At 35.7% G+C, this 241,084-nt stretch overlaps 7 protein-coding genes and 2 long non-coding RNA genes across 38 annotated transcripts; 3 read left to right on the top strand and 6 right to left on the bottom strand.

Annotated features, from left to right (window-relative positions):
* Positions 1 to 357: 357 nt before the first annotated feature.
* LOC128681563 (uncharacterized) lies at positions 358 to 5,900 on the bottom strand. The gene is made up of 3 exons (XR_008406026.1): positions 4,507 to 5,900; positions 2,513 to 3,879; positions 358 to 2,275 (listed from the first exon to the last, which is right to left on the bottom strand). It is a non-coding gene; the product is annotated as an uncharacterized LOC128681563 (long non-coding RNA).
* A 927-nt stretch (positions 5,901 to 6,827) lies between these two features.
* tou (toutatis) lies at positions 6,828 to 83,339 on the bottom strand. 15 transcript variants are annotated; one of them, XM_053765169.2, is made up of 55 exons: positions 83,094 to 83,338; positions 82,840 to 82,963; positions 64,673 to 64,811; positions 51,846 to 51,937; positions 48,754 to 48,921; positions 47,546 to 47,723; positions 47,091 to 47,179; positions 46,556 to 46,693; positions 46,067 to 46,212; positions 45,672 to 45,769; positions 45,343 to 45,360; positions 44,594 to 44,678; positions 44,151 to 44,261; positions 43,147 to 43,246; positions 42,821 to 42,916; positions 42,452 to 42,574; positions 41,650 to 41,730; positions 41,149 to 41,253; positions 40,306 to 40,463; positions 39,831 to 39,966; positions 39,170 to 39,291; positions 38,395 to 38,540; positions 37,760 to 37,901; positions 37,131 to 37,217; positions 35,411 to 36,070; positions 34,454 to 34,519; positions 33,382 to 33,425; positions 32,754 to 32,793; positions 31,499 to 31,668; positions 30,838 to 30,986; positions 29,666 to 29,782; positions 28,712 to 28,858; positions 28,095 to 28,235; positions 27,772 to 27,949; positions 27,496 to 27,629; positions 26,437 to 26,717; positions 25,394 to 25,527; positions 24,808 to 24,953; positions 23,853 to 24,026; positions 22,703 to 23,433; positions 21,876 to 22,034; positions 21,287 to 21,378; positions 20,612 to 20,741; positions 19,850 to 20,005; positions 19,270 to 19,451; positions 18,053 to 18,147; positions 17,447 to 17,580; positions 16,671 to 16,792; positions 15,664 to 15,805; positions 14,812 to 14,942; positions 14,040 to 14,167; positions 13,435 to 13,527; positions 12,812 to 12,911; positions 11,699 to 11,842; positions 6,828 to 10,938 (listed from the first exon to the last, which is right to left on the bottom strand). In XM_053765169.2, the coding sequence occupies exons 4-55, from the start codon at positions 51,928 to 51,930 to the stop codon at positions 10,797 to 10,799; spliced, it is 7,674 nt and encodes a 2,557-aa protein (XP_053621144.1). In that variant the 5' UTR covers positions 51,931 to 51,937; positions 64,673 to 64,811; positions 82,840 to 82,963; positions 83,094 to 83,338; the 3' UTR covers positions 6,828 to 10,796. The 15 variants fall into 15 exon arrangements, with proteins under 15 accessions (XP_053621144.1, XP_053621148.1, XP_053621143.1 ...); XM_053765173.2 differs by lacking the exon at positions 82,840 to 82,963 and having other exon boundaries at positions 19,279 to 19,451; positions 83,094 to 83,339; XM_053765168.2 differs by lacking the exon at positions 82,840 to 82,963.
* Positions 56,205 to 59,459, bottom strand: LOC128681353 (uncharacterized protein K02A2.6-like). Its single transcript, XM_053765154.1, has one exon. It carries the CDS (start codon positions 59,457 to 59,459, stop codon positions 56,205 to 56,207), a length of 3,255 nt encoding a protein of 1,084 aa, XP_053621129.1.
* Positions 79,105 to 81,409, bottom strand: LOC128681364 (uncharacterized). Its single transcript, XM_053765184.2, has 3 exons — positions 80,749 to 81,409; positions 79,845 to 80,652; positions 79,105 to 79,593 (listed from the first exon to the last, which is right to left on the bottom strand). Exons 1-3 carry the CDS (start codon positions 80,992 to 80,994, stop codon positions 79,202 to 79,204), a joined length of 1,446 nt encoding a protein of 481 aa, XP_053621159.1. The 5' UTR covers positions 80,995 to 81,409; the 3' UTR covers positions 79,105 to 79,201.
* A 9,804-nt stretch (positions 83,340 to 93,143) lies between the features above and the next one.
* On the top strand, positions 93,144 to 207,717 carry Hr3 (Hormone receptor 3). Of its 16 annotated transcripts, none has more exons than XM_053765103.1 (13): positions 116,572 to 116,755; positions 126,095 to 126,265; positions 189,683 to 189,796; positions 191,704 to 191,817; positions 196,620 to 196,788; positions 198,257 to 198,447; positions 198,764 to 199,255; positions 203,117 to 203,231; positions 203,977 to 204,131; positions 204,593 to 204,701; positions 205,053 to 205,171; positions 205,563 to 205,713; positions 206,001 to 207,717. In XM_053765103.1, the coding sequence occupies exons 2-13, from the start codon at positions 126,178 to 126,180 to the stop codon at positions 206,128 to 206,130; spliced, it is 1,947 nt and encodes a 648-aa protein (XP_053621078.1). In that variant the 5' UTR covers positions 116,572 to 116,755; positions 126,095 to 126,177; the 3' UTR covers positions 206,131 to 207,717. The 16 variants fall into 16 exon arrangements, with proteins under 16 accessions (XP_053621080.1, XP_053621070.1, XP_053621082.1 ...); XM_053765101.1 differs by having other exon boundaries at positions 126,095 to 126,280; XM_053765100.2 differs by lacking the exons at positions 116,572 to 116,755; positions 126,095 to 126,265 and adding exons at positions 153,650 to 153,825; positions 178,241 to 179,084.
* Positions 199,810 to 202,103, bottom strand: LOC128681327 (uncharacterized). Its single transcript, XR_008406005.2, has 3 exons — positions 201,855 to 202,103; positions 200,893 to 201,011; positions 199,810 to 200,028 (listed from the first exon to the last, which is right to left on the bottom strand). It is a non-coding gene; the product is annotated as an uncharacterized LOC128681327 (long non-coding RNA).
* A 3,809-nt stretch (positions 207,718 to 211,526) lies between the features above and the next one.
* LOC128681597 (androgen-dependent TFPI-regulating protein-like) lies at positions 211,527 to 217,386 on the bottom strand. The gene is made up of 5 exons (XM_053765612.2): positions 217,235 to 217,386; positions 213,819 to 213,990; positions 213,152 to 213,289; positions 212,476 to 212,696; positions 211,527 to 211,734 (listed from the first exon to the last, which is right to left on the bottom strand). Coding segments are annotated over exons 1-5 (726 nt in total). The 5' UTR covers positions 217,237 to 217,386; the 3' UTR covers positions 211,527 to 211,541.
* A 5,298-nt stretch (positions 217,387 to 222,684) lies between these two features.
* On the top strand, positions 222,685 to 230,008 carry LOC128681596 (androgen-dependent TFPI-regulating protein-like). Its single transcript, XM_053765611.2, has 5 exons — positions 222,685 to 222,776; positions 224,672 to 224,849; positions 225,508 to 225,654; positions 228,124 to 228,344; positions 229,360 to 230,008. The coding sequence occupies exons 2-5, from the start codon at positions 224,682 to 224,684 to the stop codon at positions 229,547 to 229,549; spliced, it is 726 nt and encodes a 241-aa protein (XP_053621586.1). The 5' UTR covers positions 222,685 to 222,776; positions 224,672 to 224,681; the 3' UTR covers positions 229,550 to 230,008.
* Positions 230,009 to 231,645: 1,637 nt separating this feature from the next.
* On the top strand, positions 231,646 to 236,756 carry LOC128681593 (all trans-polyprenyl-diphosphate synthase PDSS2-like). The gene is made up of 2 exons (XM_053765607.2): positions 231,646 to 231,970; positions 235,690 to 236,756. The coding sequence occupies exons 1-2, from the start codon at positions 231,719 to 231,721 to the stop codon at positions 236,653 to 236,655; spliced, it is 1,218 nt and encodes a 405-aa protein (XP_053621582.1). The 5' UTR covers positions 231,646 to 231,718; the 3' UTR covers positions 236,656 to 236,756.
* Positions 236,757 to 241,084: the final 4,328 nt, after the last annotated feature.

Raw genomic sequence — 241,084 nt, 5'->3', positions numbered from 1 at the left:
TCCTGTATAAAATATCAAAAAAATTGTTTCGGTTATGGCTTAAAGAGCAAAACTTGAAGATTATTCTGATATTGGATTCATGATTTTAAAAAAATATTTCCTGTATAAAATATCAAAAAAATTGTTTCGGTTATGGCTTAACTTAGCTTTCACTCGATATATACACTTTCGCAGTATGATTGTCACTTACTGCGTTTATCAGTAGTTTCCTGTACTTACGGCACTTATGTTAGATGATTTGTTAGAAAAACAGGTTTTGCAAACATAATATTTGCGCCATATCCTTACAATATACTGCATTTATTAGTAGGAGCATAAACGAAATAACTCACTAAAACTTTTTATGTGCTGTAACATTATAACTATACTGTGTTTATCTTATGTTAATAACACTGATATGTTGAACTTTACGAAATGAGCAATGGGTAAATGAAACATGTATTACAAATTATTGCTGACATCTCTTTATTATAAATCAAAGGCACATTTTGACTAGGTGATGTGAGATGGCACCCATTCTGAGGTAGGTAACAATCACTTCAGGAACTTACACAAGTAATAAAATAAAGACCTTTCAAGTCATTAAAACAAAAATAACTCTCCCCTTGCTTTACATTAACAATAACATAAATTTAAGTAGAATAAAATTAAAGTAAATTTGTACTCATATGCATTAGTTAGGGCGTACCCACGTTACATAGAAAAATAACAATTATTAAACAATAATATTTAAATATAACATGAAATCAATAAGTCGAGATTTTGTATTTTGAGCATCTTAGTTTCGGAACATAGTCTATTTTACTAATCACACAGCTTTGGTAACAATTAAAATGTTTTTTCTTTCTTAAATCTAATTAATTTCAGTCTTTTTATTTTGAACGTAATTCTTAAGTGGCATATAAAATTTTAATAGAAATAATAAAAATTAATATGATAGTCATATTTTTAAGTATCTATCTAATGTACATCAGAAAATTCTGATACCGGTAAATTATACCAGAACCGCCTTCTATTTTCAGGCATTAAAGAAACTAATTTTTGAATGATTGCGTTCTTTGTGGCTTGTGATGTTCCCTTCATTTCTGATTTTGGAGTTGGTTCTGGAATATACCTTTTAGAAACATTTTTAGCCTTCAAAAAATCTAAGTGTTGATGGTCTTCATCATCATGCATTCTCTTTATTAATAAAGTAAAATGTCCCCTTCGTACTTCAACAGACATTATATCTTTTAAATATAATCGAGGTTCTAATTTTTTAAGCTTCGCCTGCGAGGATTCGTCTGGAAAGTCGAAAAAATCTGATAGCTGCATTTCTTTTACAATATTTTTGTTAGAATTAGATGCCTTAACGGCGTCGGAAAAGTCATTAAAATCGTACACTTTCTTTTTGCGTTTCAATGACAATTCCACCTGATGGTGGAAACTGTCAGCGGACATAAATGTGTGCCCAGGCTCAAAATATTTAATTGCTATGGATTGAGTAGCTATTTCGTTGCTGTTAATTATGTAAATCAGGTACGTTAGTAAGACCCAATTTTTATTTTGCGATGCACAATTATCTGCCCACAGCACTATGTTCGGTATATCTCGATAAATTAAAAAAAGGCACGAAATGCAGAACTAATATCTTCTTGGTGTCTGCCTGAAACTGTTTCGGGCCAAATTACAGCAACCGTTAAATGTTTTGAGTTTGAGCCCAATGGTACAAAACTTTCGTTAAAAGCTATGATTCTTGGACAGAAAATAGCGGCTTTGAATTGGTCCATCCTCGGTAACATTATTACTTTTTGTAGATCCACTGAAAAGTAAACTGTATGGTCATTTGTCTGAAAAGATTTTTGCACATCGCGTTGATATTCTTGTCGTGATGTTGTGTATTTCAATTTATGTTTATTATAATCAACACAGATTTTACAGGTGTCATCTAAATTTTTAACGTGGTTGTTATCATGTTGCTGAAAACAGCTACAAGTTTCGCATTCTTCGTTCCCTAAATTTGCAAACGAGATATTTAAATCTTTGCGAACCACCTTTTTATATACTTCACTGGAAACTTTTAAATCGGGATATTGGGAACAAAAATCCTCGTACATCGATTTTATTGTAATATCACTAGGCAAATATAGGCGTTTTGGTGCATGTTCTCGTCTGTAATGAGATATAGAAGGATTGTATTTTTTTACATGTTCTTGTATGATATTCTTGTCAATGATTTTCGTTCTTGTATAAGATCCCTTCATATTTTTCTGTTCATTGACTGACTTCTTTAAAACTAAAATGAAATAAAGTTATTATTATGAATATTAAATATAACATCATAACATAAATTTTAATGAAATACCTATGTAAACATTTGATATTACACGAAATAAATAAATAATAAAATAACTGTCATGGGGTACGGAGAAGGCCATAGGCTACCTTTCAACCTAATAAAGTAGTGTTCCCGGAAGATCGACATTAACGAAAGTGAAAAAGAAAACTAGAAATTTATAAGTAAGTTTATAACCTGATAAAACCCTTCTATCATTGCTCGGTTTAAAGCCTAATGTTGTTAGGAAGAATCTTTTGCATACTGGTATTTTTGTAAATTCATCTTAAAAAAAGTGATAAGCGTATGTTGCTTTCCTTTTAGGATTTAAAATTTGTGTCTCTTTTCGTCTGAACTTGTTTTACAGTAACCAATCCTTTAATATAAATTCCTTGCGTTTCCCAATCTAAGTTATTATATTCATCGTGTAGCTGTTGTCTTCTTGCCTGACTAATGTTGCTCGCACACTTTTTTGTACACTTTTCATCGCATGGATCTTTCATTACAAATTTTTCTCATTTTAATTTCTTTATCTTTTCTTTCCTTTTTTCTAAAGTTTCTGTAAATACTTTTCTCCTGCTGATTTTACCCCTTTTAGTTATGTATACTTCTGGTCCATTTTTGTGAGACGAGTATGAGTTATGGTTATTACAGCTGCTGTTATCGTCAATATTAAATATCTGAAAGTGATCTGCACATAACAAACAAGAGCACTTTATACAAGAGGTTGTAATTTTATTGTTACACTCAACATATTCACAATGTTGAATACTGCCTTGTCGATTCAGTTCTTCAACTTGTTCATTGACGACAGTTATCTCATCATGTTTATTTTCTTTTTTCTTATTCTTTCTTATTATTTCTTTTTTCTTATTCTTTTTTACTTAAAATCTGTTCTGTATAAAATGGCATATGGTTTTGACAGTTGTTATATGAGGTTGTGTTATTAAAGTGCTCCCAACATAAAAAACAGAGGCATTTAGCACAGGTACTGAAGACACTCAAGGTACATGCTACATATTCACAATGTTGTGTATTGGTTTGCCTACCATAATTTTGATTCTGTTTATGCAAATCTGGTGTTTTATTTTCCAAGTCTCGAATTTGCGCTACATCGTTAACATCTTCTCTTGTGACACTGCACGCTGAATCAGAAGAACTACATCGTTCATCTTCAACAGGAAGGTAGTCTTTATCATTATCGTCATGATCAGAGTCTGCAAAAGGATCAATGTCTGCTAATTCTATTAAATTAGATTCTTGATTTATAGACGGTGATGGTAATGATAACGGTGGCATAATTTCGTGACATTGTAAGTCACAGTTATCAAATATGTCATTTGCTTTATCAAAACTATTGCCTTTTAAAATATCCATATCGAATGACTGAATATGTCTGAAAGAATTATTGTATTCATTCCGGTAATCAAAAACACATGGAAAATCTTTAAAATCAACGTATCTGCGCCATACATCAGACTCATTAGTCACATTTTCAGTCTTTTTTTCATTAGCTTTTAATGCAGACATAATTTTATGTCTTCTATGAGCCATCTTGCGAAAATCTACAAGAAAAAAAAAAAATAAAATATAAAATTACCTATAAAAAGAGCTGACTTCCAATCCAACTCAATCCAGGGTAACTTTTTAACCAGTGCCCAAATGTAATTATTATATTAATATATTGTTCATCAAAAATATTAAAACACTTTTTTTTTTCTTTTTGTACCTTTCAGTAAAAAAAACCAAATACAGCATGAGAAAGTTTACCTAAAATGATCGGGCGGATTCGTAGGTAAAACTCGGGGTGACCGTAATCACTATAAAAAATTATTTCCTATAAAAAAAATATTTTATTTTATAAACGGAATGAATTAAGGACACCTTATACCTGGGCAAATTTTGAATACTAGATAAAAAGTCACCTGTATAACGTGCATTTTTTCCTTAAAATATTTTGATGTATCAAATTGATGAGTACAGGAGCCATTATTTTTAAAATAAAGAACATACCGTTACTGTACTGAAACATCTATTTGCACTCGCCACTTATAAAATGATATATAATTTTGGCCTAACCAAGTTATTTTAAAGCCTTAGGTTAGCCATATAGCATTTAAATAAGTGGTTATTACAGGAAACTTAAATAATAATTTCATCTCTTGATTTAATATGATAGATTATATACATACCACTTACGTGTTTGTTTACAAAGTGCGAACTCGAGCACACCGAGTACCTACTCCCGCAACATCCACCGCGCGACGCGTATCCTTCTCGAGTGATAGGATGTTGCCTGCGCGCCGCAGTCCTGGCGGCGATAACCCTGCCCCGCGCCCTCGCCGTTTATTATGAACCCAATAAAACACGTCACTGCGGTTAAAATGTTGACGCAGATTGATTTTAATTCGTATTTACCCGTAACAAGTGTGCAGTAAAAGATCTTATGGCATTAAAATTAACGATCGTATTTGAGATAAATAAATGCCGTAGTTGTCTGTTGCTGCGTTAATAACAAGTTGCACCCGTCTAACAGTTTGACAAATCTTACGATGTATGCAGTATAATTGTAATAACTGCGTTAATATTAAGTACGAATCATCTGCTTTTACTATGGAAACATAGTATTAAGTGAAATAGTGAAGTTACTGCGCTTTTACTATGTGCAATATTTAATTAATAGTTGTATAGAACATAACAAGAATCGCTGTACTGTACTATTGTTGTGATGCAAATTAAGTTAACACAATTATTCACATAATATTAAGTTATTAAGAGCTCTTACTGCGATGACACTGTGTGAATAAACCTAAACTCTGCTCTTTACTGCATTCATGATAATACCTATTTCCTTTTCTGAGTGAGATAGAAAAAAACGGGTCTTTGATTTATATAGATCGTAATGTCAGCATCTCAAATACCAAATACAATCATAAACGCAGTAAGTAGACTTACTACGTTCTTAAATTGTGCGGCAGTTTGAGCTCTCAACATAATACCTATTTATAGTATGATAGCTTACAATATAGTACAAGCATCAATCATTATACCAGTTGAAATAAAGGTATTTGAATTTTAGATTTTAGACAACTCAATTACTATCTACACTTTTTACAAAGTAAGTTTGAGTGTGGAGATGTAACAAACATACAAACTTTCGCCTTTATAAAATTAGTGGGTTGAGATTCTCATCAACTAATATTCGTCGTGAGATCCTCTTCATTTTTGATGCTCCTTCACGCTAAAATTTGCTAAACCTATATAAACATCGAAATAAAAATTAATAGACTACGTAGGTAAAGACATACTTTATCCCTGGGTAGAAGGGAAGGACAGGATACCACGGGGCTGTGTTAAGACAGGGCAATACAATATTTAATTTACATAGGTATGCGTTGTACTACTATCCAAAAAAACCGCGACGAAGCTCCAGTGTAGTTAGCCAATATAAATTAGGGTTGATTTGATTAAATAAACTGAAATAAAACTTACGCTGTGATCACCAATTATGAAGCAAAACAAAAAGAAGTAAGATTGAAAATGCTATGTACTTTCTCTGATAAATAAAATCGTCGGTCGGGTTGTTTTGTTGCCGTATTCTGTAGGTAGTTGTTGCTACCCGCCCGTTGTTTATAAAAATATAGGTACCTACCTACTCTGTGCCCGTTGGCGTAGTTTAGTTTGAGTTTCTTCGTTCGTCTTTGAAGTTTGTTTGGCAGAAAATTTGACATTGTCACCTAATCGGCGGGCTGAGAAAGAAAAACGGACGGAAGCTTAGATGTTTATTTGTGGTGGAATAGTACACATTGTTAATGATATTCATATTTATTTCAGTCGGATTACTTTTCTTCTCAAGGGGACAATGGATTTCCATACAATATTTCCGCGCTCATTTTTCGTTCGATTTCAATCACGTTGGTACTTTCACATCTAAGTTTAAACATGGAATGATTCTGTGTTATTAGCAGGTGTTTTAAGCATCGTACCCAAATGGTCAGTACTTACGGGGTGCTACCTATCTAATTACCTATAATAGATTGATAACAATATCTTACAGTACCAGTAAGTAAGTAAAGTAAATATATGTTGACCACTTCACTGGTCCAGTGACCGGTGTTATGTATGTAGGTAGGTACAATAGTTCAGGAATCCTTGGACCGCTTCTCTTCTTTATAATAATGACAGAAATGTGTTATCACTGCGTATCCTTTTGTACTTCCTCAAGTCCCCAAATAGCTCAAAGATATTATACTAGTAATAAAAGGTAAAAGTAACACCATATTTTTGCAAGTTTGATGTTCCCGATTACTTATTATAGCAGAAAACTAAACAACGCGGCATGATAATTCACTCGCTCGGTCGACTGGTTCTAGCTAGGAATCTGAGCAGACCAAGTTTTAATATTCTTTCAGGCCTGAAGAGGCATGTATTTTGTTTTTGTTTTAGCGGAGGGTTAAGCCTAGCTATGGCCCCTCCATTCCATAGATAAACTAAAAATAAGACAAGGTGGAAGTGCTTCAAAAATTATTTATTTATTCGTATATATAATTTATATATCCATTTATAGTTAAAATCAACCGATGCACACAACACAAACTTTCAGTACATCGCTTTCGCGGACGTATCACTTTCCCGCCAAATATCTCCATACACACTGGCAGTAGGTATATGCTCAAACGACTTGGCAATGAATTAAGTAGATTTAAAAAACTAGGTACACAATAATTTAATTCAAAGAAAACTGTCTACAGTATTTAAAAAGTTGAAAGTATTGTTAATACTTAGGTGTATGTGGAATACAAATTGTCTCAACACATTGTTATTTGTTAATATTATAGCTGCCAAGAACACATAATTTGCTACAAGTGTTTGATATAACTTTTTTTTTTTTAATTAAGTAAATTAAATTAATTTAACGACAAAACCCAGAAATTGCCGCTAATGACATGACATGCTACTGTTTTGTAATAATTTAGATATAAATAAACAACAATGTGTTGAGCAGAAAAGCCCACATCGATTTTTACGAAGAAACATCACAAAGAATAAATAGCGAAATTCAATAAATAACATTTTAAAATGACATACAACCAACATTTTGTACACCCATAATGATACAATAATGTTGTTAATATTATTGCGGTAGACTAAAATTGAAAAAGGTGTAGAACTGGTTCATCTTTAGTTATTTTAATTAAACATCGAAATAAAATCTCACACATATTAAAAAACATTGTTTCAAAAAAATTATTCATAAATAATTGTTTGTTACCAATTGCAAAAGTTCGAGAAGTACATGGCGAATTTTTACGGTCTTCTAAAATATTCGCCACCTGTTAAAACTGATAACCCTTTTAGGAAATAATAACATAAGTAAATTAACAATAGTCAAAGATTCATGCAAGTGACATTAATTGACTACAATGATATTAACAACACATTTAATAGAAAATTAAAATTCACCATTCATATTTGTGCCAAACAGACCTGACTAAAGCTTTTCACATATTAAAAAAATGATCAACTTTGATTATAAATTCTCCAGTTTCGGACGAAATTATGACCAGATAAAAAAAAAACAAAATATATATTTTTAAGTTATGGGTATATAGGACATTCGCAATCATCCACAATTTACAATTTCTCCAAAACTATGTCGACTAAGTCATGACATCTCCTATACAGCTCTTGCTAACAAAAGTACACGTAAATAGATATATTGTCAAATGACAATTAATTCTAAAATCATAAGCGTACGAACTGGGGGTGCATAAATACTTTTTCGTTTTGCATACTCAGAATGTAGTGTAGTCTGATCCGAACAGAAATTAAATTAACTATAGAGCAGAAATGAACTATAACGCGAATTTAGAGTGGTGTTTTATACCTATCACCTCACGTTGGTCATCGATGTCGTTAAAAAGTTTAGTGAAATGGATGTATTATCTAAAATAATGTAACTATTGTATTTATGCTTGCTGCTACTGTGATGTTATAATAGTCTACTTAAACAACTTATACAAATTATATTGTAAATACTGATTTATACAAATAATCTGTTCTTTTACTAGCAAGAGCCTAATATTTTGTAATATATAATTAAAATACACAGACAGATGGATAGGCGTTTCCCAAAGGGGTCAAAATAAATTGGGGTATATACCAACATGGTATAAAGAAATATACAAGGAATGGTTCCTAGCTGAAGGAAGTCGGGAGAAGCCTACACAAAATACAATTATACACAGTATAGTACCGTGGTCGTAATCCTAAGGCCGATCCGGACGGCGGTCCTAAAGGCCTGCCTACTTCTCACTATAATAACTACAAAGATCTCGCGTCTAAAGATTTTTTAAATATACTATTTTTTCTTTACACACCCAATTAAATGTACAAATACCTAAGAACTGGCCACCAAATTCGAATTTCAAACAAACGCGAAGGAAAATCGACGTTACTTTTTTAAAATACTGTTTCGTTGCTACACGCAAATTATTATAAAAATAATATTCGAAAACGACATATTATATCTACTATTTCTATGCTTAGAATAGGTCCTAATACTTTTAAACTGTACTAAGAACTAAATATTTACAGCCTAACGTTAAATACATGTCCACTCGTGTGCGCTCACATTTTCATAGCGAAGTTGCCCAAAAATGAGATTCGATCTTTTTTTTTTTCATATCCGACGTGACCCATGAAGGTCGAAGTCCAAATTTGGAATGTTTTAAAATAGTATAAAAAGGAATGAACAATGCCTAGGTCGAGTATAAACTATTATAAATTATTAGAAGTTACTTGTCGAGCATACAGTTAGCAAAATGTTTGTTTTAATTTTTAACTATTAATAAAAAATGTTAGTGGGCAAAACCATAATTTAAGAAATCTGAATTTCCACTATCATTCGAAAAAGTAAAATATGCTAGTATCAAGCACTTTTTCACAACAAGTTACTTAGTATAATGTATCACAACACCAAATCAATATCTACATCTCTTTCACATACAATTAGTGAGAGTGAGACAGCTTTATTTCATTGTTCAGTCTACATGCGCCAGGCAAAGGTAGATATTTGGTCACTGATTGTCAAGATTTTTTTATAATTTCTAGTTTTTAGGGAACTAAGAACCTCCTCCTTTTGAAGAAGGTCGGAAAATACTGCTAAAACCGTCGGAAATAAACGAACTTAACGACGGTAGTAATAAAGCTTATATTCCTTTACACTGCCACAATAAATTCAAAATCCTATTTAATTATTATTTTTTAATTTCTGTCATGCCAGTTACCATTATTAACATGTTTATTGGGTCACATTATTCAACTCTAATTTAAATGCAATTTTAGTCTCTATGCATTTAAAATGAAATAGGATTGTCAACGACATCGGAACGCAGCATCTACCACGACAACTTCATCGTAAATTGTAGGATACACTTTATTTACTCATTTATAATGAAGTTGTGAATGTTGACTACTGTTATGTCAAACGCGTTGTATGTTGTTATTACAATAAATTGTCATGTCCTTTAACATCGTCCTTTCAAAGAAATCTATTTTAACCTGCTTGCTATGTATTATAACTGGCAGTTTTCAAATTTATGATAAGTTTAGCTCTTAAATCAATGACTAGTCAGGGGTCGAATCAAATTATTTTTATACATCACTTTGTGCTCAATATAATTTGCCTTCTTATATTGATTATTGCTTAGGCAGTCCGTATTTTAATTTTGCCAATTAGATCCATCTTAAAAACCGTTTAACTCTTCATCATTCCACGTCACACTCGTCTGCAGTAGTTTTGATGTCTTCACTTCTTAGCGAGACTCTGGTGTTCAAATTTGTGTGGACAAATACCTCACCACTGCCAATGTTGTCCGTAGCGTTGTACAGGTCTGAGCTTGTGTAGTTCGAGGGTCACAACAGCATATTAGATGAGACATAGGGCGAAGCGCCACATAAGCAAGCAACATCCATGCTATAATGTCATTTCTCCACGTTTTGCTCGCTTAATGTTTTCACTGCCATCATTCTATAAAATGGCAGTTACCACCATTTTATAACGAAAATGGCCATGATTCTCATTTCACACTTCAGTCTTGATGTTGTTTACTAAAGCAGTTATTCCTCAATATTAATTTTTTCGCTCAAAACATCATTCCGCAGAAATTGTGGCTTCTGCCATACAGGCATGTACACAAAAACGACCATTTCACACAAGTCTTGACATTTTCACTAAAATCTCGGTCATTATCATTAGTTCTTAATTCACATTCCGCCTCACCCCAGCGCAGCTCAAAGAACTACATGGTGTTTGTTTTTTTTGGAAAACCATCAAAAAAATCCACACATTTTCCACAAGTCTTGACGTGTCCACAAAAATTCAGAAATCCACCTTTTCTTGCGATTATTTGAATGAACGTTTTATCCATAAACACAGTCCATGAGTATACGTAAATTCACTTGACTTCACCGGCCCAGTTCACAGCTGCCCCCAGCGCTGCTCGAAGAACTGCCGCATGGTGTGGCCGGCGCGGCCGACGGGGCTGTCGTCGTCGTTGAACACCTCGCAGTTGGCGAACACCAGCCGCACGTCCGACGCGAACTCCTCCTTGCATTTGTAACTGGAAATATTTCAATCATTCATTGATGATCAAATAATAGGATAGTTGCCATCTAGTATTTGTAAATGAAAATATGTGGTCGTCCAATTCAAAAGGGACCTTACGGAGGCTAGCATTTAGGTCTTTATTGCCATTGTTTTGTATGGGAATAACGGCAATAAAGACCTAAGTGCTAGCTGCCATAAGGTCCCTTTTTATTTAGACGACCACATATATTGTTTTAATCATTATTTGCTAAAAATTATAGGGTAGTTGCCATCGAATCAAATCTGATATTTTTTTTCGATGTGTTTTTGTATGCTTGTTGTTTGCGTTGCTAGATGCCCCGATTTTTTGAGTCCGGAATTTAATGTCCCGGGGACAGCTCTGTCCCGCTTTTTTAGATTTGCAGTCAGAAGTAAAAACACGACATCGGGATACTTTTGCGCAAAGGGTGAATCTAAAAAATAGATCAATTAAATTTTCAATAAAATATTTAAAAAGGCTATATTTACGACCAGCATTTGGGCACAGTGACGTCACAAATGGAGTAAAAAAAACTAAACTCTTACTATGAATAAATTTGATACGTATGTGAACTTTAATTATAGTGTTTCATTATGATTTATACATTTTATATTATACCGAATCTTCAAAATTTTGACGTTAACGCTAACCTAACCGATAACCGAAGACAGGTCTTCGCGGCCTCACAGGAATTTAAAATTTACGGATGATAATAAAAGCGCGGGAGATGAGAGAAACAAAACAGATACATTACATGTTGTCCTGCAGCTTCCGCTTGATGGTGGAGAGGTCCATGGGACACTTGATGACCTTCTTGTACTGCGGGAACTGCTTGGTGTTGACGGGCACCAGGAACGGCCACGCGTGCTCGTGGCACTCCATCTCGCATAGGAGATTCCTGGAGATACGTCATATGTATAGATATATATATATATATATATATATATATAATAGATTTCGCCCGCGGCTTCGCCCGCGTTAATTTTCCGGGTTGAAAGGTATGTCTTTCTGCATACTTCACACTACATGTATGCAAAATATCAAGAAGATCTGTTGAGTAGATAGAGCGTGGAGAGGTAACAAATATACAAACAAACTTGCTTTTGCATTTATAATATTAGTTAGGATGGAGATAGGGCGATACTATTATTATAAAGAGGTAAGCGTTTGTGAGTTTGTAAGTTTGAAGCGGGTAATCTCCGAAACTACTGAATCGATTTCAAAAATTCTTTCACCATTAGAAAGGTACATTATCCAAGATTGCTATAAGCTATATTTTACCTCAAAATTCCCACGGAAGCGAAGCCCCGGGCAACATCTACTATTAAATAAGAATACTTGCTATTGTATTATATTGGTGTTTGTGGAAAATAAACATTTTCATTTCAATGGAAACTATAAAGCAAGGCTGTAAGGCCCGTCTGGAAGTCCTGGGTTCGATTCCCAGCACGGGTAAATATTTGTACCTGTGATCGCAAATATTTGTCTGCGGTTCGGAGTGTGTTGTGCCCGTTTACGTGTTCGTTTCCGTCGGACCCGCGATACAAGCTTAGTGCTTAGTGTTGGCCGTTGAGTGTTGTCCATTTATTTATTTGTTTTATTCTGTGTAATTAGTCAAATCAGATCAATTAAAACACCGTAGCTCATCAACGGGTGAACCGATTTGGATGCGGTCTTCTTTTATTTGATAGCAAATTTTTATGTGGTGATTCGTAGATGTGTTTGATCAAAATCGGTTCCGCCGTTCAAAAGTTGTAGCGAAATGAATATTGAATATCGTGTTTTTTTTTAATTTGTCTAACAAATAAACTTGTGTACTTGAATGTAGGTAGTGAGAAGTGGTAAAGGACAGGTGGAGAATACTCACTTGCATGTCTGCATCTCTTTCTGCAACACTTTCTTCGCAGAATTCTTCTCTTTCTTCGCACGCGACAGCAGGGGTACGTTCTCCGTGTCTTGATCATCACCTAAACAACATTTTGATGTTTAACCTTTATTCAATTTAGGATGATATACATCACTTATTGACGTCAAAAAATACTTAAACTAAGTCTACTGCCGACTTCCAAAGCGCAGGTGAAGAAGAAGCGGTATGTGAATTAAAACGTGAGGATATTTTAGAAATTGTTAGATGGTATATGTTCAATTTCGTATATGGTTCAATGTTATGGCAGTCAGTGATGGGGTCAACACCGTCAGTCTAAAAAATTAAGCTATAAATTATTCATTAAGACGTTTTTAAATGGTTCCTTGTACGTTTCCAACCCCATTACGAATCGTTTTAAAAATCAATCCTATCCTACTAATATTATAAATGGAATAGTTTGTGAGGATGTATGTATGTCTGTTACTCTTTCATGCAAAATCTACTGGACGGATTGTAATTTGGTACACGGGTAGAATATAACCTGGAATACCATATAGGGTTTATCCCGAAATTCCCACTGGAGCGAATCCCAGGGGCGCAGCTAGTAGTGTATATATTCTCACCGTCCATGTGTTCGTGTTCGTGTTGTATTGCGCCGTTGCCGTAGAGCGCTCGACGTTTTTCTGGCGGCTCGTCGCTCGTAAATTCTGGAGGCGCTGTAATTTATTTGTTTTTACAAGCTTTTATTTAACTTGTAATATAACTATGTCCACATGTCTCGGGTGGAATCTTGCAATTCAATGTCAAGTAAAGAGAAAGTCAACCTCCAAATGACTATAATTGGACGAAAGTTTGTATGAAAATTGATTTTCGCGCTATCTTTCACTTTCGCTGAGAAATCCACACACGAGCGTAGCCGCGGCAGCAAAAGCTAGTCCATACTAATATTATAAAGAGAAAATATTAATGAGTAAACTCAAAAATTACTTTTTGATGAAATTTGGCACAGAATTCAATTCAAAATTCTTTATTCAATTTAGGATGATATACATCACTTATTGACGTCAAAAAATAACTTAAACTAAGTCTACTGACGGCTTCCAAAGCGCGGGTAAAGAAGAAGGCACAGAGATAGACGAAACCTTCAGGGGTGACATCGGCTAAATTTTTTAATATGGTATTGGCCAGTGTCCAGCTAGTGTGTAAATAAGAAAACAAGTGGACTCACCAACGTGATGGTCGATGCCGTTCTCAACGTCGTCCATCTTCTCCACATCATGTTTCTCGGGCGTGTGCAGCGCGCTGGCAGCACTCTCTTCAGCCGTGGTGGAGGTCGACGCGTGCGATGGCGCTGGACTGTTCATATACATCTTTTAAAACAACAGTAACCTCCGAGTACTGACACAGATATAGAAAACGTTTATTTGTGTTGCCACAGACACTAAAAACAATAACATAATAAACACTACTATACCGGATAGCAGACGTTATATAAACAAAAGCTGGAGACGAGTTAACGAGAAAAATATTGTATTTACGAATATGAGGCGTAGAGTACATACAAGATATTAAAATACATATTCCGGAATGCAACGAACGCAATAAAGGGTGTCTTTTTAATTTAATACAGCAAACGGAATGTGCTTACCGCTTGCGTTCTATACATATAATATGTAAGTGGGCTATGTTTGTTCGCGCAAAACGTAAAAAGTACCGGTTTGAATTCGATGTGGTTTTCACAGTTGTATAGCGGATGGTCTAACTTACAATCTGGTATAGGTTTCATCGCGATACGTTGCTTAGAACCCGAGATATTACAATAATATATTATGAGCGGATGCGCGAAAAAAATGCGGGCATTATGCTAGTAAATAAACAAAACAACCGCGCGCCTATAAAACAAACTTGACAATGAGATTTGCTGAACACACGAACGGGGAAAAAAGGGAATTTTTCCTCGCGTACCAAGTCGCGAGCTACATAGTGTCAGTGTAGTTTACCTGGGCACCATGCCCTGGTCGATGTCGACGCTGTTGTCCTTATGCTTGCTGTCTCGCTTCTTCGTGTTTCGCGGCTTCTTGGGCGGCGCGCGCGCAATGCACTGCGAACAGTACCATTTGCCGCGGGGGTTCTGCAATGTGTTGTAGATAGATTAGATATAAAAAAAAGTTTATTTAAATCAACCTAGATGTATATTATATATATAAAAAACTATAAGTTTATTAAATTGTGTTTTTTTTGCGTCGCAGATATGTATTAGACTGGGTAAAAAACAAAATGTATGATTGTATATAAATAATCAAACTCGATTAAATGTCACTTTAATTTTTTTATTTTTTGTTTTTTTTTTTTTATAGTTAAATATTCATTTATTAAAAAATACAAATAATAAAACAAAATAAAACATAAACAATTACAAAGTCAAAATTGATCACTTTTATTTCTACTTATTTTCGGTCTCATTAAAATACCTATATTTTGACTTCAAAATCCATAATAACACATCACAAGCTCGATATAAAATTTTGTTTTTCACATGAGAAAAAAGTTGACTGATTGGACTAATCCGTGACAACAGAAAGTCGCTAATTTTTATTATTTACTAGCTGCGCCTCGGGGCCTCGCTCCCGTGGGAATTCTGGCATAAAAGTATCCTGTGTTATTCCAGGTTATATTCTACCCGTGTACCAAATTTCTTAACAATCCGTCCAGCAGATTTGGCGTGAAAGAGTAACAAACATACACAGACACATACATCCTCACAATCTTTCGCGTTTATAATACTAGCAGGATTTAGCAATAGTTTTATTACTTATTTACTTTCTTTTACTAGTTGGAAAGTAAGCAATTACCTTTCCCAACGGAGGATAATGACAATCCTGGTGGTATGCTCTGTGACACAACGCACACGGTATGGTGCGTCCGGACGAGGCGCCGCCGCACACGATACACACGCGCTCGCCCCTGGCTTTGTTCACGCACTCCCAGCAGTACCTGCGTTCATATTTATGACGAAATAAATACATAAATTAAAATTAATGCAAGATGTAATTTTATGTAATTTTATTTATGACAATAATGTTGACAAATAAACATTTTTTCTTTCTTTCTTTATGTACAACGACGGATCAACGGTCAACCGTTGTTTCCAAATCGTTGTTTTGTTGTTTTATTTCAGAGTTCGATTTTTAACTCGTGATCCCACCAATAATGTCCCATCAGTCTAATAGTCCCACTGGCATTGGGTTCGTGGTTCCACCTTCAATTAAAAAATAAAAATACCAAGCTAGCTTAAGCATTCAGAATTTATACCCACATATAGGCACTTTTATACATCAAATCTGTTTCCCAAAGCTACTACAAACTACAAACATTTCGGAACCACTAACTACTTTTTATACTCTGCCCCAATAATTGAAAAAACAGATCTGACATATTTTTTCGAAATCGTATTTTGGACAATCGTCTGTCTTTGATGATTCCAAACTTGATTTCGAAAAAATGTCTAAATACCTACGTCTTTACGGCGATACTAATGACACATAAATAAAAAAACCGAATAAACTTAATACCTACAATGATTTTTAAACAAAGTCAGTTAGTAGTACCTTTGTATTTAGTTTTAAATTTGTAAGTTTTGCATATACACTGTTATTTGGTGTACCTACATATAGTATATCAAGAAAATTATTTTGACAAACTCCATTGCAATACCAAATAGTATGGCCAAGATTGAGGCCAAGATATGGCCAACACCCAGAGTTGCCAGCCGACAGGAGACAGCGGCCTCATTTAATTTCTTTACTTCCTTGACAGACTGTGAATAAATAAACTATAACATTAATGAAGGTTCCCTTACCAATCGCCTTCAGGAATCTTGTCCATGCGTGGTTTGAAGCAGTACAAATGGTATCCCTTATCACAGCCGTCGCATAGTAACAGTTGCTCTTCGTCGTCTCCACGCTGACAGAATTGACAGTTCTGTTGAACATATAAATATTTATATATACATAGGAGAAAATTTAGGTTCTTTTGTATACTTTTTTTTGTCAAATTAATATAAATAAACCAATTGAGGATTTTTTGTTATTTTTTTAAATAAAAATTATATAATTTGTATACTTAAATAAATATATATACCTACATAGGAGAAAATTGAGTTAATTTTTGTTTTTTATTTATTTATTTGAATGCGTTTGATCTCAATCTAGCGTGATGGGAAGCAGATGAGGTCTAGGGTGCTACATATATGATGAAAAAATGCGTATTCACTATTTCCTTGAAGGTTTCTAGAATATAGGATACGTGAAATATACTTGATTTTGTTTTGTGGGTTGATAGCACGCTCTCCATTTAAATTTGCATAACCGTGGAGGGTGAAACATGTAGGATTAAGTTTTTCTTTGAACATCGCATTGTAAAAAAATGTAAACTTATGTTTTTGCAAATAAATAATCTTTGTCTTTGCACTGTTTCTAAAGTGAGTTCGAGACTCGCCCAGGTCAATCTCAAAAAAAAAAAAAAACCATATTGAACCCGTGACTTCTGCATAGAATGGAAAATTGTAGAATTGGAAACCGAGATTCTCCACGAAATGACACGAGCATAACTGTGAAACATAAAGTAGTGACGTACCGCCTTCATGATGCTCTTGTCCCACGCGACATGTGTCTCCAGCGCCTGCAGCAACATGGCCAGCTGCGCTGACGTGTTGCAGCGCGACAGGGCTTCCCGCCAGGTCGCCAGGCCGCGGGCTATGCCTTTCGTTTCTGGTAATAAACGATTCATTTCAATATTCTTGTCTGTTTGTAATATCTTTATTGGTGTTAAAAGTACATATATAACAACAAGTTAAATACACAATGGCGGAATTATCCCATGAAGTTATCTTTTTCAGTCAACCAGCTATTGTTTGAGAGGATATATTTAATCAATATAAAGGTAGAAGCAATGGAATAATATATACTTCTTATTCTTATAGGTTTGAAGCAGTGGTCCAGTGGTTATGACCGTCCACCTGTGATCGAAAGGTTCGAGACCAACTCATTCCACATGAGTTTGTACACCAAGCCGACTCATGTAATTTTCCCAGACAGCCACTTGCTTCCGGTGACGGAAAACATTGTGAGGAAACCAGCATTATAGTTGATAATTTATCATCTAGTGTGTAATGAAGAAGGCAATGGCAAACCACTCCTATTATTGCCAGGATGACACTCATTCACAATTTTTATTATTTACCTTTAGGTTCAGTCTGTCCGTCTGTATTCTGAGGTGACTGTGCGGAGTTCCCGTGGTCTCCTTGCTGCAGCGAGTTCAGTGTGGCCTCCGCCGTACTGTAACAGACATTTATTATTGCTAGACTTTTTCGTTAAAAATAATAGACAAAATAAAATTTGTCAAAACTGTCATTTTTAATCCGTCTTTATGACGGACTAAAATAACACCCATTCTGAAAATTGTTAATGAGCTGGAAAAATCGAAGAATAAAAACAAAAATCGAGTCCGGAATTTTTGCATCTCATTAAATATTTTCGAAGATAGTCAAAAAGCATGCGCAACATTTACCATAACAAACCATTTAAACATAAACCGGCAAAATAAAAAACACTCAAAACAGTACTATAAAGTTTACAGTACTAAACAGTACTTTTTTTACTTTCCTAATCGTACCTTTGCACTAAATAACTCCTTTCGAAGGGCCTCTAACGCGACTAATTTTAAATTTCTCTCATCAGTGTGCTAAGTGCGACTTTGCTATTTACGTCTCACCGTCGAGTCGACTCGCAGTGAGACGCAGCTAACGCAACAACAACCATACCGCAATGTGAATCTCACTTCGAATCAATTCGATAGTGAGAAGTGAAATGTAAACCCGCACTTCGTCCTCAGAGCGTATGATATGAGACTGAGATAAACAGGCATTTTAAAGCTGTACACAATGTACTGTCACTAGATGGCGATATTCGAAAAAATCATATCAGGTGCATTTAGTTAGCTTTATTATGGTTTGACATAAGAAACAATAAAGATTAACTGCTAATTTTATAGTATAGACATTAATTCAGTATAACCCGACAAAAGAAAAGATACATCCGAAATAGTAGAAATTTGTTCACTAGCGAAAGTATACCTTTGCACCACAGGCGACTTAAGATATCTCCTCTCGATGTGGGCCTCCAGCGCCAGCCTCTACTCCGCTCTCACTCTCAGTAACTAGTTCTCTCTCTCTCTCATCTGAAGATATCATATTGAGGCGTGGGGTTCCCTCCCTAACCTGATGATATAACCTGGCAAAATAAAAAACACCTACACACCGAAGGTTCTATAACCCGACAAGATTAAAAACACCAACACACCAAAAACCGTATAACTCGACAAAATTAAAAACACCAAAAACCGTATAACCCGACAAAACAAAAGAGACACCCAAAACAGTATAAATTTGTTCACTTTACCTAGCATACCTTTGCACCAAAGGCGGTTTAAGATATCTCCTCTCGATGTGGGCCTCTAAAGCAGCCAGTTTCTGCTTCGCCCTTTGCACTATGGTGCGGCCGTCGTCTGACGCGTTGCGTTGTGGTCGCCACCCCTTCACTTGCATCCATGCGTCGAATACTCGTTCTTCTAATTGTTCCACCTAATCAATTAATCAATCAATAATTTATTTGCAAGAAATCATATGATTTGAGTAAGAAATTATATGGGACATTGCATGCCTTGAATGCGTAGATTGACATACTCTATCTTCGAAAATGATTGCTATCACACATTTTAATTATTTGTATAAAATTATATATTACTAGATATTTCCCGGAGCTTCGCTCCCGTGAGTATTTTGAGATAAAAATATATTGCTATATACCTATAGCAATCTTGAATAACGTAGTATCTTTCTAATGGTGAAAGAATTTTTGAAATCGGTTCGGTAGTTTCGGATATTACCCGCCTCAAACATACAAACTCACAAACGTGTAACGTATTAAGTATATTATATGTATATGGAAAATAAATAAATAAGTACACAAAATGACTTACAGTTTTCAATAGCTGCATATCGACCCGTTGCGCCGCACTGACAGAATAAGAATTGGGCGAGTCGGGCCGCGGGAAGCCGCCATTTTGAGCGATCACGCGGTCCAAGTGAGATATCGACAGTTCCGTGCTTGCCGTGTCGCCTTTGTCGATGTATAACTGTGAAATAAATATACACAGATATGATTTAAAGCGTGATAGAAATTATATTGCCATTCAACGTGGCAATGCTGTCAGCCACGCTACCTCAAGGTAACGAATTGCAGGGACCGGCATTTTTGAAAATATATTAATAATTATTTTTTTTTAATAATTTGTTTTTATTAGTTTTAATTTATTTTAGCTGTATATAGTAGCTTAGTTTAAACTAAATAAGTGTATATTTAGTTTAGTTAGTAACAAATACGTAATCCTAAAATTTGTACTAAAATAATTTTCATATTATTTCTCTGAGCACTAGCTGAAAAACAGCTGTTACTCATGCACAAATTTTTTAAAACAGGATTATCTTTCCGGGATGACAGGTACCTTATGTCCGTATCCGTACTTCAGACTATATGTGTGCAAAATTTAAAGAATATTGGTTGAGTAGACAGAGCGTGAAGAGGTATTAACAAACAAACTTACTTTCGCATTTATAATATTAGTTACGATTACGGTTTCACCCAAACAAAACCAGGACGGGCCGCTAGTTCATTTATAAGTATGAATTAACTTTGACAATAAAGTTTAATAAACAAATAAATAAATAAAATTAACACTCACTTTGTTGTTAACAGTAGGTAGGTGGTGCGCGAACGCAGCGTGTAGCTCTCTCTCGCGGACGCCGCGACAATGAAGTGACTCCATCAGCTGTTTCAGTTGTTCTGGCTGCGTGATCCTCCACCAGCCGTGTCTGGATAAGTTTATAATTAACATGTATTTATTAAATTATTATATTGAAGCGGTGGTGGTGTAATGGTTGAGACGCCTGTGGATCGAATGGTCCCAGTTTCGAATCCTACTCGTACCACATGAGTTTGTACACCAATCTGACTCATTGTATAATTTTCATCGACCGCCACTTGCTTCCGGTGAAGGAAAACATCGTAAGCAAACCTGCACACTGGTCGATTATTAATTTATGTCGATTGTTACATTTTACGACCTCGGTGGCGCAGTGGTAAAGTTTTTGCTACTGAACCGAGAGGTCCCGTGTTCGATCCCCGGTCGGGTCATGATGGAAAATTATCTTTTTCTGATTGGCCCGGGTCTTGGATGTTTATCTATATATGTATTTGTCACAAAATATAGTATCCTTGAGTTAGTATCCTATAACACAAGTCTCGAACTTACTTTGGGGCTAGCTCAATATGTGTGATTCATCCTAATATATATTTATTTATTCGTCCCCTTGGCGTCGCAGCCGCGAATGACACCGAGAGATGAGGGAGTTCTCACCTATGTTCTCTGTCCACATGGCTCCCCTCTACTTTCCTCGGTAGGCCTTCCAATTTGCACTTCTCCAATTGTTGCAATTCTTCCGGTGACATCTGTATTTATTAAAAATATTATATATATATTTATTCAAAATATATTTTTTTTATGAAGTTTTGAAGAAGTTTTTCGCTCCCGTGGGAATTTCGGAATAAAAAGTACCCTATGTGTTATTCCAGGTTATATTTTACCCGTGTACCAAATTTCATAACAATCCGTCCAGTAGATTTCGGGTGCAAGAGTAACAAAATACTAACAAATTTGCGCATTTATAATTTTAGTAGGATATGATGTTAATAAATATTTGACTGCAGTTCTAAGTGTGTTGCTCGTCAAGAGAAGTCGTGGAATCGTTTCTAGTGGGGGGTGGAGAGTGTCCTTACTATACCTAGTACTCTTTATTACTGACAAAAGGTAGGTTAATATCTAATTCCAGCTTTCACAACTCTTTTGGAAAAGCAGACTACATTGCGCACAGACAAACTACTCGTAAATAGTTTAAGATCGTATTTAGATGTAATTGTTTCATATAATTAATAAATAAAAAAATTACCTGTATAGGCGGAGGGCTATCACACGTGACGTAAGTCGATAACGCGTTGAAATTGAGAAGTCCCAAACTGGTGAGACTGGCCGCCTTCGCTTTTTGCGCGGCCGTGTCGTGCTTCAGCGCGTCGGCTTGGAGTTCTTTCTCTAAATCGTTGTCTTGCTCCTGATGTCGTCAATCATAATGATAAAGTGAATTTGGAGTATTAATTTATTTTTTGTTTATTTTATTTTGTAACACAGTAGCAGCTAAGTAAGCTGACGCGTGTGTAGTTTTAAGAACAGATTAGATAAAAATCTTTCAGTAATCTGTTCTTATAACTGTTGAATGAAGGTGCAGTGACGACATTCTCATTGAGTGACAATAGTCCCAATAGTACAGTCTGTCAAAAAAGTGAAGAAAATACACCAGGGCGCTGTCTCCTGTCGGCTGGCAACACTGGGTGTTTATCAACCAATCTTGACCATCTTATTTGGTATTGCAATGCCAAAAAATGTAATTCGTTAAAAACCTGTTTTCTTCATTTTCTTTACAGACTAAACAACCCGAATTATTTATTAGCTAAGGACTTATAAAATACTTATATATACTTAAAAAACCAGCCATCTTTGTCGCATAGTATGTTCAGGGCCAATTTTAATGCTGTATATATATTTGTAGGTTATGACTAGATGGACGACGGATGAATGATGGACTTTGGTCCGTATATGTGTAAAGATATTGATGTTTAAAATGTATACATATTTCAATAATAAGCATATCAACATTGTATACCTTTTTTAATCCCTAGACAAATAGAGTATAGTTCTGTAATGTAGTAACTAACTACGAACCTGTTCTTTGATCTCCTCTGCAACATAATCATCCTGATTCTCATCCCTGTTCAAACTCGCGTCCATCATGTCCTGGTCCAACCCGGACATGGTCAAGCTGGAGTCGTGATACACACTATTCGCCGGCACTTGAACGCTAGTCACCATACTATTCAACGTGAACAGACTCGGGTCGTTCAACAAGTGTAGATTATTCGACACATCCCACTTATGACCTTGACATATAACAATTTCCGAACATGTGTGCTCATTATCACAATATTCGACTCTTTCGATTTTCTCGTTGATGTTACTCAAAAATGAGCTTTCGTGTCTTAGAACAGAGAACCATTTGCCTTCACTCATTTTGTTGTACAAATAATTGTGCGCTTCGTCTATCTCCATTGCTTCTTTTTTCACTTCTTTTGTTTCTTTCTCTTCTTTGATCTCCGCTTCAGCTTTTTTAGCGGCGTCCAGTTGAGAGGAGACGGCTTCGGCGAGTTTTCTCAGTTCTTCTAGATTGTTGACTAATTGGTCTTTTTCTTCGTCTTTTTCTTCAGTTTTGACTACGTTTTCTACTTTGACAATTTCTTGTGGCTTGTCGACGGGTTCTGCTTGCGTGGCGTACATTGGCTTGTGTGTGGGTTTCTGGACTAAAAATGCGGTGGGGATAGAGTCTTCTATGTCGAGCATGTCTTGCTCCTCATTGTTCTTCTGTTGGATGTACTTCTCTTCCATCTTTATTGACGACCCTGAGAGGAAGAAGATTAGATTTTTATGAGCTTATTGGTAAGGAAGTGATAACCAAAGTGCATTAATATTAGCAACAAGTAACACTCGATCAAAATATATTGATGTTAGATTTTATTATGTTAAAGATGCAGTAACAATATTTTTTTCAATATTTAAATGGGTACATTTCAATTTAGGAAATTTCTGCTGACTTGTTAACAAAATGTCTTCTATCAACCAAGCATTAATCACCCATATGCCGGGGATTAATGCTGATTAGATTGTTTTATAGAAACTCACATTTATTTTGTTAAGTAGGGATATTAGTATGTTGGTTCTATAAGTACTGGCAACTATGTGTTACTTGTTTTTGGTAATAAAAGTAAAAAATAAATGATAGTTTTGTTTCGAAATGCTAACGTGTTTTAATATCCCTTACCTTCAACCTTGCAGTTCCCGTGGTTCGGCTCATATTTGATGATCTGCGTGTGATCACTAAGATTCAGTTCAGACTTTATACTTTTTAACTCCATCTCACTCTTCAACGCTTCTTCCTTCTGCGCTTCAGAGTCCAGCTCTTTCTGTTCCGATTCGTCTTCTCTTTCTCGAGCAGCTGGGAAGAAAAGGAGATTTGCATGAGAGAACCAGCGGGTGAGAAATAAACAATTTTAATAAGCAAACCTAAACCTATGTCTGACAAAAATAAATGAATTATGAATAATCAACATAATTTGTTATTTAGGGTTCTGTACCTGAAAAAGGAAAATAAGAACCGTTTCGCTGTTAAGTTTCTTTTTATTTCTGTTATGTTGTGTGCAATCAAGTTATTTCTAACAAACAGACAGATCTCTTATAAAATCACTCGTGTGTCTGTCTGACCTTTAAATTCAAATCATATATACAGAAATTAGATCTTCACAGGCACTTTTCACAACAAATTTTATATTATATAATTCAAAAGGTTGGAAGAAATTTCTTACAGCGATAAGTCCGCCTTTTGCACAATATATCTTAATCATGTTGTCATGCTATGTGTGATAGATAATACATTTTTTACTTATGTATACTATGTAACTAATTTGTGCCATAAAGTATTAATGTATTGTATATAGAAATTTCTCAAAAAGCTACAAACTACTGGCATTTCGGAGCGACCACTGCAGAGAAGCAATGCCGAAAGAAACTTATTATAGTGTTGGTGCCTATCATGTCAGAAAGGCTTCCTATTATTATTTCTTACATATTTTTTTTATAGTAAACAATGGAATATGAGTGAATTTGAATATTTATATGAATGCTCAACAGCGGGCAGAAAAAGAAGAATGAAAATTCTATAATAATTTCCAACGTTTGTACAGCCAAAATTATAATTTGTTTTTTTTTTTCATACTAACCTTTTTTACTGCAAGCGTTGTCCAGTTTGTTCAAAGCTTGATTCTCTAGTGTCTCGTGATAGGCCATGATCTCCGGCTGCGCGGACTCCATGGCTTCCACGAAAATGCCGCCTGCCGTGCCCAGCGACCAGTAGCGGCGCCAGTATCTGTACGAGATAAATTATGTTCATATTATACTGCGCATAATCCAAAAAAATGGTTGAGTTAAGTCGAAGACTTCTTATCTATGTTAGAAGAAATCGCACTATAATTTATTATGCAAACTAAATGTTAATTATTAATATAAAATATATTTTTTAAAATACGAAATACAATAAGTTTGAGTAAAATTTTTTTACGCGTTCGTATAATTAAGAAAATAAATTAACACTATACGTATAAGTTAACCACAACGCTATACATGTAGGGTACTCATATAGCACGAATAAGATTCCAACCTGGGACCTTTCGGTTCACGGACGTCTTAACAATTAGACCACCAACACTTAGTTTAACAGTGGCTTAACAGACCTTCATCAAGATGAATGAATGAAAAAAGAAAAGAGACATTTGTAAATGTCTCTTTTCTTTTTTGATGTAAACATACCTGTCTTGTCCGTAACAAGTGGCCCTCAGAGCGTGAGATCCAGCGGTCAGTTGCTGCAACTGTTGCTCGGACTGTCGCAGCAACTTGTCCAGCTTGCGGCCCAACTCCTCGGACGATAAGTTCTTGTCTTCGTCCTGGGGAAATAAAGTTCTTTTTTTAAACTATTTACTGATACACCGCCATCTAGTGGTAGGTAGTCACATACGCACTAGTAAATTATACTTTGTAAAATATAACTTGATTGTGACGACATATGTCAAATAGAATCTCTCTCTGTCGCTCTCATTTCAAATGTATCGGTTCATCCTGCTGTCCTATGACTCATGTTATATTTTGTGCAAGTTTCCTTACAAAGTTTTCCTATACTTGAAGCAAGTGTTGGTCTAACACGTGATATATTCGCATACATACTCGACCAGATAATAGTTTTAATTACATTTTTGACGTCAATAAGTGATGTACATACACCGAAAATGGATAAAGATTTTTGAAATTTCGATAGACTCATGTGATTGTAGGATTCGAACCATTCAAACACATTAAAACGTCCTTAACTACCGGACAAACAACGCTTAAAATATCGTCTAAATGTAACTATTTCAAATTCCATCTAATACTATTATTATAAAGAGGTGTTTGTGAGTTTGTATGTTTGAGGCGGGTAATCTCCGAAACTACCGAACCGATTTCAAAAATACTTTCACCATTAGAAAGGTACATTATCCAAGATTGCTATAGGCTATATCTCAAAATTCCCGCGGAAGCGAAGCCCCGGGCAACATCTAGTATTTTATATTTCTATCGCCTAAAGACAGGAAAGACGTGAAAACGTAACACCCATTTCAACAAACGTGTAAAAATTAAATAGATTTGTTATACATGTCACACAATATGCTCTTAAAAATATTGATGAGATGAAAAAAAAATCTGGAATCCGGCGGGAAATGAACCCTCGCCCCTGTCTATCCGGTTCCCGCTCGATTTCAGATTTTTTTCTGCTCATCATTATTTTCAATCATGTAAAAACAGCAAATAAAAACTACCTCCTCCGGTTGCGTTCCTTCACTCTCCAAATCACTTAGAATAGCATCACAGTCACCCATAACACTATCCTTATCCAGCTTATTATCCGCCGGGGAACATTCGTCCTTATTGTTGTTGAGCATCTTGCTTGAACTCTTCATGTTGGACAGGTCCTTCAAGGGCGATAATTCCTTGTCGCTCCCTTCGGCTTCCTTGTATGGAGACGGTGGTTTCTCTTCGCTTTCCGTTTGCGGTGATGGGGTGCTTTTTTTGGGTGTTTCCTTGTCTTGAGTTGGCATTTCTGAAATAATAACAATTTTAGTTGCTAAGACTGTCTACCGTAGATCAATACATCGTTTAATTGCAATGAATCAGTTCTACATACAGTGTAAACAAATGAGTTATAAGTTAACGTTTTGGAACTGTATGTCGTAATAGCCAAACGGCTGAATCGATTTTGATCTAGTCTTTTTTTATATGAAAGAGAGTTTAATCGAGAGTGTTTTTAGCTATGTTTGGAAGCACTTTTCTAGCAGAGATGTTGTTCAGGTACTTCGGAGGAAGTTTCTTAAATCATTTAGCTTTATTTGTGGAATAGAATAGCAATTGAATAATCTGGTCACCTCGACCACCACCGATGGTAAGTGATCACCGCTGCTCAGGAACAACTTCATCACAAGAACATTGCCGGCCTTGCCTCTAGTTTTTAAAATACTTTTATAGTATAATGTTGGTAGTGATCTTAATTACTTTTTCATGACGGTAAGGGAGCGAAATAAGCATAGAACTGCGCCAGCTGCTTCACCCGCGCAGATGGAAAAGGCCAATCAAGGGAAAAGGCTATAAATTGGCGAATCCTTAAGGAATCAAGACGTATACATTAATTTTGTTGTTTTTTTTTTTCAATTAATTATACCTAATCTAATTTGTATAAAAATTAATAAAATACTTCGTGTAAATTTGCATGCAATTTTTATGGCTAGACAAGCTTGTTCTTAAATGCAATGTACCAGCCATGTATATCAAATTGTACCCTATATTTTTTTTATATGATTTTTGATTTTGATATGTTATCTTACCCTCATCATGCTGCGGCGACCCTCTCAGATTGGCCGCACTTTCCTCCACCAACCGCTGCATTCTTTCCAGCGCTAACGCTTGCTGCTTCTCAGTTTGTTCCGCTCGCAGTTTCCGTTGGTGCAACACACGGACTCTGTTACAAGAGTAAGACTATCTTTATTGACCATAAAATATGTGGCCTGTCCAAATCAAAAGGGCTGGGCTGGGGCATTTAGGTCTTTATTGCCGTTGTTCCAATACAAAACAAAGACAATACTGGCGTAAGTGCTACTCACTTTCTAATCTTCATGTCCATGAGGTATCGCTCCTTCTTCATCTGGTTCAGATGTTCGAGAGACCCGTCTATCTGCCTCAGAACAGATTTGTTCTGAAGCAGTTCGTCGCAGAGGAAGGCTAAGATCTTGGCTTTGGTGGTCGCGTTCAGGGCCAGGAATGGTTTGTCACGGAGAGCGTCTGAAAGTGAAAATTATTTTTATAGAAAATTAAAAGATAAAAGTAAAGACTTTTTTTTTATTTGTAATTTAAATAAAAATTATGGTAACTTTATCCGAATCTCTTTAAAGCTAAGACATATAAACTCATTCATTCATAAACTCACCGCTAAGCTTGTAGACGTGGTTATTCCGCAAATGTTCGTAGTACGCCGCATTTTTCGTGCTGGCGTACGTGGCCTGCATCTCCGCGTCAGTCTGGTGATGGTCCGCCACCCTGCGCTCGCGCTCCCGCTCCGCTGTTAGACCTGGGAATAAAGTCGAAGTATTACTATATCTCATCTCTGCATGTTCCATTATAATAAGAATATTATAAACTAGCTGCGCCCCGGGGCTTTGCTCCCGTGGAAATTTCGGGATAAATATTTCCCCATGTGTTATTCCAGGTTATATTCAACCCGTACAAATTTCATAACAATCCACCCAGTAGATTTCGCGTGAAAGAGACATATATACATATATCCCCACAAACTTTCACATTTTACTTCCAACTAATATTATAAATGCGAAAGTTTGTGAGGATGTATGTGTGTGTGTGTATGTATGATGAAATCTATTAGACGGATAGTTATGAAATTTGGTACACGAGTAGAATATAACCTGAATTAACACATGGGGTACTTTTTATCCCGAAATTCCCACGGGAGCGAAGTTCAGGAACGCAGCTAGTTATTTATGACTGCCTAAAATAAGCTTCTATACTATAAAATAGAGTCATTCTTACCAGTCAAAGCTTTCACTTGCCCCGTAGCGTTAGCATACAAGTATATACGTAACACTTCGCTCAGATTGGCCGGGGTTATGTCCCCCATGCGGATAGCGTGCCCCAATAGAGTCGTGTGGCGGCCGGGGTGGGGTATTCCTGGGTCCTCTGTGTGAATAAAGTTTGTATAGGTTTAATTATTTATTTTAAAACTTTATTGTGCTAAATTACAAAAAGAAGTAATGTACAAAAGATGGACTTAACGCCATATGGCATTATCTATCAGTCAGCCATTAGACCAGAGATAGCAAGATTTATTCCCAAAAAAAAAAAGACAAAAGATTTTACAATTCGCCTCGTTCGCAATTTTGTTTGTAACATATTTATTGTACAAAGAAGACTCGTTAAAAGTACTGACATAATAAGAAGATCGATGTACAATAGCGGACTTATCCCATGAAGGGTTCCAGTTAAGAAAAGTTATTCCGTTAGTTGAATAACAGCAAAAAAGGTTTCATTATTAAATAGTGTTTGTTTGTTCTTTTACTTCAAAATGGAGCATTGAGTTGAGGTGATTTTAGGTGCGCAGATAGTTGGAAACACAGTTGGAAAGTTGGATATTCAGAGACAGGCTAGATATACATATAATACATTTTAAAACATAATTTATTTAACAAAAACATGTGTTACAAGACTGATATGTTTGCATGTCCAACACCAATACAATCTGAACGTCTGTAATATTTGATGGTGAAATAAACGTACTGTTATATTAGTAACTGAAGTAGACTGATTGTGTCAATATTTTAAGTTTATATAAAACTATAGTAAATCGCGGGCCCAGTCAGCCGCAAACCTCCCTTAAGTTCGGTTAAAATACCGTGTGTGTAATGATTAAAGTATTTTCTTTTAAGCAGTAATTTTGTGTTCTTTTTTTTAAAAGGACCCACGCAATGCCTTCCTAACAGTACATACCGATAGCACAGACTAGTAGCTGCGTCAACACCTGGACCAGCTCCTCTTCAGCGTCGGGACAGCAGTCCGGCAACAACGCTAGCTGCAGCGTATTCAACGTGGGGATAGACTCCACATCTGAAGGAGATATATATCATACTGTATTAGACTGTGAACTTCGTATGTGAGGAAAAATCCGTTTCCCGTGGGAATTTCAGGACATCCCTTCTTAAGCACTTAGAAGGGATGTCCTGAAATTCCCACGGAAAACGGAACCCCTACACTGTCCTAGGAACCTACACACCAAATTTCAGCTTTTTACGCCCAGTAGTTTCGGCTGTGCGTTGTCTGTCAGTCAGTTTCTCAGTAACGCAAGAGTTTTATATATATAGATGTATTGGAAAGTGACAGAAACATTAATATGGCAGACCGCGAGCTTTTGAGCTGGGAGAGAAGACCATTATGGACCATAATGCGGCCCACCAGATGGGAAGTGGTTACCGCAGCCTGTGGACGCAGCAACGCCAGGGGTGTCACACGCGCGTTGCCGGCCCTGAATTAATTAGCACGTTCAAAAATATCCATGAGTCCATGGAAGTATCTTTTAAAGCACGCTGTGTGCGACACTTTAGGCATCAGTTTGTCTATTTCATTTGTTTGGAAGATTAGCGGCTAAATAGATAACGTAGCACAAAATAGAAACTAAAAGCAATTTATAAATATTCACTTGTAGAAATTATTTAAATAGTAATAGAACAGACATATTAACTAAATGTACCCATTTAAAATTCTTATTTTATTTTGATTTAAATTTAATTTGATAGATATTGTATAATTTGTGACGCTGTTGGGATGGTGGTGATTTTAACTGAATTTTCAACATAATTATTAATGTTAGACTTAATTCCTCCCATACATTAAGTAGACAATACAAATAAAGAAAAACTAAAGAGTTATAGTACCCATAAACAAGTTGATAAAAGCTGAGATAAGGATTAATGTCTTGGATTTTTTGTCTGATTAATGTCTTGAGTAAGAGATTGTTGTCTTTAAATTTGCTAATTTTAGACCAAAAATATCCACGTTTATTTCACGCGAAAGCTTATATCACATGAGGATGTGACGATACTCCGTCGGTAGCGAAAGTGCCATAATGCCATTCTTGAGGTCTGCTGAAAGAGAGAAAAACTCACCGAAGCCGAGGCTCTGGTTGAAGCTGTGTATGAACTCGAACACTTGCAGTATGTCTGCCATGGCCTGCCCCGGCAGCTTCAGTCCCGGAATCCTGTCCAGGGGCGGCAGTGGCTTTTGATCGCATAGCGAGGAGTCTTCTTGGGGCCGTCTGAAAGACAATATAATAGTTCTATTCACTTCTCACGCTCGTAAAGTCTGACATTTTTATTGGATAAACCATGAAGTAATTCTTCTTTCTTCAAGAGCCTAGTAGGATTCTTAACCTATGTCAGTGAGTGTGTATAGAGGTGGTGGTGTAATGGTTAAGATGCCCGCCTGTGGATCGAAAGGTCTCAGGTTTGTATCCTACTCATGCCAAATGAGTTTGTATACCAATTTGACTCATATATAGTAGTTTTCATAGACCTGCTTCCGGTGAAGAAAAACATCGTGAGGAAACCTGCACACTGGTGGACAGTTTAGTTCACTAGCATGTATGCGACTACCTGCCGCTAGATGGCGGTAAATAAAGCCATGTCAGATGCCTTTAGGAAATTATTTTTTGATTTTACAAAATAAATTTCCAAAAATGTAATAATCGTCGAGACACTTAAAAATAATTTCACTAATTTAAATCCGGTCGAGTAGTGAGGAGATTGACATGTAGTCAAACTGAATTACCTGAGTTCAGCCAACAGTTCCATCTCTTTCCGTCTCTGCTGCAATTTCTTCTCCTTCGCAAGCAATCTGTCTAGAAGGTTCTGATGTTTTCTTCTCTCCCTTTCTTCCCAGCGTCGGCGGGAGTCCAATTGTCTAATGAACGTTGTGTGCTGTCTTCTTCTTTCGCGTTCCTGAACCATTATTTCGTTATAAATGTTTATTACAATTACCTACATAGTACAAAACAAAGTCGCTTCCCGCTGTCTATCTGTCTATTCCTATGTATGCTTAGATTTTTAAAATTACCCAATTTTTTTTTTATATAGATAGTGTAATTACTGAGGAAGGATTAGGTGTACAATTTATTATGGTTTTACCCAAACAAAGCCGAAACGGGCCACTAGTAGTAAATAAGAACTATTTTTGTACTTGAAACTTAGGGCAATATCTGCATTAAGCCATGCAGCGGGTTCTATCTGTCTCAATCACAATTCTTATGTGTGAAAGAAATAGATGTCCCGCGCCGCGACGGATTCGTTGCATCTTTTTTACACTTAAGATTTGTGAGTGAGACGGGCACAATCTATCTCGTATTGTAAATAATTCTGTTGTTTAACCTCACAAAATGCTCATGTATTCAAAATTCAAGAAAAAGTTTTATGTTAGGTAAGTTTAATTAATTTGTTCTTTATTTATATATATTTTAACTAGTTTATTTTGATCAAACCTCAAATACTAAAACGCAAATACAAAAAAAGGCTAGTAATAACTGATTTGTTTATGGCTCTCTATTATTAAGGAAGTTTAAGATCAAAATGAGAAATAGTAAGCAAACAGTAATAACAAGAAATCGAAGAAGAATCGAGCTTAAAGAACCCACTCCAATATAATTATTTCAAAACCAAAACAAACAATCAGCGAAAATAATATATGCAGTGTTAAATATGAAAAGCATGCAAATTTGAATTATAATTCCATTAGGAGGGGCAATCTATTTTTGTCCAATTTGTAAAATTCCCTCATCCTAAGTCAAAGACAGATAAAACTATAGACACCGATATGGTGCAACAAAAAACGACAAGATAAAACCGGGCACATGATGAGAGACCAAAATATATTAGCGCTGTCCCGTTTCTTCTCGTCTATATCTTAACGCGTTTGCGTTTGTTTGCTTCTTGTATGAACGAGACGAAAGATATGACGATGTCTATAGTATTCTCTGTCTACATCCCAAGTTATTCCAAAACCGAATGGTTGTTTTAACTAAGTTACCTACCTCAGTAATATACTTTTGCTGTGGTCCCCACGCATCAATCGGTTGGAAAAAAAAAGAAAAATACATAATACAATCACACGCCATACACAAAATAAAACATACAATTTAGTTAATAACAAGTGTAAATATTCCAATCAATGAAGATTTTTTGGATACATCACCACATTTGCGCTGGAAGTACGACCGGACCGGTATATACAACTGTCAGATGGAACACGCCATTTGAATTTGAAATCTGACAAATGGTTGACCAATAGCAACATAGCGTTTGATCTGATGTCGTGGCATAGACATCTGTTGTGGCGGGTTATCAAAAAAAGCTTCATTACATTTAGGGCCTATTTGACCACTTTCTGATAAGATACCATATTGTGATCTAACAAACTAACCTGCTAGATAAATCTGCCTGATATTTTATTGCCCAGTTAGCCCTATCCAACACTTGTGAAACACAATTTTTAACGTTAAATATTCGATACATACATTCGATTACATATAGGCTCTCAGATACTTTATCAGAAAGCGGTGAAACAGACCCAAAAGATTTCATATACACACATACAAAACCCACATACAAAATGTTAGGTACAACCCACACGTATAGCTATAATATATAATGTAACATACCTGTTCTTTGAGCAGCATTGCCTGTTGCCTTTTAATTTCTCTTTCCTGTAACAATATTACTCAGTTACGAACCCGAATGTTAACTATTTCGCTCACTAGTTACGTCACTAAAGCGGATATGAAGTTAGCATGACAGTAAATGCATGAAGCCATAGGTATGAGTGGAGCAAGTATTCGCAAGAATGTTTGATCCAAACTATTGCTATCCCTTTCATCGGTAGCCCTACCACTTCCTCTTGCGTACTAAAAGATACATCTACTCATACGGTGAATATAAGTTATACCTATCTAAGTATACTATTATTACAAAGAGGAGAGCGTTTGTTAGTTTGTATATTTGAGGCGGGTAATCTCCGAAACTAACGAACCTATTTCAAAAATTATTTCACCATTAGAAAGGTGCATTATCCATGATTGCTATAGGCATATTTTATCTCAAAATTTCCACGGGAGCGAAGCCCCGGGCAAAATCTAGTATATATTATATACTTCGCAATGATGAAAACAATATGTGTACCATGCCTATATTGTCCACTAAAAGAGTCTAGCCGGTATGATAAAGGCAATAAAGAAAAGTCTAGTCGAAGATAAGTTGGGAGTAACAAATATAGACCTAGGTTTAGGCGAAATGATGAAGATTAAACCTAGATCTACCCGAGCATAAACAGGCGTAGCAAATGAGAGACCGGCTGCACCTAGGTATAACCGGCTAAACCTAGGTGAAGCCGCACTTCGGGGCTTCTCCGTAATTAAATAAATATATTAGGACAAATCACACAGATTGAGTTAGCCCCAAAGTAAATTCGAGACTTGTGTTATGGGATACTAACTCAACGATACTATATCTTATAACAAATACATACATAGATAAACATTCAAGACTCGGGCCAATTAGAAAAAGATCATTTTCCATCATGACCCGACCGGGGATCCAACTCGGGACCTCTCGGTTCAGAGGCAAGCACTTTGTCACTGCGCCACCGAGGTCGTCAGTCCGTAACATATATAAAATAATAATAACTACTTTATGTTCTGATTCGCTAATGCTGGCCATAGACAAGCGAAGCACAAACCTGCTGTCTTTTCGCCTGGTCCTCTATCTTCTGCTTCTCCACCTCCTCTTGTTTTCTCCTCTTAGCCTTCACAACAACATCGAAAGCGGTACAGCAAATTATAATTAAACAGCGACATGGAACAAAAATAATAGAGCGTAAGATTTTTATCTTTATGCTATTTTTTTTGTAACAAATTAAAAAATAACGCATAAATTAACATTTTAATTTAATAGATAACAAATTCTTAATCGAACTTCTTTGTTCATAAAATCATGTTGAAAACGATAAAAAAATGGATTTAATATTTTTGAGCCATTTAGTAGATCATTGAAGAGGAAAAAATATCAATAGAAATATACTAAAAATGAATTTCAAGATTTCAGTAAGGCACGGAAAAAATTATAAAGCAAATAAAAATAACTAAATAAAATGTTAACAATATGGCGCTTTAAGAAAGCTTCTACGACTATTATAATAATGATTTTAAAATATAAAAATACATAGAATTAGGAAATACTTATAATAAAATTATAAGCGTAAAGTGTGATGCGTGCAATATAATTAATAATAAAAAATAAACAAGTTAGTATCAACTTATGGTATAGCTATGCTATATTTATAAATTGTCTATGCAAATTTTACATTAACCCCCTCACTTAATATTAAAATATTTTTTGTTCATAAATTCAAAGCCTCAGAATATCTTAATGGCCAGTAATTTCTAGATTTAACGACTAATCTAGCGAGTGTCTTCAAAGCACAAGTGCGTAAAATGCAATTATATATTTAACTATTCCATTTTTTATTATAATTGCATAATTATAGACCGATTTCGAAACTGCGTGAAAATGAGTGAGCAGTAAGCGAATCTTGCAACCCCTAAAATCCATAGTGCACACCACAGACAATATTAGTCAGCCATAGACAAGAGTTAGTGTTACCCGAAAGTTAGTATAATCTTATAACAGTTCTCACCGAACCATCCTTCACGAAGGGATGGACCGAAATAGATAGCGCTCCGTCTTTTCCGACATTAAAAGTTCCTTTCATCTTTTTAGCTATGATATCAGTTAGTATATTATCATCGTCTTCGCTTAAGTCTATGACGTCTTTCAAAACAGATTTATTATTTTCTTTCGGCATTAAACTCAAATTTTGCGACATAAATTCGTTTTTCGCGTCCAGATATTTCTGCTCCAAAGATTTCGGGTCCTCGTGCTTTCTCTCTTTGGACCAATCACAGCCGTTTATAAACTCGCTGATCCTCGAGTAAGATTCAATCAATTTCTCGAGATTATTCTCTTTGTCGGGTTTAGTTTTCTTTTCGTTTTTCAATAGAGAGAAATCGAAATATTTGTCTTTATTTTTCGGCAAATCAAATGAGGCTTTTTCGGCGAAATCTTTCATTTTGTCTAACGCGTTATATTCGTCTTTAAACTGTTCATAATTGACAGCTTTTATGGGCGAGTTTTGCGTGTCCTTCACACTGCTAACTGGTATCAAAGACAGACTTATAGGCGGCATGATACGTTCTTTACTGGTTTTGGTCGGGCCCATCACTAGATCCGGTACTTTCCACTCATTTCCAGTTTTCACCGGTTCGATAGTCAGCTGGGATCTACTCCTGTTGATGTGCTGTTAAAAACACTTTTAATTCGGTTTTTGTTCGGGTTTTATTATCAATTGGATTTGTGACAACATTGTCAACGGTCGTGTTAGAAACGTTCCCCAAAACATAATAAATATATAGATATATAGACACACTAAACTACAAACTATAAGCTTCTACGGTGAAAAGCGAAAAGGGACCTTATTTCGCAAGCCGTACGGTTCTTTTTGCTTTTGAAGGAGTCTACATATAATTTATGTGAGCACAATGTTGCCAACCTTCAAATTGATAATAAAATAATATAAAACAAACACAAGCACATGATTTAAACACAACATAGATATAAAGGTAAAATGAGTTATAGCCCCTACACGACAAAAAATATAAAGAAACATTATTGATTTCTATGGAAAAATAAGGAAGAAAGATGAATATAATTTATTTTCTACATGAATACATACATTTATATCATAAATAGGGAAAATAGCGATTTGATACGATAAAAAATTAAGGTTATCAACAAATAATGAGATAATGAAATCATGACCCACATAGACATATTTAAGCTGAATACAGACTATTTGCAATATAATTAGAAATACAAAAACAACATTCTGAAAAACCGTTTATATTTTACCGTACTCAGAGAAAACTATAGACGGCATACCCTTTCGTTTCAATCAAGCAAGAAAAAGAAAAGCATATTGCAAATACAAGAGAAGAAACGGGACAGAGCGCTAATATATTTAATCTCTGTGTTCGGTTTTGAAATTTATTTCATGATGCTCTGTAGGGGACAGGCTGGGAAGTTCTATGAAAATGTTCTGTCACATTCGGCTACGTTAGCTTGTTGTCTTTCTCATTTTGTAGTGCAAAAGAACTGTCAAATGTCACAAATGACGTTTCTACTTGGCAAGTGACAAGTGAAAACATTGAAATAGTGCATTCGATCTGTCAACTCAGTGCTGACATCTGTTGAGAATCGACACAAATTTATTGCAAAGTTTGTGAAAAATATAGGCAAAATAAAGGGGCTACAACTACACTCCCATACATGTAATGAGGGTAGAATCAAAGTATATGTACCTCTAATAGCTGCGCGCTTCTTGCTTCCTTCTCACGCTTGACCAATTCCGCTTTTTCTGTCCTTTCGAGCTCTCTGACTAGACGGGCCTGTGATAAAAAATTGATTGATATAAAAAAATATTTCATAGCATAAAGATTTATTTATTTTCTAACATAAGGTATACTTAGTGTTTATATGTATACTAATTAACCTGTAGTTAATGTGACACATAAACACCAGTTAACAACGAGCACATTTGTCAGCAATACATTTCGCTGCCGTAGAAAATAGACGTACAGTCTGTCAATAATGAGTAGAAAACGTATTTTCAATTAACACATTCCAACACTTCATATAATACTTCTGACCAACAGGAGACATCGCCATTTCTTTACTTCGGGGCCGTTTTAATAATCACGCATAATTTTGCATAATTTTTTAACATTATTATTTTTTATCGCGTGATTTCATACTACACTCCCCTTTCCCCCTGACGTAATTTCTTGATTTTCGCTGACCCTTTCGAACCCCCCTAATGGACGACCAATTTGACGACAGACTATAACTGTCGATTCAGTAAACACAGCAGCAGCTGGGGGCCCTCAAGAGAGAGATATATAATGTGTGTGAGAGTGAGAGAGAGTATGACCTGGTCCCTGGAGCGCTGCGAGTGGTCCCTGCGCAGGTCGCGCGCGGCCTGCTGGCGGCGCGCGAGCTCGATGCGGCGGTCCACGGGCGGCGGCGTCGGCCGCGACCCGCCCAGCGCCGCCAGCGCGCGGGCCTCTTCCAGTCTGACATACATTACACATTCTGTTTAGGATTACCTCCGACATAGCCGAAACTCAATTAATCTCCCCATTAATATAAACATTTTCCCCAGAGAAACCGTGCCTGAGAAATCGGTGGTTTCCGAGATAATGAGGTTCGAAGTTGAATTGAAAAAATTATTTTTTTTTTGCAGATTTGTATAATTTATCATATGACCGTCATTTCATCCAAAGAAACCTCATTACAATTTTGAAGAATTTCCTATCAAAACTAACGCTAAAGGTTAAAACATACAATGAACAGTGCCCATCGCATCGCCCCAAAGCGCTTTCACTACAGCGATAAACGCACACAAACTCAGCCGAATCGCTCCCGAGCGGTCATTGACCGCACCCCTAGACCACATAAGGAACCTACATGCTAAATTTTAAGTTTCTAGACCCAGCGGTTGGGGCTGTGCATTGTTATGTCAGTCAATCAATTCAATGTCTTCTTTTATATATAAATATAGATTACCTCTTAGTGATCTCAGCCTCGTTGAACAAAGTAGGCTCTGTCAGCTCCGCACCGTTGGCCGGCTGTATGTACTCTCCCAGCACGGTTCGCGAGTTGAAGTTGAAATTGTCTGCCGTTAATGGAGGACACGGGTTCGCTTCCAGATACTGCGGAATTCAACAATAAGTGCTGTGAAGATTGATTCCATGTTAGGACTCTAAAGAAAAAAACTGAGTGTATACATATTGCAGCCGTATAGCATTCTAGAAGGATGTTGAATTAAAATACTACTCAACTAGCTGCGCCTCGGGGCTTCGCTCCCGTGGGAATTCTGGGATAAAAAGTACTCTGTGTGTTATTCCAGGTTATATTCAACCCGTATACCAAATTTCATAACAATCCGACCAGTAGATTTTGCGTGAACGAGTAACAAACATACATTCTCACAAAATTTCGCATTTATAATATTCATTATCATCATATCGAGTCGCCGTTCAAGTCGCCTAAAGGTATCTGACTTGACTTTTACGACTACTTACCGCCATCTAGTGGCAGGTAATCGTATACACACTAGTAACTAAACTGTCCACCAGTGTGCAGGTTTCCTCACGAAGTTTTCCTTCACCGGAAGCAGGTGGTGGTCTACGAAAACTACTATATATGATCAGATTGGTGTACAAACTCATGTGACACGAATAGGATACGAACCTGAGACCTTTCGATCCACAGGCGGGACGTCTTTACCATTACACCACCACCGCTTCTATAATATTAGTAGGACTATAATCATAATTACCGCGACAACTTCTTGCATATTCTTGAGATTGGGCGACGATTGTTCGGGAGGCGTGTACGTGACGTCACCGCGAATGCTGCAGTTCCTGGACAGACCCTTTATGACGGTCACCCGTTTCCAACCTGTAATTATAATAATATTGCAATAACAAACCTCCACTCTGGCTATTATGACAATGAATTACTTGATCAAAAATTTAATGTATTTCGCAGAGACCGCATGACTTCTTGCATATCAAGAAAGTTGATTAGGGTGGGGGGGGGGGGGTCGGGGGTGTTGTTGGCAAAACGGGATTTTGATGTGTTATAAGTTTGACCGCTAAGTGTGTCTGCCTGTCTGTCTGTCTGTATACGTTGCAACGTAGCTCATAACGGGCAAACCGATTTGGATGCAGTTTTTTTTTTTATTTGACAGCTAATTTTGCGGTGCTTCTTAGATACGTTTGATAAAAATCGGTTCAGCCGTTCAAAAGTTGTAGCGAAATGATTGTCATTTCGCTATAACTTAATAAAAACAGGTTTTTTTTAATTTGTCTAACGAATAAACTTGTATACTATATACTATATATATATATATATATATATATATATATATATATATATATATATATATATATATATATATATATCATCGTGAGTAGATTAAATGTTGAATGTATAACCTCTGGCGAGCGGCAGCCTCAGCTGAGAATCGTTGGAGCGCCGAGGCTCGCTGCCGGTGTCGGAGTCCGAGGGACTGTCAGACGGACATTCAGAGTCTGTACTCGCAGATTCACCCAGTAACGCCTTCAATTTTTCCTGTAAATAAAACATATATTTATTTTTCATGCCATGAAACCGGTGGTGGTACAGTGGTTAAGACGCCTGGCTTGCCATACCAAGTTCGAATCCTACTCGTGTATACCGATCTGTATTATTTATTATCCTTTTTCATACGACATTCGTGTGGAAACCTGCACACTGGTAAGCTTTTTAGTTTACTAGTGCATATACGAATACTAGCCACTAGGCGGGCAGCGAATAATGGTAAGTCATGTCAGATGCCTTTAGGTGACTTGAATAAAATCTGACATCAGACACGATTTACCATGCCAGCTGATCACGGAGTTTAACAAATTGTTAAATAAATATGCTCACCAGGTCGCATTCCCCCAGCAGCTGCTGCGCGAGCGCAGGGCGGAGGCCCAGGGCTCTGCTCTGGGCCAGCAGCGAGGCGACGGTGTTCTTCTTAGGCTTGCTGACCCCCCGACCCAGATTCCGTGGCCGCCCTTCACGATTCGGCCACGCTGCAACCGCTAGGGACATTACAACTTGCTTCTAGTAAAACAGATGTCCGACTGCTTATAGAACTACTTAATTGGCACTTGCATAAAGTTCAATGATAGCTTTAAAGTAAATAATATGTAATTAATCTTTTACATTTAAACAAATGAATATAAACAAATATATAAGAGTATTTAAGTTGATAAATCAATATTAACAAATAGATTAGTTATATATTTGAAACTCTTAGTTTACAGGAAGTTAAAACAAGATAGTGCATGACGTAACGTCATAGTAATAACAATAAACAAAGTTGTAAAATCCCAGCTCAGACCATGGATTTAGTAAGTACTTCGTAGCCTACTAATTCTGTGGCTCAGACATATATTTATTTTATCTATGGCTCAGACTCTCAGACCATAGATTAGAAAACATTACATTGAAAATTAAAAATCCCGAAGTACTTACTAAATCCATGCATTAAAATACTCTCTCTATGGTTTAGGTTGCTCTATTGACTATAACCTAGATGCGCGCGCAGGATATTGTATAACGACATAGTCACGTGACGTAGTATTTTTTGCGCGAAATTCGCTCGAAGTGTCCCATAGATTTTATAAGTTGTAAGATACCACCTGTTGTATAGGGTGTAACAAAATAGGTGTACAAAATACCTATTTTGTAAAACCCTATACAAAATGTTAAAACAATTCTTACATTCACTGTCCTCGCTGCCGCTAGACTTCGGTCGTGGGGAGTCGGCCACTTGAGTGTTTAATTCGGGCGCCACGCGGCGAGGCTTCGCGCCGGGCTTGCGACGAGCTGAGGAAGAAACATTGTTGATTCATACTGTACAGTTTGTGTAGTTGGGGTTAACACACAAGCATATCATTTGAATAATCTTGGCTCTTATAAGATCTGACCACATTTTAAAGTCTTCGATAGTTCGAATCCTACTCGTGCCACATGAGTTTGTATACCAATCTGACTCATGTATGTACTTGCTTTTTCTTCCCAGTGAAGGAAAAACTTCGTAAGGAACCGTGCTTGTTGTTTACTTGCCCCATTTGTTGATTACTAACTTTTGTGTGAAATGGAGAAGGCAATGGCAAACCACTCCATTAATAATGCCAAGAAAGTTGTTCCGTGTGTTTCATTCCATGTAATGACTACGACCCTCAGTCAGAGGAAAACGACTATGAAGATGAAAATACTCACATATCCTATCGTTATTGGACGCACTGAGCGAACTGCTCAATGATGAGAGGCGGGAGAGGGCATCGGAGGCTTGCGAACTCACTGCAAACATACATATGATGGGTCAATTGAAGCGGTAGATAGTCGTAAGTCATGTCAGATGGCTTTAGGCGATTTGCATAAAATCTGACACCAGCACACTCGTAAGGAAAAATGTAAGGAAGGAATCGAAGCGGTGGTGATCAAGGCTAATGTAGATTATAATATAATTGTTTTGAATCAATATTTTGAAATCTTTTAGGTCAGTTTCACCGCTTGCTGATAAAGTATCAGATAGCCTAAATATAATATATATAGCATTCAAAATTATATTTCACTAGTTCGATTGGGATATCTGGCCAATCACATCAGGCAGAATTATCTAGAAGTTAGTTTATGTGTCAGATTAGAGTATAGTATCATCACAGATAACATGTTTGCGCTTGTATCCCATGGGGAAAATATATAAATAATTAGGGACAAATCACACAGATTGAGTTAGCCCCAAAGTAAGTTCGAGACATGGGTTATGGGATATTAACTCAACGATATATATTCTGTAAAATATACATATATAGATAAAAAGCTAGGGTCTAGCCCAGGCCAATTTCAAAATGATATTCCATCTTGATCTAACCGGAGATTGAACCCGGGACCTCCATTGTAGCAGTCCGGCATGATGACCATTAGATAAATTGTGTTAATAAATTAAATAAATCATCATCAATAACAGCCATTTAAATGTCCCCACTGGTGGGGCACAGGCAATAAATTTATAAATAACCTGGCGTGGGTTTGAGTGAGAGATTGAGTGGGGCATCTTCGTCCTGACCACTTTTTGAGCCGAGGTCCAATGGGGCGTCTTCTGAACTCGAGTTCGCTTTCGTACTCAGGTTTAGGCCGCCATCTGAAAGCAACAGTAGAATGTCAATAAAACAAATATTATTAATTGTGTTGCGGCCTATTACTGGCAACACCGGTACCGGATGGAGCTATGGACGGCCTTTGTTTTGAAGGTATTTTATTTTTCAGAATCCAAAATAGTTTTATCAATGAAATCGATGCCTTGGGTTGAACTTTTTCTATTGCATCTTTTTGTGAATACATAGAATGCTTTGTTGAGCGGTACATTCGTCTGCGGGAGTATAGTTACCTGTGGCGGAGGCCGAGCCAGCCAGCTGTCGTTCCAGTGCGGCCAGACTGACTCCACTTTGACTAGCGATTGTTTGCAATAACTCGCGGGATATGCCTGGAAAATAATAACTTGTTACCAATAAATGATCACAGTATAATAATAGTACATTGTATATCGAGAAATAAAAGTGAAGATTCTAACAAGGGTTAAGGCCTGAAAGATTAGTCGAGGGCGGCGAACACACGAGTTGTAAATCGTACTTTTTTTCGAGTGATACATAATGCTTTATACACAGAAGAGAAAAAACAATGATAGGGGAATGGGATTGTTTTTTTTTTCATTACCTGCATAGTCCGTGAGGTTAGGAGAGGCAGAGTGTAGAGAGTGACCTCTGTCGCGAGAGGGCAGTCGGATCACCTCAACTGAGGAGCGCGACGGCTCCTCCTGGGGACCAAACATTTATTATCAATCATCAATAATCATAAGACAGACAGACAACGTACAGCCGAAACTACTGGGCGTAGCAAGCTGAAATTTAGTGTATAGGTGTGTAGGGGAGCACCAAGAAGGGATTTCCTGAAATTCCCACGGGAAACGGATTGTTACTCATACGAAGTTGTGGGCAAAAGCTAGTTGTATATAAAACAAGGAATTAAACACATGCAATTTTACTACGAAAAGAGTGTAAACGATGTCTAAAGCCAACTTACAAAGAAGCGAAAAGTATCTAAAAATTATCCTTTCATTTTTAGATATTTTTCGCTTTAAATAGAAGCTTTTATCTATATAAATTAATGTAGTTTTTAGAGGTGTCAATATCTTTTCATTCTACATGGATAATGTATTTAACAAGTGTTAAATATATTTGTAGTAAAATGGAGAAGTTTTAAGGAAATTAAAAATACGTTAAAGTCATAGATAAAACAATTGATTGTCTACAAATAAAAAAAATATATAAGTAACTTAATTTTTTGGATATTTTTAGTATCAAATAAACACTTTTATCTATCTAAAGTAATGACATATTTTATATAATTAGCGAGTGTTTAATCTATCGTAGTAAGACGGATATATCCTAGGAGTGATAGATATGTTAAAAACATAGGCAATATCAAAAATGAATCAGTGATTATATAAGAATGTACTTACTAATCTTAGTAAGGAGGCACTATTGTACGCCACGTGTGCGATTACTGATAGCAACAATAGCACCTCAAGGAGGGTTGACGATAATTACGCAGCAGGTTGTAAAAATCACAACCAAATCATAAAACATATGAAAATTTATTGTCAAGCTGACCACGGGATCCGCAGCGTCACAGCCACTAATAAAACATATAAGACTCACCACTTTCTGCCGTTTACTGGGGAGCGCAGCATCAGTGGGGTGGACAGACACGTGCGGTGGATCCAACGATATGGTCTTCTTGCGACCGCGGTTCGTTGTGCCCGGCGGAGCCTGAAACATAACGTCAATATAATTGTCTATTTAATTGGGTAAAAATAATACTTAAATATATATAATTATGCATCGCGAAAGTTTAAAAGTATTTAATACATAAAGGTATTTAAATAACTAAACACAGTTATTAAATGTCACTTTGATTGATCAGTTTTTTTTTAATTAAAGTATATAAAGATTTAGACTACAAAAGTCGTGACGTCACAATACATTACTGCTATACAAGCTCTATTTTTTATATTTTTTTTTCTTAACATTTAAAAAATAATCTGATATTCTACAGTATTTACTAATATAGTTTTCGTATTTTTTAAATATAAACAATTTACCTTAGGCCCCGCCAGGGACGATGTGTACTTGATGATCTCAGTGTCCGGCGGTAACCGCACACCGCCTAATACCGAAGCTGGGTCACTGGGGGCAAAATAAAACTGTTAAAGCTATTTTAACCTGCGCAGAAAAACGTAAAGTACCCTATGTTGTCTAAACGTGTAGGCTTAAGTCGACTATTTAATATAAAAATTTACGTGAAAAAGTGCAATGTGAAGGTCTAATTTCCGAATGACGTCAAAATGACTGGTGCAACTGACCCCAAAACTAGAGTATAGCAAGCCGATTGAAATAAAATAGGCGTTTAGAAAATATCGAACCGAAGTGAAATGCAGCGAAACAATCACATTGCGGTTTGATTGTCGTTGCGTCACAATGGCGCGCAGTGATTGGTTACCTGTGTCTCACTGCGAATCGACTCGATGGTGAAACGTAAATAGCAAATTAGCACACAGGAAACCCACGGAAAGATTCCGTGCCCCGTCCCGCACTGTATGTCACAACCAGTTACATATACAGATGGACGTCCCACCATGTCTCTGACTTTAATATTATTGAATCATCTATGTTCTAACTCAAAAAAGTTGATTACACCAGTCAACTTTGACGTTACTTACTATGTTGTATAGTACTTTATCCTGGGCATTTTATCTGAACGTAAAATGGCGTACTTTACTTTTCGTCTGCGCAAGTGAAAGTTAACGTCAATTTATCTGGTGCAACGCATCCTAAGTTAAATATAACTTACCCTCCTTCCAAAGCAGCACTGACAAAAGATACGAATATTAATAAGAAAAATATTTTCACGCATCTAGTTTCGTAATAAAAATTTGGATTTAGACCTATCCATATAGTGTTATAGATTGTTAGGTTCCTTCTAAAAAATATGGAGGTGGCGACCTCCCAAAAACCACCATAATAGAAAAAAGATTAGAATTTTTGTTTCTAACAAACAAACTCAAAAAGTACTGGATAAATTTTGATAAAATTTGACACAGAGAGAGATTAGACCTCCAAGAGTAACATAGTCTTTTATATAGAAAAAAGCTGCTAGTAATACATAAAAGATTGAAATACCTGAGAATAGTGTGTGGGAGCCCTGTGAGGGAGTCAATGCCAGAGTGCCGGTCCTTCTCAGAGCCTGGCATTCCGAACGGGTAGAGGGGAGACATGTTCTAAAAGAAAGAGAATGAGAAGATAATTAAAATCATAATGTAAAGAAAACATCATGAGGAAACCTGTCAGACAGATGTCTGTCTGCATATACCGCTTTCACGGCTAAACCGCTGGACCGATTTTTATGAAATATCGTATGCACGTAGTTGAAGAAGCCCGTTCAAACATAGCCTAATTTGTTTTTTAAAAATCAACCACAAATGACTAGAATGGGGGGTGAAAGTTTGTACGAAAATCGTGTCAACCTTAGCGTGAATTCACGCGGGTGAAGGTGCGGGCGAAAGTTAGTTATTTACCTTCCCCTTGGCAGCCGCCACGGCCGCGTGGTAGGCGCCGTGCGCGGCCGCCTGCGCCAGCATGAGGTCGCCGCGCAGCAGCGCCAGCTCCCGCTCTTTGCTTTTGCTGGCCCCGCCGCTGCCCGTCGACGACGACGACGACTTCCCTGCGAATGGAAACGGCAAGGTGTTTCTCAGAGCGTCATTTAGGCTATCTGATACTTTATCAGCAAGCAGTGGAACAGCTCATAAACACGTAATAACATAAACATGTATCGCGTAGTAAAATAGACAAATTGATTTGTATAACCATTATAATAACCGAATTTTCAAAAAAGGTGTAGCGTTTAAATTTAATTTGCTTAATGTAATAAAAAGATTTTAGATAATTCGTTTGCTTTTAAAATCTTGAATTGTTATTATGATACACATACATAGTTCTCATGATGTGGAGACCCAAACAATGCACATTATCTTTGAGTTGAACCCTGAAATATCCCCAATACTCACTATTTTGTGAAGGTATGGGCTGTGGTTTGTGTTTCTGGTGCGGGGCTGATACGAGGCTGTTGAGCGAGGCCAGGCTGGACAGCGACTGCGAGTGCATACTCGACGGGGATGACGTCTTCGGGAACCCGTATGACGACCCTGTGCGAAAGGATAGACAATTAGTTAAAGGGAAGAGAAGAAAAGAGTAGACGATTCACACACGGCGCTAAACCGTGTTTGAATCACCTTAGAATATACAATATAACAATAGACGAAATATAGACTTTTTAGAAGTTATGCGCTCGATTAAACCCGTATGACATAGTAAAATAGGTCTGGAAAAAAAAAGTCGGTTTTAAGTCGGTTAAAAATATGATCGTGTACTTTTGGTACATTTCACAAACATACATAGATACTAATAATAATTTCATGTAATTTTGACAGCTCGAATTTTCGTTATAGTGACACAGTGGAGGCGTGCTAGGCCCATAACCCAGAGGGCCGGGGATCAAGAATACATTTACACATACACACATAATGTCATATAGATACGTGCCCCACTCACTCATATTCTGCGCTGAACTTGTCGAAGGGCTCTTGTCCTTCGTGGAAGTACTGGAACTGGTGCTACTCCGGCCAGACGACCTGAAAACAGAGCATCACTTTAATATCAATACACATACATACACGCCTGCTTACCTAGGGGTAGGCAGAGACTAGGAATTTTCACTTGCCACAGTCCTGACAAATCGCATACATTTCATACATTATATCTTACACTATCATTACAGATACTCCCAGTGCAATAGTTAAGATCTAAAATTACACATGGTTTCTACCATAACACAATATATACAATATAGCTCTTGTGAACTCTTGTCAAAGGACAACCAAATAAATCGATTTGTATTGCAACTTCATTTAGAACCCTCAGCGCTCTAGTCAGAGGTGCATGTTTGAGCATATTCGTTCGCCATTTATTAGATAATAATGAAGCATCAAGCTAATCACCTTTCATTTCTACTAGGCTGTTTCCCAGGTTTAGGCGGCTGTTTCAGCGCCCCAGCTGATAAGGCCGACAGCGCGGAGTAGGGGTCACCCATCGGAGGGAAGTTGAGGCCGGACGCCTGCAGCCGCGCCAGGTAGTCCTGCGCGGCCAGGTGGGACGCCATGGACCACCATGCTGCACCTAGTTATTAATGGAAATTAATGAGTGTTTATCCAACTAACTTACTAACTACTTCATTGTTAACTTTAATTGTTAAGCGATTTATGTAACGGTTTTACCCAAATAAATAAAATAAAAGTAGCAAGTACATTTAGTACTTTTTATAACGTACTCTATATGTTTGTAATAACTTTATTCCACGAAAATAAGTACATTAATAAAAATTAAGTTTCTTGTGTACATGAATTGATAAATAAATAAATACTCCTAGTAAGTACTCTCCAAGAGGTTTTGGAAACTAAATTAAGTGTTGACTTTCTGCAGTAAGGATTTTGTGCTCTTAGAACTAGTACTCATTTTAAATTGAGGAAGTCTCATCCATGCTTGGTCTCGGTTTCATTCATCATTTCAGCGTCTTTATGCCCACTGGTAAGCATAGGCCTCACTTCGCTTACGCCAACGCAACGACGGTTTCATTACACAAGTTTTTATTGATCTGGCCTGAGGCATGATAAACCCCACAGTATATAAAAGGCCGATGATTATGATAACATTTTTATATATGTATTGCGCCTGTCCATTTTGGCCACCGGCTGTAGCGACTTAGAAATACTGTATGGTGGTGGCGCTGGTGACCCGAGAGCGCCCTCTTAGGCTCGTCACGTTTAGCATCAAGATCTTTTCTTCGTTTATTATCACTACTTGGATCACAATCATAACCTGTTATATGATATACTTTTTTACTATAAATGTACATTATGTACTTTGATATATTATTTAAAGAAAAAAGTAAGAAACAATAATAATAGTAAGCCCTTCTGGCATGATAGGGACCAACACTATTCAAATGAGTTTCTTTCGGAATTTCTTCTCAGCAGTGGTCTTTCCGAAATGCCAGTAGTTTGTAGCTTGTGAGAAATTACTATTTAATATAAAAAATGACGTAAGAATGTGCATGTGAAGGTCTAATTTCTGAATAAATGATTTGAATTTTGAATAACGTCTTTCAAATCTTGATAACACAACTCTAAGAGTAACCAAAAGTACTTACTGGCAGCAGGGTGAAGCCCAAGAGACGCCGCCTGGTTGGCGGCGACGCCGAGCGTGGTTGGCGGAGGGTAGCGCCCCCCGAAGCCGAACAGCGCCGCTTGAGCCTGGGCTTGGGCCTGCGCCTGCGCAGCCGCGCCACCCCCAGCCGTGCCATCCCGACCCCAATATGCTGGAAAGTGACAAAAAATATCTTTACATATTTATAATAATACTGAAAAGAATAATAATTATGGGGGGTTTTATGGGACTAGCCGAAACAATTTTTTTTTCAATTTCCATCTGTCTGTATGTTTCGTCGCGCATCACGCAAAAACTACTAGATGGAATCGAATATACTGTATGACTGGTTTCATCGTGATACATTGCTTAGAACCCGAGATATCGTCATTTTATTAGTTATGAGCGGACGCACGAAACAAACGCGGGCGAAGCCGTGGGCAAAAGCATATACAATAATTGTAATATTTTCCTCACTTAATGGAAGGAGTTAATATGTACCTATGTACTGTGGCGATGTCAAATATGTGGGAAAAAGGTCGAGACGAAGGAGAACCATGTTTTTGAACTTTTTTGGCAAGCGCTATAATCACATTTTCAGCAATTTCTTCATATTATGCTACAATAGAGAAAGTATTTTATTCGAAAGTATTATAGTTTTAAATTATACAATGTAATAGTCATCTAACTAACTACAACGATAATGGCGGCCGCTGTTTTTAACCCCCCGACGCACAAAGAGGGGTGTTATAAAGACCGCTGTGTGTCTGTCTGTGTACGTGTCACCGTAGCTCATCAATGGATGTACCGATTTGGATGCGGTTTTTTTTATTTGATAGATAATTTTAAGGCGGTGGTTCTTAGATATGTTCAAAAGTAGCGAAATGAATATTGAAAGTTGAGGGATTTTTAATTTGTCTAACAAATAAACTTGTCGGTTCTCAATAGCTATAGAGATGTTTCATAATATAACGCAACTTTTACTGTAAATTGAACGATAAAAAAAAGATTGAGCCATCCCATGGAAAACCTAGAGATTTAACTTTATATCTTCATTCTATAATATATATTTTTTAAGAATTATTTTTTTTCCAATTGTTCGATTAACCGCCGATATTAATTCCAGCCAGCTACAGAACAGTAATACAGAGAACAAAAAGGAACGTAAAATTGGAAGGAGCGCTCGTCAACATCCGTCTAATTAAATTCCAGACATGTGATGTGAATCATACTCGTAAATCTTATTTGAGCTGGACTGCTGGGTACCTTCACACACGTACATAATACTTATATAGGTACATACATCACCCCGAACTTGGCAGATTCGGTATACATTGCTGGTTTTTCATTGCGGTAATTAAAAGTTCTCATATAAACTATGGAATGTCCATGCATTCGCGTCGGCATCTGCGTTCGGCGATAATATGGAGAATAAATGACATCCACCACAACAATACCATTACAGTTTCTTTTATGCCACAAGTACATAAATATGTTCTTTATATAATGCAATTTTTTTCTTAAAATTCCTTAATGTATATTGTAGCATAATTTGTAAGATATTTTTTAGTTATCGCCAATAAATAAAAGAATCCAATGTAAATGTGATGAAGGCGCTAGTTTGCGGCTAGGTAAGTAGTACGCTGTGGTAGTACGTCTGTCTGTTAAGAAAAATAACACGGATTTTTAACGAAGTCCCTAAATTTTTTTTCCATTGCAATACCAAACAGAATGGTCAAGATTGGATGATATATACCCAGCATTCCTAGCCAAGAGCACACAGCGCCCTAATTTACTTTCTTCGCTTTCTTGACAGACTGAGAATCTTACAGATAGATGTTAGGTTGGTACACGGTATATAAAAATAGTACTTAAATTAATCAGCATTGGTTGTGCTGATTACGTATAGGTTTAACTAGGTATGAAGGTGCCTACATATTGCACCAATCGCAGGCCAGAATTTACGTGACATTTTTGTCATCCGCAACTGACTGAACATGCGACATTAAATTAGACATTGTTATGCGTCAGATTGTACAGTGAACAGCACAACAACCTATCCAAATTCATAGCAAACTCGCCCCTATTACCAAGGGATAAAGAACCGTGTAGGTTAACGCAACAGTTACCCTGTACGACGACTAAGTAAAGAATAAGTGGCGACTACGGTGGCGACATAGAACATACCAAAGCTTACAAGCCTATCAATTAGAACAGTCAATAAGCATGAACCTCGGCGGACGTTGGATGGGATAATATCACTTACATCATTTGTAATAAAGGCGAGAGAAGTATGGGCATCTCTCGGAGACGTACCGGGTGCGGGTCACTGACCCCGGTCGGAGCGAGTTTACGTATTGCTATAAAATCTCACGGTGCCCGTATCCTGTGGAACTCACGACGACACGGCACGTTCCATAGACGAATTTGAAATTATGAAAAAATAGAACAATTGCCTAATAAAAAAATGCCTTGGTAGACGCTGTTAACTTTAGATAGGTTGGTATGCTACGTACCTACCAATTTGGTAATTAAAATTTGAATTATTAGGTATGTAGAAATAGTAACAAACCGATATGCATTGCTCTGTCACAGAGGTATTTATTATTTTCGTCTTATGTGGCCTAAGTTCAACATTAATTTTCTGTCAATTGCATTTTCATTTACAAAATGACCCAGGTCGCAAAGTGACCTTTCGCAAATTGCTCCTTTCGTAAAATGTCCCTGACAGATGATACAAAAGGATAAAAAAAATTAATATAATTGAAAAAACTTAAATTTAAACATTCTGCGAAATAATGCCAATTTTTTATCATTTTGCGAAAGGAGCACTATATGACAAAGTGCTTCAGATTTTACGGATCCAGCGTACAATCAAATAACTCTCACGCAAACTGCGACATCTTCTGACATTGTGCGTAGTGCGTTTTTGCTATTTACATCTCATCATCGACACATTGCGGTGTGATTATTGTTGCGTCACAATGGCGCACTGTGATTGGTTAGCTGCGTCTCACTGAGAACCGATTTGATAGTGAGAAGTGAAATGCAAATCCGCACTTCGCCCTCTGTTTGAGTTATGCAATACTAACATACCTCCGAACAGTCCGGCGGCGTCCAGCAGGCCGTCAGGCGGCGCCTTGCCCGCAGCCTCGCCGCCATCGCCGTTCTCCTTGTCCATACCACGCCTGGAGACAAACAATAACCAGTCAGTATCCAGTATAGAGGTGTATTAGGTCTACACTATAGATGAATTTCGTTAGTTTCTCAATAAGAATTAAATATTTTTGAGAAACATAGGTACCAAGTTTTGTCAAAACCCATAATTTTAATAGGTACCTAACTACCGACACATTCGATAATAGGTATTTTTATTCTTGAAAATATTTAAGGAGATGAAAAATCAGGAGTCGAGCGGACATAAACAAACAAAAAAAGATAATTTTATAATCCTATAATATAAAAGTGTGTTACGCAGAGCAAAATAGCCAAAAAAGCAAAATGCCCTGCATTGATTTTTAGCAGTCATCTAGAATGGAATCCACAGACAAACGTTGGTCTGTGGTGGAACCTCGGAAAATACATAACACATAGGTAACAGAGACAAATGAAAACAAATTAAAATAGAATTTATGGTATAATGCCTCTACTAATAACAATGACTTCGTTGAGTCATAAATAATAACCCATTTTACTCTATAGTTAATAGTTATGGTCATTTAAGTTCGGATGTTTATATTTTGTTATACATTGACTAACTATGTACATTAATTATATAAAAAAATGATATGTTTTTCTCGACCGATTCCTGATTTTTTTTATAACATTATTTGAATTTTAGTTTAAAAATAATGATATGCTTAGTACCAATATAAAATATATGGTTTTACTCATAATAAAGCTCACGACGAAAATGCACCCTTCATTAATTCAAACCACCATTGCCGCCCACTAAGGGGGACCACGGGAGGATGGCGTTGTACTACACGTACATACTTTACATAATATATTTATAAAAGTATACTTGGAGAGTTAGGATAGGTCAGTGCAATTGGAGAACTTCGACACGGAAAGAAGTGCAGTATTTTTTGCTTTTGTTTTTTTTTTTTTGTTTTAGTGGAATAACATGATCTCCATTCAAAGTGGAATATTTTTTCAGAAATTATACCTTGACAGGCACTTTTTTTACAAATAATATATTAAATAGTAATTTCTCACAAGCTACTTTGGTCTCCTACTCGTGTATGCGAAGTAGAACGACCTACGTGTAGATCACAAAATTAGGATTATGCAACAAATTTCGATGCTTTCTGTTTTTAAACAAATAAAATTAATTTACTATTAGGTTTGTCTACAATTGTTACAACAATACATTTTATGAACCATGCAAATTATATAATCTAATTGTACAGTCAACAGCACATCAACCTACCCCGATTCATTGCAAACTCGCCGCTATTACCGCGCCATAAGGGTTCATGTAAGGTAACTTGATGTTCTGTTGACTGTATTATTACTATTAGGACTAGTAAAACTTCAATATTAATTTTGTTTTATTTTGCCGCTGAGCTCGAAATCTTGGGACCCAATTTAGCCCTAAGCCTATATTCGTGGGTCGGTAACCAGTGCCTATAAACATTGCAGCTAAGAGAGAAAACTATCTTGTATCTGAACTAATTAATTTTTAATTAATTAATGGCGCAATAAAGAGTTTATCCGTCTATTTATCTAATTAACAAGGAATACAATTATGTTTTTTTTTCTGAATTTTGATAAAGCTAATTGATTAATGTTTTGGTTAACTAATACATATTAGTTCACCGTAATTTAATACATAAATAGTAGATTAGTAGCCAAGGGCTTAAGGCATCAATTGCAGCGCGAGATATTTAGGCGCACGAGTGTATCAATTTATAGAATGAAATAACTTACTGCCCCTTCTGTGTAATAAATAAATCAACATAAGATATCTAATTGTTTTTGTGCAATAAGGGTTACAAACCCTGGAGCACAAAAACCTGGAGAAAGCAATAGAAAAAGGAGACTTTTCCCATATTCAATTATCTCATAATCTTAGCGAAAAGCCTACCAGTTTATGCGCATGTAGATTACATAAATTGACATTTAAAGAGAAAGTTTCACATATCTCCAGCAACTTAACACGATACGTACATTGACAGTTGTCACGTGAAAATAACTAATTGGATTAACAGTTCGACAGCTCGTTTTTTAATTGACATTAAGAGATGATGGAAAATGGCAGTATAGAACAGGTGCTACTACTTCAGTATCCCCAGTAGCTTGTGACAAATAACTGTTTAATATAAAAATTGACGTGAAAAAGTGCCTGTGAAGGTCTGATTTCTGAATAAATGATTTGATTTGATTCACCAATAAATACAAAAGTATACATATATACAAACTAATAAAAACAAAAGTAACTAGAATTATCAGGGTTTGTTCCTATATGTATTATATGTGCTTCTTCCTTTCTCCGTCCCTTCATGGCATAAGTCCGTAGTTGCATTCACTGTTTTATATTTTGTATACGTGTTTTTTGCAATATTATTATGTCAAACAAAACGAACAAACGAGATTTCCATGATGCCTTCGGCATACATCACTGGTTTTTCATTGCGGTAAATAAAAACTCTCACACAAACAACGCAATGGTAATTCATTCGGGTCGTGGCATCTCGGTTTGGCAATAGTGCAGCAAAATCGAGTGCGAGTAATCATGCACTGTCGAGTGCATATCACACCACAATTTCAAGTAGTATAAAAATTTCAATAAAACTATTATGTTTTTAATTACACACAAAAATAGAGATGTTATAAGTTTGACCGCTAAGTGTGTCTATCTGTCTGTGTACGTGGCACCGTAGCTCATCAACGGGTGAACTGATTTTGATGCGGTTTTTTTTATTTGATACCTAATTTTTATGCGATGGTTCTTAGTATATGTTTGATCAAAATTATTTCATTTGTCTAACAAATAAACTTGTAAATTGTCAATAAGTCACGTACATAGAACGAAAAGCATAACATCAAGCATAATTAGCTATTACAGCACTTCACTGACGCGTGGGTGCGACTGAAATAGAACTCTTATAAGGAATCGGGAAGTTATTTTTGCTTCAACAAGGCAGCATTTTAACTCTTATAGGACGTAAATAATGCCCTCAAAAACATGCTGTAAAAACACCAAGTCTCGCAGCTCAGTTTTTCTACCGGAAAAAGTTGTGAGATCCATGTAATACCAAGTCGGTTAATTTATTTAGTCCCTACTTATAGGACCTTCTGTCTTAAGTTATTATCATATCAATATTAAAAATATTTTACGTTTTAATTAAATAGATCCGTGCCGTGCCCCCAGATTTACTTTAAAATCCACTGATTCATTTAATAGGGGTGAAGGAAAGTAAACCAATATGCTAGAATTACTACATCAGTTTATATGCCGGCTCCACACTATTGTCGAACAGTTTCCTAAACTTTGAGGGATTTAGTATACATTGCTGGTTTTTCATTGCGGTAAATAAAAACACTCCAGTTAAATTATAATTATTTTTCACATTTAAATTAACATTATGAGTATTTTATTAAAATTTGTTAAAACATACTAATAAGACAACATTTGTTAATTATCATTTTTGAAGAAAAGACTGGTGAAGTTTATCGTGCCACTTCTTCATTCACCTATGCTTTGGAAGTCAGCAGTAGACTACGTTTTAAGTAATTTCCTGAAGTCAATTTATACTATTATTCTATAGAGGTAAGCGTTTGTGAGTTTGTATGTTTGAGGCGTATAATCTCCGAAACTACCAAACCGATTTCAAAAATTCTTTCACCGTTAAAAAGATACATTATCCAAGATTGCTATAAACTATTTTATCTAAAAATTCCTACGGGAGCGAACACCCGTGCAATATCTAGTAAGTGATATAATATGTTAAGTCGAATAATTAATTTTGAATTTATTAGAGAGATAAAATTTTGTTTGCAAGCAAAAAGTGCAAACTTATTCATATATTTATGAGTTATCGGAAGGGGTGTCATTGTAAACATTAGTTATTGTCGAATGTCTCGGATTTTAACATGACTGTTTTATTTCGTACCTATTATTAAGGTAAGGTAAGGTACTGCCTCACAGAGACATTAGAATACCTAATTGTTTGTACATTCTGTACTAAACACTTTGATGGTCACAAGCGCGACGGTTGGAAGGTCATTGACCCGTGGCGTCATTTGGAAACGATTAGAAACCGATGTGCTGCGTGAACAATACAATCAATCGATAGTCGTCGATCATGTTTGAGACGTCAATGAAAGATGGCGGTTACTGACTAACTGGTTTATTCAATAATGAACATACAAATATAAATATACCCTACACCTTTCCCCTCTTAAGTCTAAACTTACTTACTAATTCATAAGTACATAAGTATATTTTATTTATTGTTTAATTGCCCGTTTCATGGCACGCAGTGCGCGGGCAGACACTTTGGGTTCAGGGAGAGTGGAACATTCTGAATCGACCGGCTTTGAATTAACTTCGCTGGGTTTTATAGTTATATCGGGTACCTTATTTCCGTCCTCACTACTCCCTACGTCCGCTGCGTCTTCAAACTCTTCCGCATAGTCCTCTACTGTTTTCTCTTCCTCCCGCGAAGGGTTAATGTTAGTCTGGGTCAGTGAAAAACGAGACTTATCTTTAACAGGCAATAACTGATTGTGATGTCTACGCCATTCTAACCCTTTGTCTAAACCTACTTTATATGAAACTGGTCCTGTCTTCGCTGTAACCGTACCCTGCTCCCATTTATTTCCTTTTGCCGAATAGTTTCGGACTAGGACAGGCTCACCAACATTTATTTCTCTGGTATTACCTTTCGCATTGGTGACCTGACGCTGCTGAGCAGCTCGCACGACAGTTGCTAGGTCCGGACGGAGCGCGTCCAAGCGGTTACGTAACCGTCTCCCCAACATAAGTACCGCAGGCGAGACGCCTGTAGTTGCATGCTCGCAGTTGCGATAAGAAAACAAAAATACACTTAAGGCCTTTTCAACATTTTCTCCTGTATGTACTGCCCTTTTGATTGCTTTCTTAATCGTTTTTACCGCGTTTTCCGCGGCCCCATTACCTTGCGGTCGGTAAGGCGCCGATGTCACATGCCTTATACAATTTTGTAAACAAAAGTTTTTAAATTCCTCAGAGAAAAATGGTGGGCCGTTATCAGTCACGAGTAGTGCAGGTAGACCAAACCTGGCGAATATAGACCTAAAAGCAGAAATTGTTGACAGTGCATCCGTTCGCGTCATTGTTATTACTTCGATCCACTTCGAGTGTGCATCGACAATTATAAGGTACCGTTTATCAGCATATTCTCCAAAGTCAGCGTGTATCCGCTGCCACGGTACCAATGGATACTCCCACGGATGCATAGCCGCGTGAGGGGGTGCGTCGCGGACCGCCCGACATGCTTCACATGTACGACAAACAGTTTCTAAATCAGAATCCAACCCAGGCCAATAAACATAATTACGTGACAAATTCTTCATTTTATTGATCCCTAAATGGCCTTCATGTATTTCTTCTAATACCATTTTACGCAGTTTTGGTGGAATAATAATTCTATATTTGTAAATAAGACAGTCTAATTCAGTTACAATATCTTTTTTCCGTTCAAAATAAGATTTTTCTTCCTCACAACTCGCTTTTAACGGCCAACCGAACTTAACATACCCCAATATCTTACTTAACAATGCATCTCCTTTTGTGTGTTTACTAACATCTCTGAAATCAACCGGTACATTGTCTATAACTATATTCATATAACCTAGCGGCCGCGTAGTGCAGCGGCGCTCGCTAGACAAAGGCAAACGAGACAGCGCATCTGCCGGTCCGTTCTCACTCGATCTTACAAATTCAACTTTAAAATCATATGCAGCTAACCGAACCGCCCAGCGCTGTAAGCGACTCGCAGCTGTTTGGGGTATGCCTTGTTTGGGCCCTAATATGTGGCTTAAGGGTTGATGATCGGTGCGCAACGTAAATTTCCTACCAAATAAATAATGGTGATGTCGCGTTACCCCAAAGAATATTGCGAGCGCTTCCTTGTCTAACTGACTGTAATTCTTTTCCGCATCGTTGAGCGTGCGCGAGGCGCAGCTGACCGGCCGCTCGCCCTGCGGTGTGCTGTGCGCCAGCACGGCGCCCACCCCGTACGCGCTGCTGTCCACCGATAGCACGAGCGGCCGCCCCTCTTCATAGTGTGCTAGTACTCTGTCACTGGTTAATGCCTTTTTTGCATCCTTAAACGCGTGCTCACACTCCGGTGACCAATTCCACGTATTTCCTTTTTTTAAAAGCTTATGCAAGGGATGTATCATCAAACTCAGGTTAGGGATAAATTTACCATAATAATTTAAAATACCGAGGAAGCTTTTTAACTGCGTGACGTCCATTGGTCGCGGGGCGCGAGCGATCGCGTCCACTTTCATCGGGTCAGGATGTAAGCCTTTTTTATCAATTATAAATCCTAAATATTTTACACTCTCTTTTAAGAATGTACACTTTTCCATTTTAACTGTTAATCCCATGACCTTTAACCTTTCTAAGACTAATCTTAAATTACATAGGTGCAATGCTCTAGTCGCCCCGGTGATAGCGATGTCATCCAAAAATACAACGGTATTCGACACCCCTCTCAGGGTTTCTTCCATCAATTTTTGAAACTTTTCTGGGATACAAGATAAGCCATATGGAGTACGACGATATGCGAACGTGCCGAGGTGGGTTGTAATCGCAGTAAAAGGCTGGGAATCTTCCGTTAACATTGTCTGTGCGTAAGCATGTGTTAAATCTATTTTGCTATATTCCTCACCCCCACTGAGGGTCGCAAACAATTCTTCAATGCGAGGAAGTGGGTAAAATTCGCGTTTTAACTTCGGATTAATGGTTACTTTGTAATCCCCACAGATTCGAATATCGCCGTTCTCCTTGACCACAGGTACAATCGGAGTGCCATATTCCGAGTTTTCCACCCGATAGATGGTGCCTTCGGCCTCGAGCCGCTCGAGCTCGGCCTGGACGCGCGCGCGCAACGCCAGCGGCACCGGCCGCGCGCGCACGTACACCGGCGACTTATCACTTAATTCTAATTTAATTGTTTTTGTACAAGTTCCTAATTTACTTGTGAACACTTCTGGAAATTCTGTAGCCAATCGGTTCCCGATCGAGTCTTCTCGTATCTTATTAAAACTAATTTGTTTAATATTTAAAGCGCGAATCCATTCTCTGCCCAAAAGTGGGCGACTCCCATTCTTAATCACATAAAGTGTTAAATTATTCCCAAAATTACACGTAGTGGCTAGATGTTTAAGATTCTGCAGGTAATCCGTGAGTGTCTCGCCAACACGTTGCCGTCTCAAACGAAACACGTGGCGTTCGGCGATCTCGGAGCGTTGTGGTTCCAAATGTTGCGTTACGAGGTTGACTAATGCGTCGAATGTCTTGGTCTCAGGATGTGCGGGCGAAGATAAATCGCACATAAGCGAGTATGTAGCTTCGCCGACGACCGTTATCAATAGGGGCACATGCAACTCGGCTTTGATTTCGTTCAGCACAATATATTGTCGCACTCTGCGTATGTACGCCGGCCACTTTTGTGAGTTCAAATCGAAAGGCTCTAATTTCCCTATCGGCATTTTGCTTAATATCGCGATACACCGCACACAAATTACCTAAATGCACGCACCGAAACTCGTCGCCAGTGAGACGTCAATGAAAGATGGCGGTTACTGACTAACTGGTTTATTCAATAATGAACATACAAATATAAATATACCCTACAATGTTGAAAAAAAAAAGATAATTTTCGACAAAGTGATCGTGAGACGACATGTCAATGTTTATAAAAAAAATCAAATTCAACAATATTAATTTGGAATTGAATTAAAATTGAATTTTTGGTTGCGAAAAATAAAATGCCAAATATTTCGTAACAGAGCTAATGTGAAGCATAATATGTATAAGTCCTTACATATGAATTTGGCGTTTTGTTGTACTGGCCACTTTAATCACAAATTTCTCCTCTTTGGTTAGGAATTCCAAATTCAAATTTTTACAGCTATTTACACATGTATTTGTGTTTCGTTAACCGTCATTCGTTTTTTTTCTTCTGATTTTTCTGTTTGCGTCACTCAGTTTACAAAATGGAAAACTTGAAATATCGCGTTATTTACGAGTACGAGTTCCACCGTGGCACCAGTGCTGCGGAAACAGCTCGAAGGGTTAATGATATGTAAAAAAAAATTGATCCCCTCGATATTTTAACTTTTTACAAGTATTTTTAGGTCAGTAACCGCGAAAATTCAAAATGACACTAGCTTTATCTGAAGCCCTTTATAAAAAATCCACGGGAGCAGTGATTATTCTGGGATGATAGGTACATACCCTATGTCTTTCTTCATACTTCAAACTACAAGTATGCAAAATTTCAAGAACATGGTTGAATGCATAGAGCGTGAAGAGGTAACAAACTTACTTTCGCATTTATAATATTAGTTATGATAACGGCCCGTAAGCTCATAAAATCATAACCTAAACCTTCTTTTTTGAATATAATATCATAACCTAAACCTTCTTTTTTGAACATAAAATCATAAACTAAACCTTCTATTGGTGAAAACAGTACAAAAATCCGTCCGGTAGATTTTGAGTTTATCGCGTTGAGAAAATTGAGATTACCACCCAATACAGATTAATGATTTTAAAGTCAGATAGTAAAACTAATTATTGTCTTTGTTAAAATTTTGAAAAACTGTAATGACGCAGGCCGCAGCGGTCGAAACGCTCTGAGAACCACCTAAAGTGATAATGCGCGCTCTTGCAATGTATTGCATTGCAAGTGAACGATTTGACCCACTTCATATTATACGACTGTTGCATTCTGACTCATTCAAATGAGCATTGTGAAAAAGTTTTACATTTACATACATACATTTTATCGCACTTACATTGAAGATGTAAGTGCTATCGTGAGTCCGATTCGCACTCCGATTCTTCTTACGATACGAGTCCTTATGTAAACAATTTCACAGTACGTTTTTCAAATATTCGTTCAAAACTACACATTTAACTAAAACATTAATTAACCGCGAAAGTAATTTCCTAAAAAGATTATTTTCATTCATATTGCTGTTTTTATTAAGTAAAAATTACTAGATATTTTTACTTATATATATATATTTTTAAATTGTTTTTTCCATGACACTCAAAATCATTAAATAACAAAGTAAGGCATGTGCTAGTTAATAACTTCTTGAATTAAAGTCGAATTTTGAAGCAGACATTTTAAACGATTGAGCTGAAATTTTTTACACGTTTTGTATGGATGATGCAAGCGTGACCTATTGGTGCACCCAGGACCGGCTCCAGACGTGGGAACTCCTCAACGGTTTGCTGCACGCACATAATTTTTATGTCACACAATAATTAATGCAATAAAATCTCTCTGGCTTGTGTCAAAAATGACATTTTTATATAAAAGTTATTAAGGTATTGTTGAGAAATATCTCGAAATACTAAATCATATGATTTGCAGAAATATACAACAAACCATGCCGAACAAGCATTTGCGCCTGTCAAGATTTGCAATCCATACTCCAATGCAATCATAAAGATACCATAATCAGTCACTTACATTTCATACTAGCTTGAAATTACATTATAAATGACTTGCAATCGGCTACAATCAAAATTGAACATTATGTCCAGCCCGCAAGTCGTAATTCTCATTGAAAAGTATATTCTAAATTTTATTTTTTAAAGAGCGTTAGAGCTAAGGAATAGAATCGATTATGCGTTGGCAAAAGGAACAGATGGTTTTCTGGTTTTTTATTGAGAAATGATTGTTGAACCGACTTTATAAGCGTTGTTTTATTCATAGCATGGTAAGTTATTGATTTTTCCATATAAGAAAACGGAAAAGTGCTTTAGCCCCTAATACGGTGTTAGTCGCTGAAGCTTGTACAGTCAACACTCAACCTACCAAAACTCAGTGAAAATTAGCCCCTATTACCGCGCTATAAGGTCTATGTAGGACAGGACTCTATACAGGATCTATGTAGAAAGTAACATCTAGCTATCGCAGTATCGACGCCAAATATTGATTGTCTAAATTACCTAATTTGACCAAAAAGAGAAAATTTATCGCTGAGATCGTAGACACGGAAAAAATAGTTAATTTCTTATAACTATTTTGCAGTCAAAAGATAGTGTTTACGAGTTTTTTATATATTCTTTTACATTCATACGAGTAGTATTACGTACAGACAACAACACATTAACCCAGACAAATGCACTGAAATATCGCCATTAACACAGCTGCATAGAGGTGAAGAGTAACTAGACTTGCAGTCGAATGTACTTGCGCAGGTGCCTTCATTACCAGATGATGCGTGCGGTTTTAGAAGCTTGCCCAATGATCAATGGAGCATTGGGAAATTAGTGGACATTAAACTGAGATGGCACGATTAGGAATTTATTTTGAATTTAAAAGATAAATGTTCTAAAAAGTGCCAGTATCATTGGGCCGCCCGAAACGTAGAACCAAATTTTACGAAATTCGAAACTACAGTTCTAAATTCGAAAACACATTATTTCTTTATTTAATTTTTTTATTAAAGTACATGTGTTTTTTTTTTACTTATATATTGTTCATGAACTAAACTATATTTGGATGTTATTTATAGTTTCATTACTGTGATGTTATCACGTGAAAGTACACTATAGCATAGTGTTAATAATGACAAGCCTTCCATAGAACTTTAATTATATTGCGTTGTCTGCCTGTGTGGTTTGTATACTCTATGTACTTGTGAAATACCTGTCTTTAAATTTGTGTGTCATGCCCATGGCCAACATCGTTATCAGTGACAAGCATTATTTTTCACATAACTAACAGAATTATACATACAGTACTAGATGTTGTCCTGCGCTTCGCTCCCGTGGCAATTTTGAGGATAAAATATAGCCTATAGCAATCTTGGATAATTTACCTCTAAATGGACCTCTAATTTTCTAATGGTGAAAGAATTTTTGAAATCGGTTCCGTAGTTTCGGAGATTACCCGCCTCAAACATACAAACTCACAAAGTCACAAACTCACAAACGCTTACCTTTATAATAATAGTATAGATAGATATAGATATACATATATGTTTGTGTCCCAATTTTCGGACGATAAGCTATCCAACGCGGGAAATGCCACGAACTAATCTGCAATATTTCCGAGTACAGACAAATTTACATCAAGCCGCCAAAGTCACATAATATTACCAGAGGGCTTAGTGCGGGTTTGCGTTTCACTTTACACCATCGAATTGATTCGAAGTGAGTCACAACGAACCATTCACTTTGCGGTGTGGTTGTCGTTGCGTCACAATGGCGCACTGTGATTGGTTTGCTGCGTCTCACTTCGTATATGTTACTGTAAAAGCACGAACTACCGTAAATCCTAAGATATTCCAGTAAAACCTAAGATTTACCAACTCTTAATGGTAAAAGTCCGAAAAATTTTGCGATTTGAACTTTTACCACCATTTACTTGGTAAATCTTAAGATTTACAACATAGGCACGGTAAATGTTGAGAAAATAATTTTACTTTTGTTATTTTTTACTATTTAAGAAGTATTTTAAAGGTTATTCCTTACCTTTAAAATATATTACCTTTAAAAGTTAAAAACATTTATAAATAAAAATACTTACCAAATGAAAATAATTTAAAATAGGTAAGGATTTGACTAATTACTGAGTTAAATAATTACTCTCATAATTATGATACCTACAAAAAAAATGTAAGGTTTTGACTGAAAAATAAATGATTAATAAGATCATTGTTTTATTCCCAAAACCAACATTTACCAGCCATCAATCAGTAGCAAAACCTAGCATTTACTAAATTCCAATGGCAAAAGCCCGAAAAAATCGTCAATTATTTACAAATCCTTACATTTACCAACCCATACCGGTAAATCCTAAGATTTTCTGAAAAAACCTAAGATTTACCTGTATACGGACTTTTACAGTAACATATATATCTATATGATCTTCGACCGTGAGAAGTAAAATGCAAACCCGCACTGAGCCCTCAGCTATAAGGAAGACCGTCACAAGCCTTCATATGATCATAGAGAAAGAGAGAGAGAGATGCTTTAACACCAATAGAATTTCGTATATCTAGATAGAGAAACGTCAAAAAGAAGCAATCCCATGAAGTGCTTCATATCAAGGGTATATCAATGACAATTGGTTATTAGACTGGGTAAAAAATAAAATGTATGAAGTTACTAAATATATTTAAGCGACCTTTCTGAATAGATTATGTCAACAAGAATAAGTATTTATTTATACCGTTTTATTATCGAAGCTGATGGAAATCGTTTGATTCGCAGAAGCGACACCACATGTGGAAGGAAACTCTTGATATTTGATTTCCTTAGTTCTTTGAAGATCTAAAGATAATTACGATGTCGTTTCTAAATGCTAGTAGTATGTAGCTTTGGTAAATATAAAGCATTATTTTATTCCATGACGAGAAGAAACAGACAAAATTTCTCTGTCATTAGAATCTTTCAGGTTTATAATATCGTATTATACACGGAATATACAGTTTGCTTTTGCCCACGACTTCATCCGCTTGAGCCTTTCTTTTTACTCAAAAAACGGACAGGTGTTTCAGTTACGTTTAACGCTTTCGTCTCTTTCATCTGAGTGTTTACCAGGAGTTTCGCAAAACGTCGAAGGTCACCTTTATTAGATGGTGTAGTGTAAACAGTACTTAGTCATTAACAGTGCAATATGCACTACTATTGAAAAACCATTGAGTCACGATTTTGACTTAACGGATTTTCTTACCTTTGTCGGACGCTACCATTCAGATCTTGTCACCATCACGACGTCAAACATAGTTACACCAGTCACTCACTGTCACTGCACTATCACTTCACTTCACTCACTTATCACGCTTAGCACATTATAAATCCAACAGTGAGATCTGAAACAAAGAAAAAAATGTTAAATCGTTGTATCAAATGCTAAATGTAAGCAGTAGCACTAGACGCGATAGGTAATCTTAAAAGGCATGTCAGATGTCTTTAGGCGACTTGAATAAAATTGCCAGTGTTAGCAATTAACACACTAGAAATGAGAAAGTATTAATTAAATCTACTTAATTTTTCTATTTTCACAAGCGACCTGGTCTTAATAACAGCGAAAACTAAATCAAAATCAGTCGTGTGGTTTAAAAGAAGAAAGTTTCGAAACAGGCGAGGAGTGCTACCTTGTTTTCTATGTAGTGATGTAATTTTTATTGCCAAATAATCTAAAAACATCCCGCCCCTGTCCCTGTGAACCGAAAAATTAACCGAAATAGGCAAAATGTACCCTTAATAATATTACCGAATCACCGCTTTACGACAATGGAAACGACCCCTATTATATCGCCCCCTAACATCAACCCTCTCACTCGTGCTCCTCCAATATTTATATATTTGCATCTCTGTCTAGGAATTACCGTACAATGGCGTTTTTGTGCTCTCATTCATGTGTTAATTTCGTCATTTTTGTATGTTTTTGTGGGCGTAAGTGAGTTTTAGATTGTTACAAAACTATGTAAATATGCGTATTTCGTTTAAATTTTAATTACATAAAGACAATTACCTTGTATATATCTTAATAATCATAAAGACAATTACCACAAGGTAATTGTATATACAAATATATCTGACATCTACATGAGAAGTGTTTTTTTTTTAAAGCATAAACTAATTTTCCCTGATTATGCATCAAATTTTATGGCTAGCAACCTGTTACTATTTCAATACCACCTTTAAACCCACTATTCAGCTAAATGCAGCCTTCAAGTTTCGCAACTCTAGGCTCTGCTTTCGCCGTAAGGGATAAAGACGAAGATACTGTATTTGTATCTGATAAGTTTTTTTTTACATTATGCAGGGTTATCGAGTATTTCAAGTCGAGCCATTAAATAATAAATACATGCTACACAAACACTAGGTCTAGTCTAATATAGTCGAATACTATATTTTGCATTTTATCTGGCGCGGCGCCACCTGCATTATAAATAAGAAAAAGTTTAAATATTAGTTCGATTTTTGCCACACGCAAAATGATTAATATCAGAATACATAGTCCAACGCATGTCACAACATTGGACCTCCATACCACGATTATACTGTCGATTTTTCAATGAATTGACGTATTGATAGTAGTGTACGATATAGTTTTTAGGTAAAGGGTCTTCCCTTTGATGTAGATACAACAATACAATACCTTGGTCAAACAGTTGTCCTTTAATAATAAGCTGCTAGGGTGTCAACTTACCCCTAGCAGAGATGGCAGAATGATCGATGGACACGTGCGAATCCATGGACAAAAGTATACAACATCATTATAATAATATGTCGAAATACTAGGTGTTAGTTGTGGTTTCAGATACAGTATACATTATCACGTCTTTAATCCTTTACGGGGTAGACAGAGTCAGTTGCTAAGCTAGGTTTGAAACTTCATAGTCTTAGCAAAATTTCCTTTATTTATTTATTATTATTAATTTATTCTTTATTTATTTATTTCCTAGTTTGCAATAAAGGAAACAAACTAGCTTTTGCCCACGGTAATCCCACAGGAACTCTTTAACTACAACATGTATTCAAAATTTCAAGAACATTGGTTGAGTAGATAATACAAACTTACTTTACAATTGTAATATTAGGTAGAAGGATTGGGTTTGTTTAAATAACATAAAATTTAAATTCCCGTTACAACCCTGAATAATTCTACCTATGGTCCTTCGTCCCGGACACTACCTATTTTTGCAATGGTCCTTCGTCCCGGATACATATCAGCGAACTACGGATATACAGTCCACAACACAACCCAATATATATTTTGGTAGACTGTATAAACTTTTCTTTGCGATCGATTATACCGTGCCCATGACAATATTTACGCAGCCAACTGTACTTGAGGGTGTCACCCCTCAGGCAAATTGGCGCAAATGTGCCAATTCTTGTGATTTTACGTCTGCTATGCGGCTGATGATTCATTTCTTGATTTATGAAAGCAGAAATACAGGACATAGTGAAGAGCGCGGTTTGAGTTTTATAACTTGACGAAGTAGAATAATTTTATCACAAAAATTACGCCTAAATCATGGAATAACATTTAGCATTGATTGTGTTAAGGGTCTTTATTTTCTGAAATAATTTACTGAAAGAATTAATATAGTTTACATTTATTTACAAATTCATGCACCTATAAAATAAACAAAACAAATATATAGGTATACTAGATGTTGCCCGGGGCTTCGCTCCCCTGGCAATTTTGAGATAAAATATAGCCTATAGCAATCTTGGATAATGTACCTTTCTAATGGTGAAAGAATTTTTGAAATCGGTTCGGTAGTTTCGAAGATTACCCGCCTCTAACATACAAACTCACAAATGCTTACCTCTTTATAATAATAGTACGATAATCGGTACATAGAGCAATCATTGTAAACTCGCTTCTATAGGGAAAACTTGGCTCGCGGTCGGTGTACATTGTTACTGGGTTGTGAGCATTAAAAATGCAGATAAAATATCACGTCTTTATCCATTACGGCGTAGAGGGAGCCATGGGTTGCGAAACACGAATGCTACAATTACAATAACCGATTTAATGTCGACCGATGTTTGCTTATGGATTACGTTGGACGATATCAAACAAAATATGTAACCAAAAGTAGATAGATAGCTCATATCATACCCAGACCATTGTTAGTGGTATTAGCAACCCCCAAGCTAATAACCTCAAACCCGATACTATCATCGCAGAACAAAGACAATCCATAAGCCGATCACACAAACGTAAGATGTCTCATGAAATAAAACATGTCGTATTGATTCCGGCCCTTTAGCCGCCATCCTTGTCGCACCTTCAAGGTTAGTTAACGCCGGAGCGAGACGGCAACTGTGGCTAGAGATGTCCGTATAATGTTTGTGTGTGCAGATTAATATGGGGTAACGCCCTGGGTAGCCCGGACTAGTTTTCAGGGCCGCATCCAGTTTAGTGTACACTACAGGAGCGGAGTTAGAAATGTAGGTAAAACTCGCGTCTTTCCTTGTACAAATTCAAAACATTTATCAACCAAAATTGTGTAATATATAATCATTATTCGAAAAACCAACAAACTACTGACGTTTCGGAGCGGACCATTGCTGAAAAGAAATGCCGAAAGAAACTCATTTCAACAGTTTCTTTCGGCATGATAGGTCATGCCAGAAGGGCTTACCATTATTGTTTCACAAAGACTTCTTGTAAAGCAAAATCAAAACATATTTTTTTAATTCTGTTGTTTGTTAGTTCCCGTATATTCTAATCTGATTACCTTTTTGTTCCTTGAAATAATACTTAAAAGTTCTAAAAAGCAATTAGAAGTACGGTCAGAGCTAAATCATTTGATTGAACACACAAAATTGCAATAAAATGCAGTAAACTATTCAGAACGACATAACTGTACATTTAATCGCGAGGTTACAATAGTTAAGTAACAGTAGAAAGTGGTCACCGCCTACAGAGTTCGCTTCCCATGGCTGGGTCACGACTGTGAACGCTAACTGGCTAAAACTGACGACGTGGGTTCGATTCCCTTTTTTGTATGAACCGTAACAGATGTCGTACAGTCCACAGCATATCAAACAGTATAAAATCATCGCAAATTCGCTGTTATTACGACCACACAGACGTAGATAGATAAATTGTTTATTCGACTGTTACAAACACACAAGAGCTCACTGAGTGACTGAATTAGAGATTGCCATAGTATGCTTTACCATCATCGATGCTCAGTACTTTGTCTGCTAAAATTTTATGAACTGCTTTATTTACTCCGCTGATCAGTGACCCAGTGAAAGTGGATCTTGGCCTCCAAGACGATGTACTGTTTACAGTATGTGCAGTCAACAGCTCATCAACCTACCCGAATTCATTGCAAAGTCGCCGCTATCACTGCGCCATAGAGGTTCATGCAGGGTAATTTGATGTCCTGTTGACTGTACATATTCAAGAAAGGCCGTACATTTTTTGTCGAAACAACAATAAAAGAAGACTTTACATACTTTAGTAGTCAACGTTGGTAAAGTGGTAAAACAGCTGACTAAAAATATATGCCATGTGGTCAACCCTCCACTTTGGTGCACAGACTAGGATTCTGTAGCTGAAATTGCTAGAAATCTACATACTAAAACCGGTTATAAGCCATTATGTACATTTAATACCACAATCAATAAATTTAGTACAATCGTCAACGAAAAACAGTCGCTAACGGACGATTGTAATCATAATTTTAAAAAAATGCAAGCCACCCTTTTATAGGGCGGCATGAGAACCGGTGGGCGAAGGGAAAACGTAATCAGAGGTCTGTCAATCAATGCGGGAATAAGCTGATTCCTACTAACGTTGGAATAATAAAAATATAGCATAGACAGACGGCACTCCGTCCCCCCCACCGCACACCGCGAACTAAAGGGACCAAAACTTACGAGCTTGCGCGAAGGATAACCGATGTAGGTCTAAGAGTTCCAAGTCGCATCTGATAAGACTTTTACGACTAGTAGACTAGTAGTCGCGTACACACTACTAAACTGTCAACCAGTGTACAGGTTTCCTTACGATATTTTTCTTCACCGGTAGCAAGTGGTGGTCTATGAATACGTGAGCCAGATTGTTATACAAACTCATGTGACACCACCACTGCTGGGTGAATTTTACGAGCGTTTTGAACTCCGCCGCGGGCTCTCATTAGTGTTTATTAAATTGTACCATACACACACAGTAATCAATTTATTTATATTATTTTATAAATAGGTAAAGTACTGGTGCAATGTCAATTTTATAAATGTTTAATTAAAAAAAATCATATCATCTTTATTCAATAAAAATGGGCGACACTAATGAAACGCTACACGCCGCGTTCAAACGGTCGTGAACTTCACCCTGCTACAATGTGTATTGAAAAAATATATATAATAAGCAGCTTTATATGATAGTAATATATAAAACAATACTTCTTTATAAAATTATTCCTCATATATATTTTTTATTTTTCGCTATGAAATAAAATTGATCAAAATGGTGTGATATTAATTTATTAGTCCATTAGTTATTAAGGCCCTACCGCCTTAATAACTAATGGACATTTCTTGTCAGTTTCACCAACGTATCCTTGTGTATATCTATAAATAATGCAAAGAGGAAGTTGTAATTCTCAGTTCGTGTATAGCGCAGAAATAGTGTTTGCATGCGATGCGACCGCGAGTCTGAGAAACGTTGCAAGTAGTGAGTGAAGCTGGTGTTATTGGTTATCGGAGAGTAAAGTATATATGAAAATGTCCGTTGGGTAGTATTTATAAAATCAAGATATTAATTGTTATCTCATTGCGCTTACCAGAGATAAACACAAATTCAAAGATAAATAAATCTATTGTCGGTCGCTGTCACCGCCATACGTCCTATTTTGGAAATCGATCCCCACACCCCAGCAGTTTTGGGAGGTAACATAATAAAACATTAATTTACTTGAAATATTAGTAAAACAATCGAGTACAGTCTGTCATGAACGTGATGAAAATGAATGAGTCTCCTGTTGGCTGGCAACACTGATGTTTATCAAACTTTAATTATTGCAATGACAAAAAATTTAGTTCGTTTTTAATCCATTTTCTTCAATTTCTCATAAGACTGTAAGTTAAAAAAAAAAATGTTTAAATCTTACGTGAGATTGAATTAGGACTAGTCCAATACCAGGGCGCAGTAAAGATTGACGCGTCCAGCGGATCCTCAAAAGGACATCTTTCAATTACCCCGTAGCGAGATCGAAGTACCTTATTTTTTGTGTTCCTGCGATTCTGTTCCATTCTAACATATGATTTCTGTGCGAGACAGTGAATGACTGCATCGGAGGACATTGACTGCATCTTTTTTATCCGTTGATTTGTTAGAATTTCGTCTTTATTTCCATAGCAAGAGATGTGACTATGTTTTGAGATCTTGTTTTTTTTCTTAATAATCGCTAACACCTGGGTAGGCGTTATTTCGGTACACGCTATTTATCACGGTGAATAGGGACAATCGGGTCTAAATGACACCATCACCTGCGGTGCGCGTGCGCTTTGAACACATTCCAAATTTTTCAATATTCATTGCAAATGTATAGCATGCTTTCCTATGTATACTTGGAAAGTATGACTTTCGAAATACATAATATAAATACTACTACAATACGCGTATAAAAATACGCGTGGGACATGTAACTTGATGATATTTTGAAGATTTTCTTTCTAAGATTTTTGGTTTATAAATGCGAATTAATGCGATATAATTAACTTACGCATTATATAGATTACAATCCTTATTATATTATCATCACTTTAAATGTTTCTAAAATGTACTTTCATCTTTATCACAAAAAAATGTTAGATACTGCAGGTCTCTCTCTGGCTCTTATTAGAACGTTTTACCAATTCCTTACTAAGCCGTTGAACTTCGGAGACTTATCATCATCTCTCAACGCGATCCACCTATGAACTGCATCGCAAATTCGTAATTTTTAGTACCTATGAATGCAATTCATTTTAGGTTCCTAAATTGAACCGAGTTGGATTGGAATTGTTCTGTAAAAGTTGAGTTCAAGTTACCGTGCAACTGAGTTTGCAACAAATTTGGGTAGGTTGATGTGCTGACGTTACTCCGATTTAACTACCTACTTTTTCTCCCAGACCAAGATGGCTGCCAGCAAGGTCTATTTAAATTTATACGGGAGCTAAGTGCACAGAATGGACTAATGATGGCCGCTTCCACGTAATACATCGGAAACGCCCAGATATGAACAATGTCTCACGCTCATTAGGGTTGACACATCACTACAAAATCCTCTGCCTCTGCTTGTTTTTAAGCTTTCTTGTAAACCCCACAACCAATTTTGATGCGGTTTTCATTGTTACATAGACAATTTATTTACGAATGTTTATACAATAAATGACCCCGTGCGAAAACGTGCTGGCGCGTTTAATAGCGCTAGTTGTTTAATAAAGTAACATCTTCAACTTCTTTGTTCCTAATTCATTTACGTTATGTATTAAACTCTGTTTTTAGGGACTCATGAAATTAGGTAAAACCGACCAAAGATCTTAAAGAACAGTTATTGTGCATTAGCAGCATTGTATTAGCAGCAATGAGTGTGACTTCTTCACGAATCATTCAAACCATTCCATTTTCTTTTCTTTGACATGTACTAAATAGGATCCCTTTTTGCGCATAATATTTTTATCCTAATTTAATTTAGCTTAACGACTTAATATTAATAATATCTGTGCCAGCCCTGAATAACAACACGTTTGCACAGATTTACAAGGAAGTGTATTGCGTGATTTTTCTTTCGAAGTGACGGATTGCGACAAGAATGGCCACGTACCTGTTAATTGTTTTTTAAGCGCCATATTTGCTGTCACAAATGCAACATGCGCATTAGCGACATTCGCTTATGGATTATATAACGTTTTTTTTAAGTTATATCTTTTTAATTTCTCTTATAGCATCTTTTATTTCTCTTTTAGCCACCTATACTTTAGCCCACGTAAACTTCTCTCTGTGAAAGCGGAGCAGACATGACTTTTATACAAACTGTCAGCCCTTATTACTCATTCGGGGGTTGGCTTTTTGCAAAAAATATATAATCTATGTTTGCCCGGGGGTCTTTTGTGCATACCAAATTTCATCAAAATCCGTCCAGCAGTGAAAGTGGAAAAGACAGACATACTCTCGCATTTATAATAATTAATTAATATGGATATTGTTTTACTATATTGATGTTGTGTTGTATTTTAAATACAGTCCACCCTCATAATTCATCTTAATAATTTCGTTAAACGCGCCAGTCTCGCCAGAATGGATTGATGGATCCAATAGAATTTCTACTAAGACAAAATTATCTCTCTAATCTCTCTCTCAGCTAATCAAAAATGATTAAGCAATTTTATCATATATAAACAGTTGTTCAGCAATACTACATACAATATTTAAAAATTAATTTGTTTTTTAAGAGTACGCGCATTAATTAGAGAAGAACACTTTTTGAAAAATATATGTAACTGAAGCTATTGAAACGTAGCTGAATAATGTTTGTTATACACAGTTCATGGCAAATCGCCCCCACCCATGCCCAAACTCACTGCAAATTCACTATTATTACCGCGACATAAAACTTGAAATGCAATGTGCTCGAAGCCATCTCTACTTAGGGTTGTCAGATCCAAACTTATCGGGACATAATATTGTGCAAATGATTAAAAAAAATATATATATTTTTAAATCTTTTTATTTTTGAAAACTACATATATTTAAATAATTTGTTAATATCAACGCTAAGTATGTTTGGCTTAACACATTGGTAGCCATCGTACCATCTTAATTTACTGAAAAAGAACTGGTATTTGTGGATTCCGCGACAGCAATGTTACAAACAGCGAAATTATTAGACACGGCACAAAACGCAATACTACCGGGACAATCCCGGTTTTCCCTGCCATCTGGCAGCCCTATCTGTCACCAATCGAAATAAAGCATAACATATGTATTTGCCTGTTTCCCCAGCCGCGTCTGATGTCTTACTAAATAGTCGATCGATGTTATAAATACTGCATTGTAGTATGGGAGCTGGTACATTTGAACGTTATTCGGAAATTGCAATATTTCTAATAGAATCTGACTGTAATCCAACCTAGTTAAAGAATACTAGCTTTTACTAATTTACTTAAACTCGCTTCCTGTTTATTTACAAGTTTAATTTGCACCTGAGTGTCGCCTGATGGGGCCGTTTAGGATCCCCCTACAAATAATCTTAATGTTTCCAGTGGATAATATAAATTAACACATAATATTGCAACACACTTTACGCCGCTATTCGGTTTAGAAATCGCGCGTTTTACGAAAAAAATAATACACGTGATATCTTACAACACGCCCCCTCTCCCCCTAGTGATTCCTATTATTTTTTCTGAACTGTCCAGTTCGTCCGTCCGTCGTCCGTTCCTTCCAGTTTGACCTCCATATATATATATGGAGAATACAGACTATATAGTCTGTATTCTGTACTATAAATCTATAATAATAATATAGTCATTTTTTTTTAATTTATCTTCATCAACTGCCTTGCCTAATCCCATTTATCTAGCGTTGGCGCAAAATATCTAATCCCTCTTAAATCTCTAATCCCCTGTCATGATCGCTCTCTTAAACATCCCAATATTTTTATTTTCAAACCATCAATTTATTTTCAGTGTTTTGTCTTGCCGCGTCATTGCTAGATTATTAATTGTGTTAACCTAAAATTTGGTATTGAGGTAACTGATACCTTGGATGAGCACATAGGGTACTTGCTTTTTATCCCGAAAGTACGTGATTCCCTTAGAATTTCATCAAAAAGTCTGATAGTCCACTGATTATAAAGAGCATTCTCTTTACGGATTACTACTGCACGGATTACTTAACCGCAAGTGGCGGAGAAGAATAAACAATATTAAATTTGAATCATACAGGTTTTATTAGTTTAAGTTGCGGCGTGTGGTTCCGCCCTAGAATAGGACCACTCCATATCCGAACTGAATGCAACACGCGAAGTTGAAAGAGAGAGAGAGAGAGAGACAAAAGTGGTAAGTCTGAATACAAAAAGAAATATTATTATTACTTTCTTGGCAATGTTAATGGAATGGTTTTGGTTTTTACTTCTATTACTTATGTGCAGTTTGGCGCACCCCGCCTGGACTTCGGCCAGCCAAATTGATTTGGTCATTTTTCACTATCGGCGTTATGCGCCAGGTATTAACGATCAAACGCGTAAAATTTTAGTGTCTCCAACCGGATGCTATACATTCATATGCTATTTTTAACATAAGGACGATTTTTCTTTGAATTATTCCTAAATTTCTTCAATAAAAAATAATACTACTGGAAAAACAAAGATCAGTTTATGGTATTTAATGCTACTTAAGAGAAATTTGTTATTAGAATAGTTTTTTTTTAGATAATTTTAGCGCAGATTCAAATATAGAACAGTGAATGCAATGGCGCGGCAGCGAGGGATCTCTTCCAGTCAACAGGCAAGGAAGGAGAAACATTTTATGTTTTTTTTTCAGACGTAAATATTACAGAAACACCACATGATTGCTCTATAGAAAAAATCAATATACCTACATAAGATCAATGTCAGACGGTTGACACAGTTTGTGTTGTCCAAAGAAATTAACTTAATTATGTAACAGTCATTGTATGTACTTAAAAACAGCAAGAGTAGATACTGGCTACTAAGTTTGGAAACAACAAAAAAAAAGAAAATTTAAAACATTAAAAAATAACGTGTTATCTGCAGCCGTAAATGGGCAATATCTATGCCGGATAAAGTACAAAAATATTACTCTTGATAATGATTGCCCTTTGAGAACCTATGTCGCTGCGCCCTTTAAGGTCAGGGTGACCCGTCTCGTCTGTCTATTGAGCTAAGTACAACGATTTCTGTTCTACTTTTTTATCCAAGTTTAGCTCCAAAATCAAATGTAACGGAAAGCTAAAAGATTTTTTTCTATAAGTTCCATTAATCCATCCTTTTAGACATCATGCAACCATTGTCTGCAAACGCATATGGAATAAACGTACATCAATTAAGCTAATGATCATTTTGATTATCCTTACAACACATATGAGGTACTGCAATTAATCGTTTAAATACTTAAACCCATTAAACTAGCTTGAATAATCAAAATGGGTGTTAAAAACGCAATAGTATAAAATTTTAAAGGTACCTACTTATTTTACGTATATCCCACTTCTGAATAGCAAATTCAAAGATTGCACCCAGTCTTGCAACGTTGTAACCTGACCCAATTCCATCTTGTTTAGAAGTGCCCATGAATATTAGAATAGCTATCGTGGAGAGTGATGTTCTCAGTTTTTTTATAAATTGCCAGTTTTATCTCAGTCAATACTAGCTTCTAGTGCAATATCATCTCAATGTACTGCTGCTTCTTCATCAAAGATCCTATCCTTCGCAATAATAAACTCAAGAACAAACTTACCTGATTCATTGCAAAATCACCACTATTACCGCTAAATAGATGTCTATGCTCGACATAATATAATCGTCGTAAGTATCCCAAGAATTTTACAAACAGAACTGGATTATTCGTCACTTCTAGTTCTTTAAATGCGATCTTTGTCATAATGATTGCCTTTGCAAGTTTTTATGAATTCAGCGGCGATTCAGGCGTGACTAACTGGCAGACAGTTTTCGCATTTATTGGTATGGATTCAAGCGACATACTCAGCGAAGAAATGCGAGAAAGGGACAGACTGGTCCAAAGACGCCGCCGATTCGGTTTTTTGCATCAGATTCCTGGAGTAGCATTCTGGAAATGTTCTGGATATGGCGAAATTGTTTTTGTAAAGACGAGTTGACATGGATTAAAGGCATTGTTATGACCAGACAGTTTTTATCGGCTTGCTATAACTACAGTAAAATGTTACTGTAGAATTTTATGTGTTCTTCATAATAGACTCCATAATAATACCTCGAAAATCCAAACGATCTACTTCGTCGCAAAAGTACTGGATTAATGATAAATATCTAGTTTACAAATTAGTTTTGTCTAATCTAGTCAAATCTTATAATCCTAGCAGATATTTTTATTGGTCATTACATACTTGTCTTAAATTCTATCTTATTCTTCGTTATTCTTTTATGGCTGAGATTATAGAAATTAAAACCATCATGTTGGCAGCGAACAGGCATTAATTAAAGTATGCCCGCATGCGGTAATCGTTTCTGCTCAGAATCTAGGTCACCTCGTATTATAATATAGTTCCTATGTCTTGTGCTTGAAGCTAGGTCTATAATCCCACGACCGAACGATTCTTGATTCTTGTCGTGTGTTTATTACAGACTAGCGGCCGTCCTGGCTTCGCTCGGGTAAAACCATATTAAATTATACATCTAAACCAGGAATCACACTATCAGTTGGTAAAAACCGTACAAATATCCCTCGGGTAGGTTTTAAGTATATCGCGTTCATACAGGTAGACGTGACTGACAGGGTGATAGGGATACCATTGACGTTTTTTTTTTTTTCATAGAGACGTGAAAGTAATGAATAGAACAGGCAAACAAGATTTCCTCACAGATTCATCGGAATTGGCAGTCGTTGCAAATGACCATGCTTCAGACGTAGTAGTCTAAAATACGTTTAAATTCTAGGTTGGCAACATACTTTCATGCAAGTACATCTGTCTTATGAACAACAATATACTGTATTAACCAACGATAAACCGGCAAATGAACGTTCATATTATAACAGTACTTTGATTGTACATAGAAGACTCGCGCTATAATCGCTATTAGCACTTACTTATTGGACAGACCTTGTGCCCAATAATACTGACGAGTCGAATGGAATTATTCTTCCGAACAATAATATAATTTATAACATGGAAGACGATGGTGAAGTATAAACTATGGACTGATACAGATCAAGAAATTCTCGTTGTTCTTGGTTTTGCTTATGTTTGATAAGGAAATTTTATTTTTCTCGTTTGTTTTGTCCATGTATAGTGAAATCCGTCAGTTGTGTCTGTCAATATTAGTCAATATGATACAATATATGAAATTATTTCTGAGTGATGAAAGCAAAATCTCTGTTAGCAAACCGTTATTAAATAATAAGTGTATGATCAATCTATGATGGGCCCCTATCAAAAAAATTCTAATGTGTTTAATCAAAGAAAAATAATCGATTCATTGCAGCAATAGAAAATTAGATAATTTTCAAGTTTAGATAAACTTGCGTAACTTAATTTAGATATCATATCATAATGTCTTCATAAATAATTCAAAAGCAAATTGTAAAAAGTCACTTCTTCATATAGATGAATTCACACTCATCGAGGGTTTTTATAGACTAACACAATAAACAAATAATTAATCACGTCTAAAAAACTGGACGAAGATAACGTCGGTTAAGAATGATTCAGCACTAAGCCGTATAATTTAAAGACATCATCAATAATTGCACTGGCGAATACTGGAAACTGCCATTCTTAGTCGGCAGAGTTATAAAACAGTTTGCCTGAGCTCCAACGTAGCAAAAAAAGATGACCCGTCGTGTTGTCTGAGGAATGCAATGCGACAAATTTAAGATGACCAACTGCGTGAGGAGCAAGTTATGTGGCTCATGGTTTCACACGTTTAGGTAAGGTAATAATGATATTGGGTACCTACATAGGTAGTTCTAGCGAATATGAAGCGAGTTCAAGAAAGGCTGAGGCTTGTTCGTGAACAAATGCAATTATTTCATGCTCGATGTGCGTCCGCCATGATGGACAGACGCGTTCGAAATTTAAAATGTTTATTTTTTCCATTTCGTGCGATGAGCCGATCACTATAATTCTGATCGTTAACAACACGATAAAAATCGCCTTTTGTTTTATCGATTGTCTATTGTTAGCTTAGTGTAGTATTCTTTGTTATCGTATGTGATATAAAATCTTGATTTGCGTAAATTCTGAACTGTAATTGTTAATAAATCTAATAGAATTCGAAAATATTGCAGCGCTAATAAATCTCTGTATCTCCCACAAATTAGACGAAGTGATATTTTTAGCATCTGCCACGCCACACGCGAAATATTGTATAAGTAGATGATTTACATTAATGTGTGTTGATTCATCGGCTTTCGCCTGAAAAATGGCTTCCTGGCAGACTGTTATATTTTTTTGTCTTCCTAATTTAAATTAGTATGACTATTCCTTTCATTCTTGTGATTTACTGTCCTTTACTCACATGCTGCAGTAATAACAAGTTAAACATTGGCAAAGTACTGCTGTCCAATAGGCCAAACCAAATGAAGTTAAAATCTCTTGATTCTTTATGAATGGATTCGGAATGTAAATCGTCGTTCTCATAACAAACTTGATCGTTATACGGGATCCTCTTCATTCGCCTATTTTTTTTTAGACTATTATGGATTCGCATAATTGTTTTCGCATAATATGTTTTGGCATAGTACTTCTATCGCATAGTAATATTTTCGCCTACTAATTTTTAGGCACAATACTCTATTGGAATATTCTGTGTTGGAATAATTTGTTTTAGACTAATGCACATTATTCATATTATTCTTAGGACTATTCATTATTTGTCATAATTTAATTGTCATAATTGTCATTTGAATAAAACACAGTTTCAAAGTTATCATGATATATTATTATTTCAATCATTTAATATTTTACATATTATTAAATTTAAATATATATCATGCAATATATATTTATTAATATATCCATTCATTTGAGGTTTAGATTACTGGCTATGGCTTTTAGGAAATCAATTTTACTTGTATAATCATTTTTCTGACTAATAATTATGTCAATACGCTTCAGTTTATCGCTGTATTTCTTTTTTTTTTTAGGTGGTGCTATTCCGAGTTGCCTCTTTTCAATTTCTGTGATTTGGTGTGTTATCTCTTGGGTAATCTTTCTTGCTAAATAATAAAACTGGGGATGGTGTTTCCCCACGAAATGTGCGAATCGGTTATGCCATGCTTCGGCGTGATTTTGTGTCCTGGGTATATCTTCTTGGGTTAGTTGGTGTGTACTCCATATTGCCGGTGGAAATTGTGGCGGAGAAGTTGAAGTACCCCACACATAATATTGTTCAAACCACGTCGCTATTGGTTCTGGAAGAAAAAATACGTATCAAATTACACCATATACGTACGTCAAATACCTACCTACAGCACAACTTTTTAACGTTTAGGTTAGCGAGGAGCGAAGCGACGAGCGTGGTTAGGTGGACATGAACCCCCCGCACGAGCCGAGCGAGCGAAGCGAGCGTGCCGCGGCAGCGGCCGGCGAGTGCCAGAACCGACTTTAATAAGGCATTCCCAACTCGGACAAAACTAAACTATGTAGGCATACAATCATTTACCTGTTGGTGATGTTTTTGTTATTTTCCATTCGTCAAAGTATATTGGTATATCTGACTCTTCCAAAAATGCCAAAGCATACAAACATTTAATTTCCAATGCAAATGATTCATTGTTTCCATATAGTTTTTGAAGACCATTCTTTTGTATTTTGCGATAAATTATTTGACCAAGATGAAAGTTACATCCTTTTATCGTAGTATTTTCGAAAACTTGTCTGGCACACGTATGTGCAGTTTTTTCGAAGTCCATCATAATGTATTTTGGTGATAGCAGTAAATTGTTTTCCTCGCAGTATTCTACAAGTAATGTAAATAATATGCTATATGTATTTTTGTCCTTGTTGGTACATAATGCGAATACACAAGGAAATGTTTCTGAAAATATACACCCGTGTATGGTATATAGTTGTTGGAATATCTTCGGTACTACCTTAAATGTTCCATCCATAATTATGTACTTAGACTTGCATAACAACGTAATTAGTTTCTTTGATGTGAATATTATTATTCTTCTATCATTATCATACTTTTTATCTATTATTATTATATTGTTAGGGATATTATGATCTTCTGCGGTTTCTGGAATACAGTATTCTTTATTTAATTCAAAGTGTATATCTGTTGGTTCGGTTATCGAAACTGTTCGTTTTCTCTGTCTGTATATTGTTTGTTTTAAATTAACTTTATTTGGTAGATTAGCCAACACTAATGGAGTGGTCATAGATTCGCATTCTGATATAATATGTATTGGCTTCTTATCAGGATTTAATAATGCGTTTTCTTTAATTTTGTTACGGGCGCATTGAACCTACAACATGAACAATAACATTACTTAATTAGGTACATAGGATTAGGGTTAGTACGAGTATATACCGTAATAGATCGTAATTAATAGACCACTAACCTTTTCTCTTAGTGCATCAGGCTCGTGATTGTGGGTTTTTATCTGTTTGGATATGATTTCATGATTTTGTGCATCATTTAATTTGGTTATAAGTCGAACGTTGCACTTGTAATTATCGTTGCGGCGTAGTTCACACACCCAGTAGAATTTATTGTTTTCCTCCCGGTTTTTTTCGTATATGAAACCATTGTGGTTTAATTTGAAACCTCCTTTGTTTGTCCTCAATATACGCACTTGATTTTCCATTTTTAAACAATTTTTTTAGTCATACACAACAATTAATAACACTTGTCTATACTACAATTGACAACACTGTTTCATTCATTATTAATAAAAAATAATTGCATTTTACCCACATATAATAACGCCTAGCACCTGTTTAATAGCAACTTTTCAATGTGTCATTTTATGCATTGCTCATTATTTATAACAAGGATAATACTTTTATGGATTTTGGAATGATGCTTATTTATTATTATGCTTTTAACTATTTATGTTACTTGATATTAGAAGTTTCAATGGATATGGTTTTTGTATTTGTGCTTTTTGTATTTATGCTTTAAAAATTATGCCTAATGATTACAATGCGTATTGATGTTTCTGCGTAAAACTACGATGCGTAACTATATTAGGACAAATATTTATATGCAATCCAATAGATAACCTCGTTATACAAAACTGGAAACCAAATTATGCTGTAATACTCTTCGGTTCTTTATAGATAGGTAGATTCAGTTCTGGATTTAATTTTGTCGATTGAAGTATAAGGTCTCCAGTTAGGTAATTTATTATTTGAGCCATATTTCATAATTCGTTATCTAAGCGTGAGGAAACTCAAATTTATTTTTTTACACGTAAACAATTATTTTCTGTTCTCGATAGTTTTGTATCGCTGATTATAGCATAATAGGCTATTACAAGGCTGCGCGTTTATATTTTAGTGATAACTAGGTTACCTAGATGTGGGTTATCCATACCACTGTCATGTCACGCAATGCTTATTATTGATATGACATCACCTATTGTTAAATATTTTTTTTTACGCACACAAATCTTACGAATTCGGGTGAAAAAGGCTTTTCAGTGTTACGTTCAAATTTTGAAGATTTTGTTTTTTCACGCATTCTAAAATCCGCTTTCTAATGTTTAATTTGCATTCGACGTGAATTAATATGCTATCTCGACGACATTGTTACAGAGTTTGGATTGCGTCAGGTGCTAGTTACTGTGATCGATGACGTAATTAACATATAGTATTAGAGGACAAATATATATTTGTTAGACCAATTAGGTACCTATTTGGACGGACTTTGTCAATTTTAAAGAACAATGATTTTCACTTTAGGAAGTTATTTCGGAACCACGCGTGTGGATTCAAATTTCTTTAATCAACTTAGGATGATTAGGTACCTACATACCTAACTTATTGTCGTCAAAAAATTACTAATTCTCGATGTGTTCTGTTAGAAAGATAGGTAGGTAGGTATGATGGCTAGGTACCTAGTTGGGTCGTTATGAGGTAAGTGTTTGATGTGACCTCATTTCATCCGAACTAAAATTAGTAACAATTGAAGTTCGATGGATGACATGACTGATATTGTTATAGGTATATTTTAAAGTTTGCGTTTATTTAACGTTCTCCCTAATCAGAACATAAATAAATGCTGATGTAATGATATATTTTCGTGATAATAAGTAGTTAAATTACTATAACTATTTGTGCTAACTGGTAGTTACTGATAAACTACAATGTTTTTGTTATTGATATAAAATATTAGGATAGTGCCTATAGGTACATTATTGTTTATGAAATAACAATAAACTTTTATATAATGACGAAAATATATCTTCAATTATACCTACTGTTATTATTTCGCCAATGGACTAATAATCCATGTTTATTTACAAAATACAATTTGGATTTTAATATTAACTAAATACGATGAGACTAGCCTTATATCACACAAACTCGAGCTGGAACACGATTGTAAACTGTTAACTATTCAATGAACACAATACTTGTTAAGCGATTAGCACAAACTGAACGCATAATAATTTAGAATGTATGATTTGAAAGCGGCTTCCACTTACCGAATCATACATAGACGTACGGAAAACCACACAAAGTGACTGCACTCCAGTTTATCACTATTATTAGCTTCCATCAATAGCAGCTCCCATTGGATGCGAGGCCAAAGCCGAATAGAGCTCGCAACTAAAATTATTGATTTCGGTGTAACAAAACAACAAAAGATATAAAACCGACTGTAGCACCCCCGCGCGAATCGATCAGAATGATAATTGTCGCGCACAAAAGAGTACCTAGTAGTGACTCGGGTACTCACCTAGACAGTAGGAATGCACACACACACAACAACAACACAATTATGTCAACAATTCGCAAACAGTCAGTCACTGTACAGTACACGGCACTTGTGAGCACTGGTTTTCCGAATGTTTTTGTTATATTTATCGGTTAATTAGTAGGAATTAATCGCGATTTGTAGCGGAGACGCGGTCTTTTCGACGGCCGATGGCAAGATGGCTTCGCGTATGCCGCGCGGCGCCCGCCCCCCGCACCGCACATGCAATGAAAGATAGGTGGCCAACGCACGAGGCAGTCGCGGTACGATGATCGGTCCCGAGATATTTTTGATCTCCTGAATTATTTTCCAAGCTACTTACATTACATTACATTTTACAAGCAATCTTTGGTGAATTGAACGTCGAGTAGGATTTTTCTTAATTTTAGCTGTTAATATGTATGAATAATCAATAAATTAATTTTGATTCACTCTCTTAATAGAGGTCCATTGAGTTATACATTAACATTTGACTTGAATTCTGGACCCTCCTAGGCTGGTCCTGATAGATAGTCTGAAAATAGCAGAATCAACCGAAGCCGAATTCAACAACAGCAACGGTTTATATTATTGTATAAGTAAGTAGTTAATAAACATAATATGTATATGTACAAGAGTTTGTTTTTTTTTTTCTAAAAAAAGTTCCCAAATTTAAGCATAAAATGACTTACTTTCCCCGTGATCGTTCGCATCACAATCCGAAAAGAAAAAAGTAACAATTTCATTAAATTAAATAATGGGTTAGTTTAATTAAATGACTATCCGGCTCAGGACTTGTTTTGTAAATTTCTTATACGTTTTCTAAAAGTCTACAAACAGACAGATATTAATCTTAAGACATTGTAAGCACGTGAGATTTGTGAAATGTAGATGTATGAGGACTATTTATTTGTCTACGTCTCTTTCAAATAAAATGAACTCAAGACCAATCTCGAGACAAATCGTGAGACTGTTCGCCACACGGGAACCGACCCCAGTTCTTTCCCTTCACACCGCTGTGCCCGATCCCCTCCCCGCACCGTTGTCCTCTGCCTACCGACCTCTTGTATACGTACTGCTCTCTTTACAACAAAAAAACACCAATTTCCCAAATTCTCCGTGCGGACCGAAGCGCTCGTGGCAGACCTAAGATGGCCGCCGGCTTCCATTTTGATTTGATTGCAGATTACGACCGCGTCCCTCGCGCTCAAAGCCTGACCGAAGCCGCGTGTAGCGTCCAATGCTCGCTTTATACACGTATTGCACACGTTTTAAGGCTAATTTTTCCCGATCTATGCAACGGTGGTACTACCAGCAATCTAGATCCAAGCATTTGAGAGTTGTGGCGTAATGGCGCATTGATGTTGTGTGTCGCCTGTTTTGATCTGGTTATTGTATCGATTCGGCGGCCCGGCGGGGTCGAAAGAAAGTCCTCGGTCTAAATGTCCGTGTTAAAACGTAGCCCCAATGGTTTTGTCTCTCTCTCGGATCGTACCTGAGCGATATGCCAAGTAACTTTTGTTCAGAAACGACGCGATAGATACACATTTCTCATTGTCTATGCGTGCTTGCCGACTCACAGTTATGTTTCTGTCTTATTTGCATGTGTACGAGCCGTTTAAACACCACACAACGGTTTCTTTGTCACAGAAATGTATCAACAATTTAGTACTTACTTATTTTACGTAGGAATCTAAAATCGTGAAAAAACATTACGTATTAGGCTTTTAAGATAGTCTAAACAATATACAAAACTAGAGCCAAATATGTAAATCTATATCTCCATAACGAGAGTAGAATTTAAATGCGTTCGTACTTATACGTAGGTACCTATTTAAGTCTGACAGTTTATTATTTTCTACGAAAAATTCACCCCCTACCTAGTAAACACAGATGTCTGTCTGTTTAGATCTACATAATATCACAAATGATAGTACTTACCTATCTAATTATGTCCTTTTTTCTATTCATGAAAACCATAGTACGACCAAACCTATGGTTTTTATTAGAGATGAGCCGAATGTTCGTTTGACATTCGGTATTTTTTATCCGGGAAATCCTAAAAACCGGATTCAAATCGGTTCTACTATGGTTCAATAGAAAATACATGTAATAAGAGAAACTGTAAATAGTCCAGAATAAAAATAAAAAAACATTTATTATTTCGTTTTCACCTGTTTGTTTTTCACTTTGTTCAAATGTAAATGGCCTCGTGTTTGTATTATACTATGTACTTTAAGTAAATAAATGTGCCTATAATAATGGGAACCAGCTAAAGTAAAAAATTACAATACTTTTTCTGGTAGGCATGGTAACCTACTCAACTCATTACATATTATCTTGTACATATTTAAGACGCCCGAGAGATCGAAAGGTCCTATGTTTACTTCTTGTGCCACATGAGTTTGTACACCAATCTGACTCATGTATAGTAGTAGTCACCGACCACCACTTGCTTCCGGTGAAGGGAAACATCGTGAGGAAACATACACACTAGTTGATTATTAACTTGTGTGTGAAATGGAGAAGGCAATGGCAAACCACTTCATTTTAATAGTGCCAAGGAAGTTGTTGTGTGTATTTCATTCCACGTAATGACCACGACCCTCAGACATTAGGAAATACGACTATGAAAAAGGTATGTAGATAATTACTACGAGTACTTTTTGATTTGATTTTGATATGTCTTTACTCATGTTACTTAAATAAAAGTTATACAATAGATTTAAATTAAGATTTAAAATAAAATAAAACAAAGGGTGCCTGAGCTAGGAAGAAAAATCACCTGTGTTTCAGGCATTAAAAGGTAGTGATCAAAATAATTATAAACAATTAACAGAATTAAACTTACTTGTACAAATTATATATATAAAAAACATAATAATAAGTTATATTACAAAAGAAACAAGTAAAATTATTTTAAAGCTATAAGTAATTCTTCTGTTTCTTCATAGGTCATATTTAGGAGGGTTTCAAGGATTTTTTTTTCATTTTAGTACTACCTACAGAACCTACCTACCTACCTAAAGATGTCGAAAAGGAGATTATTCTCTCCACAAACAACCACACGGATCTAACAATGCACGACAATTGTTTATACTATTTGTTTATTATGAGTTTTCTGTCACATTTTTTTTATAAAACCATATGTTTAGGTATATGTATAACAAAAATCAGTAAACAAAAATATTTCCCATAAAAATCCATCAAATTAATCCAAATCACAATAACTTCAAAAATGACCAAATGACGCTTTGATTGGCATAAAAATGCTTTGTGCTTTTATGGAAAATGGCAACACGAGGTCGTTGCCCTGTCTTCAACCAGAAATAGCTGACCTCCCCCCCCTTTGTGGTACTCCTCTCCTGGACTATAGAGGGGCAGTCGGTGTTAAGAGACAGGTCTTCGTAAACTGGTTACGACACGGAAGTCAGGTTGACAGGTACGAAGATGTGGAAACCAATATTTTAAAGAAATGTTCATTGCTTATTCCGGTTGGAACTGGTTTTAAGACAAATTTTAGAGAATTTGATGCGCGATCGATCTTGTAGATAGGTATTTCAACACATCTGTGATTATCATATTACAAAGTATACAACAAAGTCGCTTCCCTCTGTCAGTCTGTCTCTATGTATGGATACATCTTTAAAACTATGCAACGGATTATGCAAGTGACTCAAGAGGTATATAACTTTTTCGTATATAAATGGATAAATGGATTTGGAGTGTTTGGTTGTTTATATATCACGATTTTGGTGAAATTCGGACACGAGGTCAAACGTAGGCTACAGTGGGCGGAGCTGCGTGCATTAGCTAGTGGGCACCAATAAAAATTTAATTCTATTTCTGTGCAAAAGTCTACGAAGTCTTTACCATAACGATATGGTTGAAGATGTATTTTTTTATACTTAAACTTCATGACCATGTCAGTTGTAGTTTTTTTAAATAAATTATTAGCGTAATTAATTAATTAATTTGAAAAAGTGTTACCCGCAAAATAATTTGCCAGCCACGGTATGTTGTCTCTTTCCCTCTCAGTGCATTTTGTGTGCATGCAATTTAATGTGCAGCTGCTGACTGTAAATATGGGGTGAGTGAAATTTTGCAAGATTTTGGGAAAAGAATAATAATATAAAATACTTCTGTATATTCATTCTTTGATCACACTCGATGAGTGTGATTATTACTGACACTGTTGTCAATTGTTAAAATTTTATTTAAGTCGCATAAAGGCACCTGGCATGAATGTTACTACTAACTACCACACACAAGTAGTCGTATGCACAGAGTAAACAGTAAACAGTGCAGGTTTCGTCGCGATATTTTCCTTCACAGAAAGCAAGTGGTGAAGTGGCCTATACAAATAAGAAACTGTGTTTATGACAAAGAATATAAGCTATCTATTTATAATCCCCAACGGGATCGATGCTGGTATCTGATTCATCTGTGCGTTGATGCATCTTCGCGGTTTCTTCCTCATCCATAGAGCGTCGGAGCCCAGAGTTCATTTCGATTTTCAGCTAATAATATTCGTCCGTTCCATCTACTTTTTATTGATGTAATTAGTTAACTATCATGTGCCAAATTTTGTCCGCAAAATCTTACAAGAGATGGACACCCTATCGTCACTGTCTGACACACGCCTCAAACGTGAAATATTTTTACTGTTAATGAGAGATTTTTTTTAAAATAGGTAACGTAGGTAAGGTAGGTAGGTAGTAAGGTAGGTTACGCAGGAAAAATTTTACGATAACATTTCAAAGAATACACAGAGTGCGATTCAGAAATATCTATTTTGAAATCAATAGACAAATAGTAGAGTACTTGTGTCAACGAAAGTTTGTCAGGTAGGTATTCAATCATGCAATTTCTACTAAACGAATATAACCTGGGACATACATAACATAGTTTTTGTCTTGAAATACCTATGTAGCATTTTTTAAATTGTCGAAATTTCAACTGGTTTATTTTGATGTAAATTGTAAAATATAACTGGAATCCTAACAGTTACAGGTATCTACGTTGAATCAGTATAAATACTGTTACATAATCTGTGGATTGGGCATAGACTACAGACCCGCAGCGCCGATTAAGTCTAACAAAGCAATCGATAGGAATAAGAGACAGCGTACCTAACGGACACGGAGCAGAGGTGAAATATATTGCCATAAATATTGATTTGAAGCGAGAGGGGCGGCTGAGGTAGGGTTGTCGACGACTCGTCTTGGCCGGGACTTCAACGCAACAAAGACTATATTTAAAGTACTGCAGGCCTACCATCAACTTTTACAAAACGATTCCAAAGCAACTCAGTTCAATTTAGGAACCTAAAATGAATCACATTCATACAAAAAATTAAGTCGATGGTGCGAATTTGCGGTGCAGTTTAGTTTAGGTCGTAAAGTGGATCGCGTTAAGACATGACGGTAAGCCCAGGGGGCTTACATTTTTGTGTGTTCCCCAATAAAACAATAAATTAAATATTGTAATTTAGGAGCGTGTTAAAATCGTATAACACTTATTTGTATAGCGGACTGTATTTGTGGTGGATAAATAAAATAAGGGAGGTCCAGATGACTGAGAAACATAAGACAACACAGATATAAGAGAGGTAATAATGTTGCATTGGCAAAAAAAACAACTACAACAAAAATAATATTTTAATTTGATGTTGCAATAGAGCATTATCTAAAAATTAAGTTTTGCAGTCACAATTATTTCAATTTCTGCTTTGTTCTATTCTGCGTTGATCCGTTGACGGACGTCATCGCAACAGAGGATGGCGGAGCTATGGGGCCGATCCCATAGTTCATACAGTCATCTGAGAGATTCTGCGCAAGTGGTTCGCTTTCTATATTCTGAAATTAGTATGGAATGTGCTAGTTAGAGGGCATAGTCAGCCTAGCCACTCATAATTTTAGTATTTCGAAATTTGAATATGGTCGTGGCTAAATTTAAAATTCATAGACAACCCTAGACCGCAGAGTTAGGCCCCGGGGATGTCACACGTCTGAGGGGCAGTGAGATGTGAGAACGAGACAGTAATAACGTCTCTATACAAGAGAGCAACACAGCTACAATTCTGTTATTTCGCCAAGATTAGTCTTTTCTGTTACATTCGTTTTCGCTCCCTTTTGTGATGGATCTCGCTTTTAATTACAACTTTAGATTGATTTATGTACCTGTTGGTGATCTTGGTACCTACCTATTTCGTTAATATATACACAAAGTGGGTAATATCTTCCCTACTAGCGTTTAACCCGGTCTTTGCAAGTGCTTTTTATGCTTATCTATAATGAATAGTCTGTGGTGACACAGGCTACAAGGATTTACGTAGGCCTACCTACCTAGGTATCAAGTGTGGTTCATTAACTACGTAAGTACATCCCACAGCATGGATGGAACTGCATTGCCATATGATGATGATAGCTTACTAAGTACTGAATCTACGAAATTTACGAATTTTTTTGACGTTTTGCGAATTCTAAGTAACACAAAGGAAGACACATGTTTGTTAGCTACTAACCTAAATGGTCTGTGGTGACTAGGTAACTGCCTAGGTATCTAACTACCTACGTAGTGAAGATTTCCAGAGATTAGTTAGAGATCGGCATGATTCAATGTAGGTAGAGATTCCAATAGATCAAGTACCTATTCAAGTCTGAGAAAACTGTAAGCCATGCCTAAGTGTTCTGAAGTGGATAGGCTATTGGGTTGTGTTCGACACTAGGTAGCTAACTTTCTATAACTACATCGACGTTGTCGACGACGGACGCTACGGCAAACAAATGAAATGTTTACTTTTGCAACGGCAAAGCTCGTAGCGACTTTTTGTATACGCAATCGTATTTCAAGGGGCTGAACCTTACGGCAAAGGCCTACATCATTATCATTAGAAAATCATAGTAACGGTTTATACAATCTAATCTCTAATTATCGCATCCACCATGCATCGAATTTAGAATACTACTCAACAAATTATGCAATAAATTCTTACCTTAGTTTCACTGCTTCTTCACTGATAAAAAAATAACTGTTATCGAAATATCAATTTAGAAGAAAGTAGAAAACAATAAAAATATGACAAAACCCGCGCGCGGGCTCTTTCTAAATCTATGGGTCGACCAGTGAAAAAAGTGTCTGAAAGAAAACACTAATAACAATCAAAAATACTGAACTAAAACTGAATGAATGAAACGGGCTAGCTGCGCCATCTCTTGTAGAACTTTTTAACAATCTCATACTTACTAATATTAGTGTAATAAATTAGATGGCGCTGTTTAAAAGTTCTGCTATTCAATAATAGGTGGCAGTGAAATAAATAACCAATTTGGTAAAAGTAAATTATGATTTACTTATCATTCATTTTTATTTAAATTATTGAATTAATTTATCCATGAATTTATATCTAATATTATTTTAAATAAATTTAATCCCTTGACTTCGACTTTGAGTTTGGCTATTCGGCAATAGATGGGGTTTATACTAAAAATTTTTTAGATATAGGTAAATTATGAATTAAAAAAATATAGACCTAATCATAAACAATAAGTTTACAATAAAAAAATAATTATAAAATAAATTAACTAATTTAATTTTCATATCCTCTACAATTGATACCTTTAAAAGTGTAAAGTAGCAGCTATCATATCTATAATTCCGTCATACATTGATTAATTTAAATTTAATGAACAAGCTGAGCAACAAACCATCCAGATCATTGACCTGGCACTCTTTCGATTTTAATTTTAATTGCCCTCATAAAACGCCATCTACAGCCGAGTGGAGCAACTAAAGTGACGTCATAACAACGTAGTCCAACTGGATCAGACAAGTTGCATGCATGGTACCGTTGGGTTCGATGACCCCCCAGGTGTTTTGTTTACGCGGGAATCCGGTAGGCGAACGATTCAAATTTGAATTTCGACTAATTATTTTTTTCACAATTTACTTCTATATTTAAATTGTTGCGAAAATTAACGGTTTCTTTGACATTGGTAGATGAATTTCTGATTTCGTAATTTTCATTGATTTATTCATTTATTTGCTCAAGTATATTACGCATTCAAGTGTACGGTAAAATGTTAAAATTAGCGGTAATTTCTATTGTAAAGATAAATCTTTTGTTTGAACTCCGGATAGCAGAAAACGAGGCTCGCTTGTCATAGGCGTGTATGAGTAGACGGTCGGATGAACTTAGAGATTTTGACAAGAGATGGATAAAAAAGAGCAGAGACAGGGATACATGGAAAGAGAGAGGCGAAGCTTATGCCCAGCATTGGGATATGCATGTTATAACTATTTAATAGATCAGACTTAACTTTACAATTAAGTCAATGACAAAAAATCTTAAACACTATATAATCCTCTAACTAACAAGTAAGTATACCTTTCAATTACATGTCAAAATGATTTATAAAAACAGGGAAGAATCCTACTAGTATTATAAATTTGAAAGTTCATGAGGATGTATGTGTGTGTGTTTGTTACTTTTTAATGCAAAATCTACTGGATCCATTGTTTTGAATTTTGGTACACGGGTAGAATATACATATAGGGCACTTTTTATCCCGAAGTTTCCACGGGAGCGAAGTCCCGGGGCGCGGCTAGTGCCCTATATTTTTTTACACAGAACTAGCCGCGCACCAGGGCCCCGATCCATGAATATTCCGGGATAAAAAGTACCCCAGCAATTGCAAATAGCGTATGGGCGTGGTAGCTACTACCCCACGGAGGCCGTCTCTCTGTCATTGACCAACGCAGAACAACGCAGAAATTGTATGAAGTTTTGATGTACGTCAATGCACGTCAGTGTCAAAGTCAAAGTCTATAGAAAACAACGGTGCGACGTCGCAACGGAGCGCGACTGAGCAATGAGGCATGGCTCAAAGAATTAAGCGGGCATCATACACTGGTTGGATGTATATGAATAAGCATATGGTATACTAGAGGCCCGTCCCGGGTCCGCTCGGGTAAAACCACAATAAAAAAGGTAGCATATGTTATTATTATATGTTATATGTTAGCCTGACGGTTTCGTCTGTCTCCGTGCCAAATTTCACACTGTCGGCGAACTCAGACACATTACTTAGTTAGTATGGGTGCTTTTATTTATTGCAATGAAAAACCAGCAATGTATACCGACTCCGCCAAAGTTTGGCGAACTGTTCGACGACAGTGTGGAGCCGGCATAATATTTTAAGAATCTACTATTTTGAGAATCTCATAATAATCGCTGTGAGGTCTGGTCTTTGGAAAGGATGTACTTACATGTGAATATGTATTGGTCAGTTTTTGTTGTGTAGTGTGTGGTCCCACCCTATAATAGGACCACGTTCACGTCGTATCAGGCTAGCTTTGGCAGTTGATAGGCAAAAATAACTAAGTATCACAAAGAGAGTTGACGGTCCCAAAATCACAGCTGAATCTTGAAAATTTTTAAGTTTAGTTTTATATCCCAGGATTCGCGGTTTCATTGCCTCGAATGTGAACATTCACATTCACATTACAAAAATAATTTACTTTTTCATATAAAACTAAAAACTACTTAAGAATGTTCTGGTTGACACCATATAAAATGTTTAGTTTATAATAAATAAATAAATAAATAAATAAATATTTTAGGACGAATCACACAGATTGAGCTAGCCCTAAAGTAAGTTCGAGACTTGTGTTATGGGATACTAACTCAACGATACTATATTTTATAACAAATACATATATAGATAAACATCCAAGACCCGGGCCAATCAGAAAAAGATCATTTTCCATCATGACCCGACCGGGGATCCGAGGTCGTTTTAGTAATAGTTAATAGTTTTAATAAGTTTTAATAATTTATGCTTCTATTTTAAATTTTCTTTTTTCTTTGCAACTTTCTTAGAATGGCAATTATTTAACATCAAATTCATTGAACTCCAATCAATCCAGCACCAGAGACCGGAGATCCAACCAACCGGCCTTTGCACCGTTACCACTCGAATCACGAAAAAAATTACAGTTAGTCCGGGAGACTGCGGCTGTGGCGCGCGGCGAAAAAACCAAACGCTATCACTGAGTCACGTCACTAGCACGTATCCCCGGGTACCGAAAGCGCGGGAAATCTGACATTGACAGCTGAGAGCCCGAATTCGAAATTCAAAAGTGAAGTGGTTGTGTATTGTGTGAATATGGAAAAAGGATAATTCCAGCCAGTGTTTTGTGACTGTTTTGTTCTGTTGGTGTCCGAAGGATTTTTCAAAATGCCTAGCACTATACGAGGTGAGTTTGAAATTTGTTTAATTTAAGGGGAAGTTTCTTTAATGAAACTTGAATTTTTTAATAGAATTTTACTAAAACTGAAAATGACGTTAGACTGACGTTATTTTATGAACAAATAATAATAATTACTCTTTCTCATGTGAGCGTTCTTTGGTTACTTCCTCAGCCGCATATCAGCTCAGGGTTGTCTAAATAACACTACATTCTGTACTTTGAACAAAATCAAAATAAAAGTTATGAGTGAAGAAAATACGCGTTAAAAATATGTTTTAAAGTTTTGAAACAAATCATTTTATATTGTATTTTCACAGAATTTGAACCAATTAAGGGCCGTGACAGGCGCTGCAATGAGAGAAGGGCCATTATACTAGAAAAATAATAATATACTTGCATGCTTTAATATTTTTTCTTGATAAGTTTGTTAGGATGCGCTCCAAACGAGACAACTCCCCAAATGTTGGTGTACGGACTACATACAGGCTTGGAAAATAATCTTCGTCACCATCAATCAATTTAAGAGCGAGGTTCTTGTCGATGGAATATTTTCCATTCTACTCTGTTTCCTACATTTCTCATTCGATAATATTACATAAGTCCTGATCTTCATCAGCCATTGAACAGTCCCTACAACTGCTGGGGCACAGCCTATATATACTATTATTATAAAGACGCAAGCGTTTGTGAATTTGTATATTTGAAGCGATCTCGGAAACTATCGAACCGACTTCAAAAAATATTTCACCATTAGAAAGGTACATTATCCAAGATTGCTATAGGCTATATTTGAAATCAAATTCCCACGGGAGCGAAGTCCCGGGCAATATCTAGTGAATGTATAAGGAGAATGGTACCCATGCTGGCCCAATGCGGAATAGTGGATTAAAATGCATATTATCAAACACAATAATTTAAATGTCATATATTTATTAGGTGATTTACTAATGTTAGGAATGCTTTTTGGTTCCGAAATTGTGACGACATAGGACATCGTTGTCATACAAGCTCCAAATAAACTGTTGTTTTGGACATTATAAAAAGTGTCTGGTTTGACTTGTTGTAAACTACCCATTTTAATGTACGAGATACAATAATTGTAAAGGATAATTGTATATTCAATGTTACATATATATCTCGATACTTTCTTCTATATATATCTCGATTATAAAATAACTGAGATGGTAAGGAAAATTTTGTTAATTTAAAAAAAGTTCTATTACGGTATACAACGACAGAATGAAATGCCGAGAGGCACGCCTATAAACCTCTTAGCGAAGATGAAGTGAATACGGTGACTGTTAAGTCACTTTTGCTAGTTCATTCGCCTTTTGGCACCGTTAAATTAAACTGGTAGCCGGTGGCTCTCAGTTAATATACTTGGTGGAAGCGAAGTTTATACTTATCTTGTAAAATTTTATAAATTTATTATAATATAAACTAATATTTATCAAATTAAACGGCGAGATAGAAAATAAAAACGTGCTCTGAAAAAACAAATATTTTGAAAAAAGAAATAAAGAAAAAAAAATTGACAAAAACAAAAGAAAAAAATTATGAAAATAATAAAAACTGGATGGAGAAACGAGAACATAGAGTTGCTCTGTCTGCTGCGTCTATCTGCCCGTTCGCAATAATATCCAAAACTGCTGCACGAATTTTCATGCGGTTTTCACTAATACATAGTGTGGTTCCGAAGGAAGGTTTAAGTGTGTACTTTATTGTTTTTACCTGAGCGAAGCCGGGACGAGCCGCTAGTTACAAATAAAAGAAGAGAATAGAAACACCCATACATTATTCTTGCAACCTGTTGCATAGCCCACTGTTTGTCTGGACAAATAATAAAAGGCATATGAATAAAACCAAACACTCTTAATGTCGTTTTAATTCATAACTTTTATAATTACACGATTTATTATTTTTTTGATTTGATTAAAGTTAGAATTGCTTTTCAACTCTAAAGTTGTGACGTCACAGGATGTCACTGTCATACACGCTACATATAATTTGTTGTTTTTGATATTAGAAAAAGTATCTGATTTGACTAGTCGGAAAATAGCTAACGGTCAAGTGAGAGCTGAACTTGCGCACAGAGGGTTTCATGAATTTTTTGTTGACTTTTATCTTTAATTATAATTAAATAAAAGCAATAACAGTTTTGCTGATTTTGATAATGGTTGTGTTCGTTTTATTGTTGATCCATCGTTGCCAGACATGTCTACGACCTAACCTAGCCTAGCTAGGTCGTGAATGTAGGTTTTATCAACTACGTGATTGTTTTCAAAAGCAGACATTATAGTTTACGGTACTTGAGCTTGGGTATTTGAAAGATTACAAAGTAAAAGTCCGATTATTTATTTAAATATTATTGCATAAAATACAATGCGTAGTAGATGTTTTTTCAAGAACACCATAAAGTTTTGTAAAATTACAAAAATTTAGGACGGTGGTAGACTAGGGAATAAAAAGCTTTGACTGCTTTTAGGCAATAACAGCATTCGCAAAGAGGTTTGATCCAGGCAGATATACAAAATATTTTGTTACAAAATATATTTAGGACCTTGGGCTTCCCAACCTGGATACGAGAATGAGATAGATAGAGATATATATAATAGATAGAGAGATAGAGATATAAAAATGTATTTATTATCAATGGTCCCGACAGCCTCACCAACCCGCATAGTACGGGGGCTTGCGACGGGAAAACGACAGAAAAGCGACAGTTCCGCGATCGGTCGCGACACGGCAAGGCCCTCTGTTTACCGTTGTAAGAATCCCTTTCTTCATGACGTAGCGCCGTACGGTACAGCGCTAGTGATGCGACACGCCGAGGCTTTGCGGGTCGATGAAATGTGTCATCATCATAATGCGACATAAATATTTTATTATTATTTTTTGTCTTCTTGAAATATTTAAATGCGACATGGAAAGGCGTTGCGGGTCGATGATGTGTTTTGTAGATTTTTCTGTTTTCCTTTTTCATAATTCGTATTTCTAGAAATATTAAAATGCGAACAGCTAAGACTTCACAGGTCAATGTGTCGTCATGACATTCTTATTCTTTAGAATCATCTTCGTTATTACTCACATATTCTTGAAATATTGAATTATGATATATGGTATTGAAGACAAATTTAGTAATTAAGCACTATTAAATACATATTGAGTTATTGATAAAACTGACTAATCATCAAGTACGAGTATTTATGCATGTCGTTCTTGTCGGTGGAGCAACATCGATTTAAGATTCTCAGCCATCGATTACGACCTTTAATTTTTTTTTCAACCAATCCATGAAAAATGAAATAAATTATGAAATTGACTATTAGAAGAATGGGATTATATTTCACGTCCATTTTCATCAACAAATCTATACTATTATTATATTATAATATGCGTTTGAGAGTCTCCAAAACTACTGAACCGATTTCAAAAATTATTTCACCATTAGAAGGTACATTATCCGAGATTGCTATAGGCTATATTTTATCTCAAAACTCCCACGGGAGCCCCGGGCAACGTCTAATATTACATATATTGATAATTAGTTTAATGATATCGGAAGTTAATAATGTTGGTGAAGTTTCTAAGCAATGAAATAAATTATATTTATACCTACATATGTACCTAAACTGTCAAATTACTAGACCACTTATTTGCGACAAAAAAAGAGACAGATTGAATGAAATATCCACAAATTTTTCACTCTGGCAACAGGAGATAAGTATGTTCTGATTAATAATTATTAAAGTTGTTTCCAAAGACTGTTATAATTAAGTTCATTACTCTGATATAAAACTATCATTTACAGTTTTAAATGTTGATATTGTTCTAACAAGAAAAGTTTTAATTACTTATTTTTACTCCGTTACTCATCTTATTAACAAAACTTTATGTTATTCACAATCTATTGTCTAAAGTTAATTAATACATGTGTGTTTTTAGCAAATAATATCTGATGGGATATGGCTTTATTGCTTCTCATGGCTTGATTGGTGAAGGAAACCATCGTGAGGAAACCTGCACACTGGTTGATTCTTATTAACTATATATAATTATATAATATATAATAATATTTATTTATTTATTCGTGTGTGAAATGCAGAAGGCAATGGCAAACCAATTTATTAACAATGTCAAGAAAGTTCCACGTAATAACCACGACCCTCAGCCATAAGGAATACGACTATGAAGAGATGGCTTGATAATATTGTGACGAACTTAGCATTTTATAGGCTTTTATTTAACTCGCAATGTAATTATGTATGTCCCTATGTCCCTAAGTTTAAAGCAGATAACTTTATCCGATTGAGCTGTAATTTTGTACATACGTTTAGTTTGGATGACAATGCAATATTTTGATATGCAGGCCCTGATGGTGTACCTACCCAGGAACGGCTCCATTGTGGTAAACCTTCAACGGTTTACTGTACAAACATTTTCTTGTCACACATTGAATGCAACAATTATCTCCACACCAAAAATAAACTCAATCCAAAGCTCAGTTTTGACGTGAAAGAAGGTTAAATTTTCACATTTATAATATGAACATATGGATAGTATAAAATCTTTCTTTCAATCGACTGCATCAAGTGCAACTAACTTCTCGTTTGGTCTAGTCACTTCTTAACTTTTTTCTGTCGACATACGTCAAAAGCGTAACCTCGGCAACATAATATAGGTCAGTATCTACAAAAAGTATCGACTCCCGGCATCACTCGAGTGACGTAGCTAACGGTGCTCGCAGTTAGGCTCACCTCGCTTCACCCACATTCAGGGTAACTGCGCATACGCCGTTATGTGTACGCGATTCACGCGTCGTGGGACCGGCTTTGGCTGTATGCACGCCGCCGCCGCCGGTGTCGAGAAAAAAATGTTTGTCTATGGTACATGTGTGGCGCGCAGACGTGGAATTAGGAAGCGAGCATGTTCTTTTTTCAAAAAAATATATGTATTCGTTTATTAAAGATTCATCAATTAAAGATGGTGAATGAATTCAATATAATTAAATTCAAGATCGTCTTTTTTTGCTGCAAGACATTTGTTCCACATAATAAATAATTTCGTTAACTGAAAAGACTGGCATTGTTGAATAATATAGACACAATATAAAGTTATGTCTCAAATTGTTCTAGAAAGCAGTAGTATACGCCATGGAATTAATAGGGCGCTCCCGCCTGACTGACATTGATAGATAAAAAGAAGGGTAGGTAAATATAATAAATAGACAACGACAATTATTTCACAAGAATTATCTAGTTTAGGTAATTAATACTACTTTTTCGAAAAGTTCATGATTCCTCCCTTCCCAATACAAAAAAGTAACATTCATGTATTGCGTGGAAATTGTCACCCCTTTTTGTAATTAACACAAACTTGTAATACAATTGCGCCCGTCTAGACCACATTTATCTTTACATCTTGGACTATGCATATTTTGACCAATATCGGGTCGATGACCGCCGAAAACTTTTATTTTTCTGTGCCTGTGTGTTTCAAGAGTTATGACAAGCGGTTATTTAAATAACGAACATAATGAGAGTTCAGTATTTTTTTGAGTCACACTGGACTTCTTTAGATTTATTTAGCAAGGACTTATTGCTTTCGTTTTAAAACCAACATTTTTTTTTATTTATTAATTAGCGATTTACTTTTATTCAGTTTGTTATATAAATAAAAAATATTTACAAATTAATTTTGAGTGACTGTTTTATATTTTAAAAATTATTGCAATCAAAATATTAGGTACTTTCGGCTTTAGCTAGTTCGCAGATTTTTACATGAAAGGACAACAAACAATGTGGATGTAAACTTGATGACATACACTATTGTGTGAATATTTGCAAAATATTGCAAATTAAATCTTGCTTACAATAACTGGAATGGACGCATTCCATACATTTGAGCAATGTGTAAAATACGCTCATACGACTCCAATAAAAAATGTTATATATTTTATTAATTTATAACAATGTAAATAGAAGAGTTACAAATAGGAAACTAAGTACAAAGGTACTACTTATTCTATAGAAATTTCTTCCTTGTACTTCTGTACTTTATACCAGTATATTCGGGCCAAAAGAGGTCGTTGGCCTCTACCGGTCTCATGACTTTTTTTAAAACAAGTTGTACTACCAGACTTCCTATCATAGCTTTGTGTTTTGATAGCAATGATTTCAAATTTCGATTCATGAATTTACATTCGAATTTCGTTACCATTTTTTTCTTTTTTGTAGATCTAGTTCGTTACTTTTGTTTTCGGCCAGCCAATAAAATGTAAGCTACGAATCTGCTACGACGTGCTACGATGTTTGTTTTCTTTTCCGAGGAATTAAAATAGTTTTTCTAACAAAATAATAATATTAAATAATAATATATTATTTTTTGAATAAATGTCTTAATAATCACAATTTTATATATAGACCAAACAAAAAAAAAATTGAACCAAAAAATATTTTTTTAAGATATGAGAGATATTATTTAGTCTTTAATTATTTTATAATTTTTAATTTTAATTGTATAATTTAAGTAAGGTAAATTTAGTTTTTATTTTAATTTTAATTTACTATAAATATTACAATGCTTTTCACAACTTAGTTTTAAACTAAATAAATAAAATTAAAGCTAATTAAATATCTACAAAAATGCCAGTCTCGATGTTGCCTTAAAAAATATAATTAAGATAATTGTTTTTTCATACGTTCAGTTTAATATTAAAATATGACCGTAAAAGCCTTATAAATTATAGATGTCAATGTATGACGCAACGGTAAGTAGTCTGAGCGTCCTGTCGATACCAATATTGAGTCTATGTGCAAATAAAAAAAGTAAGCCACAAAAATCATTTCCACGAATACAAATGGCGACCTATATCCGAAACCATTAAAAATATACAGTTCCATTTTCAAAATTCGCGGCACGCAACGTGATAGTTCGAAGTTTGAGGCACCGTAGCGTAGAGAGGAAAGTTGCGCAATTCACGTGGGGTCAACGAACGCAGTTCGGCTACCTCCCGTTAGGAAGCGCATGTGACAGGTGCTTTTACTTTTAAATTTGCAATTTAATACTGCTATCGAATAAGAGATGGCGTTTATTTAAGGCTGTATTGTATTTTCTAACGAGGAAAAGTTTCATGAGATTTTCATAGGTAGTACGGTAATCTCTTACACTTACATGAATTTACAATAGTATGACTTTCCGCGGATGAAATTTAATAACTGAAAATTTTATCATAATTAACTACAAAATTTTAAGATTCAAAACTAGTTTTTATGAATTATTCACTTTTTATTTAGCTATTGGCCATAGTACGAGTCTTTGATTACTGTCGACAACACATCAACCGACCGAAACTCATTGAAAATTCGCCCCTATTGCCGCGGCATAAGATCCTGCTAACTGCGTGCGGTCGTCTGCACAGTACATTAAACAGCGTTGTTATAAAATAATAAATAAATAAATAAATAATAAATCTTTATTTGATAAAATTACACGTACAGATAACATGAACTCTGAAGTCTGTGTTAGTTAAAAACTGTGCTACAGACTTCACATCATCTAGACAATTATTGCATAATAAAACACAAAGACAACACAGAAACACGAAAAGCACTAGCAACGGCGGACTTATACCATAGAGGGATCTCGTCCAGTTAACCGGCAGGGAAAGACATAGTTTTTAACTATTTGACCACACTCGCGGTCCCGCAGTGAAATACCTGGGCATTTCAGGCTCCACACGAACGCAGTTGATGCGTGATGACAAGGCGCTCGGTATTATCAAAGTTTGAAGGTGTGGACGCTTGTATTGTGTGTGAGCGCGCCTGTAGGGCTGGCACGGCTAAGTTACTGTTTTTAACCCCCGACGCAAAAAGAGGGGTGTAACAAGTTTGACCGCTAAGTGTCTGTCTTAGTTTGTAAGGTTGTGAGAAATTACTATTTGATATAGTCAAAAAGTGCCTGTGAAGGTCTAATTTCTGAATAAATGATTTGAATTTGTCTGTTTGTCATCAACGGGTGAACCGATTTGGATGCGGTTTTTTTTATTTGATAGATGTTTTTTAAGCAGTGATTCATATCTATGAACGGCTGAACCGATTTTGATCTGAAATTAATTTCAGCCGTTCAAAATTTGCAGCGAAATTGATGTTGAATAGTCGGGGTTTTTTTAATTTATCTAAACAAATAAACTTGTGATGAGTTTTTTTTTACTTTCCAATTTCAACGAATTATTAACCATCTACCGATATTAAAATGACGCGTAGACAGTAAGTGCTTTTATTTTTTAATTCAGTTTTGAGAGTTAAATATTTATTAGGTTTTTTATCTAAGTTTATCGAAGTTAGAATTAGACTAAGAAACTATAGCTCTCTCTCTCTTATCTGAGCGTAGTGCATTGCTCTTAGACAATTCCGCAACTGTAATACCAGCCGCCGAACTTAGACATATGGTGACGCGAATAAGCATTGCGCACCTAGCTTGTATGAGTGCTTTTATTTACCGCAATGAAAAACCAGCAATGTATACCGAAACTGCCAAAGTTAGGCAGTGTGGAGCCGGCATAAAAAGGTGGCAGCCCTACTGCTATGCGCAGTTCACCAAGGCCGACGTTTATTGGTTTCCTTGTGGTACAGTCAACAGCACATCAGCTCACCCACATTCATTGCAAACTCGCCGCTATTACCGCGCTATAATAGAGGTTCATGCAGGGTAATTTGATGTGCTGTTCACTGTACCCGCTGTATATAATTGCTATTCGACAATATTTCCCTTTTTACGTTTTTATTGGAACTGCGGCTACCCTTAGGGAACTGAATGCAGAGTAATTCTTACTAGGAGTTTTTTTATTAATCTAATACTAGCCACCAAGCTCGGCATCGCACGGAGTCATTTATTGTCGACGACCTCGGTGGCGCAGTGGTAAAGTGCTTGCTTCTGAATCGAGAGGTCCCGGGTTCGATCCCCGGTCGGGTCATGATGGAAAATGATCTTTTTCTAAATGGCCCGAGTCTTGGATGTTTAACTATATGTATATGTATTTGTTATAAAATATAGTATCGTTGAGTTAGTATCCGATAACACAAGTCTCGAACTTACTTTGGGGCTAGCTCAATCTGTGTGATTTGTCCTAATATATTTATTTATTTATGTATAGTGTGTGATAAATCTTTTGAATAAATTGTCTAAATAGATAGATATACAGATACTTTTAAGACCTAACAATTTTTCGAAAAAAAAAGGATTGCATGAGATCTCTATTGCTATGAGTTATAGTTGAAATATTTACCCTGTTAGCATACTTTAAGCTTTAGTATATTTTGTCTCATTCGGTCAATGCCAAATATTGTAAAGTGCGATAGGACAAAACATAAAGTATGTTTAAAGTAAGTGTTGTCTAAAAAAAAAGCGAATAATTTACGCCATTTTTCATGTTTTGTTTCTTTTGGAGCTAACTTATATTTTGAAAAAAAGTTACTACACTACAAGTTTATTTGTTTGACAAATTAAAAATCCCGACATTCAATATTCATTTCGCTACAACTTTTGAACGGCCGAACAGATTTTCATGAAACATGGCTAACAACACTCGGCATATAATTATCTATGACAGAAAAAACGGCAATCGGTTCATCCATTTGGGCTACGGTGTCACAGACAGATACACAGATTGACACAAACTTATAACACCCCTCTTTTTGCGTCGGAGAGATCCTACATGGGATAAGTCCGCCGATGTGTAAGGAGCGAAGGAGGTATATACTCGTATGTACTGTACATCCAGAAACATGTCAGAGCTTGTAACATATATAATCCAATTTAAATAAATTAGTGATGGACGTGATAGATTCAAATATTTTTAATTTTATCCCTAATATGTATGGGAATTCATATATGTGTTTATAAGTTTCAAGATGACGCTTCTATTTTCGGCAGTCGTGTGAAAGGAACTAAAATTCATATTTATAATCCAACTAGCGGCCCGACTCGGCTTCGCTCGGGTAATAACATAATAGATTGTACACCTAAACCTTCCTCAGGAATCACAATATAATATTGGCGAAAACCGCATGAAAATTCCTACAGTATTTTTTTAGTATATCGCGAACAGACAGACAGAAGCGACAAAGGACTCTGTGTGATTTGTCCTGATATATTTATATTTCTTATATTTATAATAATGTAAGGATAAGTCCCAAAATCGAGTACAATACAAATGATGATTTAAGCGCTCCAGCGATGACATCACTGTGGCCTCGTATTGATTTCTCGTAGCGGCTCGTAGCGCTGTCTGCTACGCGCTGCGACGCGGCTACGGACATCCCCATTGGTATATACTATTTTTTTTTAATTTTATATTGGTATATATTTACTATGAATTTCTCACTATCATGTTATCGATTTTCTCTCTTTCATTATTTACTAGATTATGCGGCTTCGCTCGCTTTTATTCCGCTCATATCTTATTATTGTCAATATCTCAGTTTCTAAGCAACGTATCGCGATGAAATCTATATCCATAAATTTTAATTTAGACCATACCTTATGTGAAACCGCTTCAAATCCGAAATCCTTTTTTCAAAATACATTTCTGAAACAAGCCTTTTTTCGTCGTCATTGGTATCCATCGAAATACTAAGGTACGTCGAGCAATTTCGTTGCAATATTTCCTGGATATTTTCGTTTGAAAAAAAGTTTTTTTTTTACAAAAATTACATTTCTGCCACAAGCTTTTATTATCGACAGATAGATCTTGTGGCATTTAAAGCCTGACAAAAAACCCATATCCATGCTGTAAACCGTTGAGGAGTTCCCTCCCTTGGAGCCGATTCGGGCTGCACCATCAGGTCATGCTTATCATAATAATGTATTGTCATGGAAACTGCAGCGACGTGGGAAATTTCAACTTTGTAGGTCAACTGGAAGTAGGAGAAATTTAACTTGCACGATTTTATTACAGACAGATAACGGCACAGGTAAAACAAATTTTATTTACTTGCTTTCAGTTTAGTATTTTCATTTAATTCTTACAAGCTAACTTGTAATAGACGTATGGTGATAGTAAAACTATAAGAAAAATCTTGAGCGATCCTTAAACTGATGTCGACATTGGTGAAAAGTCAGTCAGTTTACTTTCGTTCCTTGTTTTCATTCGGCATGATACGACGTTACATAACACAGTACAGTTGACAAAAAAAGCCTGGCGAATATGGTACTACGTGACATTAAACTACGGTGAACTAATTCAAATTAAAATTAATTTATTAAAAAAAAACCACAAAACATATATAAAAAATAAAACTAGGTAATAAAAATAAAATAAAAAAACTTTACATTGTGCTTGCAATTTTGCATATGTTGTTTACCCCGTGCGAGGTAAGCAACGCTGGTTTTCCGCTGGGAGCCACGAGTTAAAACGAAAGGTCAGTTGCAACCTTATAAACTACAATACGCATAACTAATACAGATCATCCTATATTTGCTACTACCAAAATAAATTAAGTCTTGTGCGGTAGACGTAAAATCGTAACAAAATTATAAAGTATTAGTATATAATTGCCGCCATGTTTGTTGATTTAAGCAGTGTAATTACAGGATACTGTGGCAAAAGATCCTAGGCAATGCGCGTATTACACTGGTGATGCAGACGTTGATATACTGTGGTAACTACTTACCATCATCATCATATCGAGTGTGTTTTTGCTAACACAGGTGTCAGATTTTATTCAAGTCATCTAGTGGCAGGTAGTCACATACACACTAGTGAATTAAACTGTCCACCAGTGTGCAGGTTACTTTCCATCTCGGGGCCGCATACCTTCTTGGTAGTATAAAAAAAATGATCCGTCCGACCTCTGGGGAATTAGGTTTTGTATTCTCTCATCTGTAATCTCGGTTTCTTACTCAGCTTTTAAGCAGGCCCAATGTCCACTCAACAAAAATTTAAATTTTAAAATTCTGCTCATTATTTGTTCAGCGGCCGGCCTGACGTCAACCGTCTATGGGAATACTGTTGTTGCCTCTCAGCTGTCAGCTTCATATCGCTTAGTCGCCAATTACGACATCCACAGGAGGATATGAATACTTAACATATACGACCATAACTAAAAAAATTGATGTAAAAAGCCTCTGAAAGCCTAATTTCTGAATAAATGATGTGATTATGATAAGTGGGAGGGAACACGATCAAGAAAATAATTCTCACGTGTTACGAGCTATATTGCTCTCTTCTTCTTATAGCCGTATTGCTCATGAATAAGCTTCGTGGTCTTTATGTAGAATGAAATAAACTACGACTTCTTGGACAATGGAGTTGATTAACATTGCCGTCTCCATTTCACACACTAGCTGATTAGTAATCAACTAGAATTTAGGTATCAGGAAGTTCAATCAACCAAAAATCAATCAATTCCCGCACGGCACTATCTGATGCGATCTTATTGTTGTTTAATCGTTTTTAAAACTACAAAAGAGTCATAATAGTATACAAAGTCATATGGCAAATTTAAGATTCGAACCTGAGCCCTTTTGGTTCACAGGCGTTTTAATCACTGCACCATTCTTAAACAGCTACATACGTTAATATAGTCCTAAAATTCCAAAACAGACAACATAAACCCTATACTGTACAACGCAATGAGACTTACAAGCCCTAAAACCTAGATTACTCCAAATCTAGATCAAGGCCGCGCACCCTGCGATCACCTAATTTTGCTGCAGACCGTACCCGGTATAAGCACACAGACATAAATTCGATTATATACTTTTTCGTCATTCGACGCGATCGAAGAGCGCAGAGCGGGATGGACGTATTTGGTGAGATAGGGACGGGGAGATGGCGCAGTACAGCGCATGCGTTGGCACGTGTCGCCAAAACTTGGTCGGTTTAAGTGGTATTCGGTTCTGGAGATCGGTGTGAAGGTTCGGTGATGTAATGTTGTAAAGGTTGTTTATTTATGTATATTTGTTTGTTCCGTTGTCGAGTCGGTGTTTTGGTGGTGTTTTTTGTGTTTAATATATAGTTATAATAGAATAGTTATAGGTATATAGTATAGGTATAATAATATACTTTTTATTGTGTTGAGTAAGGCAGTGTTTATTATTCTGATTAGTTGGTTAAAATAGTGTATATTGTGACGCAAATTGAGATCCAAAAAAACTTCACTTTAGCTGCTGTAAAAGCAGCAGTGACCCAATAATTATATAGTAAAAACAAAGTTAGTCTGCTAGCAAGTTGTTTTAGATAGATAAATTGTTTAATGAAATTAAAATATGAAGTCATTTGAGATAAAGTAACTATACTTTATTTATTCAAGCTTTATTGCATGAAAATACACATTGTAAAAGTGCAATAGGTGAACTTAATTTGTATAAGATAGAACGATTAAAAGAGTATATAAATTCTAGAATATCGTAGTAAAGAAATGCCTAAACAAAGACTATTAGGGAAATACAATAATGTATCGTATAGCATTCGAATTAGTAAACTACGCATCAAATCTCGAGAAATATCTCAGGATCAATACGCGGAAGTGCGCTACGTAGCGGCTACGAGCCGCGCCGCGTAGCGCTACGGCTCGTAGGCCTTCAGTGGCTACGGCGGCCCGTAGGCAGCGGTCCTGAAGAGGACTCCGAGGCTCTGTCCCCGCCGCAACCACGGACAAACAAAAAAAAGATGTAATTAAAAAGGAGCCGTGCCTCGACCAACACTGCCATTCAAATAAGGACAAATCATACGCACAATCGGACGATTTTCGAAGTATATTGACCCTTGACCCATTTCGAATGCATCTGCGCGGTGCAATGCCGCAGTAGGACAGCCCAAACAAAACGAAGGACGACCTGAATGGATTTTTTCGTGTTCAATCTCAACTACTTTCTTCTGGAGTGTGATAACTGTGTTCATTAGATTTTAGTCCCTGTGTATATTAGAGTAGATGCTGCAATAATTTTATCGCTTCGACTGAACTCAAAAGTCTGACTTACGATAGTGTTGTGCGCGGCGTTATCGAGTGTGTCTTCAAAAGTGTTCGAGAATTAAGTCTGTATTAAAAATGGCGAGCAACAGAGATCTGGAGGGACAGCTGACGCATGTGATTCAGCATCACATGTCGCAGCCGGGCACGGAGGCTCAAGTGAGCGTCCACCAAGTCCAAAGTCCTTCGGGAAGCGGCAAGCGACATCAGATTATTATCGATATAAAACAGGATATCGATATCGACGAGTTGTCGACTAGGTCGTTGGCTGAGAGTGTGATGGAGACGCTGGGGGCGCGCTCGGCGGCTGTGTATATCGATAATTCTCATGTCAGTGGAGAAAACTCCGATTTGGAATCGTTGACAACTGTGAATGTTATCGTTGCGAATGACTTGAGTCAGGCGGGCAGTCCCCAAGTGATTGATGCGGAGGAATCGAACGAACAGGCAGAGAGTACAGGGGTACTGCCCGGGAATCGAATAGCGGTGGATAGGATCGTGGAAATGACGAATGCAGCGAACACGACAACTGAGACGAGCACCACAGTATCGATAACGACTACAGCCAGCACTACTGCTTCAGGTAATTATAATAAAAGTAGTATTCTCATAAGGAATGTAACAAATATAATTGGATGATTATAGGTTATTAGCTGTTGCCACCGGATTCGCCCGCGTAAATTTCAAAAAGATTGGTTGAGTAGATAGGGCGTGTGGAGTTAACGAACAAACTCACTTTTTCATTTATAATATTAAGTTAGGATAGATTTCATTTGTTTACACATAAATAATAGTTGATGGACGTTTTCTCGGTTCTTCTTCAGCCATTGAGCGTCGGAGCCCAGTGTCCGCTTTCCTACTTCTTCGTCTCCACTTCGCTCGGTCGTCGGCATCCCTAGTTGTCAGACCATTGTCACGCATATCATCAAGATAGGACTACACTGTTTGTGACAACAAATGTTTTGCATTTAATATTAAGTAGTAAGGATTAGTCCGAATGTCAATTTGTAATTATATTTATTGTGGTTCCCTTCGATTTGTCTAAAACTTTTGTCTGTAATTTCACTTCGCCGAAATATAATATTAAATGAAAAAACTTAAACATAATAATAATTGCAGCTAGTTATGCTATAATTAGACAACTTGGGAAAGTCGCAGGTGGCAAGAAACCGCTAATATCAGAAATAAACAAAAATAGCCATGAGCATTTTGAGTTCCGTAAATAATCACACACTCGATAAGAAGAAGGGTTCCGTACCAAAAGGGATTCTGAACAACTTTTAGTATAGGAGTAATACCGAAGTAGAGAAAAAAGTCAGCTGTTCTTATACAAAATTATTATTATTTTTTGCGATTTCAAGGTTGCTTCCATACGAAAAGTTATTATGTTGACAATGTATAAGAAATCACCCTGTACATATAAATATATGTGTACAAATAAATACTTTATGGGACTAGAATACAATCTGACACCATTGTTAGCACACACACACACACACACACACACACACACACGAAAAGAAAATAATATCTTTATAAATTCTTGGATCATTCTCAAAGTCAATGGAACTACTGAGAGAAAAAAATCTCACTTGATCCATGAAACTATTTGTCAATGGAACTGGTGTGAGAATGTGCCAAATTCTTGATTATTTCTTGTAACATCCACGCGGGGGAAGTCTCAGTAAGCTATCAAGTGCTCAAAGTTGCATCAACTGCATTAGAACTATTGATTAACGTTTACTAGCACCAAGGACGGGGAAACGAAGGAGGTCAGGCTTAGAAATAGGCTTTTACATGTTCTCTCTTTCATACATGAGCGAATTTTCGATCTTTTCCTCAATTCACACAGCGCTGGAATGAATGAATGAATGAATGAAATGTACATACAATGGTGAAAAAGTTAGATGTATAATATCGTTTCACAAATTCTGACGTGCAATAGACAAGATTGTCAATTAATTAAATTATTAATATTAATTAAATTATTAATATTAATTAAATTATTAATTAAATAAATAATTAATTAAACATTGACAATTATTCAGGTTCCTCGCTTTAGCCCGCATGTGAAGCAGCGGTTATTGCGTGCGCTCATAAATCATTATTGTCTAGTCTCGGATACTAAGCAACTTAGTTATTACGTGAAGCCCAAAAAAACATACAGAGATAAAATTGAAAAAAAAAATCTATTATACATAATAGTATCATAGAAAAACCATTTTCGGTGGTTCCATAAGCAAATGGGTTTCAGATAATCTGCACAACCCTATAATCTAATGGTATCATAGAAAAACGATACTGGATGTATTTTTTCCATTTTTCCATCATTGGGACATTATAATGAAATTGATAGAATAAGGAGTTTTTAATTATTTTTTCAAATTCACAATAAAAGATAAAGGGGCCAGAATTTATTTGATTTTCTATATTTAAATTGGCCCATAGGTACTTAATGAATATTTTTCGAAAATCCTGCTCGATTGTCCCGTTGCATAATTAGCGTATATGTCAACTATCTACCTATATCCCTCCGTCATCTCAAACATTATATAGGTACGTATCTATTAATATTCACACTCATGCCTATTCCTAACTCGGAACTAGGCCATGAAGGCTGAATAACAACTATTTCTACGAACTTTCACAGTTAAATCGTTTAACAATACCTGTTTATAGCAAAATTGCAATTGGAGAAGTTACCGCCATCTGTCGTGGAGTAGCCGTACTAGTTTGACATAAATAAGAACCAGCCTGCAACGGTACATATGAACTATTCTCAAGCAATTTGCAATGAACGCTCCACCCGGAGATGCCTTTTTTAATTATCTCAATTAAGTTCAACAATTTTAGCTATTAACTCGACTTACAAGCTTCAGAAAAAGTTAATTATTTAGCTAGACTTTGGCTTGTACCTAAAAGGGTTGAAAGTGCTTAACGAACGGGAAAAAATATAATATTACGATATAAAATTATGTAAACACGTTTATTTTTCAATTGAAATGTGAAAAACGATAATTTAAAAAAATCTATGAGAGCCATCTATTGTTGAATAGCGCGAAACTCTCTTTCACCGTTGCGGCTCGCTACTGACACAGTTTTCGCTCAGCTGATGCCTTGTGTGTCTGTGTGTGTGTGCATGGGACCTTCTCAGTGTGCGTCTGGGATGGGTCTATGGTCCGTTATCCATGGTTCGAGTAAACTTGTTTCCGAAGTGCTTTAACTTGTCTGTTTTGTAATAGCTTTTGTACGGAAACAAGTAGATAGCAGTACTTTGACTTTTTTGAGTCGATTACTTTGTGTTGTTTGATGTCAATGGTCAAAGATAGTCTTAACATAAGAACCCTAGGTACTACTTCTGTACATATAATAAAAATGTATGTGGGCTTTGTCTGTCTGTACATGGGATAAATAATTATGGGACTAATAGAAGCCAAAACAATTTTTTAAAGAATTTCTGCCTGTTCGTGTTTGTGCATCGTTTGGATTTCAATTTGATTGGTTTACACTTTGATTCTTTGTTTAGACTCAGCACACGGGCGATGCTGCGAGTATAAGCTAGTAATATTAGTTAGGAATTAATTTAATTTTACATCCATGTAAAAAAAAATTCCTAAACTCTGTCACACAAAAGGAACTCTTTTGGAGTGGTCTTGGTACAAGTGTTTTTGGAGTTGGCAGATGCCATTAGGCGAATTGAAAATCTGACACCCGTGTTAGCAATAGTAAACTTGATAAAAAGCGCTCACACTAAAAACTATTTATGTTGGACAGAAATCGTAATTATCCCGTTTATTGCATGGAGATAAGAAAGAGTTGCATAATTTCAAGATTTTTACGACGAGTCGATATTTATAATATTTTTTATCGATTTCCCTAACCGACTTTAAAAACCAGCAATGTATACCGAACCAGCTAATGTTTCCCGATAGTGTTTAGCCGCCATTAAACTATTAGGGCCAAAATTTACAGACCATAAATTAGGAAATGATCTTGAGTTAATTTACTTTATTTTTTTATATTAAATTATTGTCAGCTGTCACGCAAAGGGGAAAAAATGTTCATTTGTATGTACTGTAATATATATCTAATTAATATATCTGTATGTATATTTTTTTTATAAGCTTTTCAACTTCAACTAGCAATATGTATGTTCGGTTGGAATCTTTTAACTCAATTTTGAAGCAGATATCTTCAATCGATTGAGCTGAAATTTTGTACAGTCAACAGCTCATCAACCTACCCAAAATCATTGCAAACTCGTCGCTATTACCGCGCTATAGAGGTTTATGCAAAGTAACTTGACGTGCTGTTGACTGTACAGACACGCATTATTAAAGTATTATGATAAGCATGACCTAATGGTGTATCCAATAACGGCTCCCGACGAGGGAACTCCTCAACGGTTTACTGTGCAGTAAACCGTTTAGGACATGGACATGGTTTTTATTGTCACAAATTTGACGTATTGAATGCAATAATACCTCGCTGACAACAATAAAATAAATAAATAAATATACCAGGACAAATCACACTGATTGAGCTAGCCCCAAAGTAAGTTCTAGACTTGTGTTATGGGATACTAACTCAACGATACTATATTTTATAACAAATACATATATAGACAGATCCAAGACCCGGGCCAATCAGAAAAAGTTCATTTTCCATCATGACCCGACCGGGGATCGAACCCGGGACCTCTCGGTCCAGTGACAAGAACTTTACCACTGCGCCACAGAGGTCGTCAAAAAAAGCTTATGTCAAATATGTAAATGTTGTAAAAATCTTATTTTCAGGTAAGTTCGGCCTATGTCAAGTGAAGGTTTCTTCGCAGCTATCTCTGTCACACGTCATAGTAGTAAGTTTTACGGTTTTTTATATGAAACACTATCGATATACAATCTATATATAAAACTCTTGCGTTACTGAGTGACTGACTGACAGACAACGCGCAGCTGAAAGTACTGGACGTAGCAAGCTGAAATTTGGTGTGTAGGTTCCTAGGACATTGTAGGGGAGCACTATGAAGGGAGTTCCTGAAATTCCCACGGAAAACGGAAAAGTACTGGGCGTAGCAAGCTGAAATTTGGTGTGTAGGTTCTTAGGACAGTGTAGGGGAGCACTATGAAGGGAGTTCCTGAAATTCCCACGGAAAACGGAAAAGTACTGGGCGTAGCAAGCTGAAATTTGGTGTGTAGGTTCCTAGGACAGTGTAGGGGAGCACTATGAAGGGAGTTCCTGAAATTCCCACGTAAAACGGATTTTTACTCACATACGAAGTTGTGGGTAAAAGCTAGTAAATTATACACTTAAACCTTCCTCAGGATTCGCACTATCTATTAGCAATATCCGCATTAAAATCCGGTCCGTCCGTATGTCACAGCAACTTTATTCCGAAAGTATTGATAACATTTTAAACATAGTAAGTAGATTTAGTTTCGCGATTTTGATACAAACAAGCAATGTACTGCGTCGTCGCAACGTAACACGACTGAGCAATGTGGCATGGCTATAAGTAAGTATTTTTATTTGCGATTTCGTGGTGAAACAGTGAAAATCTACGTCTCGTGACGCCATACTTGACTTAAACAATGCATGGCTTGCCGTGTGTAGTATGATAGTTGAAAGTGACTATTTTTGTGAGTCTGACTCAGAGGGCGGGCCTGTATATTTTGGCGGGAAGTTTGTTTTAGTTAGTTGTTTTCTGCCTTTCTTTTTTACCTTTTAAGATATTCTTACCTCTTTTTTTTCTCTTTCAACCATTTTCGTTCCATCATTTTATTTGCTGTTGATTTTGTAGTTGCGTAATATATGTATATTTTTTGAGTATTGACGACCTCGGTGGCGCCGGGTTCGATCCCCGGTCTGGTCATGATGGATATGGATGCTAGCTCAATCTGTGTGATTTGTCCTAATATATTTATTTATTTATTTTGTATTATTCTTACGAGATTTTTTTTAGTATTATATTTACGAGACGGCCCGTCCCGGCTTCGCTCGGGTAAAACCATAGTACTCACAAACCTTCCTCAGGAAACACGAAAATAGATGTAAAATTTGTTTATTGTGTTTATTTGTTTGTCCTTCTTTCACGTCAAAACGAAGCATGCTTTAATGACATTTTATGTGGATATAGTTGGAGAGCAACTTAGGCTATTACATGGCGCGAACGGATTCGCGGGCACAAATAACAATACAGACTGTGGACTGATAAAAAACCACGATTTTCTTTGAATGAATGAATCGTCTCGAATTGAGTCACTTCCTCAATATAGAAATAATTAGTTAAAATTAGTTAATATATAGCCTGATGGATTCGAGTCTGTTACTACGCGATCGATACCGTTCAGTGGCGTAGCTTAGTAGCTATTGGCCCCGGGGCAAGAAAATATCTGGGGTCCAACTGAACAATTAAAATAAATAATAAAATCCTTACTATTAAACGAGTAATTTTTGTATATATATTTATTTGTTCAGGCGTTTGCGAAGTCGACTAGCACAAAATCTAACTTGCTAGATCCATATTATTGCATATTTTTACCTAAAAAATTAAATTAAAGTACATTTATTTGCTTTAAAACACGGTAGAAAAAGATCGTGCGGAGATCGGATGCCCAGTGCTATAAATTATTCTTATATTGTGAGCCCGGCGCCCGGCACTTTCTAGCACTCTAAAAGTTACGCCACTAATTTCATTCCACGTGTCGGACAAAAGAATCTAATTTCGCCGCGTAAGAACTCGCGGACGTTTCGATTTTCAAAATTGCAAATAATTTTTGTTTGTTCAATTTTTAGGTAATTACTTTTGATAATTAATTTTAACTAGCTTTCGGCCGCCGCTACGACGAAAGGTACACTATGTCCTATATCGTACTTCAGGGAACATGTATGCAAAATTTCAAGATTGGTTGAGTAGATAAATCTAGAAGGGGTAACAAACAAACTTACTTTCGCATTTATAATAATAGTTGGGATTTAATTAACCTGTGTACTTCCGAATTAACAATGAGGTATCAGAATTTTGAAATTGAGAATTGTGAACATATATTGTGATACCATTGAACCACACGAAGTTAATCTTATGATTAACTCCGTGTGGTTATAAATGTTATCATTTAAAATAGTTTCTGGACACACATCACATCACAGGAGTTCATTATTTCTGTACACGTTTTTAAGAAGCACGTTGTAAACTTTCAGTTTTAGTGTAGTCTGATCATAACTATACTTAGTCAAATGGTTTAAACTCCAAGAAATTATTTTAAGTATTCACCATTTGTCCACGCAAACAAAAACATACAACTAAATGTTGGAAATAACAACATTTTAGCATTGTCTATATTATATATATTGTCTCTGGATATATTTCCCGCGTGCTCTCCCTCTCTCGCTCTCTCTCTCTCCCCTTCTCATTCTGGACGAATACACGCATTTCATCACCTCCGGACCTTTTATAAACAACAGCCCTATGTATTTTAAATACAGTCCTATTGATATTTTCATCCATTAACACTAAAATATAAATACATAATAAAATATTTTTATTGCCTCTTAGCTAATAAGTCTTCTTATCGAGTCGGTTATTGCTAACAGAAGTCAGATTTTATTGAAATCGCCTATAGGCATCTAATATGACTTGTATATCTAATATATGGATAGGTCATTCAACAACGCGCCCTCAATGTAGGATATCTAGTATGTACCATATAGAGTCCTGGGCTCCGACGCTCAACGGCTGAGGAAGCAACTATCACTGCGATATGATTTCTATACCATTTAAATTTACAAGGCGTTTTAAACACTCCTCTCCGCACACGGCTAGAAATAGACAACACATGCTATTATCAGTGTCTAGCGAAAGAAATTGGCCCCACGAAATAAATGCGTTATCGGTCAGTGACCGAGATTCGTTATCAGTGTGTTATCTCTTGAAATTAGGTTAGTGTATCTATTGTGGCACTTTACTCCGTGAAATAGAGGACGAAGCCAGTGGGTTATTTTGTTTAAAGATAATTGCGTTATAATTTTCTACGGGAAGAAATTTCTATAGAAATACATGTTTTGAGACAGTTACAATTTCGAGGCAAATTTTCTATTGGAAGAAATGTATATATTAATTTATATCTTCGTACTTAGTTTTTTATTTGTAGGTTTTATTTACACTAGTTGTTTGCTGTTGCCCGCGACTTCGTCAGCGTAGAATTCTGAGAGAATAATAATATTATTTGTGTTTAATGTCAAATCCATGCCAGATTTGGTACTAATTTCTAGGATCAATATATGATAGCCGATTAAGTCGTCTTTTCAATATGATTTTCATTTCTACTTTCACCCCGTTATTTAGGGGTTGATTATTGAAAAAAATATCTATGTTTGAACAGGGATCTTTAACTAAAGTAATTATTCGTCTTAAATATATCTTTCGAAATATTTGTTTATTTTCATTTAAACGACCTTGTTTCTCTATTCATGTATAGGGACATAGAAAGTGTTTATTGCCTTTCACAAAAGGACATATTCTAAAGGGATGACGATAAAAATTTGATTACGCTTAACATTTTACGATGCTCTATGGTTTGTTGTGTGAACACAAAAAATTTGAAATTTCAATCTTCCAATTGGAACGGTCCGCAAGAGGGTACGAGATTCTGGTTTCGTCTATGAATAATGAAATGCGAATTTTAACCCTCTCACTCGCCGGCCGGTTTGTTACCAATGGGTTTTACATGTCCTGTCATTTTTGTACAGGGGCTTTGAACAAAGGGTTAAATTTGCGAAAAACCCCACTGAAGGGCGAAATTATTTATGAAACGGTTCAGTTTAAAAAATAGGTCAATCGATTAGTTCGGTTTTAAGGACAAAATATGGGAAGTTACTGGCAGTGATTGATGTCTATTTTTTACGCTTTTAATATGTCGAAAATGCGTGGGCGCTGTTTTTTTTATTGTTACAGCTCCACAAATCGTGCACGTCTTAGCATTTTCTGTGTCACGACAAATTGAAAAAATATTTTCTTGTTTTTACTGGCTGGAGTTATTTTATATTTTAAAAATGTCAGTGCTAATTTGAAAATTTTACTTACAGAGCAAAATAAAACATGTTCGATTTGATGTATAGAACAAATTTGAATTAAATGGCTGTGGTGGCCAGTACCTTCACAATTCTGCCTTGTGTGCCGGCGTGAGCCAAACCACTCGCTTGCGCTTACAAAATTCAGTTTGTGTTGCAGGACGCACGCGCGCGGCCGCACTTCGCGCCGAAACTTTCAAATTTGGAAGCTTCGCAGAAATTTTTGATTCGCATTTTTTTGACTGGCAGTGTTTTTAATATTTGCTTTTTAAAATCTCGTTGGATTGTTGGCCGGTAACTGGCCAGTGTTTTGGACTTTTGGTGTAGAAACTGTGACTTTTGGATTGTACCTAATGCATTGCCTTCAATGTGAGTAGTAAATGTAAGGATTTTAAGATTGTTCGTCCGTTGTACTTTGAACATGCAGTCATGCACGCTGACATACTTGTGGGCCTAACTTTGACTTACATTTTTTTAATTAGTTATTTTTAGAACCTAATACAGGTCTAATGTTTTTTTTCTATTGTTTTATTTTTTTCGCTCCAAATATTTTTCATGTACCTTACTTGTATTATAATCACCCGTATACCTACCAATTATCTATCACGAAACTTGCAATGTATCAAGGTCGGAGTTGCATGAGATCTCGTATTGCACTGTGCGAGTGCGACGGAAGAAAACGACCTTGCGTTAGAGCGGGACAGAGAATGTTAGGAAACTCTTGGGAAATATTATTTTTCTCTTTCGGCTCTGAAGGGCACTTTTTATGTATATTTGTTTTTTTCCTGATAAAAAGTTATCATTTGTTTTTGTTTGATGAAAATTTAGGTCGATGTTACGGCTGTATGCGGCAATTAAACTGTTACAAACACTCTTATTTAATGAAAAAAATACTTACTTTTCATTGTTATTCTAGTACCAATAAAAATTATTACATAATGTTAGTTTAACGTAAATAATAAAGTAGCTCTACTATTTTCGTATATATTTTTTTTCAAATAACTGGGTTATGGTTTTCTTTCACAGACTATGCCAGCTATGTTTCTCGGTTACGACATATTTTTTAAACGACGAAAAGTTTCCTTTCAGCCAGTTATAAATTTAAATTAGGAAACTTTTAAACAATGAACCACTGGGGTGAAAACGTTCTTGTATTTTTATGAATATTTAAATAAACTGCGTTCTTTTTTCAAATTATGTACTAATAGTTTCTTTGTGCCTCATTACTTTTTTCTACGTTTTGTTAAAGATTCCGTTGTCTGAATAAGTTTCAATGAAAATGTAGCTAAATGTACAAAATGCTGGTATTTTTTGTTTTTGTTGATCTATGACAAAAGCATAGATAAATGTACAAGTCCCTTGTTGTCTTTTAAATAAACACCAATCACAAGCATGATCGTAATATCACATAATAATCCTACTTTCATCGTAATTCTAAATTGTGCAAGTATATTCTATAGAAAATAGAAATAGACTATAGTCTATAATGTAAATTCGTGGTGTGTGTTCCCGCCCTAGAATAGGATCTCTTACGAGGCGATTAAGGTACATATGCCTTAACAGCTGCTAGACAACCCAATAGCATTCCCAAAGAGGGCTTAAATCAGGCAGGCACCCTGAGCTTCGGGGCGTCACACCTCCGAATGAACCTTCGATTTGAATTGATATTGATTTTAAGGTTCATTACATTATGTTAACACTTGTCCATGATGTCATTTCATTGTCATGTGATTTGTATTTGCGTTTTTCAAAATTTCATCTCCTATTTCTGGTCTTTGAGGGTAGAAATTTGAAAAAGTAGCATTTGTTTCAACTCAGGTCTTCAATCTGTATTCCAAGTTTCATGAATATCGATTTAGTTGTGAAAACATAACAAACAGACACACTTTCGCATTTATAGGGTGTAAGTATGAATAGGTTGTCCTAGGTAATGTTATATGACGTCAATCATAGTCAATATGGCGGATCGTGATTCAGTGTAGAGTGATTGGATAAGGAAATCAGTACTTTTTTTCTATTAAAAATAAAAATTAAAGTAACCAATTAAAACGATATAAATAAAATGATGTTATCTCTGCACTTTTCGCGTTTCATCCTCACCTGTTGAGCGTCGGAGCCCAGGGTCAGCTTACCTACTTTTTCGTCATCAATTCGGACGGTCGTCGGCCTGGTTATAGCAGTAGGGGGCAAACCCAAGAAGTGCTGGCTTGATGTCGTCAAGGATGATATGCGTGACGATGGTCTGACAACTAGGGATGCCGACGACCGTGCGCAGTGGTGACGAAAAAGTAGGAAAGCGGTCCCTGGACTCCAACGCTCAACGGCTGAGGAAGAGCCGCGAAAACTCTCAGATGAGAGAGAGAGATAAATAAACAAAAATAAACTTTGTTTTTTCTCCACAACAATAATCTTAACTACAATAAAACTAAGTATTGTACAGTGCACATTGGCACACACCATAGACAAAAGAAATATATATTAATTTTATCTATGGTACACACATTACTGTCTGAACTAGGTATCGAGAGGAACCTATCATACAGGACACCAGGTCTCCACTCAGTAGAACATCAGTAGACGTTACTAAAGCGGACCTTCAAAATGTGTATAAGTTTATCAATTTCTTGAGATTTTGTTTTAAATTGAAACTTTGGTTGTGATCCCTTCAAATATCGTAATCCCCCAGAAGAATCTTACGTGTCAATGCCGAATTACAAGATGAGAACAAAGCGAATATATTAGTTATTAATTACGAATTACAACGTGATCGGTTGTCCTTGCGGCACGCTATCCTGCGCCGGCGCAGGTATGCGTACTTAGCTAGTTGAAGGTGAAACATTTGAGGGATTGGCGGACGAATCTGATATGACGAACAAATACGAACACTAGTGTCTCCAAAAACAATCGATTATAGGTAAATCGTTATAGTAAAATTATCGATTACTAGCTGCGCTCCGAGGCTTTGCTCCCGTGCGAATTTCGGGACAAAAAGTACCCTATGTCCTTCTCCGTACTTAAAATACGCGTATGTAATATTTCAAGAAGATTGGTTGAGCAGGTAAAGCGTGAAGAGGTAACAAACAAACAAACTTACTTTCTTAGGATATAATTATTGATAGAATTAGCTCTTTATAAACATTTAATGCCGGCTATACATCGCTATACATTTCGCAACTTTGATGGATTCGGCATACATTGCTGGTTTTTCATTGTGGTAATTAAAAGCTCTCATATAAATTACGCAATGTTCATTAATTCGCAGTCGGCATCTGTCTGAGTTCGGCGATAGTGTGTAGCCGGCATAATATTCTGTTGATATACTAATTAGTGAAGAAAAATATTTTTATTACCAATACTCTCATTTTTAGTAAATTTTATTGACGTTAAGAATATCTTATTGCAACCAACGCGTGACAACAAATCATGTCCACACAGTAGACCGTTGAGGAGTTCGCTCGTCGGGATCTTATTCCGGGTGCACCGTCAGGTTCATAATGAAGCTACCATATATATATATACCGTATATATAGTCCATAATGAAATTTCAACTCTATAGGATAAGCGGAAGTAGGTGAAATTTCACTTTGATTTGATTACTTTATTTGATTACAGACAGATTGGTTTAGGCTAACTATATAAGAGCTTGTAAAATGACATGTTGTATCTATTTCACAAGAAAAGGAAGGAAAAGAGAAAGAAAAATCTGTGCAGTCGTTCCGTTTCACGAACCACTTATTAATATTTTTAAACTCATTTTCCTATAAGTATTTTTTTTCTATTTTCATATAGATAAATACGAAAATAGATCGTTTATATGCTAATATTTAGTAAAAATATATTTCATAAAAAACAAAAATTTTGTAACAACTTTTATCAAGAAGTCGTCACCATAAAGGTAGGTTACATAACTAATACATAGCTTTTAACAACAAATAAGTAACTTTTTTTGCCAAGATTCTTGTGACGAAAAAATGGTAATAAACAATTTGAATTGACGTAATGTTGGAGTAACTATCCGAAAATCAATAGTTCAAAAATATGTGATTTTATATTTGTCATATCTTTGAAAGCATTGTTATTATCATAGTATTTTTTTTCAGTGATGTTCCCAATAATATAAGGGCTTTCGAATAGTCACACAAATAAAAAAATATTATGTGCATAAAGGTTTTTGAAGAAGTAAAAATAGAGTAACTGTACACACAAATACAGTGAAGAAAATCAATATTCCTATGACGCTTATGTAAAAAGAAAAAACAAAGTACGCCATTTTGTCAAAAAGTCAGCGCGGTTAAAATCAACGTCAAATATGACGATGCAACTTGCTACTCACCCTTAGTTCTACGATATTGTTCGTTATCCGTCATACCCATGGAATTAGTAGGTACTCCGACGAAGTACTTACTAAATCCATGGTCATAACAGAAAAAATATATTCAGTGTCACACTAGTGTGTCAAAATAGTGTGACAGAAAATCCGTACGAGATGTCACTTGGTAACTACCAATATTGCGTAATAAAGTCCACGCCATCACATTGTTTGTTGGGTTAGTTGACAGACTGTATTTTTCATTTTTCTAAGTTGTTGCCCCGCAAAAAGTGTTTATTTAACATTATTGTGAATCTTACATAGTAATTGTGAAACTATTTTATCAAATTACCTAGTTAGGTAATTAACAATCAAACCAAATCTAAAGCAGATTTGAGAAGAATCATGTAAGTCATTTGTTGGTGTCATTTAAAATAATGTATTTTAAATTATTACAATCACACAGCGCTCCTGGCAATCTGGAATTCAAATTTGAAATTGGAACGGCAGGCAAAAGAAACGGCTCGTTCAGCTAAAAATAATTTTTAATCGATACTTACTCGATACATCCGGCTTTGCTTTTAGCATATATCGCATAATGGTAATAATAATTACGCCGATCAACTCTCGCCGCTTTCACATGGGATTTTGGCAGTGGGTACTTTCACTAGTGAGGCGTGGTACAAGGAGAAGAGGCAGCGATTTTGGTTAAATATCCTTTTTTACAAACATTGTTTGGATTGATTGGTCAGCGTCGCTGACCTTATCAGAGCCTCTTTGACATATAAACATGCTGAATCCGTTTATCTGTAATATCGTAACAGCCAAACGAGCGAACCGATTTTAGTACTGGTTTTCGCATGCGCTTGTCTACCTTGTGGATATAGATTCGTTTTAGCTGTGATTTTTGAAAAAGGTTTATTATAATAATCAAGTCAACGTGCAAATTGCGCCACTATTAGACTTAGAAACTACTTAACCATAATGTACAGGTCAGTTGACCTTGCCCTACTCTAGCAAGAGGAGAGTTTTATACTAGTAATGATCAATTTACTTATTGGTTCAGTATCCCAATGAATATCTGGGCATCCGATAATATGAAAACATGGCTCTTATCTTCGCTGTTTTTTTGCAGTTGACTTTTTAGAAGGCATCCAGAATGATATTGTATATAAATTTGCATAACTTTATTTCATAAATGTACCATAAATCTTCCAACGCGCCACATAAGCTACTTGCCCACAACTGGCAGCTTTCAGTTCAGCAGTTTCCTAGCTGATTTGCGAGACTTAACGATTTATTGATACATTTTAACAAGTCACCGCTACCGTTCATGATTTACACTCACTCCTCCAAAAGTAGCTTTCGTGTGCGTGCGCGGCGACGTAACGTTGCGCAACGCTGTCGCCCGCGCCTGCGCAGAATGCTGATTAATGGCCTTCTCGCTCTAACGCTGCGCTCGTCTCTCTTAGTAGGCTTGACGCGACGGAAAATTAGAAAAAATAAGGGTTATATTAACTATACTGTATGTTGTAAAATAAATAAAAAAACTTCTAATTCATTTCTATAGCTCTAACGACAAATGTTTTTTCTTCCTATGTTTGATTTTAGGAAAATTAGAAGTCAGTGCAATTTTCGGGATTCTGGACAGAATAGACTAGAAATAAATTTATTTAATCAATAAATTAAAATAACTACAACAAACAGACTCATCAGTTTTTTGAGAATTTATGCTCTAAAAGGAGACGAAAACTTGCTATCCTGTCTCTCAGTTTCATCCTAACGACCTGAGTGGAGTTATGTGGTATGGTAGGTTACTACCTACCATACCAAATAAAGTTGAATATATTTGACTAAAAATATGTGAAACCACAGGTTAAAATGAAACCTGCACACTGGTTGATTATTAACTTGTGTGTGAAATGGAGAAGGCGAACTCCATTGATAGTGCTAAGAAAGTTGTTGTGTGTGTTTCAACCCACGTAATGGCACGACCCTCAAGCATGAGGAATACGACTATGAAGAAGAAGTATAAAAATTTGATCATTGCCGGGTGAGTCAGTTAAAGTTCTCTTTATAAAGTGTAATATTATTAAGCAAGAGTTGGAATTTTTTCTGAAGCTTATTTTACAGATTCATACTTTCTCTTTCCCGCCTTTAAAGAGTACGCTAATAAGGTACGTGAGTCATTCACTCAGAATCTGACATTTGAGAACGAAATAAAATTTTCCTGTATTCGTTTTTGCACATGGTTTCGCCTGTGTGAAGATATCCTACAAGTAATTAAGAAATGTAAGAATTATTTTCAGGAATATGTTTTCTTTTAGTTTTTCCTATAAGTTTATCTGAATATATTAGTGTCGTTTATTTTCAATACAATGAAAATCAGTGCTGGTATTATATTTTTTATATATTTTTCCAAGTAATATATATTTATAGCTTGTTTTATGTGTCTCAATGCTGGGCAAAGACGTTCCCTGTTGTCTTCAAACAAACTGTTTAAAAAAATGTCAAGATATATTCATAACCGTAATATCCTCTCGCTCCTCAATCTGAAATTCCTTATTAAAAAAAAATATTCAAATTGAACCATAGATGAAATAAAGCAAGAAGTGTCAACATTCAAATTTCGAACCCTTTTGTCTGCATTCGATTGTCAGTCCTTCAGTTGAAGTGAAATCGACAATCAACCAATCAACCTTCCATGCAATGCTTTGCGACACCCAATTTCAATATAATAATGGAGAATTAACGCGTGACGGACAAAAATACGTTCATATTATATTAAGGTTAGTTAATAGGACTCTAGTACGACTGCGAAATTTTTCACCACCAAAATTTGTAAACCCTACTTGGTAAAAAAAAAAATTACAGTTGTAGACAAAGAAAATTATAGAAATTGTCATATTTCTATAATTTCGGCCATACAAGAAAGAGAAACGCGTATTAGAAATGCACGAGAAGAAAAGGGACAGAGCGCTATATCTTTTGTCCTGTCCTTCTTATCTTTAATAATCTGTGAGTCAGGGTCGCCTATTTTCTTTGTATTTGATTCAAAGTTTGTACACGATAGGTTTAATCTCATTTTAATGGATCAAATGTATTAATTACGCGATTTAATGTTTTTTTAGTCTTCATTAAAGAATATTAAAAATGTGAATATTTTTTTAATCTGAAATAGTGACGTCACTCCAAAATCTCTATCTTGCAAGTTCCATATAAATTATTGTTTTTAAGATTAAGAAAAAGGTATCTGATTTCGTAAAAGTCATGTCCGATGCCTTTAGGTGACTTGAATCAAATCTGACACCAGCGTTAGCAATAACACACATAAGACAAAGCCTATAGTTATGTGTTTAAATGTGTGATTTTTTTGCATGCAAGTGAACTCTTGTGCAATATAGTAGAAATTAATTTGACTGTAATTAATTATTGTGACTTAACCTTACGTGTTTTCATGAATACATACATTACCCAACAATATATTAAATTCTTTCTCTCCCATATCCAGGAGCATGTGAAATACTATGTAAAAATTGTTGTATATAAGTCTATTCTATGAGCTTTAACTCTATGAATACTTAGAGAAAATATTTTCATACAAACTCATCATAACAATTTGAATAAAATATTAATAGAAGCAGTTATGCAAGAGAGCTGTAGCCAGTGTCGTAACGTAACGTGTTCCGATGCACGACCGACAAATATAACTATCAAGTTATTAAACTCGTTCTTTATCACCATCTCACTCGTTATCACAAGTTCCCGGCACCACAGCCGGGAATTCTCCAGGCTATGCTGCCTGGAGCTGGCCACGTAGATAATAAAGCTTTACATTTTGGAGATTCGGATCTGACTTTATGACCGCCCGCCTGTCTGTAAACCATCTTTCGGTTGTTGCTTACTAGTCAAGGCTATGGTGCCCTAAACTCGCTTCGTACGACATCCACGGGAGGATGGAGTGGTCCTATTCTAGGGCGGAACCACACGCTAGTCCACGCCTCTTGATTATTATCACAGTCATTTTAATGTCCCCACTGTTGCGACACTGGCTTTCATTATGTATGGATAAGGAGAGCCACTACTAGAGACAATGTGAATTTGTGGGTATCGTGCAATCCGAAGCATGTAGAGATGACACGTTTCTTGGTCACCCATCCCCTGACTGACTATTCAGTAGGTTCCTTAACCGCTACTATAATAGGAAGCCCGCGTGCTGCTCCTACATCGAGCTGCTGTTCTTTAATTAAATTTATATGTGTAGTAAAAGTTATTATAGTAAAATAAAAACATGAAATTTAAATAATGTTGACTGGAATAATTATGAATGTTTGAATTTCGAATGTCTTTGCTCGTTGCAGAATATAATAAAATATAAAACTTTTCATAATACATACGACTGGCATGAAATTTGAAATTTCGAATATTTACCTTCTCTGCAGTCTGTACATAAAATACCCAGCGAACATCAAAGGGAATGACATAATAGAGGACTGACGCCTCTACGTATACCTACCGCAAACTAACCATAGACTGCATACACATAACAAGAAAGAAGTGTTTCAGTCGGGATACCTCACTGGCCACGCGGGATCGATTGCGGGCATGCGCACGACGCTCAGCCACTTCCGACCCACCCCCCTCCGCTGAATTCACGCTGAAACCCCCCACTGCAACTGCACTCAGTGCAAGCGACGACGCCATTAAAAAAACTCCAAAAAAAAAATACAACGCAATACCATAGACTATGTAATAAATCCGTGGTTTAAAAATAATTGAGTGCCAATATTTAAAAATCGAATTTGGAAGATGTTCGGATACGCGTGTGATATAACCGCATTGTAACACTGGCCGGTCACAAGTGCGAGTGGAAAGGACGAATCGACGATTAAACGAACTATGAAGAGGAAAAAACGGATTCACTCAACACACAGAAACCGTATACGGAACCACAGATTACAAAAAACGCATTTTGTATGAGCAAGCGGCCCGGTGACAATATTTAATTTTTATTCCGAATGCATTTAATATAATATATAAAAAAATAAATATCACAATTTATTAAATTTACACGCAATATATAATCACAAAACAATAGTTTTTATCTAATACAATAATTAAGGAAATACTCACAAATATTAGAAATCTAAGGCCCACAAGTATGTACTTCCCGAGCAAATAACCCAAACCTTACGAACGAAAATTTTAGACTGATATTTAAATCCAATATAAACTTAGCTGAGATGATATAGTATTTACATTAGTTGACCATTTGAGAAAGTTTATAATTATAGAATTAAATATATATTGAAACGCAATAAATTACAAATTAAACCTGGGATCAGTGATAGCCTTATAAGAATTTTGTACAACGTCGAACAATCTTGATACTTTTGCAGTGTTTAAATATGGTTTGACTGAAGTGGGTGCTGTTGAGTGTTATGGATAAGTTGGTGTGACGTGTGGTCCCTAGGGGACAAACATGTTGAACATGTTCGATATGTGGAATTCTGTGAGCAAGTTGGAGGCACAGAGCAACGTGCAGCAGAGCCAGCAACCTCACACCTCAGGTGGGAGCATTAAAGGTAATTTCCAGTTATTAAAGGGACCCGATTCGGTGCAAACTGTAGCCTATAGCATGAAGCGTGTAGTGTTCCAATATATAAGTTATAAGATTTACATAATATTTATATATTTATGTAGTTCTACTTTATTTTTGATAATTTTGATTCTACTTAATGTCTCAAAAAGGTCAATGTGTAAAATTGAAATAAAAAACTGTATGTTTTTTAATTTCATATTAATTTAATGAAAATCAATTGATCGTTCTGCGACAAAAGTGATCAAAAATAAAGTTAAAGTCATTTTGGAATTGAGATTATAATTAAACAATTATAAGAGATTATAATTATAGATCAAGCCCTCTTAAATGTGTAATAATGCTATAATGTTTTCTAGTAATCTTCCACACGTTAGGTTAGTTTTAATTATAATCATAAATAATGAATAAATCACGTTTAAGTGTAATATTTTTAATAAGTTTGCACCGAATACTTACGCTGTATATTACGTCTTCAATTTACAATGCTGGAATTTAACTTTTAATTTACCATTTTATTAAAATAAAATGATGTTACATAATATTTTAATATTACATGACATACAATGATGTGAGATAATCTTAGAAATACTCCGTGAACAAACCTCACGAAATCTCTAGAAAGTAAGCAAAATACTTCTTTTCCGGTGTATTAATACATACATAATTGTTTCTCATTTCGTTTGATAGTTACGCAACTGAAAGTTACACGTTAAGAAAGTGCCCAATTAAAATTCGTTAACTGCCGTTTCTGTTGTTGTCATAGCTCTATCTCTCGTCTCTTTAGGTGACATAACAAAAAAATCTTTACGCTTCCCCAATTATTGCCAAAAAGGACATAACCTAATGGAAAAAGAAATTATTCGAAAGCCGTACGCGTATCCGAACGCGCCTACTTTTAATTTTCTTTTTTTTAAATTGACATTTCGAGCGTATTTACTTTCACGGTTGAAACCATTCGAATTTTAAGATAATAAAGGACATTTTGCATGCCAGTATCAAGAAAGTACCGCTAAGAAATCTGGTTTCTTTTTAAATAATAACACGTTGCTTGCGTAACGTATACAGCCAACCAGTTCCATTCTTACTATTTATTATCTGTTTTATTGTGCTTCCAATGAATGGAACTGGATCAGCGCGCCCCCTTTCGAAAATTAAAAAGTTTGCAATTCGTCTTTGCAAATTTAAGTATTTGAATATTTATTCTTTTTCTCCGCCATATTGTTATGTTGTTAGTTGTTGCTAACCGCATATTAATTTTGCTGACGGGTTCTCATTTCAATTTGTACGAAACTGACCCAAGTAAATTATTTATTTTATTTTATTGCATTATGGGAATATTTTTCTAGGCTTTTAAATACATGGTAGGTAAAGTTTGCTTATAATTTGAACACTCTATGAGTATTATATAGTAGATATTTTAAAGTATCCTCGAGTCTATAAATTTTGTATAAAAGTTATCATATACCTAAATCAATTCATAAATTTTTGCATGACCATAAAAAGGATTTAAAATAATTATTACGACTTTTATTTGGGCATAACCGTACACAGTCATACATTCAAAACTGGGTCAACATTTAAAAAAATGCCGCAAAACTCGTTAGGCTCACGTTATGTATTCTTAATTTGAAAAACAACGTTCCATTTCAATGAGTGTGAAAATATAAGTAAAATTTTCATATCTTGTTTTGTACGTTGCGAAAAATGTTCGGTCTCAGTTTATATAATATCTTATTTATAACATTTAAATCCATTTTAGTCAATAATATGTTTGTTTGACTACATAATGGAAAACTATAACATATCTAATAAATTGTATCAAGCCTACTTGATAACATAATTTATAGACTTTTCGCCAATAAATAAAAGAAACTGATAAAAAAAGTTTATTTGTTACACAAATTAAAAAAAAACCCCGTCTTTCAATATTCATTTCGCTACAACTTTTGAACGACTGAACCGATTTTGATCAAACATATCTAATAACCACCGCATAAAAACTAGCTATCAAATTAAAAAAATCGCATCCAAATCTATTCACCTGTTGATGAGCTACGGTGCCACGTACACAGACAGACAGACACACTTAGCGGTCAAACTTATAATACCCCTCTTTTTGCGTCGGGGGTTAAAAAATGTTATAGCGTTGGTACCTAAGCGGCTAGGTAATTAATAAAATCAGACCTCAAACCCTAAAAAACAAAAATTAAAGTTATACCAACTTTAACTTTACAGAAACAATTTTCATCAAATGAGTATTTACAGCAAAAAACGTGTCACACGTAGCCGTAACAGGTATTTCGTAATACGAGTACTCGTAACAGTGAATTAACAGGTTTATTTAAAGTTTAATAACTTTTGCGAATTGAAAATGGCAATATTTTTTATTGAAAACCGAGTAATGCGACCACGTGACGTTTTGTGTATGTTTGTTTCACTTAAACACCAATTTCTATTCAATCTGTTTTTATGAAATGGTACTAAACCTGGTGTGACTCCCGCCCTAGCCACTCGATATTTTTATTCAACTCCCCGATTATAATGTAATGAATTTTATTAATTTGCTATATCCAGCAAATTCATAAAACTCATTAATAAAATGTATCATAAAACTCACGTCAAGAGACGCAAATAGCGCAATTTCTGTATTCACTTGTCAGCATATAATTAGAAATGTATTAGAAATAATGAAATAACATTATTATCACTGACAAAGCAACGTGGATCAAATTACATGAAAAAAATTGTCTTTGCTATATTTCAGCTCAGACTAAATTTTAAGTGCGCGTGTTATGTGTGTACTTAATTGAAGTAGTAATTGATTTTCAATTTGTATATTGGTCTGGCTAGTAACCTGAAATAAATTAATTTTAATATATTTTTCTTATTTAATGGCAATATTATTAAATATATTGTAAGCCTAGTTGGGCCCACAATTTCTTTTGCGTGCGATTTGATATAAGTAAAAATATATTTTACTTCAAAGCGATATTTATTACTAAGAACATAATGGGTCTGGTCTATCCATTTGTATAAAAAATTAATACACACATAACATATCATGGCATACTTTTGATTATCCTAATTTATGCTTCACTAAATTTTCACATCAGATTTATGCATGGGATAAAAATTTTTGAACATGAAATAAAATCGATTTTTTTCTAAATAATACATGTCACACCAGCCCAAACTACCAGGATAACATAAACATGTGAGCGCTGTTTAGTTGCGAAGAAAAAGTTGTACGGCCAAGACCCATTTAGCGTGATCGACGCGCGCGACCGGCACGTCTTGATACTGGAACACAGGTATTTGTCAATGGGTTTTGTCCCATCAGGACTTGCATGTCTGATCAAAATTACTTAGTCCGTGTGTGGACGTCGCTACTGTTGAATAAAATGACATTTCTGACTGCCCCGTCCATCCAATTGGCCATGTGTTAAACAAATTCATATTGTTCGAGATTGACATATTTATATTTATACCGAGTTTATCACATAAATATGCTAGCGGGTCTAAGTACCTCGTAAAGAAACTGCATTTTTTTACCTTTTGTTGGGCAAAAGCCTCCATACTCTTTCCATGTATCCTTGTCTCTGGTGTTTTCTATCCATTTATTTCGAAATCTCTTAGTTTATCATGTTTATTATTAATTTATATACAGGATAATCTATTTGAATTGTGTTCTTATATAAATCTTTTCTATTTTTGAGAATAAATAAATCTTTAAACCCAACCTATTAAGTTTGAGAGAACATTAAATATCAGTGGGAGATAGGTTTGGCACGTAAAATTTAAACGATTTTTAAAATAAGTGATGATTACTTTCATATAATTTTGGAATTTAGCTAATTTTCTCTATAATTACATAAATTTTATGATGAATTTGAAATTATTATTTTGGTATTATTCCTGTATTCAGTTACGTAAAGCGTTAAAAAAAAATAGAATTGCTACGTCGCGCGCCGCAGCAGCGATGTCGTAGCAGCTACGCCGTAGCCAATGTAGCAAATGAACCGTGTTATTGGTATTGGCTTTTTATACCGTCCGCACAACACTAAGAATCGATGCGCGCCCATTTTGTTATTCATCTACATATTAGATTATACATTAAATGAAAAACATTATAAAAAGTATTGTAAAAATTTAGTTTTTGACAAACTATAAATATTTTACCTCGCCTAAGACATAAATTACTTATTTATTTAGTGTATATTTCATCTAGTAATTCCTATTTGAATATAAAATCGACCACGATTTAGCACTAAAGTATGTTATATCAAATAATCTCTCGTCTTTATAGCTTTATTGTCAATAATTTTACAAGCGTTGGTGTAGATCGTTTTTTGAACATAACAGTAAACTTAAATTTGAAGTTTACAATGCAATATTGTCATGACATTAAATCATCTGTATGCCATCAATATTAAACTCGTTTCATTAAATTTTGAGAGACTCAAAACAGAAAGATATCGTCATCAGTCTGTCTATAAGCTGCTAAGCCTTCGTTCGCACGGGCGTAATTTTAACGTTCGTATAGACATGTGAGTATTCTTTTATATATATAGCAAAGTTTTTTAACTTGAAAATGTTTCATTAAATTTATAAAAAAAACTGTACGTTGAACGGTTCATTCAATCGTCAAAGCAATATAATGTTTTTTTTTAACATACAATCTCTTTGCATTATTCCAAAATATGCCCACAAAATGTGCCAAAAACACTTTTCCAAATTACGCAAAAAGAAAATTTCCAACTAAAACTGCTATACAACTAAATGTAGCCTTCGTTTCACAACTCTTGGCTCTATGTAACCCGTAAGGCATAGAAACGTGATAATATATGTATGTATTCAAATTGGGCGATACCTACATTTTTATGAACAATCTACAAAAACGTGACGGGATTTTCCCACACGAAATCGTCAAGTATCAAAGTGATTGATGCGCAGTACACAACACATAAGTATGCGCATGCGTGGAACATGCAGTCAGGTACCAAATGATAATAGCTGGTGCTGCGTTTAGACGAGTATAGGTCTTGACTTGTTACTTGACTAAACACGATACTGTTTTTAATACTGGTTTTTTTATAGAATTTATTACCATGGGATTTTGAAATAGCCGCTACTGGGATATATCTTCAACATACCTATTTTATAGGGACGGTAGATCGGCGGGGTAGGAAGTCGTAAAAGTCATGTCAGATGCCTTTAGGCGACTTGAATAAAATCTGGCACTAGTGTTAGCAATAGCACACTCAATAATGATCAGGTACTGAAATAATTATTCCAATTATTGTTTACTTTCAAAGTTCAGTGCATTGGAGTAAACATACAGAAAAACAATTCTGGCAGCGGCTTCGCGAATTTACTCTACAATCCAATCTTCATGCAAGTTAAAAATTCAAGCAGTTTATCATGCACTAGATGTTGCCCGGGGCTTCGCTCCCGTGGGAATTTAGAGATAAAATAGCCTATAGCAATCTTGGATAATGTACCTTTCTAATAGTGAAATAATTTTTGAAATCAATTCGGTAGTTTCGAAGATTACCCGCCTCTAACACACAAACTCACAAACGCTTACCTAATAATAGTATACATATACGAATAGATATAAAAAAAACCTTAAGAAGATTGGTTCTAATTATATGTATATGAAAACACATACTTATGTGTATGAGAAACTTTGAGAAGAATGATTCGCTCGTTGAGCGATGTGTAAAGCCCCTTTATTTAGCTTCTCTTGACACCAGGCAGAAAAAAAAACCGTTCCAATTTCAAATCTTCGTCACTCGCCTAGTAATGCCATGGAAACGTGCATTACAACGCATGCTACTGCACGCTACGCACTCGTGACGTCATGAACATTACATATTGAAATTAGGCGAAAGGTATAGATAAAGAAAATCATAGACCTCGTCATATTTTTCATTTCACTCGTGCAACAAAGAGAGATACGTAGGATAAGAAACAAGACAGAATGCGTATATTTGTCTCTCTTTGTCGGCCGGGGTATAAGCAAAGACAGGGAAAGCTACAGTAGCCCGTCATATCTTCTATTTCGTATTAGAAATACATGAGAAGAAATATTTTTTTGTCCCTAATATGTACAAGTGTATTTAGCCAGATTGGGGCAGGAAGTAGTATGTTTCTATCTCATTTGGTTACATTCGTCCGTCGTCTATAGTTTTCTTAGTCTACAGACACAAGCGTGCCCTATGGTACTATGGTGAGTTACATTGTAAGGACATTTTGCGCCGATTCGAAGGCAAAAACTTGCGTCAGACAATTTTATAAGAAACGCTCGCTGGGATAATGAAAACAGAGGTTTTTTTTATGGATTTAGTTAGATAAGTACTACGGAGTACCGACTAATTTCATGGTGCCATTATTTTTGTTGTATACAATGTTTTTGTATTTGACAGCTCAATAGTGTTGTTATCAAGTCAAATCGATCAATTTTTTTTTTGTTTATTACCCCGTTTCATTGAGGAGGCAAAGGGTTCTTAGCCCATACAGCCAAGTCTTTTGTTAAATCAAACTTGTTTCATTTTTTTTCCATATGTCAAAAAAATTAAACAAAAAAGTGAAGTCTTTTAGTCCTTTAGTTTCTCTCTCTCTCATCATTCATCATTCTCTCTCATCATTGGTTGTCGCCAATATATATATATATTTATTATTTATATTTTTAGATCTGTATTTTTGTTCGCGCACCACGAACAGTAGTATAGCGGATGGTCTAACTTACAATCTGGTATAGGTTTCATCGCGATACATTGCTTAGAACCAGAGATATATTGACAATAATAAGAGCGAAAGCGCGAAATAAACGCGTACAAAAGTTAGTAGACAAATAATTATGTACAAATATGTACAGCAAATTCAACATACACAAGTGCTTAAATCAACTGCTATCAGCCACTATCCTAGACCCGTGTTATCAGCGAAAATATCTATTATTTAGGTATTGAATTCACAGTATAGTGTTTGTGTATTATTACAAAATATTTCGGGTTTAATAATCAATACATCTCTTCTCTTCATAGCCGTATTTCCTCAGGACTGAGGGTCTTGGTCATTACGTGAAATGAAACACACACAATAACTTTCTCGGCACTATGAATGGAGTGGTTTGCCATTGCCTTCTCCATTTCACACACAAGTTAATAATCAACCAGTGTACATAGTTTAGTGAGGAAACTATGTACACTGGTATATATATATACCAGTGTACATAGTCACCATGTCTGAGACGTCCGCACTTTGCACGAAATTGGAGTACAGAGCTGTGATAAAATTCTTAACAAAGAAGAATAAAACGCCATAGGAAATATTTGAAGAGATGACAGTTGTTTATGGGGAGTCAGCGCTTTCATTTGCGACTGTTAAACGTTGGAACCGACAGTTCAAACTTGGCAGGGAATCACTTGAAGATGACCCCAGGTCAGGACGCCCAAACACCGCTGTTACCGAAGAAAACGTTGAAAAAGTAAAAAAACTTGTTCTGGACGACCGGCGAATCCAGTTGTGGCAGATAGCTGAAACCATGAGCATTAGTAGGGAATGAATCGGAAATATTTTGCATGATGATGATCACATGAACAAGGTCTGCGCGCGATGGGTGCCAAAAATGCTGACGGCGCTGGACAAGCAACGTCGAGTCACAACTTCACAGGAGTTTTTGGACATGTGTGGCGATAATCCTGACGATGTTTTTTCTCGGCTTATTACTGTCGATGAAACCTGGATTCGACAGTACGATCCAGAGTCAAAACAGGAGTCAATGCAGTGGATAGAAAAGGGAGAAAAGCCGCCACGGAAGTTCAAAGTGGAAAGATCGGCGTCCAAGCTCATGGCCACTGTTTTTTGGGATTGTGAAGGAATTTTGTTTATTGATTATCTTCCAAAAAATACTACAATGAACGGAGACTACTATGCCGCATTGTTGACGAAGTTACGTCAAGTGGTTGTTGAGAAACGGAGAGGCAAACTGGCAAAAGGCGTCCTGTTTTTGTAAGACAACGCGCCCGTCCATACTGCGCGAGTTGCAAGGCGTGCCCTCACAGAGGCCGTAGATGAACATTTTGAAGACAAAAACGGCGAATATTTTTTTCACCGTATTAAAAGCTCTTTACAATAAATGTAAGAAGTGCATTGAAATACAGGGAGACTATATTGAAAAATACATTTTTATCAGCATTTTTAAAACCTTAGTTACTTTTATCCTTACTAACTTACTACTACTTTAATACTTACTTTTTATCCCGAAATTCCCACGGGAGCAAGCCCCGGGGCGCAGCTAATACTAAATAAGACTCTCTCATATCAGCATTTTCCTGGTTTCTCCACAGCCACAGACGACGGAGCCCAGGATCCGCTTTCCTACTTTTTCGTCTGCACTCCGCACGGTCGTCGGCATCCCTAGTTATCAGACCATTGGCACGGATATCATCCTTGACGACATCAAGCCAGTGCTTCTTGGGTTTGTCCCTTCTGCTAGGGCCAGGGGGAGCGGTACCTACTTGTAGACATTTGTTCCTTTTTCATTTATTTATTACTCTTTACGGCGGATTTAAATCCAAGCCTTATTTATAAATAAAAACTAAAGTATGTTTTGTCTCGTTCTGTCAATGCAAAATGTATCCGTCTATGCTTTTTATCGATCGTTCGATTTTCAAATAGTGACATCGATTTTCCCTTTAATTTTCCACAGCCTTCAGGGCTGGCCCCGATTCGGCTTTCAATAAAAAACGTCACCTTGAGGGTTGCAAAATATGCAGCGTTTCGACAGCGGAAGGTTTGGTTTCACTTTGGATTGTCAACTTATTACTATAGGAGGATGTATTGTGACAGGGGACTGTTTACCCGACTGTTGGAGATAAGTTGTGTTTTTAACCGATTGTGTTGGTAGCAATTTTTGAGGACCTTAGCTTAGCTTGTGGGATAAATAAGATCTTTGGATTGTCAATGTCAAAAACTGAGGTAGAAACGTCAGAGAGACAAAAAACAATTATTTTAACTGAAAATAGATTTCTAAATTTAAATTAAAATATACAAGCTATCATTCCAACAAGTGATGGAGCAACTCACGGGAGCAACTCATACATAATTGTAAGAATACTCTGATAAAAATGTTTTACACAAACAGCATGAAAATTTGACGGAAATAATGTTCGAAAATCAAACAAAAAATGTCTCTTCACTTTTAAATTGTCGAAACGAAAAAAAAAAATAACGATATTCCGTTTCCTCAAAAACATTATTTTCAGTGGCAATAACACTGGCAATATTTACGATCCTCATAAAAATTAGACGGAAATAATGTTCTAAAATCAAACAAAAAATATCACTTGATTTTTTAATTATCGAAACGAAAAGAAAAAAGAATAGTCAAAAGACATCGGTTATTGAATCAGTTTAATATAAAATTTTGAATCATTACATTATTGATTAATGTGATCATTGAAAAGAAGTTTCATTGAGAAGAAAGCATTTCAAAATCTTAAGCTGAGATTTTGAAATGCTTTCTTCTCATCACATTAGGAAATTAAAATAAATTGCTTTTTATTATTAATTTAGTAAACGTTTTGGCGCAAGGAGTATATATTTTTTTATATAATATATTTTTTTATTCATCCAGCTCTTTGCAAGCTCATTAAAATCTTATAATGTTTAATCAATATACATCATTTAACTATACATCTTTTAACTAATTAACGGAGAACAAGTAACCTAGTAGAAGTAACCTAAAAACATCCTATATTTTTTGGCTTACAGCTAATAACATATGTAGTACTAGATAACAAAAGATATATGGCCAATCTCAAGTTTCTTTCGCAGCCGTGAGCGTCGGAGTCCAGGGACCTACTTTTTCGTCTCCACTTCATATGGTCGTTTGTCTATATCTATTTGTCCTTCTAAAAAACAAGAAGAATCTTTTTAAAACTGATATATTGTTATGTAACTTCTTATTTCTTTTTTTTCTATATGCCAGCCAGATACAATAATACTCAAATCGACGAGCCATAAAAGAATAAAAGCCGCGAAATTCGAAATTTAAATTTCGACATTCGCGATAGGACGCCGCGCGTTGTCTCAATTAAAACAATATTTTTAAACGGGTCCATTCTAAATTTGTTCTTATGCCGTTGGTGACAAGTTCGATAATCGCTTGGGCGGAGGTGCGGCGTCAAGCCAAGTCAAAAGTGTGTCACAGAGTTGAATAGCATACGCAAGGCCGAACTATCTGCAACTGGGCGCGCAAAACGTCGGATGTGCGACCCTTCGCGTATCTATGTTCCATACTATGTTTATTTTGATATCGCTATCATTGCTCGTGAAGTATTCGACAGTTCTTCTTCTTTAATGTACATTTTGATGGCATCGAAATGTGAATCCACAATTTGAAATAGGAAGACTTTCTTTTTAAAATATATTGCAATTATTAATTAAATTATTTATTCAGAGATTACAGGCACTCTTTCAAGTTATGAATTGTATAACTAGCACAAAAAGGCACAAACTACTGGAATACATTCATGTGCTACATCACTATAAATCCTAAAAACACTACGGGTTGGGCTCAGTTTTCATTACCTTTATAAATATTTTCGTTCTTGTCATTATATTTTTTTAAAACAATAGAATAGACAAAACAAAATGAAAGGCCAGTGTTTGAATTGAAAAATGGGTTATCGTAATACTTTGTAAGTCACTTTCTTCCGTAATCTTATCTTACATAAACAAATCATTTATTTAGGCCGTAGGCTCTTTGTCTAGACTACTAAAGTGAAAGATACAAATACTATAAACATTTTTTACTATTTTACAATTATATAGTATAGTGTATATAGTTTGTCATATACTAGACAATGATTATTTATTTCCTTAATCAGGCGCTGGTTGCGTAAATAAATAATCATGGCAAAATTCCATAGCTAGCAAAATTCAAGAAGAAAAAAATGTTCACGCTACCGTGCAAGCAACTCAATAAGATTATAAAACATCAAAAAATATGTATTCTCAAATATCCGTACTGGCTGGAAAACAAACCGTGGAATGTTGTTCATAAATTTGAAATGTCAAAATCATACAATCTAAAATCATAAATTTGGAAAATAGAATTTGAATCACAGACTAGATAGGGTTACAGTCTGACACTGGCAGGGATCTTACGACTGTTTAGTGAGGGTGCCACCTACGTTCCAAATGGGGAATTTAAGAAACTTATACATTAGTTCCTTTTTCGACCACACGCCGTATATAACAAACTCTATTTTCTCCGCCTCACAGCCGCATGATGTAAGATAGTAGTACAAAGCGTTATAGCAAACACAGCAGGGCTTACGCAAGGGCCCTTGCTCATAACGGAGGCACTAAATGTTTATAGTTTTTCTTTCCTGCAGTAAAATTGTTAACCAATATTAGTGACTACTTAAAACTGCTAGGGTTTTCACCCAATAATTTTCGCAGTTTATTCTATAGCATTTTATTATGGCGTCTGGTCCCGCCCTAGAATATGACCACTCCTCATCATATCCTCTCGTTGTTGTCGATATAGCTTTGGCAGCTGATAGGAAACATCAGCATCCCTGAGGAGGTTAGATGTCAGGCACGCGGCCGGTGGTAAAATCTCGGCCAGATTTTAATAAATATGGGTAACGCAACAGCAATTTACCATACCATCTAAAGTTATACATCTATTGCGAAAGGGCCAGTAAAAACGCTGACATAACCAAAGGTATGAACCTAACACAACAGTATTTCTCATCATGTAATTTTCCTCGTGTCGAAACGAAATTTTCCTAGGGAAAACTGTGTGCACACTGCGAAAATATGTAGACTGTGACAGGAAAATAAATTGAATAAGTTTTTTACAAAAAATTAATTAACGGACACAATCTTTTATTTTTATCAGAGAGATCATTATATATGCATTCAATCGGTGACAAAATAGTTCATGTCCGCACGGAGGAGTAAACCGTTGAGGAGTTCCCATGTCTGAAGCCGAACCTGGTATCCAAACTAAACGTGTGTACGAAATTTCAGCTCAATCAGTTGAAGATATCTGCTTCAAAATAGTGTTACGATTGCAACACTCCACCCAAAACATAGCGACATACATATATTGCAAGTTAAATAATAAAATATTGTTCGAATGTTCTTTTTCTACGATGGAACTACACCATCGTAGAAAACGAACATTCGAACAACACACATGACGTTTAGTGTTATTTTTTATTTTATTGTTATTATATTTTTTTGCGTTTAGTTACTTGGCATTATTATTCTACTCTATTATATCCAAAAATCCAAAATATCCTCTCGTGGATGTCGTGCAGGACGACTAAAGGACACGTAACCTTGGCAACTGATTCGGAACAATAACATTCCCAAAGAGTGTTGACGTCAGGCAGGTGTAAATCACGGCCGTTTCTCCAAATTCTTAGATTTATTCACGCGAACCTCGGACTTCGCGGCGTCACAGCACCGAATGCAATCGGTAACAATCGAGAAGAAAGAAACACACATTAATAATAGCAGTATGATTTATGTGCCATTTATCAATTACAGTGCAATAAACCCTTTACTTTGTAGCCTTCTTGTATTTGCCTAGCAACATCATTTTAGCATCTGACGTAATCACAAAGTACATTCGTCAATCGTCATAACAAATTACATAGCATGTCCTCGCATACGCATCACACACACACACACACACGTAACGAGTACTGTGAACTGCATGTCATGATATCTATTGACCCGTAAGTACAGGTCATAGCGACGAATTCGCAATAAAAATAGCCTGATGCGTTGACTGTATGTATGCTATGAGATAGGGAGCGTTCCTAATTCAAATTCTAATTATTTCTTTTTCAATTCGTCTCGTAAAACATAGATAGCTGGTTAGTTTTCATATTAATAAAATTTTAAATATGGAATGTAGAATTAGAAAAAAAACGTATCATACCTGCCTGACACACAAAATCCTTGAACAAATAATGCATTTCCATATCTATAGTCTTCAGTAACAGTATTTTCCCTTAATTTTTTTTTAAAACAGAGTACACAAAATGATCCTTCATTTTGTACAACGTTCTATATTTAAAAATCCTCTACGCTCGTAGCCGCGTCCTTCGTAGCACGTCCGTAGACCTTCGTAGCCGTGCTACGAAAAAACTTCAACACTCCCATACCCGTAGTTTCTTTCTAAGTACTTTACACGGTTTCCAAGCGGTTTTTATTTCGTAATGTAGCATTTTTATTAGCATTAATTAGAAATAAATAAACTTTGTTAATAGTTAATGTTAAAAATAATACTATTTTGTTATGTTTTTTAAATAGCAATTTATGGCTGACTAAAATCAACCCCTATTTTTTTATTTAGTATGAATGCTGAAGCGATTTCGCTAGTCATGCTTTTTCATAATACTTTATCAATAATATATATTATAAACCTCGGGCAATAGCTAGTACAAATATAGATTTATAACTTCTTATTTCACTGTTTACAGGAGAAACGTTCTAATTCTTGCCAATATCAAAAATGCAAAAGTATGTCTATTGGTTACCTCTTCACGATTTATCTGTTCAACAAATCTTCATGAAATTTTGCATACATGCACCTTGAAGTGTGAAGGTTATAGGATATCTTTTTTTTTTATTATTTCTGAGCAAGCAAGTTAAATCCGGAATCAACTACATTTCCCATGCGACCGAGTAGCTACGCGCAGCCGCGCGTAATAGCTAGTAAATTATTATAACTTAGATACCTATCCAGAGATATTTGAACAAATGTAAATAAAAATAGGACAACTATAAAGTAATAGAATGTGTACTCAGTTAGAAACAGTCACACACCGCGTCGCGTGCCGTTGTCCTCGCTATAATGCATGAGGCGAACACGGAACGTCGAGGGTAGAGAGGTCAAGCTATAAGAATATTTATTTTTTATATTAAGCACTATGATCACAATCATAATATATTTTTATATACTTTTTGTTAATGTATATGTACATTATGTACCTTGTACACTTTGAACTATTCGAAAAAAAACATTGTAAGAAACAATAATGGCAAATAAGTTACTTCCGGCATTTCTTCTCAACAGTGGTCATTTCGAAATGCCAGTAGTTTGTAGCATGTGTAAATTTGACGTGAAACATGCCTGTGAAGGTCTAATTTCTGAATAAATTATTTGATTTGAAGCTGCGTCACAATCACAGTTTAGCCACAGCATAAGATTACTAGTGTATTCATATGTCTCCGGCTTTGTTCTTCTGCGTGATACGTGTAATGTATCTTTTGTGTCTAATAATTTGGTAAAAATAAAATAAATCATACATCGTCGCAATACATTCCTCCTCTTTTTTTATTTACAAAAAGATTCCAAATGTCAGCAATATAGCCATTGCGCCATCTAGAAAATTGGTCTATAGGTAATTAAACTCAAACTCAAACTCCAATTTATTGCATACCTTGTGTTCACATAGGTTGTACATAATGAGAAATTTAATTGTACGAGCTACAAAAATCAATTTATTCCATAAATAAGCCGCTAATACCTACGTCATATGAAGCCTTATTTCTGTACTGACTTTGTTTTGTGCTTATGCGTGAGGTAACGTGACTTTACGTGTATGTCTACGCAGGTACTATTACATAGCGTGTATTAGATTAGAAACAGAAGGTAAATCTGGCGGCAGAATTTTTGATAACACTACTACTTTGATAATCCTAACAAATATTATAAATGCGAAAGTAAGTTTGTTTGTTACCTCATCACGCTCTATCTACTCAACCAATCTTCCTAAAATTTTACATACATGTAGCTTGAAGTATTGAGGCGGACATAAAGTATATAGACGGGCAAAAGCTAGTATTATAAATGCGAAACTGAGTTTGTTTGTTAAGCTCTTCAAGCTTTATCTACTCAACCAATCTTATTAGAATTTTGCATATATATAGTTTGAAGTACGGGGAAGGACATAGGGCATTTTTCATCCCGGAAAAACAACTGTTCCCGTGGGAAACGTACACGGGCAAAACCTAATTTTTAATAACATTTAATACTTATGGCTTGTGTTCTTTTTTATTTAATTGTCCTTGGTGGATCATAGCCCATACTCCTTGTCCGTCCATAATTAGGGCCTGTGCCCCAGCAGTGGGGACATTTAAATGGCTGTTGATTATAAATAATAAAGGTTTCTGAACATAGATTTCAATCTAAACTGAGATGGAGAATCGCGTGACCAAAATCGGTGAAGGCCGTCACTCGAGTGCAGTCCAACGCTAATTTGTTCTGTGTACAAACAAACAGACACTTTTTGCCTGTAATTGTCAACACGCAGATTTTTTTTCTATGTGAACAGCGTGGGATATTTATTAAAAGCGCCTTGGGATAGCGCCCGTGGGAATTTTGGGATTAACCACTATATATATTTTTACAGCCGGCTACGCGTCTGTCTGTTCGCGATAAACTATAAAACTACTGAACGGATTTCCATGCGGTTTCACCAAAAGATAGAGTGATTCCTGAGGATGGTTTAGGGGTATAATTTATTATGTTTTTACCCGAGCGAAGCTTGTACAATACAAAACAAAAAAGCCCTCCTCGTCTATGCTGTGTAAGCTTTAGCTCGCTTAGCATTCTCCATTTAAACCACGCAACGAATTTTGATGCAGTTTTCACTGTTATTTAGACAATTTATTACCAAAGGTTTACAGATCTTGCACGAAGGACCGAGTCGCTAGTAAGAAATACATGAATTAAAATATTTAAATAAATACCTTAGGTTTATACTCAATATTATAATTAGGTATTTAATGTGTAGCAGACCCTGTGTAGGTTCCGACGCTCCACGGCTGAGAAAGCAAAAGCTCAAATTAGAGAAAGAAAGTAAGAATGTGTTGTATGATTGTTACTTTCAGCAGTATTAAAGTTACATTATTTCTGATAGACATAGTGTGTTTTTTAACGCGATAATCCATGAACGAAGCCTCGTGAGGCAGCTAGTAGTTAATAATACTGTGACTTCAGACACTCACAGTTATCAGGACTAGGCTGTTATCTAACGGTGAAAGTTACCCGGGGCCCGCACTATGTTAGTATAATAAACTAAACTAATGTTTGCATTGCGATGTATGCCAGTAGTTTGTAGCGTTTTGAGAAATACCGTATGATACAAAATATGACTTGAATAATTGCCTGTGATGGTCTAATTTCCGAATAATATGTGCGACTCAAGTCCATTATGAATTCAAGGTAGAACATGTATTTTTATTCTACTGCATTTATTGTCACTCAGCGGTGTTAACAGCGTAATTATTTTTAAAAAAAATGTTAAGTTTTTATGAACAGTAGTGCCCTCTACTTTATAGTCAAAAGTCATTGACTACCAGACTTTTTGACTAAATCCTACGGATATCACGCTCGTTCGGGATAAAAAATACCCCATGTGTTAATGCTTGGTATCAGAAATCCAAATCTTTCAGCCGTTTGAGCGTGAAGTAGTAACAAACATACTCACTAACTTTCGCCTTTATATTATTAGTGGGATTGCAATACATACCAAATAAAAAGGTAATTGAAAAATGTCTATGATTTTACAAATGGCCACCCTCCTGACGTCTATCCTTCTTGAGAACACCGAACCTGAATTCTTCAACATTGCATATGATCTTCTTCAAAGTCATATTTTTCATGCCATCTTTATCTCCACTTCACACACAAATGTGCTACCAACCAGTGTGCAGGTTTCCTCACGATGTTTTCCCTCGCCGGAAGCAAGTGGTGGTCGATGAAAACTATTATATATGAGTCAGATTTGTGTACAAACTCATGTGGCATGAGTAGGGTTGGAACCTGGGACCTTTCGATCCACAGGCAGGCGTCGTAACCATTACACCACCACCGCGATATATGATATAAGAGTGAATAATGAATCGCAGCTGTTAAATAAATGTAGCGTATCGATTTAAGTGTTTAATTAATTATTAACTTATTACTTAATAAATTGTCTGAAATTATATATTATATTACAGATCTAAATAACGAAAAGCAGTTATTACAAAACGTTATAAAACGGTTATTCTTGAAGCCACACCATGGGAATGCTGGCCGAAAATAGCTGCTCACGCACTCTCCTCTCTTTTCAACTTTCGAATAGGTGAAAGTTGCCAGTTAAATGCGTTTCAAAAATTTTATGTTCCATTCGCGAAAATGTTGAATTTCGAACGCGGAAGTACGTTCGAATATTGACACGCGATTCGATTATGTCATGTTATTTTTAATTGATATCTTACATAATTATTTAGGTAAGAATTATGAGATGAAAAATAAATTTATTGAATGTTTTTAAGGAAGCCAAATAAGTTTCAGGTAGTCGCGATTTAGCACTTTTATTGACAACTCTGTGGTCATAAAAAGTAATAATAATAATAAATAATTTAAATATGTAATAAATATAACTATTTCATTATCGCGTAGGCGGCGGCGATCAAAAAGTGTCTATATTTTCAAACGCATCTTCTATATAGTTTATTGTAATATTTAGCTATATTCATTTAATAAAAGTAAATCGATTTTATAGGTATATTAGATACCTGAAAAGATACCGCTAGGAGAGAGAACGAACAAAAAATGGGGTAAAAATGATAAAGCGTGCAAATAAAACTTTTATAATAATTTATCATGATATATATATTTTTTGTACGCTGTTATAGCGGTAAAAGTGGTCTTTTATAGTGAACCAGCTGTTGCCCGCGGCTTCGTCCGCTTAAATTTTCCACGGCAACAGCTATTATTCCGGGATGAATGTCCTTCTCAATACTATAAACTACATCTATGCAACATTTCAAGAAGACTAATTTGTGGATAAGCTTAAAAAGCAAGATTTTTGATTTGATATACCTAATGAAAACCTCTCGCAACTTCATAGTTGGGAGAGGCTTATGTCTAGCAGTGGACTGCTGTATGATACATATGATGAAGCACGAAAACTGGTTTTGGATCTGCAAATGGGATCTTTATAAAGCCACAGATTGCCGGTTAAATAATCTATTTCTCTAAAAGATACCACGATTCCTTAGATTCCCGATGTTCAGAAACTAAAAAATCAGACTGCCCGTACAGCCTGGTTTTTTAGTTTCTGAACATCGGGACCTTGCCCAAAACGAGAAATAAAACCAACTTAATAATGTTAGAAGAGAGTATCAACAAACGTGAGCAATAAACTACTCAATTACAACAGTAGGGATTCGCTATCTCGATAACTAACAAGTAAACACAGTTTACGTAACACACACCAGCCAAAATTCACTGACCTCTTGCTCCTTTCTTCGCGTTCCAAATATCAGTTGGCAACACCGCGGAGATAGGTCAAGTTAGGTTGGCAACGCGCAGTCAATAAGGAAAAATGGCCGAAGCGGCATATGTTCAGTCGGCGGAGACGCCCGAAGGCAGCCGAACGCGATCGTAAGTAGGTCACACGGATGCACGCACACATACGCACGCAGTGTGAGCGTGTCTCGTGATTGCGGCGGGTTGTATACTTTTTTTAACACATGTGTTTTCGGCCTGTGTTTTTCGCGTGTTGACATTTTTTTTCTTAGGCGACGGAAAGCGTCGGCATAAGATCATGAATATCAAGATTGTAATATTATCAATTGTAGATGGTTTAAATCATCTTTGAAAGGGTCAGTCTTGGTTTTCACTCAACTTATTTGGCTCTAAAGCTATTTCGTGTGATGAGTTTGAGTTTCGTTACGTAGTTTACATGTTCTTCCTAGTAGTTAGTTTGTCTGTCCCTGTGAATGATCAGATCTAAAAATGACAGACAACGGGAAACGGCTTTTTTTTATACTATGTAATGATAACAAGGACACATTTTTTTTTTCTAATACCAAACTTTTTTTTATTAGTCCAAGAAACTAAGAAACCCCGGCCAATGACGTGAGCGCCAATACAGCTGGTATCAAGTGTAATTGGGCGGGGCATGTTTGCCGAATGCCGCCAGAGAGATAGGCACAGATCACCGCAACTTGGGTTCGCGAAGGGCGCAGGCATCGAGGTAGACCACGAACAAGATGGCGGGACGATATAGACAACTTTTAGCGCGGGAACAAACGACTCAAGATGACCTATGAAAGACAAAAGGGGACGCCTTTGCTCAGCATTGGGACACATAAAAAAAAATCGTTTACTTAGTTACTTCAAATAACCTACCGTGTATTACGTGAGCGCTAATAACCAATAACAATCAAACGACATTGACCAATTTTAGCGTTAGACATTATGCAGTATATGCACTTATGCAGTTGGCAAAAACCTATGCCTGCCTGATTTGAATACTAATACACGAGGTGGGCGTCCTTTACTACACTAATGACATAAAGATGCTGATTATGTACACGATTACATAAGGACCTGTTATTTTAGTTATTTAGCGGGCTAGCTTAGGTTAGAACTAATTTAGGACGGTATTCCACTCACGAAGTATAAACAAAAAGGGGAATATTTTAGCTTGTGACTTGCAATAAATAAATCGCCTTATTCCCATTTCTATTACAAGTGTGGCGATACGCGGGGCTGAGGCAGGCGGGTGGGATAAACGGTACTGCTACAGCTTTAGCCTTACATGTAATCGCTCTGTTCACAGATTAATGGAAGTTGTAATAGACATCACTCACCTCCGCGCCTTTACGTGTCCTTGTGCACCTGTCATAATAGCTTGATACACCGGTGTGTAATTTTGTGCACAACGTCCCTCCTCGATATTTAGTCTATGATTCAATTTATCAAATAAATAAGTCAGAGTCAGACTCGCGCACCAAGGGTTCCGTATAATCCTATTATTATTGTTGTGAAATTATTTACACGGGTGGAATATAACCTAGAATAACACATAGGGTAATTCTTATCCCGAAATTTCCACATGAGCGAAGCTCCGGAGCGCAGCTAGGCGGGTAAATAAACAAACACAAACTTCATCTTTTCAGTTGCAAGTAACAATAAAACGTAGGCGGCAACCAATACGGTTATAATATACAATGACAGTTCGGAAAATTATTTTCCTATACGTATAGCAAGCAGAGATAGATTTATGCACAATACTTTAACAGTATTTTCACATACAGTCCGGCAATACCCCTTCTTTATTTGTGTTTGCGATGACTTTGTGGGCCATTTACTGGGCCATTACTGAGCCTAAACCCATCTATAATTACAAATCTAACCTACAATACAGATTGTACTATCTAAATACCTAGTCAACAATGTAGTGGTTACGTCAGCGTAGATCTATGACTCGAGTGATGTGTACTGGTGCTTTAGGTCTAGCTCAATCTGTGTGATTTGTTTCTCTGTTCTTGTTACCTTGCGGACTGGAGTTCTACCACGAGAATTCAAACACGTAACACGTTGCTGACGTACGCATTCTGTTTTTCTCATATCGTGCAAAAGAAAGAACGTGTCGACGCAATGACGTGCTAGTTTTTCACATATTATATTATATTTTACGCATCGTGTAAAAGAGAACCTTGGACCCTTGGTGCGATGATATGATGTGTGTTGAAAATGCCTTCGTATACCGCTTCGTGTCCCGTTCGCGACGGGCAGCGCGGCGGCGTGTGGGACTTGGAACCACGAGACACACCATCTGACTATATCTGACATTAAAATCAGTACTCTATACTATGGTACAGATACAGGTACAGATATAATGGTAAAATTAAATGTTGTGTTTGTTATTTAGTATTTTAAAAATGGTAATGACAGCGCGGCCGCAGCGGACGAAAAGCTGTGAGAAACACACACCATCGTGCCAATATTTCGTATCCACTTCGCTCGGTCGTCGGCATCTAGTTGTCAGACCATTGTCACGCATATCCCCTTATACAGTACAGTTTTACTTTATTTGGTCACCTTTAACCATAGATTAACAATTAAAAAATAATAACTTTAACACCAGACCGTTGCTATGACGGTAAATGATAAGTCATCATTCCAAGAATGATGATACTCAATGCAGGGTCGGGTGAGAGTGTTGGCATATCCGATATCTGACTCTAGTTCAATGACCTGTCACTTTTATCCATTTACAAAAGGGGGGTGTTACGTTATTTGCAATTATTTTTATTGCATTTAGATTTAACTCCTTTTCGCCATACCAACAGAAGGTCTCACTTCGATAAAAGAAATGCTAATGGAATAATAAACATGCTACAATTAATTGCAAGAAAATCGACTAACATCTTTAAATTATCATATTGCAAATTATAAATTCAAAATTGTTTTTTTTTTTTTCATTCTGACAGCTCAGATAATTTCTTCAAACGTGAAAAGTGATTTTAATGTTAAATCTGGAAAAGTTATTGTCATTGTCAATTTCAACTGTCTAAACGGGCAGACAGACGGAGTCACAGAAGGAGTATTAATGCAGTCTTAGTAATAGGATCCCTTTTTACCGTTCGGGCGCGGACTCCTAAAAAGAAAAGTTGACAGTTTGCTAATAAAAAAAAAATAGGTATATACACGTTGTAAAGTAGGTACATCAGATACAGTGTTTATCCTTTCAACTTTCTATAATGAATCATAGCGGATGTCTGAGTTTCCTAAGTGCATAATGTTTGCGTTACAAAATACAGATAATAAAATGCTTCACTGCCATTCTCTTCTATATGCCAGACACTGTGTACAGGGTGACTTTTTAATCACAGAGACATTTAGTCTACACATGTTCTTGCTCAGCTCATGATACTTATAGGAATAACACACTATTAGAGTAATAATTATATATTTACTAATAAGGAAAAATGGAAAATAAATAAATTGGGACAAATTACACAGATTGAGCTAGCCCCAAAGTAAGTTCGACACTTGTGTTATGGATACTATATTTCATAACAAATACATATGTAGATATAAACATCCAAGACCCGGGCCAATCAGAAAAAGATCATTTTCCATCATGACATGAACGGGGATCGAACCCGGGACCTCTCGGTTCAGTGGCGAGAACTTTACCACTACGCCGCCGAGGTCGTCACACAATACACGATCAACGTCAGAATTGAAAAGAAGAGAAGAAGATGAAGCACGAAAATAAGCAATGTATCGTCGAACCTTTTTGAATCTTGAATACTGAACAACTTATTGTATGGGACTAGCTTGGAATTCGCGAAAAAAATTTCGGGTGTTTCATACATTTTCCTTGAATTAGGTGAATTTGGTGATTTTGTATGGATTTATGTACTGACGGGACTTGTGTTCAAATTAAATTTTAAAAAATAAAAATCATTTCATACTTCCGTACATACGTTTTCTTATAATAAAGCTGAAAATTAAATAAAAATTAAATTTGAAATTATTGTTTAAATAAAGCCGGCCAAGTGCGAGTCCGACTCGCGCGCTGAGAGTTCCGTACCTATATTTCTATAACAATAAATACAGAAATAAATCTGACTTTCAAATAGTATTGGAGGAAAACAATGCGTGAATTTTAGGACACCTAATATTTAAGTGCATTCTTCTTTTTAATATTTTTATTTTTTTTTACGAATACTGGTTAGTAATTTTCACGGCTTCTTTGACAGTACAGAAAAAAAAATCAATGACGTTTAAAAAAATAACATGCGCCAGTTTTGAACTATATAGCAAATCACAACGCCTGAAAGGGCCCACAATTTTCCTTTCAGCTTTTAAAAAGTACTCATTAGTATGAAAACCTGCATTCCACAAAAGATTAGGCGCACACAGGCGCGGACACGTGCGTGCGAGCGAGACGCGAGATTTGTATGTGTGTGCGTGCGTGTGCGGCGCACACATGTGTAAATAGTGATGTAACGCGTTGACGCGCCGCAGACATTTTTTATGGGTTCTGACGCAACTTTTTATACCGCGCTTAAGACTTGTTCATACGATCCTAAAGGAATTACGTTGTGGTGTTTGAGTAAAAATTATATAAAAAAAGACTTTTTTTTCTGTTCTTTTTTTAACGTAAAAAAGAAAGTAAAATACCCAACCGGGGATTGAACCCGGGACCTCTCGGTTCAGAGGCGAGCACTTTACCACTGCGCCGCCGTGGTCGTCAAATTAGTCTATAAAGTCGAATTATCTAGTAATTATTCACTAAACGCACGCATCAATGGCAAAACGATACGCATCAGTGGCACTTCATTGCTCAATATGCAGCGTGTGGTTCCCGCCTTAGAATAGCAAAACTCCAATCTCAAAGAGGGTTGCCGTAATTGGTGGCTGGTCACAAAACCACAGGCGGATTTTTGGCCAACAATGTCACTGGGAACACTCGCAAAGAGAAATGTTCGTTTTGGTCGTCATTCTAACAACGACTATCTTAGATACGAAATTTTACATCGTTGGTTGCTAAGCCGACATCACGAAGGATTGTTCATTGCGTAGTTTTAAGGCGAGCTATTCGTTGACATTAGCAAAACCTAAGCAATGTACAATGTAGCCAATGTAGTCTTGTAATAAATAGAGCTGTTGAAAAGGTTGATAAACAAATAGTGATTTCTAATTTTGTATATATTTACTAAAGTTTACCCATTTCTTTGTTCACAGGTATGTATGAGAGAGACGTCATTATGGTAAACTAGCTGCGCCCCGGGGCGTCGGTTCCGTGAGGATAAAAGTATTATATGCCATTCCAGATTACATTCTACCCGTGTATCGTATTTGTTTGTCTTCATTGTACAAATAACACAAGTTCACATGCACATTCACCCAACATTTCATCGAAATTCGTTCAATAGATTCAGCGTGATTGAGTTACAAACATTCTGACACACACAAATACTAACTTTCGAATCTATGATATTAGTGGGAGAAGTGATAAAAATCCCGGAATATATTTTAAAGAGTTATTTGCCGCACACTAGCGCCACCGTCACATTTTTATCTTTTTTTTTCTTTTCGCTAAGAAATAAAGGTAATTGATAAAAAAAAATGTAATTGTGCCTTAAAATGAGACTCTAAATATCGCAAAAATATACCTTTAAAATCAATCTTTCAATTGTATGAATTGAAAACTTACGTTATTACATTTACACAGGTGACATTTCTTTGAAATTGATATCAATAATGTATTATTTTTGACGTGACAACGTCTTAAATTAGGTTGCGGCTGGGAGTAACTTATGAAAAAGTGTAACGCCCGGTAACGTTACGATGAGTCACCGAATGAGAGAGAGGCCCGCCGAATGCCTTGCGTCTCTCTCCCACTCAACTATGATCGGTCTGCCGCGCGCGTAAAAAGACGTTGTCACGTAAAATCTTCGCCCGTAAAACCGACTTTACAGGCAACCATTTTTTTTATATGGATATTGATTGATGAATGGGTGAACAGAATTCTATGTATCCAAGGTTCTATGGAGTAGGTACATGCATATATGATCATTATTATAAAGAGGTAAACGTTCGTGACTTTGTATGTTTGATGGGGATTTAAAAAATTCTTTCACCATTAGAAAGTTACATTATCCAAGATTGCTATAGGCTATATTTTATCTTAAAATTCCAACGGGAGCGAAGCCCCGGGCCAACATCTAGTATACGATAAAGTTTAAAATCAATATAATCACGTAATGACGCATAGAATTTTAGTCATCATTAATTGCCACTCACCTTGAATAAATACATGGAAACCATTTATGTGATTTTAAAATACCTATATTTTTGAAGCCCACTAGGTAGAGCTCGATTTAAACCGATAGTACCTTAGTTTGAAACTTGTAGTAGCTACATTGAATGAATGAAATGGAATTGAATGATATAGATTGAGATTATTTTATGGATTATAAAAAGCAATCTGCCTACTTCAGTTATCTTTTTTGTCTTTATAGGTACCAACAATACAAAAAAAAAATTGAATTAAAATGTAAATGCTAAATGTTTTTTGGACTACAATATTTGACATTGATCGAACGAGACAAGACATATTTTTATTTCACAATTATAAGGTAAATCTATTAGGAACACCTAGGTATTTTAGGTTAAAGATTGAAATTATCTACATAATTTAACGTAAATAAGATTTCATTTCAACAACTTAAACATTTTGCTAGTGAACAATTTAAAAGGTCTTCTATGTATAAGTACTAGAAGTACTTACAGACAGATCGATTCTGAGAAGATAACTCATTAAAATTCAAATTGTTAACTTTGCTACCTGTACAGCCTTGAGTCGAGCTTATAATTTTATTTCAGTAATACTTAGATTTAACTGCAGTCAGAGAATTATGTTTTATTATAAAAAATAGACTAACTCTTATTGCACCAATGATACATTACAATTCTTTTTTCGATTACGATTCTGGTTAAACATTTTGAAGAATTTTATTGTAATAATGAAAAAATTACATTTCAAAAGCTTAAAGTACATATACGTCATTTATATATATATATATATATATATATATATATATATAATAAAATGATGAAGCATTTATTATGTATTTTTTGTGATGTTTTATTATGTCGACTATGTAAAGTAAATGGTTGGCAATAATTGGATGGGGATGGCCCAGGACAGAGATGGTTGGCGGAGACGGAAGGAGGCCTACGCCCAGCAGTGGGTCGCGGTGATATATTTTTAAGCCATTTACGTTTTATCAACTAATAGAAAAAATATATATATTTCATACAGGCGATCAAAAGAACCATATTTTTCAAGTCGGTATCGCATAAACTACAAAAACCCGCAATGCTCAGTGTGGAACAGCCCTTATGATGCACACTCACTACATACACACTCCGTATAACAGTAAAGCAAGGCTGCACACAACTACAACAAGGACAGGTCAATGCACTCCGTTGCCTTGCACGAGCGAGACAGACTTATATCGATTCGTTCACGCTAAAATAGCACGGGCGGGCGTGCCTCGCTTCCGCTTTTTTAATGACAAACGCATCGCGTGCGACAAAGACAGCGGTAGAGATGGATATACGTTTATAACTCTCGTTTCACTTCCTTCGCTGTGATGCAATATCGTTTACGGTAAACGCACTATATTTTGCTAATTTCATACAATTTTCTTTTAATTTTTTTTGTGAATGTAAACAAAAATAAAATATATTTTTCATATTGTTATTTTTATGAGAAATTTAACGTATGCACCTTATGAGAAATTTGCTGATGTTTAGACGATGAATGTATTGAAGTTGTATATTTTCTTTTGAAATTAATTAAATGTAGAAAAATACATTATTTTCCGTTTACATTTATTGATATGACTACATAAAATAGGCGGTTGGGCAAAAAAATAAAAACATAATTTTAAACGCCATCTATTGTCGAGTAGTGTTACTGCGCAAATTGCTAATTTATTACCCTATCAGTTTGCCCCCATTTTGGGTCAATTCTCGCTACAGACGATTCATCAGCGGAACTGTGTCTCGAAAATGTTCAAAACGAATAATTTATCCTGCTGTGTCTTATTTCTCTCGTTTCCTGGAAAAATCGATCATGAAAAATATACTACTCATTCGACCTAGTTTCAATTCAAAGTAATGCCGTCTTTTGTGGACTTTTCCAAATAGTGCGGTGGAAAAAATCGCCAGGCCTCTGCCAAAGCACGTGTCATTGAACCCCAAAAACGACGAACACCGCTCACTCCCAAATTGTTCCTTAACAACTTGCTCTTAAAACTCAAAATCCTTTTTCATTAGCATCGGAAAAGAGTTGGAAAAATTACGACCGCCACTTACGCTCTTTCGTTCGAAATTCAAAAATGTAAAGAGCCGCACACACTAACGCCTCTGCTTGCTATCAAAGGCGCTAAGGTAGTGTTGTATACAGCCATAAAGAAAGTACATGTTGGGCTTTCTCTGTGTAGAGTTACACAACTTTAGTTGCTATAGCTCCGTCTTTTTCTAACGTAGGCTGCAGTGCTGCACCTCCTTTTCCCTCAGACTGTTATGCAATAACGGTTGTTGTGATTTAGCCGAGTAACATTTTTCTCTTAGAACCGCTACATAGCCCCTTAGAGATTTTTAATCTGCCATATAAGATGTTACTGATTAAAATTTTAATTGACCGCCAGCTCTTCGCGTTTTATTACTCGCTTGTTAGAATCCAATTAGATTTTTTTCACTTCACAGTTATATCAAATTAGTGCTTTATTTTGATGTCTATTTTGATTTGATTTTTGAAAAATGCACGCACACTATGTCCCGTGTCATATAGCACGCATAGGCCTATAAATAAACTCCGCATGTGCCTGTCAAAACGTATGCACCTTCATACACGCATGCATGCACAGACGGCGTCCACACACACGTACGCACAGCCTGCTCGTGTGCTTTGCGCCTGTATTCATTTCCTAGTTGTTCCCTCGATGGCCCGCTTGCAACATCTCGGTGTGAGCGGGTCCTTACAAATTCGGCGCGCATTTTCGAAATTAGAATTTTAAAATCTTCTTTAGTGGCCTGTGTTGTGAAAAGTGACCAGTTATGTGTCAGTGCAGTGAATTTTAAATAAGGAATTTTATTTGACGGAATGACAGGAGGTTTGATTAGTTTTAAAATTTAAATTTAGAATGGTTGTCACAACTCCGCTGGAAAAGCAGTTTCCGCTACGATAGTGATGTAACAGTAATAATAACAAGTTACGTTATTTACAGCGAGATGTTGACTTTCTTAATACAAAATATAATTATTAACGTTTTTAATTACCCAATTAAAAGTGCGAAACGTTTTTTGCATCTGAATTTGTTGCTATTTGCATTAACGGTGTGTGTAACAGTTAAATGTAACTGTTACCTGCGATGATCGCGCACTAGTCTTCATGTCGTGGTCAATTCGTTTTTATTGTCTTTTTACGTAATGACTAGACGTAATAAGTGGTTATAACGAAATTAATTGACGCCTAAAACAACGTGTTTATAAAGAAAGGGGTTTGACGTGTCTTTTTTTTTGAATAATTCACTGATTACATAATGTAACTGAGGTGATATCAAAGCTGCCTTTCATTAGCAGTTACTTCTTTTTTGTAATTATTACTTAATTAAATATAATAACATAAAATTTTGGGATTGTGAGAAAAGTGATGTGTTCAGCCTGATGGCTCTATATTAATATATAGATAAATCTTCCTATTAAGTGTACTTATTGCCTTCGCAAAAATATATAAACATCTGTGTTAAATTCCATAATACAGTTGAAAAGAACTGCAAAATCAATAAGTCAAATATAACATGATTCACATTATTTGATCAGATCAAATTTTATCGAAAATGATAACAAACGAACACACAAACCGAGCATGCGTCCCCAAACCACAAAAGTTACAATAGTTTCATTTATAGAACCGGCGATAAAAAATTACATTGTGTACTTATAGGTACCTATACCTATCTCGGTTTCTCTGAAACGATAAGAAAACGAACGCGTATTACAAAATCACTATTATTACCATGACTTTTACAATTACAATCGTGCTAATTGCATGTGTTGTGCACAACACTAAATGACGGATTTTGACGTTTAACCTTTGCACCTGTTAAAAAAGAAAAACGTACTTATGTATCTACACTCTAGCACTATCATCATAAATCATAACTTTTTATTTTATCATTTCTAAGCGAAAATAAAAGAAATAAAATATCAGATGTAAAATATATGATTTATTTTTTTTATTACACACTGGTAATTTCTTGTTTATGATATATTTAGTAAGACCTACTTTGTTATTACGATAGTAAAAAAACAGTTTTAATTATAACCACATTCTTCAATTTATGTGTTTGTAAGATCATCGGAACATTTAAATAATTTTAATTTAAAAATTTACATAATCAAATATCTATTTATTTACATATCATATTAGATAATTTACTTTCATGATGCCATATTACGGCATTCACGATCGGCCATAATCGTCGACTATCGTCTTACATAGCTTGTTTTATTAATGTGAGAGATACAAACATTTCTCTCATCCATTGTTCCTAGCTGTGACGCCCAGGATCCGTAATTATATTCATATAATCTGTAATTTCACAACCGGCCGCCTTGCTGATGTCTACCCTTTGGGAATGTTGTTGTCTATCAGCTGCTCCATCCTCCATCCTGCATCCATGCTAGGATATTTATTGGTCCTTATAGAGCAAGAACCACACAACTGAATTTAAATAAAATGCCATTGTGATCTTTATATCGACCATAGCAAGAACTGAGCAAAGTTCGTCGAAACACGGCGATCATGAGCAATATTTTATACTACCGAACAGACAATTAGGCATGAGACCCACCTGATCAGAAATAGTCACCGCTGTCTGCATCAACGCCTGCGACACTACAGGAGTGACACGCGCGTTGCCTACTTTGTGTCCTAGCTATTTAACGCACGCTGTACTCACACCGCCTCGCTCGCCCTTCAAACCGGCACACCACAGTGCAAGCACTGCTGTTTGACGGCTGAAATGTATGAGAGTGAGGTACTCATACAGACGACCTTATGTATATAGGCCATTTAAAACCCTGTGGCTTCAAAACCATCTATATCAAGCGTTAGTAGTTACTATTCATTATAAAGTAGCCTCAAGTATTACTGAAACCGAGGGGAGTGTTATCTCCCTTTCACTCCCATTATCGTAGAAAAGGACAGCGTTATATATTGTCTACAATAGATGACCTATTTACGCCACGTGGCCGGTTGAAAAGCCTATGTGTCTCCGCGAAAGTGCTTTAAAATAGGGAGTTAAAATGTGAGACTTTTTGCCGTCGAGTATTGGTTTATTGAAAAGTTTTAAGTTATAATAATGACTGACTACTAGCATTAAGTATACCTTTTGTGCATCAATATATTTCATGAGTGCAAAAATAGTATAAAGTGATTTAAAGTTATTAAATCACTTTATACTATTTTTATAAAGAGGTTTTAGGCGTTGAGTTTGTGACTTTGTGAGTTTGTATGTTTGAGGCGGGTAATCTCCGAAACTACCGAACCGATTTCAAAAATTCTTTCAACCATTAAAAGGTACATCGCCCAAGATTGCTATAGGCTATATTTTGTCTCAAAATTCCCACGGGAACGAAGCCCCGGGAAACATCTAGTCACAATCTAGTCACTTACTTTTAAACCACGCAACGGACTATGATGCAGTTATCACAATCGTTCTAATAATTTATTAACGAAGGTTAAAATATAAAACATACAAAACAGCGTGTCAGAGCTATGTCTCATTGCTCAGTCGCGCTCTGTCGCGTCGTTTTGACGTCTGTCGAAAGACAACGAAGAACAACGAAGGAATTGTATGAGGTACCGCACGTCGGTGTCGAAACTTATAGAAAACAACGGAGCACGACTGGCTCTTAGCCCGTGCGAAGTCGGGCCGGGTGTTTAGTTAATAAGTGAGTAAAAGAGAGAGAAAATATTTCGTCCAGATGACCTCAAAACAAAGTGGCATCCAATCCAATGACCCCTTCCCCTAAAGCGGATATGACCTCAGATTCAGGTCACCTGATGCTGCCCTGAATCTGCCTGACCTTGGACCTTCGAGTAACCTTCGCCCTACTTTGTATTTTGAACTTGAATAATTTAAATCTCTCATCTTTTTTGTTACGGACAGACAGGGCCTAGCAGTCAAGAGGGCGTTTCCAGCTTACTGGCGCTAACATTACATTTTATTGATTTCTTTTAATTTATTACAGACCAGCGCCCCGTCCTAGCCTCGCTCGGGTAAAACCATAATAAATTATGCACCTTCCTCAAGATTCACACTGTCTATTTAAAAAAGCCGCATCAAAATCCGTTGCGTAGTTTTGAAGACCTAAGCGTTCATAGGAGCTGACAGACTGACTGCGTGAAGCGGCTTTATTTCATACTAAAAAGAAGACCAGGGCAACAGCCAGGGACTTCGCTCCCGTGGGAATTGCCTGAAATGAGCCTGAAAATGTATCTTTCTAATGGTGAAAGAATTTTTGAAATCGGTTCGATAGTTTCGGAGATTACCCGCCTCAAACAAACAAACTCACAAACGCTTATCTCTTTATAATAATAGTGTAGACCGCATGTAGTGATATTTAAATAAAATACCATAGGAGATTATGCTACAGTACAAGTACTACTTTCCGAGATTTTCGCGTTCATATAGACACACAGACAAGACATAGACGTCTTTTTACAATATATAAGGATAATTTTGAGTTTTTTTTGTTGTTTAATTTGAATTAATGTTTTTTTTTTATATATAAAGAGCTTGAAATATCACCACAACCAATGCTTCGTTTTGAAGTACGACAAACAAACGAACACAGTTTCATATGTATGATTCACTTATGTCTCAAATGACAAACAGTAACACAGATAAGCACCCCATCGACCTGCCAAGCTTTTGTGCTGACCTACCCTCCTCTTATATTCGGAAATTAAATGTATATCTAAGTATCCCGTTTTGATTAGAAGGGTGTTAGACTGACATAGATTGTTAGACAGACATAAAAGATAAAATTGATTTGCAAAAATATGTGTAAATTTTTACATTATTTTGGTTGCGTTTCTCACAGCGTTTCGACCGCTGCGCTGCGGTCGCGCTGTCTTTACAATATTACAAATTTGAACAAAGACAAGAATTAGTTTTACTATATCTGACTTTAAAATTAAGTTAATCTGTACTGTGGTTTAGGTATGATTGATTTTGGAAATTATTCCTTCCTCAAGAAAATTGAAGGATGTCGCGAGCCTTATGTCATGTGTAAACTATGATATAGCCAATGGTCTAACAACTTTAAAAACACCTTAAAAGCAAAGCTGAGGATAGAGATGCGTGGCGTATACTCCTCTGAGAAGAGCAAGAGCTCTTAAATAAGAAGATCAATATCTAACAATTAAGGAATGTCTAGGACCATGCGAAGTCGTTATGAAAATGTAGAAAAACAGAGGAGCCGAGGATCCCCTTGACTGCGACGCTCAACAGCCACAGAAGAAACAGGGACAGTTTCAAACTATAAGGGCAAGGGGCAAACCCATAAAATGCTGGCTTGATGTCGTCAAATAATGATATGTGTGGTCTATAGGGATGTTGAAGATTATTCAAAGTGGAGGAGAAAGTGTAGTGTAACCCTGGGCTCTGGTGCTACTGAGAAGTAACCAGACGCTAGTTTTATTCTTCTGTCGTCCCGAAATCGTCCGACATTTAATAAAATTCTTACTTCGTCCTGATTCAGCAAGGAAGTCGTGCTTCGTTTCAAATTACTAGGGTTGCAACCTTGCAACGTGCCCAGAACGTATATCATAGAACAGCAGGCCTTGCATCAACTTTTACAGAACGATTCCAATGCAACTCAGTTCAATTTAGACACCTGAAATGAATCGCATTCATACTAAAAATTAAGTCGATGGTACGAATTTGCGATGCAGTTCAGTTTAGGTCGTAAAGTGGATCGCGTTTAGAGATGATGGTAAGCCCCCTGAGCAAAAATTCTGCTCTCTGATCTCCTGTTCCCTACGTGTGTCATGATGTCTCTTAAAAATATCTATGTTTATTATTGAAATGTTTATCGCATTAGCGTGTTACGGGCACATTCACTAACCGGTACATTACATAGTCACGAGCAACCAGACTTTAGTGGAGATCGCCGATTGCGCAATTGACAGTGACATGAGCACGACGCGGGTGCATTTACACCGAACGGATGTAAAGCCACGATTACAATATGGTTTGCAGCAAAGAATTCTTTCCTTTTCGACGTAGAAGTTTTTATTTAACTCGATATAATGGAAATGAGTGAGAATATGTGTGTTGCGCGTCAAATGTTCCCTAGTGTAGGGTGGTAGGTTGGCATGGTTTTTTGTGAGAACGTAATCGTGTCGAAAATGTCGAAAGTTATATACAGAAAATTAATACTTTCTTTTGCGTTAAACGCTTTTCATTGTCGTGCAGCTAAATCTATGCCTAATAGTAGACATATATTAAGATGAAGTAAAATTTCTAGCACATGCACTTTATTTCTTACTCTGTACTTACAGTCAATGATAAATTGACGAGTGTGTATTTTCAATGCTTTTCTCAATGCTTAACACGGCGCTCATACAAAATGCGCCAGCAAAACCTATTGTTATATATATCAAAATCTTAGAAGAAGTTTCTATAGGAATAAGTAGAAGTTTTATATTTACACCTATACAATTTGTACACAAATTATTTAATTCGTGTTACGCGTCGGTGTAAGGGTCAGCTTTAAAAAAATTTAGCTCTTCTTATGATGCCCAAGTGACCGAAGGGAAGAAGGGTCCCTTTGAATTAGGAATCCTCGACCTTGAACACGGTTGGGGAGATAGTGAATTAAATGTAGGTATGTGGGTTGTGGCACTAGTGGATTCGTATAAAAGGGTCTACCTTCATTCATTTAAAAGTAGTTCCTACTGTATTTTTCATAATGAAAAATACAGTAGGAAAATAGTCAGTCGATATTCTACATCAACTTCTTATAGTTCTATTACAAGTTATCTTATAGATCTAGTACAAGTTTTGTATGTCTGTCAATAAAGTCTACTCATATTTAACATAGGTAACCTGTAAACCTGGTATGTAGAAATATTTTTTTGGTTGATTTAACATGATCATAATTGAAACCGCACAACTCGAGAGATTATTTCGTAGACGCATAACACAAAAATAAAAATAAAAATAAAAAGATTAGCGCCATCTGTTGCCGAATAGAGAAACTAGCGAAAGTTTAACTGTTCCATCCAACACATTTGTTACCGTGTTTACGGATCAATGTACCTGTAAATATTACGCGAACGGGCGTCATTGACCCTTTGACTCCGCCGCTTGGCGATAGATGGCGCTGCGTGATTTTTCTCGTCTGGTCACCGGCTTTTTACATTATGTCATTTTTATCAGCACTATGGATTTAATCGTACATTGACCGATTGCATTCTTATTGTTTTTTTACTGCCGTGTCGTTGAACGATTATTGCCGGTTACTATGTTTATGCAATAAAGTTGTACACCTTTGTGGAGAAAAATAATAATGGCTATTATTAATTTGTAAAAATAATTAGTTTTTTTTAGCCTTTATACCTATTGAAATATCTGTCATATTGGTTTAATATTAGATTTTGACCAAACTTTGCATACAGTATCACGTCTTTATTTCTTAAGGTGTAGACAGAACCAAGATTGCGAAACTCGAAGGCCACATTTATCCACTAATTGGTGAAATTGAGATTAAATATCAACAAGTTGCCAGCTCGTCGCCTTTGGAAAAAAATCCAGTTTATATAATATAGCCTTTTCCCTTAATTGACTTTTACAATCCGCGCAGGCAGAGTAACAGCTAGCGCAGTCTACCTTTTTCCTTCGGTCCCAAACCAGCATGAAAAGCATTTCGTATTTGTGAAAATTATTAAAAACAACTCTCTAGTATACATTATAAGTATGAAAGTTTCGCCTTCATCCGGTATCTTAACTCCGAGTTACTGTCGACTGGGACACAATATTGGGGCTAACCAAATTGTCAATTTTAATTTTTTTAAAAAATTGATAAAAAAAATAATCTTATTTATTCAACACAAATAATATTTTACAACAAATAAAAAGCAAATATTATTTAGTGACAATTCGGACATTCACTTATTATTATTTATAGCAGCTGTTATGTATGGTACAGTCCAAGGAATTTATATGTTCATCGAAATGGTTGCGAATAACAAATGTCAAAATGAGAGAGACATACGATTAAAAGGGATAGAGAAACTGAATATTGTATGATTTTCGTCAGCGCTTTTTCGATCGTATCAAAGAAATTCTTACACAGCCATGCAATAAACTACACTAACATTTGATTCGCACATCATGCCCTTGAAAAGGCTATAAAATTATGACGACCAAATAAATATCCGCGAAGTGTTGTTTACAGCTTTTGTCATTTCGGGTGTCGTCCTTAGTTTCTTTCTGACTGTACAAAACAGCATTTTTTTTATTTTCCGAATTATCAACGAAAATATATTAAACTAGATGTTGCCCGGGGATTCGCTCCCGTGGGAATTTTGAGATAAAATATAGAGCCTATAGCAATCTAGGAAATTGTACCTTTCTATACCTTTCTAATGGTGAAAGAATGTTTGAAATCGGTTCGGTAGTTTCGGAGATTACCCGGCTCAAACATACAAACTCACAAACGCTTACCTCTTTATAATAATAGTATAGATAAATAATATATTCATTAAATGAATAACAAAAAATATATTACTAACATGGAAATTAAGTTTTTGTCTTACTAACACTATGGGTTATGCTGGAAATGAATGTATTTTATTTTTTTATTGAAATTAAAAAGTGTCAATTCGGGCAATGTGTCCCAATAATATTGTGTTCTCCTTTCTTCGGACTAAAATGGAAACGTAATCTAACATAATGTGGTGACCGTATCGTTTAAATGAAATTATTTGCATATTTAAATGACGTAATTATACATCATTTTATAGTAATTCAGATCTGTGTTATCAGCGTTGAGTTAGATTGATAACGTGTTAGACAGACTGACGCCTTCAGATAAAATAATTACGATGTGACAACTTCTAGTTTACGAATATATGATGAAATAAAAAAATGAAACTAAACAATGTACAGTCAACAGCACATCGAGTCACCCAACATTTGAACCTCTATTGCGCGGTAATAGCGGCGAGTTTGCAATTAGTTTGTATAGGTTGGAGTGCTGTTGACTGTACCTACTGGTGTTACACGCACACATACCTCGAAAATGACTGAAACATACAAAGATACTTGCGCTTGTAATAATCATACATATTATTTAACTAGGAGCCCGTCCTGGCTTCGCTCGGGTAAAAAAAAATTATACACCAAAACCTTTCTCAGATATCACACTATTTATGCATGAAAATCATTTAATATGTAGTTTAGATACGTACTATATACACCGGTGGATATGGAGTGGATCTATTTTAGGGCGGAACCACACTCCACTTACCTTCACACCGATTGTAAAGGGCAATAATGGTGTCGTACATTACAATACAATTTCCCTTCATTACTTTATGAAAAAATACTCTGCGTCACACAACAACCTAAGATAAGACTGAGGTCGTTCAACTCAGTTTGGCAGTTGCTTGAACTTTGGTATTGCTATCCAACACTAGATGGCGGTCTAATACTGATTTTTTTTTTTAAATTTTCATTGTTTTTAAAATTATACATTTATTTTCCTCCAATACTACGTAGTATTGTAGGTTCACCAATCATATTCTTTTATTTTGAAAAATGTATAAGAAACAAATACCAAAATGGACGGCGATTGGGAAAAATCTTAATCTTGATTATAAATAACGATTACAAAATGTGAACATACCTAATGCCGGCTCCACACTGTCGTCGAAAATTTTGCCATACTTAATGCATGCCATGCATAAACATTGCGTGGTTTGTATGAGTTATTTTATTTGCCGCAATGAAAACCGAGCAATGTATACCGAATCCGCCAAAGTTCGGCGAACTGGTTCGCTATATTGTATAGCCGGCATGACATTAGCGTAGGTTAGTTTGGAAGCCGACATTAATGCCTGTTCTAATTAGGGTTGTCAGATCTATAATTCCTGGACATTTCTTTATGACAATCAGTATTTTGGATCCAAGATTAAACTACCGAGAACTGTTGTGCAATAGATATACTTGGACTCAATACTATATGGAAAGAAAGAAGTGTGGTTCTCAGACCGTTTCGAACGCGGGTCGCCGCGCTGTCTTTACTAAAACTGACTTAACATAAGCTATTGACAAAGCTGTGGCGGTGGTGCTAAAAATCTGATATCGTTCACATCACAATCATAACATGTTTTTGTATACTTTTTGACCATGTACTTTTTAATACTATTGAGCTAAGGTACCTAAGCCCTTCTGGCATGATAGGGACCAACACTGTTCAAATGAGTTTCTTCCGGCATTTCTTCTCAGCAGTGGACGTTCCGAAATGCCAGTAGTTTGTATCTTGTGAAAGAGTACTATAGAAAAAAAACCGGGTTGCACTCCGGGAGTGCCGGCAGAAGTGAAAGTATTAAAATAGTGCATTTTTGACGTCTTACGAATTTTCGATCAGGGTCACGTGTCCTGACGCGAGTTAAACATTTTTGACCCATCACAAAAAGTGTACAACACCGCTAAAGAACTTTTCACTTCAATAATATTTGACGTGAAAAATTGCCTGTGAATACCTAATTTCTGAATAAATGATTTGATTTGAACTTAGGCAATTTTCAAACCACTGGATCTCCCGAGTCGAAGTCCTAATGCAGCGAACACTAGTCTAAGATTACGTCATTGTAAATAAATTGACAGTATGTCTGCCTTCACAGAGCAAGACACATCTGCAGGAGTACGTTAGTGCAATCCTAAACTATACTATTATTATAAAGAGCTAAGCGTTTGTGAGTTTGTATGTTTGAGGCGGGTAATCTCCGAAACTACCGAACCGATTTCAAAAAATCTTTCACCATTAGAAAGGTACGTTAAATCCAAGATTGCTATAGGCTATATTATGTATAGCAAAATTCCCACGGGAGAAAATCCGCGGGCAACATCTAGTCTATATTATAAATGTGAAAGTAAGTTTGTTTATTACCTCTTCACCACTATCTACTCAACCAATTTTTTTGAAGTTTCGCATACATGTTTGAAGTAGAAGAACATAGGGTACCTTTCATCCCGGAAAAAATAACGCGGGCGAAGCCGCGGGCAAAAAGTAGTAGGTTATATTATATACTCAGAAAGCTCTCAGCAATGGAGACTCTCCAAAAGATTTTCCAAGCTTAGACTATTGAACAAAAACTGTACAAAAATCCGTCAGGTTGTTTTTGAGTTTATCTCTTTCATACAGACAGACGCATCAATTAATTTTATGAATGTTACAGGGTGTACACTATATAATGAATAATTCAATGTTAATATAATTTGTCAGTTGATTCATTATTAAATTTTAGGTACTTACGTAGATTTGTATGTAACACGAGTTAAATTGAGGAATTTGTTCAAACTCAAGTTCAAGAATTAGTTAAATATATTTGATAACAGATGGCGCTTATCAAAGGTATTCCCCATTGAGGGTTCATGTCTAGGTGGCCTCAGTGCGTTCACCCCCAGCGGTTATTGGACCCGTATTGACGAGAATTAAAAAAATACAGTCAGAAGGAAAATGTTATATTTGACATTTTTTTTTTCGGAAAATTTCGACGATAGTAGAAAAGCGGACCCTGGGCTCCAACGCCCGATGGCTGAGGAAGGAACCGGGAAAACGCTCAAATGAAAGAGAGAGAGAGAGGTACCTCGGATTTCCTTAAAATTTGCATGACATCAAATTCTAAATAAATCAGGAAAATAAACAAAACGGAATTTTCGTAATTAGGTCAAAATAATATGTATATTTGTTCGAATCATACGTACGTACGAACGTATTAACAAAATCTGTTGGTATTTTGTTATTCTAAATCTAAAGGAAAAATATAAGTTATATAAATTATGGTGTAATAGATAAATTAACTTTATGTATTAAAACACACAGGATGGTATAAAAGCAGTAATAGTTACTTAAAGCTACGAATACACAAGGTAACATTTGACGCGCAACATATCACTCTATCTCACGCATTACCATTGACTCGAGTGAAATAGCACATAGTCTATCTCAGTCATGCAAATTGTAATGAAAAGGAAAGAACGATTTTTGCGCGTCAAATGTTCCCTAGTTTATCTGTGGTTTAACCCTCGAATGAACGTTATAATCATCAACACCAATCATCAAACAGCCATTGAAACATCCCCACTATGTGTGTGTGTGTGTATGTATGTATGTATGTATGTTTGTTTGTTTGTAACGCGATAAATTTCGAACCGTTGGTCCGATTTTGATATCGAATTATAGAATCGAATTTTTAAGTTCGTGAATCATCAAAATTGGTTCAGTCGTTTTTCAAATATTCATGTTCGCAGCGAAATACTAGTTAATAACATTTTTTTATATCCTTAACATGTCCCACAGCTGGGCAAAAGCCTCCCCAGTCTCTTTCCATTAAAAATCCTTACATATTACAAAACAAAGTCCTCTGGCGCGTCTAAAAAAAAACTCTACTACTACTCTCGGATTTTCATGCGGTTTTCACCAATAGATAGTGTGGTTCCTGAGGAAGGTTTAGGTGTATAATTTATTATCTTTTTACCCGAGCGAAGCCGGTGCGGGTCGCTAGTGACTAATAAATAACTATACCTAACTGATCTGTACAGGAGTAATGTTAATTTTTCGGGATTCAGTTGGCACATAGTATAGCACAACTGTCGAGTCCCGCCCTAATATCCTGTACACAAAACCATATGAGACTTCTTTTTTGTGCAATCGTATAAGAAAGAACTGCACAAAACACTCATCACTCTTGTCATACACGCCGTCATACAATCATGAAATACATAATTGAATACTTTGTTCAATTTTAAACATTGTACTTAAGCTTTTGAACAAATGTTCCTTAGTGTTGACTGCGAAATAAAAATATGATTCACAAAGAAATCGCAATTTCCTCGGAAAATTCTTCCATTTTTGTTTGTCGTCAAAATACGGTCATTGACCTTTATAACGATATGTTTTTGTATCACGATTGATTAATTTGATTAAACGCTTGTGTTTATCGATATCTCTTAATACAGGGTGTTATAAAACAGAACAATATTTTTTTCCTTATATTATTAATTTCTGATATTAATTAATATGGCTGCTGAAGTCAATGAAAAGACTCGAAGAAAAATAAATTATTAACTAGCTTTTGGCCGCGGCTTTGCCCGCTCTTATTTCTCTTGTAATATTATCAGGTTCTAAGCAACGTATCGCAATAAAATCTATACCAGATTTTAAGTTAGACTATCCTTTATACAACTGTAAAAACACATTACATTCCATCCAGCAGTGTTTGCGTGATTCGCGAACCAACATACAGACAGACAGAAAGCCAGACAAAAAATCTAAAAAAATTGTTTTGGCTTCTATTAGTCTCATCAGACCTTCGTAATTACTTTTCTTTAATATTTCCTGTTATGTACAAACAGACATAGCCCATATATATAGGTAAGACTACCTATTTAAACATTGTTCAATATAAGTATTATTCGCATAAACTACAAATGACGTTTAGATTAAAAAATACGTCATTTTTATTTAACTTTCAATTTCTATCTTGATATGTGGTGTAATGAAAAAAAAAAACATTTACCCATTAGGTGTGTTCTCACTAGTTCCATGGAACTATTTTCCGATGGAACTAGTGAGAACACACCACCCATTTGACCACACGCACGGTCAACTCCGTGTGGTCTTAAAGTGAATATACACAATAGTTGATCAGTGAAATTCTTGTATCGGTTTATAATGCACGGTCAAAAATTTTTGAACTCTTGCTTGGTAGGTACCTATGTTTTTGATGCTTCACAATATTTTAGGAAAAAATGCACCGTTTCTTTTAAAAAATAATAAGAATACAAAACATGTGTGTTTTTGGTAATAAAAATATAATAGTAAAAAAAAAATGCGCAGAAAAGAAAAAAATAAATAATAAAAACAAATTTGCCCGAACTCCCAGTAGATTTTAAATATTTTTTTGCCTCATCAGAAAATAATATATTTATTTTCAATATACTACGCGTCTAAAACATTTTGAGCGAAAAACAAATTAATAATTATTAAAAAATTATTGTTGTCAAAAGACAACTCACAAAATTTATTTCTTATAATAACACACTCATACATACGTAAAAGACCCAATTTTTTTATAAATATAAAAAAAATCTTAAAAATACACGAAAAAAAAAATCAAAATCGATTTTTGCGAAAATTTTTTTAAAAAAACGCCCGCCCATTCGCGAAAAATAGCAAAAAATCAGTCAATGTTTAGTTCATTCAACTTGAGCTCGGTCGTTCGTTGCCCTCAGAATTTTCGGCGGGTCAATGACCGGGCACTGGCCTCTGTTATATATTTATAGTATGAGCGAGACAGACAACACGTGATATTTCGCCGCTGATAACGAAATTTGTGTTTTTGATTGATAAAATAAACTTCCCTTTTAAATGGTAAAAAATGATCAAGGCATAGTCCATTTTTCCTTCGATATTCGTATCTAAAATGTAGAATTTTAGTAACCTTACATCTGTGTCAACTGCCTGAGACTCTGACTATTCCGTGTATTATAAAGACGTGAAAATTAATATCATTGATCTAACTATTATTATACAGAAGTAAGCGTTTGTGAGTTTGTATGTTTGAGGCGGGTAATCTCCGAAACTACCAAACCAAAAATTCTTTCACCATTAGAAAGGTACATTACTCAAGATTGCTATAGGTTATATTTTATCCCAAAATTCCCACGGGAGCGGAGCCCCGGGCAACATCTAATAATCACAATTTAGTGTATAACTTCTTTATTAAAAATTCGTTATTACTTAGAATTATTATTAACTTAGAAAGTTCCACAAAACCACCCGTGGATGTCATACAAGATGACTAAGGGACTGACTTGTCAGCAGCTAGGCAACGTTAGCATTCCTAAGAAGGGTTGACGTTAGGCTGGCGTCCGGTAATAAAATCACAGCCGAATCTTCAAAATAAGTTTATTTTTTACGCTGACCTTGGCCTTCGGGACGTCACACACAGCCTGGAATGACACCAGGAACACGCGACCATGAGAGAGAGAGGGAGATAACTCGCCACAGATATAAGAACATTCATTAAAATATTAATAGAACGTACATTCTAATATGTGTGGTTCCCGCAAAAAATGTTGGCTTGAAGTCATCAAAGAAGTTATGCGTGTCAATGGGTAAATGGCGAAGCCCGTGCGAAGTAGAGACACCGTAGGAAATCGGGCCCTGGGTTCCAACGCTTTAACAGCTGAGTAAGAAACTGTATTTGCGAAAGCTTTGTAAAAGATACCTCAGGTAGCATACCGAATTCATACAAAATATTTGTTATAATGTCAACGTACCGGGTTGAATGAACCCCTCGTATCTATGGAAAATGTACAGGGAACAGCACATCATCCTACCGTACAAATTCACCCCTATCACTGTATATGACGACCTCGGTGGCGCAGTGGTAAAGTGGAAATGCTCTTTTTCCGATTGGCCCTGGTCTTGGATGTTTATCTATATATGTATTTGTTATAAAATATAGTATCGTTGAGTTAGTATCCCGTAACACAAGACTCGAACTTACTTTGGGGCTAGCTCAATCTGTGTGATTTGTCCTAATATATTTATTTATTTATTTATTTTACTGTGGCATAAAGATTCAATGTAACTTGACATGCGGTCGACTGTACTTCGTGATTATTTTGGCGGTTTTTGGTTGTGGAAGATATAGATATAGTAAATATGTAGTAAAATACTTCTACTTACGTAGGTATAATAGAACGCGTATGGGAATTTCTATTTTTGAAATGTACACTACTGATCTTTTTCTTTCTTCTATTTTTTTTTTCAAATTGTAATTCGAATTTCCGCGAATATGTAACGTAAGGCGATAAATATAAGTGTCATATTTTCACTCAAACGTTTCCAATATTACAAGTCATTCTAAGAAAATGTCGCAATACAGTGAGATGTTAAAAAATGTATCCATCTCAAGGCCGGCCATCATGAGCGTTCCTTGACTTACGTTACCGAAATTCGCAGTCAACGCACTGGCACCTACGTAGCTATTACAAAACCATTGAACCTTCCAGAAACAAATTCGCGAGTCAATGTTCTCGGGCGAACTGACCTACGGTTTCATCATGAACAAATGACTGTTTCACTTTTCTAGACTGTGGTTCGGCCGCGTTCTTTTTTTGAAAAGGAATAGGCACCTATTCGGATTTTTTTCGGGTTTCAATTTTGCGACGCAAAGGGTTAGTGCCATGGAATTAGTAGGTACATACATATTAAATCCATGGATAGTGCATTTGACATCATTGTTTTGTCAAAACGAATTTTTTTTTTTTAATATTTTGGTACGCAAAGGAATATTTTTCTATGCAGGCAAAATAAAGGTCGGTAAAATAAAAAAATGTTTTATATTTTAAAGTTATGATGTGGCGTTATTTCTTACAAGCATGTGTCTACGTGCTTAAAATATTTCCACAGATTATGCAATAGGGATTCGAACTCGGGTCCTTCAAGGTCGGCTCATGACGAATTGCTACAAAACTATGACGTTTTCGCGCCAACATTCGGCCATTTCCATATAGTTTCATCCGCGGTCAATAACCTGAGTGTTGTGACGGCGGTAAACATGGTGAAGTAACATTAAATATAATGCCATATGAGATGGGTGACCGGGGTGAAATTAAATTGTAAATGAATGCGCTGCGCTCCGGACTTCAGGTTGTAATTTTGGGATAAAAAATACTGATAAATATTACAGACTTTTATTATATACACAGCTTATATTTATATTCACAGCTGTCGAAGCCGCGTGCAAAAGCGAGTTGCTAATAATAATAATATTTTTTTTTAAATACAGAACATCGAATTATTTTTAAATGTCATCAGGACTTATTCGTGATACAATAGTTACTTACACTAATCTGTGTGTTTAAGTCACGGTTTAAGTCATCGTAGTTGACTGAACTCAAATAAACTCAGCCGTAGATGTTAAAATATTATAAAAAAAGTCACGTTTCTTTTTTAACCTCTAAAAATAGTAATCTCGTAATACATCATGTGAGATAAAAATGTTTGATGTTTATTTAAATTGTAAAGCATACTTCAATAAAAAAATATTTTTTACTTGTTTTGTTTGTTTATTCCGAGGAATTTGCGCACGCACGTCAAGTTTTGGCGCGAAACCAAATTACGACCATAGACTGCATCACGCATTATGGAACGGAACTAAAACGTCATTCCTTTTTCAAAAATCGACCGCCACCATTCGAAATTCGAACAGGAACAGTTATGAATAAAAAATTCAAGATTATTCGCACATTATCACCAGTGAGATAAGTCCTGGGGTCAATGGACGAGCCGGGGTGAATGAGCCAAAAATTAATGTCCAGTTTAAGTTGAGCCGTGGTTGATTTCCTGGTTGTCATAGGTTATTCTCTTTTTGGCAATGATCTGTCTTGTTACAGATCCCGCTCACTCTTATAATTGAGTGTAGGTTTCATTCTCGTCTTTAATATCTAAAACTCAGGGCCCGCGTAAAAAAGAAGCATTTTTTGAAGATTCGCCTCTGATTTTATGACCGCCTGCGTGACGTCAACACTCTTTGGGAATGTTATTGTTGCTTATCATCTGTGAAAGCCTTTGCCCTTAGTCATCTAGTACTACATCCACGGGAGGAAATGGAGTGGTCCTATTCTCGCCACGCAAAATTTCGCAATGTAACGTAGAAATTCGGGCAAGATGTTCGGATTTCCCGCCAAACCGAGACACAGTGTCAACAGAGGGTGCAATGTTCCCCGCAGTCCCGGCTCACCCTCGAGCGAACGACCTTGGGGTCAGTGACCTCTCTGTATTTTGGTCAATAGGTGGAAGGTGCAGGAACTGTTGTCCGTCCAGGCTGATGTGAAAAACCGTGATAGTTGCGTGAACGTTGATGTATGTCTGTCGTCGATATACCTATGTTTATACAGCAAATATTATCTTCCATACAAAAACATGGTTTTTTTTTCGCGTTTAACCATTTGATCACATGTGTAGCAACATCTGGTCTCATAGTGAATAACCCCGAAAAAAATCAGTCATGCAGAAATGAAAAATTTTACGACCCATCTTAAACATATCTGGAACAGACGTTGCTTAACTCGCGTTATCACAAGAGTAATATGCCGACATTACCGGCCTTAGAGGTCGTATAATGACCTCTACAACCTGTACAGTACACAATGTTATTTGTGTAAAAAATTATGGTGTTGCCATAGAGAAATAAAAAATATATAGGGAGGGTCAAATCACACAGATTCAATTAGCCCCAAAGCACAGATTAAATAATACCCCAGTACCCAAAGTAAGTTCGAAACTTGTGTTATGGGATACTAACTCAACGATACTGTATTCAATAACATATACATATATAAACATCAGAGACCCTGGTCAATCTGAAAAAGATCATTTTCCATGTCGACCTCAGCGGGGATCGAACCCAACTCCAGTGTAGCAGGGCGGCGTGATGACCACGGGAGGTCGTCAAAAAATTTCTTGAGTAAGGAATCATTTCCAAAATTAATCTATACTATTGTTTGTTATACTATTTCGGTAATCTCCGAAACTACCGAACCGATTTCAAAAATTCTTTCACCATTAGTAAGGTACATTATCCAAGATTGCTATAGGCTATACTTTATCTCAAAATTCCCACGGGACCGAAGCCCCGGGAAACATCTGGTCATTGATAAAATTGATATTATTACAGTACAGATTAATTAGTTTAAAGTCAGATAGTAAAACCAATTCTTGTCTTTGGTAAAATTTGAAATATTGTAATGACAGCGCGGCCTCAGCGCTCGAAACCATAGAAATCAGAATATGTCGAAGCGCTCTGAGAAGCACCAAATATCACAGTGATCAAAAACTACGACGCACATCAATTATTAACAGAAGTTGAACGATCGGAAATAGTGATCTTGTAGTACATAAACATTTTTGAACTAAAAATAAACTATGATGGCCGCTGGCTGCGTAGGCGCATCGATTCTGTTGCCTCTAAAAAAAATTGTGTTGTTATGTTACACCTTTATTATGAATCATTTGATTGTGGAATGTTTTTATTTTAATTCGAAACTAGCTTGTGCCCGCGGCATCGCCCGCGTAGTTTCCCACTGGAACATTTAATTTTCCGGGATTAAAGGTTCCCTAAGTCCTTCTTCATACTTCAAACAAACTTACTTTCGCATTTATAATATTAGTTAGGGTTAGAATATCGTTTATAATTTTTAATGCCTGGCTGTTTTCAGGGTAGGTTAGGTCAGATTTTTTTTTTTTAACTTTTTGATTACATGTCCCACTGCTGGGCAAAGGCGTCTTATTTATCTGTAATAAAGTCTGGCTATTCTTTTATAAATATGTTGAGGTCTTCCTGCCTTCTACTCCTTGATCATCCTCTAACCACTCAGGTACCCAAAAAGTGTCTAATTTTGCCCACCGTTCTGGCATTTGCGTTAATTTAAATTATGAATGCGCTGTTGATGTAATTTCCGTTTTTTTTTAGACGTGTAGTGTGAGGGAAGCCAGGGAGAGTAGCTAATAGTACTGATTATGGTAGTATATCGATATTTTGAAATCAACACGAGCGAAGCCGCGTGTAAAAACTATACTATATAGGCTTCTTACTTTCAGTAGGTGGTAGGAATTTATATAATGAATTACTTATATAAGGAGCTCCATGTATGTAAGTATACGTTGCTGATTTAACTTTCTGACAAGAAATTACATGATGTCATATCGTAATCATATCCAATAGATTATTTACAGACATAATGGATGACAGATAAAATCAGCCAATTCGGCAAAAAAGCAAAAAAAAGTATTGGCCATAAATAAAAAATATTTAAAAAAAGAAGACAATTAGTCACCTGTGTACCGGGTCGCTTGTGTGCGTGTAAGCATCACTTGTGTGAGGTTGGTACGCGCTGCGTTCAGCGAACTCTGCGCAGTGGGGCAGACGTTGACCCACCACGTGGGTGCGGGAACCGGCCTTATCGAGCCGCAAGCTTCCCGGTTCCATATATTCGAATTTTGAAAATCCTTTTTGTTTTTATTTTTTCGTTTATGGCAAGACCGGTTGCAGTTTTGCTTTGAATAATATGTTCTGGAATGATTTATCATTTCCGAGCTAATATTAACTGAATCTGTTTTGATTTCAGCAAGTGATTTGGATTGACTTTGCTAGTAGTATAATTGACTGTAGTAATAATGTTGAACCACAGTAAAATAGAATTGATTTCTCTGTTTTGGGATTGGGGTGGTGTGTGTAAAATGGGGGTTAATGTTATTTTCCAATGAGATCTTCTTCAGTTATTCTTCAATAGTAGTAATAAATGTAAAAGGCGTCTGAATTGGTTCAAATCGATGGACGTAAATATCCAAGAAATCGCTCACCAACATTTTTTTATTAATTTACTTTTCTTAGTTGTGAAATGTATTAGTGGTTGTGTCCGTGTATGAAAGTGTAATAATTAAACTGGGTCTTAATCTTAACAAAGATTAAAAGTAAGATTGAACGAAAGTAAAACATTAAATAAGTAGAACGTGTAAAGTCGCGCGAGTAACATAGTCTCTTGAACCAATTTCCCAAAACGATGCCAAAGACCCGAGCGAAACCGGGTCAACTATGTTTGCTTCAGGCTAACTAAAGAATTAAACTATTTTAGTTTAGGAGATTTGTTTTGCATTTTAGTTTCCTAGTCTTCATTTATAGATAGTAGTCAATTATCTGTGTAACGGTGCGTTTGTTTGTTACGTGTGTTATATAAGATAAAGCTTGCTAGAGATGTTTACTCCCTGATACTGGCTCTCTGGCTACTCAAATTGGAGAAAAACAACATGTCAAACTAATTATACCAAATAACAGTAGATAAAATATAGTATTGTCTTATGAATGCGTTTCAAATTGATGCGAACGAAAATTTTATTTTGAATTGAATTTGAAAACTTTGGCAACATTTTAAATACTAAGACTGGAACAGGAAAGGTGTTCGAAAACCAACATTTTAAGCAGATATTTTTAAATCGAGAGAAAGTTTTAAATTTGTCTCATCAATCTTCAAATTTGGAATCCCGCAAATAATGAAGGAATCGTAACGGAAACGCATCAATCGCTCACTGACTGGCCGCTAACAAATTGTCGAGAGATCGATATTGTTCGAGTTATCTCCAGCCAGTGCTACACAGTTCGACGCTCGGGCGACGAACCCCGCTGCCGAAACTGCGGGTCAACGCTCGTCTAGCATAGGAAGAATTTTGCACTTCTCATTTTGAATTTTTCTTTATTTTCTCAACCAACCAGTTGCTTTTGGGATAGGAAAAAAATGAAAACCTGTTGCTTCCTTATGGGATAAACTTTGGCACTTGGTTTCCAGAGATATAGACTAGACATATAATTTCGAATTTCAAATAGGAATCTTTTTCATTTCAATCTGGCAGTTAAAATTGGAACGATATCTTCTACCTCTATATTAATGCTAATGGCCTAGGTTAACAGAAATAATAGATTAATAAAATCTTTGGAATTTCGCATAAATTCCTCATAAACTTACACGTTTATAAATAATAGTAGGATTATGTTGTAAACTCGTGACTGATGGAATTTGAGCATCAGCGTGTGGACTTTAGTTTTATGTGAGGTCGAGCCTGCACTTAGGAACTAATATCAACAGGCAAAGGCAACTGAATGACTGACGCGTTATTTTAAAACGATTAATGTTTATTTTTATGTATATGAATATAAATTTCGGATTAGTGCACTGTTTTGACACGTTAAAATACTAGAAAACAAACAGACAGATGTACTTATTATATTTTAGTGTTTATTATAGCCCATTTATAGCAACGTTAAGCCGTTCTTGACCCCGGAGTTAGATGCGTCAGCTTTAACACTCAATGGCAGCAAAGATGAAAAACAAAAAGTCAAAATTGTTTAAAACTGTTATATATATTTTTTACTTTTGAATAAAGAATACATATAGGGATTTAACGTATTTAATAAACGAAAAGGTCGTAAAGTTCATGCTGGTTCATAGTTCGTTGGACCATTGTTGGTGGACGTTCTCGGCGAATTTGAAATTCGAATAATACTGAACTTTTTGAAATCAGAATCGGTTCCGTTTTACTTTTTAATATTCTGTTTGGCCAATGCTGCATCTTTTATTGGAAAACATTTTTTAAGTTTGTGTATACCTACAATTTTAACGTCAAATTACAATTAAGTCTAAATTACTATTAAAATTAAGTAGTACGCTACTTAGTTCTTTTTTACTTAATATTTTTTTTCTATATTGATAATATTCAGTATAGATTTTCATAAATAAAACAAAATCAAAAATTGTTCTAAATATTTTTCAACAATAATTCTTAATCTGAATTATACTTAATGACATCACAAATATACTCAGAATATTACTAATCAAAAATATTGCATGAATCATCATTTTTTTTCACAATACGATGTCAATGAACTTTAGTACTATTGCACAACAACGTATGTATATCATGACAATTGAATGTACTCATATATTTTATTTTATATTGTTTTGTTTTACAGGTATGTGTACATTACTAGATGTTGCCCGGGGCTTCGCTCCCGTGGGAATTTTGAGATAAAATATAGCCTATAGCAATCTTGGATAATGTACCTTTCTAATGGTAAAATAATTTTCGATTTCGGTTCGGTAGTTTCGGAGATTACCCGCATCAAACATACAAACTCACAAAGTGACAAACTCAAACGCTTACCTCTTTATAATAATATAATAATATAGTATAGATATGTGAAATTTTCCTGCAATATTTTTAAACTTTGAATAATTTAGGATGATTTTATTTCTGTACATAAGAGATTTTTAAATATGACATATATTTCAATATATTTGTGGTGTGTGGTTACGCCCTAGAATAGGGCCTCCATAGCCTCGTATGGATGTCTTACAAGGCGGCTAAGGGACACGGCCAAGGCTATCCTTGGCAGCTGATAGGCAACAACTGCATTCCCAAAGGTGGTTGGCCTCAAGCAGGCGGCCGGTCGGTTTATTTTTTATATGGACCTTGGACAACACAATCGTGAATGCAACCGGGAATACGCGGAGAAAGATATTTAAAGTAGGTAACAAGCAACGGATCTCTACTTGTAAAAAATCTTAAAATCCTATCAAAATATTTATCATGCATACTTTACATACATTAATGCTTTCTCATACTGATTAGTCGATTTAGACAAGGATAGACATATTATCTCTTTAAAACTACACAAGTAACAGACAGACATGAACAAGACACCTCAAATATGTAATAAAAAAGCTGAAAAAACTCTTTGATACTTTAAAAAAATATGCCTCTACGAAGGGTCTACGAGAGCCTACGCGGCTACGACTGCTACGAAGTGCTACACATTGTTCCTTATATTCGAATACTTCGATTTTCCGAAAATGAAACATGAACAAGAAAATGTTTAAAGCAATAGTTTTCTGGTCGATAAAATTTGTTATTGCCTTGTTATTATCTTAGATATGGATTTTATTATCGATTTTGTTAAACATATTCTTATCATTATATTATCTACAATGATTTTTATCAATACTTCCATTATCATTAGACCACGTGGTCCAAAATCGATAGGTCGTTAGCTCTAGAAAGAGAAGCCTGTGACGTCACACTCTCTCGCTCTAATGCAAGGTCGGCGCCTTTGAGGTGAATAACTCCTAAATTTTTTGTAAATATTTGGACTTTTCTACACTTGGTCCAAAGGTGGTCTAGGTTCCATCGAATTTAAAATCAAGAACCGTTTTTCACAACGCCCGATCCATAAAGAAATCCTGGCTGGAAAATAAATATTTTAATTTGAAATTTAAAAATAAATTTGAAATTATTTAAATTTTCGTTGAAACAATAGAGCGTGAAATAATGTGCCAAATTTATGACTCGTCTACTTTACCCCTTTCTTTAATGTCATTTTTATTTAATTACTTCTAGCAATTCATACCAGAAATTACAATTTATATAACTCACTATAAATAAAAATGTAATTCAATGCGGCGGTGATATTATTAGTTATATTTTATACATTTTATAAGAATCTTGACCTTTATTTTTATTTCATGAAAAAGCTAGAAGTTTTGTTTGAGTTCCTATAGGATATAAAATTGCTACTATGCGGTTAACAACACATTTTCCTGGGGCATTGACCCGTTAACAACAACTATAGAACAGCAACAACGCTAGTAAATTGCATTAACTCAACTCATTACGACTTGTACCTACTAATAAAATCAAAACAAATATAAACTATGTAATGACAATAAATTAAATTTCACAAACGCCACAAATAGTTGAAAAAAGAAAAAGACATTTTTTTCTGTAGTGCTGGCCAGTTAGCACATTGAAAAGTTTCAAAAATGGAATTGCGAAAAATTGCGAATAAGCTATGTAATATCAACAGCGATTCCACATTCAAAACTAGAGTTCAATAGCATTTCACCGAAATCTACTTTGTTTGGGCCCCGGGTCGATGACCTTATGACGTTGTGTGCGCGCGCCGCTACGTCAGTACACAACAACACTCACACATACATCAAGTTTAGTATGCTATGATATTGTGATGGACCACTTTATATCTTAATTACTCGAATCCTGGTCGTAATTTTGAGCATCTAATTAATTATTTCGACCATTTAGACTGTTACCTAACGGGTTGTGATGAAAATTTTCCTTAATCGTGAAAATTGTTGAAGAAATTTTCCCATAGCTGAACGGGGGGACTGAACTATCATAGAGTTGATTATTCGGAATGAAAAAAAAAATTTTTTTTCGTGAGCTCGCCGAAGATTCGTCAATGCGTCAGTCACGTCCGAGCCGCCCTGGCGTTAACATCTCAGACTCTCATTAGTGGTCTGCAAGCGGAGTTGTGAACAACTATAGTACAAAATAATCGTACAAATTTTTCAGTGAGGTGAATGCATCCCGTTTTTCATTACTGAAGTGACAGTGCCTTGAGAAAAAAGTGCAGTGAACAGGATTACGTTGAAAATGGAACGTGGTGTTTCACAGTTCTAAATTTAAAAATTCAAATTTGTGTCCGAAGTAAATTAACGAATTGGATTTTAGATAACTGAACATCAGTTCGGTTGGCTAAAATCTTAAAAAAAAATAAGTTTTAATTGGCATTTAAATTTTATTTAGCAAATATTTTTTAAAGTCAAATAAATTCTTCTTTCTGCTGTGGTTTTCTCTTTACAGATTTTTTATTTTGATAAGGAGCAACCTAGTATACGGGAACAAGTGTTAAAGTAGTTACAATAAATCAATAAGTGCCTTATATCATTCTTATTAAGTGGAAAAGAAGAAGATAAAAACAAAACCACGGAGACAAAATGCCAAAAAAATTATTACTCTTCAAAAAGATAATACCTGAAATAAACTTCGCTAAGAGAAATCTCACATCACCTCTCGGCCGGAATATATTCATCAGTTAAACTGGTGATAAGAAAAAAAAACTAAACAAAATCAACAAAGTTGAAGAAACAGTGGGGAGTGCCATAAAGTTTTTTCAAAGAAAAATTCTTATGGTCATACAAGAAAAATACAAAAAAAAGTTGCCTTACACGACATAGTCGAAAACAACAATATAATAGAAGAAAAAATAAATCAATCAAAAAGAAACACCAAAACGTTCAGTGATACTAGTGTAACAGCAATGCGAATGCGATTCGCCCAACACAAACATTGGCCGAAAATAACCTAAAAAGGATTTTAAAAAATTATAAAGAAAACTTTGACATTTCGAATTTTAAAATGAACAGCCAGTTCAGCCACGAGTTGTTCGGATCTCAGTGGCCTCCCGACCAGCATGGGGGCCACTCGTCTGCATCCACTATGCTGCATCAGTCCCCGATGCCGCAGCTGCAGCTGAAGAGGGAACCCCATACTGAAGTCCAGGGAGTGATGCATAACCAAATGGGGATGGATATATCGGGGTCTGTCGCAGACAGTACTTCACCACCACCAGGCAGCAGTGACGGGATGTTCGGATCTTCAATCTCTGGAATGTTTATGGATAAAAAAGCCGCGAACTCTATTAGAGGTATTGTCCTTGCTTTAGTTTTTTCTTTCATCTTTTTTTTACTAAACGGCCAGTATTTTTGTATTTGAAATTTCATATTATACCTAAACAAGTGTCATTTTCTCTCGTACCTTAGTTTTGATAGACAACACTATTAAAGACAGAGAACTAGGACTAGGAATATCGGGATGGAAACTCCACTTTGGGAAAGCCATTTTGACCTTGGAGACTGACGTATAAATATTGAACGCAAAGTCAACTAAAATATTTTTAAGTAGCATACAAAAGTTTGAGACCTACTTATATACGATATATTTTGACCTTCCACACCTTCCACACCATTGATCAAAATTGTGCAATTTATAGATCTTTAACGATTACAATTCTGTTACTTACTTATATACAGGGTGATTTATTATTTCCATGGTACTGAATGAAAAAACAATCAGCTGAGCCATACATTTTCCTCAAGTTAGGTATGTAATTTTGTATAGAATAGCTGAATTTTTCGCGAATTCGCAGTTACCCCCATACTAAAAGCTGTTCAAAACAAACAAACATCAGTTCACAAAACATTGCCAATGTATAAAAAGTCACCTGTATATAATATCAAATCAATCACAGTTTTATGAAAACCGAATGAAGATCCCAGTTCACCTGGTTACCTAACCTCTAGTTGACGGTTTAACAGTTAGTGTGTCAAATTATTCAATATCTATGTCATCATCTCAGTCACAAGAAGTCCACAGCTGGACATAAACAACTTCCACAATGATAGATTGAAAGCAACTTGCATCCAGTTGAATATTTTATTTATAATATCTATATATATATATCTATATATATATTTAAAACTAACTGTTGCCCGATTCCCGCTCGATTTCAGAATTTTTTCATCTCATTATTATTTTCAAAAATAAGTTAAAAACCATGTGTGACATGTATAACAAATCCATTTAAATTACTGTAAACTACTATTTCCATATAAAAAAATCATTGCTCCAATTTTGACGGCAAAGAATTTTTGCGCATACTTCGGAGAAAAAAATATTCCTTACATATTATAAAACCAAAATTCCTCTGCTGCGTCTGTCTATTCGCGATAAACTCAAAAACTACTGCACGGATTTTCATGCGATTTTCACCAATAGTTAGTGTTGGGAACCTGGGGAAGGTTTAGGTGTATAATTTATTATGTTTTATCCGAGCGAAGCCGGGACGGGCCGCTGGTCGTAAATAAATGAAGTGAAGTAATTTCAATCAAATTATAAAGAAGCATGTACAGTTTATTAACGGGGAGACTGTGATACTATGATATAACAGTTAACGTTACGTAACTGTAACTATAACGCAGGTACTCACCCGGTTCGCACGTCGCTCTATGGAAAATTAATTGTCTATTGCACTCTACCCATAGATTCAATAGGAAAATATGTAAGAAACAATATCGGTAAGCTCTTCTCTTCTGGCATAATAGAGACCAACACTTTCCTCGGCAATCGGCATTTCTTCTTAGCAGTAGTCGTTCCGAAATGCCAATAGTTTTGTGAAATTACTATGTAATATAAAATTTGACGTTAAAACGTGCCCGTGAAGGTCTAATTTCTGAACTTGAAAATTTGATTTGGAAAATTCAATTTGTTTTTTTTTTCAATTACCAATTCAAACCCAGAAAAATTAGGTAATAAATGTAATTATTGTGTAGTAGTAATTAATTATACCTTTGAAAAACTTTCCCAATTATGTTAATTGCTTAATTTTCCCAATTTTTACAATAAAATTATCACTTTTATATCACAAGTTCCACATAACATCTACGATTCCCGCCGATTGGGAATCTTAGCTGTTATGTGTGAAATAATATTTGAACTCAGAATATGACTTATTCTTTTCTTAGTGGCCAGTGTGTCTAACATAAATCCTGAACAAGCCCTAATGTAAACTAACACAGTGCTGAGCCAAGATCTGAGGTAAAAACAACTTCATTTTAATTACATCAATTCATTACATTACAAATATATTTTTAAATTGACAATAGTAGGTCTTTATCAATTAATAATATATGGTAAATTGGGCTCTGTTAGTTTACCAAGTGATAATTTTATTGACAGTGGTTGGTAAACTCGATACGATCACATATTTGTCACGTGGTAACACCTACTTGCTTGTTAGATACACTGAAATGTGTGTGGTTCCGCTTCCGCCCTAGAATGGAATGGAAGGACCGCTCCATATACCTCCCGTGGATGTCGTACGAGGCGACTATGGCACACAAAACCGCTCCCATGGAAATCGTTTTTAGTTTTAATTCAACCAAGCGATGGATCGTCTATATCTGTTTTACAAAATAAAATACTGGCCAGTGTCAAACTTTATATAAAAAGATTTTTTCATTCGTGATTTTTTAAATGTTGCTTGTTTCGGAGGGACCTACAAAAACAAACAGTTTATTTGCTATTAGCTATCTGCATGTGCCCAATTGCATTTAAATGTATGCCCCAAATAATTACCATTAACCTAGGATTTTTTCTTTGTTCAATAATAATGTTAATTAACCAAAATTTGGGTTAAGTTATTGCAAACGAAAATAATCTTTAAATGTACCAGCGAAAAATTCAATTTTACGTATTCGATGTTACGAACCCTTGGTCATTTTGATAGAAATTTAATACCTAAATAGAACTCTGAATACGTACAAATTAAGTTGACATTTGATTGCATAAGAGCTGCATATAAGACGTTTAGTTTATGCAGCGAACGGTGCACGTGTAATATTCGGGCGGGGTGAATGCACTTGACATACTTGCCTTTGCACTTTGGCTCTATAGTTCTTTTTTCAAATAGAAGCAGGTTACCGGGTACTGTTGATTGCTAGTTTTGTTTCTTTTTATCTATGGTTTCCGTGATTGTTAGTGGCCAGCTATGTTTATGTACTTTCTTTGTCATTTTTTAATCATTCATTTTATTTTTCGAACGAATCAATTTTTTTGGTCATTACAGTTATTATGATGTGTGTCTAATTTATTAATAACAGTATTATTATATATATTATATTATATACATATTTATTAATTAGTATTGATGCTATATATGTATATTATTCATCCATTTAACATTTCATACATGTACCTTATCTAATTAGACATAACTTGGGGTTCTTTTCTAGCTACCTATGTAGACCCAGTCATTTGGCTCCATACGGCCAACCAAACATTTCTGTAATTACCTACGAATATCTCCTGTCAGTGTGACAGATAAACCTTATCTCTATACTAATAACTTTTATATTTATTTAAACTTTTAAATTTTCATCAAACATACCTAGTTATTGATATTTGTATTAATCAATATATTTTCATACGTTTTACTTCAGATGAAGATATACCTCACTATACCTGGGGTCAATGACACTGCTGAAATGCTATAAATTGGCCACTTTAAAAACGCCTAAACTAATTTAGTGGCTCCGTGGTTCTAACCCAAACTTCGGACAGAATGATGTCATTCTTGACAGACTGATTTCAATGACTTCTAGCAGAAATTTTATTGCCATCTTGAACTTCAAAATTGGCTGTTTCACTAATTATTTCACTATAAGTCAAATGAGATACTTAAACAATAATTAACGGAACTCATGTGACAAAGATTTAGGAGTTTGTTTCATGAGTAAAAAAGTATTCATTATTTGAGAACTAAAAAATAACAATTCGCTAAATTAACTAATAAATTTAATTACCATGTTAACGTGACAATTTTTTTTTCTTCACCATATTAACTGTAACACAAGAAATTATGTGTTACAGTTAATATGGTGAAGAAAAAAAAATTTGATGGCCAATTAAATACTTAAATTGCATACATGTATGGGCTTTTTCTAATGTACGAAAAATAAAATAAACAACAAAAACTACTGACAACAAATATTTTGTTTAAAATGTCGTTAATACGGTCATTAAAATGATTCCAGAGTTCTAGGTCAACGCAGTGCAGATGCAAAAAAAAAACAATTCATTCTTAAAATGAAAATTAGAATATGCCATGTCACTAATTTTGCTCTCACAAGGTCGGTGACCTCAAACGTCACTGTGACGTCACAGCTGTCACTTTTGTTTTAGGGCGTGATCTAATTTTAAAATGACGAATGCAAATCACTGGCAGTTAACAATGGGGCGCCTTCAGACATTTTATTTTCGTGTATGGATTTAGTTAGCTATAATTTTGGAAAACAAAAACTACTAACTACTAATTTATTTACATTAGGTACCACATAAAATTGCTGTATTTATTAATATTTACATGCACAGCAAATATTTTCAAAGTTACGCACTTTTAAAGTAAGAAATATGGCGCCTACTAATAAAATACTTCATAATATTGTGTAAATTAATAACCTAGCCAAATATACGAGTATGTAGTTTGTAGAACATTCCGTAAAGAGTTCGTTCACCTCTAGCCGAATTAGTCATTGATCACGTACTGTTTTTATATTGAGTAATTAAATTGCACTTCGAGAATGAAATTTATTTGTTCGTAATGTATCTCCTTTAAAGGTGTTGTATTCATATGTATAAGTAACTGAAGTCAGAATTGTTCAATGTTGCTAGTGATAATATCAAAACAATCATGTTTTTCTCAGTTGCCTATAATTAATGCATATTTCATTTTATGAATGGCAAAGAAAATTACTACAACTCATTCGCGAATGAAAAATAATTGAATTTCGGAACATTCCAAATTCAAAATTTCCCCGACTATTCTCAAGCCTAGGAGGTCACGAAGGACTACTATAGTATAGTCGATCTAAATATAATCGAGCCGAGAGGTCAGTGAACTCGTGATGTCACTCGTACTACACGTAACGCGATCCCCGATAGTGATATCATTCTGACCGATATTAGGTCATTGTCATTTGATTTTTTTATGCGAATGATAAGCGGTCACTGTTGTTTACCAGTGAGATTACGCAAAGAATATGATATCAATTATTATGTTGTTTCTTTCCGTATTATTTTTGTGACGTGCCAATGGACGATATTTTTATGTAAGTAGGTATATATTTTTATGTTTAATGAATAAGAAATAAGCGCAACTACAAATTACTTGTGTAACGTCACATGTTTTAGAGTTTTTTACTTCCATATAATACAGTACATCTAATATTATAAAGATAATAAATTTGTGCGTAGGGTATCTTCGGAACTTTCTGCACAGCAAATCTATGATATTAATGTCATAATCATAAGATAATGCATGACATGCATGCGATTATTTTTTATCACAACTCGCTCGCGCGTAGCAACAATCGTAATCGGTTATTTATAATCGGTCACGGCAAATCGATTTTCAATCATACTTTTCATGATCGTGCAATCATTCATTTTACAAATGAATAATTGCAACCATATTGCAACGTTGTTTTGGGATGTTTGACATTTAAGTCCTGCACTGCGCCTCAGAACTAGGCTGACATTGTGGTGCCTCCTGAAATAAAGATGCATAGACACTTAAGTCTCTGCTCAATCAGATGCAGTCCATACCCATACTCTAATACTAATCCTGCTAAAATTATAAATGCCAAAGTTTGTGAGTATGGTATGTAGGTACGTATGTTTTTACTCTTTCACGCAAAACTGGACCGATTGTTATGAAATTTGGTACGCGGGTAGAATATAACCTGGAATGACACATAAAGTACTTTTTATCCCGAAATCCCCGCGGGAGTGAAACCCCCGGGGCGCAGCTAGTAATATAAATGCTAAATTCTGACACGTTTTCACGGCTAAACCTCGTAATGCGATTTTTATGAAATTTTGAATAAATTTGGTTATTTTATTACCCGAGGTCAAATATTAGCTACCGCGGGCGGAGCCTCGGGCAACAGTTTTATTTTCGTTCAAAGAATTTTCTGTGTAGTATTTCGATCAAATTTGACCCTTGAATTGGATAAAACGTAACATAACTTTATTTGGTCAGTCATATGGAGAAATGTCATATTTGACAGCTGTCAAAATACATGCAAAACATCTTGTGTAAATCTTATTTCTCGACCGTGACAATTTGGACAGTAGGTAAACATGAAATCGACTGTCTGTGGACGGCAGGTCATTGACCCCACCTCTGATCTTCCGCCAAATCTATACTGATCCGAAGTGATGTAAACATTACTTGGTTTATTTTCAGTTGGCTATTTCGAGGTTCTAGATTCACTTGTTATAAAAATACGACCCAAATTATTTAAAAAATCTTTTTTACTGTTTATTATTGCATTTGTTTTTTTTAATATTATTTTGAAACATCTCACTAATAATTTGGTGGATTTCACGATAAAGTCTATCGTGAGAACAAAATAGAGGCCAAGTGAGAAGAAAAATACATTTTCATCAAACTTTTTTTTTAAATCTTGAATCTAAGTGGTTGTTATCTAAAGTGCAAATAAAAACTTTACTTCCTGTCAGCCAGCATCCATAAAAACTATTTTGAGAACTATATTCTCTTCTCATACGAATTTCGAACGCGATGCTCGCTGGCCACTTTTTAAATGGTGATGTACAATTAATTGTAGTTGGAGTTTAGGTTTTATGTCATTGTGATAGGGTTTAAAGGATAGTTGTTTGGTGGTGAGTTAATAGTTGCAATGTAACGTTAGTTCGGACAAGTCAGGCCGTTCACCCGTGACGTACGCAAGCCGTTAGATTAAAATTCAAATTTGGAATAGAAGCCTGCATTTGTGGTTTGGCATGGAGGCTTCGCTGGGTCGTTGACCTTTTGACGTTTTATGGGCGTGATTGTGATTCTACCTTGAGATGTTTTGTAAATGTCAACAAAGGAGCCCGCAATTCGTAATGTGTTTGTACACAAATATTTACCTACATTATAAATACATTTCATGAATGAAACGATGTACCCTACATATAGCGGCTATAAAAAAATCGTAATATTTTGATAGTGACAGTGGCAGATCCATTTTATTTCTAGCTATTTATGTCCCAGTACTGGGCCTGCCCTAATATCTTCCACGCATTTATTTTTAATTATTTTATTTATTTGCGCACAAAACAGTTTATAACAACTTAACATGTTAGGCATATGTTAGGCTTAAATAGTATGGGTGCAATGGCTGGTTGAAAACTAAGAATGAAGTGACTTATATACCTAGGTGTAGGTACCTAGATTCCTGTCTACCTACCTACATTCCTGTCTTTTCTCAGTGCTCTTCATTATTTGTCAAACTGATGACTACTGAAAAAGGAAGGATAATAAAAAGAAGATAAGATGGTCACACGATTTTAAGGCCACAATCGCAGAATTTATAATATTCAAAATAAAATCAGGTAACCAGCACACAATTTGACGTCACAGTAACTGACCCTCAAAATTCAATATAACAAAAAAAAAACAAAACAATACACATTAAATAACCTAATCCCGTAACGGTGCATCGAACACGGCGAGAATTTGAAATTGGTGACGTCACTGGGCGTGATACCATTCCGAAGCGGCCGCGGGTCACTGACCTGTGACGTCAAATCAGCTGGCCGCGTGCAGCGGGGCGAATCCACTAGTCTGGCTGTCTTGAACTCGACGTTCCGTTTATAAATCACTAGCCCGATCGCTAGAAATTCGATTTTTAAATTTCGAATTCGTTCGTCGAATTTTCTAGTTTGGCGACATACAATTTTGGCGATCTCGTTCACTATCTGAATGTTTCATTTTTTTACTTGTACATGCTTGTAGGTATAATGAAAACCTCTGTTACTTTTTTTTGGGTAAGCGTATCACAGATTTTTTATATACTTAAAATAAATAACACTATATTTATAACTGTTCGATGATAATAACAGGAAAACACTGTAATTACTTTAGTAGGTACCTAGGTTATAAATAAAAAAATACAATTGTGTTGAGCATTTGTAATTTATTTTATTCGAAACTGATAGAGAAAAATTTCAGAGAATAATAACGTAGGGCTTACAAAAACAAATAGGTACCGTAGAAAAAATACCAACTTTACCATTGACTAACATTCCTTCCTATACAACAATAGACAAAAATCTATGATGTAACAATCATTTTGACAACAGGATTCAGTTATTTCGTGGATGGAGCAACATCCTACAACCGTTAGAAAAAAATCATTGTTTTAAATCTATAGTTTTAATCCATGCCACCGTTATTGTCCAATCATTTTATTGTTTTTGTCACTGGCCAGTGACATTTTAATGGTTTAAATCAGATGGTATCAAATGGAGAGTATTGTCATGCAAAATTGTTCTTTTTTGTTTTTTTATTAATAGTGACAAATTCGAAATTCGGATGTGTATGTATCTGGTAGAAAAAGCTATGCTTTAATTCGGCCAGTTACATTTATATCATAAATAAATAAATCGCTCATTTTATTTCGTAATAATGACGGTTACCCATTTTCACAAACTCAGTAAATAAAAAGAAAAATGGCTGGTTTATTTTATTTTTTTTAAGTTCAGACCATAGTGTCATAAAATTAAGAATATAGCGCTTCCGGCGACGCCATGGAGAAGCCGAAGGCGGTTCGTAATAGGATTTTCACTTAATTTAAACCTATTTATTGTACAAACGTCTGCAGTATTATATATGTAAAATTATAATATGCACAACGACTACCGTTTTAATACTAAGCTCTAACAGAGTTAATTAAATTTTAATGTACATAGCTGGTGCCGTTACTTCGTTTGTGTGGAATTCATATTATCACGTTTAGATTTTAGCCCTTTGACTATACAGTCGGTGGTAAAATATAACAGACACCTCGCAGAACTAGATAGCTAAAAGATTTGCTTTATTTGATAACTAAGTTTATGCGGTGGTTCTTAGATTATGTTTGATCAAAATCCGCCGTTCAAAAGTTGTAGCGAAATGAATATAAAGTCTGGGTATTTTTTTAAATTTGTCTAACAAATAAATTGTATATGAAGGCATGGCGATATATCCTTTAAGTTTTTTTCGTGTGGAATTTATTTCGGTAACCGGTACATATATTTTGTTGAGAATTAACATTCTGTTCTTTTTTTATTATGTAGTGAATCTCAATACATCAGTAATCATCACAAGTTTATATAGAAATTAAATCTACTCGAGGTTTTATGTAAAAAATAGTTTTACGACCAAGAGAGTCGCCGAGCCCAGAGGTCGGATCCTCATTTTTGACAAAAAAAAATTGCATTTCAATTATGTTGATGATTAATTTTAAAAGTTTATCTGTAACTTGAAATTTATTGTACATACTTACCTGTATATAAATTAATATTATAATATAGTAGTAAGTAATATAGTATTCCAGGAAACCTATATTTTTAAATGTTTGTTCAACCGAAGCCGTAGTCTGCTTACACGTGGCGGAAATAAGTTACTTTTTAATTGTTAACGCCATTAAAATCAAATTAGAAATATTATCGGGCAAAAATTGTCCGTAGCAGCTCTATCTGACGTATAAATTGAGTTTCTTATTTCGTATATTTTGTCAGATTCTCTTGAAAATATCAAAAACAAATGACAAACGCATTAAAAAAAAAAAACAAAACCGAGATTTTCGGATGTTACATTTCAATTGTAAATCTAAAAGTGCTGGCTTTGAGATTGTCAATGATATGATATTCGTGCCAATTTGTATTGAAGACCGAGGAAACTGGAGAAGATGAAGTATAAAAGCGGAGGAAGAAATTGGGAATTCGTTCTCATGAGAGACAGAGAGAGAGAGAGTTGTAGGGTTATGATTGTCGAGCTGTTCGTCAACTGTTTTATAGCAATCTTTAAACTAGTCTTATATCTCTCTAATGCGTAACTTAATTAATAACATCGATTTTTTTTTAACAGAGATACGAATTTCTCGAAATTAAAAATAAATTAGTTCCATTGTCCACGCCAGAAAATCTTAACTTTGAAACTGGCACGAAAGAAAATTAAAAAGTAAAACCGCTAGCAGAATAGACCCTACAGTACAGGAACGATGCTACGCACACACTCATCCCGGCGCGGCGAGTCATCGGCCGCGCTCCGACCTTGCCGGGGTCGATGAACCGTCACACCGAAAAAGCTCGTTCGAATTTCGAATTGCCAGTTGCCACACAATAATCCTCTTTTCTTTAGATATTTTTTGAATTTAGAATGTTTTTCTTTGACATTCTCAATAATGTCGCATTTTTTGAATTGTAATTTAAACAAAATAGTTGAAAATTTGCGATTTGTCACAAAATATGTACCTACCTACCTCATAGACTAATATATTATTTGCCTATTTTCGCTATTTTCTATCACTTGATTGGTCGCTTGATTGAATGATCACTTAAAAACAAAGAAATATTAAATCGCATCAGGTCAAATTATGGTTTTCAAACAAACAACATTTTAAAGCTCATTATTAATTTGACTCTTATCGATTTTTAGTTTTTTATTAACAGACGGAAATAGAAAAACAAAAAAACGAATTAGATCAAAAATAAAAACATACAATCCATCAATTCACAATTTTATTTTCTTACATTAAAAACGTAGCCTTAGGAAAAATGCCATAGACTATGCAAAGATTCAGAAGTGTCTTAACAAATAAACTGTCAATTCTAACCATACCTTTTCGTTTGTTACAGCTCAAATTGAAATAATACCATGCAAAGTGTGCGGTGACAAGTCATCAGGAGTCCACTACGGGGTGATCACGTGCGAAGGATGCAAAGGCTTCTTCAGGAGATCACAGAGCACAGGTCGGGTTCTTCAGAATTCATTCCTCACACGCTTGCCACGTTTCAATGTTCCTCATTCGTGCTCTCTCATTCGATTTCATGGAATTCCATTTTTAATTTTCATGATCATTTAAATATAGAACAATAGTTTTTTCCTTATTGAACACCGTACGGAGTTCCATTTCTAATATTTAGGGCATTTTTTGAAGCTCACAGGGCACAAGTTGGGTTCTTTAGAATTAATTCGCTTGTTACGTTTCAATATTCCTCATTCGTGCTCTCTCGTTAATTTTTAATATTCGTCATCATTTAAATACATAAAATTAGTTTGATCTTAGCACCAAAAATATTGAAACAATTCGTAGTTTATGATGTTTATGAATCAACTAAAACAAGATTGTTTTACAAAGTGATTCACACAAAAATGTTTGATTGTTCATAATCATGTCATTATTTTTGTGGTTCTGTTCTTATAGCGAGTACTCGTGTCATTTTGAAACATCCTTTTACATGATTTGATGACCTTTTATATTAATTAAACTTAATCATAAATTTTTTGTGCTGTTAGTACATCTGTCATTTATTCGGCAGATCTTTCAAAGTCTCAATAAAAAAATCATTTCATGATTCAGCAAATTAGATATTAATTTTAATTTTTGTTTGTACTTATTGGTTCATTTGAAAAAATAGTACCTATTCCTTTTTATTTCAACTTTTTGAAATTCGAATGTTGTTATTTGTATTCCAATTTCAATTTTGATTGCATTCCAATTTCAAATTTTATATTGTATCAGGATTTGAACAATCCGAATGAGGTTTGATGTCATATCATATACAGTCAAAGACAATAACAGTTTTGAACATACTGAAGATTCAGGACAAAATCTTCGGACACGGCAACGTGTGCTTTTGGTTAAAAAAAACGTAAGTAACATACACACAAATCATATTTAATCCGCACATCATACCTGATATCGACCACGTCAAATCATGTCATTTACACGCAAATATTTTTTCTCATCAAAATTTTAGACATTGAAAGTTTTGGTCATATTATATATATTTTACTTATATAATTGACGATATTTGACGACCTAGGTGGCGCAGTGGTAAAGTTCTTGCCACTGAACCGAGAGGTCCCGGGTTCGATCCCCGGTCAGGTCAAGATGGAAAATGATCTTTTTCTGATTGGCCCGGGTCTTGGATGTTTATCTATTTATGTATATGTTATAAAATATAGTATCGTTGACTTAGTATCCCATAACACAAGTCTCGAACTTACTTTGGGGCTAGCTATTAATCTGTGTGATTTGTCCTAATATATTTATTTATTTAATTTTGGACGATTAAATTTGGCTCATTTTGAAATAATAATATACAAATAAATTAATACAGAATGCGTTTTCAATTTGATTAAAATTCTTGACTTGTTCTCGTTGTCGGATTTCGTATATTCATATGAAAAGGCAAAGGGAACGGTCCCTTATAGCCATGTGTGCTAGCGACACGCGAAGAACAAGACTTAGGTTAATTATGATCTTCATAAAATCGAACGAATTGTATTGAATTAGAGTTTTTAATTAAGAAAATAATTCTACTTACTTTCCTATCATAAGACAACTGTACATTTTATATCTCCAAGTGCCGCCCCATAATAAAGTGTACAGTCAACAGTACATCAACCTATCCATTGCAAATTCGCCGTTATTACTGTGCCATAGAAGTTCATGCATGGTAATTTGATATGCTGTTGACTGTACATGGTCTACTGACACTATACATATATAGTTTTATTATTTGTTCAAAGTAAAAATTGTTATTCACTACCAGTAACTACCAATCGCCCCCGAAACAAAACGTACACAGTAAACACTCTAGAATTTAATTGTTAGAAATAAGAATTATATTCACCCCCGTATTGTTTCCAGTGGTGAACTACCAGTGCCCCCGAAACAAAGCGTGCGTGGTGGACCGCGTGAACCGCAACAGATGTCAGTACTGCCGTCTACAGAAGTGTCTCAAGCTGGGCATGAGCCGTGATGGTAAGTCTTCATCGTATTACAGTCAACAGCACATCAACCTACCCAAATTCATTGCAAATTCGCCGCTATTACCGCGCCATAGAGGTTCAAGCAGGGTGACTTGATGTGCTGTTGACTGTACTTTCCCACTCGTGTATTCATCACGCAGGTTTGCCAACAACACCACAGATTCATTTTTAACTAGATTTTGCCCGCTACTTCGCTCGCATGAGTTATTTTGCGAAAGCGGAACACAAACTTTCAACCCCCACTATAGTCAAATGGGTTTTGAAAAAATCTACGCTATGTTTGAACCGGAGCCTTTAACTATACATATGTATACCAAATTTCATCAAAATCGGTCCAGCGGTTTAGCCGTGAAAGCGGAACATACAGACAGACTTTCGCATTTATAATATCAGTAGGTATGGATTTTTAAATTTTATATTTTGAATATCAATTTTTAAATAAAATTACATTTTATGTACATGAACGATAGATTGGTGTGATGGTCTCGTGTGAACAAAATTCCAATTTTAATTTTGATTCCATTCTAATTTCAAATATATTTTTTATCAGGATTTGAACAATCCAAATGAGGTTTAAGGTCATAACATTCATACAGTCGAAGAAGTGATACACACTTTTGAACATATACCAACATTCAGAATAAAATTTTCGGACATTTTATTTACAATTTGTGTAAACATCTTACAACTATTCGAAGTTAAAAAACATATACATAACACCACTCATGTGCAGTCGGTTAAACACACCTTCACACGTGGCGGTATGAGGAAGCGGGCGCGGGTCAACGACCCGTTATCAGTGTGATAACGCAATGTTATGTTAGTTTACGGTGCGTGCTTGTTCATAAGCGGAGGCGGGTAGCGGGTCTAACTTAAATAAAAAAAAACTTCAAAAATTAATTTTGATGTGCCTATTTTTTCATTTAAATACACGACTTCCGTGGCGTAGTGGTTATCACGACCGTCTGGTATCTGAGGGACCTGGGTTCGAATCCTAGCGCGGGCAAATATTAGTATTTGTGATCACAAATATTTGTCTGCTGTTCTGAGTGAGTTGTGGCCGTTGAGTATATGTATTGCACTTTTTGTGTCTACATTAGGTGAATATGATAATGATAATATTAGTAAATAGAAAAGATTTACTATTTATTAGATGTTGCCCGGGGCTTAGCTCCCGTGGGAATTTTGAGATAAAATATAGCCTATAGCAATCTTGGATAACGTACCTTTCTAATGGTGAAAGAATTTTTTAAATTAGTTTAGTTGTAAATTAGTTTAGATCACCCGCCTCAAACATACAAACTCACAAACGCTTACCTCTTTATAATAATAGTATAGATGTGTTTGTAACGATAAAACTCAAAGCTTAAGACCAATTTTAATAAAATTTGCACAGACTGTCAAATTTCCGATTACATGTAATCTATCGAATTAAAACCGTTAAATTGTCAACCGACATAATACCGAAATCGAAATTGAACTAATCATTGTCACAATTCGAAGGCAAGTAAGCGAAAAAAAGTAGGAGTTTCAGAAGTTAAGCACGATTTCAATGTCCTGTAACGAGATGGGTGACCGCTCGCGTGTCTCAGCATACCGCGACGCCATTGCTCACCGATGCGTCCGAATTGCGCAACGGAACGTAACGACTAGTGATGTGTACAACACCATGCATTTATGTATCGATAAAATTCGCATTACAGACATGCAAGTTTGCTACTGTCATACATGTTTTTTGTCATATAATATCAAACAAACCTTAGTTGGGATACATTAAAGAAAAAATACATAGATCTCATTAGTTGTTAAAATTGTCTTTCTTTTTGCCTTAACTTTTTTTTTTTGGAATTATTAATGCCGGTAGATGTCGCGGTAGGCATCCCAGTAGTTGGATCTTAAATCAATTTTACTGGCTACGTTGAGACAAAAATAAATATTTTATCTCTGTCATCTCCGCATGTTCTCAGTTGCGTTCGGGAAGCCCGCGGCCATTGTTAAAGATTACTTTAAAATTTTAAAGATTCGGCTGTAATTTTACAACCAGTATGTATATGTTATAAAATATAGTATCGTTGAGTTAGTATCCCATAACAACAACCACAATTTACAACCAGCTGCTTGCCTGACGTTAACCCACAAATCAAATGAAATCAAAATCAAACAATATTCACAAATTAGACCTTCACAGGCACTTTTTCACGTCATATTCTAAATTAAATAATATTTACCAAAGCTACAAACTATTACTACCTCTTTGGGAATGCTATTAATGCTTTTTAGCTGTCTAGGTTGTGTTCTTTAATCGCTTCGTAAGACATCTGCGATCATTTGGCACCACACGCAATATGAAAATAAATCTTCATAACGAAATTAGTCAACAAAAATAGAAATTTGATCTATAAATTGGAATGTAGGTCCGGCCAATGACACGCGACAACCTCCGTGTCTGAAAAGGCGTCTACTTTCGACCTAAAAGTAGATTTAGGCCATTTCTGTGAATTGGCGTAAGTAGGTTGGCGAAGGGACACAAAAACTAATGATCCGTTATACATTTTCACAGCTGGCAACATCCCAATAGTCTGGCAATAAAATTAGGCTCAGAAATGTCAAACACCATTAACAATTGTCACCAGAACGTTGATATTGAATGATGTAACATGTTAAACATGTCACAAGATACATTTAAAGCATTTATTATCATGAAAATTATTCCAAATATTGTTTTTACATTGTAATTATTTTATGTTATTTTTTTGCTTTTGTAAATGGGTTCATTTGTGAGTCATTTCTTGTGATAAATTTTGAGATCTTACTGTGTAATTTGACATTTGTTTGTCGTCTCAATCTAAGAATACAAAATAAGCTCCAACTAAAGCTAAGATTGTTGAGTTTATATTCATAATTTATTGTTATCATGCCAGTCTCTGGAAGTCGCCATATTTCACTTACCTTCTTAGATTCAATCATTTTTATGTCTCATTCTATCCAATCCACGAGCAATACAATCCATGATTCGTATTCTGTTATATTCTTCTGTACACCAGAAGACCTTAATGAAGCCAACATCAAGGCGATTGCTATGATCACTTACTGATTTAAACTAATATGATTTGTACGCAATTTCGAGTCGAAAATCTCAACTTTCTTTGATATCTAACATCAATTTTGAAATTGTTTCTTTTAATTTACGTTCATATTTCGAAAATTTCCCATGTTATTTTACGAATTTACTCTGATGTCTTACAACAGCCAATCCATATGTTGTCATAACCAGGATTCTGGTATTTCCTAGTCCAGACTCGATTCCAGATAAGTTCGGGCGTGTCCTATTTGATCGATATCATACATCGATAACGCCCCATCACTAGCATTGTGCAATTGCATTCGTAACATCGGCGTTAGCACGTAACACTGCCCCGTTATGTATGTAAATATAAAATATTGTGTGTGACCTATTTTTTTTTCGTGTCATCGATCACTCCCAGTCATTGGGGAAAACGAGAAAACGGATATAGTAATGAAAAATGACATATACTATGTAAAATTAAAATTTGACGGCTAAACAGCTAGACGCAATTTTGATGAAATTTGGTATACATGTAGTTAAAGACCCCTGGCCAAACATATATTTTTTTTAAATCAAACCCCCAAATTGTCTATAATGGGGGGTGAAAGTTTGCATGAAAATGATGTCTGTTCCGCTTTCGCAGATACATTGACGCGGACGAAGCCGCGGTCAAAGGCTAGTCCATTTATACCATGGCCCAATTTTAATGTGGGCAAGTACATTGGACTCATTTAGTAAGAATTGGTTGGACTCATGTACTACTATATCCCATAAAGTATTATGTGTAAGTTTTGTTGTGTGCCTTAGAAGTGATGTGCGAGTCCAACTTACACTTGGCTGGCTTTATTTAAAAATAAATAAAGTATTGTCTAGGTAGGTAATAAATTAAAGTTTTACTACAGGTCAATGGCCATATTTAAACTAAACAATAACACTTCAAATATTAAATAACAATATATTTTTTGACATAAATTTATACTGAGACAGTTGTTCCTTTGTAGTTAGCTGTTTTGGCCTCCTTGTCATGTAGAACGATAAACTAGGAACTGCCTCAATAAAAACAAGACCAAAAACAATTGAGTCCTGACTACAAACAACATCCTTCAATAGGAAGACCAAATTACGCTGGTCATAGTTCAACGAACTTTTTACAAAGAAAACTTCATAGCCGAAAATTTACTACTAAAGAAATTACTAATCGGCCGATTTAGGGAGTACGCTGACCGCCCGCGTGTTCTTACAAATTGTAATACGTTTATATTTTGCTGCGTTATAAGCGAACGGTATCAAGCGTTACGTAGCCATGTGTATACGTCACACCAGCGTACGTATACATGTATACGTCAACCGCGGTCGAGAGTTCGTTGTTCTACTAGGCACTGTGCCAAGCCAACGGCCTGTGTATTGTATCCACACACACACCTCCGCCAACCGCACACAACAAAACCTAATATTAAAACGCACACATCGCCATTTGCACACAAAGACATTACCTCTGTTGGAGGTATTGAGTAACTCGACGTGTCATTGAGAACATAATTGCATGAAGACGTGTAGAATACCGATATTATTTTTTTTTCGTGTGAATTCGCGATGGGAATGCTGAGAATATCGAATTCCCTGTTATGTCACCATTTTTTAACGATGTCAGCGCGCGTTGCGTGGAATAGCGCGAAACATTTTTGGCGCGGTGTCGAGTGGCGGTACTAATGAGGTTTTCTTTGCAGCGGTGAAGTTTGGGCGCATGTCGAAGAAACAGCGTGAGAAGGTCGAAGATGAGGTGCGGTTTCACCGGGCTCAATTGAGGGCGCAGACGGACGCGGCGCCAGACTCTGTGTACGACGCCCAACAACAGACGCCAAGCTCGAGCGACCAATTCCACAACCATTACAATGGGTAAGTAGCGACATCTGTTCGTGAAAAGCTATGGTTAACTTATTAATGTAATTAATTTTTACAAGACAGTCCTAATTTAATTATGGTAGGTTTTGAGCATGACTGAAAGGGATAGATCAGTAACCTTTTAAAATAAATAGAGTTAATAACCGAAGTGATAATAAATAACATACACATAATAACAGATAATAACCAATAGCCTTATATGTCTCTATTTTATCAACTAATAAATGCTGTCCTCCTTCCCGAGTATGGCGACTGCGATGCTTTTTACGTTCAATTCACTATATTATGATAATGATCACTGTTTGAATATAGTTGTTTTCCTTGAAAAGTATCTAACTGCAAATCAATTATTTTCTATTATGATACCACTAGTGCCATCTACCCGTTATTTTTGCAACTCCCACCGCAGTCGATTTCCCTTCATAAGAACCGTTTGAACCCCTCAATTCATTGCTTACTATTCGCATCGCGGTGCATCAAATGCAGCACTGTCATTTACTGTTTACGGTACTTGAGAGACACGACTTGAATGACGGCCAACGGTAAATGTAAATAGCGCCACCTAGTAACGAGTAGCGGTACTAAGTGTTTCTAAGAAGATATGATAGATGGCGGTGTCTCGCGTGAGATTTAATGCGATATTGATTGGGTTTTTGTTGTTTCGTTGGAAGTTATTGATGAGGTATTTAGGAAACACGTTGACACACATTACACGGCACCACAGTTAGTTTTTAATGAAGCGCGTTCGTGTATTCTACCCTTTTACAGACATAAATACTTACACGAAGACGTTTGTTTAAAAAAGCGTGGTAAAATCTTTCGATCATAATTTTCTCTGCTACAAGAACAGAAAGACCTTCTCCCAGTGGAATATAATGGAGTTTCTTGGGCACTAAAACGCCGACGTTTTAGTCCCCAAGAAGCTCATTTGACAATAAATAAATATCCACCTTCGATTGGTTGCCGAAGTTATAACCTTATTTGTAATTTATTTTATTTATTTGTAATTTTTGTCTTATTTTAATTATAATTTTATGTATTTATAAAATTGCTTATCATTATTGTTTCTTACATTTTTCCTATAACCTATTATTAATGGATATGCAAAATGTATGGATTCACGAAAACCTGACAACATTTTCTCAATCATTTCCTTAAAAGTGGCGGTAAACCCATCTTAGAAAGTTAGCGAGAGCCTTCCATGACTGTTACAATAAAAAAGAAAATCTCTCTCATTTTCGCGTGTTTCCCGCTTACATTCCGTGCCGTCGGTGAGTTGATTTCGATCTTCAAAATTTTTGAGAGCCCGGCCTTCGGACGCCACAGCCGTGAATGCGTGGTGCATTGAACATGAGACATGAGAGAGAAAGGATTTTTCTACGCTTTCCTTTCGACACTTTATTTTCATAATGTTCCAAGACATGTTCTTTTTTAAATTAATTTTTTCTTTATGCTCCTCCAGCTACCCGAGCTATAACTCCCCGCTGTCCTCCTACGGCTACAACAACCCGCCAGCGCTGACGTCCAATATTAGCGGGATCCAGCCGCCGCCGCCGCAGCAGCAGTACGATGTCGGTGCTGACTACGTCGACTCCACCACGTACGAGCCCAAGCCCACTGCTGGGTTCCTGGACCCAGACTTCATTGGACACGGTGAGTTTTTCATTCATTCATTCATCCATTTATGTACATTCAGTTTTGCTCGTTTCTAGCTCATTAACACTATTGTTGCGAACATGATATGGACTCTGAAATAATTATTTTGAGAGTAATTTCAATTACACATATCAAAGTAAAACATTTATCAACCACGAAAATAACAACCTCCATAGTACAATAAGACTATACTGCTGTAAAATTATAAAAAGGCATCTAAGAAAGTTATGTAAACACGTAATAAAGACATGTAAGAAAAAACGCATTTTAGTTCTGTTTCCTACTAACATAATTTAAGACGCTCTCCCAATAGACGATCAGAAATCGACCATCGTCCGGCCGTCCGGCTCCACTACAGCAACGACCTCAACAACAACCATGCGGCAGACAACAGTCACAGAAGTACCACGAAACAGAATCTCGGAATTCGACAGATACGAAGAAAGGATCCAATCGCCAGCCACAATTTCCAGCGTCATAAACATAAAACAAGAAATTAAACCGGAAACGTCGATCGGTGTCGACAATTTGGTCCCGAGTTATGTCGACTCGACAACATTTTTGCACAGTCCGTCTAATATACAACACAGTCCTATGGACATTCAGAACTCTGTGCTTGTCTCTGGACAGAGTTCTGTGTCGTTGACTAGCGAGGATTTGAGCCCTGATGACCTGACGTCCAGCAGTGGACACAGCCGGCTCATGGACCCGATGAATTTGAATATGTCTGGCATGGGCATGGTGAATCCCAACGCTGTGACCAATAGACGCCATCAAGGGTCGAGCCATAGCGAAGATCTGCCCAGTAAGTTGCAGTTAGAAATTCGTTTTTGCGGCCAGTGTTTTATTTTTTTTTTCTATAGTCTTGTCATGCCAGTATTTTTTTGTTATCATCACATATTTTTTTTGTTACTTAAAGTATATTTAATTTTGTATTACGGCCAAAGTTTTTTTTTTTTGCTAGATCGTCTTGTTAGCACAGTTAGATGACAGTTTTTTTTGTATACGATGTATTTTATGTTTGTTATATGGATTCAGTGGGATTGAACGTTGATTTTGTTATTGTTTTAGATTTTTGATTTTACAATTAATTTTATTTGCTACACATCTTTTATCTTTTTTTTATACATGTATATAAAAATTTGGTGTCACAGTGTTAGTTGCCATACTACTCCTAAACGGCTTGACCGATTTTGATGAAATATTCCTATATTTAGTCAGAGTATAGGTTATCTATTTTTATACCAACCGAGCGATGCCGGGACGGGCGGCCCGCCCGTTATTAGATAAATTCCTCATATTTCTCATAATTTCTTTGCCCTTGTTCCTCAAAACTGGACAGTTTAATTAATAACAATGGCGATAAAAATAATTTATTCACAAAAAGCGATTACAAAATAATTTGCTTACAAAAACGATTAGAAAATAAATTATTTACAAAAACAAGAAACAATTTATTTACAAAAAGGGACATTTGAATCATTGGCCAGCAAATGGTGTATCAGGTTTTTGGGTTTTAAGCAGTCTGAATCCAAGTTTCGTCCAAACCAAATAGTAATAATCTCCATTTTTCTTATTCTGAAAAAAAAAAAATCACCAGCGATAACAAAGAAAGATGGTCACAATCTATGTAAAATATTGTCATATTTTTATGCTCGGTTGCGGAGACAAGTCCTAATTAGAAGGCTTTACGTCCACATGCTGTCTCTTTTTCCCATATCGTGTATGCATCGTGAAAAAAAAAGACAAAGTGTAGACGCAGTGACATGCTGCGTGGTTTTTAGATCGTTTCGAAGACCGCTGCGCCCGCGCTGTCGTTACAATTTTTCAAATCTTAATAAACACAGGAATTAGTTTTACTATCTTGTTGTGTACTTACATTGTTATATAACTGTTAAAAAATTACACATAAATTTATATTTAAAAAATGGTAAGCCCTTCTGGCATAATAGGGACCAACACTGTTTGAATGAGTTTCTTTCCACATCTCTTCTCAGCAGTGGTCGTTCCGAAATGCTAGTAGTAGTTTGTAGCTTTGGTAAATATAAATTTCATTTAAAATATGACGTGAAAAAGTGCCAGTGAAGGCCTACTTTCTGAATAATTAAATATTTTGATAATTTGAAATTATTATTTGATTTTGATTTATCTGACTTTAAAACAATCTGTACTGTGACAATGTCATTTTAATGAATGATTCCTTCCTCAAGAAAATAAATGGTCGTAATGACAGCGCGGCCGCAGCAGCGGTCGAAACGCTCTGAGAACTATCATGTGTTTTATGTTTCATGGTAGGGTTTGGAACATATAACATTTGTTCAAAAACATTAATTACAACCACAAAATTGTTGTTTTTGAACAATTTTCTGTTCAAAATGTGGCGCAGCGGACCTACCTTGAGTATTATAAAAAAAAAACTTATAGAATAAATTATAAACTTACTAAGAATTGATAATCTTGACAATTCCTCCTTCGGGCAGTGTTGCAATTGCTGGTGTCTGTTACCAAAATGAAGGGAATCGGGATGAAGGGGCATATCCAGAAACAGGGCAGGAAGCACGCTGGAAAAATATAAACAAGATTTTTGCAAAAATTGCATACATTTTGCCGCAAGCTTTTATTGTCGTCAGAGAAATCTTGTTGCATTCAACGCGTGACAACATATCATGTTTGTGCCAGTAGATCGTTGAGTTCTCACGTTTGGAGCCGGTTCTGGGTGCATCATTAGGTCAAGCACATAGCACATTTCTCATGGAAACAAAAGCTTGTAAAATATAATAAGATCGGTTATTTTCTTAACTAGGGTGTTATTAATATATATGTGTGCTGAAACTGGTGTCACATTTTATTAAAGTCGTAAACACACTGATGCACTAAATAGTCAACCAGTGTGCAGGTTTCCTCACGATGTTTCCCTTCACCGGAAGCAAGTGGTGGTCGGTGAAAACTGATACATGAGTCAGATTGGTAGACAACGTGACACAAGTAGGATTCCAACCTAGCACTGGCACCTATCGATCTCATCTGAGATGGTTGTGGTAACCACTTAACCACCACCTTTTCATTAGAAGACATCATGATTAAAGACCTGAATACTAAAAAACTTCATTTAAAATTGATATATAAGTCACTATTATTAAATCTTAAAAGTCATTTATTGGGATTGTCTTTTGTATGTAAGTAATGACTTTATTGCATAAGATAACACAAAGACGCAAAGAACAGAAAAAGCACTAGCGACGGCGGACTGATCCTTTTTATTGTTCCTTTTCCACATCGGGTTTCCGTGTTCTAGACCGAACCCTAGTTATTTATATTCTTTGACGAATTCAAGCCAATGACGTTCCTTGATTCATAGAAGCATTTTCTAAATATATAATAAAATAAATAAATGTTACGCCAACATGTCAGTATACACGTCCCGAGCAAACATGCCGACATTGGATCCATTATTATTATGTTATAAAATATTTTCTGATTATCATTTTGTTGTGACCGTTGTCTATAGCTGCCTTGTGACAGCAGCTTTCAAAAATACAAAGTATATACTATTTCTGTGATCATAGGAAAGGAGTTGAGTTTGTAAAAAGGATTTTCGCAAAGAGTTTTCATAAATTGTTTTCGATATTTTTTACCCCGGATTTATTTTTAAGCTGTTTTTATTTTATGTTAATAAGATGTCGTTTAACATTTTTTTAAAACAATATGAATTTTTGTTTGTTTTGATTACGTTGTCATTTTCTATGTAATATTAATTTAGAAGGAGTTTTATTTTTGTAGTTTTTTTTTAGTATTTGTGATGCCAAAAAATATTTTTGTAATTATTTAGTTTTTCATAGATGTAGCGATACCAAAACCAGACCATTGAGATACCAAATTGGCTTTACGCTGTTTTTAATATTACGCAGAAATATCAATTTTGTTACGACTGTATTATATGTGTATCAAGCTTTAATCACAGATATACATTTGTTCTTATATATGTGGCTTTAATTTATTTGTTAATGCGTATTAATGTTCTTTTTCATCGTTGAAATCTTAAGGCCGTTTATCCACTGCATCACATCTCAGATACGTCATTGAACTGTTGAAAATGTTCGCAGTAAATCTATGCAGTTTGGTTTTTTTCTCTTAAGACGTCATGAGATGGACAAACATCAGCCAACCACACCGCTCCCACTTGGCACGATGGCGTTCATTGAAAAGTGAGTTTTAAAGCGTTATCTGTAGACATACTTTACATTGACAAGACGAGAGCTGAGAGCGAGCAGTCCGCTTATTTGTTGTCAATGTAATGTATGTCAACAGTGTATGCTTTAAAGCTCAATTTTCAATGAACGTCATCTTGCGTCACAGTAGAAGTGTGCGACCTTATTGCTATCTAGATAGAATGATTAATGTGCTTGTTTTTGAAGTGAAAACTTCTTTAGCGGCGTTGTGCACTTATTGTGATGGGTGAAAAATGGTAAACTCGCGTCAGGACACGTGACTCTGATCGAAAATTCGTAAGGTCAAAAATGCACAACGTTAATATTAAAGTTTTCACTCCTGCCGGCACTCCCGGAGTGCAATCCGGTTTTTTTAAATTATATATTTTTTGCACTATATTCTGTATTTTGACACGTACTTTTCTCTTTGTTTACAGCCGTCTCTCTTCTGTTTTCAGGTGAGGGCGACATCAGTAAGGTTCTCGTCAAGAGCTTGGCCGAGGCACACGCCAACACCAATCCGAAACTGGAGTTCATTCACGAGATGTTCAGGAAACCGCCGGACGTGTCCAAGTGAGTAATCAATCAATTGATCAAGCAATCAATCAACCAACTAATCAACAAAGTGTATGCAGGCTAAAATGTAGGCAAGGATTTAGCATTTTGGAATCAATGAATCATCGAAAACGTTTGCTACAGCTAGCTGATGTCTCTATCTTATTTTTGTGTGTTCCCGGGTGCATTTGGCGCTGTAACGCCACGTATCCCTAGATCAGCGTAAGAAATAATCCTTAAAATGTTTGGAAGATCCAGCTTTGTGCTCTAAACTAACCCAACCGGCCATCCTGACGTTAACTCTCCTTGGGAATGCTTTTGTCGCCTTTAAGCTGCCAAGTTTAGTTAACCTGTCCACGGAAGGATATGGAGTGGTCTTATTCTAGGGCGGAATAAGGCGTACACGCCACATTTGATGTCTCTAATCTATAATATATATTTGTAGCCCTGTATGTGTACGCCATATATGTAAATATTATTATAATATAGGCTCAACAGTCACCGTAAACAGAATCAATCAATGGTCAGAAATAACTAAAGTATTTTGATTGGTTGATGGATTGATTGATTGGTTAGTAAGTGTATACAGGCAACTGTAAATGAGTCAACCAACCAATCAATCAACCAACCAACCGATCAACCAACACCAACCGATAACGATTCGATAATGAAATTAGAATATACTATAATAAACATTTTATTTTACTCCTATGACGTGTGGGTAGCAGATACAGACATTATTGATTGTAAATTTGATTTTCAGACTATTGTTCTATAACTCGATGACGTACGAGGAGATGTGGCTGGACTGCGCGGACAAATTGACAGGAATGATACAGAACATCATAGAGTTTGCCAAGCTCATCCCTGGGTTCATGAAGCTGACGCAGGACGACCAGATCCTGCTTCTGAAGTCGGGTAAGTATTGTGGTTATCATCATCTATCATTCATCCATCTCTTTTCTTCTTGAAAATTAAATTGTTTTTATCTTTCTTTGCTTACTTACATGCTTTGTTTAGTTTTATTGATTTACTTTCAATAAAATGTTAATTTTATTCGAAATAAGCAATCTTTTATTCCTATACATATATGAAAATTATTTAACGTTTTATCCTATTCACCTAATAATGCCATTTTTAACCTACTTACTACAAAGGAGGAGATCAATGTGATTCATAATCAACCAGCTATTCACTTTGTGCGTTCGTTGTAAATTAAGTCTAATAAATAATTCATTTATATCTATCATAAATAAACTTATCGTCATGATGAATTAATTTATGATAATTTTATGGCATTATATCAAAACATACATACTACAAATAATTTTAATTTACCGTAATCAATCAATAAATAAATCAATCAATCAATTGCTCAGGATCGTTTGAGCTGGCCATCGTGCGGCTGTCGCGGCTGATTGACGTGAACCGCGATCAGGTGCTGTACGGAGACGTCGTGCTGCCCATCAGGGAGTGTGTACACGCGCGGTGAGTTGCTAACATTACAAAATAGCTTTTTTAGCATCTTTCGCCCGCGTGATTTCCCACGGGAGCAGTTATTTTTCCAAGATGAAAGGTACTTTATGTCCTTTTCCATACTACAAACTACATGTATGCAAAATTTCAAGCAGATTGGTTGAGTAGATAGAGCGTGTAGAGGTAACAAACAAACTTATTTTCGCATTTATAATATTAGTTAGAATTATAACCATAAATAAAAAGTTTAGAGGCTTGTTACTTTTCGGTCGTTAAGGGAAAGTGGATATTCACACCGCTATAAGACAGCTCTGGTTTATAAGGCATTCAATGCAAATATCTTACAAAGTTTTTTAATTCCAGTGACCCACGCGACATGTCGCTGGTGGTCGGAATCTTCGACGCGGCGAAAACGATCGCTAGACTTAAACTGACTGAGACTGAATTGGCTCTGTATCAGAGCCTTGTGCTGCTGTGGCCTGGTGAGTATCTTTTTAAGATAAATCATCTTTTGTCCGCGCCTCCACTCATGTGAATTTCCCACACGAATTGATCTTTTTCCGGGATAAGTAGTTTGTTTACGTAATATTAGCTACATTTGTGCGAAATTTCAAGGTTGGTTAAGATTAAGCGTGGAGTGATAACAAACAAGAAAGAAGTTGGTGACTAGTAAACTCGAAAATTTTGAAGATTCGGCTATATTTCATAACCGGCCGCCTGATTGACGCCAATCCCCCCTGATAATATTATTATTGACAAAGCTATGTGTCCTTTAGTCGCTTCGAGGTCCACGAGAGGACATCGAGTGGTTCTATGGTGGCACAGAACACAATAATAACTCACATGGGTACTATAAACATTGAACACTTGCAGAGCGGCACGGCGTGCGCGGCAACCACGAGATCCAGTGCCTGTTCAACATGTCGATGTCTGCGATCCGGCTCGAGCTGGACGCCAGCCACGCGCCGCTCAAGGGCGACGTCACCGTGCTCGACACGCTGCTGGCCAAGATACCCACCTTCAGGTCTCTCTCCCTCTCTTTTTTGAAAATAATAATGATGATATGAAAAAAAAATGTGGAATCGAGCGGGAATTGAACCCGCGCCCCTGTCTATCCGGGACAGTGCTCTTCACCACTTAGCTATCGAGACCACGACTTCTTCCTTCAATATCGAAAGTAACTAGTAATATTTCCAACTGCAAAATAATGTCTTTAGGAGATCTATCAAATCTAGCAGATTATTATTTTTTGCCTAAAATTCTATCATTGTAGTTGCTTAGTGATTAATGTTCAAAATGTTATCGTTACAGAGAACTATCGCTGATGCATTTGGAAGCGCTGTGCCGCTTCAAGGCGGCCCACCCTCACCACGTGTTCCCGGCTCTATACAAAGAACTCTTCTCTTTAGACAGCGTCCTCGATCCATACACCCACGGATAAACAGCGGCCCACTTCAAAAATTCGACGTTCGATCTCATTAAACTTGGCGAAATATCGAACATTTAAAAAAGACTTGACAGCTATTTTTTTAATTCCTTCCCGAAAATTAACGACACCTAAAACGTAATTGTTAATCTATTTATAATTGTATGTATGTACTCTGAGACTGTTATGATATTTACGTATTAGTACGTACGTACAATATTAATATTTAAATGTTTATTTAATTTTGAATCTAGGGACGTAGTAGGTGTCGCCAATTTTTTTTTTTAAATACATTTATCTCGGTAATAGTGGTCGTATATATTTTTTGTTATGTGTTTTATTTTTTCATAACAAAAATGTAGATTATGGGAATATATGAAACCTGATTTTGAGACCTTTATATAAATACATAATAATGCACAGATGTTTTGTTGTGTGTTTGTATATAGAGGTGTATCTTAATATAATTATCATAAATGTATCTAACTTTGATGAAGAAATAATAATTATTATTATATAAAGATATAATAATAGAAATAGAGTTTTTATTAAGAAATAAATAAAGAAGTTATAACAGTGTAGTATCGTTAATATCACACATCGGTTTCTTTCAAATGGAACTTTAAGTAATAGGTCTTTTAATTATTTTTAACAGTTTTTTTTTTAAAGAGAATTGTAACTTGTTATTTATTTCAAATGATTATTATTATTGATGTTTTTTTTTCTCTTCAATGTAGAATGTATAAGTTGTAATATAGGAATACTGATACTGCCCTTTTTGTACTTTTCCGTTGGCTTGGATGTGGAAGCGATGAAAAGTAACAAAATCATAAGTAACGTAATATATAGTACATAATAAGTTGAATAACGTGTTATTGTGCGGTGCATTGAACAAAATTGCAGTTGAACATATATTATTATTATTATTATCATAATATTAAATGGAAGAATCAAATTTGTACGGATCAAAATCACTTCGTACCATAAAAATAGCAGGCAATTAATTTATTTTTCGTAGAAATAAATTTTGATCTCATTAATTTTTTTGCACATTCTTCGCTCGGGTGCCATGTCTTGGAGTGTCTCACACTTTTTGCATAATAAATAAATGAAAGAAAGAAAGTACACAATCAATGCATAATAATCCCGATGTTGATTTTGAATAAGTACATTTTTATACGTAATTTTACAGCAGTTGTTAGCTTGCGCTTGTTTTGTACGTATCGCGAACGATTTTGTTTTCTAATCAAAATTGCCTGCTATGATATAATTAGAACATTAACCATCAATTTTTCTAACACTTACGCTAAGTTTTGTCGAATAGCCTTTACTTATAGACTGGTTTATATTAATGTTAAAAAAAAAGTATAAATCTTAACTCGTATTTTGTAAATAGATTAAAATCATATGTATTTTATATTAAATATCATAAGGTTCAATGGGTTATTTTTAATTTTACATTCTATTAAAAAGTGAAACAAATTTTCCACCATGAACTACGGGATAGAAAATCTTGAATGATCATGTGAAAAGTGTTGTTTTTTTTTCTCCTTTCTATATATTATATATTTTTTGTTAAATAAAGCAATCTGTTATTGTCTATACTTTTTGTTTTATTTTTTGATTTTGCGTTCCTTGTACGTTATATACTTATATACATTTTATTTTAATTATAAATTATCTGCACGTTTTTTTTTCAAGAATATTATTTAATAATAATATAGAAATAATCTTTAATAGTGAGACCTACAGAATAGTAATATAATATACGGGTGGTTCAAAATATAATTTTTAAATAAAACATATATTATGTACGTGATAAAGTCGATATAAAATGCAATGTATATCTCAGTGAAACACAAAATATATCGCATTTTTTTTTAAATTGTAAACGTAGGCGCACGTTAGTGGATATAGTGAAAGTCATTTAGTATAACATGGGTTATGTCCAAATGAAAATAATTTTCCATATGTTGATTGAAAAATAATTGATGGTTTTATATCGTTTTATTGATTGTGTGGTTGATCTCTGTTTTTTTTTTCAAATCATATTTTTAAGTACACACAAATATGTTGGACATTTCCCATTATCACGATTACTTTAAATTTAGAGCACTAAGACTGAAAATTGGCAAAAAACAATCAAAAATATAATTGCGCATTTTTTAAAACGAAAAATATATGGTCACAAGACCGATATAATAAATGTAATTTTTTCATATTTAAATTTGTTCCAATTATGTAATTTACGTTAACCAGTTTCATATAAAAATATTGTTTTTAATGATTACATATAAATTTTAACAAAACTTTCAACACAAACTTTACAAAACGGAATGTAAAAATCGAAATGAAAAATAAGAAATATCGATGTGTCCATTCAATTTCTTGAAACTTAGACTTCGATGGTGCAGAATTTAGTATTGACGCGAGATGCATAATGCCTCTCTTTCACGCACGTACGAGTGGAGTTAGTGCGATAGTGATAGATATAGGGTAACGTTTTCATCGCTGGGTAGTTTTAAGTGGCCACACGATGAAATCTGCTATTGGTGCATAGAAGGACGCAGCTATTAAACACAGTGAGAAATCTTAAGGCATCCCTTTCTGTTGTATAGTTGAGTCCCTTTCTGTAGAAATAGTAGATTAGATCGTAAGTAAGCTACTTTAGTAGTATTTCTAAACTTTTGTACTATGTTTTGCTATATTTCCACTAAAATTAATATAGAATTGGACACATAATGGTTAGATAAACGTTTGTGCGGAACGCGTAAGCAGAAAGTTCGTGTGTTTGTGTGTTTTATATATTAGGTACATTGGTTCGATTAGCATTTTCATTTTGATATATAATTTGTAAAGAGCTTCTATTTTGTACATTGATACCTCGAATACGGGTGTCGCTATAGTGAATTTTGTATATTGTTTTTCAATAAGATGATTTATATTAAAAAAATATTGATTTGTTAATGGAAATATTAAGTATTTTTACACAATACCTGAACATATTGAGAAGAGTAACAAATATAAAATCATATATCTATGTAAAGAAAGTCAGAATATATAAAACATATTTTGTATGCTTGCGTCGGCCGAAAAATGGGTTGAAATTAATATTATATATGTATATATATATATAGCCTGAGTATATATTGAGTTTTTGATATATAACTGGTCGGGCTTCAGTTTTCGAGCGACGCGAGCAAAGCTTTGTTGATTTTTGACTCATTACAAAACATTGTACCTAAGTAGAAGATGGAGTTTCGTAACCAATAGTAATAAATGTTATTGTTTTTACTATTATTCTCGAATCACTTGCAACGGGCTGTGTTTTATTTATTTGAACCTTATTACAACTTCAAAACAGTCCTTTATTTCGAAATAACAGTTGTCATATCGATGTCATATTACGTGGAATCAATTCATCAGAATTGATTGAGTGATTGATTGGTTGGTTGATTGATAACAAAAGAATGAACACTAAGTTGAACAATGACTTTTTAATTTTCAGATTTACTAAAACATCAACACAATTTTCATAAATTTATTTGAAAAATGTCCACGTTTAAGTAACTTTATCCCGTGACTTCCCCCAAATATAACGAACAATTGGCCACTGCATGCAGTACACGATATCATCAAAACATACAATGCTAATACAGCTATTGGGAAATATATAGTGCCATATATCTTCTTTATGATTGGATAAGGCCACCTCCCTTTTACTATGTACGAGTATTGCATCCTGAAAATGATACACAAACATTAAATTTCGACAACTAAGCGCTTTCTGCGTTGTTTGTCTGCGGACGTCAAAATAACTGAGCGCGACTGAGCAATGGGGGCATGGCTCTAAACTTCCTGCTATGTAGGTATCCCGTACGGTTTTCTACTTACACTTGCCCTTTTTCTACTACGCGTCTCCATCCCATTTCCCGCTACGCGTGCCATCCTGTTTACCATGACGTGGTTACATCCCAGTTTCTTTTTAACCACATGTGTAAATGGAACATTTTATGAGTCTCTCTTCAAAAATTATAAAGTTTCATATAATTTTCCACCCCTACATCATTCCCCTTGAGATGCAATTTTCAAAATATAGATTATGCATTTTTAAATTTTTTCTTACTTTGACGACCTCGGTGGCGCAGTGGTAAAGTTCTGGCCACTGAACCGAGAGGTCCTGGGTTCGATCCCCGATCGTGTCATGATGGAAAATGATCTTTTCTGATTAATCCGGTTCTTGGATGTTTATCTATATATGTATTCATTATAAAATATAGTATCGTCGAGTTAGTATCCCATAACACAAGTCTCGAACTTACTTTGGGGCTAGCTCAATCTGTGTGATTTGTCCTAATATATTTTAATAATTCTTCTTCCTCTTACCTAACATTTCAAGTTATTTATTGGTGTGATTTACTATAAAGAGTATGTTTACCAATATTCAGCTTTTTGTCTTGAAAATTGTATTAAGTCCCATACAATATTTTACCCCCTTTTGAAGGAATAGAGAGTTAATTGTCAGAAAAATCGGAAATACGTATTCATTAATTTGCTGTGAACAACTAAAATCCAAATTTTCAAGTCCAACTTCAACGGTTTAGAACTTTCATGTAAAAGTTCTTCACCCCATTCACCTTCTATTGATTGTGACGTGATACATGTGTGTGATGGAAACATAATAGTTTTTGAGATATTAACGTGTAAACATATATTTTGAACTTCATCAGTAACTCAAGATCACAGATGATATACCCAAGGAGGGTCAACGTCCGGCTGCCGACATATTGGCTGAGATTTTAAGCGGTAATATCACTGCTGAATCTTGAAAAATTTTCAAGAATTTTAAGGTTGTTTTTTAAACTGACTTCGTGCTTCGCGCCATTGAGCCCCGAACGCGACCGCTTACGTGCAATTTATGAATATAAATAAATAAATATAAATATATAAGGACAAATCACACAGAAATGTAAGAGAAGCAAATAAGAGATATATTATTTATTTAAGGCATGGAATTAGTAGGTACTCCGTCATCATCATCACGGGATGCCAACCCCACGATACCTGATGAGTACCTCTTCGAATTGAAGTTTGGAGGTCAGCATACGGAAACCCTCGCGGCTTTGATCCGCTATTTTCAGTTGGTTGTATCTAAATCAGGTTCAATCCTTTATGTCATCAAACCACTTTCGTCGAGGGCGGCCAGGAGGTCTTTTGCCAGGGATTTTGCCTTCAAGAAACAGTCTTAGAAATTCAAACTGGCGTCCCCCCTTTGTATGTGGCCAAAGAAACCAACTTTCCTCTTCCGAAAGGGGAGATCGAAGGTACCAAAATAGGTACCCCAAATAGGTTCTCCGTACGAAGTACTTATTAAATCCATGATTAAAGGAGGTAGAAAATAAAACGATACATTTTCTTTCATGATTCTATATTTTTTTCAGACTTAATTTTTCCGTCAGCGCTGCGAAGCCGTTTTTTATTCTCCACTGGAGGAAGTAGCTGACGTATAAAGTGATGAATATGTGCAAGAAGAAGAGGGGGAAAAATATGCTGCCCTCCAGCACTGTCAGGATTTGGTACGGCCAGAGGCCTATATCACCGTACTTTGTGAAGAACAACCTGGAATTAAATTGTACAAAAAAAAAATTAAGTCAGAAGACTTACCATGTTACGAATTCGTAGCACGTTGCTACGTCAACATGCTGTCTCTTTTTCCCATATCGTGTATTAAATCGCCGTGTAAAAAAACGGGGAAAGTGTGGGTGGACGCAATGACGGGCTACGGCTACGAGTTTTATGTTTCAGGGTGGACTCCGATGGAATAACGGGTGAAGACAAAGTAAAAAATGAATCTTCAAAATGTTGAATATTTGTCTGCGATTTTAGAACCATCCACCTTAATCCTCATTGGGAACTGCCGAGGCTAAGACATAAAATCATTACGGCCTTTTTAACCCCTGACGCAAAAAGAGGGGTGTTATAAGTTTGACCGCTAAGTGTGTCATGTTGCCCGTGGCTTCGCTACCTTGGGAATTTTGAGATTTGGCTGCTTCTAATGGTAAAAGAATTTTTGAAATCGGTTCAGTAGTTTCCGCCTCAAACTTACAAACTCACAAACGCTTACCTCTTTATAATAATAGTACAGATCTATACAGATTGCTAGAATTTTTCATTAATGTTTTTATACATGCATTTATTTATGCACCAGGGTGTCACACGCGCGTCGTCAACTTTGTGTCCTAGGATGTTTTGCCACAGTACCCTGTAATTAAACTGCCTCTCTCACCCTTCTAACCGGATAAATAAATACACTTTCAGTAAAATATCCACCGATTATCATATTTCCAGTAACATACTTACACAGAATTATAAGCGCAGTACATGCCAAATATATACAAGCAGTTTTTCCTATGAGACGAGACGAAGTTCCATTCCTGGAAGACCAGGTCCCAAAGGGCTACAAAGAGAATAAACCCGTGCATGATGTAGTTGGATATCTTGGGGACGAATAGGTCGGCTCTTGTGGGAAACACCAGGTTTCGGTCGTAAAGGAATATTGGCCAGAACAGTGTGAATACCAACTGAAAAATATATTAAGATTGTGAATGCCGAAGATACACGTGCAAGCAGATTTACATCTCACATTATTACAGCACACAATACAACTACAGCATACATTACATCTCACTGTTGAGTCGATTTGCAGTGAGACGCGTCTAACCAATCACAGTGCGCCATTGTGACGCGACGACAACCACACCGCAGTGTGATTGGTTCGCAGCATCTCACTTCGAAATCGAGCAGTAAAATGCAAATCGGTTCTTCGCCCTCTGTTGAGTCATTGTCATGCCCCATTGCTCCGTCGTGTTCCAGACAAACAACACAGAACAAAGTATGTCGTCATTGTCAAAACCACAACGTGCTAAAACGTTGGTCCTTTTTACTCTACCATTACTATTCCCAACCATCTGTTGGCAAAATCATCGATTTATCATAACGCAAGAAAAAAAAAAAAGGTTTGGTCCTGTTTACATACCACAGTGTAAGGGAATACGATTGCATTGAAGAATGTGTGTTTAAACTTGGTCAACTGCTTCGGCACCATGTCACTTCTGCCCTGTAGCGTCCTCAGATCTATGTACAGGCCGATACTGGCATTCACGATTTGGAATATCTAGAATTATAAATTAATAAGTCGAAATTATTTGCTTGTCACATAAAATGGTAACTAGGGAAGGACACATTTAAATTGGCTTTTTGATAAAGTATTTTATTAAATGTAGTATTTGATTGTGATAATAAAACAACAAACAATTAAACATTCTTGAAATTTAAACAAGCATTGTTATTGTTATGTTATAATTTCATAATTACGGATTTTCATACGGTTTTCACCAATAGACAGTGTGATTCCTGAGGAAGGTTTAGGTGTATGATTGATTGATTATGCTTTTTCCCGAGTGAAGTCGGAACGGGCCGCTAGTGGTACAATAAAGAGTTTATTATCTGTACTATTATTATAAAGAGAGCGTTTGAGAGTTTGTATGTTTGAGGCGGGTAATCTCCGAAACTACTGAACCGATTTTAAAAATTCTTTCACCATTAGAAAGGTACATTATCCAAGATTGCTATAGCCTATATTTTATCTCAAAATGCCTACGGGAGCGAAGCCCCGGGCAACATCTAGTTATTGATATTCTAACCGCGTTCCAAACAGTAAGGTAGCGGGGTTCCAAGTGTGTGTAGATCTTCAAGTCGGGGTATATCGCCATGGTGCGTCGCAGGCTTGCGTCCAGGTACACTGTATTGCCCAGGAGGATGGCCAATGTGGCTGCGTACCCGCAGACACGGTGGTAAATGAAACTGTCCATTGCCCTAGAAAAGGAACAGAAATGTATGTTATCTATATATATAAAAGAACAAGTGTTTTTTACTAATCAACGCCCAGCCTAAATCATAGAAGCGAAATTTGGGCGGTAGCTTTAGGTAACTTATTACGTAGTGCTCAGATAAGAAAGGAATTTTCAAAATTCGACCCTTTAAGGGGTAAAAATGGGGGGGTAAAGTTTGTATGAAAAATAACGAAAATCTTTACTGATCCACTTGAAACTTGGCACAAATGCTATGCATCAAAAATAATGAAACCTGTATTTCAGGATTTTTTAAAATTTGAACTTTAGAGTAGTTAAATGAGGGTGAAAAGAAATAACGAATAATCCCATTCAAAATATAAATGAGTAGACAGCTCAGCGGTAAACACCATTGAATTCACGTTGTTACTGTTGATGGTTCGAATCCTGAACTTCAACTATTTTGAATTAAATCTTATGATCGATAGGGTGATTTCTGTGAAAGTTTTATTATAGTTGTACCCGAGCGAAGCTGTGGCGGGCTGATAGTATATAATATATGTTTGTTCGCGCATCACATAAAATCTATTCGATAGATATTGATGCGGTTCACAGTTGTATAGAGGATCCTCCGGAACTATTAGTCTCTCAGCACTTTCCCGTTTTGTCTATATTTTCATCGTATGGTTTACTTTCCCAAATTGTAAGTTTTTTTTTTACCAATATTTTTATTTAAGTAACGATCGGTCTACTCCTCTTGTCACTCTTTCTGTAGGTCCATTGCTATACGTTGCTTAGAACCCGAGATATTAACAATAATATGAGTGGATGGACGATGAAACGTGGGCGAAGCCGCGGTGCAAGCGGGTTATAAATATGAAAGCTCAACAAACAGACAACCCACGATTGTACGACGAAGGGTCAACGGGAAAAGGATATAAAAAAGATGAAAGTTTGATTTTTGAGAATGATTGCTTATATCGTGTGTAATTTTTTTAAACCTGCTTGACATACTTACATTGTTATATTACTAATAAAAATTTATAGATAAATTTATATTTAAAAAATGGTCAAACCCTTCTGGCATAATAGGGACCAACACTGTTTGAATGAGTTTCTTTCGGCATTTCTTCTCAGCAATGGTCGTTCCGAAATGCTGGTGGTTGGTAGCTTTGGTAAATATCATTTAATTTAGAATATGACGTGAAAAGTGCCTGTGAAGGCCTAATAATCTGAATAAACGATTTGATTTTGATTTTTTAGGTATATTTTATCCCGAAACTATCTGGGATTCCCGTAGTTAAGTCTAATAATTAACTATTAGTTTCGAACCGCGCACGCAAACGAAGTTGCGGGCACAGCTAGTATGTCATACACATCCGTTTAAGTTTGACAAAAAAAAACACGGTGTCATTATTGTGACTAACAACAACTGGTTTTAAGTGTTAACATAACTTATTCATTACGCGAAATGTCAAAGAACTTGGTACATAAGAGTATATAGTATACCTAAGATATATAATATAGATATATAGATAAGCTATAAGAGTGTTTTTATGTTTTATGTGTTTTTCGGATTGCCAAAGCGCAAAATTTTATAGCTTGGGAATTCCCAAGATAGAAAATTCGGCGAAAAATCGAATTTGCAATTAAAACACTAGATTGCGCTGTGTGTATTTTAAATGGGCTACAGATATTTTATTTCAAGTATCCCAATCAAGAACCAAACCTAACCCCAATCTAAACAAGAAACTTTCTTGAAGAAAGTAAGTTTTAAGTTCTTCAAGCTCTATCCACTCAACCAATCTTCTTGAAATTTTGCATATATTTAGTATATAGTATGTAGAAGGACATATGGTACTTTTCAAACTAATAAATAACTGTTCCCGTGGAAAATTTAAACGGGCGAAGCCTCGGGAAACAGCTAGTGTGAAATAAAATACAATTTTGCATCCATTTTTATTTTATACTTTTTCTTGATCTACGTAAGTCAGTGAGATTTGCATGCAGATAACAACATAATTGCTAAGAATCACGTACTCTCAAGATCAAATTGATAGTTGTGTGATCATTTTTACGTAGAAAATAAGTTATTGCGTTTGGACATTATGAGGTAGGGTCACGTTTTGTTATTAACCCACAATGGAAAAGAGGATAGTCCGTCTTTAATGATTTTAAAATTTTTTTTTTTCTATTTTCAGGGACTTTATAAACAATTCTTTGTATATTCAATATATGTTGGTAATATACCGGAAAAAGATTTGATAATAAATTGGTTTACGTGTGGTCTATCTGTTTGCACAAATAACTAAACTAAAGGAAGAAATAAAATATATTATTTGCAAAAAAAAAAGAATAAGTGCTTACTTACAAATTGGTGTCAAGATAAATTAATCTTCAGCGTCACCTATAACTGAATACAGTTTTTTGCAAATCCCACGGGAACAATAGTTTAGGGGATGAAAGGTACCCTATATCCTTCTGCATACTCCTAATTATATATTTACGAAATTTCAAGAAGATTGGTTGAGTAACAAACGTACAAACTTATTTTCTCATTTATAATATTAGTGGAATTGACGTCAGCTATCACTGTCGTCAGTCTTAGATCACAATATATTACTATTTTGTTTACGTGGGTAACTATAGTTTTTACAGAATTATTTTCAAAATTTATACCACTTACAAATTTTTAATTTATTTAAGTTTATGTATACAAAGATACATTAAAGAAAGAGACAGGGAATAGGAAAATAGAAAGAGAGGAGAGTCGAAATGAAAAAGCAGACAATCGTGTATTATATAGTCGAGATATAAATAATATGCTCGACAAATTAAAAAGTAGTTTGTAGCTTTATTAAATATTTTTTGATTTAGAATATGACGTGAAAAAGTATCTAATTTCTGAATAAATGATTTGAATTGATGAGATTTGCTACATAGATAGATAAAATAATAACCAAATAACCTAGACGACTTCGATGGACCTAAAAATGTTTAAACGGCAGGAAATTTTAAACAAACACTATACTTCACTATAGTATAGTTTGTCTTAAACCATCTACCGTTGGTCTGATTTTGATGAAATTTAAAAAGTATGTAGGATCTAGAATTCTAGAATTTTCGTATCTAGAATTTTTATGTTCTTGGGGCAACAAAATCGGTTCAGTTGTTTTTGAAATATTCACAGTTTCTAACACCCGACGCAAAAAGAGGCGTGTTATAAGTTTGACTTTAAATTTTAAATTTGGTGGAAAAATAATACGTACATTTCTGAAGGGGGCACGATTCCTGTAACACCCAACTGCACTGTACAAGTTCTGACAAAACTATATTAAATATATTAGTATTGCGTCTAAAGTTACACAGTTTTGAATACTGTCACTATATCACAATATCACATTTGAGCAGTTTCAAAAACAATATATAAATGCGCACTTCTTACATATATATACATATATAGATATGCATGTACAGTGGGCAACATGACATACGTATATAATAGACGTGCTTTACTTCCGTGTTAGAGAATTCACTATACGCGCACGCGGCTTCTCTCGTAAAATTCGCCTTAATGGGAATATTGATATAAAATGTATTTATGAGAACCTATACAATACATACATATAATAAAACTGTAAGTAGTTTATGTCTGTTCGTAGGAGATTTTGAAGCAAAATAATTATGGGGGGTTCTTTATGGGACTATAGAAACCAAAACAATTTTTTTTAAATTTTTGTTTGCCTGAATGTTTGTTCGCGCGTCACGCAAAATCTACTGGATGGAATTTGATGCGGTTTTCATAGTTGTATAACAAATTGTCTAACTTACAATCTGGTATAGGTTTCATCGCGATACGTTGCTTAGAACCCGAGATATTAACAAAAAACAAAAATCTATATATGTATTTGTTATAAAATATATTATCGTTGAGTTAGTATCCCATAACACAAGTCTCGAACTTACTTTGGGGCTAGCTCAATATGTGTGGTTTGTCCTCATTAAAAAAAAAACATGGCTATGATACGATGTTTTTTGATTCGTGGGCCCACCAATAAAGTTCCACCAGTCTCATAGTCCCACTAGTTTTGGGTTCGTAGTTCCACTTTCAATAAAAATAAAAAAAATACCAAGAACCACTGATATACACATTTAGGTTTATTGGCTCGTGGTTCCACTGATGTTCCATCATGAAGTTGCAGTTGGTATCTCCCGGCTCCATAATCAGATCAGTTCGACAGGATCATATCATTGTATTGTCATCAAAACTACATACAGCTGCTAATTTTTATGACGCTACGATCCTTGGAAGCTGAAGATTAGAATATTTTGGAAGATTACCTAGATACCATTATATAGTTTCTTACAAACATACAGGTCGACCTAATAACAGCGTGTTACCTAATAAGTTATGAGCGATACACGTAATAAAGGCCAAGTCGCAAGCAAAAGTTAGTGTAATATACAAATAGACAACGCTCAACGGCCCATATAAGTACTGCTTTAACCGCCGTGGGCATAAAAACATAGATAAATGGGCACAATATTTCTGGACGCCATTTCGGGTTATATATATTGTATATATATATTAAATACTCTTTTTAACCCCCGACGCAAAAAAAGTTTAACGTGTCTGTTGCATAGTAGCTCCCAAACGGATGAACCGATTTTCGTTTAGTTCTTTTTGTGTGTTACCTATAGATAGATTTTATCCCGAGTGTTCTTATATAGCCATGTTTCATGAAAATTGGTTTAACCGTTCAAAAGTTGTAGCGAAATTAATATTGAAAGTCAGGTTTTTTTTAATTTGTCTAAAAATTATACTTTTAATGATTGGGTTATAAGTGTTTGCCGAATTTGTATTAATATCTTTGTCAACATATCCATTAAGTTAAAACGTAAAGTTGGTAGCCTCAATCCATTAACCAACAATACTGCCATACTAATATTATAAACGTAAAAATGTATTTGTTTGTCCATCTTTCACGTCAAAACGAAGCATTGGATTGGTGATTTTTGGTCTGCCGATAGATTCTAGTCTAGAGATAATTACAATCTTGTCTTTATCGTGTCTGTATGGTCAAAAATCGTGTTATATTGCGTGCAATAAGACTTCTACTCGTATTAACAAGTTTATTTGTTAGACAAATTAAAAATCCCCCGATTCTCAATATTCATTTTGCTACAACTTTTGAACGGCTGAACCGATTTTCATGAAACATGGCTAAGAACTCTCGGTATAAAATTATCTATGACACACCAAAAACTAAACGAAAATCGGTTCATCCGTTTGGGAGCTACGATGCCATAGACAGATACACAGACACGTTAAACTAATAACACTAACACCCCTCTTTTTGCGTCGGGGGCTAAAAATCATTGTGACAGCGCAATCCAAATCCGGGACGTTGTCATTTTGGTTGTTTATAAAACTAAAATGAATGCGTGGTTTTGTAGGCGACTGTACACATTACATTTGCCATGTTTTGGCGTAGGTACAAATTAACACGTTGTAATTTTTAAACAAATAATTTAAGGAAGTTAAGAAAATTGTTTTATATTTTGTACTAGCTGATGCCCGCGACTTTTTTCGCGTGGCCGAACAATTTTCGGTAAGGAGTCAAAATTATTAGAGCAATTTAATTGTACAGACAAAGCGTATATACCTTTCACACAGAAGGTGTCCATCAGACTGAAAACTATATTTCCTATAGTTTAGCTGGACCATTCTGACCCTTCTTCAGGTGTTTCAGGTCTTCGATTTTTATACATCAACAGGAAATGCTGACCAGACTGAACAATTTTTGTTAAGTCGTCATTTCTATATTTCCTATAGTTTATCTGGACTATCATTGTTCTCCATCAGGTGTTCCAGTTTTCAAAATTAATAGCTATAAAACAAAAAAGTTTCATTCAAATCCGTCCAGTAGTTCCGAAGATTACAAACAGACAAACAGATAGATTTTTTTTTCAAATTCTTACTCTATGTTACGAGTAATACTATGACTCTATCGCCTAATTTTATTTTTATGTAAATTTATTCAATGTACAGAATTTTTTTTCTACTGATTTATTATATGATTTATTATTGATGATAACCACGACAAGAAGTTCATGTTTAAATATTGATTTTATTTATGTACTTAAATACATTTAATATACTCGAGTTTTGTAGTGTTGTCTGGAACATGCATTCGCACTCGACACGTATGGAACAAGTACAAAGATCTTCCTCCAGACATCTAGCTTTCATTTCACCGGGAATAACGTCCAGAAATTCTTACGATGAAAGACTTTCGTTTTTTGGCCTCGAAACACTATCAATGCGTCGTCGTATGCTTGATTTGGTATTTTCCCAGGGAATTGTCCAAGATGTCTCTGCGCAGATGTACTAGATGTGGTCGGAATTTGCGTACCCAAAATGCAAAGTTTACCTCGTAAAAATATCATAAAAGATTATTTTTTGGTTCCGTGTATGTAGTAGAACCAAGTTGGCTAAGCATGCGCCTATTTCTAGGTTTTATTATTACTTTCAATGAATGGCATACTTGATACAAGATACTTGATATAGACCTATTTCACGACAGTCCAAAATTACTTAAAGTTGAAGTTTTGCGAAGGCAAATTGCTTAATATTTTTAATTTGCGGTGTAAATTTTATTTACTCATTTTTTAAGAAAATATAAGAATGTTTCTTTTTCTTCTATCGTATGCTATACATAATTATTAATTATGTAAACTAAGATCATTACAATATGTCGAACGTTATCCAATGCCCTTTCGATCCGCGGAAATTTTTGTGCACTTTGAAGATTGTGGTAAAATTGCGCGTTGGTCAATGATCGATGTAATGTTACCTTTGCTGTGCACATAATTGATGTAAACATTAGAAGTAAGTTTTTATTATGATTTTTGTTTAATGTTACATGTTCATATTGTTGATGTGCCTAATAAATAAATAAATATATTATGACAAATCACACAGATTGAGCCCCAAAATAAGTTCGATAGTTGTGTGATGAGACACTAACTCAACGATACCATATTTTATAACAAATACATATATAGATAAACATCCAAGACCCGGGCCAATCAGAAAAAGATCATTTTCCATCATGACCCGACCGGGGCTCGAACCCGGTACCTCTCGGTTCAGAGGCAAGCACTTTACCACTGCGCCACCGAGGTCGTAGAGTCGTCTAATAAATAATAAAGATGTTGGTTTGTATGTCACATCTGCTATTCGGAGGTATTCCCCCAACGTTATCCTCCATAGATTCATCAAAAAAATTAGTAAGTTCAAGATAGGAAAAGCATTTATACTCGATATGAACTGCTTTTTTATTTAGATTACTACTAATAATTTGTATTTTAAATAACTATATGATAAAACGGCAAATTAAAAACTATCAAAATCGGTCCAGCCGTTTGGCTGCTACGATGCCACGGACACACATACAGATACACAGACTAGTTAAACTTATAATTCCCTTTTTCTGTCTATCTCTCTCTAAGTCTGTCATGTATTTTTGTAAAATAACACTAACAAAACTATTTGGTACGAGGTAAACGAAATGTACAGACAGCACACAGACAGAAAATAGAAAACTAGATATTTAGCTGGAGACTGAAAAAAATATTAGCAATGTTGCAAAATAGCGCTTTGTCTGACGGAAATTTAATAGGGAAAACAAACTTTAGACAGAACTTTATTACTTATGGGGAAAACCACGGGAAAACATTTAAGTAGATAATTTATATATTTAAATGGATTTGTTATACATGTTACACATGCTTTATCTGGGGGCACGGCAGTGCCCCTGTCAAGTCGATAACCAATTTACTCCACTGACTATCCGCATCAAGAGCACTGTCCCGGATAGACAGGGGCGTGGGTTCAATTCCCGATTCGAGAATTTTTTCATCTCATTATAATTTTCAAAATTTATATATTGTTTCAAGTTTCTCTCTCTCTAATGCCGTACGGCCCGTTGCATCCACGGCTGTGACGCTCGAGCCGAGCCGAAAATTTATTTGGCACTGATTTGAAAGTCTTTATTTGTAATTCTTTTGAAATGCTGACGTTGCCTATCAGCTATTAAGGGTTTATATCTCTTAGTCGCCTTTTACGACATCCACGGGTGTATGGACCATTTTTTTTTCAAAAGAATTTAGGCATAATGATTTAAATTAAAATAGGTTGTAACAATATGTAAAGAAAGTTTCAAAACGTGAAAATATTTGTATAGTTCTGAATCGTTAAATTAATTTCAAAAATCGAATTCAAAATTGGAGAATTTATAAATGCCGCGCTTTATGTGCTGTTTTATACCGGTTTGTCATGTCTCTAGTTCAGTGACCGAGATAACGGACCGGTCCCTATTCACTTCGGTTCTTACTCACCACATGAGAAAATCTTTTAATGTTAGCCCGATTGGCTGATGGCCTGATTGGCCCAAGTTTGGGATATTTATTTATATATGTATTTGTTATAAAATATAGTATCGTTGAGTTAGTATCCCATAACACAAGTCTCGAACTTATTTTGGGGCTAGCTCAATCTGTGTGATTTCTTCTAATATATTTATTTATTTATTGATAATATAATAGATAAACATCCAGTAATCCAGTAGTAAGTAGTAAGTAGATAAGTAATCGAAACTGTGGCGAATGAGGAACAAACTTGTAACAATTATATTGAATCATTTCATATCGAGTCAGTATGCATGTTGACGGGGACTGACCAACATCACTTCACTAGTTATTTTTTTTATATTCGGGATTGTTTAATGGCCAGTTATAAAAAATAAGGTAATTTTTTTTTATATTGTAAGTGTAACTAATAACATGTTGTGAATATCTATTTTCATTTATATTTTTTATTTGTTTATTTTATTTTATTTATTAAAAAGATATTGTTTATTAGTAATCTTATAATTGTATTTTTTTAGATATAGGTACAGTCAACAGCACATCAAGTCACTCTACATGAACCTCTATGCCGCGGTAATAGCGGCGAGTTTGCAATGAATTTGAGTAGGTTGATGTGCTGTTGATTGTATTATTTTTATCGGCCAAAGTGTTTTAGTGATAGATATAATTGAACAATACTTTGGATTTAATTGGATTTATCAATTGGAGCTCTCTATCTCTGCTGTATGCATGTTCTCGGTTTCGTTAGGGGTTGTGAAGCCGAGAAGCCTAAAAAAAGCGTATTTTTTTTTTAAACTTACGTTTTTATTCACATTAGCGCCATCTACTTTATAAAGCGCCATTGACTATATATTTATTGTATTTTGTATCAACTATATATTTATCTAGATTTTGCCCACAACTTCGTATGTAAGTAAAAATCTGTTTCCATTGGGAATTTCAGGAAATCCCTTCTTAGTGCTCTCCTACACTGTCCTAGGAACCTACACACCAAATTTCAGCTTTCTACGCCCAGTAGTTTCGGCTGTGCGTTGTCTGTCAGTCAGTTACTCAGTAACGCAAGAGTTTTATATATATTGATTGCGTATTTTCGGAATAAAAAATACCTACCCCATGTATTCCAAGGTATCACAGCTACCTCAATACCAAAATTCATTAAAATTGGCCACGCCGTTTGAGCTTTAAGAACTAACAAACATACAAGCTTTCGCGTTTATATTATTAGTGAGGTAGTGGGAACACTTCTTAATATTGTGACTCACGAAGTACATATAAAATGTTCAAAACAATATGTATAAATACATTGTATATGTATAAACAACTAGATTTTGTCCGCGACTCCGGTCGCGTGTATATTTCTGCGAAAGCGTGATTTTCATGCAAACTTTCGCCCTCCATTATAGATATTTGCGCGTTGATTATTGAAAAAAAAAAACGTAGCCTATGTTAACAGGGGTCTTTAACTGCACGCATACTTTTTTATGCAAACTATAATAACTATAAGCATACAAATTTCATCTAAATCGTTCCAGAGGCCGATGAAAGCGAAATAGACAGATGGACAGACAGGCAGACTATCGCATTTATTATATTAGTATGTAGTACTAGTATGGATTTATAATAATAGTTACCTATTTATCGTCTGAGCGACTCAAGCATAACATGCTTAATTGTTGGTAATCAACTAAGTCGTTATGTCTAACCTTGTTGTTAACAGATACTTTTTTTTATTGTGCATATCGTATGAACAGAAGTCTATTGCATGATAATTTTCTGAAGATTGTGCATTTTGTAGTGGCTCGTCCCGGCTTCGCTCGGCATTTTTCCGGTACGAAAGGTACCCTATGTCCTTCTCCGTACTTCAAACTACATGTATGCAAAATTTCAAGAAGATTGGTTGTGTAAATAGAGCGTGAAGAAGAAACAAACAAACTTACTTTCGCATTTATAATATTAGTTGGAATTAGGATTACAAGATTGTTTAGTTTCCTGTCCTGTATTTAGTGACCTGTCTGTCTGTAATCAAATCTTGCAAGTTATAACTTCAACTTCTATTTCCGCTTGAAGTTTTCCAAGCGGCTTCAGTTTCCATTACAATGAACTGTTGTGATGAGCCGTAAGGTCATTCTCGGTGCACCCAAGATCGGCTCCCGGCGAGGGAACTCCTCAACGGTTTCCGGCACGGACATTATTAATTTTGTCACGCGTTGATTACACCAACATCTCTTTTGTGGCAAAAACTTTTGAATTTTTTTTTTCCATTTCAATTTCAGATATCCTCAAATGTCTTCCTTGGCCTATATCCGGATCGTGGGCTATGTGACCACGATAGTCCTTCACGTGGGTAACCTCATGCTGCTGGGGCGACCACAGCCACCAGAGGTCGCTGAGGATGTCAAGTTTAAAACCTTCGCCAGTTTACAGGCGCGATATCTCACTGTTTGGACCTTTGTAAGTTTACATACTATATATAGCTTTTGCCCGCGGCTTCGCCCGCGTGAGTTGCCATGGAAGCAGTTACTTTTCTGGGTACCCTATGTCCTTCACTGTACTTCAAACTACATGTATGCAAAATTTCAAGAAGATTGGTTGGGTAGATAGAGCGTGTTTTAAACTAAGTTCTCGGTCGCGTCTCTCTGACTCAATAAATTTTCACCGGGAGATCGTGTGATTCCTGAGGAAGGTTTAGGTGTAATAGTTTATTATGTTTTACCCAAGCGAAGACGGGACGGGCCGCTAGTTATAAATAATAAAATTTAACGTGAATTTTTTTGTGATACCGATCAATTCAAATTAAAATCATTTATTCAGAAATTAGACCTTCACAGTTAAAGTTATTTTTCACAAGCTACAAACTACTGGCATTTCGGAACGACCAGTGCTGAGAAGAATAGCCCATAGAAACTAATTTAAACAGTGTTGGTCCCTAACATGCAAGAAGGGCTTACCATTATTGTTTCTTAAATTTTTTTTTCTAATAATATAAAAAGTACATAATGTACATAGTCAAAAAGTATATCAAAACAGGTTATGATTGTGATCCGAGTGCTGATTTAAAAAAAAAATCAATACTTTGACGTAGGTTGTACCCTCATTTCCTTACTTCCAGTTTCTCCAAGCGGTCTTCGCTTCAGCCGGGCTGTGGTGTGACGTCCTCACGCTGAAAAACTCCAAGACCAAAGACTACAAATTGCCCAAGCATTTGAAAGGATTCAGAGACGTACTGTTCGCGGCTATAGTATGGCCTTCTGTTCTTGTAAGTATAATGTAGTCTCTCTTCATAGTTGTATTCCACATGGCCGTGGGACGTGATCGCTGCGTGGAATGAAACACACAATGACTCTCTTGGTATTATTAATGGGGCGGTATACAGGGTTACAGGTATCAAACGCAAAACCCCCTAAAGATTACTTGGGCATATCAAAACAAGCAACTTTTATTTTAAGACTTCGTGATTCGTAGTTTTTTTTTGTCATATGAAAAAAATACGATTCTACACATTTTAACTCTATGTAATAGCCGAGCAAACACGATAGCGTTATGTAGCGGAATCGAACATAGAGTTAATGTTTTATATAGGAACGACATTAAAACTAAAAAAAGGAAAATGTTTGGACAACAGTCGTAGAACAAAAGATGTTAGTCTGTATGTACCTTATGCGCCTTTGGAAGGTTATGCGTTAGATACCAGTAACCCTGTATAAGCCATTTCACACACAAGTTGATAATAAAAAAGAGTGCTGGTTTCCTCACGATGTTTTCCTTTAACGGATGCAAGTGGTGGTCGATGAAAACTACAACTATACATGAGTCAGATTGGTGTACAAACTCGTGTGGCACAAGTTGGATTCGAACCTGCGACATTTCGGTTCACAGGCTGGCGTCTTAACTGTTACAACACCACCGGTTTAAAGGTAGTAACTAATTATGTTATGCTTACGGGATTTAGCACAAATCTTTTTTATTTAATGTTGCTGATGTTTCAACGCCCTTGCAGTCGCCGTGGTCGAAGCCAGACTGGACTTTTTGCGTTGTGTTTCTCAACCCGCACTAGTTTTTGATACGACCAATGTGACTTCATAAAAACTAGTGCGAGTAGTGTGACTGTTAAGAAACTGCATCTACATTTATGATAAAAAAATGTTAGGCAAAGTAAGCATATATATACCGGCTCCACATTGTCGTCGAACAGTTCGCCAAACTTTGGCGGATTCGGTATATATTGCTGGTTTTTCATTGCGGTAAATAAACGCACTTATACTAACAACGCAATGTTCACGCGTTCGCGTCGGCATGTGTCTGAGTTCAGTGAGTGTGGAGCTGGCATTAGAACCACTCCATAACCTTCCAAGTGGTATGCTGGCTACTCACTATCGTCGAACTGTGACAGCGACGCGAACACGTGAACATTGCGCAGTTTGTATGAGAGCTTTTAATTGCTGCAATAAAAAACCGCAATGTATACCGAATCTGTTCGGTGACAGTGTGAAGCCGGCATAAGATAGACGTTCCGGTCCGCGATAGTGTGGAGCCAGAATTACAGAGGCAATAAGATCCGAACACATGAACACAAACGCCTTGGACAAATAACTATACTAAATTATTTCGTGTTTTGTTATGTTTTATAATATGTAAATTTATTTGTTCCGTCTAAAGTCTTCTAAAACTTGATAAATTTTCCTGGTAAGACTTAAATCAACTTAGGGCGAGTTGCACCGTCAAATTTGACGTTGTTTTTAATCGGCGCGCTGCTTACGTTTAAACAAAATGGCGTACATTGCATTTTTTTTGCGCACGTTAGTTAAAGTTAATGTCAAAGTTGACGGTGCAACCCTTCACATTTAATGTTTTAAAGATTCAAGGTTTTTGTTACAGTTTTAGCAAACAAGTCTTATAAGTAGTTAGTTGTTTAAATTGAAAATGGTAAGAGCGAGTCGGACTCACGCACCAGGGTTTTCGTAAAATTAACTTTTATTACGTACTTACTGGATGTTGCCCGGGGCTTATATACTGTACCGATTTAAAAAAATCTTTCACCATTAGAAAGGTACATTATCCAAGATTGCTATAGGCTATATTTTATCTCAAAATTCCCACGGGAGCGAAGCCCCGGGCAACATCTAGTTTTAAAATATTAAAATAATTTTAATTAATGGTTGTGGATGAGAATCAATAAATATTTATTTGTTTTTTAAATATTTATTTAAACGTTTCATTTTTGCCGATCGTACCATAAAACTTTCATGCTTTAATATTTATCAAAATCAAATAATTTATTAAGAAATTTGGCCTTCACGGGCGCTTTTTCAGGTCATATTCCAAATTAAATTATATTTACCAAAGCTACAAACTACTAGCATTTCGGAACGACCACTGCTGAGAAGAAATGCCGAAAGAAACTCATTCAAACAGTGTTGGTCCCTATCATGCCAGAAGGGCTTACCATTTTTATAATTTTATTATCTGTGGCTACCACAACATTATACTATTATTATAAAGAGGTAAGCGTTTGTGAGTTTGTATGTTTGAGGCGGGTAATCTCCGAAACTACCGAACCGAATTAAAAATTTTTTTCACCTTTAGAAAGGTATATTATCCAAGATTGCTATAGGCTATATTTTATCTTAAAATTCCCACGGGAGCGAAGCCCCGGGCAACATCTAGTGATTAATATAACAATGTAAGTACACAATGTATATTTTGTATTTTTCTCTTTAAATTCCAGGTGGTCTCCACAACGTTCTGGCCCATATTTATCTACGATAGGAGCCTGGTCTTCCCGGAACACCTTGACAGAGTCATTCCTCCTATATCCAACCATATAATGCACACCTTCATAGTCCCCCTGGCCTTGTGGGAGGTGCTTTTCCAACCAAGGTCCAAGCCCAGATCGCATATGAGAAATATACTGCATATTTTGTTTCATTTTGTATTATATGCTGTCGTGTAAGTATTTTATGATAGTACATAATTATTTTAACAAACATGTAACTTGCATTGTATGTACAGTCAACAGCACATCAAGTTACCCTTTTTTTTAACGTGTGGAAAGACGCTCGTCCCGTCCGTCCAGCCACGGGAAGCCGGACAGGTGTGTGGGACTTTAACCCACTAAAACCACACGGTGTCGACGCCTACCTCATTTGTGCCGGGACCGTGTGCTAATCTCGCTCCACAGCCCCGGCACATCAAGTTACCCTGCATAAACCTCTATGTAGCGGTAATAGCGGCGAGTTTGCAATGAATTTGGGCAGGTTGGTGTGATGTTGACTGTACGTGTATTGGTTCGGATGAAATTTTACAACTACATATTGAATTTGTTTTTGTGTATTGGATGATAACATTTTTTATGTTAAGCAAGATTTGGTGGTAAATCAAGATTGGCTCCCGACAAGGGAACACAACGGTTTACAGCATGGGCATGGTGTTTTGTCACGCGTTGAATGCAATAAATTATCTTTGACGACAATAAAAGCGTGTGTCATAAATAACATTATTATAAAAATCTTATTTCGTTTTATAAATCATGACGTTTGGTTCCCGCCCTAGGATTCCTATCCTCTCAGGACCACTCAGTTATATTTCCTTCCGAGGATATACGAGGCCAAAAAAGTCTTGACAACTGAAAAGCATATGTGTCTGACGTGCTAAAAACACAGCCGAAACATAAAAATATTAAACGGAGTCTGAGTTTCGCGGCGTCACAGCCCGATGAATGAAGATGAGAGAGAGAGAGGAAGATAATTTCACAAGCTTTTATTTATATGTAAATAAGTAAGTATGTATGTATGTTCGGGTGGAATATTGCTAGTCAATGTTGAAGCAGATATCTTCAACCGATTGAGCTGAAATTTTGTACACACGTTTAGTTTGGATGACAATGGATTGTTTTAATTTTATGCCCCACTGCTGGGCAAACAAGTTTTTTTTTCTTTTACCGTAATATATTTTTTCTTTCCAGTCTCATATACACCTACGTTGAGAGAGGAATATGGATATACCCAATACTACTGAAATTGTATGGCACCGTATATTTTTATGTTATCTTCGTATTATTGTTTACGAACAGTTTTATATTTTACGCGATCCAATGGCCGCTCACGGCTTTGATCTGGGGGAAGAAGGTGCAGGGGAAGAGGAAGGGACATTGATTACAAAAATAAATAAATAAATTAATCATTAATTTCTTTGTTGATTATGTAACTTTGTTATGTCGTTTGTATTTTGATTTAAAATTTTAATTGTTTCTTTTTTTGCATTTGATGCAGTCAATTGGAACAGTTGCATGCATTACAAATCGTAGTAATATTATAAAAGCGAAAGTTTGTGAGAATGTGGACCCGCGCGCGGGGCCCTTTCTGAATCTATGTTGTGTATGTTTGTCACTCTTTCACGCAAAATCTACTGGAGCGATTGTTATGAAATTTGGTACATGGGTAATATAACCTGGAATAACACATATGGTACTTTTTATCCGGAAATTCTCTAGAGGAGCGAGGCCCCGCATATAGATGGAAAAATTGACCTAATTTGATTTTATTATCATAGTTTTATTTGATGTATTTATTATTTAGTCGTATTGTAATTTAATAAATATTTCAATGATTTTACTTTTTTATTTCGTCTTATCTATCTTCATAGTCGTATTTCCTCATGGCTGAGGATCGTAGTCATTACGTACTTGGCAATATTAATGGAGTGGAATGGAATAGTAAAAAAATATTTTCGATTTCAGAGTATCCGCCTAGAACTAGATGCAGCCTATGTTAACGTATTATTCTGTGTGAAATTATGATGTATGTACCTAATATTTTATGAAAAATGGTTAGGAATCTTACACCTACACCCTCACGCTAAAACATGAAACTAGAGAAAGTACCTATCTGAATTCAATTTCTTTAAAAATCAAAAATGAATTGATTTATTACAAAAACATCACGAAGATTTTACTTTGAATACAAACAGGTCCCTATAAAACGGGCCAACAATGTCGGGTATCTTAGCTTAGAGCGAAACAAAAAATCACTTTCTAAAAACCCGGAACCTCGCGCGGGGCCCGGTAAAAACCGGTAACAGTCTAAATGTCCAGTTGACATTGAATTCTTCGTCTATAACTAAATCAAACCAGAAGAAGCCAATTTAAAACTGGTTCTTCGGACCATAAAAATTGAAAGAATTAGCTATTTAGCCCCTTATTATTAATAGTAAAAGGTCGATTATTAGAATGGATAGTTATACCAAGTTTTCTACCGTTGCGATGAGTTTTGATTCACGGTCAAGTGCGGTAATGTTGCCAACGTAAATATGATTTACCAGTTTTTAAGGAAATGTGTCTGATATAATATTTTTAAATTTAATGAGTAAGTTTAAGTACTTAATTTATTTTAGAAATGAAATAAAATACGATATTTCACAAGTGTTTTTTTCATTCATTATTACTACAATAATATTTTAACAAATATATAAATACTATTAAATTAGTTTAATTTAATATTATTTATATATTTACCTTATAAATTGAAAATATCTAGAGTTGGCCTTCTAGGCATGGTTCCCATCACACAGGCAGAATTCCCGCGCTGAATTGCAATGAAAATTCGCTGCGCGAGAAAGCTACCCGCGCGAGGATCACCTGTTGCCTCCCTCAGCCGTTTGCTGAGCTCCTCGTACGCCTCTAACCGCCCCAAGAACCTAAAGCCCCAAAATCCAAAAGAAAATATTTCGTAAAATTTAATAAATGTAGTATGTACACGTTATTAATTTATTATTAGTTTCTCCTTTTGGGATTCACGGCACATAGTCCGGTCATTTGAGCCACGCAAGCCTCTCGGCTTGCGTGGGGATATGGATCCAACATGTAGAGACCCTTTTGGAGAATTTTGATGTTATTAATTTATTATTATTATTAAGTAATAATTAAAATGAAGTACTTAATAAAATATGGTATTTTTCATAGTCGTATTCCTCATGGCTGAGGGCCGAAGGTCATTACGTGGAATGAACCACACACAAAAAAATTCTTGGCATTATTAATGGAATAGTTTGCCATTGCCTTCTCCATTTCACACACAAGTTAATAATAGTAATATTCCAACAGGAAATTGGAATTATTACAGGTGCAACTAACTAAATGGTAAATTTTAAATGTTGTTAACAAAAAAGTTACATATTATATGACCTAATCGACACACAAACATTAACCTTGTGAGGTGATAATAAGAACCACAACCTGGCAACACTGGCTATGTATAACATTTCTCATTTACGAGTAAAAACGGTCAGACGTGGCTGTATATATTCGATACGCTTTCGTTTAAAAAATGTCCGTGTCGTACGCGGTTTCCCGTGCATTGAGGGGCGCGTCCCCGTTCTTTTTTCAAAAAAGATTCGAATCGACGGTGGCCAGTTTGACAAAGGACGAGATTTTGATTTTATTAAGACCCCCATCCACGAACTGGAGCAACATTATACGCGACGCTGAAAAAGTTGTGGGCTATCCTACGTCGTTCATGAATTTGAGATGTCTTTTGAGCGACGAGTTTGCGAATATGGCGCTATATTTGAGAAAATTGGTGAGTTAACAAAGATTTATTTGGTTTAGTATCACCACCTCTCTCTCATCTCTGAGTGATATCGGATGCGTTCAGGGTTGTGAAGCTGCGAAGCCCGGGGTCAGCGTAAAAAAGTCCATAAAATTTTAAAAATTCTGTGCTGTGATTTCACAACCGGCCGCCCGTCTAACGTCAATCCTTCTTGAGAATGCTATTGTTACCTATCAGCCGCGTAGGCTCTGAGTCCCTTAGTCGCCTCGTACGCTTCTACTTGAGGATATGGAGTGGTCCTATTCTAGGGCGGATCCACACGCCACTTATGGTTTCACCTCCTGTCTGTTTCTATTTAAATATTTCAAGTTATTTAATCAACTGCTTGTGGTCCCACAGAATTGAAATTTTCCACGTCGCTTCAGTTTTATGACAATGCATTATTATGATACTAGCGGCCTGACCCGGCTTCGCTCGGGTAAAACCATAATAAATTACACACCTAAATCTTACTCAGGAATCAAACTATCTATTAAAAAAACACAATCCGTTGCGTAGTTTTAAAGATCTAAGCAAACATAGCGACAGACACGGGAAGCGACTTTGTTTTATACTATGTAATAATAATGATATTGATAATGAAGCACGATCTAGTACCAAGAGGAGTTTTCCAAAGAGGGAATCAATAATTCTACTGCACAGGCATTATTTAAAAGTCCCACTTAAAACTCTCAGACTCAGTGGCGCAGTGGTAAAGTGTCCCGGGTTCGATCCCCGGTCGGGTCATGATGGAAAATGATCTTTTTCTGTTTGGCCCGGGTCTTGATGTTTATCTATATATGTATTTGTTATAAAATATTGTATCGTTGAGTTAGTATCCCATAACACAAGTCTCGAACTTAATATGGGGCTAGCTCAATCTGTGTGATTTGTCCTAATATATTTATTTATTTATTTATGCTGGGAGGAGGCCTTTAGTTATACATAAATAAGCCCATGTTGTTAATTCCTGTATAATAATTTAGATTTAAGTTTGTGATAACAAATAAACAATTTTTCGTTTTTCTTTGTTTCTTTTAAAAACAATAGTGACATAAAATTATTAACAATTAAGTTTTATTTGTACCAGATTGATTTTATAACATGAACATCATTTAAATAAAATTAGAATTTAATTTTTATTACTACATAACAACCAAAAAGAAAATACAAAATATTTGTGTAATTGGTCCGAGTTTGTTTTGCCCAAAATTTGATGTTAGTTCATAATTTTTAATCGATAATTTTGTGTACATTTCAAATAAAAATAATTAATATACTCATCCTTTATTGAACCATTATTACGTCTGACTTTTTTTGATAATGATATTTAGTAGTCGCTTAATAAAGGCAAAGTTTGTGTGTTTGTTTCTTCACGTTAAAATGGCTGGGCCAATTTATAAGAAACTAGGCGTTGCCCGGGGCTTTTCGAGAATTTTTGGATATTTCGGGGAATTTTGAGATAAAATATAGCCTATTGCAATCTTCGATAATACATTATTATACCTTTCTAATGGTGAAATGATTTTTGAAATCGGTTCGGTAGTTTCGGAGATTACCGCCTCAAACATACAAACTCACAAACGATAGTATAGATTTAGTATTGAGGTAGCTGATACCATATAGGGTACTTGCTATTCCAGAAGTATAATACGATTCCCGTAGAATTTGGCCAATAGTCTTTATAGTAAATGGCGTTTTATACAGCAGCAGTATCGGAATATAAAACAAAAAGTAATGGTAACAAACTCTTGAACTAATTTTAGTAGTATTTAAAGATTAAATATTAAGTACTTAGTTATATTAATTGTAACGAGTTTTTTTTAAATTCAACACGTAAACAAATTGCAGGAATTAAGTTTACATTTAGCTGGAAATTAACAATTCGGTTTCATATTCTAAACTCAAACGTACTCAACGTTTGAGTTTAGAATATGAAACACATTTTTAAATTCTTATCGTTTTACAATATTTGTGGCCAGTATACTTACTTATTATATAGCTGTACTAATTCGAAACGTTGACAATAAATTAAAAAAAAAATGCGCAATACTGAATTATACAAGTACCTAAGTGGCCAGTGTTTAACATAGAGAAAAAACCCATACTCAATCAAACTCCAATAAACTGATGCACTCGGCTCCGCCTGTAGAAAGTACATAACGGTAGGTACACTTTCGCGCGGGAAATGTGGGCGAGTGGCGTGTGGTCATTACCCGTGCCGGCCATTTTAAAAATTTCCTCTTGGCGTTATTTATCCCCTGACGCCAAAGAAAAGGTGTTATAGACTTAGTGGAATCGAAAATATCCTGGCATATATCTCTGTTTACCCAGTATATAAAAAATATTTTCAATTATTTTTCAAACAAAATTAGACTCGCCTCTGACTGAATCTGTATTTCGTATTAATTAATACGCACTAAATCTCTCTCGTCTCTTTTTGTTTGTCAGACTCTGGTGTGAGATTTTATTCAAGTCGTTTAAAGGCATCCGACATGACTCTTTCTAGAAACTTCTAGTGTCCTTATGAAATGTTGCCTTACCCAGAAGCTTAAAAAAACTATAAGATTTTTCTAATTTGTTATGTTTTTGGCGAGATTAATACGCATGACAAATTACAACTTTCTAGTACCAATAATATAGAGACAGACCGACATAGCGAACTTATTATTTGATTACTTCAGACCTCTAAAAAAACAGAGATATTATTAAGTTATTACCTTGGTCTGGATTTGTTAAAAATCTTCGTACTTTATTTCTGCTTTGTACTCATTGCTTTTATTTACATTACTAGCTTTTGTCTGCGGCTTCGCTCGCGTTTGTTACAAGCGTCCGCCCATAAATAAATAAATAAACTCATTTTTATCAATATCTCGGTTTCTAAGCCACGTATCGCTATGAAACCTACTTCAGATTTTAAGTTAGACCATCTACTATACAACTGTGAAAACCACATCAAATTCCATCTAGTTTTTTTTACGAAATAATCCACAGTAGTTTTTAATAACTATTACACCGCAACTGCTTCTATAGTGATCATTATAGTATTAAAATTGGCCCGTACAATCATTTTGACATACATTTTTTAAGTAATTGGAGCGTAAATATACCCGACTAATGAGAAGTAGTTTAATGGCCGAAAATCACATGCCAGTAGCTAGTATGCAAGTGTGCCGTCTATTTGCCCATAGCTTGCATGCCAGTTCAGCGTTATCGCTTGAGCACTTCTATTACCCACTAATGTTCCCCGGGGCTCCGCTCCCGTGGGAGTTTTGAGATAAAGTATAGCCTATAACAATCTTGGATAACGTACCTTTCTAATTGTGAAAGAATTTTTGAAATCGCCTGGGTAGTTTTTGAGATTACCCGCCTCAAACATACAGATATACAAACTCATAAACGCTTACCTCTTTAGAATAATAGTATAGATTATTGTGGGTGGGTAACTTAACCATAATTGAGACATAGCTCTCCCTCTCTATTATAAGACCGTTTCTCAGGTTCCATCCTCAGCTGTAAAGCATTAGGCTTTCCTACTTTTTTTTCTTGCATTTCGCATCCCTATGTCGGTCTTTGGCATCCCTATTTGTCAGACCATTGACACACAGATCATCCTTGATGACATAATCTAAATATACAATAAAAACTTCACCCAAATGAATAACTATATGTATTTGTATTCGTTTTAATTGTTGATTAATTTTTTCCAGGTTGGCAGCAACCACTTGGTAATGAAGACGGCCAAGAACATCCTGTACGGTGACTCGAAGAACCTTCAACCGTGGGGTCTCGTTATGCTACTTCTATCCAAGTCCGTAAAAGCCAACGTAGCCTCACCACAGAGTAAAACGATAGAGGAACAACAAAAAATGCTCGCGGAGCTAACTGAGATGATTAGAACTGGACATCTGATACATAAAGGAATAGTGAACGTACCATTTACAAAACGCTCTAAAGATACCGAATCAGCGATATTCGGTAATAAAATAGCAATCCTACTTGGAGATTATTTACTTGTAACAGCTAACGGTATGCTCGCGAACCTTAGAAATTCTGATGTATCATACATTATATCTACCGCTTTAAAAGATTTGTCTGAAGGTGAATTTTTTGGCGAGAGAGACGAACAGAACATGCCTCTACCTGGTAAACCTAATAAGAATATTGATGATATACAAATTACTTTTGATACGACTTCTATAACTGTTGATAAAGTGATTGGCAAGCCCACAACTGAATGGACAGCGAGATCTGTGTTCAATGGAGTCAGTTTATTGGGCAGAGGATGTCAAGCGTCTATGGTTTTAAATAAACAGAGCAGAGATATGCAAAATCTTGCTTATTATTTCGGCTGTCATGTTGGTTTGGCTTGGCAAGCGGCAACGGAAATGCAACAACTGACTTCTGACAGCAAAGACCAATTTTGCTTGGCCAGCGCACCGGTTTTGTTCGCTTTGGAAGGCAATCCCGATCTATACAAGATTATTGATCAAGCGAAAAACGATGTTAAAGATGTGGATTATGAAGATTTGAAGTTTAATATTTTAAAAACTGACGCCGTTGATAAAACCAAGAGGCTGTATGAAGAACATGCAAAAAAAGCGACTGCGTACATCGATAGCATGGGCGAAAACGAATCGATTGATATGATCAAAAAATTAATTAATACGTTCTGATTTTTGAATGAATATTAATGCATTAACTTCGTTTTTGAGTTTAGTCTTGCCTTTAAATAAATATATCTTTTGGTTTTATTTAGTTTTATAAATGAACTCAGCTGTACATATGTATAAGTTTATATGTAGTATATTAACATTACAACTACATTATGAAGTAGGATAAGGCTTGCGCAATTATGTATTTCTTTATTTTCTTGGAAAATGTAAAGTAAATTATAGTTTTAATGTACGACTTTATATTATCTATGTTTTATCGATTGCAATCAGAAATAAATTAATTAAAATACATAAAAAATAGTTTGTCACCTTAATAAACTTCTTCAAAACTTTTGAATACCTTCTATACGATCCCTTTCTAGGCATCTGTTGACCCCCTTGGTGGGCCGTAGAAAGACAAAGTCCGTACTAATATTATAAATGCGAAAGTTTGTCTGTCTGTTCCGCTTTTACGGCTAAAGCGCTGGATAAATTTTGATGAAATTTGGTATGTATGTAGTTAAAGGTCCCTCAGGTTCGAATCCTACTCGTACCACATGAGTTTGAATACCAATCTGACTCATGTGTGTCATACTTGCTTCCGGTGAAGGAAATCATCGTGAGGAAACCTGCACACTGGTGGACAGTTTAGTTCACCACTGTGTATCCGACTACCTGCCACTAGATGGCGGTAGGCAGCCGTAAAAAGTAATGTCAGATGCCTCTGGGCGAAATTGAATAAAATTCTGACACCAGTGTTAGCAATAACACGCTCACTATAAATCAATGAATGACTTGTTCCGCGCGATTACAAAATGGATGACTTTTTCAAAAGATCGCATCATTTACCATCTGTCACGAGTTTCATGCAAAACAAACTCGTCCTTCTTATCAATATTGTGTTGTACTATTGTGCAATGCACCATGATATATACGAGTATCTCTGCCTGCGACGAGTAAGACTCCGCGACCCCCAGAGGTCGCGGCCCACAGTTTGAAAAACACGACAGATTTTAACTATTACGTTAAGTGACAAAGGTTGACTGTACACGATATGCGATAATTTCATAAGTCAATCAAACTCAAGGTCCACATATATGACATTGTCACATCAATTGTTAGCGACTCTCATTTGCACTATAGTAAAGTTTGCAACATTGAATAGGTTATTTTTATTAGGTATTTTTTTTATATTTTTGAGTAAATCGTGGCAATGGGAAAGAAAATAGAAAGAAATTGATTTATTCAGTTGTTTAATTATATTTTTTTTTATTCAGTTTGGTTTAGTTATTATTGGGTTTCTGATAAAATAAAAAGTCTTCGAAACTATAGTATTACCAGGGACCGCACCGCTATCCCTTTCACGGGTTTTGAACCGGTTTTTGGAATGGGTTTGCTTTCGAAAGCCGTTCGGTGCTGTAATCCGTTCAATTTGCTTTGGTAAGCGCTATATCAACGACTACAAAACCCTTTCTTTGAGGTAAGTCATACGAAGGGGTTACCCGTTCAGATAGCAGGCTAATTTGTGCTTTAAGCTCAGGCCATACGGTCTTAATAAATTGCAATGCACAACAAATACCTACTAAGCGCGTGCGGTAAAGCGGTGCGTTATTATTTACACGATTCAATGTGTCGTTTCGTGTCTTTTCGGCTCTTCTCACACGGAGCTACGCAAATTTGCGCAGGAGCGGGGTATGATGAAAACTACACCCCTCTCCCCCCGCAGGCATTTAAGGGGAAAGCCAAACAGGGTAAGCGCTATAACGAACGAGTTACCCCTTCTAAAGAGTTAGCTATATCATATGGGAAATCCTTTGAAAGGGTTAGCCTCACCATATGGGATAGTCATTGGATTGGTTTAGTCATTGAACAGGTTACACAAGAATATGGGAAAGCTTTACAAAGGATTAAGCAAACGAACGGCTTGTCCGGTCCCTGAGTATTACTACCAGCTCTACCAGTCGCCGAACAGTTTGCCAGACTTTGCCGGATTCGGTATACATTTACACTTGTGTGCACAAATGACGAGACTTAGTAACGCAGGTAATCTGGGTCACAATTTTGTAGGTAATTGTTAATTTACAGAAACAATCAGTCTCCGTACATTAAATGCGCAATGGTGTGATAACTTGGGACTCAATCGGTTAAAGATCTGCTAATTGAGTTGCAAGATTCCAGAGACATAGAAAGATAAGAAGACATTGAATTGAAAGAAATTGAAAAAGCGCGTAAAGGGGAGGTTCACAGTCGCAGATCGTTTCGACCGCTGCGGCCGCGCTGTCATTACGATCATTACGATCAATTTTCTTGATCAAGGAATCATTTCCAAAATCAATCATTCATAAAATTGACATTACTACAGAGTACAGGATCAATTAAGAATTTTAAAGTCAGTAAAACTAATTCTTGTCTTTGTTAATATTTGAAAAATTGTAATGAAAGCGCGACCGCAGCGGTTGAAACGCTCTGAGAATCTCCTAAAAATGAAGTTGATTAACTAAAAGAGCCTATAACTTGACCTAAATCATAAACCGGCGTCCATTAAGTCGCAACAAAACTGTACACAAATAATTATTGAAAGAGAAAGTATGATACGAGCAACTCAGTCGGCTCCATCGCTATCACGCATCACGTTGTGACTCTGTTGCATGGAATAAGGTACTCACGAAGTACCTATTAAATCCATGCTCTGTTGTTTTCTGTAGGTTTTGACATTGACGTACGTCGAATTTCCATACAATTTCTGCGTTGTCCGTCGACGGACGTCAACGTAACGGAGGATGATGGAACGCAATTGAGCTTGTGGTGTGGTTTCCAAGTTGTGACCACTGAAAAAATATACTGGAGGTGTGAGGCGCCATCTGTGAACGAATATAGGAAATAAATAGCATAGGTTTCGGTATTCTGGTGAGTCGCCTCAATTAAGCATGTGTTGTTATATAGATGGCGCTAATTCTAATGCCGGCAACACACTAGCTACAGGAAGTATTCAAACTCAAACTAAAAAAAAATTTGCGATAACTGTGTAGTTGCAAAGTATATTGTATGCTGGCTCCACACTGTCGCAGAGCTTTGACGTATTCGGCATACATTGCTGGTTTTTCGCGGTAAATAAAAGTATTCTTAAGAGCGTGTTCTCATTGCTCAGTCGTGCTCTGTTGTTTTCTATACGGTTTGACACTGACGTAATTCAAAACTTCATACAATTTCCGCGTTTTTCTGCGTTGATCCGTCCACGGATTTCAATATAACTGACGTTGCAGCGCAACTCTGAGCAATGGAAATACGCTCACATTTATAATGGGAGTATTTAAATAAACAAAACACTGTCCAGTTTAGCTATATTTACATCTTTATCACACAGATAAATTCATTCAATGCGTCAAATAATGTAATCTTATCAAGAACATTGCAAATCGAAGTATAGGTGAAATTAGGTCTCAATTTACGACACGGTTGTAGGTAGTTCCCATTCAATAGGTGTTCCACCAATAGCTTCGATCGCATCATTTGCTTTTGAAAATGGTTTAGATCCAAAAAAGCTTTGTCTTACATTCTCATAACAGTGAACAGCTGGATGCGGTGCAGAAAGAACGATATGCTGTCCGGAATTGATAAGGTGACTTTTTGATTTAGCAAAGTTACCCCACAGAACAAAGACCACTGGCTGGTCTCGTTCATTTAGTTTCTTTATAATTGCATCAGTGAAAGTTTCTCAACCTTTTCCTTCGTGGGATCTCGCTGCACCACGTCGGACAGTTAGAATAGAATTGAGCAGAAGCACTCCTTGTCTTGCCCAACTTTCTAGGCAACCGTGTCGCACAGGCACGTAGCCCATATCATTTTGCAACTCCTTGTAAATTATGGCCAGTGATGGGGGTACTTGTACACCGGGATTTACTGAAAAACTGAGGCCGTTAGCTTGTTGTCTGCCATGATAAGGATCTTGACCGAGAATCACGACTTTAACGTCTTCAAATGGTGTGAGCTCTAACGCGTAGTAAATTCTTTCCCTCTCCGGATATATCGTGTGTTCTTCATATTCTTCGTCTAGAAATTTTTGCAATTTCACAAAATACGGTGCTGAGATCTCACCTTCTAGAATTCTCCGCCAGCTGTCGTTTATGGTCGCCATTATTTCGTGTCTATTGCGAGATGATGATTCAAGCACTCTTGCACATTGTAAACCAAAAAGTACGAACAATGGTATGCACCAAGAATTACGTAGGTAATCAATAAATGCAACACGACATAACAAAAAAGTAACGTGTAGTCAAAAGGACAATGATCGATGCAATAACGTGATATGACAGTGAGTGTAATGGATAAGTATGTACAGTTTTCTGCAACCCGAGGTAACCCGTAATGACCTCTATGCAATTGTGATAGCGGCAAATTTGCAATAAATATTACTTAACATTGTTCACTGTAGCTCTTTAGCCACCTATCT

Source organism: Plodia interpunctella, chromosome 27 (genome assembly GCF_027563975.2).
Source record: "Plodia interpunctella isolate USDA-ARS_2022_Savannah chromosome 27, ilPloInte3.2, whole genome shotgun sequence".
Classification (NCBI taxonomy): Eukaryota; Metazoa; Arthropoda; class Insecta; order Lepidoptera; family Pyralidae; genus Plodia; species Plodia interpunctella.
This window is presented reverse-complemented; position numbering and strand designations above follow the sequence as displayed.

Bases quoted from the DNA above. Each gene is read 5' to 3' on its own strand.
- tou (XM_053765169.2), bottom strand. From the start codon at position 51,930: ATGGACAAGGAGAACGGCGATGGCGGCGAGGCTGCGGGCAAGGCGCCG. The intron at 30,987-31,498 runs GTAATTCAGTTT...ATTGTCTTTCAG, and splicing joins GAACTGTTGGCTGAACTCAG to ACGGCCCCAAGAAGACTCCT. The intron at 22,035-22,702 runs GTTCGTAGTTAG...TGACGACATCAG, and splicing joins CAGAGGAGATCAAAGAACAG to GAGCAAGACAACGATTTAGA.
- LOC128681596 (XM_053765611.2), top strand. From the start codon at position 224,682: ATGTCTTCCTTGGCCTATATCCGGATCGTGGGCTATGTGACCACGATA. The intron at 224,850-225,507 runs GTAAGTTTACAT...CCTTACTTCCAG, and splicing joins ATCTCACTGTTTGGACCTTT to TTTCTCCAAGCGGTCTTCGC. The intron at 228,345-229,359 runs GTAAGTATTTTA...TTTTCTTTCCAG, and splicing joins TTTGTATTATATGCTGTCGT to TCTCATATACACCTACGTTG.
- LOC128681593 (XM_053765607.2), top strand. From the start codon at position 231,719: ATGTCCGTGTCGTACGCGGTTTCCCGTGCATTGAGGGGCGCGTCCCCG. The intron at 231,971-235,689 runs GTGAGTTAACAA...AATTTTTTCCAG, and splicing joins CGCTATATTTGAGAAAATTG to GTTGGCAGCAACCACTTGGT.
- Hr3 (XM_053765095.2), top strand. From the start codon at position 107,396: ATGGCGAGCAACAGAGATCTGGAGGGACAGCTGACGCATGTGATTCAG. The intron at 198,448-198,763 runs GTGAGTTTTTCA...CTCTCCCAATAG, and splicing joins CCCAGACTTCATTGGACACG to ACGATCAGAAATCGACCATC. The intron at 199,256-203,116 runs GTAAGTTGCAGT...TTCTGTTTTCAG, and splicing joins CCATAGCGAAGATCTGCCCA to GTGAGGGCGACATCAGTAAG.
- LOC128681597 (XM_053765612.2), bottom strand. The intron at 213,290-213,818 runs GTTAGAATATCA...TTATAATTCTAG, and splicing joins ACCTTACTGTTTGGAACGCG to ATATTCCAAATCGTGAATGC. The intron at 212,697-213,151 runs GTATGTAAACAG...TATATTTTTCAG, and splicing joins TCGTATTCCCTTACACTGTG to TTGGTATTCACACTGTTCTG.
- LOC128681364 (XM_053765184.2), bottom strand. From the start codon at position 80,994: ATGGAAAATCAAGTGCGTATATTGAGGACAAACAAAGGAGGTTTCAAA. The intron at 80,653-80,748 runs GTTAGTGGTCTA...TTCATGTTGTAG, and splicing joins CTGATGCACTAAGAGAAAAG to GTTCAATGCGCCCGTAACAA. The intron at 79,594-79,844 runs GTAAATGATTGT...TTTTTCTTCCAG, and splicing joins AACAAAAACATCACCAACAG to AACCAATAGCGACGTGGTTT.
- LOC128681353 (XM_053765154.1), bottom strand. From the start codon at position 59,459: ATGCCGATAGGGAAATTAGAGCCTTTCGATTTGAACTCACAAAAGTGG.